Below are 281,556 nucleotides of genomic sequence, written 5' to 3'. Positions count from 1 at the left end.
ATGCCTGAGATGACTGTCCCCTCCTTGCGTATCTTGCTGAGCCTCTCCACTGCCCGCATTCCAGGCAGGGGCCGGAAGGCTGCTTGGCTCAGACTTTCTAGCAAGAAAATTATTAGGCTTAAAAGCCTCGACAGATAGGTTAACTATGTCTGTAAAACACTCCCTGTCATTTCAAATTGCCTTGGTGTTTTTGTAGCCCTTGTCTCAGAGTGATTTGGTGACCCTGTCACACAGTACTGGAGACTCGGATTTTTATGCTAACATTGATTTGTATTCGTACAGGGATGCCTTGCAAATGCACCTTCCTCCAGGAAAGCTTCTGCTTTGTCACCGCAGTGACCAAATTTTTTCAAGTTAAATTTCTCTTGTCTCTTTGCTTGTGATCCTTTATTTTCTATTCCTTGTTCTTCCCCTAAACTGCCCCCATTGGAAGGTCTGAGTCCACTCAACAAAGTCGATCAACTGAATTTAAGTACGTATGTGTTTTTACAGTGTTTAGGTAATATTTTGAATTAGGAAAGTGTTTGCTTGTCCCTACAAGGTCAAATATTGCTTGTGGAGATGCTTTTTTTAATCCAGCAGCATGACTGGCAAAGCACTTGGATTTTATTATCTGAGGCGATAAACTTCCTCCTCCATGAGCGCCCTCTCACTCCTCTTCCCCTTTCTCAGTATTTTCCGTGTGTTTGCACTGTTCTGGTCTAGGTCAGACACAATGACAACTCCATAACACTTAGCTGATTTAACCTGTCCCAGGCACTTTCGTACTATTCATGCTATGTCACAGATTTGTCGTCTCACCCGGACCTCCCTGATGTCCCACAGGCTGTGTGAAAACCATGAAGCTCAGTATGAGGGCTTTGGTCCCACGCACTGGTGGTGCTTCACAGGAAAGCGCTTCCTGCTACATTTAGGTATGCTATTTCCCTTAGGTTTCTCTTCACAGGATCAAAGTTGTCCTTAAGAACACATACAGTATGTATAGCACCATGTATTTACTGGTTCAGTAAGTAAAGTGTGTTTGGTTTGCCTCCTAAGCACTTGAATGTTGCTATTTTGCAGAGGCACAGTGAGGTCCAAGGAAAGCCAGACAGGACTGTGCAGTGAGGCTGCTGGAAAACTGGGAATTCAGCTCCAGTATCGTCAGTCTCAAGATGCCATCTGACCTGTGCTCTGTTGGGAAAGCTTCCTGCCATCCTTAGAAATTTCAAATAAACAAACAAAAAAAAAAAGGCCCATGTAATCCTAAACGGCTTACATCACACAAACCTTTAAAATTTAATGTGTGTCCCCTCTGTAAAAGGGTTTTTTTTTAAATTCCTTCTTTACTTAAGCCTGAGTTTGTTTTGTTTCACACGCTCTGGTTTTGCTACAACTCTGTGCATCGCAGGGAACACAAGAGCCTTAAATCATCGGCCTGTGTTGTCAAGCCCCTGCCAGTCCAGGGCATCTATGGCAATGCCGAGCATGTCGTTACAGCTAACTATCGTCATGGCAAATAGTGCTTTTAACATGCATTAAAGCAAGTACATAAAAAGGGGAAATTATTTTAAGCTTTTCAGAGTGTAAATTTTACTTGTACTGCCTCGAAGGGATTTGAGACTCTAAATTTTTTTTACAAGTTTTGCTCTTTTCTTACAATACTTGATGACGCTGTGCAATATGCTTCCTCTTCTCTCCAAGCGGGATAAAATACTGAATCAAATAAAGCAGCCTGCCCCATCCTCCCTCTCCCGCAAGAGTTCATCTTCTGGACTTTGGGATTTCAGCATCCTTTGCCAAACAAACCCAATGGGTGAGGAAACTACCTCTTGAATGAAGGAGAATTCTGCATTTCTACCCGTTAACAAAGTTGTTGTTTCATGGTCAAATAAAAAGCTTCCCTTCACACCACCCAAGGAGCCTGATTACTGCAAGTGTGATGGGTGCCTGGGCGAGAGCTTGAGCTGGTTTCGGTAAACCTCCCAGTACCACCAGTAACTGCACTGTAACCAGCTACTCCTCCTGCGCATCACACGTGCCTTTTCTGTGCTACAAATGAGAGGACATGTCTGTTTCTTTCTGTGTTTATTGTGTTACAATGAAGCAAAATGGCATGTAGTTATTTGCAGTTATTAGCTGATGATTACACCACATCTAAGGAACACAAGGGAAAGCAATTGAATAGTTCAGGACTCAGTTATCACTGGAGGGAGGCTCAGGCCATGAGACAGGACAGGGTGAGGGCAGCGCCATAGAAATCCCACGCTGAGCTGAGCCCGCCATGCCGCCCATTCGGCAGGGCAGCAACCTCCCTCAGCTGGATCCGTTTTGACTAGCACAGGTGCTAGTGAACTTGGTACTATTGCCCTGTCCTGGGTACATGGCCAGAGCAATTTGCTGGGAGCAGCACTGAAATCCACACTCTGGAGATGTTCATCCCTGCCCAGAGGGACCCAGTGGTGACCACATTCAGCATTGTCACCCTTGCACTGAAAGTTGCTCTGACAAACCTCTCCCCAGCCTGGGGAACTCTGCTGGCTCATGCAGGATGGGACTTCCCTGTGTCTTTCTCAGACTAGTCTTTCCCATATGCCACCCCCACCGTTGCTTTAATGCAGCAGTAAACAACACGCATGCTTCTTAAACAATAACCTCTACAAAGTCCCTGGAGGTGCTTCAGAATGGTCTCCTGCTCATCATTCATGAGGATGGAGAAGTGGTAGCTGAGACAAAGAGCTGCTGGTGCCTCTCTGGGCTGGTGCTGCTGGAAGGAGCAAGTCTTTCTCTCAGGAATAGCAAGCTTAAAGTCATCATCTCAAAATGTAGTCTTCAAGGCCAGTGGCCAGAGGAACCCACCTGGAGCACTGAAGCTGCAAAGCACATCAGGATTTGTTGGTTGGCTTTGATGTATCTGTGGGTTTTATTTAACTGTAGAAACTCAGTTTGCTAAGGGAATTATTGACATCAATATCTACATCATATAAGCCTTTTTCTTGCTTTTTTTTTTTTTTTTTTAATTTTTTCGTTCTTCCAACTGTGGCTGGAGGCCCAAAAGCAGTAAATCAGTGCTGGCGAGATGTTTGAAGAGCCTGGAGGTTGCACATCCTCACCAACCCGCCTCTTTGTAGACGTTGTTCAGGTGAGTGCAGATTTCATTGGTCACCTTCTCAAAGGAAGCTTTGCAGTCTCCACCAAATTTCTCCTCCATCAGTTGCAAGATAATGTCACAGATAATCTAATCAATGAGAAAGGAAGAAACAACAGGTGTAAGCTTTGCTCCACATTAGAAGCATTAGAACAAAATACATATTTCTATTTGGGATTCTTGGAGAGTGGAAAGGGTGTGCAAAAACAATTCAGTAGCATATAGCATGCAGAGCTGGAAATAGGCCATGGAAAATGAGTTGCGTTATAGAATTAACAAAAAACCCCACAGTCACTGTTGGTTTTTTTAATTGTACTGTATCTAGTTAATGTTGACTGCATCCATATACGCAGCCACTTAAAGACTACTGTGCAGGACCAGTTCACTTGGTCCATTCTCTGCAATCCTTCTCCTGTCAGTGGACTGCCCCAAATGTCTAGCAGCCACAAGGAGCCCCATGCTGGACATCTATGGAATACATAGGTTGGGGGGGTGGTAAGTTTCTTCCTAATCTTTCCTGTTCATTAGCTATCTAGCACTCAGTAGTAATGAGGGTTTGTATGTCTTTACAGCCACTAGGTACGCGGTATACTTTGAAGCATCAACTCCTTTTCTGTGCAGCATTTATTATTTTGTGTCCACCTTTACCCTGATAAAGCCTTTTCAGGATCTCTCCAGGCAGAAATCCCTCACTTATTCTCCCACTTATTGAAAACTGGGCCCACTGCTTTGGAAACCACCTTCCTGGTGCCTGGCCGACCTTTGCCAGAGGGTGCCTTCTTTTGCATTTTGTGCTGTGTAAGGCAAACAAAATAGTAATAAATGCACTCTGCTAGTGACCTTACGTGGACTTGGGTAAGCGATTTGATCCTGTATTTATTATCTGTATTTGTTTAGTGACAGCAATTCTGGAGCCACTGTTGCTCAAAAACAGCTGGTTTACTTGTCCTAGAAAAGCTCAGTTCCTGTTACTAAAGAAAAATAGGTATCAAGGACTGAAGCCCAGTGTTAAGTGCTTTTCTGTGTTGTCTTATTAAATGACAAGCGTGGGAATCTTGCTGCACTGAGAAAACCCACTACAACTTGTGGGCAGCTCTGCAGCTTCCACCTGAGCAGACCTGCCTGCACCACATCTGCTGTTCAGCCAACAGATGCCAGATCTCTCATTCCTGCTATCTTCCACCATCAACCATCTCACCTTCCACCGTCTCCGCTCTCTGAAGCATATATATATTTATATACACGAATCCCATTTTCCTCAGTTCTATCCCTCCCAAGGGAAGACATCCTCCCATCACAATTACACCTTGTGTAAAGATGGCTGCTGGCTCACCCTAAAGTTTTTGGGGTCAACCTTCAGCTGGGTGGCATGTTTCTTGCCGAGTGGGTTCACTATCCCAACAAAAGCCTCGGAGTTGTCCAGGTGTTGCACCATGTCGTTGATGGCAGTGAGAACCTTCTTGCCATGGCCCCTGACCTGATCTGACTGTTTCATCTCTTCGGCGGAGTCCATGCCTTTGAAGTGTGTGAAGTAGGACTTGGTGTCTGGATGCTCGGTAAACATCCTGTTGAGAAATGAGAGAAGTCCTAATTTGTGGACCGAAGCATAGATGCAGATACAGCTTCATGTTCCAGGCCTTGTCTTAGGCATTTATTGCCTTTTTTCTGTCTCTCTATTAGAAGAGACACCTATTTCCACTGCATTTCTTGTTCCTTCTTTGCCGTTCCCATCTGTGCACAGCCCATGTGCCGAGGGCAGCCTGTCCCCTTCCTCACCTCTCCCCAGGGCACTTTCCTTTGCTCACTCCACCTTAAAACCTACCTATCCTGAATTTATTCCACAGCTTCTAAACATTGCCTCAGAGATAAAATACACGGAGAAGTGGGAATGCATTCACACAGGGTCAGTGAGACAATGCGAGATTCCCAAGGATGTTCTGGACAGCAGATATCTCCACTGTGCTCCGGGTGGGTGTTTTCATAGAGAAACCCTACGATTGGTTTTGTTAATTAACCCCTTCCTAGAGTCCATCTGAAAGCTTTCTTACTGCCTGTGACGGATTGTTTGAGTACTCAGTACTGCTCATTTTATTTATTCAAAAGTCACACAATTCAATGCCACTCATAAAGGAATTGTCTCTTATAATACATTAATTACAATCATCTTGGTCAAGCTCTTAAAAAAGCAGTTTACTCTATTGGGTAAACCAGTTATCCCCCTTAACTAGCAATAGCAAATTCCAAATTGCATTTCACTGAGTCACAGAACAGATGAGGTTAGAAGGGACCTCTGGAGGTCATCTGGTCAAAACCCCGTGTTCAAGCAGGGTCACCTACAGCCAGTTGCCCAGGACCATGTCCAGGCAGGTTTTGAATATTTCAAAAGATGAAGACTCTGCAGCCTTTCTGAGCAACCTCTGTCAGTGCTTGTCACCCTCACAGTAAAAAAGTGCTTCCTGATATTCAGAAGGAACCTTCTGTCTTTCAGTTTGGGCCCACTGCCTCTGGTCCTGTCACTGAGAATCACTGAGAAACGCCTCTCTCTCTCTGCTTTTCACCCTCCCTTTGGGTTTCTATATACATTGATGAGGTCCCCCTGAGCCTTATCTTCTCTAAGCTGAACAGTCCCAGCATTCTCAGCCTTTCCTCATAGGAGAGATGCTCCAGCCCCTTTGTCACCTTTGTGGCCCTTGTGAGACTCTTTCTAGTATGTCTATGTCTCTCTTGTACTGGAGCTTCTTCAAAGGCAGGGCTCGGTCTGTAGGACACTAAGGCAAAACTTTCTAGAGTAAATTACCCTGAGGAGCCAAGCCACTGGATGCTACTAACATTTTATAGCTGCATTTCTGACCCTAACTCTCCTCAGGTCATGTAGACTGCAGAAGGAAAGAGCTGTTCATAACATATGTGGAGGCTGATCCAAGCACAAGATGTGGTATACAAGAAAGCCAGAGAGAGTGGTAAAGGTATGATAATCAGAAATAGTAGTTGGACTGATCAGCGCATATGTAGGTGATGTAAGTCCCAGCTCAGAGAGGGACATGTGAAATGTGAATAGAAGAAACTTGTGTCTTATGGAAGAAGAGAGGAAAACAGAGTGAAAACTAAGAGAAGAAAGCCCACGGGAAGGATATAATAGAATGAAACAGATGGGCTCTTTACTGGAAAGGAAAATCAGAAGAGAAATATTGAGGAGATGCAAGTAAAAAGAAAGTCATTAAAGGAGGTCAGAGGTAAAGGGGAAGAGGGAAGTAGGCCCATGTTTTTTTCCCATTCTCTTTTATACCATACTTTCTTTTCTTTACCTTAAATACGTCACTCTTCTACTGGGGAGAGGGATGAAGTGAAGAAACTGTTCTCGTCTCTTCCTCCTTTTCCACCCCTCCTTCCCTATTTTCTTGTAATTTTCTTTGTGTGGATCTCTCCTCTTCCCTGTTTCCTCCCTGAGGTGGGATAAGCCACCAGCAAACCTAAAATGCTCCCAGCAAGTGCTGCATGAAAACATATCAAGATGTGCTCCTAGGTAGTAACTCCATCCTTCTTGACGTTCCTCCTTCAACCTTCTGGGGTAACAGTGGGATGGACTCTTTCCTTACCTGACCAGCACAGTTGTCCCATTGTCCTCAGCATCCACGTATATCTTCTCCCAGGCACCACGGGCACTTTGCACCTCTGCTTCAGAGAACGACATGGTGGAGGAGACGGCTGCAAGAAAGTACACAGCAGGAAGGAGAAGGATAGGGAGGTCCTGGTGGGGTGGTTCAGCTCCAGTTCTCTCCTTGGGGCTCTCTAAATACTGCCCTGGGGATTTAAGAGATCTTGAATAGACTCTTTGTGCCCGTTCCCCTCGGTCACATTTCTGCAGGCTTTAGGGCTACCTAATCACTTTTAATCAGGAAAGAAACCAACCACATGAGGAGGGAGGACTAGCACTCTCACTGTGGGGCATCAGGTGCCAGAGCAGAGATCTCCCTGTCAGAGGAGAAAAAAGGGGGTTTTCAGTGGGGAAGAAAAAGATCTGCTCTCCTCCCCTTTCACCCCCCGTGAAGGCCAGTGCTTGGCTTCTCTTTCACGAGGGCAATTCTTGCCCAGGCACTAATTTTCCTGGTTTGTTCCTGAGAGTGCTGCTGTGCTGCAGGCACCGCAGTGCCCCACCGTCCCCTTTTCCCGACGCTTCTTGCTCCTTCAGTCCAAACATCCCATTTCCGGCTCTGGCAAGTCTCTCTAGTCCTGCTTTTGTGTCACGGTCGCTGCTTTCCTCACAGCCCTCTGGTTTGGCAGCGGCTCACCCTGTGCTGCTCCCAGCCTTGGTATCGGATGGGTGGGAGGTGTCACCAGCCCAGAACACCACCGCTGCGGTGACTGTGACAGCAACGTGGACACAGCATCCCTGGCCACAGTGCCCTGGCAAGCCACATCCTTTTAACTCAGGAGGTAAATGGGGGCAGGACACCCAGGCTGGGAGCAGAGGCATTTTGCTAACCTAATCCTCCTGGCTTGCAGCTGGGATCTCTAGCCTATCTGTAAGCCCTACCTGCCTGGGAGGGAGAAAGGGATAAAAGGCAGAAGAGCCCGTGCAGAGCTGCAGATGGCACGTACAGGCCCGTTATTGTCACGGTCACTTGGAACTGGAAGCAAAAAAAAAATCTTGGATTATCCATGCAGCGCCTGGGCTTAACCTCTGTCAGGAATGTTCTGGTTAAGTCCAGGGCATGCACATGAAATAAAGGCTAAGGGGCTTGAGGAACTGCTGCTGCTGCAGGACGCTGAGCGCAGACAAAACCTCGTATTGTTTGGGATGGTTTAGAGAAGGGAAGGAACAGACGCAAGGGAAAAATGTGTGGCTTGGTCAGCAAAACTAGCCCAATAACCCAGGGCAGAAAGAAAGTGGTGGCTGCAACCTCACCGAGACCGATCAGTCTTGGTGGGGTTTTGTCCCATCACTGCCAAAGGATGCTTCAAATTACTTCACTGAAACTACCCCTCTTCCCTCTCCTTTTCCTTTTCACCACAGCAAAGAGTGGTCTAATAGAAAGCTGCACAGCCTTCTGCTTTCTCATCCCAAGCTCCTCAGAAAAATGTCCCAGATTTCAGGAGACCCCCAAGGGGGGCACACATGCTGTGCTGTTGGGATTGTTGCCTCTTTGAAGGCAAACACAAACCAGGAAAATGCCAGTCGGCAGAGCCCAGCTCCCAGTGCAGGGATGCAGAGGAAGGAGCAAGGATGGCATCACATGAGTTGGCGGTTCCCAGGCCTTGGGAGCCAAAACCACCTGGGTGGGGCTCAGTGGGGAAAGCACTAAGTTTTTGGCTGAGAGCAGAATGAGCATCAGGTGCTTGTCATGGGTGGCCTGGGAGGGACTGAGTTCCTGAAGAAAGAGCAGCATCAACTTTAGCCAAAGGGAAAGGGGCTTGGGCAGGTTCAAAGCATTGAAGTAGAGCTGGTTTTCCTTTGGGATGTGAATGTGGACAATTGCTCACTTGCAACTTTTCCTCCTCTCTGTAGGTGTCATGTTCTCCTTGCAGATCCTGGTGCACCCTGACTTGCTGTGGACACTTTCAGTGGGAGAAGCTGGAGCATGGTGGTGAGCTGAGCTCTCTGGCCTGAGCTGTGGCAGCAGTGCACATTGCTCAAGGATTAGTCTTCCCTCTTAGCTTTCTTAGTCTTTTCCTCTTCATCATCCTTGTTCACCCTTCATTTCCCTCCCTTTTGTTTTTTGTTTGCAGCAGTTCACAAGCAAATCTTAGCTTCCCTAGGGGACTTCTCCGCTCTCCCCAGCCTTGCCTGGGATGCTGCAGTACAAAGGTGTTCATTCACCCAATATGTTGTCAGACACCCTGTCATGGGCCAAAAAAACATACCTGTTTTGAGTTGGGAAATTTCAATGAAATTAATTTATTGCCAAATAGCAAACCAACCAACAGACACCTCTCTTCCCCCATCCTGGTCCTCCACCCGTGCTACAGATTACGCCCAGGCCCATTGGTGAGACCATTGGCAGTGCAGAGGCTGGGGGTTGGTGTGTGTGGGTCCCTTTACTCTTGCTGCTACTTGTGTCTTACTCAACTGCTCCAGCATAGGCTCTTCCACTGGTCACTGTCCCTTTGGGTGCTGTACCTGCCCTGGCCTTGTCTCTCTTTTTTCGGCATTCACTGCCCTTTCTTAAATGTGTTTCCACAGAGGCACCATAAACTCATCTGGTTGCAGTGGGTCAATTTTTCCTGGTGTCGAGCCAGCTGTGAGCAGCACAGGGCAGTCCCTGACGTCCTCCTGCACAGACAAAACAATGACGCCCTCACTGTGCTCTCTGATATGCTTTTCTATTCTTTCCTTTCACCATCAGGTGTTACTTCTACTGTTTTGGAAAATTATCTTCTATTTTCCCCCTGCACTATTTGCCCAGTCCTTGTAAGATGAACACAGTAATACCTCATAAATTTTAGACATTTCTAATAGGGTTATATGCATCTGTACTACACCTCAGGGGCCTCTAGAGACTGAAACAAAGAAGCTCCAGAAGCCAATTGTTTTGGCCCTCAAATTGGTATTGCTGTGAAAAACTTGTGGTTTAATCATAAATTCATCATGCTTTTGTGACACTCACCGCCCCACCCCAGGGGAAGCGGATGCATGCTTGGTTTATTTCCTTTTCCTTTCCCATGGTTTGTTTTGTTTACTATCCAGAAGAGAGTGAATGCTCTTAAGTGTAATTTCTGCTGAATGGGGAGAAATATTTTCTAACAGGGATGCTGGGCAGCACTGCAGAGACAGCCTCGACCACGGATGGGATCAGGGTCGGGGGGCAGCGTCAGCCTGAGGGGCAGAGAGTGCTGAGAAATCCTGAGCAGGGAGCACAGCTGCGGTATGAGGGGCTGCGTGCGGCAGCCAAGATTTTCCTGGCTCTGTCCCCAGCCAGGGAAGCAGAGGACGTGCCTCCTGCTGTGGTGCAGGGAAACGGTGGAAGTTCTGCAAAGTGGAGTTTGGTTCACTTTAGCTTCCAAGAAACCATGTGCCTTAGGCAGAAGGAAACCGCCAAGTTCAGCAACAGAAACGAATGGCATCTTCTTTGTGCCCAGCCGTTTAGGATCCACATGGATGACTGCCTGCAGAGCTCGCTGGTGCCCCATCACAGGCACCGCAAAGCTGCCCATGTTTACTTCACCTTGAAAGCTCAAGATCCATTATTTTTCATGTTTAGTATAAATAAACAACCCTATTTATTACAAAGCAGGGGTTAATCACCAGCTCAGCAGACACGCCTGTTGTAGAGGCTGGCTGGAAAGGGTTCGACTGCTATAACACTTATTTTACCAACACCCCCCCATACTGTCAGACTGAGGTTAGATCCCCCCATAGCAGGTATTGCCAGGGTTCTTGGATGCTTGGTTTGAGATGCTGACACTCAGTGCTTCTTTTACAGCGATGACAAACAATTTTATCTGCTCTGTGCTCAGTATCTGAGGTTATCAACATTACTAGCTCATCAAAACAAGCCAAATTAGGAGCTGCAATCACAGCTGTTGCTGTCAATGTCTGACTGTCAAATTCCACATAGTACGTGGGTAGGAAAGACCTGGGGCAGATGCACGCAGCTTTCCCAGCTGCCACCAGACTGCACTTCCCTTTCCTGTTCAGAGAGTGGTAGCAGGCTGGGAAGGACCTGCGTTGCACTTTGCATGGGTGAAAGTACCAGGTCCAAAGGGTTAGAAAAAAGCAGTACTACTCAGCTTCTTGGGACCTACCCACCCCCCAGAATGGCCCTCACATAGATTGAAGACAAGTGCCATCTGACATGATAGAAATGTACACAGGTTTCTGTTGTGAATACTTTTATTGCACACATAAGATTTTAAAGGTGAAAACAAAGGCAATGTACTCAAAACTGTTCAGCTTCTATACATCATAGGGCATAGTATAGGTACAGCTTATTCCTCTGAATGCTACTTTAATGATTGACAGCATTAAGTACATGGCTAGGAGTAATTCTAACACAGTCATTACAGCTAACAAAGATGTCAGTGCTGAGTTTTCATGCCATGTATGCAGCTAACCAGGTATTTGTGTTGGGACAGGCTCGTGTTCAGCAGGGAAGCTCTTACACCCTTAGTGAAGGGGGGAAAATAAAAACCCTACAAAAAAAACCGAACAAGTGATGCAAAGGTAGTCACCACATCCCACCACCAGACTGGTGCCCAGCCAGTCTGCAAGCAATAGCTACTTTGGAGAAACACACACACACACACACACCCCCCAGTTTTATTGCCAAGTGTGAGGTTACAGGGTAGGAACTACCCTCCTTGGTCAGTTGGGGGTCAGCTGTGCTGGCTGTGTGCTCACCCAGGCCCTTGGTCACCCCACCAGCCCCCTTGCTGCAAGGGCAGAGCGAGAAACAGAGACAGACCTGCCACCATGCGAGCACTGCTCATTTGCTAAAACACTGGTGTGCTGTCAACACCGTTTTTGTTGTAAATCACACAGTAGCATAAGGGCAGCTATAAAGAAAGCTAACTCCACCCCAGACAGACCCAGTATACTGCAGGATCACATCCTCTTCTTGGACAAACTTGGGCTCACACAGGCCACGCTGCTGAATCTGTGCACAGGTGCTGCAGGCAGGAGGCAAAGGAATGAGCTTTAATAGACATGGAAAATATCAAGCCCAAGTCAGAGATGCAGGGAGCAACCACAGCTGGGCAGAGGGGCTCATGCAGTGGCATAAGCACTCTTCATAGCTGTAATGTTACAATCTGGCATTCATATCCGCCCAGTTAGTGAGATCAAAGTACCCAATCGTATAATGGAAACAACTCTCCCACAGGTTTTGGATACAAGCCCCCAGCCTACACTGAGTTACTGCGTCACAGAGTATCTTGACTGGGACAAGATCTCTTTAATTACACACAATCTATATAAGTGATGTTCTGAAGAAAGCTCAAATCCATTGACTGTCACCCCTGGCAGAGTTAAACCTGGACTCCAGATAGAGACCTGATATCAGAGGAAGAGACAATGTAGCTGAAAGAAGACATCAGGCTAAAAGAGATAATTATGGGCTGGTATATGTGGAAGTTAGTCACCAGTCCAGAAGCTTTGTATCAAACACAGGCAGTGTCCAGATGCTTATATTGGTGTTACGGTGTTCAGAGATGCAATGGGGCTAAGTTAGAAAGGCAAGAGATAAAGCAGCTGTCAGATAAACCTGCTGTCAGATACAACAGGAAGAGAGGTGTTGGACTGAAAGGATGGTTGGTGAGGAAAGGAAGAAACCAGAGAATCTGACTAGCAAACTATTACAAACATCTGTGCAAGCAGAAGGCTGGATGATGGACTTTATAGTCCATTTGCCTTCTCTATTTTAGTAGTTATTGCCGCCTTCTAAAGGCATGCTCTCCCTTGAGTTACTGTCCCGGCTGCTTGATGTACCGAGCATTTACACAGCTAAAAAATCTATTACAACTACCCGACTTTGTTTGGAAGTAACATCGGTACATGTGGCTTTAAATTCAGTGAGCCCAAATTTAATATCCAGCTTCAGTTGACGCTTCCTCCCCAGCTTTGTGTCTGGCATTGGCACTGTGCAGGAACCAAGCTGTTCCATTCCTTCCTCATCTACATACTGAGCATCCTGCTTTTCTGTACAATAGAAGGAAAAGCATGCATTTGTTTGATCTGGTTCTGTTGGATGGAAATTATAGTGGGCAATTTCATTTATGTTCACTGACTCCTCCATTCCCACCAATTTCTTGAAGAGATCTGTGCAGTAAATATGGCCATCAGCTTTTGCGACCCTTAGTTTACGCAAGTCATGTATAGCAGCATCAAATTTCTGAGTTACTGCTAAGCCATATGTCTGAGCACTGACTCTTGAGACAACAATGTGTGGATTGACTCCAAATAAAACAGCCCCTTTTGCAATGGCCACTTGGGCCTCCATTGGACAAAGGACACGATACTTCTTGCTAAAGGCCTCCCTGATAGCATCTCTCAAGATGATGCTAGATGCAAAGCCTCCCACAAGCAAAATGTACTGGACCCTAGCCATCTGAGGCTTTTCAAGAATTTTCCTCAAAGTACAAATGATATTTTCAGTACTGTAGTCAAAAAAACTCTTCATTTTCTCATATGTAATCATGATCATCCCATTGCACCACACAGCTCCTTCTACTTTTTCGAAGAAGTGGGAGATGTCCTTCTTGCACTCTGCCACTCTGGTCAAGTTGTAGTAGCAATGTAAGTAGACCGCCTCCCTGACAGCAGAGCATTTCTGTAGACTGAAGTTGTACATCATATGTTGTAACTCGGTTGGGTGGCTCTTAACATATTCTTCCCATACACCATCATCGAATATTTCCTTAAGGAAAGCAGCGAAGTTTTCATCCACTCTGTTGCCTCCCCATCCACCTCCAGTTGCCTTGTGTAACTCCTTCAGGTAATGGTTTTCTTGGATCTCATGTACTGTAATGTCTATTGTGCCACCTACACACACACAGACAAACACAGTTAAGTTAGCTGTTTTCTTTAAAGTACACAAGGTCCTTACTTTCCACTGAATACAATCTTACCTTCTGAACTCCTGGTTCACAAGTTTGCTTTTCTGCTGCTTTCTTTTCTCATCCTCACTCCTATGCTATTGCCTCACACTTCTAGATTTCCTAAATTTACACACTTCCGTTTACAAGCCCGGTCTGTCAAGGTTCCTACAGTAATTGCTGGCTGCTGGCTGCTCTGACTTGCTCCCTGCACAAGCCAATCTCCTTTCTGATCACAAAAGCAGACTGGCCTCCTCACATAGATAGTTGACTCCTGTCTTTTGATATACAAGCTCTGAGTGAAGATGAGCAGTGGTGGTGAGACTCTCAGGAACTTGTGGTCCTCTTGATGCCTTTTCAGTATTTGTTCACTATCACCAGACTGATCTTGGCAGGTAATTCATGTCACACCAAAAAAAACTCACACAGAAAAACAGAGAAATTACTAAGAAGTGCTCCATCAAATATTCTTAATGATTTGCTCTACAGGGCTTGCTAGCTAATCCCTTTGGTCAGTTCACTGGGCACTGCACTTGCTCCTATAGAGGAGGCTGTGAGCTCAGGCTATACAACAGCACGTGGGTGCGCATCGGTGGCTGACTCTGGGACACAGTGCAGACCAGTCTGGCATGATGGCAGGAGTTCTTGCTGTGATTGTCTGGCCTGAAGTGCATGACGGCATGAGATGCTCAGTGACTTCCATTTGCCACGGATGAGACCTTTAGCAGTCCTGTTCTCTCCTCCCATTTTTCTGCCTGCCCATGGGATCTCATTAAGTGAGAAATAAAAATAAAAATGCCATGACAAGCACAGCAGTGGAGTCCAAGCTCTGGTACTGCACTGCAGACCTTTGAGGACACTGTGAAAAAGCCATGCTCTGCACACAGCAAAGATGACACCTGTTAAATTGGGAAAATTTTACCTCCACAGTCAACAACAATATACTGGATCCCAGGGGACTCTTCAAACTTCTTCTTGTCACTGCTGTCTGTGATAAACCCTTCCTGTGGAAGCTGTCTGCACCAGACTGATGCAGCTTCTGGCTCCAGGGCAATAATCAACTTCTCAGAAATCATGTCAGAGATGAGGCCTGCCTAAAATCACAAAAGGGAGGTGTCAGTTCAGTGAAAGGTGGCAAGATCACCGCTGCATGAACACCACCTGCTAGGGAGGCTGTTCTCACCCCAGGAGCCCAAGCTGGGGTGGTGGTTCTTGCACCACCGATCTCCGTGGGATTCATTTCTGCATGGCAGTTGAGGGAAAGGGCAGAGCAGTTGTTACTGCCAATTTGAGACATCCTCTCTCCCACTGCCCCCAGCGTGGGAGATTTCCTGACATACTGAAATTTGAAATACAGGTTGTTTAAATGTTGAAGAGTTCCTCTGCCTTGATGGGTAAAGAATCTCCAAAGATAATTTGCAGAAGTGGTTGGTTTGTTGGCTTATCGTTGTTTGGGTGGGTTGGTTTGTTGTTGGCATGGTTTATTCAGCCTGGAGAAGAGGAGACTGAGGGGAGACCTCATCATGGTCTACAGCTTCCTCACAAGGGGAGGAGGAGGGCCAGACTCTGATCTCTTCTCTCTGGTGACCAGTGATGGGACCCGAGGGAATGGCAGGAAGATGTGCCGGGGAGGTTTAGGCTGGATATTAGGAAAAGGTTCGTTCACCCAGAGGGTGGTGGAACACTGCAACAGGCTCCCCAGGGAGGCAGTCACAGCACCAAGCCTGACAATATTCAAGAAGCACTTGGACAACACCCTCAGAGACATGGTGTGAATTTTGGGGTTGTCCTGTGCAGGGACAGGAGTTGGACTTAATGATCCTTGTGGGTCCCTTCCAACTCCAGACATTCTATGATTCTATGATTCTATGAAGTGGGATAACCCCTGCTTTTACCTCTTTTGCCGCCAGACGCATGAACTGCCTGGCAGCAGCACTCCATATGGCTGGGACAGTAACGACCCAGGTGATCTCCTCCTGGCCACAGATGGTTTGGAAAGAGGCCTCTTGGATGGTCTTCAGGGCATGTTCCTTCAGGTAGCGCAGGCTTTCAGAAAAGACCATCAGGGCAGGAAGCATCTTTCCATTGCTGGCTTCCAGTTCCATGGCAGAAGTGACTTTCTACAAAAGAAGAGACATGGGGTCAGACATGGCAGCCTCAGGAAGAGACCTGTCCCCTTCGCATTGAGCACCGCACAACATATGGCACAGAAGGAGGTCCTGTCTCCAAACCTGAGTAAATTCCTAGCAATGGCTTCAGTATTGTGGCAAACTGCAGCCTTATTGACACAGGTGAGCTACTAAACAGCTTACCCAGAACATCTGTGATTCAATAGGTGAAATACCAATGTGGTTGATAAGTCAGCTGTTTCTCCTGGGCCAAACTTTGTTAAGACCCTGCAGGTACTCCTGAACAGCCAGTGGGGAGAACTGTACTTTCTATGTGACACCAGCATACATTTCCCAGGTGTTCATATAGAGACTTTAGACCTTTCTGGCTGCACCTATACTTCTATGTATGGCATTAACAAAATGATATGCTGGACAAACATGTAGACAAAGAACCCTGTGGTCTGACACAATTTCTCTACAATGTGTCCTCTTGGCTTATGCATTCCCCTGAGTGTGTCCTGAGGCAGGTGGCTGCTGTGACACTTTGTAGTCTCTCCTGGGAGATGAAAACTCCCTCCATCAGACCCTGATTGCCTGCTCTGTCTAGAAATAGTGGGAATTGTTGCCTGTATCCAAAGAAGTTTCAGGATCTAGCCTTCACTACGCTGCGCTTCTCTTTGTTTTGCTTCAGCAGCTACCGAAATGGCCCTAAATTACAGGGATTATCAGATGGATAACCAGCTCCATTAACTTGAGATCCTTTACAGCCAATAGAGAAAAACATACAGGTCCAGATGCTGCCCAGCTTAAATAACACACAACCAGTAAAGGTGCGGTGAATCCTCTTCTGCAGGTGCAGCCGCTTAAGAGAAAGGGAATCTATGTTCATTTTTACTTACAATCTCATCTCCTGTCACTGTTCATGGCTCAGTTAGGAGACGTTGATATAAAGAAGCTGTCATCCTCCATGGACACTTTCCATGGAGATTTGGAAATAACTACTTATGTGTCTGGGAACTGGTGTTCCCCTTTCTTGTCTCTGAGTCCTTCTAATGGTTGCCCAGAGACGTTTTGGAATCTCCATCCTTGCAGATATTAAAAATCTAGCTGGACAATAGTCCTGGGCAACCATGTATAGGTGGCTTTGCTTGAGTAGGGAAGTCGTAGCAGATGACCTCCATAGGTCCCTTCCAACCATAACTGTTCTGTGATTCTGTAATAAAATTTCCCTTAAACATTTTCTTCTTGAGTGCAGAGAAATGGGTTTGAACTAAAACCTCTCTCCAGTCCCCTCTGAAAGTCAGTGAGAACCTGCCACTCCACAGGTGACACTGTGGCAGACCACGTTATTCCCAGCTTTCCCAGGGAGAGAAGTCTTCACAGAGGCCTCCCACCTACTGCCTCCCCACCGCATCCAGGTCAGCACTCATTGCTTAGCACTGGAACATGCCAAAGAGCAGACATGAGACTTTTTCTGGGGATGGCCCTATGATCTGGGTTATTCCAGACCCTGGAGCACAGACAAGGAGGCCCTAAGGTAGCCTAATGTTTGGCTGAATAAGCAAACCCAGAAAAAGCTGCGAAAAATTCTGAACTAGCACAGAGCCTTCAGAGAGAAATGACAGCCACTACACGCTTGAAGGACAGCTAGCCACCCTTAAATTGGCTTCAGCACACCATTTCAGGGGAGGGAGAGACAAACTAGAGGGAAGTATATAACATGGTGATCCTGAGGTTGCCCACCTCCTTTGAATTGCAGGAAGCTTCACTTGTTCCTGTCGAGGACCGAGGGCAGCTTTTCATTAAGAACAAGCACTTGGCTTCACCAAGGTGTGCAGTCAGGTTTTACTGTCTTTAGACAATGAACAGAATCATAAAGGAAGGGCCTGTGAAGCTTTTGGCTAATTAAGAAAATAAATAATTTCTTCTTCAGTTCGTCAAAATGCCCTTTGATTTCCCTTCGTTCATCCTTATCAGCCAGATTTACTCAGCCCTCTTCACCAATTCCTCTAACCCCCACCTCTCAAATAAATTAATAGCTCTGACTCCCAATAGCAGTAACTGTTCCACCTACTGTGTTGTACAGCTTCATCTTGAAGTTCTGGAAGAAGTACCAGTTGTCAGCTTCACTGGAGGGCAAGCTCTTGTACTTCATCACAGCATCATAGCCAAACTTCCTGAACTCCTTCTTCCGGTTGAACAAGATGCACGTCGGTGTCTTCGGGGTCTTGAGCCCATGCTCTGTTCCCCAGTAAACCTGGCGGATTTGGTCTGTACCTGAAGCAAGGGAGAAACAGTACCCGCTGTAGGATGTGCCAAAATCTATAGCAACAACAAAGACTGAATCGTTGGCCATGGCCACTGGCAGTGCAGAGGAGTGCAGCTCAGAGAGCTATAGAGGAGTAAACAGATGGGACTGCGGTGAAACTGAAACTGCTCTGGCTGATATTGCATGGTGAAGCCACCCCCCCACATTTTTATTGGCTGGAGAGAGGTATGACTCTAGATACTGTGCAAAGAAATGGTTCATTTTCCTGTAAAAAGATAGGGCTTCTTACTAGTATTTATAGCAGAAAAACCCCTTTGTGAAAGCAGGTAAGTGCCTGACACTTCCAGTAGCTTCCTGCGCTCCTGGCAGCACAGTCCCCTCTGCTGCCACTCATTTCTGCGAACATTTTCTGCTGCTGTAAAGGCATGAATACACCCGAGTTTTCTTCTTACGGCAGAACGGGGCCATTTGAAGGACCATGTAAGGATGTTGACCCTAGAGAGGTGACTGCAGAAGGCAGCAGGTATGTTGCACAGAGGGTGTCTCTGGCTAAACTTACCAAGTTTAACCTTAGTAGGTCTGAATATTTCTACAGAGTTCCTCGGGGTATTACAACGAGGGACTGCAAACATTTCCTGACTGTGAAGTATTTCAGTAAAAGCTCTGTTTTCTACTTCCTATCCTTCCTGTCCACCACAGGGATGATTCATGTCCTCAAGTTCAGCTCAAGTTCAGCTCCAAAGGGTGAGGCAGATATTAAATGGGTGTGAGAGGAAGGAAATTGGAAAGAACGGTATAAATAGTGTAAAAGATCCTGGACTTCAGGGACTCAGTCTCTGTGCTCATCAGTTTTGCAGGGAAAGGCTGACTTAATTGCTGATTTTATACTGGATTTTTGAGCTTAAAGAGAAAAAAAATGTCCTCAGTGAAAGACTAGAAAAGAAATTATTTAACTGAAAAGGAATCCATCCAAGTAAACAAATGCAAAATCCATTTCAGCGGGAGGGGAGAGAGGCCGTGCTGGGAGAAAGGGGCAGGACTGTCCCTTGCAGCAGCCGTGCAGACTTGGATCAGCATAAACTGATGGTGAAGCCTCATAGTTAGGCTTTCTCTGATGTTGCCTTGCTGCAGGAAGGAGCTTGCCATCTGCTCCACCTGTATCCAAGCTGCAGGAACACCTCAACCTGGGATTGTCTTTGAAGTAATAGTTGATGTTTGGGATTCTCATAAGGAAATAGGGCAGAGCAGTTGTAGAAATGAAAATTACCTTTAGAACACATAGCTTTGTTCTCCTCTATTAAAAAAAAAAACTACATCCATACATTGCAAAGTTGATTTCAGCAGAACAGCCACTGCATTTGCTGTTACCCACACTCCCCAGGTCTGGGTTGAGTTTGTTTTTCAGGAGTTGTCCCTGTATCCTGCCCACTTCATCCAGCCCAAATGATGACTCAGATAACCTATGTTTTACAAAACCTGGCCTGTGCAGTCCTCTGAATTGTGCCAGGCATCACCTGGGCGATTTGGCTCACTTGTGCCAAAACTGCATCCAGGAGGGTACTGGGCCATCACGTGCACTGGAGTCTAGCTTTGGTCTTTTCAGTAGGGTGGATGTAGCCATGGAGCCTCTGCTTATGGGGCAGTCTTTTATAGGGTACCTGTTTAGAGTATGTGATTTTTTCCCCCTTCCTTTTAAGAATTCCATTTTCTTTTCTCCTCAGACAAATATCTGACTCCCTGTGGCAACCATCAGCCTATGGAGACAAGATTTCAAGGCTAGAGGCATCATATCAAGATATCGAAAAAAGGCTGGTACAGCTGGAAAAAGAAATAAGGTGAGTCTGGTGACCAGAAATTACACCATTTAACATGGCCCCTGGTGATCAGCTGAAGCTGGTGTATGTTATTACAAATAAGCCAGACACAAGAGGGGCTCTGAGTTAGCACCAAATTTTGTCTGGGTTATATTGGGAACCCAAAGCCCATTTACAGAGGCTGTTTGATCTGCATCATATAACATGCAGATCTTACACTTTCAGAGTATTTTATTTGCACTGTTGGCACTGACCCATAAAATCACAAACCACCTACCTGGCAAAGCACAGCCTTCAGATGTTTTGGTATCCAGATTTTTTTTTCCCTCTATGGGCTGATCAGGAACTGGAGGGAGGAAGCTTAGCTTGTGCATTCCTTAGGACTTTAACAGATACTTGCCTACTGACTGTAATGTGTTTTATTATTTCTTTCTTCCCCTGATGGACTGACGGACAGCAACAACAGAGCTTGGTCTGACACTGTTGATACTCGACTACAGTCTCTGGAGGGTTGCCGCTGGTAATGCAATTCTTTATATTAAGAATATATATAAGAGGGGAAAAATCATAAATGTTTCTGTGGCTGTAACTGAAACATAGTTGAGCCTTGGTTATCACAGCTCTGTCCTGCAGGGCAGACCAAATTGTCTCTCCTGTTTGACTGCATTGTCATGGCCAGGCATGAGCAGGTTTGTCTTGGAGCGCAGATGAGGGCACGTGCCCAGAACACAGAACACGAAATCATGTTATGTTATGAGATGAAGAGCTGCCTTAACAACAGCAGCTCTCAAGATAAAGGCACCTGGCCTAATATGAAAGGGAAGTGGTAAAAGCAGCTCTGAGGACACTTTGAGTAGGTGTGCAGAGGCAGTCCTGGGTTTTCATTGTGAAAACTGCCCTCTTATGAGCTAGGCAGGCACTGAGGGAAGGCATAGTGGCTGGGATACTGGCAAGAAGAAGGGAAGCTGTTAATCGGGAGGAAAGAAAAAGAAATAACAGCCTAAATAATAGCATCTTGGGGATAAAATGCCAACATAAGTAATTCTCAATGTCTAAGGCCAGGAGTGAACAAACTTCAAATAGTATAGCTGGATTTTCATACCCTTCCTGAACAGCTTTGTGGAGAACAGGCTTTCCTGTTGGGATTTCCTTGAAGACAGGCTGTGATATTTTAAAGTTTCTGATGATGGCTGGAGTATCTGTGGGGTGATGAAGGGTTGGCAGGTGTGCAGTCACACGTAGCCTGGTAGTGGCAGAATACTCACACTTCCTGAAACCTTGGAGCTTTCTTCCAGAGTGGCTCCATTTTGAGACTTGGGCTGCTGTAAGGCAAAGGTTCCCAGACACTGGACCTAGAGGCAAATGATGACCAAGCTCAGTCACTTGTGTCTCTGAGTTTGTTTACCTAATTACAGAAAGCTGTCAGGAAAGCCGTCTAGATACAGATTACACCTCCCAAATTCAGGTCCTCATTCTTTGTTTGTTCCCAGTTCTGTCTGCTTAACATAGATTGTTTTCTTCCATCTCTAGGCAGTATGCTGCATCTAATCAATACGAGATGCAGGAGACCAGCAACCCTGATCCTCCTGACCAGGAGGGACACAGGAGCTATGAGGAGTGAGTACCGGGTTTTTCTGAACTTTCTCTTCTCAGTATTGTTCTTTCACCCACAGCCAGTCACCTTCCTCCACTATGCATCTACCACTTCCAAGGTTAGACAAGCTCCAAACACAACATTTCTGTGTGCAGTAATGGAGGTAATGTAACTGACAGAGCAGAAACTTGATGGGATAATTCACAAGATCAGAATATTAACACAAGATGGTACGGCTTACTCTGAAGGGAGGGGAAAGAAACACGGGACAAGAGGTCTCCTTTATATTAGGGCTGCATGTACTTGTTCTGGGATCTGTAATACAGACGACACAATCTCTAAAAGCCTCTGGTGAATGATAAAAAGCAAAAAATCTCCAGCACTTTTAGGGTGTGAGTATGCAATCGACCTACGGTAATGGTGTAGGAAGGGCTTTTTTAAGCTTTAGTAGTGTCACCTAAAGAGCAGGCATTGGAAACGGGAAAATTTCACACACTGGAGGAATAGAAGGCTGCTATTATGCAGACATCTGTGGAGAAAAGAAGCCAGGAGAACAGAACTCTCTGGAGGGTTTGGGATGTTTGGTGATAATGTTTTGATGTTAATGATGGAGGAAACAACTAGAGGAAAGATGAAAGTAAGATTCTAACAAGTGGAGAACACTTGTGTTTTCTTCAAGCCTTCAACCTCTGATCCTCACAACCCCACCTCCCTTTCTTTGGATGTAAATAGTTTTCCCCTTGATTTGAGCATGAATCCTAGGTGGGGTTTTCAGGGAGGTTGTTACATCCCCTGGACTTTTTCCGGGGTGCTCTGCACTTTCCCATCTCACATTTTTGCTGCAATTCAGACTATTCAATAGGGGCGAGTCCACTGTTGTCCCAGTGTCCAAGTACAAATAAAGAGATGTCACAAAATAAATCTGTTTCAGAGCATTTCATGAAGGTATCACCCAAAAAGAGCTTCAGGGGAAAGAGGAATATAAGAAGCTGAAAGAGAAGAACAAAGAGCTAGAGGCAAGGTAAGGTATTTGTCCGAATTTCTGATGCAATGTGTGTTTCTACACTGAAAAGCCACATACTTATTACTTCCTCTAGTCCTTAGGGACTCTTTGTTCCTTAACAGACAGCCTAGACACCTTCTCCCGACATTTTCAACCTGCCAGCATCAATTTGTAACTGATTTCTGGAAAATGGCGTGGGTTGTTCTGGAAAGGGAAGGAGATATTCCCAGGCGAACATGTTAATAAATCAGCCTACAATGACATAGCCCAAATGCTGCTCTTTGACCAGATTCCACTGTGACCGTGCAAAACTGAGCTGCGAAAGCACTAGTTCCCACAAGAAAGCTGCATGCCAGCTATATAATATAGTTGAGAAGTGCATTGTAGAAAACATAGGATTCATGAAATAGATTCATAACATGCTGTAAAATAGTTACACTTATTCATTGTTTCATCTTGTCTTAGCTAAGTTTTTTATTATCCTTCCTGACCTAGAAACAAAGGGCTCTTGTCTAAAGTCATGGGCATGCACAAGCACTCTGAGAACATGAATGACCCTTCACGTTTGTCTGCTGTGCTACATATGTATGAGATGCTCAGGCTACGTGACTGGGAAAGATTGAGGAGTTCCACAGTTTCCTGTTTGACATATAAGAGTGGCAGCAGCATAATTAAGGTTTGTTCATGTCCATTTTCTCAGTCTGACTCTTATCAGATCAATATGGTGTAGCCAGTATAGCAGGCTTTGAGTACTAGTATTTCTGTATCAGACACAGTTGGGGACTGTTTGGGTCTCTGATTTTCCAGTCCAGCAGGGCCTGCGTATTGCTGTTGAGAGCAAACTGATGGCGACCTCCTTCCTCCTGCCTTTCATTCAAATCCCAGTCCCATACCTCACCCATGTTAGGCACAAGTGGGAAAATATAGCCCAGTTTCTTTATGGTTAATGCTTTAAATACTAGATTGGAGACCTCATTCTGATGTCTGACTCACTGATCTGATGCTGGGGGGATCTGAAGGAAAATACCAAAATGGTACACGTTAAAGGATGAGACTGAGATGAGGCCATTACTAGCATTGGTTGTGATGGTGAGGCCCCACAGATGCTGAAGAACGGGCTTCAACATGCAAACAGCTCAATGGAACAGTTTATTTCCCAGGTATTGAAGACATATTTCAATCAGTTAGTGGCCCTACAGTTTACTCTAATGCAGATGTGGTTTCAGCACATGCTTTACACAGTGCACCTCTTGTTTCAATGTGATTGCTGCTGTAATCAGTTGTTGTCTTTGCACTGCAGAAGCTCTTTGATGCCTGTGAGAAAGATATAGAGAAGAGAACAAATAACATAACTGAAGTTCTTGAAATTTCACCTTTGAATGACGCTATGATCAACAGCCAACAGGTACTTCATGTTTCTGTGTAAATGGACAGAAGTTGCCCAGGGAAGTGGTTGAGTCTCCATCCCTGGAGGTATTTAAAAGAAGGGTAGACGTGGTGCTTGAGGATATGGTTTAGTGGTGGACTTGGCAGTGATAGATTAGTGGTTGGACTCAATGATCTTAAGGGTCTTTTCCAACCTTAATGATTCTACGATTCTATGATTCTATGTCCCAGGGAGTGGGATAAAAGGGTCATCTGCGTCTGCCATTCATTTAGAACTTAGCTTCTGCTAGGGACACTGCTCAAAATATATTGGCAATGACAGTGGGGATAACTTATGAGCTGAGAGGGATGGGGGTGTGGAAAACTGAGCTCCAGCAACCTTTCTGTGTCCTGCAATTCAGACATACGCTGCAGGTCTGAACTGTCCAGCTGGCGAGGTGCATATACAAGTGCAGAAAGCATTTTCCAGCCCTGTGTTACTTTCACAGAACCTTCCTTCAAAGCTTGAAATGGGCAGCTTCTCCATTGCCTACCGACATGATATGAGAAACAAAAATTCCCAATGCTCAGGGACCGCACTGCTGGCCATACTACATGCTAACAGTCTGCTTTGTACTGTGCTTGGTTTGTAGGAGATGGTGCAACAGATAAGGAATCTCTTCAGATATTCCTACTCCCAAAACCACTCAGAGTTTTACAGCAAAATTGTCATGGTGAGTAAAGATACAGCCCAGGAATAGGGGCTGTGGTTCAATTTTCCGGTATGTCTGTGCACCTTGGTATTCAAAAAAAAAGGGAGGTCTCCCTTCTGCTTGGGGTTGTTTTCCACTTGTGGTGAGGGTCTTCCAGCCCATTTACTCCCAAATACTCCCACAGGCATGCACAGAGGTATGTGTAACCTTGTAAGGGAGATACAAAGCTGCAGCAGGAACAGTGGGGAATGGCAGGACAGGAAGGGCAGTGCCCTCACCAGCAAGGGCACAGTCCTACCAGTCTCAAGCAAGGTGCAAAGAGCAGGGGCTGGTGGTGGTCATCAGGGTCAGCCACAGACCAGTGATCACTGGGCAAACCCACAGCGACCAGGCAGGTCAAGACCAATCTGGGAAGCCGGTGGGTGGGTCAGCGTCAGCAAGGCTGAACACAGGCATCCCAACATCACAGCTCAGGCAAGCAACCAGCCACCACTGAGCTTGAATCAGCTCCTGGGCCAAGTGCTGGAGGGTCTGTGGGTAGAGATGAGGCTTCTCATAACTCTTTCACACACCACCCTTTCTGCCAGCTTAGCTGTTTTTGCAGCAGTCAAATCCAAGGTTACGTGGCCATGCTATATCAGAGCTGACCCTGAATACAAGCAGCCAAACCCCTGAGGAGGCAGGGGAAAGCTTGCAGAGACTGTTGGTGTGCACAGAGCCCTGAGACTTGCTATCCAAATGGACTACAATCTAGTGCCTTTTTTTCTGGAAAATATATATATGTGTCATATAGATCAGATATATATGTGAAACTTGCAAAGAGCAGCTTCCTCCTTTTGCAGTTTGCTGGGCCTTTCTGAAAGCTCAGCCTTATCAAGCTCTTTGCAGATCTCTCTATGAGAAAACAGGGACAGTTACTGGATGCTGGAACAGTCCAGAAGCCAGGACTTAGTAAACAAAAGAACCTTTAAAGTGACCCCCTGCCTGTCCCACTCGAACAATACCATCAGCTTTGACAAATGAAGTTCTTCAGTGCTTACTTCATGTGGGGCAACTGCACAGAACAAGAGCAGGGAAGCAATGTAACATTACATCAACATAACATTACAAAGCTTTGAAAACTGTTCTCACTTCATTTTCAGCAAGCTGGCGTTGACCCAAAAACTACCTTTCAAAACCAGTTTGTACTGAACTGCTGCAAAATGTACTGTTTGCTGCTTCTTCAGGACCCACCAGTTACAGCTGTGTGGAACTTACAGGAAAGCCCAAGGCAATATTTAGAGCACGTGGACAAGAAAGGCCAGGAGCACTGGAGAAAACCAGCATTTCTGTGGCCCATAATGAAATGTGGGGAACAAGTCATTGTGAAAGGTGTAGTCTGGGATGAAAAGTAGCATGACTTCAGAGTGAAGCCACTCACTTATATAACCACAAGAAAGTGAAACAGCTGCTGCGCAATATGCTGCTTTTCTTTCTCCCATGAAGTGCCCGCTTTTCAAAGCTAGTAAGTTAGATGCTCCTGTCTTGGGACACCTAGAATAAATCATTATTTACAGACATGTATTAAAAATTGAAGATGTTTGCCTCAGCAGCATGCATACATTTTATATAACATTTGTTCCTTGCTGTCTCTAAACAGCATTTGTGTGGAAAGTTCTACCCTACCTTACCTGCCCTTCACAAATGCTTATGACATTGTCAGAAAACAGCTGAGATCTCAGCCACGCTATGGCTGGCACTTGCCTCCTCACCAACAGCCTGTGATAGGAACAACGCTTTGCAGGAACAGCAGTGGTATCACTGCCCTCCCCCTGCATCTAGAGCAGATACACAAACTGCAGGCTCATGCTTTCTACTTATGAATAAGCAGCAAGAACAAAGATGGCCTCTTGGGAAACAGGCATCCTTCTTGGGTAAAAATGTACTTGGCTGAGAAAGAGATCAAGGCACTAAGAGACAAGGCTCACAAAGGCTACAACGGACTCTCAGAAGACAAGTGTGTGCTGGTACGTGTACCCAGCCACAGGCACTGAGACCCACTCTTATATGCCAAAAGGCCACTTGTGTCTGCAAAAATGCCACCTGCCTGTTAGTACTCAGCTGCTTTCCCACGTCCATACAATTTACGGCTCCATAGTCCTTCAGCTACACATGTGCCACAGCTCTTGATCAAATTGATTGACTCTAAAAGTTGTATGTCACAGCGTAAGGGGATGCAGTGAGGCAAATGCATGCTTATGTGCTCACATGACAAAACACTGAGTGAGAATCTTGAGATTTGCCAAATAAAAGACACTGTAAATCCTGCTGTGTGCCTCCAAAGTCCTTTCCTCCAGTTCTGCTTTCTAGTCCAGCAGTTTCCTTGGCTGCACTAACTCCCCAGCAGTTTCTTGAGGGCTCCCAGAGAGAAAGGCAAATTTCTGTGCAGCTCTCTGCAAGAAAATTGCTCTGCTTCTCTCAGGAATCCACTATTCTGAGAGCATTTTGCAGGTCACTGCCAACATGAGCTGGGATCCAGGTATGTGCAAGAAAATTGCCTTTTAGAAAACCAGAGTATTCTGAGAAACGGGCTGTAAAGGCCTTGACTGGAAATATTTATTAAGGAATAGAGCAGGTGAATTAAAATTACATATGTGGCATATTTCCTACAACTTCTGCAAAAAGAAAGAACCACAATACTTAGTTTTTCATACCTTGTAAGGTGTTGCAGACTAAGGTGAGCAGCACATTGACATTTCATCTTCAACAGGCTTTAGAAAGTAAAGGTGAGGGAAGTTGCCTGGTACCAGCAAGTGGGAGCTTCAGCATGACCCTGCGTCAAATGCCATGTGATTATATAGGTGCAATAGTACATATATGGCAAGCTGCCATGGTCTATTTGTTACCTGCTTAGAAATTTTGTTAGCCCAGTTTTTAAGACCCTGTGGCTCTTTGAGTCAGTCTAGTCCTGTTCTGTGGATCAGTTTTATCTCTGAAGCTCATTGCTTCTGCAGCTTCTCATGTGCGCTTTTCCTTTGATTTTCTTTCCTTAACATCTCTTTTGCTGGCTTTAGGCTAAAACACTCAAGTTACAAAAAGCTGATTTAAAAGCCTTCAGAACACTACAAGCACTGCTGCATCTTTGCTAGTAGGCTTCACACACACTCCCTAGCCTCTCTTAAGAGCAGGAGCAGACTTTTTGCTCTGTCTGTACAGCACCTAGCAGAATCCAGAAAACTTGGCCTCTGAGGTACTGCTGATCTTTTCCCTGATACATATGCTCAGCTGATCTCAAAGGGCCAACAATTTCCCTCTCCTTGCAAAAGGTGTCATTTGGCCTAGAGTGAATGGGCTGCCTCTTTCCTGCGCAGCTACACGATTTTTAACCGCTCACAACAGACCAGGTACTTCATCCACTAGCAGCAAAGGTCCACTGATTGCCACAAAGTGTCTCTGTGTACGAAGTTTCCCTCTTGCCAGGCTCTCACATCTCCTGGTGCAAAGGATAACATCTAGCCCATGATTCGACGCAGCCTCTTTTCCCAGTTCTTGATGTTTGAGGGTGAGATTTCACCTGGACTGAACATCCAGTGCACTGGTGTGGTGAGTTAGGCCACACATTTGATGTGGGTTGCATTCCTTAAAACACTCCTACCAGCAAAGCGAGATGCCCGATTTGAGTATCAAATGTCCCAGCTGTTTCTAAGCACTACGGAGCAATCAACAAAACAACATTCTTCTAGAAATGTTGCTGGGGATCATGGCTGTGGCTGCTACTGCGCTGTCCTGAGATAGCCTGAAGCCTCTGAACAAGAACAGGTTGAGTCACACAGATACATCTTGCCTTCCTCCATGTTGTACAGGATGCAATCATGAAATAACCCAGAGTTGTCTTCCCTTCCTTCTTTGGCTCTATATCATCATTAAGAGGCTTGGAGAAATGCTACTGCTACTCCTGAAACGTTGTTCTCCCATAGCTTCTTCCACCCTCTACTTCTTGGGGACAAACAGACTCTTCCACTGCCTGAGAAGTGTATTGTATTTCCCACCACCTTCTCCCCCTCGTCCCCTCCCTTTTCATCAGTCAACACACCCATTCAAGAGCCTCCCCTCACTTGGTCTTATTTGCTATTTAAACCAAGCTAAGACAGTTCTGACCTAAACTTTGTTCAAATCTCAGTGGAGACCCTTTCCCTGGTCATAGATTCTTCATCCAGAAGAAGGGGGGCAAGTCTACCCATATCTCTACACCTTACACCTCACAGATGGATGGCAATTGGTGGAGTCAAAGTTTGCTCATCCCTGCCAGAGACAACATCTACTGCCAATCAAGAGCTCCATACAAATGAATTCACATAGCCAGGAGGGTTAGATCTTCCACCTGGTGTCCGGAAAGGATTCCTCTGTGTTACACTATCATCCTACCAGTGACACAGTATTATCCCTGGAGCTGAGGCACAATGGCTTCTCTTCAACTCTGTAGGATGCCACTAGCTTCTATCTCAGCCCTTCAGACTTTGGTGGGAGATCTGTCTGTCTGCTCCCACCAAAGACCCAGCCCAGGTGTTCTCTTCCTTTCTGCTCTCCCCACTGTCCAGAGAAGGAGAAAGAGCCTGTTCCCAGTGGAATTTAAAAATATCACCCATATCCTGATAGAGGCATTGGCTAAAACATCAGCAGCACGCTCAGTGCTCCACTTCTGTCACCCAACACTACAACTTGTCTAAGAAAACAGTTTTTCTAGTACCCTCACTGAAGTGAGTGAGGTAAAGGTTAGACCATACCACTGACACATAGTCCTAAAGAATAGCAGAAACAATGCAACAGGCTGTGGCCTTCCCCAGCTTCTGAGGTGCTCCTGAGAGCGCTCTCTTCAGGCCACTGCACAGACCTGGTTATTCACTTTACATGCTAGTAAACTGCAAGGCCAGCTGGGACAGGTAAATGGGAATGATTCTGAGTTTGGCTTCTGCTGCCTCTCCTGCACAAGTCTGTCACAATTCTGACTCTGACAATATGATCCTGCTTTTTGCTTCCTGTGCTCTGCAGCAGCAATATCCCATAATTTCAGTGACCATCAGTGCTTCTGGTGAACTCATCTTAGACTGCCTTAGCTAAGTAATTTGGAAGACACACAGGCGTCTGAGGTCTCAATCTTGTGCATAGCTGGCATCTGTTGCTCCATAACCTAAAAAGCCCCAATTTCTGGAGAGTAGGATATCTTCTGTCAGAGGATAAGTATGCCAGCAGTTATAATCCATGGATATCTGCTTAGCTGTTAGCTGTGTCTTGATCTTTTCTCTCTCTGTGATGTACTTTCATTTATTTCACACATGCAGGACGCTTTGGTGACAGAACGGATGGCTTGGTGAGCCAGGAGGTTTGCTTCCTGTCCCTCAGTCCCTTACTTTCTAACAGCTGCAAAGGACCAGGGTTCAAGGGTTCGGATATGTGGAGAGAGAAAGTGCAAACGCATACTTTGGCTCTGAGGAAGTCTCCTGCCCATTGCAAGAAACCAACAGGACCAGCACACAGGAGGCTCAGCTCTTGGAAGAAGGAGCAAGCCAGCCTTGTGATTACCCAGTGGACCCCACTTAGATCATCAGAAGTACCTGGTCAGTGCTGTTAGGAGTGCCCTTAGGGTCTCAGATTTATTTTTTTGGGGGGTGTAAAAAGTCAATTTGATAATAATGAAACCTACAGGTCCTGCAAGACAGACATCCTCCCTTCGTTATCCCAGAGACAATACTTCTATTTGCACTATGTCCCATCAAGAATGTTTTGGGTAGACTTTGATGTTGTTAAAATGCTTGTCTTCTATTTCTTTTATTCCCCTCCAGTCACCTTGCAATCTTACTGGCATTAACTAGGAGGCAAGTGATCTGAGGATCAGTGCTGAGATCTTTCATAGCTGAAGCTGAGATGTTTCAAGCATTTTAGTTTTCTGCAAGGGCTTGTCTTGGGATGCTGAAACCAAATTCTCACAACACGGGATAACGGACTGGGAGACTGTTCATCCATGAGCAAGAGAAATGAATGGATTGACGTTTCTTTTCTTCTCCCATTTGCCTCCCCCACCCAAATGCACACAAACCAAAGGATCAAAATTATAAACTGGGTGAGCAGAGGCAACAGTGGTTTAGAAACTGAAGAGTATTAAAGCTCCTCTTTTCAGACTGGTTTGGATTACATTCTTGACCATATACTCTGAGGATAGCTATTTGGAGCAGGGACCAATTTTCCTAAATGTTTTTAATATCCTAAACAACATATTGCTTAATTCTTATTGTTTTCTTTCACTTCAGCTGTGAATCAAGGCTGCGCTTTCAAGCCTGGAGTATAAGCCCTTGTCGGTCATGGAGTCTAATATTAATAAAAAGTAGACTTTGAGTGTGCAAATATCAATCAAAAGAAGAAAGTTACCTCTGGTTATCAAGAGAACTTGTACTTCTCCAGGGGCAGGCAGCGCATGTGGATAATGTAACTGAGCATGTCTCCATTCAGGGAATTCATGGCAGACTGGTGGGATGCTTCCTGCTTGGTGGGCAGCTGCTGCAGGCACTGACAGTGGGTGCTGGTAACTGGAAACAACTAAGAGGGTGCAAACACCGTCAAGTGAAAAAAGGCCCGCAATTATGGCCAGGGAACTACCGTAAGGTGAGAAGGGTCCCATCTACAACTAGACTGTAGAATAAATATTCACCAAAAAGAACCCCCAACCCACTATGGTTTAAATGATGAACAACCAATAACCAACAGGTTATCAAGAACAAATATGGTCTTTTCCCAGCTTCTAAAAAATGAAATGGGTGGTGGGTATCTGTGTTATGGGAGGTATCTCCATGCAGAAATTCCTCTTCTCAGACACACCAGTACACCCGAGATTCAGGATACAGCCTTTTACGTCTGTCCTAACTGAGGGGCACCTTATCTTCTCTGACAGTTCTTCAATTTGCCAAGCTTGTTTGGGAACCTCATTCCATTTCCTACCATTCCTGTAGCCCACCACAAAGGATTTAAAATCTAGGCTAAAAGGAAAATTGTATTTAGCTCAAGAGCATAGTCTGAACATTACTAAAGAAATCAAAAGGGTTGCTGGTTGCAGAAATGTCAACTGAAACTGAAAGTAAAAGAACAGCACTAGAAAGCAAAACTAGCTTTCCTTTAGGTGTGTCGAGTAACTCACCACATAATTTTGAAAAACATAAGCTTAAGCAGTAAGAAAGCTTGGAATTTAAAAATACTTAGTGAGAGGCTCACAGTAGCAGTGCCAGTGTTTGATGCCAGGACGAACGCATTACCATGACTGGCTGTCCGATACATGGGCAGCGTACAAGGAAGCGAGCGCATGCCTCCCCTGGCCGGGCAGGACAAGTGAACGCCCTGGCAGCCAACAGCCAGGCTCCAAGAATTGGCCTGTCCTGCTGCAACACCCACCTCGAACTCGGACAAAAAAGCAACACCACCACAACAGGCCCTGTTCTTTTCTGGGTTACATCCAACACAAATAACTGAGGTGCTCCAGTGAAGAAATTAGAAGAGAAAATGTCCAGTTCTATGTATTTGCTAATAATTTAAAATTTTACCACAATAAGAATATCCCATCATTTCTGCAATTGTTTAAGTCCAAGCTAAATCCCAAATTGGTCTTTTTTTCTCTTTCTGTTCTTATTTTTAAAAATGAAAATTGTTCTTGTAGGAAATATGCATCTTAATAAATAATTAACAGAGTAACAAAAATCTCAGTTTATAGACATAAACGAGAAATACAGCTCAAACAGAACTCAGGTTAACCAACTTTTCTGGCATAACCTTCAAAAATGTTAATGTCTTTATGTCTTTGATCTGAACAAAAAAGGAATATATAAGTCAGGAGATTACTGTTGTAATTATTAGGATTCTACTTATTGTACAAAACCTGACATAGAAAAGTTACTGCTACAGCAGCTAATTCCCCCTTGAGTTTTATTACAAAATTGTTTAATCGTTTTCATACAAAATGTTTCTGTGTCAAGGTAACGATTATCGTGATGGTATTCATGCAATCAAGGAGGAGTGTACTGCCTACATACTAAATTTGTAATAGTTTTGTTATAATTAATGGAGAAGAATTAAGGTTTCTAATAGCTTAGATGGTTAGAAGCTTTCCTAACTGAAGTTAGCTGGAAAGGTTATTTGGCTTTGATACATGGGGCATGTGGGTTTCTGTCCTTTGAAGAGGAAGGAAACACACCTAACACTGCGGTCGGTCATCATGACAGATGGACTTTATCTGGACTGAGTAAGGATGTGGTCTTGCTCTACAGCAACTTATCAGACATTTTCTCTGGCCATGTCGTTCTGCTTTTAGCTGCTTCATGTGCCTCTGTAAGACTCAATGGGGCAACATTGTAAATTGGACACTGTGCCACGTACTATCCCAAGGTTAATATGATGTCCTTCGCATAATTTCCTAATTAGTATTTTAAGAAGGAAATTGGTGTGAAGCAGGGAAACAGTCTCCGCTGCTCTGACTTCTGTGCCCTGGGTCTCAGCTGACAAGGGAGATGTGCTCAAGAAATCCACCTCGGAAAAAGGAAGGGCGGGCCTGAAAGTTTCCCAGCGCTTTTGGACAAGGACCTCCTTGCAGGGAACCCCTGTGCTCAGAAAGGTCTCTTTGCTGCTGCTTACACCTTCTCTCCCTCTCCCAGCCACGAGAAAGGAAGCAGAGGCTCAGGGATGATCCCTGAGCAAACATTTGACTTCACATTCACAGCTGTGAGGAGGAACTGGGAGACCTATGAAAGCTGAGCTGCAGCTTGTCATGTTTCACAGGAAAAGTAAAACAATCATAAAGAGAGGGAATGGAAGATCCTGAGGTTTAAACCCTTCCTTCCCACAAAAGCACAGCTCATGCCCCCCTAACCAGCCTCCCACCAGGAATTCCGTGTGGGATGGGAAATCCCTGCAGAGGGAAGGGAGCTTCACTGAATGAATGGGTGAGCAGACCTGGACTCTTCACCTGGAGAGAAGATGACTTAGAGGATGACAGGTGGAAGAGGCAGGGTAGGAGCTACACATGCACTCTCCACCTTCAGTTGCAAGAACTAGGCTAATGGAAACATAACAAACAGGAGGACACGGCTCACCATGCAGCAGTATGGACATGTTGTACTCCTTGTCATAGGGCATTGTGGCTGCACAAGTATCACTGAGGTCAGTCAGCACCTGGACAGGTGTCTGGAAGAGCCCTCTATTGGGTGTCCTTGCAGGTGGGAAACAGGGTATGGGGTAGATGGCCCTCTGGTCTGGAACCACTTGGCCTGCTCTTATACTCACAAAAATTTGCTCCAAGAAATGTTGCCTATTAGTTTTGCAACAGCAGGCTTTAAAGTTGTCACACATCATCCACCCCACCACCTCAGTTTGATCAACTATCTCAAAGCTGCAGGAAGACAGTGGAACAGGACCAAAAGGGCATTATTATGTGTACATTATTGTGTACCCTGATTTGATAGCGTTGAAGTCAAGTGCCAGTGGACAACTAAGCAGTGACCTGTCATCACTGCTGGTACGACTGTGGGCTCATGAAGGCTTGAAACGTTCTTGCGAGAAAATCTGTGCCGTGGGATCCTGAGCTCACGTGGCTGTGAGCAGACACCTCCACTGTGCCTGCCTCCTCTGCACTCATCCCCAGCCCTCACAGGCAGTTCCCGCACTGCTCAAGGCCAAAAGCTTCTTCCGAGGACCTTCCCCGCAATCCTGCGTGGAATGTGCGCAGGCCAGCAGCTCCACAGCGACGTGTGCTGGGGTGCCTCAGGGTCACCAGAACTCAGGGTGTTGTGGTGGGGAGATGGTAGGAAGCGAACGATGAGGGTGCGGAGGGGAACCACGCAGCCGATCCTCCCAACAGGTGCCAGGGGAGAGACAGAGCCAAGGGCAGAAGCAAAACCCTGCGTTTCGGCAACGTGCCTTCCAATGACAGGAAGAAACCCTGGGGCTACAGGGCCCTGGAGGGTATGCTGTGCTGCAAAGGGCGTTGTGAGGGAGGCCCAGCAGCACCCGGGCCTGCGGTGAAACCCAGAGCCACCGCCCCACAGGTACGGATGCCACAGCCAGTGAGTCAGGACAGGGCAGGAGGTGCCGCTGGAAAAGCACTGGAAAGCTCACGTCCGCCCGAGCCTGTGCAGGGAGGCTCTGCCCTTCCACCGGGAGGTGTGGTTTTTCTTTGCCTGATTTTAAACAGCACGGCTCCTCACACAAAAAGCATAAAAAAATGAAATAACTTCCTGCAGACAGATGAAACGTCCGGAAGGCTTTGGTGATCTATTTCCCAGCCTCGTGAAGACCCTTAGCGCAGTCTCAGACAGGCCGCGATACACATAAACTGGAGGCAAGAAACGACGGGTTATAACGCAGTAGTTATAAGTTCATCGTCACAAGCTGCCGGCTGTCGACCCAAGCGCTGCAGCACCGCGCCTCCACCCCAGTCTGTCGTTATGACGCACGTCACGGAAGTCCGGGCAGATCACGTCACCCGGGCATCCCGCGAAGTAAGCGGGCCACCCGGGGGCGACCTGTACCCGCGCAAAAATTCCTCTCACATTAGCAGTGAGGACCCGGGCGTCACCCCGGGTCGTTATTTTCCTTACTCATAAGTTTAAGGCATACCGGACTCGTTCCCGCCCCGTCAGAAGAACCGTATGCGTTATCTCCCGAGGTCAGGGCGAGCAGCTCCCTGCGCCACATTGCACCACAAAAGTTAGTTTTTCCTTTCCCTCACAGCTCTACCCTGTTTCTTTCCCCTCCCACGTCGCATTACTGCTACCGCAGCCGAACCGGGACGGGACTGGCAGCGAACCGTATGTAAATGAGCGACAGGGCGCCGCAGGGGGTTGTGGGACAGCCACCGCCCCGCTTCGCGCACTCGGGCGGGGCCGGGCCTGCCTTATTTCTGGAGGCGGGGCGAGGAACGGAAGCGGTATGATCTCATGTCCGGGTCTCGCTCGTTGCGTCTTATCGTTGGGCCCCGCGACAAGATGGCGGACCTGTCTCTGGACGAGCTCATACGGAAGCGCGGTGTGACGGTGAAAGGGAGGTGAGCGCTCGGGAGGGCGGCGCTCCGCGCCTGGCGGCCTCCGGTGGTTTCTCCGTTATCCTCTCTGCTCGTTCAGCCCTGGAGGCTGTGGGCTGCGGCCTGCCTCAGCGCCGCCCGGCCCTATTCGCCTCTCTCGCCTTCCCATTGGCTTATGCGTTGGCCTGCAGGGCCGCGCCTTTGATGCGGATTGGTGATGGTGGCTGTCGCTCAGGGCCGGGGCGGGGGTCTATCCCCCTTGCCTCGCCCCCCTGTGCCTGGCGCTGCCCCCGAGGCCCTCGCCCCCGTCAGGGCAGGTCCCCGTGTTCCCCCCACCGCCGCCTCTCCCCTGCCCTTCCCGGGATTCCTGGCACGGCCCATCCCTTCCCTGGTGCTTCCGTCTTGCACTGTCCCCGCTGCCTCCTGCTTTCTGCCGCCGATGAACCCGGTGGCGCTCCCCAAAGCGAGATCAGCAGCGCCTCCCACTCCCCCCCCCAGGTCCCTCAGTGTTGGGGGTGCCCCATGTCTGCAGCAGGAGCTGCCTCCGGGCTGCGCCTCTTGGTCAGGCGGTGCCCTGGGGGTGCCCGGTGCGCCCCACAAGTGCCCTGGGGGTGCCCGGTGCCCCCCGCAGCTCCCAGAAGGGGTGGGTTGATGAGTGGCACGGTGCATTGTGGGAGAGCCGTGGGAGGTGTCGTTGTGCCACAGGGAGCCCGAACTGTAGCGAAGCTGATGGGGATCCTCACAGGCGAGGCTGAAGAGCCTTCATCCAGATTGCCGCCTGCCCCTTGGAAATTGTGGTCTCTGTAGAATAGTTAATCTGACAGATTGTTTGAAATGCTTGCGTGGATGTGGAGCATGTTACATACTGGCAAGAAGGTTAGGTTCTTTCTTTGTATGGCAGATGTTTCCAGGGTAGACTGGGCCATTTAACCAAGTGTAGCTGTTGGCAGTTCTTACTTGGCTTCTCCTTTGGTAGCTTTTCATCTTCCCTTTTGCCATAGCCTCTTAATGCTTCTGAAGATCTTGTCCGTGGGTTTCTCCTCACCTGTGTTAACTAAGTGTGCTCCTTTGTTGTTGTTGTTTGGGTTTTTTTAAATTTAGTGGTTGCTGGGGAATTTTAGGCTTTAATGCTGAATGTATACGCTTATATGTTTAGAGTTGTATTTTGAAAGCTGTCTGCTAACATACACTAATGAAACATTCAGATGTATATTTAAATCCTAGTCTAGACAAGGCCTTGGCTTTGTGCTTTCATTCATGTTATCCTGCATGTTTGGAACAGTCTTATGGTGCTTAATATGCCAAGCACCTCCTTCCTCCTTTTTCAAATCCCTCTTTAACTCTCATTTCTTCCAGGAATTCTTCTTGCTTTTATTTGCTGAACAATAATCCCCCTGCAGCGCTGTAAGAATTTTTGTGGCTTGTGTTTCTCTGGTTTGTCATCTTTATCTCACTTTATAAGATTTCTGATGTAGCTGACTTGTCTTTGTGAAGGCTGGATAAACTGAATAAACTTAAATCGCGATATCCATGCTGTTCAGTAGTCTAAATGAAATAACAGAAAAATCTTCCCCTTTTAAATGTACTAATCCACAAAATATTCAAGCCAGAACTTGGACTTCTGGAAGGTGAATTACATGTTTGAGATTCCCTTTTATTTCAGGTGCTGTGGCACAAAATGCCTAAACAGTTAATTCTGTTACAGGGTAAGCAATTCTCTGCAGAAGGCAGTTGCATATTAGGATAAACACAAGTCTTCAGAGTCAGTGTAATCTTCAGTACAGAGTTTTCTAACCAATTTAATTAATTTGTCATTAACAGTTTTAACTAATTCTGGCTTAAATGCCGATACATATATTTAATGTTTTACTTTGACCTCTTTTATGCTCATTAAAAAGAACCACTCATCAAACCCTTCTGCAGCACTCTGACTGAATGCTTTCAACATTAGCTAAATTAATGCTTTTTAAAATTGCAAGGCAAGTCTTGTTCTGTGGCTGTTGCTCTATGGGTACTGTTAGTCTTCTGCATTATTCTGGATATATTTTAATAAGTGGTCTTAGTAATACTCCTGTTTCTTCTCGCTAGCGTGCTTTGGCTGTATGAGAGAGCAGCCGTAGGATTCTTAGCTAGGTAACAAAATGGGATCCCAGTTCTAACTCTCCAGTTGTCTGGACACAATAATGAAAGAGGCAAGTGGAGAGGTTCACTCTCTCGTGTCTTTTTTTACAGATCTCTGTACTGAAAATACATTACTGTAAATAACATTAAGATTGTAGGGTTAGATCAGGAAATAATGATATAAAGCTGTTTGAAGAATTCAAATTGCATCGTCGTTTGAATTTGTGATGTTAGCCTTTTGACTATTACAAAAAAAATCTAGATATCTACTTTCAGACTTTGAAATACTGGACCATATGTTTCAGAAAGTAGATGAACACTCTAGCCCTCTGTAGCATATTTTAAAAAGCCAACAGCAAGAATATTTTTTCAGTACCTTTAAAATTTTGTTTACCACTGTAATTTTTTTTGAAAAGAAACCCAATGGAGTTTTCTTTTAGGGAGATTTTGAAAAAGTGAATCAGACATGTACCAAGCTTTCACTACGTAATGGACTGCTTTGTGGTAATGCTTGTGTACAAGTACAAATGCTGTTCGTTCCGTGGACTTTTATCTTTGTGCTCTGTATTGTGATGACGATGTGCTTAAAACGTAAAGGCCATTGAATGCAGCAGTTCTGTTAGTAGATTAAATAAGAGGCAGTGATGTTAAAAAGTGCTTTGATAAGTATTCTTGCTGGCAGTTAGTCAACTTTGAAACTGGTGGCTTTGAACTGAGATTGGTACTGGTGCTTGTACATCCTAAAATCCAAGCCTCCATGCTCCCATGGATCTGAACTTGCTGCCCAGAATTCTTGCAGTCCCATGTCATTCCATATTTCCGTTGTATCAGGACATACTATTGTATTACAAAATATGCTTTAGCAGACCTGCTCAGTCCTAAAGCTAGAAGATCTGTCTCTGTTCCTCTTTGTCTCCAAAGGTTTCCCCAAAATACCTAACCTAAGTTGTTGATGAATTTTGTTTATGTAGTGTATACTTGGCACAGCTGAGGTCAGATCCTTTACTTAAGTTTGTAAATATGAGCTTAAGGATGGATTTTGGAAATCAGTTCCTTAGCTGTTTATGTGGGAAGTAAAATCCAGCATAAAACAGCTTAGGAGCTCTACTGTTGTTTTTGGTCATCTAACCTGAGCGGGTTTCTGTGCAGTAATAATGAGCTGTTGTTTGCAGCAACACAAATACTTTTATTGATACTGTATCACATCTTATAATGTCTGAAACTCTTGTTTCTTTTTTTTTTCCTTTCCTCCCAGGCTTAACACAAGGCCAGTGTTTGGAGGTGTAAGATCTCGCATTGGGATCCAGCAAAATCTTCTAAATAGATCATCATCAGCTGTCAGCTTCCAGCGGACATTTGATGCCCGGCAGAAGATAGGACTCACTGATGCCCGACACAAACTTGGGGTTAAAGATGCCCGTGAAAAACTGGTTCAAAAGGACGCTCGGTTCAAAATCAAAGGGAAGGTGCAGGATGCTCGAGAGATGTTGAATTCCCGTAAACAGCAAAGTGTTGCAGCTGAAAAGGTGACCAAAGTGGTGGATGCCAGAGAGAAGATCAGCTTAAAGAGGAGCGCTCCAGCTGCTATCAGCCCAACTATGGGGACAGTAAATCCAGCCATGAAAATCACCAAAACTATCCAAGTAGGTCAAGCAAGCCACCTCTGAGCCCCTCAATTATTCTACAGCAGTCCAGTAAAAATGATAATACATGAATATGTTCCCATGTTTACAATAGTGATAGAGTTAAGGCCAGCCTGTAGGGCAGGATTCAGAGTCTTTTGGGTGTTCTTGCAGCTGCTTGGGGCTTTTTGCAGAATCCCAGTTTTCATTTAAATTTTAATTTGAATTTTGGGCCAATAAAGACTAAAGCAGCACTCCTGTCAGCATTGAAGTAGTTGTCTTGAATGGTTAAGTAGTCTCTTCCCCACCTAAATACAAAGAAAACGTATGCATTTTTTGTTATTCTTATACCACCCCTCCTTGCAAGTCTGATGTGGTGGATTGTCCTGTCTAGATAACTGGTTTATCCTAGTGGCGGAATAACAGTTTATAATCTGCAGCTGCATTTGTATCTAAGAAGATGTAAATTTCAATGAGCCCCTCTACAATTTCTCTATTTCTACTTGTCTGGTTTTCAGTAAGGTGCTGGCTTCCAGGGAGTTGCCTGATTATACGATAAATTCCTGCAGAGGCTCAAGATTTATTTCAATTGCAGTGTTATCAGTGATTACCCTAACTTGCTGATTTCCTTTGACAGCTTTCTAACTTCACTTTACTATGTGTGCAGTAACTTGATTCTTAGCAAGCTTCTCTGAGAAACAAGTGCTATTGAACTAAGTGTATATTAGGTACAGTGGGTAGAGTCAGAATAGAAGTTTCCAGACTGTCAGGATTGTTGTTTGAGGAGTGGTTTTGTTCCTCACCTCTACAAGGATGTAACTGAAGTTCTTAGCCTACCTCTTTCATTTTCCTCCTCCCAAAGATCAGTGGTGTGCTTACACATACCCAGAAAATCTCCTGTTCTCATCAGTTTGAAAGCCTGGGTGAGTCTGCTTTCTGTTGAGCTGTGGATTTTGCTCAAAAGCATCAAGCATTTTTCTTCTTTAAATTAGCCAAGGAAACTTCCCATTACTCGGCATGTTTCCTGCCAGGCTGACCTAAGAAAGAGAAAGGACTCTTGTGGCAGTAAGAAGGGCTAATCGCAGACCAATAGAGCAGTCTGTTCAGTAGCCTGTTAATTAGTAGGGTACTTAGTACTCATGCTGTCCTTCTAAGCCAAATCACCACCATCAGCCATTAGGAGTTGAACATTTTCCACAAAGTTTCTAGGAGTTTTCAGAGACTTGGTACAGCAGCACTTTGCTCTGACCTGATTTTTTTTTTGTATGACTTGGTTTGACCTACAGTACTTTCTGTTTCTTAGACAACATATTGCAAGAAAAAAATATTGTAGAATATAGTAGTGATTAAGACTGTAGACAAAATCGTGCCAAGTGAACAATTATTTAATAATTTTTAAAAAAGATTTATACCAAAATTCCAAATTTCCTTTGGCCCTCCTCTCTTCCCAAATGTGGGAGCAGGATCAAACTAGAGTATCTTGATCTGAGATGCAGTGCACGCCTCTTATGTCCTATACCATGGTCTTCATTCTCAGAAAGGAAGAAAAAAGGTCTTGAAACCCAAAGAATTTCCATACCTCTGCTGGTGTTTCTGTAGGACAGGTACCCTTGTTTCTGAATTGGTTAGCAAATTGAAACATGAGGGTGCTGTGGTGTAACTTACAGCCTAGAGATAATGCAGATCTGAAGATTTTACTGCCTGTATGGAATACTTTTATAAGACGACCCATTCTTTTCTGTAATGGACAGCTTCCAGCTTTTTCAAGAACCAAAAGGGCATTTTTGAGAGAGTTGCTGCTTGATTTCATTTGTTTTTTAGTACAGCTATATTCCCTGACTACCTCTGTGGTGTTTTCCCTGTTTCATGGCATAACAGGCTGCAGAAGGGTCAGCTATGCTACCCCATGCATCATTTTATTCCACTGCAGCTTATTCCAGCTGTAGTGTGAAGCAATAGTATATACTTCTCTTTTGAAATGGAACACAACTGAATTGTGTTGTGTCCCAGCTTGAATTTGATGGAAATCAGTATCCCTGGTTCCCTGTAGCATGAAAGAAGAGAAGGTCACTTACTGATTTACCCCATTCACAGTTTCATATTGGCAGAAATGTTGACCTAGTTAGTGCTGGCAGCGCTGGAGTTAAGTCCCCCTCCCACTCATTTTGGACTAAAAGTCAAGTAACTTGAATCAGTTTGTCTGAGTGGCCTTAGGTTTTAATTTCTTTGATTAAGAGAAGCTATCTCATATTGAACATATCTCATGAAGCATATTATCTAATAGCATATTGTGGTAATAAGTTTCAAGAGCAGGAGAGTGAGCTTCATTTAAATGGTCTCAGGGTATCAACTAACAGCTCTGATCTTCTGAAATGGGGATCTGGACGACTGTAGTGTTTAATGCTTTGGTTCTTTCTCTCTAACTGTAGCAGAAAGCTCCAGTTCCTGGACACTCTCATCCAGCAGGCATGAGGATCAATGTGGTGAACAACCATACACACAAACAGGTGTGTGCCTGCTCTGTGCCCTTTGTTGCCTCTAGGGGGGAAAGAAGGTGTGTGTAAACAATGGCAGGTGCAAAGAAAACTTTAAGTAGGAAAGAAAAGTGTTTGGAAGTTCTCTAACAGCTTAGCTGCCTGTTCTTGCATGGTTAAGATACTTTCATGGTAATCAAGGTTTTAATTCAGTCTAATTGATCTTGATTCCTTGTGTGTTATACGAACACAAAGTAGGTATTCAGAATTTTTATCTGTATGTGCTAAAGTTTATTTTTTTCCTAGAGACTGTGACCTTTAGCTCTGTCTTTCTGTAAATGTCTCAGTGATAACATATGAGATCAAGTTTCGGTTGTTTTGATTCACCATCCTGCCAGCCTCTTCAGAGAATGCATGTGACCGTACATGGTCAAATGTTCTACAGTGAGGTGGGAGAGGGTATAACATTCCTGTAAAATCCCAGCTGTTGGTCCCTGCTTCAGACTTGATAGTGAATGATGTTAACTGGTATTCTGATGTACTGTCAAATTCGCCATATCCCTTATCAATCAGACTGCGAGGAAAGCCCCAGAATTTGTGCTGTCTCTTCTGGGATCAGTTTAAAAGACCTTTGTCACAGCCCCCATCATTCAGCCACCTTACTACCTTTGGTGCTTTCAGAGAGGAATTACACATTTTAGTAGGGTTTTTTTTGTATGTGTGTACATAAAGTATTATATGAAATATTGGAAAATTGTCATTCACAATATCATGTCCTGTTTTAGTTTTTTTTGCCTCAGTTCGGGTAACTTTAACTATTAGTGCTTTGTTACTTCTACATTGACTTGCAGCCCTCACCTGTCCCAGATGCTGTCACCTAAGGAAGTGTCTTCATTACTCTGACCTCATAACTATAAGCCTCAAATCCATTTCACTTTGTCTCAAGCTCAAGTCCATTGTCCCAATGGCTAGCATTTTTCCCAGTTCTTTTCTGCACAATTCTCCTTTGTTCTACCATGCCTCTTTAGTTTTTTTTCCTCCATAGCATTTCTGTGACTGCAACCACTTTCCTGTTTGTAAACCAGGATCTTGCTGACTATGACAACCCACTTATTTTGCAAGCTATCATTGCTAATCCCTCCATTTTTCTTTACCTGTCTACTGAATTAATGGGAAGCTATTCTGAGTTGTGACTGTTATGTTCTGGGCAGTGACATATGTGTATAGACTTTTTCCTTAATGTTATTTAGAATCTATGAAAAATATTTGTGTAGGAGTTAGCCTCAGTATTTTAAGGCAGGGCTATGAGTGTTAAGTTGAACTGGGAAATTAATTATTCATTGAGTAAACTTCCTAGTGCAGTGTTTTCTAGTGCCAGACAGATATATGCTGTGCTGAGGAAAGCAGGCTATTCAAAAGCAACATTTGATTCAGATATATTTGGTAGTCTTCTGCTTAATTAAAAAAAAAACTAGTCAAAAAAAAAATATGCACAGGCTTCAACTTTAAAGGTAGCAGGCTGCTAAAAAGTGAGAAATTGAGGCTTTACTCCATTAATGTGGTTTCATCAGCCCTGATGAGGTCTAGGGATTAGACCTGTATGTGGTTTCAGTACACCTAGGGAAATAGCTTTATTGTTGCATTTCTGGAAAAGAAGTTTGATAGTTTTTTACACTGGCATTTTGAAATGGACTTGTGTACCTTCAGCTCTCTGTCCCCTGGCTGCAAGGATAAGAGTGAAGTCCAATGTAGTCATTACCTGAAGAAGGTTGAAGGCAGGGGAAAACTACTTGTTTTGGAAATGTCTAGATTAAATCTACCTGCTTGTAAACTATTACCTTGCTTCTCTTCAGGGTCTGTATGACATGGAAGATGATGATGAAAGTGTCTCTCCCCTTACTAGCAAACAGATGAAAATCACCACCACAAACAGTTTCCTGCACAACGCGGTAAGGGATTATCTGAACAGTCCCCACCACGCCATGCTCACATTGGGTGGACACACAGGCTGCAGCTTTACAGGGCTTATGTTCTTTTAAAGTATGTAAACGATGCTTTCTCCTGAAATGTTTGCTCTTCACCCCACCCTTCCCTTTGTGCCAGTGCTTCTAGTGTTATTTTTGGGACGGAGTCCTTTTAGGCTAACTGTGGTTTTATAGGCCTTTTGCAGCCAGAATGTGTGCGTTCTCCCTTGCTGGCAGGTTGCTGCATGTTAGCCCTTGACTTTCTTCTTGTTGGGGAAATGCTTTGAACCTATCTCGTTATTGTTTGAGCAGGCAAGCAAGGGAAGCTTTCTGCTGCTTCTAGAGGCTGGACACCAAAGCAGGAGGTCTCTTGCCATGCAAAATCTTGGTTGGCAGCTTGTTGGGGAGTACTGATGCTCTGGAGAAGATGGAGTTTCAACACAGACAAATGCGAGGTCTTACTCTTGGGATGGGATAACCCTCTGCAACTTAAGCTAAGAACTGACTGGCTAGAAAGCGGCTTTGTAGGAAAGAGCCTGGGGGTCTGGCTGGGTGATACGCTAAGAATGAGGTAGCAGTGCATCCTTGCAGCAGTGAAGGCCAACTGTAGAAATCAGTCTGGCATTTTGAGAATGCACCCAGAGTACTGTGCCTGTTATGGGGCTCTGCAATACAAGATACCAACAGACTGGAACTAGTACAGCAGGGTGGTCAGGGGGCTGAGGAGAGGGTGAGAGAGCAGTGTCTCTTAAGGCTGAGAAGAGAATGCTGTAGTGTGATCTGTCCATGTGCTTTCACTGCCTAACAGGCAGTCATGGAAAAGGCAAAACCCAGGTCCTTTTCAGGAGTGAACAGGGAGAAGATGAACAAATGTGTCGCAGCAAAAGAAGCTCTAACTAGAGGCTGGGGGAGAGTTGTGCGGTTCTCAGGGTATTGGTCAGCCTCTGGCATGGGACTTAGAGGTTGTAAAATCATCATTCTCAGAGATATTCAGAGTTTAACTGGATGAGGCCTGAGCCAACCTGATGTGTCTTTGAAGTTAGCCCTGTTTCAGACATGAGGGCTGAACATATTTTTCCGAAACTGTTCTGTGGTTCTAAGAAGGCAAATTAATGTGGTTTTACCATCACACAGTCAGTTTAGCACAATGATTATCCGTGGGTTTTTTTATGTAGGTATTCAGAATAGAGTTCCTGGCTGTTTGTGATCCTTAAAATCAGCCTCGTTATTTTTTTGCAGGAGTAAATGTGTTATCTTCAGTGTTCACAGCAGCTGCCAAGCACAATTTTTATTCTGGCTTTGAACTCCCCAGGTACTTCTGACCAGGAAGGTTATGCTCCATGTCTTTTTGTGTCCTAGCTTGGTGTTACTGAAGAAGTACTGCTGTTTATATTAGGGCAGTTCAGTCTCACTGTTAATGAGCAATCTTTGTGTATGCTTTGTAAGGTACTTGAAAATCTTTGGATAAAAGGAGCTTTTCAAATTCAAATTACACTGGTAAAGTTCATTTAAGAACAATATGAAACTAAACAGTGTTTGTTAGTGAGGGGAGTCCTCTCTTGGGATAAACATAAGCCCAGAAACCTTAGCTGATTTTTGTCTCAAAGCTGAAAGTCTCCAGCATTGTAGTGGTTTTGACACTGGGAAGGACATGCAGTTCTTAGTGCATGCTAGTAATGCTCTCCTGCTGTTGGTGCTTGAAGAGGAGGGATGACTTTTGTTGCTGCAGCTCTCAGAGATACTCTATTCTTTCTTCCTGTAGACTGGGCTGAGTGGCAATAAATTCTCTCTGTCCAAGACTGTTCCCCTGACTAAAGTGGTCCAGAATGATACATACACAGCTCCACCTGCACCTCCATCTCCTATGCGGACGAAGGCCTTGACAAACATGTCCCGGACCTTAGTGACAAAAGAGGAGCCTCCAAAAGAACCACCACCTGTTGAGGTGAGCACAGGGAAGTGGGAGATGTTCTTTATAGGAGTCTCAGAAACATCTGAAACTTGCGGTTCATCAGTTATGCAAGCAGCTTATTTCTGCCTGCCTTCCACCATTATTTCTGGGACTCCATCAAGCTTATTCTCATAACTGTAACACATGTCCCAAGAATATGAAACCTGTCTAAACATCCTTTTTTTCAGTCTTTGAGAGACCGGGAATTCTCAGTGCATCTTGCTTCTCTCAACTTTATCTAGCATGGGAGCATGTGGTCCTGGAGGAATCCATGTTACAGGGAGGTGGCAGTTGTTGTTTGGACAATCCTTGGAGGGAATAGTGTTTTAATGCTACTAGTTGTTTTCTTCTGTCTGCTCCTGTTAGCAAGATCTTGCAAGGATTCTTCCAAGTACAGCTTCTTGCTGTCCACACAAGCCCACTCAGGCATTTTGTTGACAACCTGCTTGGAATTGCATTGCCAAACTGCCTGGTATTGGGTACAGGGACCACACCAGGTGTTGCCAGGCATGTTGAGTTCAGCTTGCTTTTGAGGGGCTGGAGCCATATTTTGGGTTTTGCTGGCTGTATGTAGTGTAGGTGTAGAGTGCGGCAGCAACACACGCTTAAAAACGTGGGAATGACAAGTGAGTACTGTGTATGTATGCAGATAAAGTTAGTGTTATACTTGGAAATGAAAGAGAAAAGTTACTTCAGAGAGAAATAAGCATGGAAAAGGGGCTTCTTTTCACCGTCAGATGAGCTGGGCTTTTGTGAGCATTGATATTTCATGTATTACTAGCTGTAATACTTCCAGTATTACTAGCTGTAGCTCTCACCTTTCTGTTTGTGTATGGACTTTCCCAGGCATCCCTTTAGTGACTTTTTAAAAATGCTTTCTCTGCTGTGCTGTCTTGCCTGCTGCATTTCTGACCTTTTATGTGATGTATCTGTTTGTGTTGGCAGCTGGCATTCAGTCCTTTGGAAGGCACAAAGATGACCGTAAACAATCTGCATCCTCGAGTCACAGAGGAAGACATTGTTGTGAGTGTTGCTTACTGCTGAACTGTGGATGAGTGACGCTTCCTTCCCTTGATATCTCTTGATAAATCACTTGATCTGTGGTGAATGCAATGAAGAGGGGTATGATGTGGGTTTGCTTTCCTTGCAAAAACTTTGAGAGTTCCTGATTTTTTTTTGTTTTGGTCTTTGTTCACTTTTTTAAAAGTGTGCGCTTAAGAAGTTTGGACAAAATACCATTTCTAGGGTGTACTGAGATACCTGGCATCACTTAGAATTCTGAGTTCATGCCAAATGATTCTTGGTGTTGTCCTTGAACCTATGACCCCATCCAAATTATCTAGGTGCTTCCATTCTCAGCACACTGAGAATGTCTTCACATGTGACAAACAGTATAAAGTACTGGCCTTGAGCTTTTCTGCTTGTGTTGGCAACAGTACGGAGCTTTGTGCAACCTGTATTACTGATGCCAAATATTCATACTGTAGCAAACACACAGTGAGGCAAGTGGCAACGTTCTGCCATGTATTTACTAAGCAGGATGGCTGGTACAATTAGAAAACTAAGCCTTTCTCACTCACTGTCTTTGGCTGAAATGGTACCTTTGATGTGACCATGGTCATGACTAACTCTGCCCTCAGGAGTTATTCTGTGTGTGTGGCGCTCTGAAGCGAGCTCGGCTGGTGCACCCTGGAGTGGCTGAGGTAGTATTTGTGAAGAAGGAAGACGCTATCACAGCATATAAGAAATACAACAACAGGTGCTTAGACGGTAAGTTTGAGGCCAGAATTTTATTTAGGATAGACAAATCAACAAAGGCTTTTTCTACCTCAGTGGAGAGTTTAAAAGTGTCTGAGGTGCTCATATGCTGCCAAGAGAGGAAATGCCAGAAAACCAGTTCTAAGAGCTAGACAATGTAATATGCTTCTATGTAACTAGCTGAATATATACACAGTTTAAAAAAGGGAAATTAGAAAAAAAAGTTTTCCTAGAAAGAGAATCCTCAGAGCTAGAGGCAGGGTCTTGGTGATTCCACTGGTCTAACCTCCAGGTTAAATTTCTTTTGTTTCTAATCCAGTGCCAAGAGCTAGATAGTTCTTAGGAAGGCTTTACCTGCTTACAGAATAGCTGTTTGCAAAGTGCAAGTAAAACTAATATTTGCAAAACTCTCAAGGCATAGTCAGAGACATTTGGAATCAGACCTGTAAAAAGAGTTAGTATCAGCTTCTCCATAAACTTTGAATTATGCAACTGTTAATCTGGATCTACCTGCAATGTTGTTACAGGCTGAAATTAGCTGTTAATTTTTAGCTGGAAATAGATGCTTTTTCTTTCTGTAGATGAATATGTTACGAATGTCAGATGAGGAGCAGACAGCCGAGAATGGGAGATTCTCTTGTGTCTCTGCTAAGGGTTTTGTACCTATGTGTGATTTCTTAATCAGTGTGAGTCTTCATATTGCACTGAGTGTTTCAGTGGCTCTTCTGTTGCTGTGATTTTGCAACAAAAGATGTATCAGTTGTTCTTCTTCATGTTTCCCCAGCATGTGGAATTCTATTGCTTGCACTTATGTGTGATATTTCTGGGGTCTTGCCTTACAACAATTCTGATATAAGGGGTTTTTAATTGTGTGTATTTAAGGTCAACCAATGAAATGCAATCTTCATATGAATGGGAATGTCATCACCTCAGACCAGCCTATATTGCTGTAAGTGTCCTTTGGGTGGGGAAAAACCAAACATGTTTGCAGGTTCTGTTTTGAGGAAAACCTGACAGGAGGGGAGGAAAACTGTTGACAAATTACTGTCCCATTAATATTATTCTTTTCCTTTCTGTGGCACTCTGAGCTGAGTGCAATATAGCTTGACTCCATAGTGTTCCCAGCCCTGAAGCTCAAAACAAGTCTGAGATGGGGAAGTTATCTTGTGAGGAAAGCATATGTAAAACGTCTGTCTCTAATATTGGGAAGGGGGTAACACTGGGAACAATAAATGCAGACAGTGTTAAATTTATTTCATAATGAGAGGTTAAATACTGCTTTTCTTTTTCTTTTTAATCCACCAGCCGATTGAGTGATACCCCTTCAGTGAAGAAGGAAGGGGAGCCACGCCGGTCAAGTGCAAGCGCTGCCTCAAATCCCCCAGCTGAGGTGGACCCTGACACTATCTTGAAGGCACTCTTCAAATCCTCAGGGGTCTCTGCCTCTGTGCAGCCCACAGAATTCAAAATTAAACTCTGAGAAGGGGTAGTGAGCAGTGGACTGGAAAACTCATTTAAGTTGGGGAATGAGAAAAGTGCAGGAGTGCAGATGTTACTTGCATTTGCCTGCCTTTAAATTCTTTGTTTTCTATGATCGCTACCTTACTGTACAGTAGTGTTTCCTCTTGTGTGTGTACTTTCTGTTTTCATAGTTGGAGTTTTCTTCCATGATTTTTTTTCCAAAAGAATAACCTCCCCCTTCTGCCAGTAATGTATTACCAAGCATATACCATGTAACTCCCTCCTTTACTCCAAAGCCCCTAGTGGCCATTAAAAGTGCACATAGATTTTGAGGGAAGGAGTGGTGATCTCCTTCTCTTTTCTTCTGACTGACCTTTAAGTAAAAGATGCATCCCCTTGATTATCAACAGGCCAGAACACCACATTGTTTCTGAAATTGCTGCACTGTGTACAAAGTCAGGTGTGGCTCCATACAGGAAGCACTGTCTTGCATCTTTGACCTGCATGCATTCAGTGGCATAAATTCTTCCTTCTGGCTGTTGGACACTTTTCTGCTCAGCAGCTGTGACATTGAGAAGTGTGGAAAAACTAAGCTTCCCACTGTGTGTACCAGCCAACGGAGGCATCAGGCAGAAGGATATATGCACAAGTTCAGTACCTGTTGTGCTGTGGGAGGGATGCCTCAACTCTAGTAATGCAGAGAGGTGGGGGGAAGAAAAGGGCTCGGGCATTTGGACAATGAATATATTAGCCCTGTAGAGTCAGCCTCAGTTGCTCTCTTTCTGGACTGAAAAATGAGAACCAGTCTCGTCTTCAGAGCTAGAGGAAATACAAGTGTTTGACTCCCCAGTAGACTGTATTGCATCCTCCTGCTGATGCAGGGACACTAGTTTTTGTTTCTTACCTTCTAACTTACCCAGTCTGCTATAAAAAGAAAGGAGCTGGGGCCTTTTTCAGATACTAATAATAGGAAGCAGACTTTCCTTGCACCTGAGAACTCACATCTTTGAGAGATGTCATTTGGGCAATGTTTGGCTGCTGTGCCGGCGTGCCGCTTGCATGCATGCAATTGGAGGATGATTGCTGTACTTCATGGCTTCAGGGAGAGGTTCTCAAGAGAAGAGTTGGCACTCTAAGGAACACATAGGGGAGGAGTGCTAAGCAAGTCCCGTGCAGAGCATCAAGGATGTACCTTGGGCCAGTATCTGTGAGGAGCCACAGGCCACTAGGTGGCACTTCCAATACTTCCTTTGTTAGTACAGCGTTATTGCCATGGATATTTGAAGTCCCAGTATCTCTGTTCGTTTGTATTTGTTCAAATTGTATTCTAAGAGAGGAAAGCCCAGAGCCAGTTCCAGAATCTGGCTGGGGTTTGAACTTGATCCTTCTAACTAGGAGACTAATCTAATCCATTCTTTTCAGCTCTGCTGAACTTTAATGAACTTTGTAACCATTGTAGGTCCAGATTCCACTTCTTGGTCCACTCTGTTTCTTTTGCTTTCTTGTTCTGTATTAACTCTTTGCTATATCTAGCTCGTGCAAACCATTCCTCTATCTCACTGTATCCCTTTTAGCCATGGAAATAACTGAGGACTTGGCAGGACTTGTTTTTCTGGAGTACTTCAATAGGGTGCTTCATGTGAACAGCAGATGTTTGTAGGGGAGGGGACCTAAGACAGCTATTGTTCTCCTTTTTTAGATTGCCCATCAAACACCTGTGTTTTATTAAAAAAACATGGGGGAGGGGGAGGAAATATTAGGGGTTGGAGAAGATAATGTATTATCTGTTTCTGAATAAACGTTTGTTATACAGAGAGTGGATTCTAAGCCTTTTTAGATGCTGTGAAGCAACTAAAGATAGGTGGAGTTGTTCCAGCATTGAATCAATTGGGTTTTTAGAAGAATATAGAAACTTCAAAACTGATAATGTGATGAAGAGCAAGAGGAGTATATGGATGAGAAAATTAGTACTCATAAGCCTTTTCATCTCAGTCATTGAAATTAGTAGCTGATTTTTGCTATGAAGTGGGAGCAGTTTGTGTCCCTACCTAGTTCCAATTCTGTTGTCACAGAAAAGAACAGACTTTTATTGGCAGCCTAGTAATTTAAAAAGTAATTTTATTTAAAAAATATAGCTCTGAAATTAGGGTACCTGTTCTAGGTGAAGTAGGGTACTTTTAATATCAGCTAGATAGAAAGCTATGCAAATGTGAAGACATGTATTCTGAAGTGTATATCTTGTCTCTTGTGAAAGAATGGGAAGATTCAAACATTTTTTTATTAATAGATTCATGTCCATTCTAAAAGCCATATAGCAAGATGCACTTTGAAACTTGCTGTAAAATTGCATTTTGTGTAGGTTACCTGAGAAATTATGTGATAACATTAACATACTTCCTTGGAAGAGCTACTGTTCTGTTCTCTAGCTCTGTCATCTATGGCAGTATTTTTTTTAATTGGTGAAGTCAATGATTATCTAAATATCGCTCCATGATTTGTCATATCACAGTGTTTTGGCATGCATTGTTCTTCCTGTTCTCAGCTCTCTAAAGTTATTTTGGTCTTTTAATATTTCATAGTGTGGTTTCTCCTGTTGGGCAGTGAAAGAAGAGTAACCAGTTATTCCTGGTCCTTTTCAAGCAGTTCACCTTGCAGCTCTCCAGTTTCTGCTGGCTGACCTACAATTGTGATAATCTGTTTTCATTCCACTGAGCTCACCTACAACCTTCTGACCTCAGAGCTGTGCACATTTGCCCTCATGCAGCTTGGTTATATATTTTTGTTCAGTTTATTCTGGGCTGCTAAAGATTATAAACTCACATATGAAACATTGACTGATTTGAAGTAATTCAATATGGCTGGCCAGGACAGGTGGTAGGTAATTTGTAATAGTGTTTCTGACTTCTGAAGTGATGCCAGAGTTTGCAAGTTTGTCTGGTATATTTTCATGGCTTTTGCATGTACCATTTTTTTCTGATAATGTTGATTAACTTGGATATTTGTTTGGTGAGTCAACTCTCCATGTTATTTCTTACTTCTGCTGACATTTTTTCACCTGGTACATCTGTCTTGCTTCAGTATCTTTATTTTGAAGTGGTCCTGTCTTCCATTCAGTCATAAATACAAGCTCCTCTGTAAAGGTCTCTTTTTTTTGTTTGTTTGTTTGTTTTTCATGATTAACAAGAGCCTTTAAAAGCAGCTGTTCTTTTAGTCGTCTTGTGAATGTTTTTCCGTATCTCTTCAGATTTATTTCTTCTTTTATTTGCCTCTCTAGGATTGGGCACACTGTCTGTGTTTTTACACTGTTCAGGTGTTCATTTTCAGAACTGTTACGCGAAATTATGGTGTGTAATCAGCTTTCTTACAGAGCATCCTGTAAGATGCTCTGGATGGGGAAACGTTTTTGTTAACACTCCACGACGGGGCGGCTGAGGGAGCCGCGGCCGCCGCCATTAGCAGCGCGGCGCTGCCGCGGGGAACTACAACTCCCGGCGGCCCCTGCGCCCCGCCGCTTCCCGCCGCGCTAAGATGGCGGCCGCCGAGGAGCGTGTGGTCGGAGCGGCACCGGCGGGCTACACGGGTGAGGAGGGGACGCGGGGGAGCTGGGGTCGGGGCAGCAGCAGGGTCTTTAACCGGTGCGTCGTCCGCAGCTCTGGCGGTGAAGTTCGGAGAGCGGCAGCGCTCGCCCCACTGTCTTTTGGTGAAGGAGCACCAGGTGCGGGAAGGGGCCGGCACCACGCACCCGCCTCGCCGCACACTCTTCGTCCTCAACGTCCCGCCGTACTGCAGCCCGGTGAGTGGGGCTGGGGCGGGCCGCGGGAGGGGTTCGGGGTGTCTCACGGGCGCGGGGCTCGGCCGGGCGGCGGGAGGCCGGGGGCATCGCCTCGGCAGCGCGGGGCGGTGGGCGGAGGAGCCACGCGTGCCTCGGGGTGGATGTGGGCAAGAGGCCGGGGTCGTGCCGGAGAGCCTCCCGGTGCGTTCTGTAGGCCCTGCATGAGAGGGCGGGGAGAGAAGTTACTCCTGCTTTCCTCTACCGTTTATTCGCTTTTATTTTCCGCGTCAAGGACTCTCTGTCTAGGCTGTTCGCCCGCTGCGGCCATGTCCAGTCTGTGGACCTCTGTGAGAAGCCAGGGCCAGGAGAGAAAAAAGAAAAACTTACGTCCAAATTCTTCAACCGCAAACCTGTAACGGTAAAGCTCGGGTTGAGGGGGGGAATACTCATGTTTTAGTGGTCAGAATGGGAAAAGGTCGCAGGCACTGGACGGTACTACTTGGAACGTGAGACTTGGAAACCATTTGGGGTCATTGGGTGACATGATCACCTACCTAAGTGTACGTTATCTTTTTTTGTTATCTCACTGTAACTTGTGGTTTGACTTTTATTTTATTTGTACTGCAGCTCCTTGCTGCATTGCTGGTTTCCCTGGTGTATCTGACTGGCCTAGGTGTCTTTTTCTTTTAGGGATTTCAAGTAGCATACATAGTGTTCAGGAAACCAGCTGCTGTCCAGGCAGCCAAGGCCCTGTCGCGGGAAGGTCCCTTGCTGATATCCACAGAGAGTCACCCTGTGAAAACCGGCATTAGCAGTAAGTCAGCCCTAGCTATCTTCCTGCTAGCTAGTGCCAGGGAAAAACCATACCCCTTCCTCACTGAATCCTACCCTGCATATCCCAGGTTAATTCTCACCATTTTGTACTGAGCCAGGAGACATCCAGTGTTTCATTGTCCTGCTTTTATTTTTAACAAGGTAGGAGTCTTGTTGTCCTGGATGTTGTAGTCTGGACCAGTGACGCTATGGGAGAATGGGATCACTTGGTACAATGAAGGGCAGTTTTTCCCAATGTCTTTTCAGTATCACATAGATTCAGAGAAACTGGCTGTCACTTGCCCTCAAAATGGAATCCAGACTCAATAAGAGGCACCAGGTGTCTGTGAAGATGACACCACTTCAGATGTGACCCCTCGACAGGAACACAGCCCTGAACATTATACCTCTTGGGCTTATGTCTAGCCCACTGCTGCTTGGGAAAGCTGCAAGCTCTTCCCATCACTTACTGACTGTGGCCTTTGCTGCAAGTTGGTTGAGCTGTGGCAGTGGGGAGGCTGAACAGGAATGGGAACAGTGTGTCCTTCCCCACAGCAGTTCTCTCTAGAGCTGCTCAGAGGTATCACACTAGGGCTTGCTTCTAACAGAGGCTACTGCTGACTTCAGCCCTCTCTGTCTCAGAGTGGATTGCCAACTATGCAGCCTCAGTCGTGGATCAGGAGGAGCTGAAGGCTGAGGTGGACACCTACATGCAAGACTATGACAAAAAGATAGCAGAGGTGAGTCCAGGCTGGGGAGGGAACCCAGCTAAGCAGTTTGTTTGGGGAGAAGAAGGGAAGAAAGATCTTTCGGTGACCTGGCCCCAGTGGAAAGGGCAGAGTGAAGCACACTGGGTGGCAGGGTTGTTTTACTCCCAGTTGCTGGTGGGCAGTCAGGCTCTGGTTTGGTCCCCAACACCTGACCCTTCCACCCAGGGCTTACAACAGGTATCCACAAATAAATTGGGTCCTGGCTGGTGTGCAGTGTTGTGACTGACAGTTGAATACCTGTGCCATGGGTCCCACGCCTTCCTTCAAATCTTGTGCAGAAGCAGGAGCTGTAGCTTTGCATGGGTGCAAGGTGGGTTGTGGGAGAGCCATGCACCAGGCTGGCTGGCAGCCCATCTGCACTGAGCTGCCTCACCCTCCTGTCTTTACAGGAAGAAGCCAAAGCAGCCCAGGAGGAGGGCGTTCCAGATGAGGAGGGCTGGGTGAAGGTAACACGGAAAGGCCGGAAGCCCGGCCTGCCCCGGACAGAGGCTGCCAACCTGCGGGTGCTGGCGAGGGAAAAGCAGAAAAGGGCCCGCAAAGAGCTGCTCAACTTCTATGCCTGGCAGCATCGTGAGACAAAGAGAGAGCGTGAGTGTCCGAGTCTCCCCCTACCCTTGCCTGTGTCTCTTGTCTATCACACTGTGGCCCCAAGAGCATCCTTTTTCCTTCATAGGAGCCTGTGTCCAGCTGCAGGTGAACGGTTGGCTGGGTGGTTGGGTGAACGGCCTTGCCAGTGACTGGGGGCCCAGTGCCACCACATATCCTAGCAAGGACTGCTGGAATATTTTGTGGGAGAGTGCACAGGTCATGGCTTTCCAACAGATATTTCTTCAGTCTGCACAAAGGCAGCAACTGAAAGAGAAAACTAGCCTGTTTCCTCCCCAAGAGGGAGCTGCAGCACTGCCGGAGGTGAACAGCCAGAGCCCCAGCTTGGCACTCAGCCTGGGCGCAAAAGAACCTGCTCTGGCAGTGTGTGTCTGCGGGTGTCAGGAGTGAGCCCTTCCTGGTATGTGGAAGTGAAGCTCCCCAGGAGAGGGAGATCTGCTGCTCCCATGTGACCGGTCCTCTTTCTCTTGCCTCTTTCAGATATCGCCCAGTTGAGAAAGAAATTTGAGGAGGACAAGCAGAGAATCGCACTGATGCGAGCCCAGCGCAAGTTTCGGCCATACTAAGCTGTGCTGAGCTATTCCTCGGATGTCTGTGGACTCTATGTGCCAAAGGATTTCAAGGATCTGAGGCAGCTTCAGGTTGTCCTTGCCCTTGGATCTGAAACGGGAGATCCCAGCAGCTACCACTGGAGGGGGGAGTTTCCTTCACTAGCACCAGTATCCTGCTCTCCCAGCCATCATTTGGCCCTGCAGCACCACTTCCCAGGGTGCTCAGGTCAAGGGTCTGAGGCACTTCCTGTGACAGCCTGTATCTCCCTGCCACCTAAGGCCCTCCTGAAGCTTGGTGAGAGCTGGGATTGACCTAGCACAGCCTCTGCAGGGGCAGGGAATGGCTGAAGAACTGTAAATAAACTGCTGCTATGTTCTCAGAACGTGGGAATGCCTCTCTCTCCACTATGGGGGGCAGCTTCTTATGTGCTGGGGTGGCAATTAGTCACGGCTTGTATGCTGGTGCTCCTTTGCACATGTTAGCGTGAAGGGTAAGAAGAGAAGGGAAGTGACTTTGGGAAAAGCCCAACTGGGAAGTTCCCAGACCTGTTGTCACAAGCAAACATCAGTGGTATGGTACAGAGCCCTACCCCTTCCCTTGGCATCTCCCTCCCAGGCAGCTCGTGCTCAGGCAGGTGTTGAGATGCCCAGCCTTCCAGCTGTGCCTGGAGCTCTACAGCTGTGTCTAGCATGGGCATGGGGAACTTCTGTTCAGTACCATCACTAGAACAAGGTGAAATGGGAGCCTGGCTTTGGAGGGGGAAACCAGACTCTCACCAAGGCCCTTTCCACTTAACCTGTCAGCAGGTCAGGATGGCAACAGGCACAATCAGCTAGCTGCAGGGCAGTGCTTTTGTACTGCCCATATAACATTTGTGCATCTTCGGATGTAATGATTGCTTACCCCAGTGCACTCTGATCAGAAAGGGGCTGCAACCCCACCCCCACCCAGGCTTTTATACACTTAGTTTATTACCTATAATGATATGGGTGTGACCATGAGTGTAAGGTGGAAATGCTTGTAAATTCCACTGAGCTGGGTTAAAATGGATTTACTCTCCCCAGGAAAACCCACTGCAAATGCAGCTTCTGTTGCATGGGGAGACTGCCAGGCCTGCTTGCTTCAGCTGGCTTTTCGCATCAGTTTAACTAGGAGGCAGATGGATCTTTAATATGCCGTATCTAAAGCAGAATGCATGTAAAAATCACTGCCTCCTAAGATTGGTGTTTTAGCTGCTTGGGTGAGCATCCCAAAAGAAAGGAGGTTCACTCTTCTGTACAGTCAAAAAGACAATTAACATTGTGAGATGAATCTTTATTTAGAAAGACAGAACTAATCTCTGCCAACTTTTCCATTATTATTAGTTCTCCCAGCTGCTCAGCTAAAGGATTAGTGACTCATTCCCTAGGAGCTCATTGAAATGGCTTTCTGTGCCCAGGTGAGCTCTTATTTAAGCTGATTTTTAAACAAGCAGCAAGTCTCAGTACAACAGGGACACTGAGGCCCTCTGAACTCAGGTACCCATGGAAGTAAGCAGAGAAGCAGAACACTTTCTATTTTTTTTCAGTAGGTCTAACCCTGGGAGGAGACTAGTGACACCATCTTCAGGGAGGAAGCAAGGTGAGCCACCTACCTCTTCATGCTACATCTGGTGCTGCTGCTCCCACAGAGGGTACCTCTGCCTGTATTCCTGCTCCATTTCAGGGTGCAGGTTAGGAGCAAGCAAGGAGAAGGCCTCTCTGGGCCTCTACCTGTTCTCACAGAGCTGGAAGTGGAGCAAGGATTCCTTTTCCCTCTGACAACTGAGATGCTTTGTGCAGCACTCCTCCAGGGAACCCCAGCAGACCTGCTTCCACCCTGCAGTGAGCTAAGCTTAGGAAAGAATATTGTGAAACTGATGTTGGATGTGAGGTAGGAATGGTTCTGTTCTCCTGGACTGCTGCAGCAGTGATCCTTCTTCCTAGAGCCTGGCTCTGGCATTCTGTGCTGTCAGGAAGTCGCTGATGAACCCAGACACCACCTCAGGCTTGTTCAGGTGCACAAAATGACTCCCAGGCACCTCTACTAGCTGGATGTGCTGGAGGGAGAGGACACAAGAAAATACAGACCAGGAAAGTGTTCCCTCAGGCAAGCTGTGCTTGCTGTGTGGCACTTGCCAGTGCCGGGGGAGGCAGGACAGGGATGGCAGTGCTAGGGAATAGCTGGGTCCAGAGGGCAGTACTGGGACTTCAGCAGCAGGGGCAAAGTTGGCTTCCCCCCCATGGGAGAACTGTGCCATTCAGGACAAATCACCTAGTGGGGTGAGCATCTTGCTTCCTAGCTGCTGTTCCCACATTGGTGTTGCAGAGAGTGGAGATGCAAGGATGGAGTTTGCTCTCACCTCTTTGAGGGTAGACTCGAACGCCTCCCGTAGGGCTTTCACAAAGTAATTTCTGCTGTCTAGCTTGTGCAGTACCAAGAGTCCATCTTGTGCTCTGAAAAGCAACAGCAAGGCTCAGTACAGCATGGAGCATGCCTCCATTTGTCTTTGCTGTCCTGGGCAGGAGGAGTGTCCCCAGGACTTGGGTGACAGACCCAACTGCTCTTTCCAGGCTGCTTGCAAACAGCAGGGTTACAGACTTGTGCAGTGCTCCTCTGACTACCATGCACAGCTTGGCTTAAGCAGCTATTTCCTATAAAACTGTTTAACACCTTGGGTAATTGGCTAGTAGTATCAGAGTAGAGACTGGCTAAATAGTATCACCCTAGGCATGGCTCTTTAACTGGTCTGAGTGCATCATTCCCTGCCCCCACCCTGTCTTCTGCTCTTAACTATTTTCCTTCCAGTCAGCTTCTACATTTCCCCTTTCCCCACTCCATGCTCCCTGATTGGAGAGAGAAGTAGCAGGGCAGTCTTCCTGGTAGCATTAGCGGCCTCCTGCAGAGTTAATATCATACTCTGTCCTACTGTGATGCAGGTGATGGGACAAGGTGACACCCTGAAGGGATGTACTCTGTACAGCCTAGAGAACTTATCCTCACCATGATGTTGCATTTCCAGGCAAGCAGGAAGCTCCTTAGGCTCTTATGAAGCCAAAACTGTCCCTCATTTCTCAACTTCTAGCACTTCTCATTTCCTAGAGAGTCTTTTAACAGCACCAAACAGGCCAGGGTAGCTAGAGCCCTGCACATCTTGCCCTCCAAGGAGAAGGGGAAAAATGCAGAGGACTGACAGAACCAGTGACCCACCTGAACAGCTTAACATCTTGTGGGGCTCTGCAAGCCACTGGCTGTCTCCCCATAGCTCCTCCCTGCCCTGGGCACCACAGGGGAGAGCTTGCAGGAGCTGGGTCAGGCCAGGGGCTCCAGGACCAGCTGGAGGAGGTGGAGGCTGCTGTGGTTTCACCTGCTTGCTCAGGGAAGAGGTTTTGGGGACGGGGGCAGGGGGGTTGCTGTGACTGAGGGTGAAGAGTCAGGCCAGGCAGAAAGCAAGAGGGAGTGGGGCTGTGGAGGGCAGTGTGTTTGCCAGGATGGTCCCTTGCTGTAGCACCAAGGGACAGAAAGTTGTGGGATGGCAGTGTGAGGGCATGAGCGTGGGGAAGACAGAGCAGGTCTGGCATTTCTTTGGTCGGTCTTACACCGGGGAGGCCCAGCCTGAAAATGTAGGGCCAGGCTGGGAGGAGGATATGCTGGCTGCTCTCTGCCTGCTCCAGGAGCCTCCCAGCCCAGGGTAGTGGTGGGGAACTAGGAACTACTTCTCACACATGAGGCTGGCCCAAAGGTCTGGGTGGCTGCTGCAGAGGAGGGGGTAGCAGAGGTCTCCTTTCTAACCTTCATCCCTTCCACCCAGGGCTGTAGGGAGGCAGCAAATATTGGTTTGGCTTACGCCTCACTCACACAATGATGAGAACACGGTCCTGAATCTTCAGCAGGAGCTTCACACACTGCTCCACTGTGAAGGACTCTCGATTCTGCTGCAGGTGCAAAGACAGAGAGAGCAGCAAAGGTCAGAGACAGCAGCTGGGGGGCAGAGGGTGTCCCTGACCTCTGCTGCACTAGCAGCTCTGAAGGCAGAAGTGGCTGTGGCCCCAAAGCTGTTGTGCTGGGACATGACAGGCAGCCAGGCTGCGCACAAGAGTAGCTGGCTCTGCAGAGGCTCCTTCTGTCCAGCTGCGTTTCAGGGCTGCCAACAATGCTGCCTGCTGGGATGCAGCACATATGGGAATGATCTCATAGCAGAGAAAAGCTTTAAAAGTCCTTTTACTAAAAAGGAGACAGTACAATACTCTGGCTCTGGTGCAGGTAGAGGAGGCCCTACTTGCTCAGAAATGGCACAAAGCTGTCAGAATAGCAAATGTGAGGCCTTCGCTCCACCCTCTTGCCCCTTCTTATATGGGTGACCTGATAAAGAAGCTGATCGAAAGCATCCATCCATCTGCTGCCTGAAGAGTTATAACGGCAGGAAAATGCAGCCAGGAGGCCCTGGGGCAGAGGAACTGCTAAAAAAATCTGTAACATTTTCCAGTGACCCTGTAAGCTGAGTCAGTTAATGATTGAGTGCAGGCTCTTTTAACAGCAGCATTTAAAAGAGATGTGGGAATTAGGGAAGCAAAAAGTAAACAGTTGGGTGGAGGCAGGGCCTGGGTGCAGTGAGCGGGTCTCCACTATCTCAGAGTTCTGTAAGCTCAGGAGCAGCAGAGGGCATGTCAGAAGAGCAATGCTCACCGTATGGACTCTCATGTCTCTGTTATACACCAGCCCTGGAATGAAAAAAAAACCGAGAAAGTTTTCATGTCTCACAGGAGCACGAGTTGCTCCCCTCCTCACCTTTGGAGTATGCCCAAGACTTTGAGATAAGAGAAATAGGATTAGTTTGGATTTTCCCTTTTTTTGGACTTTTTTTTTCTGTAGCCATTCTAGGACTCGAGCACCAATCCCAGTTGCTGGGAACGGACAGCTCTGCCTCCAGACTTAATTGCTCCCATTCAGGCTGTGTAAACTTCTAGTGAGGGCACCCTGTACCCTGTGGAAGACAATGGCAGTTGGCACCACTCCCTTCCCGCACACAGCATTGGCCCAGCACTGCGATGAGCCCTGTCTCCAAGCAGCCCCTTACCAGCGGGTGTCTCAGTCGCTCCTCGCTGCAGTAGGATTGCCCCACCCTCTGCTGTCAGATGTGTGTTTGCTTCCAAGAGCCTGGGGGAGACATGGCAGAGAGATTGTTCTGCTGGAAAAGGGAGGAAGCAAAGTGAAAATGGCATGACAAGGTGACAGCGAGCTCTCAGGCTGCTTCAGAAAAGAGCAGAAAGAAGCAGCAGCTTCTGGCAGCAGAAGCAAAAGGTCTTGTTGAGATTCCAGAGGACTTGAAAGAGGAAGCGCAGGGACAGTTTCACTTTCTCGTTCATGGAGCTGTAACTCTGTCCAAGGTGAGAGCAGGCAGCAAATGAAGAGGACAGGTGGGAACCCACCTCTGCAATGCTGCTTTGGGGCTCCGTGCTTTGGGAGTTTGTTGCTTTGCCTCTAGGCTCAGTAATCTGTCAATCACCATCCGTTTTGATTTCAGCCATGCATCAGTGTCCTGAAATAAAGAGTCGCAGGCAACAGGAGTAACTCCTCACTTCTGAATTGTTTTACCCCTTAACAGAGGGTAGAAGAGGGCATTTCACCCTTCAGCATCCCTCATAACTGGTACCAGTTATGGACATCATATTAAAAATGCCCATTTCTGGGGAAAAAGGGAACAGCAATACTTAAAAGGTAAGGTGGGAGCAGAAAGCTAAGCACTGCTGTAAAGAACTTAGTAACTTTTTACCCCTGCAATCTTTTCTACCCCTTCATACCTCAATTTTGAGTTCAGGACAACTCTCCAAAAGAACAAAGGAAATATGGTATCTTTTGCCTCTCTGACCCTGGGCTTCTGCCCCACTTCTGTCAACCAAAGCCCCTGGTAGCATCTGGTAGCAATGATGGCAGGCTGCAAATGTAGCTTTATGTCCTGCCAGGAACAGAAAAAGAAATCCACCAATCTTGCACCCAGGTCACCCAACAAGCTGTTGGCAAAAAGGCAACCTTGGCTGGCAGTTGCTTGTACAAACGTTCCAGTTCCCCCTGGACATGGGCATGGCACAGACAAGTGAATTTCAGTGCTAAGGGACTGCAGGATGTGGAGCTCTACCAAGTGTGTCCTAAGGGCCACCTGAAGCAGGGACCACAGTCCATGCAACAAGGAGCAGATCTGTGCCTGCCAAAAGGAAGAGCCCTGAGACTTGCGTGACCTACCAGGAACTGGTCACATCAGTGCTTTCCCTGAACAAATGAGGGAAAGAAAAAAAATCTCTTATTTAGAAAAGGGAGGGGAAGGACATATGAAATCTAACCTCTGGAGCTAGCAGAAAGCCAAGACTTTCCAGCAGGATCAGCTTGTCCACCATCTCAGGATAAAGGAAACAGAACTGAGGAGAGGAAAAACAATACAAGAGGAAGAGAAAAGCTGAGCACTGAGTGATGTCTTTGTCCTCCTATACTGGAGAGGGGGTCAGAGAAGGGCCTCTCCTCCCCTGAGATCCAAGTCACACACAGTGTGTCCCTTCGTTCTCCCATTTATTGTTCTAGCTGTAGAAATCACAAACCCCACGGAGAAAGGATACTTTACTCACCATTCCTGCCACAGCCCCACCTGCAAAGGAAAGAAGCATGCTCAGTCATGCACTAGACACCCCCCCCCTAAGGAAAAGAAACTCCCCTTCCCCATGGCAGAAGCTGCCTTAGAAGCACAAATGTATGTTGTACCAAGGGACAAAGCCCCAGCTACAGAGTAAAGCTCTCCCAGCAGGCAGGATGCAGGCAGGGAGCAAGGCTAGTGGCCAGCTGGACTCCCCCTCCTGCACCATTCCCATCTTCCTTTTAGACAGCAACGGCTGGGGAGGAGTTACTAGTTAAAACAATATGATGTGCAGGTCCTGTGAGCTGTGGCCAGAACACCTCTGGGGAGCAAAACCCAAATTGCAGCAAAACCCAATCACGTCCCAAGCACAGAGGGATAGAGCCTGGAGTCTGGTTTCTCTCAGCAAGCATCATGACCCACCAAGAAATGCCCTGCTGTCCCCAGGCTTTGTGGGGACCAGCCAGGGAGGCCTGCTGCAAATTCTCCGGCCATAAACCACCCCTCTTTGACCATTACTGTTCCCTCCTGGGCGTGGCAGAAAGGCCCACAGCGATTGTTACCACTCTTCGTGCTATAGGGTCTTGAAAGCAGAGGCATTTCAAACAAGGGCACAGATTTTTTAATCACTCAAGCAGGAACCTGATACTTGACACCATATAATAAATATTCCAACCCAGCTCCTAGCAGCATGTCTTGTAAATTAATTATCTACTCTTATTTCCATGAATCTCACAGCTTACAAGGACAAGAGCCACTTACCCATACTGTGACCCATCAGGGTGAACCGTCTCCACTGCAAGGCTAAGTGGCAACAGACAAAAACAGACAGTGCTGCATTAGAAACCAGAGCAGCAGCATCTTGCTGCTTCTCTACCAACACGGGTCTCTTCTCCCCAGAGGGCTTTTGCACTGCTTAATTTGCTTCCTAATCCAGAAATGAGGTGGCTAAGTAGGCCAGTTTTAAAGAAAAAGAGCATCCACCACCTCGTTTCATTGGTAGTTAAGTCACACAGCTCTCAAGCTCTGTCTGTATAGCAAACTACAGCAAATTCCCATTCATTGCCAGACATAAGACTGGCAGTAAGCAAAGAAGCCTGACTGGGCAGCATCTGCTGGAAGAGAGAGGCCTTGACAGAGTATCCCGCTGCAGGGCATTCTGCAAAAGCCATGAGGACACAGAGCCAGGTCCACTGCCTTGAGGAAAGTATGATTATTCCAAGTGAAAGCTCTCTGCACCATTTAGCACATCAGGCTCCTCAGCCCACCTTAGGACACTCCGAGAAGCTTATGGGAAAATATTGCTTCATTAGTGCTGCCCATCTGAAATATACCTCACTGAAAGACGTTTTACCCTCTGGCATGACAAAGAACTTCTAGAGGCTCTTTGTATACCGAATGAGGGATGCAAAACTGCACATGCCACAACCTCCTGCACGATTAGCATACAGATGGGCAGTTAGATCAGGAGTTGTTAGGAGCTCAAGACACCTTGCCTTCCAGATTTCTTTGTATGGTACTAAAGCAAGCCGCAACCTGCCATCGGGGAGGACCAGAAGAGTCTCCAACTTACACCTAAAACTGTTTAGAGGTCACTGGTTGCTTACAAAAAACCAGTCTGGCAAAACTATTTAGTTGCGTCATGACTTTGCCACTAATGCTTTTCAGTGTAGAAACACTTGCCTCGGCTTACTGTTTCTTCCTCTCGCAAAACAGTGAGAAAGAGGGATGCTTATTCAATCTGTGGTCACAAAGCACCAGCTAACATCAGGCTGGGTAGAAGCAGAGGGAACCAATGCCTCTCCTGGGAGTAAATGCTGCCTACTTGTTCTGAAGAGCAGGAGCAATATAGCAGCCCCTGCATGAACATCCCCTCAAGGGTCCCTTCAACCACCCACCTGCTACCACCCGGCGCACATCGCTCACATAATCCAGAAAATGGTAGGGGGAGCCTGCAGGTCGGTGGGATGACAAACCGTGGCCAGAAAAATCCATTGCCACATAATAGCAATCTGAAAAGGAGAAAGTATCAGATGTGCAGCCCTGCAACACAACAAGAACCCTCCTGATGAACCAGACCTACCTCTGGGGAGCAGTGGAATGAGCTTGTCAAAGGTGTTGGCATTGTCCAGCCAGCCATGCAAGCACAGCACAGGGTGTCCCTCCAAAGGTCCCCAGGCCTTGGCTGCCACGTGACCCCAGGGCACAGGGAACTTCAACTCTGAGAACATGCCCAAAATAGAGTGCTCACACGTGATGTCCCTGGAGGGCCACGTGCTCCAAGTAGGTCCCAGGGATTTTGTTAATGGCCCAGAGCTCTGGAAAGTAATACAGATCTTTAGTAACTCACCAGCCTCCTATGTTCTTAATTAGCAGCTTGCTGATTTATAGCTCCCCATTCAACATCCCAAGCTGCCATCCCTGTCTGCCTGTTTGGGGAATCCTCCTCCCAGCACACACTAGCAATGCTCCCAGGAAGAAACAAGCTTTCCCTACACAGGAGAAACCCTCCTCTCTGTGTCTCTGCAGCAGCTGCAACCCAACCAGAAGGCACAGGAGATCTGGCAAGAGGGAACCACACAGAATTCCCCCAACTAGCTGCAGTCAGCCAGGCACCTGTCCTGGACCAAAAAAACAATTTGGGGAATAAAGATGCTCCCTCCAGTACAAGACTGTTAGCGCCTTCTCCTCTTTTACCTTGGTGCTTCCCCTCTTTCACACCACCAGTCGGCACCTTTGAGAGAGCAGCTGGCTGTATGCCACACAGCATGTCACTGCTGCTACCCTCCTGTGCACCTGTCAGCGCCAGGGACCCTGCCCGGGATACAGGTCCACAACCTGCCAGGCACCTCTTCAACCTCAAACCTGTCTCATCACTGCTGATCTGCCTGGCAATCACTGAGCCAGGCTCCTGGGTGAACCCCCCAGTACTACCCAGCCTCTGGGGATCTGGTGGTTTGAATGTCTCCCCTTTACACCCAAGCCCTTCTGACCCCTGGGGCCCCTTATGGGCAGCCTGACTATCCCCATCCTAAGTGTTTCATGCCATATCCCCTTCCCAGTGACTTGTCTCAGGTCTCTGCTCCCTAAAATAGCACCCTGAAACCCCACAGCAATTACATAACTCTACAGCAAGTCCCTCCTGGGCCCATACCTCTGTCAGGTGTGAGGAGGTGGGCTGAGAGGGGAGGCTGCTGTCAGGGCCCTGAGAGCACTTACAGGCCCCAATGACCTGAGGCCTCCCCACATCTTTCCCTCCTGCCCATGAGCCTATTTAAGTTCAGCCCAGGACTAGCCCCCACAATGCTGCAGGATTGCTGGTCTCCAGCAGCAATGCCCTAGCCCCAAGGTCTGTGGCCTGCCTGCTGATCATGGGGCTGTGTCTGACCCCGGCTGCCCTCACTGGACCTGCCCTTTCCTCGGAGACCTGCCTGACAACCTGGGCTCCTGGCAGAGCCTGGCTCCCAGCCCCGGGCGCGCCCTGCCTCCGGGGCAGTGGGGGCCTCCCTAGCCGGGCAGAAAGGGCCGCTACACCCGGGCCTTCGCCTCAGGGCGCCCTGGAGCAGCTGGTCCCGGCGCCGGGGAATGGTTGCCCGGGGACCAGCCCCCTCCCGGCGCCGAGAGCGGCCCCGGAGCGCTGCAGCTGCTGGCGGCAGCCCCGGCCCCGCTACCCGCTCCACCCCGCCCGTCCGCACGCTGCGCCCCGGCCCCTTCCTACCGCTCCGGCCGGCCGGGACGGCAGAGCAAGGCCGCGGCAGGAGGACGCAGCCCGGCGACGGGGCGGGCCGGGCCGGCTGCACCGCCCTGCTCCCCGCCTCCCCTGGGCGCTCCGGGCCTCCGCCTCCTGCCGCTCCGGCCCGGGGCCGCCACGGCCTGAGGGATGGGGTGGGAGTGTCGCCATCTTTGTCTTTCCTCATTACCTCACGGCACCGGGGGTCCAACTGGGAAACGGGGTGGTGGGGGCACAACAACGCGGCCTCCCCTGCCTGGGGAGCGCTTCCCGGTTACCCCACTGCTCCTACTTGCTTTCCTCCTGGCCTCGTTCCTCCCCCAAGCCCAGTCACACCAACCCAGCCTGCCCCCTTCTTCAGATCCCCAAACCTCTTCCCTGTGCAAGCAGATGAAACCATGGCAGCCTCCACCTCCTCCAGCTAGTCCTTGAAGCCCCTGGCCTGACCCAGCTCCTGGAAGCTCTCCCCTGAGTGCCCAGGGCAGGGAGGAGGTGTGAGGAGGTAGCCAGTGTCTTGTGCAGAACCTGTGTTCTGTCAGAGTAACGAGGAGTTAATGACGTCCATGGGGTCTGAAGCTGTGGTCAACCTACGGGGCATGATAAGGACCTGTGAGGAGTCGAAGTCATGGATGTATGGCTGTGTCCGTGACTACCTCCAGAAGACACATCACTGATAATGAAAACCGCCTGTACTGCAGCATCGCAGTGTGAGATGTTTTAACTGTGACCCAGGAGCATTGTAGTGAAATCAAACAGGCTCAGCGCTTGACACCAGCGCTGAACTTCTGTCGCTCTCTGATGGAGAAACTCTTCTGAACTCTAACGCTTGCTGGATTCGTGTTGCTCCAGGGGCGAGAGTCACTCTTGCATACTGTGACCCATTGCAGTGAACTGACTCTACTGCAGGCTAGGCTGCAGCAGATAAACAGCAGACAGCCCTGCCCTAGCCGCTCCACTCTTCTGCAAAAACAGATACTGCTTAGGCAGAGAGGTTTCTACACAGTTTTCCTCATTAGTTGCCCAGAAAGGGGGTGGCTGCAGAGACCAGGCTTTGAGAGAGTCAATACCCGAGTACGGCTGGGAAAACTGCTCGCTGGTGCCCGCATCCCCTCCAGCAGTCACAGTCTGCCAGGCCTGATGCAGACCACAACCATTCCCCTTCAGTCAAGGACTTAGAAGTCAAATGAAGCAAAATCAAACCGCACTGTGAGCAATGGGACAGTTAGAGAGGGCAGAATGAATGTCTGTTCTTAGGGAATCATTTTTATATTGGTAATTCAAAACTCTGCTCATTTCAGCACATCAGTCTCCTAAATTACGCAATACATTTTCAGAACAGCCTGCGAGGCTTACAAGAAACCAGCATAGAATCTTACAGCCCTGTTTCTCCGGCCTAACTCAAACTCATCCTGGCTCTGCACCACAGCAGTTGAAAGGCAATCTTGGGGACCCATCACAGAGAAGAAACGAGAGCTATGCAATTCACAACCTCCCCTCCAGGTGAGCCATTAGAAGGGAAATCAGAACATAAGTTCTTTTAGGTTTGGAAAGTCCAGTGTGTTGTTTTTTCTTAGGCCTCCATGGAGGAGGAGTGGGAAAGAAGACCACAAGCGCTGGGGAGCCATGTGGAGGAAGAGCGGCCACAGTAGCATCTACAGCTTCTTTCCTACTGCTGTCAGAGGTGGGTGCCTGATCACAAAAAGTGAAAAGCAAGAGACAGCTCTTTCTTGGTAGAACAGATTTGTAAAATGCACTCAATAATCAGTTGCTGCTGCTGCTGTTACAGAGGGCAGAGTATTCCTGTGAATTGCTGCGATCTCTTCACGATGAGCCACCAGAAAGCAGTGTAACTGTTAGTGGTGGCTGCTAGGCTTGCAGTTGTTCTGTCTATGGCATGGCTCTTGAGGAAGAGGACTCTGTGTCAGGAGCAGGAGTGATGCAGGTCCCTTGCACAAGCCTCTGTGGTTGGTGGGACAATGGGCCATGGCCAGGAAAATCCATTGCTGCTTAACTGCAACCTGAAAATGAGAGAGCATCAGGCATGCAGACCTGAAGCATGACACAGAGCCCATCCTTGCAAGTGAGACCCACCTCTGGGGAGCAGTGGAATGAACCCATCAAAGGTGGGCATTGTCCAGCCAGCCATGCAAGCAGACCACACGGTGTCACTCCAGGGTTCCCAGGCCTTGGCTGCCATATGTCCCCAGGGCATGGGGAGCTTCACCTCTGAGAACTTGTACCCACAAGCAACATCCTCTGAGCACTACATGCTGAGTGCTGGTCCCAGGGAGCTTATTAACAGCCTAGAGCTCTGGACAGAGCTTGTAGATATGTGGTGGTTACCAGATTTATCTGGCACCCCTGAACCCCTGACCTCTCCTTAATACCAGTTTTCAGGCACAAGCCTTGTTTGGGATAACCATGGGATCTTCCTGTAAATGTTTATCCTGGTAGTACGTGCATCACCATTCACAGGTCTTAGACCCTCTCCCCCACTCCAGCAGCCAGTAGGATCTGGGCTTTCTTTGCTTTGAGTCACACAGATGACCTCTGGGTCTTGGGTGGGAAGGATGTGTTCTCTTGTGAATTCTGGCTCCTGTGACTTGCATCCCAAGTCACTTCAGGTAGGAAGCTCCATCAGCAGGGACCTCATGGGAAAGGAAAAATTCTACACAGAAATCATCAGTGATAGGTGATGTAAGATAGAGCTCCAAGTGGAGAAGGTTGCACTGGGATGCAGCCCTGGACCCTCCCTCAGCAGCATGATTGTCATCCTATAAGCCAAAGCCAGATTGTTGAAATCTTCTCCAGGTCCCTCATGTCTTCTCTAGCAATGCTACTTACCCTTTGAAAGAACAGCCCAGCATCTTACTGCAATCTGCCCCTGCAGCACATGGCAAACCACCCCTTAGGAGGAGGGCCCTATGCAGGATGCACAGCAAAATTTGGATGGCTCACAAAATTAATTTTGCTGCATCTGTTTCTAAGAAGTGCTGCAGGCTACTGCAGTGGAACTGCTGCCTGTGGAGGACCAAATTAGATTCCACCTGGCAAGGTGCTGGGGCATTGGCTGAGGTGCACTGGCCTAGTGGTAAGAAAGGCTGGTTTCACTTAAGAACTTGGTCTTAGAGATTTCGCGTGTACTTAGCAGAGGATAATTTAACCTCTGTGTCCTTGCAAAGGAGGAGGAGACTTGCAAGGGTGAACACTGGGACATGTAAAGCTGTTATACCCTACTGACTTGGAACAGCATTGATCAGTTTGTGCTAGCTGCAGATCTGATGAGGAAACTTTAAGTACAGCAGATTGATTGCTACCAAGGGACAAATTCCCCATAGCTGGTTGCATTCAAGCACAGAAGTACTGACATATTGATCTATTTATGGTGATTTATTAGTAATAGCTCTGTACCCCAAACTCTCCTGTGCAGTTATACATGTAAAAAAAGCATGTTATTGGTAGCGTAACTGATTTATTCCAGAGGATATATAGAGGATATACCTCTATATAAAGCCCCACATTGTAAGCATATGCTGCTATCTATAGTGGACAGAAAAATAAAAGTGATAATGGAGCAAAATATATCCCATAACCAGCCCCAGCATGCTGGCTCCCAGGCTTTGGGTTTGCAAGCAGTAAGCAGGTGTGGGGTGCTGTCGGGGCCTGCAGAGCAGTTCCTGCTCTGGGACAGGGACTAGCTCCTTCCCTGTTGCAACATCCCAGCACAGGGGAAGGATCCCTGCGAGGAGACGAGGGAAATCTGATGAGTGCAGAGTTGTTGGTGTTGGGCATGGGCACTGCTTGGGCAGCCCACAGTGGGGTGAGCGGGAGCAGAGAGGCACTTAATGACCAGAGGGAAGCCCCCACCTCCCCAGTGCATGGATCCCTAATGGGTCTTCTGCCCTTTGTCATGCACACTGCTTGGTGTCCCCCTGCCTGAGGAAAGCTGCCCTCTCACCCCTGCCCTCCACACAAGGTTGCGGAGGTGAGGACCTCATCCCCTAATTTGACTTGTTCTGGAACAAGAACAGGACTTACAAGGAGAGGCCTCAGTGAGGGGCTGAACCACAGATCTGCACCCTGCAGACATTTCCCACTGAACATGTCCCTCCCTTGAGCTCCATCCACAAACGGTGCTTGCCTCAGAGATGGTCTCAGGGAGTCACAAGGGTTTAAATGAGCTGCCCGTGTGGGAAAAGTTGAGGTGGGATGTGAACATCCTGCAGCCCAAGAGGTCTTGCCATCCCAGGCTCTGCTCAACAGCTGCAGACCTACCCAGGTACCTCATGTGGTGTACATTTCTTTTGGTTTTCCCTAATTTCCTCTTGAATTTCACTGATGTGAATGAGTTTCTGATGCCTGAAATAGCTGCTGAGTTTCTTAAGCTCAAAAAATGCTGTGACACTTAAGTTGGTTTCTCTCCCCTTGCTCCATGCACGTGACTGTTGCGCTCCTTGTCCCAGAGCTCTCCAGCCCTGCAGAAGGTGGGAGAGACAAATAGATGCTGGCTCTTTACCCACCACAGTCTGGGGCCAATGTGATAGTTTAAACGGAAATATTTGGCAGTTTAAGTTAATAAGCCAAGCTATGAATGGTTGAAAAAGTAGCGTGCATCTGCTCCAGGGATTAACCTGCAGCAGAATTTGGATAGTGGGGCTGCTGGAGTGTTAAATCATCCCCACGTGAACCACCGCCATTCAGCTGGAAGCAGCCCCAGGCACACACCATGCATCAGCTGCAAGTGGTGCACATTTGTATCACTTTATTTGCAACTAATGAAATAGCTAGAAACATTTATTGCATATAAATTATATATGAGCACCCATCATACAAATAAACTCTTTCCTGTCTCAGCTTTCCATTTTCTCCTTAATCAGAAAGTCTTTTCTACTTGGGACAGATTCAGGAGTCTCTGCTAGTTCCCATCCCCTGGGCCTGTTTTGGTTAACTAGCTAGGCAAGCTTCTCTCCAGGTCTTTTCAAAACCCATACATACTGTTAGAGTAAGCGCCTGCTTTAATGTATTGAATTGAAAAGTGGCAGGGGAAGGAGAGGAGTTTCTCTTCAGATCTTGTCTAGACTTAACCTTCCTTCACTTTGAAAATCTGGCAGATTCCCCATAGGCTGAGGCAAAATAATAGTGAAAACCAGAAGTAATCTGACACTTGTAATTACAGGCCTACCAGCTCCTTATTAACCTCAGACAGAATAAGGAAACGCCACATACAAGGATCATTTAAAAATAAGGGAAGAGTTCTAGTAAATGCCAAGTTTTATGTGTTTATGGAAAAGAATCCATAAAACTGAGTTGGTAACTTTTGGAGGTGTAAATTATAGGTTTGGGTTACGGATTTGGCTGATAAATGTCAAAGCTGTTGACGTAATATGTCTCCAGCAAGGAATGTGATACAGTCTTACACTGTGTTTTGATTTTTTTAAAAAAACTGGAATGATACCAAATTAGCAAATTTTGTAGTAATTGGACTGAAAGTTGACTAGCTAGCAAGTGTCCAAATGTTAAAGTTGGTACAAACACATAACGTGTGTTTTTGAAACAGGCCAATGGTAAGTTACTCAATGCGAGCCACAATTCTTGTCTGGCAGCTCTGTCTGTGGAAGAAGTGACTCCGGCAAGGCTTGACTCACAATGTAGGAGAGGCTGAATGTGAGCTCCCAGCGCAACGCTGCAGTCGGAAAGGCTAACAGCATCCTCGGATGTATAAGCAGGGAATATGGAGCAAGTGTAATGAGATTATATTGCATCTGCTAATTCCATGGATGTGATTACTGATGTGAAAGAATTCCCAGTTTTGACATCTACAACTCAAGGATGAAGTTAACAAGTTCGAGAGGCTTCCTGCAAGAGCTCTAAGGACTAAGGTGTTTGAAGACATCTTATGGAGGAGGAGAGCTTAGGACTGATATGATCAAAGCCTAAATATACTGATGTAGGATAAAATTATTGCTCCTCTGCTAGCTGCTCTGCCCAACAATGGCACAAGAACAAACAGTCTAGAAGTATACATTCTATAATGGAGAAAGTAGTTAAGTACTTGAGCAGTTTACTGAGGGTGGTGGCAGTTTTTGAATCAAGATAAGATGTTTAACAAAGCAACAATGATTAATGTGACAGAGTCTTTTGTCCTATGATCATGAGGAAAGCAGACCAGCCTAGAAATTAGTCTAGTGCAACAGACACCGCTGCCAGATGGTACCAGCCTGCAATGCTTCTGCTACAACTGCTCCCAAAATTAGAGCCCATAGCTATACTGCTCCTTTACTTCTATGTTGTTATTCTTCACTTAGAGGGTCAGCTTCCTCAGCTAAGGAAGCCCCTGATTCTAGGTCCAGCAGTGACTTAGGAACTTTCTGCTATGGAGCCTGTGCCTTGGATCGCTCCCTGCGCTCCTTCATGGTGGTCTCTCGTGGCTGTTTCAGTTTGCCTTGGGGAAAACCCTGAAGCAGGTGGGCACAGGTCAGAACTCAGTGCCTGTCTCCTGTGAGTGGGGTTCAGCGTCACCTCTCATCTCAACATGGGGGAATAAATCTGGGGAAGCACGGGCAGGGGCGCTCCAGGCAAGGTCCACCACTTTTGGACAGCACTCCAGGAATGTGGCCTGAAGATGTGAGATAATGTGGAGAAGCGATAGGCCTCAGGGACGCAATGAAATCCTTAACTGAGCTTCTCCCTCCGCATTTGGTAGGCAGCAACGTTAGGAGGAGTTAGCTGAGGTGGTTACAGATTCATGGGACCACAGAGCCCTAGGGAGCTCACAGCTGGGTCCATAAGTACAGCGGGCTGGTAGCTACTTGCCCCTGTCCCAGACCTTCCTCTGTTACTGCTCTGAGGTGTTTGACATATAGGCCAGATTCAGAGGGGAGGGAGCGGTTTGCTATACAATTATAAAAGGTTGTTTGTTTTCTCTGCAGCTGCTTAAATCTGACCTAAATACCTTCCAGGCTATGCAGCCTGGTGCTTTGAAAATGTTGAAGGTGACTGACTGCTGGGTCTTCCTCCCACAACCAAACCAGGGCATGTACAGAGCCATAACTGCAGGGCAACGAGCGGGAACTGCCTTCCCCTTTTTGCCCTCCTCTGCCTTTGGAGTGTGGTAATAATAAACGTACAAGGTCTTGCTAGACTTGTCTTCTCACAGAAATAACTGCATATTCTAAGAGCCTGAAGCAGAAGATTGGTTACATTTTAATATCAGCTTTTTGGGCCTGTGACTGTGGGGAAAGGAGCTGGTTGTGCCCACCTGCCCTGCTTTGCACAGGGGGAAAGCCCTTCCTTGAAAGAAGCCTGAACAGCCACCAGCAAAGCATCCCTCCGTCCCGCTGGGCTACCTCTGCCCAGCCACTGCTCACTGCAGCTCAGCTCCAGGACGCTGCACCCCGTAGCAGCCACCCTGCAAAGCCCAGCCTCCCAGTGGCAACCGCTGTGCCCGGTCTCAGCAGCGCATCGGCTTGCTTGGCTTCTCAGTTTTGCCTCCTGCCCTTGCTGCCTGCAGGCACATCGGGTTGCACATTGCCCAGTGGTGCTGGGAGAATGGGCCCATGTTCCCCACAGCTCCATGAACCTCAAGCCCAGCCGAGGAATGTGCAGGAACCCCATGTTGGGCTGGCAGCGCAGGCTGAAGAGCATGAGCACGGTGTCTGCCATGGCTGTGGGGGAAAGCCAGAACGGCAGAGGGTGTTGCAGACTGGAATGAAGATGCATCGGCAGCAGCAGTGGGGTGCCGATTGCACCACTGGTTATGGCTCCCTGCCCTCGAGCCTGCCCATGCTGAGTGCTCCTGCCCCGCTGCAACACGCAGCATTGCTCAGTAAGGGAGTGCACCAGCTCTGTGCTGGAGGTTGGCAGCCTGCAAGCAGCGGCGCACAGCTCCCCACAGCCACGCTAGGTCACTCCGCTCTGGGCAGCCCCTGTACCTTCGCTTTCCTGGAAAGCAGTTTCTCCTCCTTACTGAGAAGAGCTCTGCTCTCAGAGGGGAAGGAGGGGCCTGGCCACCGCATCACTCAAAGGGGCCACTACTTGTGCTAATTTTTCTCATAAGACTTGAACTAATACAGCCTCTGCTCGCTCTAAACCACAGAAAGGTGTTTTTGTTTGGGGTTTTTTTTCGGGGGGGGGGAGGGGAGGAAGGGGGCTGGGGGATTTTTCTATGTTGGTTTTGTCCTCCTGGCTTTCTCTTTTTGTGGTGGTGTTGGGTTTTTTTTCTTCTTCTTCTTAATGCTTTGCTGTTAGAATCTCTTAAAAGGAGGCTTTTAGAAAGTTATGAGAGGGACCACCTAGAAAGGTGAAAGGGGAGGAAGGGTCAAAAGGGAAAACCACCTAAGACCGTGTGCAGTCAAAGGTTGTACATTTTGTACTGTTTGCAGGCTGGATTTGCAGCACGGCAGGAGATCGTGGCAATCATTTCCTACCCACTCCCCAAGCATCCTTCCATCCTCCTCTCTGTACAAAGTTGCATGCACTGCCTGTGTCATCTCTCATGCCGAGGTACCCAGGCCTACCCCATGCTTTCTTCTCTCCCTTTCCGTCCCATTTGACCACCTGGCAGGAAGCCCCCAGATTATGACCGGGCCACTCAGATTGCTCCATCGCCAGGGCAGACTAAGGGCAGTGTGTTTCACCTCCCGCTCACACCCCATCCACAAAGCCAGTCTGCACACCATTGGGTGACAGCACATTTGGGTCTGGCTGGGAGCCCAATAAGGCACTGAGCCCCTAAATAATTGGTCACCCATCATCTGGAGATGATGCTCCAGCCCCAGCTGAGCTCCCACTCACAGGTTGGCTGGCTGAAGAACAAAGCAATACTGACACATCTAACATGTTCACCCATCTTCCAACCCCCAAGCACAGCCCCATGCCCTCTACGTTCTTCTCATTTCACTCTTCTGTGCCTCTCTTCCTTTCTTCTCCAAATTTTTAGTGCTTCATTCTTCACCTTCATTCTTTTCCGTTCTAAGCCACATTACTTTCTCTCATCCTCCAGGGCACTACATGCCTTTTGTTTCTTAGAAAACCATCTTTATCCAGCAGTGCAGTGACCTGCTCCAAAATACCTTTCTTCTTCCCATACTTCCCAAATTGACAGGGGCAAATAGGCAGCTCGTGCCTCTCTTTTCACCTGCTGCAGGCCATAAGAAATCCACATGCTGAGAAAGAGCAAACCTGTTAGGGTGTTAGTGGCTCTTGGGCTGTTGCGTATCATCACCTTTGAACTCACTAAAGATTTGGGGATTGCTGAAGAGCAAGCAGAGGACTGCCACAAAGCAGAACTATGATCCAAAGGTAGAATGAACTTGGACCTACTGCCCTCAGCAGCTGGACTTCAGACAAAACTCTCTGGAAATGGCTCAATCCGTCAGCAGCGTTATCAATTAATGCTTTAATGTTTAATGTTTTTTAAAGTTTTAGAATCAGGGGTAGTGAGGGTACACATATCCTTAGGCAGAGGAAAAAATGAGGAGTAGGATAAAACAACTAAATCATAAGAAGAAATCCTGGCCTCTTGTAGGGAGCTATTCCTCTCCATGCTGTCATCAGCGTCCTGGGCATCTCAGAAACCCTGCCTTCAGATCCAGCTTTCTCCAGAGATGCACCAGCAGGCAGTGTTCAAAGTGGGTTGCACATGGCAGGACCATTAGCCTGGCTGCACCCTCACGGGCATTACACAGAGCCTTTTAGGTGGGTATCTGTGTGCTGAAAGCAGTTGAGGAAAGAAAGCATCAATCCAGTGGTGGAAGTGTGGGGACTCTCCAGGTTCTAGGGAATTTGCTTACATTCTTTTTTTCTTAAGAGAACTCAACTAAAGGCAGGTCCTGTTTTTCACCTTAAACACATCCAGGATTGGTGTCAGCTTAGCAGGGATGAAACGCAGCACTAGCGAAGCCAGTGCTTGAGCATGGTTTGCTTGCTGTCTCTTCCTTTGTGTCACAGGACACAAAGCTACTTCAGCACCCTTGTGTTTTCCACCCATAATAAAGCCACCTCAGAGGTACCTCGATCCTGAACATATTTTGGTCGTTGTGAGTCAAGTCTGGGCTTTGGAAAATTGTGGTCAATGGTGCCATTGTGACGCGTCTCACCAGCTTTTATTGCTGAAGAGGACTGCTGCAATACGCTTCAGCAGCTGCTGCAAGGTCACGGATTCAAGTGGATGGGATAGAGAGAAGACCAAGACCCACAAACAATCTCCGAGCAGTGAGGCTGCTTGTTACTTTTCGCAGGACGGAGAGGAAGAATAAAAGGCAGAATTAGACTGGTCCATTTAATGTTAAGGCAAGGTGGCTGGTAAAGTCTATGAAGTCACCCAATAAATGCTATAAATATCCAGAGAGGGAAACGGACTCCCTACTAGGCAACTGTAAAGCAAACCACAAGATATTTTTGAAGCTGCCATCCAAAAATACAAGGAAAAGTGTGACGAGCCTACTTATAAACCAAAAATGGAACAGATGAGCACTTCGTCTCTGCTGTGATTTAGGGTTCCAGCAGCAGGTCCTCCCACTGAAGCCTCCCTGAAAAAGAATTAAGCACTTTGCGCAGACCCTTACGGAAGTTCAGAAATTCTTCTGTGGCCAGCAGCACCTTCATGCTTTGTTGGAAGAAAAAACAAGGACTGATGTCTCAATGCTCAGTGGAACTTCTGGCAAGGCTGCAGATCAGATTCAGTGGTGTGTTTCTGACTGCTTTGTGCTCCCTAGCAATGCAAAGCAGCTGTAAAGCCCTCTTAGTCAGCCGCTCAACCCAGAGTTACAGCTGCTTTGCATCACTAGATGGGTGCAGAGCAGCCAGAGCATGTCTGCGTTCGGTGTTTGCATCCAACTTCTTCAACGGGGCAATTCACCTGGCACACACGCACTGGGGGATGCGTGCAGCAGTCTCGGCGGGATCTGGATCTGGGGAAAGTATATAGGTGAATGAGAGCTCTGATGGTGTAATCAAATCATAGCCAAATTGCAGGCTAGGCCTTTAATAACTGTGGGGTTTGTACTGAATTGTGAAGTTTATCTCTTCTCCTATTACGTCTATTCTTTTTGAGCAATACTATGCTCATGGTATGCACCACGTGGTGCACTATTTATATTTTACATAATAAAATTTTTGCATGTTTTCCCATTTTTTTCTACGATTTCCAGTATTTTCATTCGACCTGCCAGGGCAATAGCGTGCACTTTTACACAGAATCACAGGGATGTGGTGTTGGAAGGGACGTCTGGAGATCATCTCGCTGTGCGTTAAGCTGCACTGCCGGGGTGCCCGGTGCCCTTCTGGGGACTCCCAGAGGAGCTGGGAGAACTCTGATGGTGAAGGTAAAAGCCGGGACAGCCTCCCCGTTTCCCGCTGGTGTAATGGGCCCTCGTTTGCTGGCTCAGCTGCCCCGGCCCGGTGCGTAGCCCCCCGTCCGGTGTTAGCCCTTCTCCAGGCTTGCGAGCTACGATGCCCCAGCCCGTTGCTGCAGGGCAGCAGATGGGAACCGGGAGGAAGGGCAGAGCCCCGGTCCCTCGCTGCCGCCGCCGTCGGGGCCCGCCACCTCCCCCGAGGCGGTGCGAGGCTCCCGCGGGTCCCGGGGGACGGTGGATGCTGCGGTTCCTCTGCCAGCCTGCAGCGGAGGTGCTTTCACAGCCGCTTTTTTGTTTGTTGGTTTGGTTTTTTTTCCCTTTTCTCTCTTTCTCCCCTAATCCGTCCAACTTTAAAAAAAAACCCAACACTTTTTTCTTCTTTACTTTTTTTTTCCCCTTGCAAGAGCCACGCCGTGGAAAGACGGGGTGGTGGAGGAGGGAGAAACCCCTCCCCTTCCCCTCCCCCGTGGCTCCTTCCTCGGAAAAGAAACACTTGGGGGGTTTCCTCCCCTCCTCCCCTCTCCCCTCCCCTCCCCTCCGCACCGCTCCGCTCCCCGGAGCCGAAGCCGCCGCCGCCGCGGCGCCCGCCCCGCGGCCGAGGAGGGCCCGGCGGGCAGCCGCGCCGCCTCCGGTAAGCCGCGCACCGGCCCCTTTGCGAGTCGAGGGGCCGGGGGGGGATGCGGAGCGCGGCGGCGGCGGGCGGCGGGGAGCGGGGCCGCCTCGGTTTCGCTTCGGGGCGGGAGAGCGGCGGCGGCGGGGGCAGGGCCGGGCAGCGCCGCTGTCGCCCCGGCACGGAGCGCTCGCTCGCACCGTCGGCAGCGCCGCCCGCCCGCGGCCCCGGAGGTGCCGAGAGTAAGTTGTGCGGCATTAACTGAGAAAGGCCTTTTTGGGGAGGGGGCGTGGGGGGATGCTGTCTGTCTGCCTCCTCCGGTCCCCCCCGGCTTCTTACAAGGGTGGGAGCTGGGGGGGGTGTAGCCCCCCCACCCCCCAGGTTGGCTCTGGGGGTGTTGGGGCTGTTGCTGGCTGGGGAAGAGGGAGCATGCTGGGACTTGGGGTGCCCTTCCCTCCCCTCAGGGGAGGATTTGGGGTGCTGGCAACTCACTGCCGGCCCTGAAGGGAGCCATGTGCCGGGCTGGGGTGGCGTTGGGGTGCTGGGAGCAGCCTAGGAGGCTCCGTGGGGCTCGGGGCTTGTCCTGCCGTCAAGGTGTTCTCCACAGCATCACGGGGATGCTCGTTTTAAAGTGAAACCTGCAAATTATGTAATGTCCCAGATGGCTCGGTAGGGAAGCAGCCGCACGGGTCCGGGGAGCCGGTAACTTCGTCTTCACGCCACTTCTTTCCCTTCACATAAACCACCGGAGAAACGGTGCGCAGGGTGTTAAGCTTAGTCTTAGCTGGAAAAGCGAGCTGCCTGCCAGAATTGAAGGCGGCATTACAGGGAGACGGGGTAACTGTGAACCAGGAGCGTATGCGCCCGTTGGGGTTGCCCTTGAAAGGCAGAGGAACTCGCCATCCTCCAGACCCGGCACAGTCAGAACGCAGCCTCACACCTGCCTTTTCTCAGAAGATCAGTGCTGCGCGCCCATGAAAAGCCTCATCGGCAAAGGTTATCGCTAAAACCTCCTTCTTTATGCAATCTGAGTCATGGTGCTCGCAGCCATGTAGGATCCGCTACTCACTTTTTCCCACAAACACACATGCTCTTACTGAGAATTTTGGAATAGTTACCACCTAAAACCTCAGCTCATGCTACTCTTAGGATCTTTTTTTCACCCCCCCTTTTTTTTTTTTTTTTTTTTAAATTTAGTTTAAGTGTGTATTCCTTCCTGCTCAGTAGAAGCTTGGAAACAGGATCTGGATGAACCCCAGAGGTAACTGAGAGAAACTCAAGAACTTTAAATTAATATCCCTGGCTTTTTGCTCTACTGTATGGGTGAAGGAGGGGGATGTGGCTTGACTGTTGTTCTGGAAAGTTGAGGGTAAAGAGTATTGTTAGCAAGCTGCTATTTAGGACTATGTGGTCCAGACAGTGCCGTTTGCTAGTTCTAGTCCTTGCAGCTCTCAGAGAAGTTAAATGAAAAACCCAGTCACATGCTGACCATGCTCAACTCTGTAAAATGGGGTGGGATCAGAAATAACTACAGTTTCCTGATGTTTCATTGTGTAATGACTGTGCCCTTAAGACTGTATGCAGGCATATCTTCTTTCTCCAAACAATTGCAACTGCAGTTCAGATGCTGCGGGAACGTCAAATAGCCCATTCAGTCACAGCAGGGCTATGGTCATGTGCTTAAAAATTATGCACATGCACAGAAGTTTGTGGGACTGAGGCTCTATTATCACATAATGTTGGTCTTGGTTGAATCAAGTTACGACGAGATGTGGCCAGTCGCTGCAGATGAAGCCAAGCTTTGTTTCTGTGTTCGTGAGCGATTCTGCTGGGTATGTGATTTAAAACGTAGCTGTTGAAGCACAGATTTTTGTCCCCTCCAGAGTGGAAGACTCTTGGGCACAAACCCACGGGATTACTGGGATGCCAGCCTCCCACACGGGTTCCCATCTTTTCCTGAGCTAGGCTGGGGTCTGGGACTTTGTTATTTCTGTGCTCCTTGTTATCGTTCAGCATGTCGTATGTCCTTAAATAACCTGGCTTGCTTATCACTTACTTAAATGTAGCGAGGTTGAGAGGCAGCACAGGGCTTTTATTTAAGGTTACATTGGAAGGTGCAGGTAAACTGTTCTGGGATCCCAAAAAGCAGGCACAGAGGAACATCAGGGAAAGGCTGAGCTTCTGCAAATCCTCCCAGGTGTGTGTCCCTGCCTCTGCCCTTGCCGTGCCTGCTTGAAGAGGGCCAAATTAAGTTCCAGATGACAGCTTCAAGCGTGCTGCCAGTGCCTCTTACCCTCAATCCAACTGGGATTTCTGTGAAGCTGGTGGTCAGTTTGCGCAAGGATGGAGCTGGAGCTGGGTGGTGTAAATTTTTAGCTGCTGTCACTAATACTGTGGTTGCATTGCTGAGAAACAAAGGAGAAAATGTGCCTTTGGAGTTGTGTTTCTTCCCTTGCTCCTCTGTCTCCATCCCCGCTGGGGTTTTGCTCTTTCCGCTGAATCTTTCCCTGCAGCTCCTCACCACCCCTGTCTACCCCTACCACCCACAGGCTTCTCTTTCCTGGTTTCTCCTACCTTAGTTTGGTCAGCAATCAACAGTGTCAATACTTAAATATGACATGATTTGGGTCGGGTTGATGCTGTGATTAGATTAATAAAAGCTGCGGGGAGATGGTGTGTTCCTGAGCCGCTGCAGACCTCAGCTAGTGGTGCTTGCCAAAAGTTTGCAAGCCGGGAGAGGTGGGCACCTCCATCTTTTTCTGTAAAAGAAAATGTGGATGGTACAAGAGCTGAATATGCAACACAGGGATGATATCTTTTTACAGAGTAAAGGTATTAAGTGTGTGTGTCATTAGGATGCATCATATATTTATTTAAAATAATGCAACTGAACACCTCACTAATTAGATCCTTGATTACATGTAAGTAGAGGCAGAAGGCAGGCATGATATCAGCTTACCCCCTTCTATCCTGTCAAGCTACTTCACTACTGCCTGCTCTTCTGGTTTGTATTTGTGCATATCCTGCAGCCTTCTGCCTCGGTAAGGTATTTATTAGCTCACCATTTTGCTGAATTTGGTCTCAGACCCTTCAAAATAAAAAAGTGCAGTGGTGTTTAATGTAACAGGATTTGGTGGCTTTGTATTAGTAAGTAGTCAAAATGACTTGAGTAAAATTGATTTCCTCCCCTTGACCAAGTGTAAGATTTCAAGTTAAGATTTAGAAGTGAGAGGTGTAGAAAGTCCTACATTTAAAACTTCTGGGAATCTCTGCTTCTGTTGGGTAGGTAGTTAATAGTATAAAAATGTTAATTCACATTTAGTAAAATCACTAAATGCTCGTTTTGTGTTGTCTTTGGAGACTTTAAAGCTGCCCCCTTATTTTCGTCCTCTTCAGTGGAGAAATGAAAAGGCCTGTGTGCACTTCACAGGAAATGAGTGTCTGATACAGGCTTGCAGGCTGCACATTTCCAAGAACTGCTCTCAAGGTATTTTGATAATGCACATTCTCTCTGCCTTCTCCCTTCCTGCTCCCCATGTGCTCTCTGTGCCTCTGCTTGTTAGCAAACACATGCGAAGGATGAGGGAAAGAATTGAACGGTGCCAATATTAAGTTTGCAAATAGGCTCCTTTGGCTTTACATTGGCTCTTTGGGAGCTGTGGCTGGCAAAATTGGTTTAAGCTGTCAGTGTTCAGTTGCCTTTGTCTAAGCAGAGAGTTTTTGTCCTCCCCCTCAACCTCTGCAAATGCTGAAGAAAAACTTTGACTTCAGATTGTGACTTGTGCAACAGGGTTTTTTTTTGTGTGTGTGTGATTCTGCAGTTCAGAAACAGTTTGGATCTACTTTCATACTTCCTCAGTGGCGAAGTTTATTTGGAAACTTAGGCTAAGGCTGTCAGGGAAAAAAATAAGTGTGACTGTTAGCATTTGGAAAATATCAAAGATCTCCATTCCTGTTCCTGCAATCAGAACTGCATAGCTGGGCGTCTGCATAGTTTGCTGAAGGTGCTTTGCTAAAGCTGAGGGGAGTTCGGCATGCCTGGGTCGGCACGCTCGTGGTTATGTGCACAGATGCCCGCAGGAATGGTTTGATGATGGTTTTTGACAGACCCACAATGTTATTCTTAATCCATGTTATTCTTCATGCGTATTTGAGTTCTTCCTTGTTTTCTGGTGAGAGATTTTGGGACATGGAGGGACGAAAGCCAGATCTGGAGAAACATTCCCCAGTGCCCCCCTGCAAGAACTTATGTTCATCCTCCGAGGCCCGGCTAAGTGGTGCAATGGACCAAGAGCCCCACTCAAGGGGATGATGAGACAGAGGGAATGTTTCTAACCTCATTGCCACAGCCATTTCTGTTTCAGAGCTCTTTTTGCAGTAATCACTGAAATGGCCCATTTGCGTAGGATGCACACCAATATTCAAGTCAGCATATCAAAGCAAGAGGTGCACTTCTTTTTAGTCATTTAAAAAATTAGGAAAAAATAGGCTGAGCTGCTTCAACTATTTTGCAGCAGATCCGTAGCTGATTCCTTGTAGTGGCTGTATAAACCCTGTTTACTACTTCAGTTTTGCACAACTAAAGGGCGTTTATGCCTTGGTGCTGGGCTCCCTTCAATCTTACATAAAGTTTGAATGGTTAAGAGGTGGCTTAAAAAGGTGATGCTAAAAAAGCCCAGGTCTTTGCTGCTCGATTCCTCTGCCTAAGGTCTGCTAAATCACAGGATGGTGGGTACTTTACAGAGACAAAGCAGAGACGTCTGAGAAAGAAGAGAAATGAGACTCCTCAGATCAGCTCTCTCACTTTCCCCAGCAGCAGCATTTTAATGTCTATGTGATTGGAGTTTTTCCTTTTATGAGTTTTAAAATTAGTTACTTTTCAATCTCGATCACCTTTGAACTTCCTCTCGTTTAGTTTTATGAAAGAGCTTAAAAAGAACAGCCCGATTGTACTGTATCTTTCTCTTGCATCCCCTTCTAACTGTCTGCTCTAAACGGAGCATGAAGTTTCTCCAGTCTCTCTCTCTCTGTACACTTACATGTGATTTCTTATCACCCATCTTTAGGCCCAACTATCTCTTTTTATTTAAGGTGACTGGAACTGAACATATTATCTCAGGTGGTGACATTACTGTTAGGTTCCCACCCATCATTTTGCAACCTCACGCTCGTATTTGCTGCTTGGTTTTTAATGACTGCTTTTGGATTTGGACCTAGAGCTTTCCTTAACGAACTCTTAGCATGGTTACTTGGCTCATTCATCAGTGGCGTCACTTAATTTATTGGTCTTTGAAATATAGACCCATTTTGTTTTCCTACAAGTCTGCATCCACTTGCATTTGTGAGGACAGAGTCTCACCTGGCCTTCTGGTGCTTGCCAGCCTGCTGAATTTTGAGTGACCTCTGACTCCTCTGGCCCGCAGAGAGTGAAGTGGTTTTGTCACTGTTCACCCTGGGAAGGTGATGGAGGGGCTTGCTGCTTTTCCAGCTGGCTGCCTGGGTTGGAAGCTGCCTGCCGGCGGGTGAGGTTAGACCTCCAGTGTTGGAGGTGTCATGGGCAATGGCGGCCTGAAGACGGGGGAGATGATTTCTAGAAAGGGACCTGGGTCAACGTGTGTGTCTGCATGGGCAGGGGGAAGGGAGCCACTTGCATGAGGTGCTGGGGGAGGCTTTGGACTACTTGTCCCCACCGACCTGTCATGGGGAGGGATGCTCTGCAAAGTGGCCTGGGTCAATCTGGGGGGAAGACACAGCGGCTGGGAGGGTGGCGGAGAGGTGATGGGATGTGCAGGGGCTGAAATGCCTTGGTTTCCTCAGGACATCCCTTTTCTACCTCCCACCGCCTCAGGGCACAACTGTTCCTTGTCTTCTCTCCATCTGTTTTACAGGACCCGGGGTGCTGCTGGGTCTTTACCTTGTGCACTGTCTTGCTTTTTGGCATGCTTCTGGCGTGGAGGCTTTAGGGAATCACAAGGCATGCCCCAGCAGCTGTTGCCGCTTCAGATATCATCTTCCTGATGGAGAGCCTTATCCAGGGATTGCCTCTCCCCCACAGTCAGGTAGCCATGTGCTGCTCCTGCCTTAGCAGTGCTTGTCAGAAAAACGTTCCTTACAACATTTGCAGCCCTCTGGCAGTTGATAGTAGCAGCTGACTTGATGAAGAGAGCACCTCTCTTTGCATCTTAACCAGACATTTCCAAATTCCTTCAAAATCCCTGGGTATAGTCTGCTATGTCCCACTGACTTTCTGCTCTTTAATGTCACTTTTCCCCATTGCTCCTGATAGAGCACCCCATTACCTCCCCTTCCCCGTCCCCCCCCTTCAGGTTAAACAGCATTAAATACTGGGGAATCTCCTCATCATCCTATGCAAGGAAAAAGAGTATCTGCTTGCTTATGTAGCTGTTCTGCAGTGTTCTCGTCCCCACTTGCTGGTATCCCAGTGAATTAAAAACCTCCTCCAGAGGTTTTCTGTTTTTGATAAACTGAAAATGCCATTTGTTTTCTTTTTTTTGTTTTCTTTATCTTGGCTACCTACTGTCCCAGTTCCATGACAGCCATCCTCATGTAAATTTGCTCCCTACCATCAGTAATTTATGTTCCTTTATATTGGCTCTGCCGAGGTTAGCTTTTCATCTTCTGAAGGATTATTGAGGTTGTAGAGAGATTTGGGCCACTACAAACTGTGGTTTTGTAGTGTGTGTGTTTGGTGCCTCTGGTCCATGGCAGAGGCCCTTGCCAACTGTCACACCGACAGCTAATACTTGTGGTATGACCTGTGTTGTCCCCTGAGCCTGCCCTCTTAGCCAGTCAGTGTGTCTCCTCCGTCATCTGCATGCTCTGTCACTTTAAAATTTCCTAAATAACCTCTCATGACTTAATTTTTTTTTCTTTTCACTTTTGACTCTCAGGACTAGTTTCTTTATTTTGTGTGTTGGAAATCCCCCATTATAAAACTCAGTGTTGTGGTGCATTTGTGCTTTGTGACCCTCACCCACTTCTCTGAAGGGATGGTAACTGGTACTGCTCAATGGCCCCTCACATCTTCTGAAGCTGGTCCTTCTGAAGAGCTAAGGGAGGATCTCTCCCCTGTGCCTCTGTGCTCCAGCTCATGTTGGTTAAGCGCCTGGGAGTCTTCTCTAAAATCCTAGTTCTGATCATGATACTGAACCAGTTTTAGCTGCAGACACTGCTCATTTCTTAGAGTTAGCTGCTTCTTTGAATTCCTTTCCTGCTAAATGCGATGGTTTTGATAAGAGGCCACGGCCATCGCGGGGACTGCTGATGGACTTCAGTACTCAGGATTTACTCGTTTCTTCAAACAAAGTGCTGGAACAACAAAAAAAAGTGAGTTTAGCTGAAAGAGGCTGGAATGGAGGAAATGTACCTGTGCTACTGGTCTGGGGCGGGGGTGGGCTGGCAAGGCTGAGGAGCCATGAGCGGTGGATGCAGAGCTTGGCCCTGACTGAGGACAAAGATGCAGCCCTGGGCATCGCTATCCCCTTCCCACTGATCCCCCTCTCAGCAGGGAGATAGGACAGAGTGTTTCCAAGAAGGAGCCATGGGGGACTGGTGTTGTCTTGGCCTCTTTCTTCCTCCTTATCATGCCCTCTCCCCGTCTCCTCACTTCTGCAACCAAACTGGGAGAGCCCCAGCTGCCTTCTCCGAGGGCTGCTTCCCCAGCTGGCGGGCTGTGGGGAGGGAGGAAAGCAAAGGCAAGGCAGCCGCACGGAGGCTGTGTTCCCTGGCCGAGCGTAGGGCTGAAGCTTTGCGTAGCTCTGCTGCACCGACATTCACAGGGATGGCTGCTTGCTATGAAACTACAAGAGTCAGTAGCAAAACGACTGGGCTTCCCTCGCTTACCAAAAATGCTGTTGTGTAGGCCAGGGCTAAGCAACAACTCTCTTTCCTTAAGGCATGGCAGGATAGCCTCAGCTGCAGCTTTGAAGCTAACAGTAACCCCTACTGATTTCCTTTTTCTAACTTTTTTTTTTTTTTTTAAATTCCCTTTTCCCCAGTTTTAGGGGGGGAAAAATAACTCGGTCTCCAGGAGAAGCTGTCTTTGCCAGAAGTCAGTTGGTAGTTTTTGTAGTTTTACTTGCTGTGGAACAAGCTGTAGTTGCTTGTGGCTGCTGCACAGCAGCCTTTGAGTTCAGGGAAGCAATGTGGCTTCTCTGTTATTCTGAAATGGTGGGATTACAGTTTCACACTGGGCTATTTCTATGAGGAACAGGCTGTTTCATTTGGAAGTAGTTGTTATGAATGTGCATAGCACTTTCAAGGTGTGAGGAGGGGACCCTGAAAACAGGGTCTTTCTTCCAGCTTTTTCAGAATTAGCTTTCCGTGTAAACTGCCACCTTCCTTTTTCTTTGAAGGATGCTATGCAGAAACCAAACATGCTTGCAGACTTCCCTGCCTTGAAGAATACTTGGCGCACATGACACTGTCTTGTGCATTTTCTTGGGGTAAAAACCTTTTAGCCTGTATCAGTGTCACGTTCATGCAGAAAACACATTACAGAAAAATATGATAAGAAGAACAAAGCCTAAATATCAGATCCACAGGAAGTTATTTGTGGGTTTTCAAGTATGTTCTCCCACCCCAAAATGTTGGGAAGGGTTTGATAAGACCAGTCTTCCTGCAAGGTGTCTAGCAGCTTGCACGGTGTCCCACATACAAGGATGACAAGATGATCCTCCTGCTCAGCATCTCTGCTGTGTGGAAGCAGGAACTGTCACACTGTGTGTGCTGCCTCAGCTTATTTTATTTTATTAAATATTGCGTCTTTGTTGAATGTTGGTTGTATAGGGAAACATGGTTTTGGTTTGGGGGGCTTATGTGTGGTGTGGGTTTTTTCCTTTTTTCCACGTATTCCCTCACGTGCCAGACATAATGGCAGCCTCACATCAAAAACTATTTTTAGCTGTGGCATAAAAGATAGAGGGAACTGCAACATCTCCTAGGCTTGCTTTGTGCTGGAGAAATTGGCTGTGATTAACATTGGTCCTCTTAGCTGAGCTGCACCACATTCCTTGCCTAACCACAGCTCCCTCTGTGCTCTTTGGCGCACGCCTGTCTGTGCGTCTCCTGCCTTTCCCTTCCCCCTCGGCAAGCCCTTTCTGGATCAGCCCCAGTCACCTTGGCCGTGGGGGGGTGCTCGCAACAAGGGGCATTGGTGTGGCTGCACAGCCACGCACCGTGGTAGTGACTGCGTGGTTTAAACCGGTGCCAGCATGTGGCAGACAGTGGCAGCCACGGGAACCAGGCTGGCCCACCATTAAAACACAGTGCTGCATGCTTGGCTCTTACCAGGGAGGTTTCTCTTCCAGCTGTTTGCTGAAGCTTTCCTTTGAAACATCCTCTCCAGCCACAAATCAGTAGGCAGCACATTTCTGTGGGATGCAGACGTGCAAGCAAGAGATGTCTGCTTAGGCTCTGCTGCCTGGAATGGGGACGCTGCTGCAAGGGCTTGCAGGGTACCTCAGGGAGAGCTTTTCCAAATCATCCCAGCCTCCATCTAACTGCTCTGGGAACTGCAGGATTGGTAACTGGGAGATGTCGAAGCTGAATGGAGTGGGCAGCATAGTAATGGGATGGACCCACAGTTCTGCTAGCTGCAAATCACTGTAGCTTATGGGGTGTGTGTCTGGTCTGGGCTCTGCTGCGGGGATCCAGAGAAGCTATGTTAAGTAATGGAGCATAGGTATAAGTGAAGCCTTACAGGGTCTGCCTCTGAAAGGTGTGCAGAAGGCTGGGTTCTTTTTTTCAGCTTGCCGATGCATCCACTGACAGACACTCGATGGCACAAGTGATGTTCTGCTGCTCCACCAGGTCAGCAAGTTTAGTTTTCCATCCATAAGGTGAGAAAGAAAAGCCTCAAGAGCTGGGGAAGCTGGACAGACAAGCACAGGCCAGAACGGACTGGGTTGCTATTGGGATAACTTAGTAGCGAATGGCTACCTGCACCGTTTCAGATAAGATACTCTAAATGTTGTGCGCTGCACAGAGCACAAGTTTGAGTTTGCTGTTCCGAATCCTAAAGATTATTTCTGTTGCCATCATCTCTTAATGTTTGGGTTTTATGGTTCCCACTTCCAGAAGATGATGGCAACTTTATGGTCTTTGCATTTGTCCTTAGGCCATCTGTGAGCTCCCTGGACCTAATTAACTCATGGCTATGGAAGTAGCAATAGTAATAACAATTATCTTTTGTCTTTGTTGCTATCTGAATTGCTGTATACATGCTTCAACAATAATACAGGTCAAAGAGGTTGAGACGGACAGCCCATCCCCAGATTTGTTGTATTTTAGATCCTCGTTATGGCAAACTAATGGGCTTAGTAATCTGTTTGATGAACGTCTCTTTCTTTTCAAAGGATGGATCTGCTCTTAAGTAAAGCTTTGCAAAAACTGGGAAGTGCTGTGTCGGAGCGCTTGAACTTGGACCACTTCCAGGCCTGACATCCAGAAACTCATCCCTATGGGTGATAAATACAAAGAGGTAAGCTCTTTCAAGTGTCCTGGAGGAAGAGTGTAAGGACAAATCATGGGTGGATACTTGAAGCTGCTGCTGGACACGCTGGATTTTTCAAGCCCCAGGGTGCAGGGCTGGCTTGGCTGACACCAGAGGTTGCGTAGAGTCTCCTAGTTTACTAGAATTGTCTCCTTATATGAAATACGTTGCTTTGCCTGCATAGTGAGTGAGGAGGAAAGCAGAATGCCCTCTGTCAAGAGCACTTATTTTGAAAAGCTCTTGAACTTGAGTAAATCAGAATGTCTGGGGAAACTTATCCAGCCTTTTAATTAGTGGACATCAGCTTTTTAGGGTATATTGTTTTGGCTGCAAGCACTGTTCTGACTGCCTTGCAGTAGGGAGGTGGTAACGTGTTTGGGCGTTGGGGGTTTTTTGAAGGGGGGGTTGGGAAAGCAAATTGTGCTGTGGCAAATCAGAAGCAGAACTAATTATGCATGTGTATTTCATTATACCCTTGGGCTGGCTTATTCCTAATCCTTAGAGTCTGCTCATCCTCCTTGATGTGGGAGGCACACATAGGACCTGTTGATCCATTAAAAGTGAACCTTAAAGGTAATATTGGGAAGCACTTCTAGAGCTAATATTAATATAACCAATGCTGCACTGCAGGCAAGGCAGTCATCTGTTGGAAATGGGTCACCGAGGCTAAACAAATTCATGCTGTCTGAGGCTCTGACCCATATGTAGATTTCAAACCAAGTGAACAAATTGTGAGGGTGCTGTTTTTGGATTTACTTCGAATTCGAAACGATGACACAGTCTCAGTTCTTAGTCAGTCAGACTTCTAGTAGCAGTGGATTTTTCTTATAGGACTTGGGAGAATGACTCAAGGTTGAAAACTGGGACAAACAAGTTTATTTTTTTTCTGTCAAGCAGCATCTGCAGGCTTAAACAAATTATCTATTTGTTTGTTATTTTTAAAACTAGCCTGGAAATGAAAGACAGCTGCCTGCTTCTGTTTTCCTGCTTGAATTTATTCTCCAACCTAGACCCACGAGATTGGCAAAATTTCCATTTGGATTCAAGAGAAGTTGCTGTTTAGGAAGAGTGGCTGGTGGTGGGAGCAAGGCTGCTTCTTACTCCTATCAAGGCTAATGCTGCAGCCCTGGAGGCGACTGGCAGGAATTTAATCTTCTTTTTCTATAGTAGCTAATGTTAGAAGGCTATATAGCTTCCTTGCCCAGCAGAGAGGAGAAGGAAAGGGAGGGACAGAGACGCTGCAACTTCTTGTGGCACCTACAGTGTTGAGTTTTCAGTGGTGATAGATAGCCCTCGTGGCTGCACTTGGTGACTGTGTTTACGTGCATCCTCCTCACTACATCAGCTTCCCCTAAGATTTATTCTAACTTGCTGAACCATCTGAGCAGCTTTCAACTGCTGCCTTTTTTTTTTCAAATTGAAAAGAAAAAAAAACACGACTTGATTAACTCCTTCCTACCCCTCCCACCTTTCTCTAAGTATGGAATTTCCCTCCCACGGTGACATGTAGCTAAAGGGCAGGATCAGCAGCATTCAGAGCAGTACCAGGGATGTTAGAGGCTTGTGGACTGCAAAGCAGAGAACTAGAAACTGGAGAAGCTTCGCAAGCTGCTCTTGGAAAGGGTGTTTATGGCTCCATGTATGGAGACCTACCTGACAACTACATTATTGGTATTACTGTTAAGTACTGAGAGATGTTAGGAGAGAAAAGATGACTGTGGGCAAGGCATTGCTAGGCAGATGCATCCTTTCCAAAACTGCTGTGCCTGTGCAAGGGAAAGATGTTTGGCCCTGCCACTCCATGTCCTCTCTCCAGGTACAGAGTGAGCCCTGCACAGCTGTCCAGCTGGCACAAGCACTGAAAGGAGTGTGAGGCTTTTGAATAGCTGGCGAATGGTGCAAGATAAGGGGAACCTCACAAGGAGCTAAGCCTAATCTAAAGCTCTCCCTCCAGAGCAAGCCCTCCGCAGGTCCCTGCATGTTCCCTGGGGGGCCGCCTGCCCTCTATGGTGCTCCCACGAGTCTGCGGTGGCAGGGACTGACAGAGAGGGAGGAGCAGGCTGCATGTCAGCACTCTGTTCTGCACTGAGCATGGCTGTGCTGTCAGTGAGTGTGACTGGGTTAATGGAGTATGTCAGGGGACTGAGGGCAGGGTTTGGTGGTGAGCTACTGACTTGTCAGGCCTGGGGAAGTGGTATGTCACAGCTCAGCTTCTCACACAGAATGAGCTCTGGCTTGAGGCTGTGGTTTTTATGTTTATGCATATATATATAAATATATACATACACACATGCAGAATATGTATTTTTTTGAAATACTTGAAATGACTTGGATGGCTGATGCCAACACTGGGTTCAGGAATTTGCATTTCTGAAAACAGCCTTGTGATAACGTGAGATGCAGGAGATGAGCAGGGCCATGACAGTAAGGGAGGGCACTTTGAATGCCGGACGTGAGTGGAGGATGGCGACTAGGAGAGGAAAGTGTTGTCTGCTGATTGGGGGAGACTCCTCTGGCAGAAACAAAAGATAAGAGACTGGAAGGGCCTGAGCAGAACCATTCCCGGGACATCAGCAGTGTCTGGTATCGGTGTTAAATGGTTTCATTCGTGGCAGTCCCAGCCCTGAAGTTGATGGTGTAACTTGAAGTTGATGGTGAAGTTTAAGGGGTCTTGATCCAAAGCCTTTGCTTTCTCCTGACTCAGTGAAACAGGTATGTCCTGGGATGAGGGAGTGGTTCATGGGGTTTGGTGGGAAAGACTCATTCCCATCTTCTGTTTCTTGTAAGTCCTGTTGTCTGCCCTTTTGTCAGAGAAAGGGTTGGAGAAGCGTGAGGAAACCTTACCACCTTTTACTGAATGACAAAGTGAATGATACTTTCCTGCTTTGGGAAATTTTTCCCGTCTGAGCTGGGCTGTCACTTCCCCTTGCCAGTCTCAAGGCCATTCTGAAAAGCCCCTAAGTATCCAACAGAGGGAAATCTCGAAATGCCAAGATTTGCTAGGTTCAAACCAGCCTGCCAAAGAGTGTGCTGGGGAGCCCCTAGCTGTGAATCGTGGAAACCCGATGGATGCAGAGCTCCGTAAGGTGCTACCTTGCGCTGGTGGGGACCCAGCAGCATCACTTCCTGCATGTATTTCCTTGGTTGTCCCTACAGCTGTGGGTTAGGGACATAGAGTAACTCCCCAGCATCCTCTTTGGTACTCTTGTAGCTGTCTTCTCTCTGTGAAGTGTCTTCACTTGCCCAGTTAGAAGGTATTGGGTTTGCCTCACTCTCCTTCTGTCCTGCAGGCTGGATGCAAAGGAGGAAGCATGGTAAAGGCAGCATCTTTCCAGGATCCATGGGCTCTTTGAGAGATGATCAGAGGGAGGCCAGATGATCTGCACAACACGCACGCCACTGTTTCTCATCCGCAAAGGCAGCATCGGAGCGTTCTCCCCAGCCCCGCGCCCCCCGGCTTGCCTGATCGTTTCCGGATGTTTCGCAGCTGTGAGTGGGAGGTCCTGGAGCGATCCCTCAATATCCTCCAGGCCAGCGACTTCTACTGGGGCCCTTTGTCTGTGGGAGAGGCTCACGCCAAGCTCCAGCAGGAGCCTGTTGGCACCTACTTGGTGCGGGACAGCTCACAGGGGAACTGCTTGTTTAGCCTGAGCGTGCGGATGCCAACGGGGCCTGTCAGCCTTCGGATCTCTTTCCAGGAGGGTTATTTCCGCCTGAAGAACTGGTTTTCAGACTGCGTGGTCCGGCTGCTGGAGCTGGTGGTGGCAGGGACCCGGAACAACCCCTTGCACTTTGATGAGATGGGGGGAACCCCCCTGGTCTTCTCCGAGCCCCTGTGCCGGAGCCGCCGGGCAGTGCCCACCCTGCGAGAACTGTGCTGCCGGAGCCTACCTGCTGGTGCCACGACGGGGGATGGAGCAGGGCTGGGGGGCTCCTCGGGGATGCGCCCAAGGGAGGAGGTGTTCTCACCCCTGGGTGGAAGGGGAGGGTTGGAGGGGAGCATCGTCCCCAGCCCCTCTCCGTCCTGGGCTGGGAGATGATGCTGTGCGCATGGGAGACAGAGGTGTCTGTTACGTGGCTGTGCTGGTGGGGTGCATGCCATGCCAGTGGGGCTGGACTGGCTGCTGGGAGACGAAGGGGAGGACAGGGGGAGCAGGGGTTGAACCCGCTGGCTGTGACAGCCACATCCTCATATGTGCCCAGTGTGTGTGGCCTTCCCCAGAGATGCCTGGGGTAAAGCCAACCTGAAGAGCAGAGATTTCTGCCCCACCTCAAGTTGTGCTCTTTTCTCCATTTATAACTTATAAGCTTGAGGAGAAGGTGAGTTGCCTGTCCTCCCAGGTCAGCCCTGTGTTTTCCTCTATCCTAAAGTGCCTAAGCTCACTTACACTGCTACAAATCTGCCCTTGTGAAGTGGTATGGCTGAGCACAGTGCCACAGCAGTGTATCTTGGGCATCAGTGGGCACAACTCCTGTGCCGTCTGGATACCCATGTAGCCACAGTGGAGCAACGGCACATTTTGCTCTTTGCAGCGCAGATGTGATGCCTGCCACTTCAGAGGCCAACATTTGCACAAGAGGGAAACCATTGCAGCCATGTATGATACGTGCAGCTTCACTGGCTTTTGCGTTGCTTTATTTGAACAGATTTTTGGGAGTGCAGATGAGTTATGTTATACTAAGAGCATGGTATTCCTGCAGAGGTAACTCTGGTCTGGAAAGCTGGGGCTGCCCTGGGAGAGTGTGAACAGATGGGATCCAGCTCCCTTTCTTATGCTCATCTGATAGTATGCTGCTGCCACCTACAGAGCGTAAAAAGACATTTTGGTTTTGCCTCAAAAAAGGCAAATAATTTTTTATATAAGACTTTTAAAAAATTTAATAAACATGTTTTTATACTTATTTTTAAAAGTCAATGAATACATGGTGATATTTTCATTCCCTTGCAGTGTTGGAAACACTGTTAGTTTAGTGCCCAGACATGGCAATCAAACTGAAACTGAACAAGTTAATTTCTTATGAAGACCAAAAGCAGGTGTGAATGGTCCTAGCTGGGAACAATAAACTTAATTCAACTTATAGTGTAATCAATTCAAGAATTTTCTAAACATAAGATACTTCCTAAAAATGTAGAGGTGAGATTTTCAGAAGTGGTTTTAGCACCTTAAAATTTGTGCTCAGTGTTTGAAAGAAACATGAGTAACTCAAGATCCTAGAATGGGGCACAGCATCAGTGAACTCAAGCTGGTGAGGTGAGTACAAATGAGAGAAACAGAGTCAGCTTAATTAGGGTTATGGTTCATTTCAGGGGTGCAGGCAGGTATGATGTCTTTGAAAAAGAGTGACTGAAGACAGCTGTGTGAAAGGAAAAATTCAGATACTGTAAAATTTGAGACAAACTGTTTTGCGTGCTGCTGGAGATCCACGGCCGGCTGGGCAGCTTGCTGAGCTCATGCTGGCTTTCCCCTTCAGACCTGTGCAGGGGAAAAAAGCTGAACATGGAGAGAGATCACTCTGAATTTGCTCTTTTGGCTTCAGGTATCTTATCTGAGGAACCAAAGTGTGCGGTCAGCACAAAGAGAGTGATACAGGGTGTGATTCATTACAGGAGCCTAACTTAGACCCTCTGAATTATTCTCTGGAGAGCTCTGTCGCTCTGCTGATGGCAAGGTGCCTGGCCTTTTATCTTGGGGCACTGGCCTGTGAACTGAGGTAGTTAAGTAAGTGCTGGAGAAGTGGCCATCATCTCCCTGCCGCCTGCTCCTTCGTGTCAGGGAGGCCAGGGGCAGCTGGGTACTGCTGCAGCTGCTGCAGCTCTCAGCCCAGTGCGAAAGCATGAGCTGGGATTGTTCATTACCACAGGGTATGTGCGCACAGTGGTGGCTGACACGTGGGTATGGTGTTGCTTGCTACCAGAGCTATAATCTCTTGCAGGGACAGGGCAAAAAGCTAAGTGGGTAATTGCATGTGTCATTGTGGCTGTGTCCATTAGAGGTGGTGAACTGGAGCCCTTGGATGCCTGAGTCAGGCTGTGATGCCCTGGGTGAGGGTTGGGTGCCCTGCATTACCCCAGGCAGCATCATGAGGTGGGCTGGGCTTCGACCCATTCTGAGAGAACAACCCTGGGCATCCCCTGCTCAAACACACCCCCTGTCACTCAGGGTTATTGGTATCTCCAGCTCCTGAAGCAGCCCTGTCTGAGCACTGCAACCTGTGCAAGGACTGGGGCAGACAGCAAAGCTGAACCCTCCTGCAGGCTGTCTGGCAGCAAAGGCCAGCAGCATCCTGGGCTGCATTAACAGGAACACCGCCAGTAGACTAGGGGAGTGATTACCTTCCTGTACTCCACTTCTCAGACCACAGAGTATCGTATCCAGTTAGGAGCTCCCTGATACAACAAAAATAATAAATTGGAGTGAGGTCAGGGGGGTGACATGACATCAAGAAGCTCAGGGGGGCTGGAGAACTTGACCTGCAAGGAGAGGCTGAGGGAGCTGGGCTTGTTCAGCCTGGAGAGGAGGTGGCTTCGGAGGAACCTAACAGCAGTATGCCCATACCTATGAGGAGGTCAGCAAAAAGCCAGGCTCACCACAGTAGTGCACGACAGACGAAGGGAAAACAAGTCCAGGCTGGCTACAAGGAGACCCTTTTTCCCATGAGGGAAGTCTGGTTGTGGGGCAGGCTGCCCGTAGAGGTACAATCTCCACACTTGGAAGTTTCAAGACCCACCTGGGTTAAGCCAGGAGTAACCTGGTGTGACATTGGAGCTGGCCCTGGTGTGAGCCCCTGGCTGGACTAGAGACTTCTGGGGTCTTCCCCTGAACAAGTCCTGCAGTCCAGAGGTGGAACTGGCCACAGAGTAGATGGGGGTTGTGGTGCTGTCACTGCAGGTACTGTGCCTACAGAGGGACTGGGATGGTGCTAGCACCAGCCATGTGCTATGACATGTTCATGGATGAAAAACCACTCCTGCTTTCCCCACGCTGTGTGGAGTGTCCCTGGGTCTGGGTCACACATGTGCTCTGGGTGCTGCTGCCTGCTATAGATTTGGCCTGGTCTTGGGCACCATCCCTTTGCTCACCCTCAGTGCTCTTTGGGCAGAGCTCTGGCAGTGCAGAAGTCTCCTGTAGCTCCTACACCTGCCCTGCTAGCCCCTGCAGGCATCTCGGGTGGCTCCAGGCACCTGTGCTTTGGGACTGTGCCCTGGCTTTCAGGTGTAAGCCCCTGACTCAGCAGGGTCAGCTGCATGGCTGCCCTCACTCTGTCAGCTGCGGGAGGAGTAGGACTGGGTCTGCTGCCCCGGCACCCTGCCCGTCCCCTCGCTCCTTTTGTTCCTTGGGGGGTGTTGTTGGCAAGGTGCCTGGCTGCCTTCCCTTCAGAAAGCAAGGAGGGGGGAAGGAGTGGGCTAATTTCTTCCACGTTTATAACTGAGCGCAGGAATGCTTCTGTTTTATGGCTGCGGTTATAGCTTGCTGAGGGAAGAGTTTTTTAACTGGATTGCTTTGACCTGGCTGTGAACCATTCTCATTTGGCCGAAAACGAGCATCTTGGGTTGTATGGCTTGGGGCTGCGGAAGAGCCCTGTTTGTGGCCAGGATTGTGCCTTAGGAAAATCACACCAAGGGAGAATGAAGTAGTTTGGTTTTTAGTAAAGACTGCATTATTTTGTTCATTTATATTTTTTTTTTAATTGCACAGCAAGTCCTCATCTCTGTCTTACAAGTTAAGTCAATTCCATGCAGGGCTGTAGCAAATTGATTTGAGATCTGCGTTTGAAAAGCAGTGAATGACTGCCAAGCATTGTTACATTAGGAAAGTTTAAAGCGCATTATGGGTGAGTATCCTGATTATTCCTGAGGAGAGGTCACTTTGCAGATCAGGATTGGTGCAAGAAAGAAAACCAATCTGGGAAGAACATGAACGTGAAAAGTGCATTGGCTGCGGACGGCTTTAGATAGTCCCTCTTCGTTTTCTGCTTGGATGTTGGAAGAGAAACCTTTTTCATTCAACTCTTGAGAAAAAGTTGTACAAAGCAAACCCGTAGAAGTTTACTTCCACGGGGTGGCTGCAAATGATCTGGTGTTTTCATTAACGAGTGGGAGATGTTCACTTTAATCACCCTGCCTCTGAACCGGTCCCTCTGCCATGTAGGAGCAGCTCCTGGTGGCCCCCATCCAAACGTTTCTTTTGGTGGCTCCTAAAGGGACTTATAAAGAAATTACAAACTTCCTCACAACCTCTTGAGCACCATTCGGGGAATAGAAGAAAATTGTTTGCATTTTTATATGTTATGTTATACATTTCTCCAGCTGACTCATTTCAGTTTGTCGAGGAAACTTATACAGCCTCGCAGATGGTTTTTTTCAACTGTTCTTCCTAACAGCCGAAGTTGAAAAGTTTAGTTCTTGTGCGAGGGGCTTCCTCTGCTGGTCTGCGAAGGGTCTGGATTTCAGTCCAAACACACTGCAGGCATCCAGCAGGAAACTGCTCTTCATCTGCTCCTGACTAGCTGTCTGTTAGCAATGCTCTGGGGCCCCAGGGGTTAATTTCCCAAAATCCTTCTCTGAAACTTGTTAATAAGCTCCATATGTACCCATGTGTGTGCACAGGAGGGGCCCCACAGCCAGCCATTATTGTAATAATACTTGATTACCTCTGACATAAGGGTCTGTATGCCATTAGGGATCGGCCTTGATGGATCAGGATTCACTGAAAAACACAAGTTTGTGCAAAGGCATTTCAAACAATGTATTAACATTTGGGCATCCTCAGTGTTTGGAAACTACCTCCTCCTAAGTAGGCAAGCTTCAAAGAAAAATCTTCTGTGTACACACAGCTGGGTCTCAGTTTTGGACCCTTACCCTGATGTCCCTCCAAAAATGTGTATTTTAGTTTTTAAATGTGCTAAACCCCTTAATTTACAAGGATACCTTGGTTGGGGGAATGTGATGCTTTGTCTAATTGAGTTAATTTTGCATTGATTGCTTAGATGTTTGGCATCTGTAAAGTTATAACTGAATGCACTGGAGCTTTCTGCTTGCCCTGCGCCATTGCCTGGTGCAAAGGCAGGGCTGCTGAGGGCAGCGTTCAAAGAGAGAGCGGGTGTCAAAGGGAGAGGGAGATGCGGCAGAGCTGCTCTGCGACTCGCAGTGCCTCCCTGCAGAGCTGCCCGGGTCTCTGCATGCTCCTGCTGCCTTGTGATCTCAGCTGGGGCTGGCAGAGCTGGGGTTTTGATTCAGGCAAAGCAGAGTATTTCCATACGCTTCCCGTGCAAGGGCTGGCTTGATAGACTGGGGCTTTTCAGCCAGAAAAGAGATGGCTGAGGTCTGCAGCAGAGATCTGTGAAGCCTAAATGCCATGGAGTAGGTGGCTGAGTAAGTGTGTTTTCTTAAAAAAAAAAAAAAAGGAGGCATCAGATTAAATACTCAAGTGCAAGCCTCAAACAAAAGGAGACATTTCTTCACACAACGTATTGCTTAAGCTGTGGAAGTCCCTGCCACAGGTCACTGGCGAGGCTAACCTCTTTGTGGGTACAAAAAGGGATTAACGGTGGTGAATGGAGCGCCTCTGCAGCAGGAAACGCTGAGCCAGGGAATAGGGGAGAGGTGGGATCCAGGTGCAGCTTTGAGCTCTGTGCCTCACTGGGCACACCTCTGCCGTGGCAGGAGTGCAGGAACAAGTCAGCCTAAATTCAGTCTTAGGCTCAAGACCAGGGGGTAGCTGTGCTGAGTTCTGGGTGTGCATGAAGCTCCTGGAACCCATGCTGGGGCCTCTCAAGGCAGAGGGGGTGTCTGCACGTGGCAGACCCGTACACCCACCAGCACAGCATGGAGTTGCATGCCCTAGCAGCAGTTTGATGGCAGCCTCAGCAGGAGCAGCCCTTGGCCACTCCCTCCCAGCTTTAATGAACAGAAAAATGGGGACATCTGTCTGATGCCTGGAGGCAAGCACCAGCACGGGAGAATAATGTCGCCATCGTCCAGAATGAGTGAAAGAGTCTGACTTGTCAGCTGAGGACATCAGGGGAGGCCAGCATCAGCCCGAGGTGACAGCTGGGACAGCTGTGCCCAGCCATGCTGGTTGGGGTAGGACTGGGGGGTCCCAGCCCAACTAACCTCATGTCAGAAAGGAGCTGCACTGCTTTAAATGCCATATAGCGCTGGCAGCCTCCTAGATCTGCGTTTGATTCATCCAACCCAGAGCAAACAACGTGCATACACTTTTAAAGGAAGGATTTTTGGCTCCTGGGCTACCTGCTTTCCCAAGACACCACCCTTGCTGTCAGAGCTCTCGACCTTCGAGCTGGTCCCAGATGCCATTGAAATCAATGACCAGATTGTTGTTCCCCTTAGAAGATTTTGGATTAGGCCCCCACCCTGTTTTGTCAGGCTGATGTGAGCAAATGTGCGTTTTCCACACTAAACATAATCAAAACAAACGCTGCTCCCACTGGCTTGTGCAGCAAATCATGCTGGGGGAATAGCTGGCATTCGGCGTGATTAGCCCAAGCACAGATGCCTTCCAGCTCGTAAACAATAGCCTAAAGGATTGGAGAGGATCACAAACAAAGCACTTACAGGCAAGACAGCATTTCAAAAGGGACTTGAGAGCTTATGTCTATTGGGGGTTTGTCTTTTAAAAATAAACCAGAAGTAAACAAATTGACAAAGAGGGCTCTGAAGAATCTAAGAGAATGAAAGTGAGGAGAGTGGTTAGGGGAAAACTTAAGGCAGGACTAATGGGTCCTTAAAAGGAGTTTAAAAACTCCTCAACAAATGTGTCCCCAGCGTTAGGGATGGGCAGGCACTGGAAACACCACCTGATGAGGCCAGGTGGGACATGGAAGGTATGCAGGAGAAGACCCTGCTCCAATTCACAAGAGAAAAAAAATCCCTTAAAAGCAGTGGAGCAACAAAAGAACTAGGCAACTTGTGTTTGTTAAGTTTTATGGGGATTCAGTCTGAAAGGATCATTCCCTGCACTGTAAGCTAGTGACAAACTGCTGTGAATTTCAGACTGAAAACAGTTCAGTTTATGTAAACCATAGTTTTCTATCATGCTTTTATTCTTTTTCTTTTTTAAATCTCATTTTTTCTAATAACATCTTTAAAAGCAGGCTGAATTATTTCGAATTGTGTCTGTTTTCTCCTGGTCCTGGCAAAGTACCCAGCTTCACACCCAAGAGTTTCTGCAAGGGGCCAGCAAAGTTCTTGACACTGATGGAGCTGCTCACTCTTTTAGATGCCACGGTGAATGGGAGCTGTGGCGGGAGCTTGCCAGCGTCACTGTAACTGAGATGGCATTGCAAGTAATACTGAGCCCAGAAAGACGCCAGCATCCGTCACGCCTTCCCTGGTTCTGTGCATGCCGGGAAATACATGCACACAGCAGCCCCCTCCCCGCCCCCCCCCCCCATTTGAAAGCTTCAACCTGAAAGGTAGCAGCTGACAGCAGAGCATGTACATTAGCACAAGGTGTGTGCCAGGTCCTCGCTGCTAGACTTTTAGGTGCATCTAGGGTTGTTTTGGGATTCACTGAATCTCAAGCCTAAAATAATACAGGCGCAAATCCAGATGTTCTAGGTAGTATCCATCCTCTAGGTTGTAACCCTAGTTCTGCGGTACTGGGTTGGATGGGGAAGGATTGATGGGTCCTTTTATCCTTGGACTTCTCTGAAGAGATCTCCAAGGAATTGGGATGGGAGAACAGGGTGGTGGAGAATGGGAGCTGAAGATCTTTTCCTGCTTTTACAGACTGTGCAGGGAATTGGCCAGATACGAAGGCAGCTCTAGTGTACGTGCTGAAATACCTAAAATAAGCCATGCAAACAAATCAGTCGTATGTTATCCAGATGGGACTGTTCAAATCCAATAATAGCAGTAAAGTGCTCCCGAACTCTGCGGAGAGAGAGATTATAGAAGGATCAGGTATAATTATAGTGCCTTATTATTACCATTCTCATCATTCTTTCTAACAAAGCCCTTCAATAGGATGAAAAAACTTCTTGCAGGCGAATGTAATGTGTTTGCTGGCATTTTTTCATTCTTCCTTCCAAGGCTGTTCAACTCAGTCCCTGTGAATGGTGTTAATAAATACCATAATGATCTTGGACTACATTATTTTTCAGATGATACCTTCTGAAGCATCTCTCTATGGCCTTGACTACAGCAAACCCTTCTTCTGAAACACCTCACTGCTGCTACCACTAGTGAGAGCACCAGCAAAAATACCCCTCTGCTGCTCTGCTCCTTGTTTTGATACATGCTTTTCCAAGCAGGGTTAAGCAAAACCCTTAAAATATTATTGGCTGCAAAGTGGCTTATCTGTATATATACTATAGGCCAGTCAGCCTCACCTCCGTCCCTGGAAAGGTGATGGAGCAGTTCATCCTGGAGGTCATCTCCAGGCATGTAGAGGACAAGAAGATTATCAGAAACAGCGTGGATTCACCAAGGGAAGATCATGCTTGATCAACCTGGTAGCCTTCTATGATGGCGTGACTGGCTGGGTTGACGAAGGGAGAGCAGTGGATGTTGTCTATCTTGACTTCCGCAAGGCATTTGACACTGTCTCCCATAGCATCCTCACAGGCAAGCTAAGGAAGTGTGGGCTGGATGAGTGGACAGTGAAATGGACAGAGAACTGTCTCAGCAACAGAACTCAGAGAGTTGTGATCAATAGAGCAGAATCTGGATGGAGGCCTGTCACTAGTGGTGTTGCCCAGGGGTCTGTGCTGGGTCCAGTCCTATTAAATATTCCTCAATGACCTGGATGAAGGGATAGAGTGTAACCTCAGCAAGTTTGCTGATGATACCAGGCTGGGAGGAGTGGCTGATACGCCAGAAGGCTGTGCTGCCATTCAGCGAAACCTGGATGGGCTGGAGAGCTGGGCCGAGGGGAACCTCAGGAAATTCAACAGGAGCAAGTGTAAGGTCCTACACCTGAGGAGGAACAACCCCATGCACCAGTACAGGTGCTGAACTACTGGAAAGCAGCTCTGTTGAGAAGGACCTGGGAGTGCTGGTAGACAACAAGTTGACCATGAGCCAGCACTGTGCCCTTGTGGCCAAGAAGGCCAACAATATTCTGGGCTGCATTAAAGGGAGTGTGGCCAGCAGATTGAGAGGTTATCCTCCCCCTCTACTCTGCCCTAGTGAGACCACATTTGGAGTACTCTGTCCAGTTCTGGACCCCCCAGTTTAAGAAGGACATGGAACTGCTGGAGCAAGTCCAGCAGACAGCTACGAAGATGATCAGGGGACTGGAGCATCTCTCTTATGAGGAAAGGCTGAGAGACTTGGGTTTGTTCAGCCTGGCGAAGACTGAGGGGAGATTTCATCAATACCTAAAAATATCTAAAGGGTGGGTGTCAGGACGATGGGACTAGGCTCTTTTCAATACTGCCAATGACAGGACAAGGGGCAATGGGCACAAGTTGGAACACAGGCAGTTCCATCTCAATATGAGGAAAATCATCTTTCCTGTGAGGCTGACAGAGCAGTGGAACAGGCTGCCCAGGCAGGTTGTGGAGTCTCCTTCCCTGGAGAAGTTCAAAACACACCTGGATGCCCCCTGATCTAGGTGTCCCTGCTCAAGCAGTGGGGGTTGGATGAGATGATCTCCAGAGGGCCCTTCCAAACCCTACCATTCTATGATTCCTTGAATAGAGGTGGAATTACTTAGCAAATATTCTCTACTTTGGAAAAAGTCATAGAGCTGGTGGTATGTATCTGCAAGCTATTCTCCCCCACCTGAGTCCTGTCTCCTCCGAACACCATCAGGGCTTGTGAGACAAGCCAAGGGTTATCAGAATCAGACCCCGGGCAAAATGGGTGTGGGAAACACGCATCCTTGTGTGCAGGTTGGTCTTGTGGGCTGGCACCACTGAGAGAAGGAAAAAGGCCTCCTGGCATTTTTCAGCAGTATCCTTTTCCGGGTCACTGCAGATCCTGGAAGTGTTGCCATCGGAGGAGCCTTATGGTGCAAGGGAGCTATACTCACCACAGAGGCATGGCACAGCCCCACAGCAGCTCTGCAACCCAGCATGGACTTCCCGGGGAGGGGATTTCTCACAGGAGGGAAGTCCCAGTCGCCTCTTCCACTTTTGTGGCTTCCCTAGCCTCAGAGAAACTTAGTATGGGGAAAAGCTGTCAGTGTGTGGACGGTAAAAACTCTCCCAACACATCTCATTCTTAATCTGCAGCTCTCCCTGCATTGCTGTCTGTGTGGCCCTGATGCAGTGAAACCCTCACGCCTCTCTCAGCCTGGGGAGATGCCTGCACCTGTGTCAAGTCTTGCGGTACAGGATAGCATCTGTCCCAGGCTTCACGTCTCCATGCCCTGCTTGCCTGCAGGTCCTGGGCAAACTAGGAGGAGAGGCAGTGCAGTTCAAACAGATGCAGCAGGCTTTGGGGGACGGGTTAGGTTTGTTTCTCAGGGTGGGAGGAAGGGGCGGTTTGCTGAGATGGGTCTTTCTCTTTTCTCCTTCTCTCCTCCTCTCCCCTGAGCACCTTGGCAGAGCCTTGCTCTCAGCTCAATGAAAGTAGGGCAGAACCTAACCACATTTCAAGCTGTCTGCGTTTTTGGATTCTGGGTAACTGCGATCTCTATCTGTTCCTAGAAAAGATTTAAACAACTTATAAACCACAGCTGGGCAGCGATAATAAAGGAAGCAGTACTGGGGTGGGGAAGGATCTCCCCAGCATGTGCAGAGTGGGAAGAGGGGGGTCTGCAGGAGAAGCCTTGGGCTCAGCTGTGGTAGAGAGTCTTTGCATGGCTACTTGGGCTACAGGGGGTCCCAGGGGGGGTCCCTTAGGGAAACATCAGCAAGTATTAGTAGCTGGATATAAAATGCATCTGTGTGTGTACCTGTACACACATGCATATATACATATATATAAAGATCAAGTGGAGATACATTTAGCCACAGGAGAAGGGGTCTGAACCCCGCTGTGGTATCCACCTAGTCCCACCTCCATGCACTTGTTCTCACTGAGGTTGTGTCTCCGCACAGACAGGACATGCTTCCTCTTGCACTCTGGGGATTTTTTGCATTTCTGATTTCCCATCCCCGTTGGACCCACATCTACCATCACACGGCTTTCCAGGAAGGAGAGACCCCTTTCACTGGGCTGTTTGGAGTGGGTTCAGGCTCAGTTCCCAACCTCCAGGCCCACAGAGAAGTTCAGAAAACCCCTCACAGCTCTCCCCCTGCCCTACAGCAACCTCAGCTGCTCCTGGTGGGCTCATCAGTGCTTTGCAAGGGTTTGAAAAATAAAACCTAATGATGATCCTTGTGCATGAGTCCAAAACTATAGGTCCTTGTCCTGCAGTCCTGTCAGCGAGGGATGTAGACAACAGGTGGGAAACTGGGGGGGTGAGGAGGGTAGACAGAACAAAACATATTTCTATACTGGCAAAAAACCCAGCAGAGAGGTGATTCTTCCAGCAAATGCTTTTGCCAGGTTGCTTTATTTAATTTGGATAGCCAGAATAGGGCCTGGTGGTGAAAAGATGTTTTTCTACCCTAGAAGAGTGTGCTATAACAGCTGTGTCAGACTGTGTATTCTCCACAGTTCATGATAAAAGCAAAGTTGAGGAATTAATAGGGAAAAAAAGCAATATTAATTTGCCAGTGAGATACTTAGCTACTTAATCCCTTCCCAGCCTTCCTCCAAGGAGCTGGCAGAGGCCTTGTGTGCACAAGAAAAGCCATGTGGATCTAAATTGGGGTGTAACTGCATGCACATGTCTGCTGCAAGGGTCTGTACTGGTTCCAGAGGTTGCTGTTGCTGTGATGAGGGTCATGTGCCCCAACACCTTGAGCTGGAAAGCTGCTGCAGGCCGAAGACAGGGTCCCAGCTAAAAAAAAAAATAGGGAAGACATTAAAAGGAAAGGGGGGAAAAAAAACCACAGAAAAAAGCAAGGGGAGGAACAGGGGAGGGAATGAGGTAGCCTGGGTGCACAGGAGTGCAGGGTCTCGTTGAATGAGCTCGGTGGGAAGGAGCTTGGATTTCAAGGCAGCGTGGGGCAGGCCTGGGTACCTGGAGGTGATCAGAAGCTGCTCTCTGCCATGGTGCAGGGAGCTGGGGCTGGCACAGCTGGCTGGCTCAAAGTGGGACTTGTTGAGGCCGGAGCAGCTTTCCTGTGCAGAGGAGGCCAGAAGGGCCATCTGGCGAAGCCATCGCTGGCAGGGACTGGTCCTGCGGATCCCTTGCAACTGCTGCCACCTTGTCTGACATGAACCTTCCTGTTCCTGCCTCACACAGAACCCAGCCCCTGCCAAAGCTGCCTGTCTCCCACCCTTGCCCCTTATGGAGAGGATGCACAGCCTTTCACTCATGAGGATTTCAGGGCATGATGTGCACACCTCAAGGTGTGCAGCTGGTGGGGAAAGGGGTTGGGGGCTCCTGTTTTAAGAAAGAACAGCTGTGAGCTGTCAGCAGTGTGCCTTGCCCCCAGCCAGCATCCCACCACCAGCATTTTTGCTGCTAATGTGAGGAAGTTTGGGCTGGCCCGGCCATGGCACCTCAGGTCTGGTGACACATCCTGCGGCCGTGGCAGAGCTGCACGCCTGTGACTCCTGCTCTTGTACTCCCACGGGGGGCTGGCAAGGCAGGCTGCCAGGGCCAGTGACAGCAGCCGCACGCCCTTGGGGCACAGCAGCTAGCCGGCGGCTGTTTGTAGAGGCACTGATTTGAGCCTGCCACTGTTGAGGCAACCACAGCGAGCTGAACACCACCACCAAGCCTTGACTAGTGCATCATCACCGGTTAGAGGCATAAAATAGGCACCTGGGCTTTGCTGGTCATGGAAAGTATGTAAAAAGCTTTCCCAGGAAAAATTGGTGTACAGATCATCTCTGCTTCCTCGGCTGCTGCAGCAAGAGCCCAGCCAGGGCCCACACGCAGTGCCAGGAGGCCTCTGCAAGCTGAGAAGTATCATTCATAATAAAACTGCACTACTCACCAGCGCTGGCAGGAGTTTCCAGAGCACCCTTGGCGTAGGAGGGATGGCTTGCGAGCAGCTGGGGTAGACGGCACCAGGCACTGGAAACAACACTGCCCATGGCTCCCCATGCTTTGCCCCCCAGCTGGGGGCCGCCATCCAAAAGGGCTCAGTAGACGTGACTCAGCCACCATTGCTTGGCTGCCCATTGCGAGCTGGGGCTGCGAGGGGAGCTGCCAGCAGTGGGGCGAGTGGGGAGTGTGGGGTGACAGGTCCAGGCTGCTGCCGGGACAGTGGCCTCTTGCAGTACAGGGGGATGAGGAGGGCAGCAGGCATGGATGAAACCCACTACAGCAGGGCCACGCATCTGACAGACCCTGCAGTAAGGTTTATTTTCCTGTCTCGTGCTTGCTCCCGCCTAACAGGCAAACCTCTACTGCGGTCTCTGCAGCTTGCTGAGTAAATGTTGTTCTTCGAGTTGTTGATTACGGTTAATTAGCATTAATTCTGCCTTAAATGGATCCTAGTTGTGCTCGTTTTCTCCGGGGTTACAGCTGCGGTGCTGCTGAGCAGAGAGAGGCGCGGAGCGGTGCCGGGTGCGAAACACGGCGTCTCCCCGCGGGTGGCCTGGGACGGTGGCGGGGGAGGGGGATGGGGGTGGGTGAGGGAGAGAGGAGGAGGAGGTGGTGGAGGAGGAGGAGGTGGTGGTGGAGCAGGACGGGCCCCGCACAGCGCAGGCTTTTTGCACACTTCATTTTCAGAGGTTTCAGGTTTTTCCTTTCACCTGTACCGAAAGGAAAAAATACAGTAATCGCTGCTGGTCGCATCGCTGGCCGCGGGGCTCGGCCGTGCCGCAGCCGCCGGGACCGGGGCGGGAGCGGGGCGCGGCCGGGCAGACGGCGCCATCTTGTGGGCGAGGGCGCGGGTTGGCGGGCGACGGGTGCTGCCCCTCGGCCCCTCGCCCTGCCACCGAGCCAGGCCGGGGCTGGCTGGCGGGTGTCCCTCCGCATTAGCCGAGGCGGCTTCCCTTTCCCGGGTGAGCTGCCCCGGGAAAGCTTTTATGCTCTCGCACGAGTGGACAAAGCATGGCCCACTCTGCTGTCAGCAGGGCAGCTCCCGCCTTGCTTCTGCCCGGGGCTTGGCCAGGTGGATGTCCTCCTGGAAGGTGGCAGCCTGAGAAGGCCAAGAAGTGCTTCCAGGCGAAGTCCCACTCGCCCTGGCTTGCCACACAGGCTGTAAGAGGGAGCCTGAGAAGGGGAGCCGTAGGGAATGCCTCGAGGTTGAGGTGCAGCCATGCAGCGTCAGCCCCCAAGAGTGGATCAGGCGTGTGATGATAATTTAGTCCCTGGGATTCTTTCCAGTAGATGAACAGAGAAAGAGCAGAAGCAGGGTGATTTTTGAGGCAGACTCATTTTGCTGGTGAAAGGGAATTATAGACGTGCCCCCTCCCTTCCCCACAGTGGTGTCAACACCTTTCTTTTTTTTCTGGTTTCCCCTCGAGTCACTGATTGTTCTCTTCCCTAGAGCAGTTCAACGGGTAGAAACATAGCGAGGGCATTGGCAGCTTTTACCTCAGCATCATCCAGCCCTGCTGAGAGGCACTCGACACACAACAGTGGTAAAAATGCTGGCAGAGGTACAGCCCTGCTCGCGCTGGCTCTCCTATCGCTCCTGCCGCCAGACAGAGGGAAACTGTACGCCGCAGAGTCTGGGGTTAGAGGAGTCAAAGAGATTGTGAATCCTCAGAGGTGCGCGTGTTGCCGCTGGCTGGCTTTCCAGCGATGGGGGATTGAGCTGGTCTCTGACAAGGCAGCAAATCCAGAGCTGCCGTGCTGGGGAATGCTCTGAAGCGCGCTCTGCCATGAGGCTTGTTGAGTTGCTGCAGCTCTTCTCTGCGCCAAGCGGTGTTTCTCTTTTGGATGGTGGTGGTGTTAAATGCTTCAGCAATAAAGAGGCTTTGTTGTGGTCTCTCCAGCATTGCTTTTGCCTTGGCTAGCAGCAGCCTTTTTGTCTGAATAAATGCTTTCCCTGGAGTTGGCTGTGGGGCCATGTGTGGGCACGTGTGTGTATGCACGCATGCCTTTACTTGTGGGTGTACATAGGACACAGCTGCAAACAGGCAAGTCTGGTAGGTTCAGCACTTGCCCAAACTTGTTGTTGTTCCTGCACGCCAGAACAATGTGCTTTTCCTCATGGTGTGGAATGCTGGCCACTGTTGCGGGCTTTTAACAGCACTTGAGTGAAATTAATGGCTGCTTTCCAGCTACAAGCAGAAACTGTTGCTAGCACCTGGCCCAATTCTGTATTTAGTCTCAGGAAGCGATCAGCATTCGCTGCATCAAAGGAAGGACCAAGCCATACAGATCCTGGCCAGTCTGTGCTATGGCAGGGCTACAGCTGGACTGGCAGTTCCCTCCTCATCACGCTGCAGGGACCAGCTCACACACAGCAGTGCACTGTATAATGCATGAGTGAAGGTCATATGGTGACCTATTCCTTTGAAGCTTTGTAATTTATTTCCTTTGGCACAGGTATCCTAGTTAGTTTCACCTAAGTTTTGGGGGGATCAGTTCAGCTCCCCTACAGGCTTTTAATAGAAACATACAACTCTCCAGATTTTCCTCATCTTCCTCCCATTTATGTCTCCAGGGTTAAAACCCAGTCCAGAATCCCCAGACCAAATTGAATTAGAATTTAACATTCAAAGATTCAGGCTCCCTTTAGGCTCTAAGGAACAGAATGTCATCCCGTCTCGCAGTTAATAGCTGCTGGGTAGTCGTTTCAAAGCCATTTCTTTTCAGCAAGCTCTACCATAGCAAATTCCAGCAGTGAATGTATTTCTGGCCTGGCCATGCCTCTAATCCCACAGCTGAGTCTTACATGTGATCTCTTTTGAAATGCTAGATCTATATATATATTTTTTTTTTAAATTCCAGACTGCGATATTTCTAGGACTTGGCATTTAGAGTGGCAACAGGGTTGTTTATAGGAAGAGAAGGGAAAGGACAGAAGGAGGATGTTGACCTAGCAGCCCTACAAACCTACCGCGCTTAATCCACTTATTGCTCTGAATTCCTGAAGCAGATAAATGCTGATAACAGTTAAAACACATCACTGACAGGAGCAGCATGTTCTGTCCTCTAGAAATACATCAATGCTGGAAATTGCAAAGCTGCGTGCTACCATGGGGATGAGCATGATACAAGAGCTGAGGAAGCCCTCGCTGTTCAGCGGAGTTCTTCCACAGGAGGCTAGTAAGCCCTTGACCCCTTCTCCCTCCCCACCCCAACTGCCTTGAGATGCTGTTCAGGCCCGAGAAATGCTGCCGAGCACTGCTGTAACCCTGCAGCCCCCCAGAGCCACAGCTGCCTGATCTGTGCCTACATATCTGAAATACCAAGTGAGCCCCGAGTGTCTTGTTACCGCTTTTGATTGTCCTCGTTGCTCAGCATTAAGACCTGCGAGGAGCGATTTCCAGCTGAGACCAGCCCCATGCAGCTCATGTCAGTGTGTCTTGGGGAGAGGAGATGGTTTTGGCTAATCTGAGCTAAACCTTCCCTGGAGGAGTGCAGCTGCTGCACCAGTCTTACAGAACCACACAAAGCCACTTGCTCCTCTCCCCATCTGTCAGGGCTCTCAGCAAGGTACCAGAGCCATCCCTGGGCTCTGGTCACAGTGGCCACAGCTGTGTGCTGCCCCCTTTGTCAAGGCCCCTTCCTTCTGAGGACCTGTCCAAGGCTGAAGAGGAGGAAAAATGCTGTAAACCAAAGTTCGCTTTGGAGCAAAGCTTGCTCCTACAAACTCTGGAGGGATAAAACATCCAATAGAGAGTGATTTTGACTATGTGTAGTTTACAGGCTCACCTACCTTCTTTGCTCTTTCCCAGCACAGCTATTCCCCACCAGACTCCACAGCCCAGCGCCCCGTGTGAGCAGGCACCCTTGAAATCGCAGCAAAGTGCTTTCTTGTGGACTGTGCAAACATCTCACAAGAAGGGTGAAAGGAGGAAGCTGCCTAGAGAGAAGTGAAGACCTCTTAGACATCAGGGGTTTTTTGAGTCAGACGCTGCTCAGCTGTTGTGTTGCAGATGTCTTAGCTGAAAAAAAGCTTTCGTTGAAATCAAAGGCTCTTCATGAGTATAGGCAGCAGGATCCTCCCACAAAGAGAGGGTTTTCTTCTTCAAAGGGCTCTCCTTAGATTTCCCTACAATAGATTTCTTAAAGCTTGCCTGCATTGCAAAGCTGATTCAGAGCCAGCATTGTGTGGATCTGAAACATCACAGCTGTTAGCGATGAATTTGCTGTCTGGTTGTTCTCACTTCTGGAATATGAGTGCCTTCCTCCAAAGTGATCTGGTGGAGGAGTTGGCTGTGGAGGGAAGTTTTGTGCAGTCAGGAGGACAGTGGAGCTGTTCCTCTGTACTGACTGCTGGTGCGGGTACTTGTTTTCCATGTTGAAAGCAAAACAGATGATTCCACACTTGACCATTCACATAAAGAGAGAGTTTGATGGTGCTACTCTGCCCTGAACCCACACCCTGTGGCAGTGCTCAGTAGCTTCCCCATGTGAACAAAGCACTCAATTAAGATAAAGTAAGACACCCTTATGCCAAAACTTGGATGGACCATGCAGTGAGGTAATCAGGAATAGCTGCTCCAGAACAACTGTGTAAACAAATCCTTGCAAAATTATGGTAAAAATCTCACTGTGCCATTTTTAAGCTTGTCCATCGCTCCAGAGTCAATTGAACCCTTCACTGAATTTCACCACATTCACCTCAAATGTCCTCGATCTGCATCAGTCACAGCACATTTTTTTCCATATTCCAATATGGGGCTTCAGTCACTGGGGAAGGTGATGAAGTTTGCTTTATATGCATATGATATTTTATGGTCATCAGGAGACAAAGCTCTATGCGTTAAAGAGCTTATGGTCTCATCTTTGGACATCCACTGGTACGTGTAACACCATTGCAATAGTACAGAGAAATGAACCCTGGTGTTGGGAGGAGTCTGACTGAAAAGCAGAAGAGCCTGCGTCTGCCAGGAACAGCTTGCCAAAAGCAGTGTGTGTCCATCCCGCCTGTCCCTTCACAAACAGGAGGGGATCAAGAAGCTGCCCAGCTGTGGGAATACCTGACAAATACCCATCTCTTATGCCTTTTGGATCTTCATATCTGGTTGCTTTCTTACAGCCTTTGACCTCCATCATGGCACCTAATCTAAAAGTCATCTTCCTGTTTCTTTGGTTGCTTCAATGTGGAGGTAAAAAAGCATTTTTTAAATTCCTTTTGTTTACTCTCACATTTGTTCATATTAGAGCATTTTCAGCTGCTATCTTTTGCTAATTTCCAGAGATCTCCTCTAGGAATTTGCACGCTGCTGCTATTTCTGTCTTTTAAGCATTTCAAAGATGAGAGAGAATGCTCAAGAAAGGAGGAACATGGGAGAAGGGTTAGATAACCTAAATAAAATGGTTTGTCTTTTTCCCTGGCATGTTCTTCTCAAGCTAATGGCTCCTGGGATATGGTGAAAAGATGGATCTCTCCTCTGTTTTGCTACAGCAGTGCTTAGCCATGTCTTATATAGAAACTATATTCATGTGTGTTCTGCTGGCTAGAGATGAGAAGGGTGATGAATGATGAATGATTTTAGAAAATAAGGCCCAGAAGAGACCGCTCGGGTTATCATTCCCACAGCGTCTGCAGGATTTTCTGTTACCGTCTTTCCATAATATTGTATCTACTGTTCGCAGGACTGTGCACTCACAATGAATGAGCTTGTCCCTTAGGACTGTACTGTATCTCCGTTGCTTTTATGGCTAAGAACCTTTCGCTAGTGATGTAACATAAGCTCTTCCTTACTCTCAGGCTATTGTCCCTGGCTATGTCATCCATAGAGGATTTTCCTTAACGAGTGTTACTTCCCAACCGTCCTTTCTGGACAGTGGCCGTGCCCTCCCTCCATTATTGCCCCCCACAACGCTTCCTCAGTGCTCGGCATTCAGCAGCGCTAAGTCTGAGTTGCCTTTTCCGATGCTGAGTCCCGCTGTGCAGAGGTGATGCTGCTGTTGCAATGCAGTGTTAGCACACGATGACAGGAAAGCAAGCCTGGCTGTGCTCTGGGACAGCTTTAATGCCTTGTTATGAGCCTGTTCATAGATGCAGAACCCTGGGGAATCCCATCAAAAGCATGAATGGAAAAGCCTGCCCATCCCCTGCTTTCTCTCTCTACCTTTTTTCCCCGTTTCTGTTTTCATGTTTCTGAAGGATTCCTTCATTTTGTAACAAGACTTGTATGTAAGTTTCTGGTTCCCCTTTTTAAAGACAACAATGGTTTGCACGGGTCTCCTCTTAAGTTGCTTTACGTCTGGTGTTATGTCAGCTGCCAAACAAATAGGCTCAGAAACTGCCTGATGTTAAACCCAGATTTGTCTGGGAAGCCAAAGAGGTCCTGTACCCGAGGCTCCTTACTAGCCTATGGCTTACTCTTAGCTTTTTTATTTTTTTATTAAACAAAACAGGGAGTGAACTGTGGTGTGGTTCCCCGTCTGTGCTTGTTAATCCTCTTTTGTAACTCCCAACATCATTGCCTGCTGAACTGCAGTGATAGATCACTTTCAACAGCCCTGTCTGTGTAAGGAGGAAGCGCATGAAGGGCATGATCTCCCATCTCTCTGCCTAAGATACTGTCACATATAGATGCTTAAGATCTGCAGTCTTCTGCAGATAGTTCCCATATCTAGCATCGAGTCTTGTGCTTTGCTGCCCATTTGAGGCAGCAAAAGTTCAGAGTGATTAAGCTGTGCCTTATTTCTCATGGCCCCGGAGCTGGCCCCTGTGCAGAATATGCAATTTCCTCCCTCACTTGTGCTTCAGAAATACACAGTTCCACCGATAACACCTGCTTGTGTACAGCACCTTCACTGGCACAGAGTCATCGCATAGGCACATGCAGATGCCCAAGCAGAGGTTTGTAACTCAGGACTTTCAGGAGATGTCCAAGTAGCATTTGCCTTGGAAAATTGCTTTCTATTCATCCGCTGTAAACATAGTCTCACACTGCTGCAAAATCTGTTCACTTCCTGCGTCATTTCCTGTCTTTCTGCATGCTGGCATTGTACAGAGGAGCTCACGAGGGAAAAGGGGAAGCCTGTGAATACAACAGGCTATCATACATCACACAGCAATTACCTAAGAGATGTGGCAGATCACACAGGGCACGTGCTCTGAATCACTCAGTTTCTGGGAAGGGCCAACAGTGTGTGCTACAGGTACGCTTCCCGACATACGGTTATTTTCACCATATGATCCTGTCTTTGGGGCAGCAGTCCTCTCCTGACTTAAAGTGATATTAGGTAACTGCTAACACTTATTACCCTTACAGGGGAAAATGTCGATGTACAGCAGAAGCCTCCAATCCAGGTTGCACTGCTCAAGGAAGGAATATCCATCCCCTGTACAATCATCTTTCCTTACATGCCGAAATACACCAAATTTTCAATCTTCTATTACTGGATTAATTTACTGGACCAGAAAACATCCATCTATAATAGGTCAGAAGATGTAGCCATCCCTTCTGGAAAAGAGAATAAGACTGCTACCTTATCTTACGACCACATCATCGTGCCACTTGTAAACACCTTTTCTACTGGCACATACTACTGCAAGGTCAAATGGAATGGCTTCGAGAAAATGGGAATGGGAGTGTTTGTCCTTGCTAGAGGTAAGTGAACAACCAGAAAGGAAGGGAAGGCAGTTAAAAATCAGCTGGATCTGGCTAGGAAAATATGATCTTTGCTCTTCTTTTCCTCTACCAAAACACGCTATAAAGTCAGGTGGGAATAATACTTTATGCCCAATACTTCATGCCATCAGAGTTGCATGCGCTTTACACAGGTGACCTGTGCTACTGTTCCCAGTGCACAAATGGGGACACAAAGAGGCAGTAATTTATATCTGCCCTGCCACAGTCTCCTGGGAACAGCAGGCATAAAGTCAGGGTCTAACCAGAGAGCCTGGGGACTGGGTCAGAGGGTGCTTTTAGGTGTCAGTGCCCAGGACACAGTGCGGTTTGGCCTTTAGCAGTATGACAGAGATGGTTGAACACAAGGTCAGTAGTTAGGGTGCTCATCGTAATCATATGTACAAGTTAGTTGCTCACCGTGAGGGGCTCACGAACAGGTTAGGGGCTCACAGTAATCCCTCCTCCTTTTCCATGTGGTACAAGGGGTTGGTTGTTCTGTTAATGTACAGATTAGAAAGCAAGGGAGAGCTTCAGGTCATGATAAGAGGAATGACATAGAAAAGTGATGAGGACATGCATGCTGCTGGCTGGCTGGATTTGCATTACTGAATGCTGGATACGAAAAACTTCTTAGAAAGCGTAAATGTGAAGAGCCATGACAGAAGAGCTTTGCTACACCGGTCAGAGGATGCCTACAGGACCCACCCTGCCAGTTTGTGTGGCCTGATTGCTTTCCACCATCTGTCTTTGTGCCCTTATCACTAAAGACCTTTGTCAGCCTCTACCTACCACCTTTCTTGGCTCTTATAGTTATGTCACCTCTCTTTAATCTACATGAAGTGCAGCTGCTTATATCCTCTCTCTTTTGCATGATTCTTCAGCTGTACCCTGCTCTCTGTTCAGTCAGACCAGGTTTTGAAGGGTGTGTGCATCTGTGCCACCATATTCTGCACTGCTTCTGTATTTTAGCTCTCTCAGGGCTCTTTACAGTGTTAAAAATGCAGCAGGATTGCAACTTCCACTCACACTGTGAATCTTTTGCCTTCTTTCTTACAGGTACAGGGTATGTAGAGCCCTCTCATGGGCAGGAAGTCCTTATTACCTTTACCACTCTTCTTGCTGCATTGAGCATCACTGCAACAGCTCTGCTTCTGTGGAAAAGAAAGGCAAGTTATAACCAAATAAAAAGAAATCCCTGATATGGCCCATTCTAGGAATTTATTTCACTTGCTTCTAGCTTGGCTGGATTGGAAGTCCCCATGCTGAAATTTTCCATGCTGGGTGTCTGCCTCAGGTTTATTTTCTTTTTTTAAGTTCAGTCTTTCTGAGAAAAAAAGATTACAGGAAAGACAAAACAAGTAATTGATTTGCCCATTAAAGAAGTTCTGGTAATCTTTTTGACTCTGGCATGCTCTGCTTATAGCAAGGATCTGACACAGGGCAAGAGGTCACACTAGCAGTGTGCTGGCCCTGAGAATACTCAAGGAGATGTAGCCTTGTGATGGGTCTTTGGCAAATTGCAGTCGTGCATGCTCAGTTGTGGCTCTTGTCAATTCAGAAGCTCGGTTGTCTAAATAAGCCCCTGTGAGGCTGCCTTTCTACACACTGCCTGTCAGACAGGTAGCATCCTGTGCACCCAAGCAAGTCTGTTGCAGCCCTGGTGGCAGGAGGAGGGCAGGACTTTCCCTGTTTCTAATCCTCTTTCAAGATGGAGGCTACTCAACTGCATTCCTGAGCCATGGCTTGGCACCATAGAAGAAAACAATCTGCAGTGTGGAGGGAATGGGGTCCAGGCTGGAAGGAGCCTCAGGAGGGAAACTGGGACTGGAATCTGGAGCGAGGAAGCAATGGAGCTTGTAGGAGGGTGTTAAGACTGGACTGACAGTGCCCCTCAGGTGAGCAGATCAGTGGCACAGCTTGGGACCAGCTGGGTAAGGAAGTGGAAGCTGGGATGAGTAGCTGAGGGCAAAGGGTAAACTAGGAGTGGGGAAGAAAGGATGTAGATAGCAGGAGAAGAAAAGCCAAAGGTAGGGCTGAAAGATCTGGATGAGACAGGGGCCCTGTGGAAAAACTCTGGAGTCATGATACTGGAATCCCTGTTGTTTTGGGAAAACCTACTGCTGCCAATACTGCCACCCTCAGTTGTCCAAAACAGCATCCTCAGCATTCTTCCAGAGATCTCAAGGCTGGCTTAAAAAAAACTGATGTCTTTCAGAATGTAATTTAGGGATGGCTGTCTTCCAACCATGGAGTATCCCCCATATTTACTCTTTCAACCTGCTCTCTGCCACCACGACAGCAGGCTCCCTGCATGCATTGTTATGTGGAAGCTGTGCTGCTGGTACAGTCCTATGACTCCAAGGAGCATCAGGCTTCAGCACACATAGAGATCATGAGGTTGAAAGAGAACGGCAGCAGTTGGCAGACCTGGTAGTTTTGTGAGACTTACCTTGCAGGCAGTCTGATGGAGGGGGAAGGAGTGTAAGTGGCAGAGTGACTAGGCTGGAGACAGGCCCCATCTCTGCTTGCCTAGACAGTGTCTCCATGGGGATGAGGAAGCAAGCATTGTCACGACTTGCCAATTGGCATCTCTAGATTTTGAGGTGGGCTGGCAAGTCTCAGACCTACAGGCTCTCCTTGGGGCCTGAAGAGATTGTGCAGTCATTACATTTGCCCTCCTGCAGCACACAGCCCATATTTCTCACCACAGCTTGCTCAGACCTGCTGGTTTAAAAATGTTTATCTTTAAGAGAAGCTATTTAGCATCCTCCTTAGTTACTAATGGACTGGAAAGCAGTTCATCGTTTTCATGTGATGTGAATATAATCATCCCACTTCTTTCCGAATTAGAACAGAGATACTTAGCAAAGCCTTCTGCCTCTGCTGCCTCCTCTCTTGCTTGCTGAGCAGGGCCAACCCTTATCTGTGCATGAATGGAGTGTGTTCAAGGAGAACTCATCCAATGCAAAAAACATTTCAGAGGAAGATACCTTCTTTCTTCAAAGCCATGCTGGACCTGCACATTAGTGTATCACTGACTATATGTCATCATTAATGTTTGTCTGGTGCTCTTCTCTAGACTGCGTATTAGCAAAAGCTTCCCAGCCAAATCCTGACAAAAATCACTCAATTTTGCCTCTCTGAAATTCCCACACACACTTTGAACAGGGCCCTGCTTTACTCCCTGTCCTACAGCGCTGTTGTGTGCTGTTAAATACTTACACCCTCCATCCAGCTAAGTTTCAGTGGTTGTCGTGGTTTAACCCCAGCCAGCAACTAAGCGCAAGCAGCCACTTGCTTACTCCCCCCTGGTGGGATGGGGGAGAGAATCAAAAGTGTAAAAGTGAGAAAACTCGTGGGTTGAGATAAAGACAGTTTAATAAGTAAAGCAAAAGCCACATGCGCAAGCAAAGCAAAACAAGGAATTCATTCACACCTTCCCATCGGCAGGCAGGTGTTCAGCCATCTCCAGGACTCCATCACACATAACGGTTACTTGGGAAGACAAACACCATCGCTCCGAACATCCCCCCTTCCTTCTTCTTCCCCCAGCTTTATATTGCTGAGCGTAATGTCATATCATGTGGGATATCCCTTTGATCAGTTGAGGTCAGCTGTCCCAGCTGTGTCCCCTCCCAGCTTCTTGTGCACCCCCAGCCTACAGGCTGGTGGGGTGGTGTGAGAAGCAGAAAAGGCCTTGACTCTGTGTAAGCCCTGCTCAGCAATAACAAAAATATCCCTGTATTATCAACGCTGTTTTCAGCACAAATCAAAAACACAACCCCATACTAGCTACTATAAAGAAGATTAACTCTATCCCAGCCAAAACCAGCACAGTGGTGGAAGTGGTTTCTATGTAAACAGAGAGACCAGTTCGCCTTTCCACTGCTCCAGTGCAAGTCATCAGACTCCTCCATTTTACCCTGTAGTGAGGAAAGGGACCAGCCTGCGTTTGCAGAGAGTGCCAGCATTCTTTGCTGTGGAAGCGCTCAGGGCAGGTGCGAGCAGCTGACTTTGACATACCATTGGTGTTCACTTCATCTTTGGGGAGATGGTGTTTTCTCCAAATACGTCATTTGGTGTCTTGTCCTCAGCAGGTGCTGTGCCCTAGAAGGAACCAGCTAAATATCCTGAGACACAAGGTGGAAACGCAGCCCCCTCCAGCCAGCCCACCACCACCACCACCACCACCTCCTGTCTATGATGTGAGTACCAGAATCGCCCTCTATCCCTTCTGTCCCCGTCATGGTACAACCCTTCCTTTCCCTGCCCTGCCACAGTAGAGACAACACCAATATGATGATGTGAAACATAAGCAATACCTGCATACCAGATTGGTACTGGTGATGTCGCTCCTGTGCTCTGCCCTGCTTAGCTTCTCTCAGGACTGTGCATGCTGCGTGTCTCCATCCTGGTTCCACTCGTGGCATCCCTGGTGCCAAAGCCTTGCACCATGCCCTGCTGGGCAGCACCCTTCCCTCTGCCAGCAGTGTGGTGGCACAGAGTAGCAAGTGCAGGGCCAGAGAGGATTCCTGGTGGTAGAGGTAGAAGGGTCTCCAGAAGTCAAGAAGGAAGAGGGGATCTCAGCCCCAGTTTGTACTGTAGAGTGTCTCAAGGAAATGCCCCCCTCCCTACCCAGCTGGAGAATGATGGCTGAGGAGAGAGGCAGAAAGAAGTGCTCCCCAAACAACTCCGGCTGTTTAGAGCTCCTGCTCTAACACACTTGTGTCTGTGTCACAGACCACTGCAGTCCTGAGCAGGCTGACTAGCTCTCAGGGGAGAAAAGAGCAAGAAGAGAGTGAAGGGAGTCTCTTTTTTGGACCAATTCCCATTTCATTGCATAGGATCTCCTTCTTCCATTTCTCAAACTGGGTAACACCGACTGCTCCCACTCCCTGAGCCCAGTAGAGGCAGTGTCATAGGTAATAGGATTGGAATGGCTCTCCTGAAATGCCAGGCGCAGACCTCAGCTACCTCAAGTAACCATGACCCCTAATCCCATTTACAACCCATCCAGCCCCATTTAAAATGGATTCCTCTTTCTTCTTTTACCCCCATGGGAGGGCTGTTCCACTAAAAAGGGAAGGGGTTTTTTTTCCCCATGATCTGTGGGACAAATGAGGAGGAATAAAATGAACTGAGTAGAGAAGGATGTTGCCTGAATATTGGGAAACCTTTCTGACTGTGAGGTCTATAAGGGCTGGAAAAGTCTCTCCAAGGAAAACCTGTAAGCTCTGCTGCGTTAATCATTTAAACTAAACAAAATGAAGCTCTGGAGAATCTACTTCAGAGAGGAGCAAAGCTCTGCCAAGGAGGCAGGAGACTGGATAGGGGGCAGATACAAAGAAGACGATGGGCCTGCTTTCTTCTCATTCTCACTTTGCAGTTGAGGGGGACACTGTTTTGTGGCCCTTTCATTTTTGGGGTAGAGGTTTAAAAGAAAGCACTATATATGGTATGCGATATGTTTATTCTGGACAAAAAAACAATGCTTTGGGTAAAGGAGGTTGCAGGTTAGAAACCTTTTCATTTGTATCAGGTAATGTCTTTTTAATTCGGGCTTATAAAAATCCAAATGGGTAGTTTCCTGCTGAAGTGGATGATTTCTGCAAGGAGACAAAAAAAAAATAAAATCCATTTCTCGCTCAGTCGGCCTCGTCATGCATCCTTAGCTCCATCTTAATTACATGTTTCATCATGTTGTTCTGTTCAGGAGGCCCCACTAAGGCTAATCTAGCAAGCCAGCAGAGCCAGCCTTAGGCACAGGCAGTTCGGGAGCTGGCTGGGCCCCTGTGCTTGCAGGAGCCCTGTGGACCTGGCCCAGCCGACCTTCCCCCGAAGCCCGTTCCCCACATGCCAGCTGTGCGGAGTTCTTAGCCAGCCTGGTGTGCAGGGCAGGTGCCTCAGCCTGCTTTGGCAGAGCTGCAAGCAGCCTCAGACCACCTCCTGCGTGCTGGGGGGTACCAGCCCGCCCACTGGAGGTTACTTTACAGTGGAGCAGCTGGTGCCGGGTGATTCGTTCAGGCATGAAGCAGCAACTCCTGCCACAGACACCGCGCATGGTGAGAGCAGGGCTGCAAGGTGAGGAGGGGGGAGGCCGCGACGTGTAACGGGGAAGTTAATGGGGGAGAGAGGGCGAGAGCCCTGGGGTGGAGACCCTGTGTTGGATGGGCCCTGAGGACAGGTGAAAGGAGTGGAAAGTCGACAAACATTATTTCCTATGAAAGATGACTCTGGTGCCCTGCTGCTAAATTTTGTTGGAACTACGCATGGTGTAAACCCAGCCCTGCAAACTGCATTTGAAATTAGGTGTGTTGTGAAAACCCGCTGGTGTTAAATCGGGTGTTGAACACAGTGCTTAATTCACGAGGAGGGCAGAAATCTATGGTCAGTATTGAGGTAAGCTAAGGCGAGAAAATGGGAAGGACAAGCGAGAAGCAACTTCAAGTGATGAGATAAAGGAGGTCAGAGTTTAGGGGACGGGACAGAAGGCCAGCGTGTGCCAGATGTGCTATCTGTGGGTGAAAGCAAGAGGTCAGAGACTGGAAAAAGGTTGTGTCAGAGACTGGAAAAAGGTTGTGTCAGAGAACCACAGTGTCCTTGCAGGCCTGCAGCTGGGAGCAGGAGCAATAGGAGGCAGCACTGGACGTAAAAGTAAGGGCTTGGAACTGGCTGATGCAGCTCATTAAATGCTCTGTGTTATCCTACATGGCAGCACGGCTCACCCCAGCATGGGGTCCTTGCGCACCTTCTGCAAAGCCACCCTGCTGAACACCCACAGGAGCAAAATGCCTTCCCCACTGGCTCTTCCAGGTGCCACTGTTTACCTTGTGGTCCCTGGGGGTGGATGTACTCAGTGAAAATCAGCAGGTAGCAAAAAGCCCTGGTGATAAGGGGGCAGCCGGGCACCCGCTTTGTTCTCATTACCACTGCCAGGTGTTCCTTGACATCTTTGTTCTCCTGCAGCCCCAGAGCAGCTCTACCTCACTGCACTGCCCAGACCCAAACCTGTATTTTCCTCTGTCTTCCAGCTTAGCTGCCTAGTTAACAAACAGCTTGGAAATAACAATCCAAAGGACTCGCTTGATCCACTTTACACTTCAAACAAGCTTTTCTGAGCAGCAAACAGAACTCCTGCGGCACAGGGGGGTTCCAGAGCACAGGCGCTTTTCCTAGTGTGAGGCAAACAAGGAAGCTGCTTGGAGACGGAAAGGCATCTGCCAGCAGGGAGGGGAGAGGCCTGTGTGCCTCTCCTGTGAAAGTAGCAGGTGGTCAGTGACCAAGTAAAAGTAATTAATTTACAAATGGCAGTTTGAGACACCAGCTTTCCAACTGGCCGGCAAAGGACCAACATTGTCAACAGCCTCCATGGGAAGAGGGCTTGTGGAGGGAGGGAATCTTTTTTGGAGGATAAACACCAAAAGCATCCATCCTTCTCGCCTGTGAGTGGCTTCAGACTACAGCAGTGAAAGAGGTTGCCTGTCCTGGCAAGGGGACATGGAGCCAGGCTGCTGGGAGCGCAGCACGTGGGACGAGGTCCTCACTGCGAGCATTACAAAGAGAATTGAAAATAAGGATGGGGAAATGGGATTTTCTGTGTGCACATGTGCACATGCAAATAGTTGGGAATGTCTGTGTAGGCAAGTGGGCTGTTGGGAGTGGGAAGCAGACAGGTGAAATAATTTGACTGTTCCCAGAGGAGGAGTGAATGGGAGAGCCATGAATTGCTCCATTCACTGCGGCCCCCTCATATCTGAGTGCCTGTTTGTTCCAAGCCCTGCTCCCAAATGCTGCTCCTCTATCCTGCTCAAACAGCCGTCCTGCTGGCCATGATCCCAAAAGATGCTGAGCGTTTGCAACTCCAGATGAAATGATGGGGGTTCAGGTGATTGGCAGCCCCAGAATCAAGCCTCCATGTTTTGCTCGTCCTTCTCACTGTGTTGCAGGGCGCCTCGCTCCCTTTGCAGTCTCTCCACTAATACCATCTGCCCCTCTTGCGGCCGGAGCTCCTCCCATCTTCCTGTTGCCAGAGAAACAGCCACCTTGGCAACCTGCTGTCATCCTTGAAACAAACATGGAAAAGTCCTCCTGATTGTTATGTTTGATCCTTCAGGCAGATCTGGAACATCACTCAAACTGACACGCATCTCCTGTGACACGATTACCTGGGGGACCAGCGGGTGCATACGCATGTAGACTGTGTGTATGTGTTTCTCTGTGTGGGACCATGGATATGTTTGAGGGCGTGGGATTGTATTGATTTTTTAATTATTATTCTTTGCTCACTCTAAGAAGAAAAGAGAGTTCTGGCTTGGAAAAAAACACAGAAAATAAATAGAAATCATGCCCGATGTAGGGTTTCCCATTTTCGACAGTCCCTGTGCTTCAGGATCTCAGGTCACCTTTCTTCTCGTCCTTTTGTGCCCAGAATAAGCATGAGCAAGAGCCTGTGGGTGTCAGGCACCTAAACAGTTTTGGGCAATGCACAGCACTGCCAGTTACCTGTGGTCCCCATGGTGCACAGTATCCTTTCACGTGGCAGAGGGGCATATGGCAGAGGGGTCTTTATTCTGCATTCTGGGATAATTTGGAGTGGAGGGAGGCAGGGGCATTGCCATTGTTCTCCACTGCCTTACACAGGGTAGGTAACATCAAAGTCTGTCTCTGTGAGCCTGAAAAAGGAAGGTGATGCAGCTGCACCATGAAGATTTCAGGGGAAAATGATTTTCTTTTTGCCCAAATTCAGGTCAGGAACTTCAAAATTTTGGAGATGGCAGGGGTTTCTAAAAAACAGCACTCATGAGATGGGCAACAACCCAGAGGGCAATTAGTTGCTTTAAACCTAAGTAGTTTGTTTGACTCCTACTCTCTTCTCTTTTCCCTGTGCAGTGCCTGGATTTGCAGCAAGTTGATGTCTATTCTGTCCTCGAGAACAACACAAACAACCCATCACCCAGAAAGAGTTCTCCAGTGAAGGTAAGGGCTGGGGCCCTGTTCTTGGAGAGTTCCCTTATGCACTGGGCATATGAGGAAGGAAAACCCACAGAGTTGCCATGGCCACAGCAGTCCATAAGTGTGTCTCCAGTCCCACCAAAAGGGGGAAACGGGATGTGGCACCCACTTTTAAGCTAGGCTGCACATGTAGCCTGTCTTCCCTCTTCCGGCAGAACCCTTGCTCCTGCAGCTCTGCCAGTTTTGGCAGTCCCAGTTTCACGCAGATGCTTTGCTGTATGACGTATGCTGAAAGGCATTGAGGGGTTTGGCATTGCTGCTCCCTCTGAATGGGATGGACGTTCACAGAGAGTTTGCCAGATGCTAGTCCCAATATTGCCCTTTCCAGATTATTTAGGCAGCTGAGAAGTCCTCTGGGTTAGAGGAGTCTGTGCACCGGGGCAGACCCTGGACACAGCTTTGCTTTTACTGGCATTAAGCACCTGAGAGCCGTTTCATGGTAGCAGAAGCTAAGGTGGTCTGGACAGAGGCTGTCCCTATCAGCTCTGGGGCTCAGTAAAAGGCAGTGTGGGTACATTTTGGGCTTGGATTTTCTTGCTGAGGTGGAGTTACGAGTTAGAGTAAAGGAACTAAATCTACTTATAGTGAAAGTAGCTGCAACTCGGAATATGCAGGTGCAGATCAGTTGGGGGGGGCCACATGAAGCAGACCAGAGGCCCACACAGTCCTCTACCTTGCCTTTGGCAGGCATCAGCTGTTTCATAGGGACAAAACTTGCATTAGGCACCCCAGGGAACATTTCCTTCCTGTCCTCAGAACTTTGTTGTTCTTTTCTCCTCCAGTCCTCTTATCTGCTTAAAAAATATTTTCATTTTTCTAATGTTTGAAAATGTTCCTGAAAAATGTCTCCTTCTTCCTCCCACTGATGTCCTGTTGGGGAGTGTTCCCCAGGTTGCCAATACAGTGTGGAGCATGGCACCAGCTTCGGTTGGCACGATCCATCTGTTTCATGAAGGACAGTGTTTTCCATTGTCTGAGGCATTTTCACAACTCCCTCCTTTTAAGAAAAGGTGGTCTAAAATCGAGCGGCCTCTTCTGTCAGAGCTACTTGCCGTGTGGTCTGGTTCCAATGCCACTGGCCTCCTGCAGTTACTGCTGTGGGACTACAGTAGTTGGTGGTAGCAAAGGCAGCTGCAGGTATCTGGTTATTGCAGGGAAGCATGGGTTGTTTTATATAGGCTGTCTTATACCCCAGTGCATCATATGCACTGGAAAAGAGAGCATCCCTGGTTTTGTGTTCTTGCTGCATTTTGAATTAATTGGATATGGAGAACAGTAGGTCCCGATCCCTCTTTCCTGTTCTATTTATTCTTCTGTATACCTTTATCAGCTGTCTCCTTCAAAATGATTCAGTCTGGATGATGAGTTGCAGTGTGGGGGATTTTTTTTCCCTACTGTGAAGCTGTCTGGGCTGTGCTGAACTGCTTGTGTGTGGCCCATACCACTCAACCGCTGCTTTCGGGGGCCGCAGGTCTGTAAAACAGAGCAGGAGCAAAGCAATAAAGCAGGAGCAAATGAGCATCTGTGTGTGAGTGGGTCTGGTGCTGGTAGTCTCAGTCAGGGGGGGAAAGGTCAAAGCAGAGATGGGAGAAACAAAGGGGAAGAAAGCAAAGAGAGGGGATGGGATGAGCTCTCACAACAAGAGCAGACACTACCAAGTGTCCTCAGTTCTTGTGCTGGTCAGAAGGAAGGGAAGTGTGAGCGGCAGGGCACCATGATCTCTGCACAGGAGAATTTGACTGCACTTTCCACTTGCTTTGCCAGAACCTTGATCAGCTTCCCTCTCAGTCATCCTGGGTTGTGACCACCTGGGACTCTCTTCCTCCAGCTAGCTGTGCCAGAATATAACAGGGTGTTTTCCCTAAGGGCGAGACTTCTGGGCCTGTGGGTTTGGCCTGTGAGTGGGAGCTGGTATTGCTGAATGGTGGCTGACTCTGCTGTGGAGGGTCCAGGACAGCTTTTGCTGCTGGATGCTGTGCATAGAGGGGGAGCTGTAAAAGGAAGCAACGCAGAGAGCCCCTGAAACAAGAGCATTTGCATGCTGTCATGCTGGACTGTCAGCCAGCTTGGGTAGCAAGGGGTTAATCCCGGATGCTTTGGAGGTGCCTGCACTCAGCACTTTTGTAAAATGTTTTCCTTTGGTGGTGGCAACAGAGAAAATGCTAGTGTAGGTAGGGCTTCATTCACCCAGTGGCATTTCAGCTACTTGCTGTGTAACCTTGCTTACAGCAGGCCTGTGCCACACAGCGCTTAAAATATCAGTCTGTCAGCACCTTGTCTACACAAGGAACAGTTGTGAGGAATAGACTCAACTGTTGAAGAAACAGGATTGAGGAGGTCAGGGAATTCCTCCTTCACAGAATCCAAAGTGATTTATTTTTTTACCAAGTCCAATTTTCCCTCCCCTCCCTGTCTGACAGCTTTTTGGGGGAAGAGTGACAAGTAAAGGAGGCATCTTTATCCCTTGGGCTGGATTAGTCACGTTCGTCTCTGGCGGAGCAACATTTCTCACTGTAGTGGCTTCTGTTTCAGCAGATCACTTATAGCCATTTCTAACAGAACAAATGTCAGTGTCTGCTTATTAAGAATTAATTAATCTTCTTTTGAGTAATTTTCCTCCATTTCTTTTTTCTCCTTTTCATCATTCCACAGACACCTAAGAAGCAAGCAACTCTAGCAGAATCCTCTGATACATTGTATGAGAACATCTAACAGGGAAAATCTGACCCTGTGCGGACCAGACATCTTTCTGTACAGCAGAACTACTCTCTTACATCCCCAGTTCTCTGCAGAGATCCACAGTGACTTCAGGGCACAGCCACGAGGGACTTGTGAACCCGGGCTCCTTTTGAACTGCCCTTCATTAACAACAGAATGCATCTGTTCAAATCCCACCGGGACTCAGACTGCATTGATGCAGCAAAACTATTTTGCAGCAAAGCTGTTTGATACAAAAGAAAAGCTGCTTTTGTCAAGCACTCACATATATCTTAGAAAGGGTGCAGACTGGATCTGTGCAGGTTTCTCTCACCTGGCCTGGCTGAAATACTTAAATCTCGATCCTCTGTAAATGATAGGACAATCCAGAGACCTCCCTGCTCGCTGGCTTGATCTTCCGATCCTGACCCACAGCAGTTCATCTGATCCTGTGCTTATGGCTTTCCTGACATGGCCATCAGGCCTTCATGCACAGTTTAACCGAGATCCAAGCATCCACCTGCCCGTTTTTCCTTTCTCAGGAACTCCACAGTGAAACATGCTTTCTCATAATCTGCTAATCCCATCAAGTAGTCACAGATGCCTGCTGTGACCATACTCAGTCGACTCAAATCAGTGCTTCCGAGTAAGTACTTTCCCTTCAGCAGTATCAGCACTATACAGTGAGGACTGGATGCATGGACAGAGATAAAGATGGAGAAAAGGTAAACAGAAAAAATATCCCTGCCTGGCAACATGTCTCGGTGGTGGTGCCCTTTCCAGAACAACGAAGAGGAACAAGGAGGTGGGAACCCGAGGAAACAACTTTGCTGGGGCTGTGTAAGCCTGGTCTGGGGCCAGGTTCCAGCCCAGAGAAGTTCAAGCTGAGCCCCCCAATTTCCTGTTCTTCTTGGCAATGGGCATTGTTATCACTTGGGATTTTGAGCCCCTGTGGGAGCAAGCACAGTACCTCTGCAACACCAAAACCAATAGGTTTGCCTTTGTTTCAGCTGGCCAATTTTTCCCAATGAGGATATAAGGCTCCTTTACCACTACCCCCATACAATATTGGGCCAGGTAGACCAGTTCTGAAGCTTAGAACGCCTGGAGGGAGGCCCTAGAGGTGAATTTTCTATCCAAGCTCTTCACTCTCCTGTCAGCTGGAACCTGCCTACCATTTGTGCTGATGCATATTCTAGTTCTGGTAGGGAAGAGGTTACATTAAATATCCATATAACACGATCAAACCAGCGGATCAAAAAGCTGAGGCTGTTTTATCTCAGATTAAAAAACAACAACAAAATAACCACCAAATAAAACCAACCCAAAATAAGAATATGCAGCATAACTTGAGAGGAATCATAGAAACCTCTTTAAAGAAGATAAAATTAAAACCGAGCTCCAGGGTCATAGGACCCTCTCTGGTTGAAGATAATGTTGCTATGCATCAGAGATAGGGGCTATGGAAAATGTGGGCCTCCAGCCTTCCTATGCTATGTTTAAAGAGATAATCCGCTTATTGCTTTGCTCTTTTTATTAGAAGAGATTTCAAACATGCAATTTGGACTTTCTTTACCACAGGAAAATGCTTTTTCTCTTCCCAGTGTTGAGGAATTCATTTCAGAGAGAGCAATGAATAGACAGCATGGCTGATTAGTCCCGTTTTCCATTTGTTAAGTGATCACAACAATTATAAATAAATATTTTTGAAATCAACAATTTTAGTGTTTACTAATATGACCGGAAAACCTTTTATTCACAGAAAAATTTACAGAGGATTGTAGAGGTATAACAATTCCTTTCCTTAACAGATTTGAAGAAATGATGAGAAGAATTATAAATATGTTGCAGTGTGGCAATAAAATATTCAGTAGAAACTGGTGGATTAGATGAAAAGTGAAAAGTTTCAAAATAATGCTGCTTAGCTTTTGTGTTTTGCTTTTTAAATTTTATAAATGCTAAAAATACTGGGTGCTACTGGAAATTTCCTGGCAAGGACCCCACTTTGCAGTGAATTGATTTGTCTTGTCTTTCTCTTACATTTTTAAATAGTGTGTTTCTTACATTTATGCCTGAACAATTCTATATATTAAGTAGCTGAAGCTGTTTAAAATGAAACATAAGAGGAAGAATGGTATTTGGAATTTCTAGAACAGTCAGTGCTAAAGTACTGGAAGAATCACACCAGGTTCTGATCAATTAAGTGAAAAAGTTAAAACTTCCAAGAAACACTGGCAAGCCTGGGGATTTGGGCTGTGCAACAAAGCTTGCCAAAGTTGGTGGAGCCGGTGTTGATTTCAATGGGTTTTGGATTGGCCCTGCAAGGGTAAGGCTGCTGCGTGAGAAAAAGAAAGTTTTTGAAGCTATGTAGCCATGAAGTACTCACTTCTCTGTAGCCACAAGCTAATATCACTGGTTTAGCACCGTGCGCCATGTGCAGCAGCATCAGAGTGTGTGAGAGAGAAAGGTATAAAGCAGAAGACTATGAGAGCAGAGATGTTTTTAAATGGTAAGGAGTTTTCCAAGGAGGTATGAGGAAATGCCTTCAGGCACAGGTAGGAGAGACTAGGAAATACAAGTTATATAACATTTGTATAGCTACTTTGTAGCAGAGATTTGTTCAGGGAAAAGGCAGTCATTTGGTCTTTTTGTCTTACCTGGCTCTGTGGCCCATGAGAATAGATGCAGAAAATGAGGATTACTAGCAAGAGGAAAGGAGTTCATTTTTAAGTGTTAAGCAACTGAAAGAAAAAAAAAAAATTAAGGATGGGCTCCCCCAGCTTTGCAAATGTCAAAGGTGATGACTGGCTTGTGTACACTTCACATGTTTTGATTTAAAATTAATGTTGAGAATGGATTCATCTTGAAAACTGCGTCCCCAAGGGCCTCAGCTCCACTTGCTTCCCCCAGCATGGTGCTGTAATGCACAGAGCATGCTCTCAGGTTACAGTGGTATAATCTTTGATTCTCAGGTGTTGAATTATCCCTTTGTATTGACAGGATTTCAGAGAAGTGGAGACCCATTATCAAAGTAAGCAGTGGTGCGAGGTGGAAATGTGCTGCCTGCCTTCTTCTAAAGGAGGTGTTGTGTTAGCACTAGGATCCTTTGCCCTCTCCACCAGGTGTGAGCCTTTGGTCCTGAGAGATGCAGACTCTCACCACGTTTTGTCTTAGCTGGCATTGCTGCAAAGGGTGTTGGTGACACTGAAGTCATCTAGTCCCTTTAAAACAACTCCTTCACAATGCTTTACAGCAAATCCTTATTTGAGAAGGCAAAAACCAGGGTGCACTTGAGTGGTTCATTGGTTTGTTGGTTTGATCCTTTTCTGCATAGGTACTGTTCTGTTGTATGAAACATGCCAACTATATTTTGCCTTTATCTGTAGATAAGAAAGACCTTGCTGTGGTGGATAACAACAATGAAATGTATGTCCAAGGTGTTGACAAAAGTGTTCTCCTTTGCCACTTCTGTTTTCTACTCCTTTTTCCTTCTCAGGGGTGTCACTACTGTAAATTGTCTCTAAATACCCAGCTAGGGCTGGTTCTTTATCAAGGAAGGTGCTTGACTGAACAGCACCCAAGTGAAATGGTTGTAACTGCTCTGGTTTGCACCTCTGTCACACCCAGCAGCACTGTAAGGGTGTGTATGTCTGGGCCAAGGGCAGGGGTTTCTTCTTCCTGCTGGGCTGTCTCTTGGAAAGACCAGGCGTTTCCTCAGCCCTTGGCCACATAATACTGTGACCCTGTGAGACAGGGATTTAGGGAAGGCAGTGAGTGAAGCCACCAGATGGTGCCCTAGGTCCTCTCTGCTCCCTTTCCTGTCCTCTGCCTGCCCACAGCCCCCTGCCAGCTCCCCTGGTAGCCCCCAGACCACAGACTCCCAGGAGTGGGCACCTACAGCCGTGCAGAACATTTCCAGCCATGACTGTCTTCTGCCCCGGGGGCTGGTGCCTCTGGCACCCCTCACAGCTCTGCGCCATGGCCCAGGTGCCACCAGCACCTGTGAAGAGATGGGGACAGGACAGGTTTCCCTCCTTTGCATCCATGAAGTCTGGAGAAACGATTTCATCGGACACTGGTGTCTTGGCACAGGGCTGCCCATGCGAGGGACAGGAGAGTGGCTGCTGATGCCATAATTGGGTCAGACTGGCATCTGAAATGCAAAATTGGCCAGATGTTGGGGGCTGCTTGGAGCTGCCACCACTTTCTTTCACCACTTGGAAACGGCACCTTATCTTGGGTTTGGGAAAATTTACTGTGTCCACGGTAAAAAAATCCTTTGCAGCATATGCCGCTCCTCTCTTTGCTGTGCCAGGAAGCCAGTGAAGGCTCAGATACCACTCTTCCTGTGTTTGGGGTTTCTGTGGTGGTCAAGATTTGCTATACACAATGAAGTATCATTATGATTTTATAAATAAAAAAGGAGAAGGTCAGCGAGCACCAGTGACTACCTGATCTCCAAGGGAAGAGGAGAATGTGAACCTTCAATGTCTTCTCTTGCTTGATTCTAGGGCAAGCCAGTCTCTGCTTACTGTGAGGTATACAATGTTTTTCTTTGTTAATGACAAAATAGAAATGCAGGTTACTATTAGTAACTAGTATGTTACTAGGTACTTCACTATAAATAACAAGGCCTTTAAGCTGCCAAACCGTGTTACAAGCTGTGGATCTGCAAGGTTCACAGCACCAGTGCTGCAACAACACAGCCACCTGGGGACAAAGCGCAATGGTGCTTTGACAATACCAGGCAGGTTCCCATAAGAAGTGACTCAGGAGGGCAAGTTGTCAGCTCCTGAGGCAAGGACTGTTTAGGCAGGAGGGGAGAGCTCCCATTCTGGGAGGGAATCTTTCTCCCCACCAGCCAATGACCCTCTCCTGGAGCTCCTCTTTTCCTTCACCTTTTTGAAATATGTGCGTTGTGTTGTATTGCTCTGGGCCACATGAAGATTTGGATATACAGCTGGTAGGGCCAGGCAGGTCAGCCACCCTGCTTTAAGGAGTCAGAATGTAATTATCCAAATGGGAACAGGGTGAACATGGAAAAGCTAACATATGGGCTTCTTCAAAATGATATGTCTTTTAATAACCAGTCAGGGCCTCTGGTTTCTATCCCATCTCAAAGATTTTTCTGCCTACAATTTTATGCAATGATATCTGAGCACTTCCAGGGGAAATAATTGTGCCCAAAATACGTGAACCACAGTGAGCTTCCCTCCCTTGTGAGGGAATTAGCCCTGTGATGCTGCTAACGGTGCTTTTGGCACTGACATGTGCCATTAAAATCAAATATTTCAGAAGTCCTCGCAAGGCTCAGTATGACATTTCAGCTTTAGACATGGAAAAAATGGAGACTCAGAAGGTTAAATGACCTTTCCAAAATTGCAGAGGGTCAGAGGTGAAGTCAGGAACAGAATTCAGGTTCCTATGTTCTTATTTGTATCGGGTTGTCCAGGTAGGAGCCAGTAGCTGCATAAGTAGGATCTGCTGAGCTCCTTATAGTTTAGGAAAAAAAAATGTTTCTTCCTGAGTCACTCGCTCTGGTTTCTGCAGCCCTTTGCTTTTCATTTTTTATTTCTCGTGCAGGTATTGATCAGGTTCATGTTTGCCTGGCTGAGATCTGTTTGCTGAGGTAGCAGAGCTGCAGGAGAAGTTACCGCTGTCTTCTATGGAGGTATCCACCATTTTGACAATAAGGAAAGCTCATCAGAGCCAAATTACCATGGAAAGCCCAAATATGTATGCTGTAATTCCCCAAATAAATATTTATGGAGGGAATGTGCTGAGTTGCTGCTCATCCACCACATAAAGTCTTCCTGATTGCTGAAGAAGTTCCTGAGCTTGTTGAGAGGGTTTAGACAAGGAAGAGCAAATAGCTGCAGCTGAGTGTCAAAGGTGTTCTCTGCTTGTGTGGAAGGGAGGCAGAGAAGCCCCCCTACCATCCCAACAGTTAGATGCTGGAGAAGAAGGAGGTGTGAGGAGAGGTGATAATGCTGATAATTACGTGAATGGAAATGCTTGCCATTCTTTTTAATGTTTAACGGAAACCACAGTTTTGAGGTGATGTAATTCCTGCTTGGCTGGTTGTTTATTCAAGCAGTGCAGCACTGCGCCAGCACATGGGGAAGAGAAAGTAAAACTTCAGCTTGGCTTTTGCTCTCTTGGGATTTCTGTACACTTTCAGACTCACCCAGGTCAAGGTAGGGTGTGAATCTGAAGTACAGCAGCAATTCTGGCATGGCCTTCTGTACAGACCAACCCTTTGGAATGTGCAAAATGCATATGGGGGTTTTGAAGAAAACAGTTTAATAGAAGGAGCTGTAACTCTTCTTCTTCTCCTCCACAAAAGATTTAAAATAATCTTGCTGTCCATAAAAATCAGGTTAGCTATTTTGGGTTCCTGCAGAGCTAAAATGAATGCAGCATCTCTCATTTCCAGTCATGATAAGTCACTAGATATCAATTCTTAATTGCTTGATTAATCTTGAATTTTCAGAGCTGACAGTGCCTACCCTAGCACTTAGACAAGAGCTTCATATAAAAGAAAGGAGAAAACACTTCCCTTTTTTTTTCTTTAAATATAGCCTGCAAGGTTAGAGCATGAAATTACAGAAAGGTTTGTAACATACGTTGTCCTGAGAAAGATGGGCTGTTAGGCAAGTGTAAATGAAACAATCAGAGGTTCATGATAAACTAGGGGGGTATGATGAATTAATTTTAGTGTATGCTTCAGCAACTCATTACAAGACTATCTCAAACCCAAAGGTTAGTCACTTACATGTGCTGTATGCTTGTGCGTGTTGGGCCATGTTTTTCGTTCAAATAAATAAGCAGAAAGGTTTCCTTCATGAAGATCATGACACTGCTATGAAGAGAAAGGCCACTCAAGGTCAACAGTTATGGGGGATTATACCTTTGTGTGCTTTGTGTATGGTCAGACTGATAATTATCACTGCACATGCCTCCCTAAGGGGTGTAGTTAAAAAGACATATAGACTAAATAAGAAAAGACATTCAAAACCCTTGTAGAAAATTTATTAAATTCTTTGGCCTATTTTTTTCTTTTTTTTTACCCCCAGCAATGTGTATGTGGCACATTGATGATGTGCGTGCTGAGGATGAGCAGCAACATGGTATATCAGCCCTTGCTTGGGAGGAACATATTATACTGTCAGGTCTCCTCTTCTGTATGACAGGCAGGCCAGAATACATGATGGCACAGTGTGATGTAAAGGTGTTACAGGTACAAGTTCAAGTTGGTTTCCTATGTTAGAAAAAGGAATTGATCTCATCCCTCTAACTAAGGAATAATAAAGCCTCTGATTTTTTTCATTCCAATTAACTGCTGTATCTGGATGCCACAGACTTCTTGGGAGAGATAAGTGCTGTCCAGGACATCTGCTCCAAAGTCTGTGTAATCCAAGGGAACGTTATGGTGACAATATTAAAACACAGGAGTGCTGTCACCGCTGTTCTTATTAGATGATGAGCCAGTGAACTCTCAAGAAAATCCCAGTGGTAAGGGAAAAATTCTGGAAACACACACACACACACACCCCCCAACCCCTCTGAATACAGCACTCCTTCCATGGTTACCTGCTGGAACTAGGCATGGTTATGGTGGTCTACAAGTGTCTCCAGCAACAGTATAGAGAAGGGAAAGTTTCCGTCATGTAATGGGCTGAGAACTATTGCTCTGCAAATGTCCCAGTTAGTGGGCAGCTAAACGGTCCCAAAAGCATATTGTCCTCACCTAATCCCTTCCTGCAGTCAGGGTTTCTTAAGCAGTTTCCTGTGCGCTTTGCTCCACGCACTCTTATGTGAATCAGGTGATGGGTGCTCCTCTGGGATGCCGTCTTGCAGTCTTGTAGATTAATGTTTCCTTTGCTTAATTTAATTTACATTTATACCATTTATACTCCCTCAGACAACCTTAAACAGTCTTTCTCTCTCCCTGGTGCTTCTGCACCCCTGAAGTTCTCATACACAATTCCCGTGATGCTCTTCACAGTTGTTATTTGGCCAACCTACACATGCTGTAATCCCTTCCAGCTTTTTTATCATTTTATGTTCCCTTTTTTTTTATTTCCCTCCAAGTTGTTGACATCTATCTAGCACCGAGTTGTCCAGAACTAAACATGTCTTCAAACTGCGGTCTCACCACTATATTAAAAAATGTGACTATTGCCTATATCTCTGAGAAGAGGTCTCTGCCTTTACAACCCCAAATTAAATTAACTGCATGATTTTTGCTGCCATATCACATTGCAAAAACATATTAAATCTGCTGTCTACTGTCTCCCTGAGGTCTTCTGGTATTTCTGCTTTCAGTGCTCGAGCACAGATGATTCCTCTCTTCACCTCAGTTTCTATCTTTCAGTAGCTTGCATGTTGTACCTACTGCCTTTTTAGACACATGGGATCGTTCAGGGTTCCTCTTTGAGGAACAGCAGTGTGATTCCTTGCACATAAGTAAATTATCTCTGGTTTTTAGCACGAAATAGTCTGTCTCTACCATTTCCCCTCCAAGCTGTCCTATGATAATCTCCCTCAGTGCAATTAAAAGGCATGTTACTCTTTTTGGTTTCCAGATTTTCCTATTTATAACCATATAGAGCGCTGGCCTGTATGTTAGTAATCTGCAACAATCTGTTTGAACGTCACATACCGAGGATCACGGGTTGAAACTCTTTTTCTGGAGAAAGGGAAATGCTGTTCTTTCCTTAGGAAGTTTCTGTCCCAAATGTCAAGAATACGCATTAGCTTTTCTTTGGTGGGGAATGACGTATTAAGATGTTGCTTTGTGCAGGAGACATCTTTCTACGGGTGGCTCAATGCTCTGAAATTAACTTCCCTGGGAAATAAGGTCTATCACAGAAATTGTTTTCGTCCTCATTTTCTCTGGTATAAATGCAGAGCAATGTGAATAGAGAAAAGGAAAAAAAACCCACCTCACAAAACCAAAATGCTTTGCTCCATGCATCATTTTCTTCCTGGGGAGAGAACAAGAAAAAAAAAACACAAACCTTCCATGTGACAGATGTTAGTCAGATCAGGTAAAGCAGTCCAAGAAGGTACTTGGATATTACGTTTATGAATGCAGTACAAGAATCGATACAGAACAGAATACATTTTATCATATTCTATTTCACAGATAAGAGAATCTGGATGAATTCGTTAAAGCAGGCAAGACATTAAAAGTAAAGTGTTGTTGTAGCTGTGATGGTCTAAAGATCCTAGGGAAGCAAGGTGTGTGGTGAGAGGTACTATCTTTTATTAGATCTACTGATAGAGCTGGAAAAAGCAAACAAGCTTTTGGGCTCAGGGTCTCTTTATCAGATCTGACAGAAAGCAGCAAAATTCAAGCTATCTACAGGTTAGATGCAATTGCGCTTAGTTTAATCTAATTATATTAACCAGTTTGACCGCTTCAGAAAAAAAAAAGGAGCACCTATGGAGTGGAAAGGGGTGCAAGCAGAAGTGACGGACAGGCTGCTGGTTCTCTGCTGGACCACTAGCAAAAAAGGTTTGTTTGTGCTGGTGACAAAGGGAGAGGTCAGCCGGGAGGCTGTGGCAGGCTAGGAAGGCAACATCTCCATTAAATCCACAAGCTTTAGTATCTAGGGATTATAAATTTTAAATCCGAGCTTTATCTTTTGGGAATATTTTGTAGGTGTTCTTTGGGTAAGGATTGAGGGGTTTGAGTTGTTGCTTTCTGACAAATATTCTCCTAATGATGAGTGCGTCTTTCTGTCCTTTATTGGCTGGATGTACGCGCTCATTCTAAGACAGCAATTATTTAGTTCATTCACATGGTTTCTGCGGGGGTATCTCGTGTTCTGGCTGAAGTGATGAACTGTAGAGATTTGGTATGAGTACATGCAGGAACAAAGAACTTTGGTGGTTTTGCTGTGGGAGGGAGGGCATTGATTATGCTGTCTGTGGAGCAGTACTGGCGTATTTCATGTTTGATGCTCTGGCAGTATCTGGTTCTATTTCAAGTGTTTCATTTCATGTATTTTCATCTGTGGATTTGCTTCCTGTAATGAGCTGGTAAAGGGAGAGCCTGAAGGTTAGGGGAAGAGGCACTGGAAAAAAATCTTTCAGAGACAGTAATTTAAAAGGTTATTTTATGCGTGGATTTTAGTGTGGAATATTATTGCTATTAGGGGCACGCGGTTGCAGGAAAGGAATGCTACAGAAGAGACTCGAAAACAAAAAGCAGAAAAACAAATTTGCAGAAAGCTAATGCAGTGAGACTTTGCCAGTACTTGTTAATTTTGGTTGCACTAGACAAACACCAAATAAACCTTGATCCCTTGAAAAGTGATTTTCTAAAATTGCTGTTGTTGCTGTCCTATCTTTATTGTAGTAAATTTGTTATTTATTTTGCTGTAAGAGTGACCTTGCTGGATAAAGGACATCAACCAGCATTCCCTTCAGAGCAGGTGCAACAGTATCTGCAGGGCTGGCTGAATCTCACAGCTTCTTGGTGCGCTTTGGATGGCTGCTGGTCTTATTGCATCTGCTTTACAGAGGAAGTTTTATGGTCTGTAGGTTCTTGTGTATGTGATAGCTTGCAGGGTGCCATTTTTAAATGTCAATTGTGGTGTCTAGAAAGCTGATGCCAGTGTAGGAGCAATCTTGGGACTGACTAGAGCAGCAGGGAAGCTGCTCATTGAATTTGCGGTTGTATTTGATGATGGGGTCCGAGGTTTTCCGCGCTGTCCGCAATTCTGATAGAAATGTCATGCGTGTTTCCCATGTATGGCCTGGATTGGTGGTGTAATGTTTTTCAGACTTGGCTTGTGAAGAAAAATGGCATATCAGGGTGTTAAAGAGCTGCAGAAAGGTGATCTTTCTCTGCCCCCCACTTAGAGCTTGGCAAACAAAAGGAGATGACTAAATGCTGTCTGAAGAAGAGAGCTGGATGCTGGCTGCATGATGTAGCAGATACAAAAATTTCACATGGTTCAAAAAAAAGAAAAAAAGACTGAACACATTGAAGAAAAATCCTTTGGAAACAAATATGAAGACTGCAGCTGTGGGTTGGGAAGTGCCTGACCACACGATCACTAGGTCATGGGGGTTTCTTCTTGGGCAGCATTGTGGAGCTGACAGTCTGTCTTAGGGTTTGTCTGTTCAGCACTTTCGGAGGCAGGATGCTGGTCTGACTCAGTACTGCTACTTCTCTGATCTCTTCTAGAGAAAACGAGGGGTTTTCCTTTATTTTATTGCGAGCCCCAACTAGAACGCACATAATTACGTTTTCATTTACTTTCCAGACTGCTGCGGCAGGCCCAGGCCTATGCATCAGGGCCCGAAGTGCAGCAACAGCAGCCTCGGGAACAAACCCAGTGTTCGGGGGGCCGTTTCACCCACTGCTCCCCCACGCCGAAAGGGTCCGGAGAAGCCCCTGCCTACCTGCCTCCCCCGCGGCTCCCGCAACACCCCACGGGCCATGGGGCGGCCGTTCCTCTAGGGGAAGTCGGCGCCTGCCCCGAGGCCCACCGCAGAGGCCCACCGCGGCTCCGCTTCCCCCGCTGCGGCGGGGCCTTCCCTCCACGGCGCGAGGCCTGCCGGTCTGGGGCAGAGACCGATCCCACCGAGGCCTCGGGGGGCAGTGGGGGGCGGGCCCGCGGCGCCGCCTCCTCTCAGGAAACGGGGGCGAGAGCGGGAGCCCGGGGCGGTGGGGGGGGGGAAAGGGACACGACACGACAACACACGACGGGGCGCAGGGGCCCAGGGCAGCGCCCTCCCCCTCCAGGCAGCGCTGTGAGATGCCAGAGCCTTCCTCCGCGCCCGGCCCTGCTGAGGGAGCCCGCCCCGCCGACGGCTCCTCCTCCTCCTCCGCCGCCGCCGCCGCCGCTCTGCCAGCAGCCAGTCGGGCCTGAGACCCGCGCCCGGCTGCGGGGCCTGCCCTGAGCGCCGGCGGTAGGGCGGGCAGGGGAGAGGGGAGGGAAGAAAACCACCACCACGGAAAAGCCCCGGAGAGCGAGCCCGCCGCGTCACATGAGCTGACAGGATCCCTACTCGCTCCCCTCCGCGCAACAAAGCACCGGGAGCCCCTCTGCCCGCCGCGGGACGGGGCTGCCATGGGACCCTGAGGGCCGGCCCCCACAGGTAAGCGGCGGCCGTTACGGCGGTTGGTTGCCCTCCCGCCCGCATCACCTTGCGCACGAGGGCGCCCCCCCACACGCACACCTGGCGGGAGGGGCGGGGGTCTCGCCCTGACGAGGACCCCTCTCCCCTCCACCCTGCGATTGCGCTGAGGTGACTTTTTTAATCTCTTGGGTTTTGTCGTATGTCGTCTCCGCCCCCCTTCCCCCGCGTGTGTGCGGCGTTTATTCTGGGGGGTGGGCGGGTGGGTTTATTTGATTTTAAGCGGGCCGTAACCCGAGCTCTCCCCGCGCTCCCCCCCCCCCCCCCCGGGGGCCCCGCTGCCCTCGCCTTCCTCAGCCGCTTTCCCCGCGTGTGAAGGAAGGGCGCCTCCACGCCGCTGCGTGGGGGGCTCCGGCGGCGGGGCGGCCTCCCCGGGGCTGCTGAGTGCGGGGGAGCACGGATGCTTCCCGCGGGCAGCCGCTCGCCCCTTGGCCTGGATTTCTGTCCGGCCGGCTGTCTGCAGCCCTCGTTAATCTCCAGTTCCTTCATATTATTTTGCTTTTATGGCGAACAGGCGGTTAATGCTATGGGGTTTTGTGCATTGCCACCCCCCCCCTTCTTCCCCTCCTTTGGCCCATCTTCCCCCCACACTTATGGACCAACACGTCTTGACTTTTTTGGCTCTTAAGAAGAATATTAAGGTGATCTTTGTTTTCATTAAAGCGCCATCCTGCTTATGAGTTGCCTTTCCCAAGACAGTTTACTACTGGTGGCTGTAGGCAGCCCCTTGCCCACCCGGGACTTGCCCACTGGGGCCGTGACTGGAAGTTGTTGACAGCGACAGGGGCGAGCACATGTGCCACACGCTCCTGGAGTGAGCAGCCTCGCAGCCACCGGAGGTTTACAGCTGGAAACTCCCGGTGGAAGCCCAGGCAGCAGCGTGGTGAGACTTGCCACTGGGTAAAAAATACCCTGGCGAGGCTGGTGTCTGAGGCTTCTTCTTGTTTGGGAATTGCTCTCCCCCGGTTTTGCTGATTGTGGGTGCAGAGAGCATGGTGCTAGGAGGCATGCTGGGGGTGTAGAGGTCAGGAGAAGTCTGTGGGTAGAAGGGGTGCCTGGGGAGGTGGGCTGGGGGTGCTGGAGGGGCTTGCAGGGAGCTGGGGTGGCACAGGGGCAGGCTGGAGGTTGGGGGAGAACATGAGTGATGGGAATGGGGGGCTGAGGACAGCCTGGGCAGGGGGCTCGGCCCCGCAAGTACTTTCCCTTCTTTGTGTGTACAGTGTGGTGCGATGCTGCTGAAGGAAATGGTTTTGTGTTAGGCTTTTTTTTTTGTCTTTTTAATTTTATTTTTGTCCCACGACCCTCTGTGCTGTGGTACAAAAATAATCTGCTCCTGGGCACGGCTAGCATCTTCCTCCATATGCCAAGTGGCCGCCTGGCTTGAATCTTAATGCAGCTGCCTGTTAACCCTGGCTCTGTCCAACTGGGAGCGTCCCTGGGAAGGAGTCTTCCCCTGCGCGGTTATCTTGGCTTTGTGGGGACAGAGAAGAAACCACAGTTCCTCTCAGAGGGAGGTGCTAGGCTGGCCTTTGATTGTGTTAAGTCTCTTTAAGTCAAAATTAAACATAAGTAAAGCTATGAGGTGAGGAGAAACAAGCCACCCGCTGCCCTCTGGGTGCCTGGTGCCTGTGAGGGCTGGAACAGCCCCTGCGAAGCCCTTTGTGTTCGGGTGGTGGGGCAGGACTGTGGTTCAAGCAGCAGGAAACTGCACACCAGGGAAGGCCGTGGGTAGAGGGGAAGCTGAGGGCGGGTAGCACCTTCCAGTGCAGCTAATGTGTCCTGAAATGTTTTGCATCTCCTCTTGCCGCAGGCTTTGGAAAGAAAGGGGGTGTGTGAATGGGGAGGTTGGGCAGATACTGATGTCGGCCCCAACTATTCGGAGACTACGAGGTAGCCTGCTTGTGCCACCCCCACCCCAGCATTTTTAAGGAGTGGCATTGGGGTCCTTGTTGGCGTTCTTCAGGGTAAACCAGATTTGCAAGTTCGTGTATATCTTCGTGCAGACTTGGACCTGGAGTTTATTTTTTTAATGAAAGCCAAGAAATCTTATGTAGTATGGCTTCAGTTAAAGCAGCAAATGCTCCAAAAATATGGGGCAAAACTGTGAAAGCAGGCAATACTGATTTTAATTGCTCATTTTCCCCCAGCACTTTCTTTTTCTAAGATTTCTGTCTTGACTCCCCTCCCTCTGAGGGTTATTTCTTGGTCGTGGTGGGGAATAGAAGAGAACTTGTCAATAGACTGCTCAAATTTGGCTGATTAGTGCTGAAAATATGACTGATTTTTAATGTAACTGGATGTGTCATGAGGGCCTGGACTGGGACCCTGATGGTTTGTTTTATGTGGGCCATTAGCTGCAAAGGAAGACTAACAACTGTGGCTGACAACTTGTGTCTTCACAAAATAGGAGAAAAGGTTGGCTTTTCCCTTAGAGTGGATGGGAGGCTTGAAGTGAATGTTAGTTCATCCGTCCCTTCCCTTCAAAAAAATGTGCAGCACATTTTTGAAACTGAGTCATCAGGTACAATTTATGTCAAGTATTTTTAAGCTATTGTGAATTTGATGCACTTTGGCCACACGCTTACTGGAAATTGTAAGACAGTCTTGCTCAGATTGGCCCTGGCTGGGCTCAAAAAGGTGATGAAGGAGTTTCCTTGCTGTGGCCCTTTTAGATCCAAGCCCAGCACAAGTGCCTTAAGGGCAGGACAACTGCTGCACAATACCTTCTCTGCAGGGGTGGTGTAGGAGCAGCACAAACTATCCAGCCCCATCTTTCTGGGCAGCCTTTGCTGACAGGGGTGAGCTGGTAACAGGTGAGGTCGGAGGGAGGAAGGGTGGAATATTTTGATGCCCTGCGCTCTGGACAAACCAGGAAGGCTCTTGTCCATTAGCCAGGCTTGCGCTGAGGGCCCTTCTGCCTCCCCCTGACAGACCAGCGTTACCTTTGGACTCTCTCTGAGCTGTGCTGCTTGAGAGGTGTAGCACAGGGATACATGGCATGTGTGGGGCAAGTTCCTTCCCCCCTAGGTCACTTTGTCATGGAAGTCATAACAGGGATGCACAGCTTCAGGATGATTATTAGTGTCTGATGACCTGGCCAGGATTGTGTAATGACACTGAGTAAGAGATAAAAGGTTTTATATCCCATAAACTTGGTTCTCGCTTCAGGGTGAACCACAAGGCTTTTGAAAATGTCTGAGTTTGACGGCTCTCTGGTAACTGCAAATAGGTACAAACGTTAATCACTTGAAAGAAGTCCTTAAACATAAGAACAGACACAGATGCAGGCTATAGGCAGGAAACTGAAAGAAGAGCTAATTGCTATTTTTTGGTGTATTTTAAAAATCATGTTTAATCCTGCATATATGGTTCTGTGAGTGACCCAGCAGCTCCAGCAGCTTATTCATTTATTTAAAACAGCTTTGTAGTTCACCTTGAAAACCACATCCTGCCATATGGTTATATTATTTCCCTATACCACGTTTTTTTGCTAATTATCAAGACAGTTTGCTTTAAAATAGGTGTTTTTAATTTCAGAGCCTTGTCTGCTTCTCCTGCTTGATCCTGCCCTGGAGTCAAGAGGCTGTGTCTGTTCATTCTCCATGGCAACAGGCTGTGATTTACTTATTTCAATTTAATTAAAAAGCAGCTATCAAATTCTAGGCATCTTATATATTCCTTATATTAGAAAAATATCAGTGGACCAGGCTCCACAACAGATCTACCAAACTCAAAAATAAAATTCTCAGCCTGAGCCACTGGTTACTTTCCCAGTCCATCCCCTTTGGAAGAGTTTAGGAGAGGGAGGAGTGCTGTGGCCTGTCCTCAGGTAGAGCGGATGGTGGCTGCTGGACTGGGGTCATGGTAGGAGTGGAGTTCTGGACTCCCATAGTGTTGCTGATAACAGCGGGGTGCTGGTTTAAACCTCAGGACTACCCGTTCAAGCCTGTTAGGTTGCCTCTCTCCTGCTGTTGTGCCGCTGTTGGGAGGTTTCAGGGCTTGACGGGTTGGCATGAACACCCCAGACCTTGCCGGGAAAGGGGAGCATGGGTTGTGTGCTCAGTGCAATGACTCCCACTTGCTGGGGCAAGCACTTTCTGCAGCAGCTACATCTGCTGAGCTGTTTTTGGGACTAGCGTGAGGTTGTGATGCAGTTGCAGGCTTGGGTGAAAAGGGCATGAGTATCGGTGGGCACAAACATCTGTACTTGCTGCAGTGAAATGCAGAAAATGGCAGTTCTGCTAGAAATGTTATTGTGTTTATCAATCTCTCCCTACGTGAGAGATTTTACAAGTCCAAATCCTTCGTGTGGGGTTTGGTTTTTTTGGTCCGTCTTGAAGCCTGTCTGTTTTTGGATGCATGCGTGATATGGCTTTTGGTTTTAAGCTAGTCACAGCACAGAAGCCCACAATGCCCTGTTGGTTTAAGCATGGTATTTGTATAGGTATTTGTATGCAGGCTAGAAATGAAGGCCTTAATCCTAAATTAGTTTTCCAAGTGCTGTGGTTGTACAAATACTAGTTTGTGTTAGTCAGGGGTAAGGAAATGTACAGGCAATGACAGGTGGTGGTTGGCTAAAGAGGGGACAGTGTGAGGAAAGGATCTTGGAGGTGGATGGAGGAGCATGGTGAATTTACTAACCTACTGGTGTTAGGTTTGGTAGTAAATGGACAGAGTGGAAGTGGTGTAATACCGAGACCCCAATTCTTAATGGGATTATTTTCCCTTGAAGTAACTGTTCAGATAACTCAGCCTTTGGAGTACCTGCATGCTGGTGGTGTTTTCTTCCTGGGAGAAGCTGGGCCTGCTGAGTTCTGCAGCTAGACTCAGGTGCTGTTTCTGAGCTCTGCTAATGTGTGGAAGAAGAAAAGTTGGTAGTGCATTTTTATTAAGCCTTAAGGAGCAGTTATCATCAGAAGAGTGCCTGTACAAAACTGCACTTTTTTTCCCCCCCTTTAGTGTCGTTATTCCTGGTGCTTTTTCAAAGTCACCGCCAGTGATTTTAACAGCAGACGAGGTTCTTGCTCCTAGCCAAGCCAAAGCCAGTGAGGCTGTGACAGAGACCATTGGAGTCTCTCCTGGCTTGCTTATCTTCCTTGATTAAAATTATGTACAGAGTTTCTAGCTGCAGATTCCTGGTGATCATGCACCAACTGGGAAGACCCGGTCCTCTTTGAGTCCATGAGGTTAGCAATTAAGCATGTGTTTACTAGTAAAGTGAGCATGTTTGGTTTATGGGATGCTGAGTGGTAAATCTGAAGTCTCATGATGTTGTTCCTAATAAAAATAGAATAAAACCAAGCAAAACCTCAGAGCAAGCTTTTGTTTGTTACTGTATTTAAGCAGATACATTCAAGGAATTTATATCCAACTGGTAACATTCTTAATTCTTTATTAGTGGTTTTATTAGAGTACAGGCATGATCTGTATTCTTTAAGCGTTCATTGGTTCCTTTTGCTTATCCAGCTTTGAAGTAGACCTTGCTGATATTAATTTCTGTATAGCCTGTAACCTCATCTATAAAATGAAGGGAATACTTCATACGGGCAGCTGTGAAGTTACATTTATTGTCCGTAAATTGCTTTTAGTAATTGAGCAGAGGAGGTGGAGAGGAATAAAGACAGTGGAGTAATATGGGCTCTTTTTTTTGTTTTTTTTTTTGTTTGTTTTTTTTTAATCAGAAAGAACTGCATTATTTTTGTTCATCAGGTGATGTAGATGCTGATGAGGAAAGAAAAATCCTTTATCAAGAGCACCCTGAAACTAATTCTTAAGTTGGTAATGCAAACAGACATTTCTGAGCATAGTGATGAAGGCAGCCATCTTGTTTGATAATAACAGAGTCCAATTTAGAAATAGGCACAATTATTACTGGAAATCCTGTGGTATCTCTCATATTTCTCTCTGGTTTGACCTGCTCAGTTTTAGTGTCAGTCTTTACCTGCATGGCTGCCTTCATCATCCAGTTCAGAAGTGCTTTTGGTAGGTAGAGCCTAATAATAGGTAAAACTCCCTGTTTTAAGATTGTTAGCAAATATCGCTATTGCAGGCTTTTCAGCTAGGCCTCTCCTTTTGTGCTGACTGGTATACTTGTTGGGTGAAACCACAGTTTCATATGGATAAGGATGGATTTTCTTGTTGTGGCTGAATCAGTCTAATCATTTACTCCTTCTAAGAGGGGTGGTCATGCCTTGCTCGTGGCTCTGTGGCTCTGTTCCTTGCCTTGTGTCCACTCTGGTGCTAAACAGATCTAGCTCGTTCAGCTTTCAGAAAGCTGGCTTGCCCAAAAATATAAGAGTGAATAGTTTTCTCCTGGGACAGAGAGCTGAACCTGCTCACCAGGTTCAGGCTAGCATCAGAAGTGCCGCGCAGGAGGGGTGAGATTTGTTTTGCCAGCAGTGAAAGGTACAGAATGAAAGAAAGGTGGAAGTGGGCCCCCCTTTTTTGGCGGCAGTGAACTATTAGCCTGGTTCAGCTGTAATGTGAAACCTCGCCCTCAGCCTTCGTTTTCAGGTCCCTCCCTTCCCCTCCGATCCTCTCATTCTTTCCCCGGGATATACTTGTGTGTGTCCAGATGCTGACTCCATTCCCAAGCAATATTTTCAAAAGGGGAAAGAAAGGGAAAAGGTTGAGTTTCACTGCCTCTGCAGTAAGAAACATACCGTAGTTCCTGAGAGCCCATTGCTAACAGCCAATTGCTTGAGCCTAGGAATTATTATTATTAGGCTCGTATTATTATTATTGGGCTCAAAAAATAGTAGCCATAACCCTCCCCTATGAGAGGGCAAAAGGAGACTGCCTGAGGAGATAGCTGTAGGCTGAGTTTGTGAAAGAGCTTCCACAAATGTGGTGATGGTGGCCATTTGGACTGAGGCCTCAGAGCTGATGGGACTGGGTGGCCCCTGAGGCCTGGGATAAATGGCAAGGGCAGGAAAATGTCTGGAGAATTTTCTGTACACCCATGGTGAGCCAGGCCAGAAGTTGGGTACCATGGCACCAGGATGAGGTGTCTCCACCTCTGAACTGTGACTTGCAGTTGCTCCAGCTGCTACTGCCTAACTAATTTTCAGGCACCAGCAGAAATTGGGAAGGCCTTGTGGGACACTGCCGCGGTATTGCAGAATGGTACTGTCTTGCTCTAGGGATGCGATGGAGCCTGGGGTGTGTTGAAGCTTAGGCTTCGTGGGAACTGGCCAAGGCGACCTTTGCTTCTGCTGACCAGTCTGAACAGTGTTTCTGCCTTGGCTTTGCCACTGATATATTGGTGTACCTGTATTAGCCCTTGCTGACTGTGGAGAAGGACGGATGTGTCACCTAATGAGATGTGTGCCCCAGTGTCTACTTAGCAGGGGCACGGTGCAGGTCAGAGTGTGCGTTGGGGAGACTAGATGGAGGCGTCTGTTGGCCTACAGTGATTGCTTTATGGCTAAAGGAGCAGATACTGTGTCTGTCTGGCGAATTTTATACATCATGAAGGTGAAGATGATGTCAGTGAAGAGTAGTGTGCCAGAGGCTGCAGGGTGCAGTGAGCCTATGTGTGTGTGGACCAAACGAGCAGCCGTACCTGGCAGGAGGGGCAGGTTGCAATCCGTGTGGTGCGTGAATTAGAAATGTTTGTGCAGCCATTTTCAACTAAGGAAAGTAGGGAAGGATGAGGGAATTTGCTTCAACTTGAGAGTTGTTAGAGGTTTGTTTCATACTGTACTGCAGTTGGTTGGGGTTTTTTTAAGCATTTCAGCCTAAAATCTTCTCGTTGGTATGTGAAGACATTATGGCAAGAGAAGAATTATTGTAGGGTTGTGTTGCTTTGCATGAGAAGATTGCACTGGGTGGCTGTTACAGTGGATTTGTGTTTCAAGGATGGAGTGAATAAAGGAAAGAACCAGTGTATTGATATTAAATAATGGTGCCACTGGATATGCTGAGCACAAAGTGTCTTTGTTTTCAAGGATATGGTTTTTTTTTTTAATCTGACACATTTATAAGCCAGCTGCTGTATTTTTTTTCTAAAGACACATTTTTAAGAGAGGGTCAATATACAAAACGCTGTAAGTAATCTCACTGAGAAGTATGTTTTTCCTCCATCCCCTTGCATATGCGTGCAGCCTCTGGGGAAGATGTTAGTGAAGGAGCTGGATAATCGGGGTCTTCTCTGGAGCTGCCATTGTTCTGATTGATGTAGTGGGTGTTAGCTGGGGGATGTGTACAGATGCAGGGGCTGTCTGGGGTTTCATCTCTGCAGTCTCTCTTTTTTTTTTTTTTTTTTTTTTTTCCCCTCCCCTCCTTCTACTCATTCTGGATAGAGATATGTATCCAGGCACTTTTGTCTTCCACCTACATCTTTTTCTCATCTCCTGTAAATACTTGCTGATTTTTTGTTGTTGTTGTTCTTCTGGCAAATCTTCAGTTGTGCTTGTAATGGGTAACTCTCCTCCTGTGCTGCTTAACCTGGCTCATGATGATGGGTGTTCCTGTAAGCCAGTCTTTTCCTGGATCTCTTAGCTGAATTTTCATGCAATCTGCCCAGTCAGGGGCCTTCTGTGCTGTTGTGTTGGTCGCTCTAGCAAAGATCCAGGTGTTGTAGCTGACTCTAGCAATGCTCCAGCTGCCCTGTGGAGTGCGAAGGAATGCAGTGAAGAAGCAGCTTCCAGGGCCCTGTTTGTCCTCAGACTGGAAATGCCGAGGGCATGTTAGAGTTCCCATGTAGGGGTACAATAATTAAATAGTGCTGGGGGGAGATGGGGGAGGTGAGCATGTGATGGTCACTTCAGATAGATTAACAAAGAGGGGGTATTATGGTGGCAGTAGAAGACATCCTTCTGTGGAAGTTCCTAGCCAGGAAATATTTAAAAAAGCTGTCCCAGAGAGCGAGAGGAAAGCCTGATAGGTCTGTGCTATAATTAATTGCCCAGATACCATTGGAGGAGCAGTTTGGAGAAGGGAACTCATATGTGAGCCGGGTGTGGTATAGAGAGGGAAATGGGAATTTCCTGACTTTTGTTTGCAAAGCTCAAGCGTAGAAGGAACTTTAGACATAATAGGGGGAAAGAAGGATTGAAATTAAGAGGTAGTTCTTTTTTTTTAATTTTTTTTTTTATTTTACTCTGTGCTCCTGGCTAGTGTTAGTCGAACATCAGTTGAAGCAGTACAGAGCATGCTTGGGAACTGGAGACATTAAGCAGAAAGAGAGAGTGAATCTGATTAGCTCTGCTTTTCGTGCATTAAGCAGAAAGATGGGCTGAAATGTGATTGCAAACAGATAATAGCAGCAGGCTCCTGAGGCACCACCGCGACCCAGCATATGGGGTGATGGATCTAACCATGCCATAGAACTGTTTCTTGTAATAGAAGCTGCTTGTTTTTATGTTGCGGTTTCTGTTGTACTTTCTAATTATCCTATTCATTGCTGTCTGCCATTTTGAGCCTGGCCAGGCGGGATGGCTCAGCCCCCTGGAATGTGTGCCCTGCTGAGCACTTCTGCCCTGAATAGTAACCGTAGCTCTGGTAGCCAAACGGTGGGAGGGAAGAGGTGCCAAGGCTTGAGAGTCCTAGCTATTTTCCCCCTTATTTCCAAGAATAATGGAAGTAACAGCTGCTGCTTTTGCCATGCTGTGAAAGATGAGTGCTGGTGTTGATTGTAAAGCTCTTAACTTCCCTCTGAGAGTGCAAGTATTGGGGTTTGCCAGGAGAAGGTTCCTAGTGACCAGAAAAAAAGGGCGTCTATCAGGACTACTTATAAATAATAAATAAAAGCTGGCTTTGCTATACCAGCCGCTTTCTCAGCGCAGTAGCAGAGAACCCAGAGCCACTTGCAGTCTGTGGCCTCTCTTCCACATGGAGCAAATGCAGCAGAGAAAACAAGCTGGCAGAGGCTCAGCCAGTGCAGGCTGGGATTGACACTGCCGATATAGCATCCAACATACCTGTGTGCTGCTGGGGGAGTTTTCTGTGTCGATGTGGTGATTCCTTCCTAGAAACTCACTGCTCTCCTTTCTCTCCACCTGAGGTTTTCATTGATGGAAAGCCTAAATAACCATTTCCAGAACTGGTGTGGACTGGCGGAATGCAAAGGGAGTGGGAAGCGCAGAGCTCTCCTTAAAATGTCTGAACAAAGCAGAGTAGTAAGAAGCTCACACATGTGTGTATGTGTATTTTAAGGCCAGAAGGGGCGGGTCAGACTAGTGTTTCCGTGACCTTTTCTCAACTGTGTCTTGCCTTTCCTGCCTGCTGCCTATCCTTGCCTGTCAGGGGACTTCCACTTCCTTCCCACTGACCTGCAGGGCTGCAGGCAGTCTCCCTGCCCTTGCGGCAGCTCCCAGCTCTGGCTGTGAGCCCAAGCTAATAATCCCGACAGATTTTACTGGCCTGTCCTCTGCTCCGTGCCTTGCTGTAGGGGAGACGATGTGTGAGGTTGTGGTTTGCATGACTTTCGGCATCATGCTGGCCCTGGGATTCCACCCGGCGGCATCTGTGTGAAACCCAAACCTCGTAATAAGCACTGGCTGAGCCTCTGGTAGAGCCTGGCTTTGCGCAGCGAGGCCTCTTGCTTCTCTACCTGCAGGTGACCGGCCAGCACAGATGTCATCCAAACACACCTTCTGATTGTCTCTGGCTGTCCAGATGATTGCCAGCAGTATGGGGTTTGGGTGGAAGTAGGAGGTGTTGATAGCCAGGAAAGGAAAAATTCATCAGGTACCAGAGAGGGTAATGAAGATCTCCTCTCACCACTCTCCCCATGCATCAAAGCACACTTAAAAAAAAATAGAGCATTCATCTTTGACCCCCATTAATGGCTGGCTTGGTCTGTGTAAGAGTTTTATGAGTCTGCTGCTGCTCCCACAGAGTTTAATTATTTAGAGCATGAGGTAGAGGTTTGTGCTTTCACTGCTGATGGTCCAGGGTTCAGGCCCTCCTGACGGGCCGGGGGAATTGGTTACAAAGGCAGTCTGGCTGGGTATGCAACCGCTTGCTCTGAGGAGCCTAAGGGAGGCATGAGCTGCTGCTATGCAGTCCTTGTCAGGACTGGGAGCATATCCTTCTCTCATTGTGTGAGCTCATGTGACCACGTTGTGTTGAATTCAAGGTCTGTGTCCTTATCTTCAGGGTACTTAATGGTCCAGACCTGAGATGCCTTAAATGACTACCTGAAGCTGCCAGGCAGGAATGCTTGTGGCAGATCCTGCTTGTTGCTGAACCTAGGGCCTCCCAGTCAGCGGTTGAGGGTTTATAAGGGCTGGTGTAATATAATTGGTGGTGATACCCAATTTATTGGACCTGGGCTACATGCCCTTCCTGTTCCCTGTGGTGGCATGCCTTTGCCTGCCTTCTTTCTGCTAACAGCCCCCTCCCGTTTTCCGCAGCTTCTGCTCCACACTGTAACAACTACTTTTCCTACAGTAAGATTCCATCTTCAGCATGCTGCTCCCTTCCCTTCGCAGTACATCAGCTTGTTCTTGCCTTCCCTGCTTTTCCTCATCCAGCTCTTCTCTGCTGCTAATCCTCCCAAGACTTGGGAACACAGAACAGATGTAAGGAACAACAAGGTGACTGACTGATGTGCCCAGAGACCTTTGTGCAGCTCGCATTCCCAAACAGGCAGCCAGCCAGCTAGACCAGTATTATTTCCCAGCTGTCCTGCTGATCATTCAGACATGTTTTGACTTATAGTAGGAAGGTGTCTGGTTCCAGGTCAGTTGGCTAGGATGTGGGCTGGACTGACACATCAGCTGGCCCACTGGAAGGGTCATACTGACAGTGCTGGCCTTCTGGCCACCACTGGAACAGGTCAATTCCCTCTGGGGGGTTGTGCCACCTCTTATGTTGGCGGGTCCTGAGGGCTTGTAGGGCTCATCAGTGCTGAAATGAAACAGGAGCAACTGGTTGGTGCAAGACTGTAAATGGAGGCTTGTTTCAGAGCAAAAATGGCTGATATTGGTGAATCTGGGTTTGACTGATAGCAAAATGAACTTATGGGCAGACTGGGAAGCCTTGTTTAATGTGGAAGGTTCACACTATATTTCTCATACCATGCCTGTCGGTAATGAAAATGCCTATCACAGCAGACACCAAGCTAGTGGCTCACCTGGTGTGTTGCTGCTTCTGAAGGCTGAGCTTGGTGTGCATGCTGGGGCTCACTTTTGTACTCTGCCTGCTGCCATTTCTTACCCCCTGAGCTCAGGGACCACTTGAACCATCACCTTCTTGCATCTGCTCTCCTGCCATCTTCTCATACGTGCCTGATCTCCTGTTTTCTGCTGTAGCAAGTCCTGTGTGGGCTCTTGGTTGCATGCCAGTGGGCTCTTTATGCTATCCCTATTTACCCTGGTTTACGCTTTCCCACTCCTTTCCCTATTCCTGTTTAATTTCCTTTGGTATGGGACTAATGTTCTGGGTTGTGTTGGGAAAATGGGTTCAGCTGAGATGGCAGAAAGAGGGTGGAGGGGAGGAAGGAGCTTACACTGGTAGATATGAGTTTCTGCCATCAACTCAGTGTTTAATCTGTTGATTGTTATGGACCTAAATCAGCTGGATCTGCTAGACAAATGCCAGGTACTCTGTGTCCTGCCTCCAAATTCTACTCTGTTTTTCTTTTTTTTTTTTTTTTCCTGAAAATTAATAGGATTCTGCCCATTGATGATTAAAACGTCGCCTGGAGTTTTGGAATGGATCAGATGCGTCAATCAAATGTTACCACATTGCATCCAAAGAGAGGAATGCCATCCACCTGGGGGTAGGGTCTCTTTTTCTTTGCCCCCATAAGTGTGTAGAGTTATTGGAAACCTTTCTGGTTTTTTAAATGCAAGAATTTTTAGTAGAAAGTACTAGTTTTCAAAATTAATAACTTTATTGTGTGAAAATTTGACTGCTTTCTGCTTTTTTTTTCTTATTGGTATGGAGCAATGTTGTGCCTCTTCATATTCAAAATGTTATTAATAATCTTGAGGCTTTGCATGGCTTTGGTAAAGAAAACATTTCAGTAACTACTTCAAATATTTTGGGATGGAAATTTGGTGTTTTAAATGAAAAGTAAATCTATTCTGATTACTAAGAAAGATGAAAATAATTTAACTTTTTTCAGAAATGTCAAAGTTTAGGTCATTTGTCCCAGTTCTAGAAATTAATGTAAAACAGACTAATACCCTTGCATAAACTGTTCCCTTTATGACAGAGGAGAGGAAGCAAATAGATCAGTAGGAAGCCACATCTCTCTGTGTGCTGCTTACAGATATTTGGCTGCTGTGGCAGCAGGTATATAGCATGAGGCCTGGAATGAAATAAAAGGTCAGAGAGAATGTGAATCCAGAGCCTTGCATGGGCTTAAAGCACAGGTTGCAGCCTGAGTGGCAAACTGAAGTGGCTTTTTGGCTCCCTTCCACTTGCTCGTGCACAGCTACCCATTATCCTCTTGCTGGTATGCCACTTGGCTGTTTCAGCAGAGAGGGTGCAGAGACAAAACACTTATCTGGCTCTCAGAAGTGGGATGGACTTTCCAGGTGTTGTGGTTTAACCCCAGCCAGCAACTAAGCCCCACACAGCGACTCACTCACTCACTCCCCCTGTGTGGGATGGGGAGAGAATCAGAAGTGTAAAAGTGAGAAAAATCATGGGTTGACGTTAAAGGCAGTTTAATAAGTAAAGCAAAAGCCACATGCGCAAGCAAAGCAAAACAAGGAATTCATTCACACCTTCCCATCGGCAGGCAGGTGTTCAGCCATCTCCAGGACTCCATCACACATAACGGTTACTTGGGAAGACAAACACCATCGCTCCGAACATCCCCCCTTCCTTCTTCTTCCCCCAGCTTCATATGCTGAGCATGATGTAATATGGTATGGAATATCCTTTGATCAGTTGAGGTCAGCTGTCCCAGCTGTGTCCCCTCCCAGCTTCTTGTGCACCCCCAGCCTACAGGCTGGTGTGGTAGTGTGAGAAGCAGAAAAGGCCTTGACTCTGTGTAAGCCCTGCTCAGCAATAACAAAAATATCCCTGTATTATCAACGCTGTTTTCAGCACAAATCCAAAACCTAGCCTCGTACTAGCTACTATGGAAAAAATTAACTCTGTCCCAGCCAAAAACAGCACACCAGGTCAGGCATAAGAAGATGTGTCAGAAGGTTTGTGTCCAGAAGTAATGCTGTTCCAGTGTTGCTCACTCAAAATCTGAAATGCCTTATGCTTCATGTTCATTTCCTGTTCTTGTTAAAATTGCTTTTGCTTTAGAAATGAAGGGTCTTAAAGCTGAGGGGTTTGACAGAGCGTGCTGCAGAATGATTCTTTTCTCCTCAGTATGTAAGTTTCCTGAACGAATGATTTTGAAGTAAAGTAATATTTCCCTGTAGAGCCTGCCTCTGTTAAGTCTTTAGACTGTCACAGCAACAGCGAGACTACTAGTGCTATATTAATAATTTATGTGTCCCTCATTTTGGACCTCTGTCAGTCATTTCAGCCTCGATAGGCTGGGAGAGATGAGAAAAGCACGTATATGTTTTGCTGCTGTTCTCTTTGCATATCTTCTCGGGGTAGGCAAAGGATTTTGGGCTCCAGAAAATGTCTATCTGGAACCTTTTAGCAGTGCTAAATTTACAGAAATAATACCAGAAAATAGCATAACGGTGTCTCATTTCAGTCAGCTCTTCATAGGGTTGCATTGCTTTCATTGGATGTTTGCAACAAGTGTGGTTCAGATGTTCGTGAGCTTTGCCTGGTTGCAGTAGGTGAGGGAGAGGTGAACGTTTTATGGGTCCCTTCTGTGGGCTGATCCCAGCCAGGGTTTTGCTGTGTGTGTATAATCAACCCCAAATGTTTCTGTGCTGCTGCAGCTGCACATAGCTTTCTTCAAAACTGGGCTTCGTGTCCTCAATTCTCTCCCTTGCCCTCCTCCAAAGGGAGAGGGGTGGTGAGGTAGTTTGTGTGTTTCCCGAGTAGGTCTTGCTTGAAGTGAGGAGCAGAAGATGCTCTGTGCCAAATGAAAATGGGTCTTCAGAAATGAGGCTGATGAGAGGGCGTCACCAGAGAATTCAGCTGGTTTAAACACTAAGTATTAGTGAATTGTGGAGTTAACTGTTGCAGACCTGCGCTTGGTGTTAGCAATCACCTGAACACCTTCCAGCTTGGCTGCCTACTGGGTGGTACTTCAAATCGTGTTGGAAGCACAGCACTGTGTTTTGGGGAGTTTTGAAGGGCTGCTGGTATAGCGTGCATGAACTAGTTGATGTGTTTCAGCAAGTCTGTGTTCTTGCAGACAGGTACTGAACAGTTTGAGTCAGATTGGTCTACTCTGAGTGTTACTTAGCAAGCAGGTAAATAGTTTGCAGGAAGTTGGAGAGCTAGCTCCCATCTGTTACTGTGTCCAAAGGGGTTGATTCACCCCGGGCAATGGGGGACCCAGAAGTTCTGTGCTGCTGGGTCATGGATGGTTGGATGGGACTGTCTAGGAGAGGAGAATGTTCTGTGGAGGGTTTAATCTGTATCTTAAACCTGAAATAGCTTTACTGAGGAAAGGCAGATTTCTAGAATAATTGTTGGGGGAAAGCTAATGTTTCTTTAAAACTGGATTACATTGTTCTGAATTCTGGTTTTGAACATCTTGGCTTGGAAAAAAGTTTGGCTCAAAAATTGCTGTATGTGTGCAGAAGGATCTGCAGGAAGATTAATGGGTAAGAAGAAAATTGGTCTAATTGTTTTGTGTTGCACTCATTAAAACATCTTTGCATATGAGAATGAATTTTTTTTGCCATGGTTTATACCTTTATAGTTCAAACATACTCTCTTCCTGGATTCTCTGTTTTGTTAAGTCTCCCTGAGAGCTTGCATGTACGGGTTTGAAGAAAACAAAGTGTAACTGAGTTAAGATTTCTTGAACTTGAATTTTAGTGCTTAAATTGCATAGTCAAATGGCTTGGCTGCTGGTGAATGGTTATTGTTTCTTTCTGAACTAAGATGCCTTGTTGGACTTCAGATGTCTTGGTGAGAATTTTTTTTCTTTTTTTCTTTTTTTGGACTGATAAGGGACTAGAGCCTTACTCCTGGCTCTGTACTTGTGTGCTTTGTCTAATATACACGTCCATTTGTAACAAAAGACTTTTTGCAAAGCAGCACTCATTTCTTCTGCAAAGCAGAGAGAATTGGGAAGCTGAGTTGGAAGACTCTTTCCTCTTTTTTCTTTTTTCCCCCACCTCTCCCTCCTCTTTACAAGAAGTTACTTTAAATAGGGAGCTGTTCAGCAGGTTGCAACCGGAATTCTATAATAAGATCTCTGTTCACTCTCCCTACTTTTTCACATGCAAAGTTGTGGCTGTAATTATATGACAGCTGCCCTCTTGGCTGACATGCAGCAGATTGAACTGGGGATCTCCAGAGCTAAAAGTGTGAGCTGCTACTCTGTGAGCTAAAGCTCTGTAGCTGGAGGCTGTAATGATCTATATCCTTCATGACTCAGTGTAGAAGGGAGCTGCAAAAAGCACTTGCTGAGTTATGGTGCATACACTGTGTACATGGTTACTTGCCGGGTGTACTGCAAGCTTTCTTTGAATGGTTTGTGATAATTGTACAAACTGTTGTCAACTCATGGGTGCTTTAAAATTACACTCCATTTTGAAGCCTTTCTACCTTAAATAAAATAACTTTGCTGGCTTGTTAGTCAGGCACAGATATTTGTTACTGTATGTGTATGTTGTACTGAGCATGAGGGACCCTGATGTTACTGAAGTCCTTCAACTCTAATGCAATGCCAGTAATTGTTACCAATACTAAATGCAATATGAAAAATTCTACAGCACTGGTGATGTTCAGACAAATTTGCCTTTATGCTTTGCCATTACAGTATGTTTTTCATAGATGGCACCATGGCAGCTTTGTAAAAGCAAAGGAAGGAGAAGCTGGAATTGTTGGAATCTCTCCTGGTTTCCTAAGGACCAGGAAAACCTGAGCAGTGCCAAAGTTTGTCAGGCTGAGGAAAAATGAAGGGAAGCAGAACCATATGGAGCTTCATGAGTAGTGTCAGCCGTGGGTAGCTTCTGCAACCAGTGTTGTGGGAGAGGGGGAAGTGTGTTACAAGTTGCAACACTAATTTTGAACTTTGTGATGTTCTTAACACCTCCTTTCCCCCATCCCCAACCAAAAAAAGGAGGAAAAAACCAAAAAGGGAGATAGGCGTCTGCTAGCTTTAAATGGGGCAAAATATGTGTTCTTGTCAATCTGCACAGTTCAAAAGCAAACTGATCTTTCCCCCATTCAAAAGATATTAAAAGGACACATTTAAAGGAGGCAAATAAAGTCAAAACTGAGACAGTCTTTCAGACCTAAACCACTAAGTTAGTGCCAGCCCAGTGTGTCAGAAACTTACTTGATACCATATGTATATTATTAACAGGGACGTTTTCTGCTGTAAATTAAAATAATTTCTATATATGTTAGGTCAGGTCCAGTTACACAAGTCTGACCATACTATATCATGGTTTAGTTAACGCCCTCCACCTGAGTTGCATCCTCCACTGCCTTTCTTTGTATGAATTCATGCACATAGCTAGTAAAAAGATACCTATAGCACGGCCTAAGAAATTCCTATTTCCTCACCTCCCACCTCACATTCCTGTCCTCTACCACCACTATCCATTGGTAGGACCGTGGTGTAAAATACATCAGTGTCCTGATGTGGGTCAAAAACCCAATCCCTCCAGATATGTGAGAAGACAAGGCTGCAGTGATCTAGTCCGCGGTGCTGCCTTTCAAAGCACATGTTGGCAGAACTGGGGAGGAGATGTTGCAGGAGGGGCAGAGGGAATTTCTTAAGTTGGTGTTACTCCTGAAAGAGGCATCTTATGGGACTGGCCCCATCAGACTGTCTCACCAGTTCTGGGGCTCAATTCTCTACTGCCTGCCCCATCACTCCTTACAGAAACAGTGGGATGAGGCTTCCCCTGCTTCCCGTGGGAGCCTGTTCTACAGCCTAATAGACTTCACTGTCAGGAAACATTTCTTGATTACGCTTTAATCATGGGTGTCAAAGTCCTGGTCCCTGGGATGACCTTAGCCTGCATCAATACAAGTGCCTTCGTTGCACGTGCTGCCTAGAGCCTGCCCCCACTTCTCCTCTGGTATTTATTGCAGCCCTGTTTCAGCTGCAGGCAGCTGTACCTTCGCTCATACTCACTGTCCATAGCGCTGCTGTTGGAAGCAGGAGTACGGAGCCGGGAGCCCACATCAAGTTGTGATCTGAGACAGGCTAGTTGCTTGGAGTAGATTTTCAAGAATCCAGGCTGGCAAGTGAGCAGATACAAGCTGAAGCAGCATTTGTGTGCGTGTCTACCTTGGATAGAGCCAAGTCCGAGGAATCTGTTACAGTGCAGCTATCTCCTGACCTAATTACATTGCTGTCAAATTCTGGAGTGCGGGTAAGTGTATTCCAGTGTATTCCTACAATGGGCTGAAATCAGGTGTCTCAATTTCTTTTATGTGACAGAGTTTGGGCCACCTATGTTGAAGCGGGTAGGGAAAGCAACCCAGCCAAGCTGTTTGTCTGTGAGGCTGTGGAAATACCAACCATGAGGCTCTGCAGTGAAGACTCTCCGTGCAGTGTATCCAGTCTGGCAGGTGTGGGGAAAGAGTCTGCCTAGCTCTGTTCAAGGGATGGCTCTCTCCCATGGCTGATGGCAGTTACTGCCAGGTTGTGGTGTCTGGCTGAGAGCATGAATGGGTTTCCTGGGAAGAGGAGCATGTACCCACTGTGTCGCAGCCCTGGTGTGGAGTAATAGTCTGGGTACACTAGAAGACTTCCCGCTCCCACCCCAGCACGTAGCTGTTGTTTTGCATGTGTGGACTTCTCATAAGCATTTGCTGTCTTCCAAGTCTCTTCTCTTTGTTGCTGCTTGCTGAACCCCCTCGATTCCTTGGATTCCCTTTCCAAGGTAGGATGAGTTGAGCATGTTTCAGTGCTGCAGAGGTGATTATGTCTTTGACTTGTGTCATATCATTATGAAATAAGTGCTATTTTCTGGTCTGTTCCTAGTACGGTCAGACATCTTGTTTACTCTCCTATCTGCTTCTGTGATGTTGGTAGAACTCATTATGTGATGCCTTTTTTCAGAATGGATGTAATTACTCTGGAACCAGACAGTGTATGAACTGTTCAGATAACGACCTGTTAAGTTGTTCACGGCTGGAATGGTTGTGACACCAGAGGTCTGAAGTAGCTTCCTTAATGTTTCTCCTGCCCCCCTGCGCCCAGGGTGGATCCCTCTACATTCCCATCCTACCTCTATGTAATCGAATTTATGTCCTGGCTCCCTTCTGCTCCTCTGCTCTGTCAGGGAGTTATTTCTGTGTTGTCCCTGCACAGTTCCCACTCGTCAGCTTCCGTGGGCTCTCATCCTCTTCCTTGTTCCTCAGAGGTCCTTGTTCACCTTTCACTGGTGCTTTACCATTGTTGGCTCTCCTGCATAGCTCTGTCTTTCCTGACTGTACTGCCTGCTTCACAAGGGAGAGCTTTTTGCTTTCCCCCATTCCAATGGGGGAAATAAAACTTACGTCTCATCTAAAGGTGCATAAAACATGGCCATGCTGTCACCAGATTTTTTACTTTTTTACATCATTTGGCTCAGGTCATCTCTTTCCAGTTAGCCATGCAGGAAGTATCCTTTTTCCCTTATCTTTGTTTTCATGGGGTTTGCATGCAGCGTCTTGCTTTCCTTGGGCTAAGTGCCATGCCCGTTGAATCCAAGGGTGTAGTTTTATGAGTGGTGTTTTCAGCAGCCCCTGCTGCTGCTCCAGTGCTGCTTGTTCAGCTGTGCCAGTGCAGCTGAACATGCTGCTGCACACTGAACTGGATCAGGGAATTGAGCTGGATTAAAGTAGCCAGGGTGGAGAGGAAAGCTGCTTAACCCAGCGATTTGTCCAAAGAAATACTTGAGAAACCACAGTCTAAGGGCACTTTGACTTGATAGCGTTTTGACTAACAACCCCTGGTATAGAAATCCCTTCTTTAAATGTAGAGTTGCAGCCTCCCACCCTTCAAACCCTCCTCCCAAACTAGTAGCACCAGCAGCCACCTGCTTCAGGCATAGAGCAGCTGTTGCAGGTTAAGATGCGCTGTGCAGCTGCTCTGAGAAGCACGGGCCATGATGCCATTCACAGGGGTTGAAGACCCCCTGGAGTAAAAATGGACACGTGTCAAAGAGTGTGCAAAATCCTGCTTGTTGTGCAATATCTCAGACTTAGAAGAAAAAGCTTGTAGGTTATTGTAATTGCTGGTCTGGTTTTACCCTGAGCCTTAATAATGTTCCACTATGTTGCTGTGCCACGAAGTTTCTGGGAAATATAGCATACCTCTGGATGCCGTCTTGAAACTTTGAAAACACTTGTCCCTGCCCTGCTCTGCAGGACACGTTTAACCTGCCTCATCCCTCCCAAGCCTCTTGAGTGGAGCCCTGTCTGGTGGTTCTGCTCCTGCTCCTCCACTCGGCTTTCGCGCACCCTTCTCTGCCTTATTGGTTTGTGTGCTCCCAACTTCATGCTGTCCTGGGTTTAATTTTTGTTTAAGATCTTCGTTCCTTTAATGACAGCGGGAACCGAAGGCTGTTCTCTGTGGGGGCTGTGGTGTGCGGCTGTGCTTGAGGTAATGAGACTTGATGAAAACCTCTTGTTACTGTGGCAAGATTTCTTCTTTCTCTGTGTTTAAGAAGGGGGGGGGCGCTGGGGGGAGAAATAAAAAGTGACAGACCCTGCTGGGTATGTTAATATATTTTTAATGTCTTGCATGTGGCTAGCTGAAGACTTATTTGTCCAGCCTGAGAGAAAAGTGGAGCAGCGTGTTATTCTTCTGCACCTTTGGCTGAGCTTAGCCAGGAGTTGAAATGGGAGAGGGGGAGGTTTGGGTGAAAATTTCACAGAAATCCTAATGATACAAATGAAATCTGCTGGAGATGGAGTGGGGTTGGCAGGGAGAGGAAGAAGATTGGATCCCAGATACCTCCTCCCCTCCCCTTCCCCAAATCTTCCTCTTCTTCTGGAATATTCCACCGTCTGCGATCATCAAGAGAGCTACTGTCTCAGACTGTGGTATTTCTGCCAGTGGTGAGGGGAGAGATTTTTCTGAAATAATGGCTGTATTTCTGATGAGAAACAAAAGGGTTTACGCTACAGTGGGGAGCTGGGGAGGGGAGGGAGCTGGCGGAGTTGCAGGAGAAGGTATGGGGGGGGTGCAGTGCTGAGCATTTTCCCCTTCCAGCCTTAACGTGCTAGTTAAACTGCAGGCAGGATGAGGCTGGTGGTCTGAGCTGGCTCCCCGGGGCAATGGGGTTGTTTTGCTGCTTTCCTGTTCTAAACGCAGGCAGAGTGCTGCCGGGGCTGGGGGGGCAGCTGGGCTGGGGCAGCTGTGGGTCCTGGGGGTCAGAAGCCCAGCGGCCAGGGCTGCGGTGTGGGACGGTGGGTTAGAACAGAGGTGTGCCTGGTGGAGACGCGAAGAACAACACACACAAGGAGAGTGAGAGCTGCTGGCAGAGAATTAATGCTGCATAGCCCTGGTGAGGGGGAGAGAGCAAGGAGTGAGTATCCCTGGCACTGGTGCATGCCAATTAGATAGAACAGCCGGGAGAGGATGGCCCTTGTGACACACTGACAGGTTGGCTGAAAGGGGTTATGGTATGGATGGGTACGGTGGGCTGAGCCCACCCCCAGCCGTCTCCTGATGCAGGAGGGTTGGGGGAGCAGTGACATCTCTCTTCTATCCTTGCATTCTCACTCTTACAAAATCCCAATCAAGAGTGATGTAACCCTGGGGCGGGAAGGACAGAAAATCAGGTAGACACTAAATCAGTTCTTTCCCTGGTGCCAGCAACTTGTCCATCAGGAAACACCTACTGTGCTAGCTCTTTATTTCCCCTGTATTCAGTGACGAGCTCAGCTCTCCGTGTCCACTCACAGGAGGTCTGTCCACCCAGTGTTGAGCCCGTGTGGTCTGGGAGGCTTCCTCCTCCAAGTGAGGAAGCCAGTGCATGAGAGGCATCTTCTTATCAAGGCCATAAAGGCATGCCAGCATCTCTTGAGGCAGGTGCACGGCTGGGGTCACTGTTGGGAAGAAGTTGGGAAGTCGTTTTCTTGAGTCCCTGCTCAGTCCTGCATTAGCATGCATAAGAGTTGCCAACAACCCTCGCCTGGCTTCTTATTTTTGTCAAGTGACTGTGGTGCTGGAAAACATCCTGCTGCAGATGAATGCCCCTTCTTGGTGGCAACATCTCTGGGTGTTCCTGAGGCAGCATCCCAGCAGGTTCAAAGCTGTATTTCTGTCTTTTTTTGGGAAAATTGAAAGTTTGACTGTATATTTAATTTTGGAGCTGAGGAATGGTGCTAGACTGGCAACTCTAGGGACATCGTTGGTAGCCTGCCCCTGCCAACATACCAGATTGCTGACTCCCAGCCAAACTGTCCCCTCTGATTTTAAGTAGCACAAAAACAGTTTGTGGGAGATTTCTCTGAGGATGCTGTTTCTTTGCATTACAGAAGACTGGAAGCACATATGGTTAGCTAACAATATCTAACTGAAAGGACAGCAACTTGTTAGCCCCCACTGACCAGACTGCTTGGCTGATCTGACCATACCCTTATTTCGATTTAAATTAACTTTCAGCTGATTTAGTAAAAATTGTTTTAGTAGTGAAGCAGGCAAATGAGGGACACGTTCTGTATAAATCTGTCCACACAGGGCTTTAATGCCATTTTACCTGTCTGCTTAAAGTGCTTCAGGTTGCCTCTCCTGTGTGTGCCCATGCAGGCAAGCCCTAGTTTTCGGTGAGGATCCACTGCTTTCTTAACCCAGTTTTCCAGCTGGGCTGAAGTTGCTGACGGCATCATGACTTATCCAAGAGCATGAGTGAATGTGAATTGGCACAAAATCAAAACCAGAGACCCACCAGGCTCCCAGTCCTGTAAATTCTGGGTTGTTGAAGCCCTACTTTGCTTGAGTAGCCAACAATAACAGTCAGCTAATACCGTCATATAGTATTATTTTTACTTGGGCCTCTTCCACTGATAGTATTCTTACAAAACAGTTGGAAGGTTTTTGTTTGTCTCCTTAAGCGTGCTTTCTAGTATTGTGTCCAGATTAGTTTTAAAGATGACCCAAAGGGAATGTTTGTTTTACACTGGGCTTGTACCAATTTATCTCCCCTTTTCACCCCACCATGATGGATTTTAAAAATGGTAGTCATCAAACCTGATATATCTAAGCTTATAATGAAGAGTAATGTGTGGTCTGGGTTTTAATTTTTTTGGGGGGGCTTAGAGAACTGCTGCTAAGGTATAATGGATGTTTCTGTGAGTTCCAATACTTTCATTGTAGGTGAGAGAGTTTTGAGTCTAATGGCTGTCTTCAGCTTAAAACATCTGAATAAATACAAGTCTTGGTATAGACAGTAGCAAAAGCAAGTGAAGACCAACAGAATTTGATGTGGGCTGAGTAAAATCACGTTCCCTTTTAACATCACAGCTTTCAGTTTCTCACAGTTTAGGAGGACATAATTTTTGTGGTCTGCTGATTGTTATAGCCTTTTAGCCTAGAAGAAAACTTTCATTGCTAGATGGGGAAGATGGGGGACGTAAAGGAAATGGCCAGAATTTTTGTCTTGATTTTCCTTATGTAGTATGTTCTAAAAAAGAAAACAAAACCTCCAAACTAGAGCAAAAGAAACCCCGAAGTCCCATGCACCCTTCTATTTTTAATTTTAAAGGTTATTTTAAGGTCATCTCTAGCAATCTCATGCCACAAGCCACTTGCTGTACCATCCCCTTTGCTAAGATGTGTTGCCATAGCCCTGCTTTTCTGCAGACTTTACAAGCACAAGGCTGTGCAACATGGTTTTCGTGTTTCCTAGTTGTTTACTAAGGCAGAGCTGAAGACGCTGATTTGGTTTCATAAAAGGAAGCCATTGGAGAGGGTTTCAGAAGGCTCTGGAGTATCTTGCTGATGTTGCATGCAGGTAAAAAGCAGGCATGTTATTTCTGGGAGGGGAAAGGAGTCTCCTGACCGGGGTGTTTCATTCGCTTGTGCAGGAGGAGGAGCACACAAGGCTGGGGGAAGGCAGCTGCCATGGGTGCCCATCGCAGTCCAACAAGGGTGTCCCAATGAAGTGACAGTGATGCTTGTTCGTTAATTTAAGAATCCTTCACACCAAGCTTGCCCCCATGCTTCTTCTCTGACTCCTGTTAGTCCTTCCCCCTCCTTAGGATTCTGCAGTCCCATCGCGGGGAGTAGGGAATTGCAGCCTGTTAACTTCACCCAGCAGCTTGTGGTGGCAGTTGTGGCTGCTGCTAAATCAGCCAGCTGAGCACCTGCTGTCTGCCCGCTAAGGGAGCTGAGCACCCAGCTATTTGTTGTTAAAGTGACATTGTCAAAATAAAAATCCTATTTTAAGCAGCTCTTCCTTGCAGTCCTGAATAATGCACTGGACTATTAAACTAAGTGAACTTTAAGAAATCACATTGGTCTCCCACTTATAGCCAGAGGGGACAGCCTCGAGCATGAGGTATGAATTACCTATGCGCCCTGCAACCACAACTTTGAATCCCAGCAGGCTTGACTTAGGCCTGTGTGCTGAGGTCGATAAATTGACTTCCATGCAGCTTATTATGTGGGGCTCTTTCAGATGTGACCTTATTAAAACCTGGAGTCCTCTCTGGGCGCTAAGAATCCCATGGCTGTTTTCCTGAGTAGAGGGGAGGGTGTTGCTGCAGTGTCCTTGACAAAATCTCTTCCTTCCCCAAATTCTCCACTGGGAGGGGTATGTGCCGGTCATTCACTGAGCCTCAGACATGCCTGCAGCATGTCCCCAAGTGAATGGATTCTTCTGTGAGGGGCATCAAAAGCAGGTATCAGCCTCATGCTAGTGCAAGGGCTAAGGTTGCTAGCAGGGGTGCTCTTCACTGAACCGGTAGTTGCCCTACTATACTTGGTTACATTGTATTGATGGTGAGATTTCTGTTTTTCATTAAAAAAAAAATAAAAATCCCAGCTCTATCTAGCCAGCTGTTGTACCATTTCATAACCTCAGACTGTTTCCTTCCCTCCTCCTGACCTATCAGTTCATTTCTGTGGTGCCCTCAGAGCCGCCGCCTTCTCTGTCTCCTCTTGAACTTCCTACCCTCATTCTTCATATGCTTGGCCACAAGTCGACATTGAAATGCCTGTGTGCTCAGATGGGAGTTTAAACTGCTATGAGGTATTTAATATGTGGAAGACAAAACTGACTTACCACAGACATGCAGGAAAGAGAAGGGAGTGACCCAGCATCCTAGGCTGAGGCTCAAGCTAGCGCCTGCTCTTTTCTCCCCTGCCTCCCAGCCTCCTGAGAAAGTTAGAGGTTTCTGCCAGAGTGGCATGTTTCTGCTCCTGCTTATCTTCCAGCGCTCTTTTTCTCCTGGCCCACTTCTTTTCATCTTTGTTCAGAGCATCTTGGGTGGTGTGCAAGTGAAGAACAGGCTTTGAACCTGACACTGGCTCTTTTGTCAGGAGGGAAAGAGAGCACCGTGGTTAGGGCACTGTCCTGGCTTTGGTTGCCCTGTTTGGATGCTATGCTGTCTGCAAAATGGGGCTGTTGCAGTGCACAGGGCTGAGGATGTGCATGCTTACAGGCTGTGAAGTACTGGAAAGAGGGAGATTGGAATGCTGGGGATTGACAGCTGCAGAGCTGCCGTTGCCCTGTGGTAGCAAAGTGGAATTGGCACCTTGGGCTTCCCTGGGAAACAGGGTGAGAGATAATAAAAGATGAGTTTCTAATCTTCTGTTTTGGGGGAAATGCTGAGCAGCAGCAGAAGTGCTAGAGCTGCTGATGTACAGATTGCTGTGGCTTGGCTTAGTCTTATTTCACATTATAATGATTTTCTATGAGCTTGTGTGTGTGTGTGTGTTAATGAAAGCTTTGGTTCAGTACAAGCTGTTATTACTGGACCACGATTTCTTGGTCTCTTTCACAAGCAAGTGAATTTTCCCAGTGTCCTGCCTCTCTGTATGCACATGCATGCACATGTGTGTGTACTTGGGGATCTTTCAGGATGGAAAGTGCAGTGGAAATGTAAAATACTATAATTATGTGCAGCGTTCATTTCTATTTTTGCTCTGCAGTCAGCTTGGCAAGTGGAACTCTGTGTCTGGGCAGTCTCATATCTGATCTGATCTATTTGTCTGTGCTTTTTTGCATTGTGGTTTACAGCCCTGCAATTGAAACCTTCAAGATTACTTAAAGATGGAATGAGAGTGTGCTTCCATTGAGCTTTGTAAAGGCCATTTCTTCTAGTGCAAAATAATGGGCCTAAATGACTTGACAGTGCTCCTTTTAAATCCACCACTTGGTTCCTGAGGGGGCGGGGGCTAGGAGGTAATGTATAGGTCTTACAGGAATAAAGCCAGTGTTTTTTGCTCCCCTGCGGCTCTGCAGCAGTAGCTCACTGACTGACCCTATTAGCAGAGCTGTGCTGTCATCGCGGGCAAGTCCGGTGTGCGGACGGGGAACTGAACCAAACAAATAGTGTGAAGTTAGGGGATGTGGTGAGGCTACGGCAGCGACTGCCAAATGGGGAAAAAAATGAAATGCTGTTGTGGAGGAAGCTATACTCCCTTATAGCTCAGTGGTAAAACATATCTGAGTCTTTCCTTCTCTCCAGTTTCCTTTGAAGGTGCAGCTGTGGGACTGACAGGTCCGAGGAGTTCCAGTGCAGGCAATGCCACGCAGCGCCATAGAAAGGTGGCAGGTACCAGAGGGGGGCATTTCTCTCTGAGCTGCTTCTGAGCCCATGCACCAGCACTGCTCTTGGAGAAGCTGCAACTACTGCTGGAACCTCTTATGGATGAGAGGTAGAGCCAAGGCCTCGATCAATTGATTGTTAAAGATCCCACCGCACTTTTCATGAGACGAGGGGACAATAACCTCAGTGTCCTGGCCAGATTCCAGTTCATTACTTTCTGCCCTTGTAAAATTTCCCCTTCCCCTCCCCCTGCCGTTTATCCTGGAGAAGTTATCATTCGCTTCCTCTCCTAATGACTCACGGGTAATGCTGCTGGCACACAACTGATGCTTTATTTCATCCTGGTGATGAGGGAGTGATCCCTGTGATTTGGGGTCTCTGGGCTGAAAGAGGTGCTATGGAAACACAAAGATGTTTGTAGTATACACATATATACAAAAGCGCTGTTGATTACTCTTCCCTTCAGCTGCTGTTTCGGAACAGGTAAGCAGGTTTTCCAGCTGCATCTTCTAGTTAAATCCAAATCATAAATGTGCGTGTGTCTTCAGTGTGTGTGTGCGCGCGCGCGCCTGTCTCTTCCCCCCCTTCCGTCTTGGAACAAGAAGAATGTGTCAAGCCCTCTGGCTGCAATCCAGGACTCTCCGTGGAACTATAAATCGACCCGTCAGGGAGGGGGAAAGAGATTAACGTTGGCCGTCTTCATTAGTGAGTCCCCAGAGGAAACTGGGTCTGCCATGAGCCGTGAATGAGACCAGCTGAGAGAGGAGGGGGAGAGTTTGCGGTTTTTATCACTGCCTCCAGAGACCCTGGAGGAGTGGAGGAAAAGAGTGTGATAGGGATGGGAGGATGTAAAATGAAGGAAGCCGGAGCTTTCCAGCACATCGCTCGCTCCCTCATTGGAGGGCAGGTAGCTGGTTGCTGCTCCTCCGCGCCAATCCCTGACCCGTGAGCCCATGTGTGTGACTGGAGTACTTGGCATGCTAATTGGGAGCAGAGAGGAGCGAGCCCAGTGGCAGTGCAATGCCCTGCCATGCTAAACAAGTGCCAGTAATTGCATTCAAGGTACTTTCATTATGTCAGATTTTTCACAGAACCAGAAAAGTGCATTTATCACGAGCGGCATAGTTCTTCCTGGGCATTGCTTGGGGTGTGTGTGTGCTTAATTCCCTGCCCCCCTCTCCCTCCCAGAAAGATGAAAGTAATTCTTGCCTATGTTTCATTCTCACTTGCACACTGGTTTTTACGAATAGCTTCTTTGAGCTTCAAACAACAATCTCTTTCCTCCTCGTTCTGTTTATTGTATATGTTTGCACTGCAGGCTCATGCAAACACATGCATGCACTAACACACACACGCGCTAATTGTTGTTTTTCCAGGCTGAAGGAGGGTATGGAGGCTGCAACTGCAGCTGGTAATGTTTCAGGTTCCCTTGTAAAGTCCCTGAAAGCCTGGATTGTGGTGGTGTTCCTACCAGTAAAATCTGGTTTAAGCTGGTAGTTGTCTTTTCTCCCCCCCTCCTGCTTCTTGCAGTGAGTGACGCAGGCTCGACAGCTCCAGATAGTGATGCTCTTTATTCACGGAGCAAGCATCATACACATTGTGGCAATACCAGCTATGCACGCGGACCATTCCTACCTGGGTACCTAGCCATGACCTGAGGGGACTGAGGAGAGGGAGGCTTCTTGTCTGTGCCCGTGTGGTCCTTGTCACCTCTGCAGCGTGACAACAAGAGAACCAATTAGTGTCAGTTGTGGTGGCAGTTCTTACTGATGGGGACACAGACCTGGCTAAGATGTGAACTGAGACATCGTATGTCTTCCCACTCTGCCTCCCTGTGGGTCTCTGGGATGAGGGAGCCACACTTGGGAGTAAGGGAGCTCCGGGGAAATACAGCTGGTGCCTGCAGCCACTCCAGCTGCTGGAGGTGTGAGGGACCTTTGCACGGGGTTGGAGACACTGCTCTGCCAGGTGCAGATCTCTGCTAAAACTTGTTGTCCTTGTCTCCCTCCCCTCCTCACTGCTGTGTTTTTGTTCTCTTGCTGTTTTCCCCTTAGAAAAGTTACTGCCCTCAATATGTGCACAGCTTCCCTTCTCCGCTCTACCTTGATATCTGCAGTTCTTTGTAAAATACAGTGCAAGGATTTGCCTTTGCCTTTACATGCCCCACTGGTGTGTAGACACCTCTGCTGTGGAATTTGTCAGCTTCTTGAAATTGTTTTCTAACTGGCACTTCCAACACAGCTGTGACTTGTGGTTGTATGCAGTTAATATTTACTAAGTTAAATGATGCTCCTTGGAGTGAGTAAAAGTAATAATCCATTTTTCTGATATTGATAAATTTTTTTTAAAGTTTTGTTTTGTAAAGACCAACCCATAGCTTATAGGTCCCTAGCTTCAGGTGTTTGCAGGAAGAACTGGAAGAACAACTAGTAGTATTTAGAGTAGAAATGGGGGCAGGAAGGAGAACAGAAAGCTGGGGGAAAGGAGCAGCTGTTGATGTGAGAGGAGAGTACTACTGGTTCTGAAAAGTGGCATTTCAGGTGAGTCAGCCCCAGAGTTGGTCTAGAAGCCAGGAATCCTGCTGCTTCCTAGTTCCCTTTTACACCTCTCTCTGTTCCCAGCTGAGTGTGCACTAATGTTTTGCCATACCTTGGAAGGAGAAGAAATATATGATGATGAGTAGTAGAAAGGTAACTGCACTACAGTGTGTCATAACATAACACCAGCTACAGTGTCATTAATGAACAAGATGATGGATGAATTATTTACCCCACAGTCCAGTGGGAAGAGGCCACCTTTGCTGACACCCACCTTGGAGCGGTGTGAGGGCTCTGCAACTGACAGCAGTACTGTCATTTGCAGCAGCAAAATCCCTATTTCCCTCGTGCAGCTGGATGCCCTTTGGAAACCTCCAGTTCAAGCCTGATCCTGCTTAGCTTGTGGTGTGGCCTGAGGTGGTTCAGTCTGTGAGGCAACCTGCTGCCAGCCAGGGTGGAGGTCTCTGCTCCGGAGGGACCTCTGTCCTGGTGGAATAGTGGAGGAGGGACAAGGGGAATGCAGCCTGCTGTGGGGGAGAAGTGCTGTGGTAGATGAAAGCAGCTGCTGAGGGACTACTCCAGTGAAGCTTGAAATCAGATTGTTTGACAAACATCATGTTAGAAGCACCTGGCTGGTTCTGTTTGCCCCACAGCTCCCTACCTCGGAGAGAAAACAAGGATTTTCACTGCTCCAGAATTGCTTTACTCTTCCCTTCCCTCACTGTGCCCCAGAGGGTAGATTGCCTGCCTAAAGTGAGCCACGGGTGTCTGGTGGAGATGAAGGGTGGTAGAGGGCTTTGGGAACACCTCACCCCAATGGCATCTCCCTGTCTGAAAGACAGAGAGCTTATGGAGAGGTGGGTTTGTTTGGTGTGATTTTACTTTATTTTTTTCCAGCTCTGATTTTTGTTCTGCCTCATTTGCATATTGTGTTTTTTCCAAGCCTCTGCATCTCCTTTCTTCCTTCTTTTTTTTTTCTCTTCTCTCTGCTAAAGATTGCTTCCTAACTCTCAAATGTCCCTCCCCCGCCTCACTCTCCCCCCCCCCTCCCCCCCCCCCCCCGCATTTTTCTTTCATCCTTTGTTCTTGATTGCTTGTGCCCGGGAGCAAAGAAAGGAAGAGGAAAGGATACCATCTCTCTGTGAAATACAGGAGAGAGAGAAAGGCAGGCAGGCAGGCAAAGTTGTCAGCCTGGCAGAGTGAGACTGAATCCATCTCGGGAACATGCCGCATGCCTTGAACACACGGGATTTACCTCCTCCATTACGCTTGCCATGCCACGCCATGTGGTCTGCCTCTGGTCCTGCCAGCCCTGGATGGGACTCCCCTGCAGGAATGTTGCTTTTGGCATCTGCTGCCCTAGGGGGAATGAAATGGGGATGAGGGTTTGACCAAAACCAGCTGCTGTGCCAGCCTAGATTGCTAACAGGGTCCCGTGCACAGTCCCCTCCTGGGCCTGGTCCTACTGTGAATCCGCCATGTGTCTCTTGCACAGGAGCGTAGGTATTCATCCAAAATGTGTGTGCATGCTGGCTGATGCATCACATCTCTTTCCTTCTATCTCCTCTCCCCCTGCATCAGCAGCGCTGCCATAATCTCTCAAAATCAACAGGCCATTACAGTTTGATGTAACTCAATGAGTACTCTGAGACAGAAATCCTGCAGTGTACTTAAAAATCCTAATGTAGAAACACAGCACTGTCCTGCATTCTCCCTCCACCTCGTTTCCTGGTTTCTAGTGTAAAATCAGCATTGTTCTGTGTCTGCCCATAGGGTGTTTAGCAGAGTGGATTGCTAGGCTTCAACTAGCCTTTTATTCTCTTTCATTTCCCAGAATCTCAAATACAGATTCTGATCTCTTCCCCCCACCCCAACCTTCTCCCTTTTTTCCATTAGCTTTTTGGAGCAGTGACTCTCAGCTTGTGCCTTGGGAGAGCGGAGGTCGCAGAGACCTTGCAGAGGCCCACTGTTTCATCTGTTTACCTCTCTGGCCTGTCCCTCACCAGTGGAACATGTGCTTTTGTTGACTAGACCCCGTGGGTCGGCAGTTCAGGTGAAGATGGGCCATGCTGGGTTTTGCACAGCAGAAATGTCTTTCTGCTGTTTGCATTGTTTCCCTGGAAGAGCTTTATCTTAGATGTAGCCCTACATTTCAATCCTCCTTCTTAGTCCCCTCCTCAAAGCTTTTGTTGAAAGCCGTGTTTCTGCCTGAGAGGGCTGTGATCTGTAAGCCTTCCTTATTGGGAAGGAGCATTTGCTTTCCTGATATTGGCAGGTTATTCCTGTTTCTCATAGGACTCTTGCATCTGAGATCTAGATTGCAGGTCAATGCAATGGGGTAGCCCAAACTTCTGTTGCCATATCCCACCGAACTGAATTTTTCATTATTATTTTGGTTACATGAGATAAACATGAATGATGGACAGAATTGAACGAGGTGCTTGTATGAATCATGTCTACTGTCAACAGTTCTTCCAAGCCTCTTAACCGTGGCATCATGCTGGGAGGACTGGGGTATCACGGTTTGTGTGTTGCTGCTCTGTCAGTAATGAGATGCTATTAGTTCTCCTTTCTGACCTGGCCTGAGAAGTAGCATAAATGAGTTGCCTGAGGTAGAATTCCAAAACTGGATGCCAGAAGATACCATATAGTTCTTCTCCAGCCTGACAGAGGTCTGAAGGCAGGCATTGAACTGCTTATCAAAACCTGTAAGGTAAGCTACATCCTGAGGTGTAGAGAAAAAAAGTTAGTTTTGCTGCCTGGGATCCCATGTGTGATGCCAGTGACTTGGTCCCCTTCAAGAGCAGTCTTTCGTTTGCGTCTGTGATTGCCTGATGTTGACTAATTGCAGTCAGATGACCATTACAAAAGAGCTGGCAGAGGTGCATGATTTTCATTAGCTGTCAAAAAAGAGATAAGCGATTAGTAGAGTCTCGTACCTTTTCTGTCTCCAGGCCTAATCCAAAACTCTGTAGCAAGAGTGAAAATGGCAGATTAGTGATGAAATCTCTTGTTCAAAGGAACTATTTGGGGTTCTTGCCAGTGGCAAACACATCTGTTTTAGCCAGGTAGTTCACCACCCAAAACTTCCCTGTGATGGGGTGGGGGCTTGGGTATCTCAGTGGGACCAACGAAGCCTTGCTTCATGCCTATAGTAGCATAAGGTGCCAGAGGCACATCACCTTGCTGCTTGGACCACTGACCTGTTTGGTCTGATGTGCTGTCTTTGGATGCTGGAGCTGAGACGAAGCATTGGTTGCAAAGCAAAGAACAACTCCACTGTGGCTAGTTTGGAGCCAGAAACCTGAGACAGAAGCTGCTTCTTTATGTTTCTGTCAGTTGGCTTTAATATACTTAGAAATGTGAGGGTCTGTACTAGTTCATAACGGATTTCCTATCTGATACTGCTGTGGATGTTTTCATTATCCTTAGAAAAGTCTAATTAAGATACTGGCCAGTTTTTTCTGGACTGTCTAAGCAACTTATCACTCTGTGTGCACCTGTCCTGTGGCTGCAGAGGCTGTCATTTGGCAAGGCCTCCTCAGACGGTGCCTGCATCTAAGAAACTTTACTTGTCCTCCATGTCCAAGTATCCCAGGAGCCTAATGCCAGAACTGCAGGCAACTGGTGATGAAAATCAGGGACTCCTCTGTCTATGCTTATCTGTACATCCAGCCAACATGTTTTATAGCTTATCATCCATGGGTCCCAGTCACAGCATTACAGCTGCTTGAGCCGCTTAAGTGTCCCTTTTCCTTTACTTTCCCTTCTCTTCACCTGCTACCTTGTACTCCTGTAGCTGCTTCTCTGGCTTGTTATAAAATCTGTCCTCTGGTACAGAAAGCTCCTGTACAGCTGTGGGACTCTGGAAAAGACTTGCTGACCATCTTTGTTTTGTCAGTTCTCTCTCACATTCCTCATTTAATCCGAAAACACCCTTTTTTCCCTCTCTTGTCCCTCTTAGTATTTATCTTCTTCTGTTGTAGATATGAGCACTTGAGCCAGTTGGGAATATTGATTAAATTTTTTTTTCTCTTTTTGAAAGTGTTAGTTTAAACAGTAATAAGTATCTGTCTAACACACAGCATTTTATACAACTTTCAGAGAGAAAGGAATGTGGTGTTGTCCAGACGCCCAAAATATCCCATAGCCTGCCGGCTTAAAGGCCCTCCTCTGAGCTAGAGCAAGGCTTTGTGCCCGAGGTGGAGGGCAGAGTGTTTTTTTGGTGGTTGTCCTTACTGAAACAGATCCTGCTTCCCAGTCATGCCTAGGGGCAGCATGAGGGGATGGAGGGAGCACCAGTGGCTGCCTAAACCAGCTTTGTCACCAGCAGCAAGGATCCAGCTGTGCCTTTGGGCTTTTCTGTGAGGAAGGGGAGGAGAGGCTTGTTTTGTTTTGTGTTTTGTTTCCTTAAAGCTTTGAAAAGGCGTGTGATCTACTGCAGCGTAATTAAGGCATTCTTACATCTGTTCAACTTTGGAAGTTGTGTGATAAGTTTTTCCTGGAAAATGCCTTCAAAAGGCGCTGGAGGATGAAGAACAAGATTGGGTGGCAAGAGATGATCCAGGTACTTGTTGATATGATGCACTAAGTAATTGGTTGTCAAGCTGCATATTAAGTTGTACTGGCAGCGCTGTGGATGTAGTATCACTTACAACCTGTGCAGCTCAAGGAAAGGAGAGAAGGTATGCCGTAACACTGGAGGGAAGGCGCTGGACGAGGACTCAACACGCCATGGTTCAAACCCAAGCTTGCCTCTGCTGACGACATCATTTAGCTTCTCTGCATCTCCAGAGGAGGATGTGCCGGAGGGCTTCCCTTTGTAAGCTGTGGCTGTGGGTGTCTGACGAGGAGAGCAGGGCTTAGGCTTGAACCCCTTCTGACTGAGCTGGGAGAAGGGAAGCAGATGGACAAACCTGAATGGAAGCAGGCTTGCACTTAATCTGTACCATTCATGACTTGGAGTTGAAATCTGTGGCTCAAGAGATGAGGTGGTATTGGGGTTTGGATTACAGGTTTCAGGATGTTTAAAAGGACATGGCTTTGTGGTGGGTTGAAGTAGATACAGATCAGCATCTTTGCCAAATAAAATGGACCCAGTTGCCTCCCACATTCTTTGTACTGCTGCAAGTGTTCTGTGGTAAACTAACCTAGTAAACCCATCATTTTTCAGACAGATCTAGTCGGGGAAAGGTGCTGAGGGAGGGAAGAGGCAGGAGGGGCCCAGTTGCCCCTCTGAGCAGAAGGAAGGACTTGAGTTGTCTCAATGTGTTAACTGACAAGTTTTTTTCAGCTTATTTAGGTAACATGTCTGCCCCTATGTTTTGCCTTTTTCTGTTATCCCACCTTAATAGTATTTCCCAGCACCATGAGGGTGTGATGAGGGTATCACAGGCTGTGAGGTGATCAGATGCTACATGCCTGTGTGTGTATACATGTGCAAGAGGGAGAGAGACCCAAGATGATAATCTCTGCTGGCAAAACCTCTGTGGGGCAAGAAATGGCATCGGCAAAGGCTGCTGATGGGAGGGAGCAGGCTGCCTTGGCACGGCCAGGTCCACGCAGAGCTTTCCAACGCGCAGCCTGGCCCAGTTGTGTTGTGCTGACCCTGCGTGACTCAGCCAAGCACTCGCCTTGGTGGCATTTCACAGTTTGTCTGTAACACAATAGCGCCAGAGCGCTGCCGCCCATCAATTCTGAAACTAAAGGGGGTGGCGGCAGTGGGCAGAAACCTATTGATTGCGCTGTAAATCAGAAGACTAAGGGAAAAAGCCCAATTCTCAGGAAAATTGCAGGTCCGTTTCTCACCTGCTGCAGGCAGAGGAGTGTTTCTGCCGCTTCCTCTGGGCATGTGCAACATCAGTACTTAAATCTTTTGTGTACAGGGACAATTGGTAGTCTGGGGTCTAAGATCAGTGCTAATTTTTTCCATATTTTGTGCAAGCAAACGATGGGATTTCAGCAGGGCTGCATTAGGTCTGATAAGAATGCTTAAGAAGGTTCAGCCTCACAGAAGACAAAGTTTTGTGCTATAGGGTTGCCTCTCTCCCTTTTGCAAGCAGTGGCCTCTGCCCCTTTGTGCCCCGGGGACCACCTGGCTTTTGGAATGGGAAACCATAGAATTTCCCTGGTGTCAGTCTGCAAAAGGAGACAGAGAGCTCCAGGAAGAGCAGAGGTGTTGCTCTGGAGTGGGATGTGACTGGATTAACATAGGACGGAGATGGAAGCCAATGCCGGGGCTAGAGAACACAGTGGAGTTAGAGATTTGGGGGACATGATGAATTGCTGGGAAGGAGATGGAGAGATGGAGAGAGATCTTGGAGGAGGTCCCAAAATTGCGCTATTTAGCACATTTGGGAGAGTCATCACTCCTCTCATCATGCATATGTTTTGGGAATGGGCCAGAGGAGGTTTCAACAGAATCAGAATCACAATCTCAGCTTAAAAAAAAATCCAAACAAAATCAGAGTAATTATTTTGGGGTCATTTTTATATGCATTGAGAAGTGGTTTGTGTTTTTTTTTTTTTTTTTAAATTTTATTTAAATCTGCTAACTGTTAATACCTCTTGGTTTTTTTACCCTTCCATTCTAAGAGGGAATTTTTGCCAGGCTCTTGATCAAGTATAAACAGGAGTTTCACATAGATTCAGGACAGATGTAGAGAGATGTAGTGGCAACCCGGGAAAAGTGGAATGGCAGGAAATTATGTTGGTCACAACTGAAATGCTCAGCACAGCCAAAGCACTTGAGCTAGTGAACCTTTTTTACAGCACGTGTTGCCCCTGTGCCTGGGATTGTTTTTATTTTTTTTTTTTTTTTTTTTTTTTTTTTTTTTTTTTTACTGGGAGCAGATGGAGAAAACCTCTGGGGATGGGATATTTCTCCTGTGACTGGAGAAGAGCCTGCATGTGCTCCAGAGAGAGGAGAGTTGCAACTCTTGCTCTGCGTACGCCTGGGTTAGCAGGAAAGCTCCGTGGGGATCATGGCTGTACTGGATCTGGATCTGTGTTTGCTTAAGGTGCTGAGGGATACTGAGGTCAGATGAGCTTCCTCTGCTGCAGTGGGGAACCGTTATAATAACTGCTGTTTCTGCTGTTACAGGCCACACAACGATGAGATATTTATTAGGCTAATGAGCAAATTATAATTCAAAGCTTCAGGATGAACAAAAAAAGAAATATATGTTAGCTCCCAACTGGTAATGGTTGTAGGATCAGAGTCACAGAATTCTTGAATTTCAAAGTTTTCCCAGGTGACCAGCGCTTGGATGAGATGCAGCTATATCCAAGTATGCGGTTACATTCTTAAACTTAGAAATGTGTGTGTGCGTTGTGGTTGCAATAATAGAGAATGAAGGAAAAAGCAACCTTACCTCATTTCCTGCCTTTTTCTATGTGAATTCTCATTCATAAAGCACAGAGAAGGGATATTTTTGTACAGTGTTTCGTAGGGGGATCTTTTCTTTTTCCCCCTGCTGAAAGAAAATGCAGAAAACTTTGGACATGCATTCAAATGCAGCTGTGTTTGTTTTGTGGTGTAGAGGTCTAAGTGTGCATTAGGACACAAAGTGACTAGAGTACCTGTTTTGCATCACCTCTGTACACAGAGCAGGGTTTTATGTAAACTATATTGACCTGCTATCCAAAGGCAGTTTTGGATTACAGTTTATCTGGGCTGGATTCAAATGGTGGCCTCAAGGAGAAATGGTCTTTAATCATTCGAGATGAATGCTGCCTGAGTTTTGGAATCTTGCAAATATGTTGGCATTTGTGTAATAAATACAAACTTTAAGAGTGTTTCTTTTCCTTGAGGAACACTTGACTTCATAAGTTTTTATTGTGAGCTGGTTGTTAGGGTTGAGAATTTGCCACTGACTCCCTCTCCCCACCCCAAAACAAACAAATAAATAGAACCATATGCAGTTGACTTCATCCTCCAAACAGCCTCTTAGGCTACTTCCCTATGAAATCAGCAGCTTTTTTTTTTTTTCCTTTCTTTCAAGTTTTGAGACATGCCAGACCACTGTATGCTGAGCGAAGAAGGAAGGTGTTAGCCCTAGCGATGACTCTTAAGTCATCTGTCAGCTTGATCCAAAGTATCAGTCATTTTCCCATAGCTAAAGTCACTGCAACATGTTTTTCTTGCATCGTTGCCTGTGTGAAATGAGCTGCTGTAGCAAAGGGGTTTTAGAGACATTCTTTGTTGTTTGCTCCCCCCCCCCCAATAGAAACATACAATCATCTCTTTAATCATACTTCGCGGTGTACAGCCAACAGATATTCTTTTTCAGTGGCTGTTTCTGGTGTAGACTCGGCATAAATCTGTTTTGATTTGTCAATGGTGAGATCTGGTTCTAGACGATGAAGTGACCTGAGTATTGATCAGCCTCATTTTGTGTTTTATTCCCGGCTGATACTACTGGCTTCCCATGTGGTCTCTGCTCAGTCACCTATAAATTTATCCTTCATTTCTATTAGTTTTGAAATCAGGGTAGCTCCTGGTAAACTCTCAAAGGTTTTGTGGCTGTTTAATTTGGTTGATATTGGTAGAGCATGCACCAGATCCTAATATTAGAGAAGGTAGGAAGCATCCTGTGACCCAGCAGAATTTGGGTGAGAGCGTGAAGGGACAGAAAGGGACCAGTGATGGGGAAAAAAAGGAAGAGGAAGTTCAGACCAAGGGGTACCAGAGGGAAGCTGGCATTGAGCTGCGAGGAATGTAGAGGATTATGCGAAAGGGTGAGAGGAAAGGAAATGCTGCAGATCAAAGAAGGAAAGGAAGTGGAGCACAAAAGGAAGTGGTGGTTTGGAGAAAGGTGGGTTGAGTCAAGGAGCGGAAGAAACAAAAAGGGAGGAAATAAGGGAAGAGGTTCATTCAGGTCAATTAGCTTCATAGATTACATTTATTTGATTTTTACTTTTGAGGCACTACCCTATTTTCTAAACTTTGCCTTAATGATGCTTTCTTTTGTTTTAAGCATCTGACCACTCTGAATTATCATGCTAAATAATTTTGAGTAGTAAGACCTCTAAAATTCACTTCTGAAGTTATATGTTGTCTGATAGCACCCTCCTTTCCCTGGTAAATATCCCCTTGAATTCTTGAAAGTGTTAATGGCATGGCACAGTCCCCTGCCAGTTTGTCCTGGTGGCTTTCAACTTGTTGTCCTGTGTTGTAGATGCGAACTTCCTAACATGTAAAGCATTTCAGAACATCAACAAAAAAGTAACTACAGAAAGATTCTTGTCTGTTAATTCCCCCCCACCCCCCATTTTACTTTTTAGGGAATAATGCGCCTGATTTAAAACCGTGCCTGATAATGCCTCTGGTTTTGTTTGCGCCTCAGCGGTGGTTGTCCTCCTTTTCCCTACTGCCAGCTCAGAATGTGAGGAAGCAACAGTGAGGAGAAGGGGTGCAGCAGGGATGGTTTGCGATTACTTGTTTCGGGAAATGGGAGGGGAGGGGTGATGCTGGTCTGAAGCAGGGCGGCTGGGGGCGTGCTGCTGTTCCAATTGTTCTGCCAGACCATGCGGTTCAACCACAAAGCAGCTGATTTTCAAAATTAATGCTTAAATCTTCCCATTTTGAAAGATACCAGTTTTAAAAGTAACAAAACACAATAAGAAATGTTAAGACAGGTACTCTAAAACTACTTGAAGGCAGATGAATCACTTGAAAATTCTCCCAGTAAAAATATTTGTTTTTTCTCTCACTGGACCAGTATATTGAAGTATAATCTTTGGGTCTTGCACAAGCTTCTGCAGGGACTAATTAGGCAGTGGAAAAACAGATAAATCACCTTACCTCTGACCAGAGCACTAGTTAAAAAAGTTGTGGAAAACATGGGCAACTGCTGCCATCCAGGACTGTAAGAGGGGGGCAGTCTTCCCCGGGGCTCGGGTTGGTGTTGCACTGACTAGCAGCACTCATAACTGCTGCTCCCAAGATTGATAGGGAGGGGAGACTTCTTCCTTAATGCATGGTGGTCATCTGTAGGAGCCAAAGGAGGCTTTTTGGGGGTCCTGCTGCCACCCATCACCAGCAAGCAGCACGGGATGGGGCAGGTGCCTTGTGCTGTCAGCAGTGTCGGGCAGCAGCTGCCTGCAGGACATGGTGGGTCATGGCATCCCAGGCAGGATGGACTGAGGGCCCTGCCAGATGCAACAGCTCCAATGTTGGGCTTTTATCTCCTCCTCTGCTGTTGGCTCGTCTCCTTCAGGTGGTGACAGCCCTGTGAAATCTTCCAGGAACCGCAGCATTTGTCTCCTTTGAAACTTGGGAGGGCAAGGTACAGGGCAGGAGAGGATTGGGTTGGTTTTTCCCCCCCTCGCCTTGTTTTAGGCTTTTATTTACCTAGGTGTATATTTTTTCCCCTGGAGAGCGTGCAGCTTAATATTTCAGGCTGGTTTTTGCCTTCAAGAAATTCCTATGAAATAATCAGAGGATTTGAGGGTCTGTGAGATGCTTCTGTATTTTGAGTCCTAATCACTTAGGTGAAAAAGAATAAGTAAATTATATATTGAACTGCTAACTGGTGCTGAGGCCTGGTGGTTTCCATGGCAACTGGGCTGGAAATAGCAGCCCGTGACGTCACCAGCACGGCACAGGTAGAGTTGGATTCTGCCGCCGTTTCCCCCTGAAGAAGTGAGCACAGAGGCGCAAACACCTTGATATTGCAATTAACATATGCAAATATCCCAGTCACCCCAGGGTACCTGTCCATCACCAAGGCACACAGAGTTCACCTCACACACAGCAGAAATGTCTGGGCCCTCTTGCAGGCATTAAGGGAGGCTGGATCCCCACGTCCCACACCTGCCCTCTGTGTTGCCCGTGTTGGAGTGCGGAGCCACAGGGTGAGGCCTTTCAGCCCATGGCAGCAGCCCCGCATCTGAGTTGACGGGCTCAGGCCTTCTTCTCCGGTGCCCGGTGGTGCCCCAGTTGCCCAAGTTGCTCCTCTAATTCACCTTACAGCTGCAGTATTGCACATGAGAGGGGAGAGATCTGTGTCCAAGCTGAGCTGTTCAGCATTTCTTCTTTCTGGAGATGGATGGAAGACCTGGTAGGTTTGGTTTTGGTCTATTTTTAATTTTTTAAATTTGATTTGATTGATTGGTGTATTTTTTGTTTTGTTTTGTTGTTTTATGGAGGATTTGGTTTTGTTTTCCCTTTCTCTTGTCTTTGAGATGCCAAGAATGTAAACTCTGGTCTTTTCTGGCATTGCTGAAGGACAAGTGGGAGGTGTAAATGAATCTATGAACGTGAACATTTAAAACCTTAATTGAAGGGGTGAATGTGGTGAATCTTTAACAAAGGCCTTCGCTACTCAAAATATTAATTACTTGTTGAAGTAAATAAATTTTAAGCAAAACAAACAACCAGACTGATTCAGTGTGGTTATTTGATTATCCTCATAGAGTCAAGAATGGAGGTTCTGCCTGAAGCCTCTGGCACTGTACTGTACTGTAGGTACAGGTGTGTCACACTCCTGTGTGACAGGAACCATCACACACTGGAGCTTGGGTAGACAGTGGCAAGGTGGAAGTGAAGAGTAAGCCGCCATTCAGCTTTGGAATTGAATATTGTTGAGCCAGTGACAACAAAAAAAAACCACACCACTGATAAAATTACCTAGCTCTATGCGTGATCCAAAACATGGTAGATGTGATACTTCTTTCCACACGTTTTCTGGTGTTTGCAATCAGTTTAGTTTTAACTGTCCCAAGTGATTGCATTTCCAATGGTTTTCCGAGAAGATGAGACCACATGCCTCCCTGTTAAGGTGATCTTCTTTTTCCCCATGCAGCAACAAGCCCATGTTTTTACTTTCTTGGTTTCCACTGGACCTAAGCATAGTCCAAGTAGCGTTGAATGATTCCCCCGTTTTGTTTGTGCCTGTCAGAGGTTTGTAGACAGTTCAGTTCCCAGCTCACTGGCCATTGCTTAGCAAGCTCTTATTTAGTCTTTGTGTTTGTAAAATGATTTCTGGTTCTTGGTAATGTACTTGTTGCCCTTCTGCAACCTTCTGTTTTGTCATGAGCTTTTTGAGCAAGTTGAGCCCAGAATTAAACACTGTCTTTCAGGTATGGTTACAAACAAAAAATTTAGGGCTTCTCATCTCTAGAGACTGCTAATAATACTGCAAGCACATGCAGCAAGTGCAGCTATTTGCTTGCAGCTGCACCCACCTGTACGTAGAAGTAGCCCTGTTACAACAGTCGTCTTCAGGAGACTGCCCACCGATGCATCCTGCGTTTCCGGTGCCTCCATCATTGCAACGACAGTGAGTAGAAAACGCTGATGTTTCAGTTGTGATGGCTGGCGCCCTCAGGAAGGGTCTCATACTGTCTCTTCCCTTTGGTCAAAATAGATGGACTCTGGATATTGTTTTACATTTAGATGTGAATGCTTATCTGTCATATAGGCATAAAAACATTCAGTATTTATAATGAGAAAAATGACACAGGGCAATGGAATGGGAGTTTTATTAGGTGCCGTAGCTCACTGAGTGTTGTTTGCAGATAGCGTGATGCACGGACCACCTATTATGCTTCACAGGCCGGCAGTGACCTGTGGACAACAGTTCGGGTGATGCTGTTCTAGGGCCTTATCTATACTAGGAAAAGGAAGACAAATGATGCATGGTTTATCGTCTCATTGTAAAGCTAAATGACATTGTGGGCTGGTTTTTTTTTTTTATTTTTTAATATCTGGAGTTGATTCTTGAGTGTGCTGCAGCTGTGTTTCTGCTGCCAGAGGTGAAATAACTGTCCTGATTTCATCAGTGTAGATGCAGATAAATGCAGTTGGAACTACAGAAGACTCTTACTTTTATCACGTACCTACTTTTGGAAGCATCTCCAAGTATTAGTGGCTCCTTTTTCCTTCTTCGGACAGACTACTTCAAATCATTCATATTGTTATGGCTTCCAAGGGTTTTTCCTACCCCAAATACTTGTTCTGTAGGCAGTGCCACCAGGAACTGAACAGACAGAATTATGAAAATATGAAGATCTCCAAAACCTTACTGACAAAAGGGAAACATTGCAATGCATTTCACTGCTGCCATCCCTAGTTAGCTGTGCTACCACTAGTGATGAGGCAGAGGAGTTTGAGATCATCTGTGGCTCATTAGAGGCAACATCAGAATTTAGAAGAACTGAACAGCTACCACTCATGGCTCCTGAGCAGTTATGAAAACCTGGTCTTTGTTTAGACACCTTAGTGTTAGCTGAGCTTTTAGAAGATGCTTTCCCTAGTTGGACCTGCAGTGATGAGGTATGGTATGATGTGTGAAGGACTACAGTTAGCACTTCTGCCTTAAGATACCTACTGCTATTAACATCAGGATTCATTCCTGATGAATGATGAACATTTGAGGATTTTCTAACACCTCCTATCTTTTATGCATCTGTCTTTCAGATTTGGGCCAAGATTGGACACAGTTTTGCCATATAGGCATATTGACAGGATGAGAAAGAATGGCACTGCTGAATGTTCCCATCAGAGTCGTTGACAAATGCATCTGTCAGGCAGGATTCGGTGATGAGTATTAGGATAATGAGCCACAGGGAGGTGGACTATGACTTTTGACTCCTTGTCGCCTTTACTTTTCTCCCAATTCATGAGGTCTTCACTAAAAGGAGAAGCTGTTACTACTGCTGGCTGCACAACACATAGTTCTTGGTCTCTGCAGAAGCTCTGTGTAATATATCTGTGCAGTGGTATTGCTTGGGAAGGGTGAAAGTTTAGAAGAATGAGTGTTTACTATCTTTTACGTGCTGAGGCTTGCTCAGGTCTCAGTGGCTGCAATCTCCAGAATTAGATGGTTTGTGTTTGGATTTAGGATATCATCAGTGGGGCCTACTGGGGTGAATCAGGTGTTTATGCACCCTAAAAATACCACTTTGTCTTTCCTTTGCCACAGGGTGAATGGGAGGGGAGTGTGGGGCTCAGGGAGTGAGAGGGACAAAGGGTGGGTGGGGGGCGAACTTCAGGGGATGAGTCTGGCGGCTGGAAGGAGTTGGGCCCCGTTTAAAATGGCTGTCGCTGCATTCAAGGGGCCATTTTAAGTGCCTGTTATCCTACTCTTGCTTAAGGGTGTAATTTGAATGAATGTGGAGCCAACAAAAATGTTAGATTCCAGTACAAATCTGTTCTGATTTGGGGATTCATTTGAGTCCCAACAATGCGTGAAGTACTGCGGGATGAGAGGTGATATATTGTGGAAACGTAAGATATGGATTTTATATTTATTACTGACTTGGCAGGGTGCTTTTCACATCACCATTCTGGTACAATTTTGATTAGATTTTTATGCTGAGCATTGGAGAAACACTGCTCGTGTATACGTACACTGCTCGTGTATACTCTCTCCCTTTTGTGCTTCTCTCCTCTGATAAGGAGAACTCTGCGCTGATGAAAGAGACAGGGTTGACAGTGCTTGCACTGTAATGATATAGTTTAGACAATGCCAGTAAAAACTTCCTCTGCCAGCATGGAGGACGTGTGTTGACACAGAGCAGAGTGCTGCTAGCAGCGGGAGGCCAGGTAAGTTTCTGTGTCTTGCCCAATTCCTGACTTCTACAAGAGTTCCAAAGGGTGGTGGTAGTTTCCCTGATGTTGACACATGTGGGGACTTGTTCAATGGTCCTTAGTCCATGTGTTGCTCTCATTTGTCATAAACTGTTGTCTCGTAATGGATTTTGTTTACTCCCAGCATGTGCTGGCTCTGAACTAGCATTGAAAGCACATAAAATTCATCTGCAGATGGAGTGCTGTCTGTTCTCTCACAGGTACTTGTTTTTATTAAATGGGTAAGCATCAGGAAAACACCCGTCTCTGCGGACTACCTTACAAAGTCAGAGTTCTGGGGCAGTGGTAAATTGCTTGTGTGTATTTATATTTAGTTATTTATACAACCCTTGTCTTTTGTACAGAGCTTTTTACAAGCATCAGTACATGCATTCTGCCTTGCTTTGTGTCAAAACTAGTGGCGTCCCCATTTTATAGCCTCAAAGAATTGCGTTGTGTGGTTCAAGATGGTGCAGAAGGTCGGCATCAAAACTGAGAACTGAACCCAGACTTCTGGGATCCTCAGTTCGGTGTCGAATACCCAGGGAGAAGGCAGGATGATTTTTGTGCTTATTTAAAGATATATTTACATATGTTTGTGTTGAATCTGCTTCTAGAGATGAACAGCTTCAATGTGACACTTTTCATTAGAATCATTGTCTTGAGAAAGGGCTTAAAAGAATAAAAATGTAGTAGTTTTTTGCATCTTCACCACAAACAGCATTGCAGTTGTACTTCAGAAATGCATTTGGCTTGTGGCATTTGGAGGAACCAAAAGGTTTGACTCAGTCTGATATTGGCAGAGCAAAATGTATGAACAGATGATTACCAGCAAGTTGATTTACTACAATGAGATTATAAGTTATCATCTGGGCTATAGTAGTTGACTCTGTGATCCTTCTTCATTGCACTAAGTAGTAAAATGTTTGCTTAAACCACCAGGAGGTTGGTTGGTTTGGTGTTACTGTGACTCAGCTGGCAAATGGTAACTTGTTAGTCATGGTAACTCAATTGCTTACTTCTGTGTTTGCATCTCTTGGACTGATTTTGGTGGGTAGCCGTCGTCAATGGAAGGCAAGTGAAAGGAAAAGCCTGGGAGTTACCTCATTGTAATCACTCTCCTCACTGCTAGCCTGGCTAGAAGCAAATCTGCCTGCAGAGCTGCTGGCTGGCTAGAGAAAAGAAACAGAGAAGGATTTGTCTGGGTCTAAGTTGCTGGCCCACTAAAGTAAATTTGTCACCTTTATCAGAGCTGTGAATCTTTATGTTTAAAATTCTGGCAGGAAATGGACGAGGCTTAAGGTGGTGTTATATGGGTTAGTAGTTCATTCCCTGTCCTCCCGCAGCTGGAAGACTGACTCTTTGCAGCAAAGGTGGAGAGCCTTTCCCTTGTTGAGGGCCAAGTTGGCCTCTGGGGCAGCTATGTATGAGACCATACCTTTGCCTTATCCAGCAGTGGTGTACGAAGTCAGGTGGCTCCAGCCAATGCAAAATGAACCTGTGGGCTATGCTCTGCTCCTGGGCTGCTGAAGATCTTCTACGTGAGGTCTAAAACCTTAATTTAAGCCCACGATGAGGGCTGCCTCTCCAGGAGGAAACCTTGCTTGCAGCATAAAACCACTATGTGCTTAAGCTTGTTTATGCAGGGAACTTAGCATGCAGTAAGCTGGGGTGTGAGTTTATGGCTCCCTAGCTGTTCTGGGCTGTTTTGTGTGGGCATTGTTCATATGCAATTAAGAGCTGAGCTACTCGCTCCAGTGGTGTCAAGTAAGAGTGGCTACGGCGTGAGCTGGTGTGCAGTGTCCAGCAAGCTGTCTGTTCAGAACCTGGCTTATTGCCCCCTTCCCAGGGTGAACAAGCCCTTGGGTAACTTTCAGTTATTACAGGAGGCCCCATGGGATCAGGGCAGCAGCGAGGTGATGGGGTGGGCCAGAGGAGCTGCATGACCGGCAGGGCTGCATGCACCGCACCAGACACAGCTGTGACGTGGCCAGCTTAAGCGTGCCATGCATGAGGCAGGAACATCAGTAATGCAAGTGGGAAGTGCCTGTATGGGGAAGGGGGCAGCATCCTGGAGAGAGGATGGGGGAGCCCCCCGGATCCTGCTGGCTGCAGGTAGTCCTGGTCTCTCCCCTGCCTTTGCCCCGCACTGGCCTCAGCAGAGCCCACCAGTAGGCTGCCGGTGCCCAGCAGAGGGACGGGAGCAAGCGCTTCCCGCGGTGGAGCACGAGCTGGCATCTGAGCAGCCTCACCTCTGCCCCGCCAGCTCTCGCCGGCCCTTCCTGGCTGCCTGCCACCTCTCCCCGGCTGCCAGCCCCTGCCCGCTGGCAGGCACCCCATCCCCTGCCTGGGTTGGGAGCAGGCAGGCGAGAGGTGGGCTGTGAAGAGGACCAGCTCCCTTGGGCCCCTGATCCGCCCCAGCAGGGCAGCCATCCTCCCCCTGGCTTCCCATGTCAAGCGCGTGTTTAAGCTTGTGCTAGTCTCCTGGACACCTTCCCGGTGAGTTTTCCAGAGAATGACTACAGATGAAATGCAATTAGACACAGATGGACGGGGGGTGGGGGAGGGGTGGGAGACGAGCTGAGTTTGAAAATGGGGGGAGGGGAGCGATTAATTGCGACGCTGTGAGGCAGACCGACACGTGCGAGAGAGAGATGTGTGTGAGGATCAGAGGTCCCCGCTGGGAGACGCTCGCTGGGCCAGGGCCGGGAACCTGAGGAGGTCTCTCTGCTCTCAACTGCTGCTGCCGCTGCTGTTGTGGTTGTTGGAGAGCCAGAGGGAAGCAGCAGGCGTGTCTCAGGGATGATTAATCATGTATGGCAGCAGCGAGGAAGGAGGACGCGGTGCACACACGGAGACCAGCACCTCCCCTACCCGTGCGCGCCTTTGGCTCGCTGACGGCAATCTCTTCTGCTCTGAAATCCAGCCCCGGAGGAGGGCAGGCAGAGGGGGACCTTGTTTCGCCTGAGCCAAGAGATGGCTCCATACCCACCCCATCCTCTGAGAGCTTTGAGACTCAAGAAACTCAAATCTCCTGGGTCTGAGGAAGAATGAAAAAAATGTGAAAGCAGGGAGTTGAGCTAGTCCAGGTGGGAGGAGAGGCAGACCTGACTGAAGGTTTAATTAGCAAGGAGCATGGGAAGAATAAAAGTGGGTTTGGCAACAGCAGGCTGCAAGTACTCCCCAGTTGGAGAGGTGGAGATAGGGCGAAGAGCGGTCCAGACTGGTGCAGGTGTCCCTTTGCCTCAGAACTGGTCAGCTTCCTCTCCTTCCACATCCTGTCACTACCTGAAAAAACATGAGATTTAAACATAAATTGGTTTCTGTTTGGGGGAAGGAGTTTGGTTTTAAGTCTCCAGAATTTGACTCCTTATTGCTTTGAAGAAAAGCTTAAGAACTAGAAACCTGCTTTTTTTATGTGTGTGCGCACACGCAGTTTTTTTGAGACGTCAGAGTCCTGCACAAGGAGAGAACCAGAAGATGAGAATATCAGAAACTTCCAAAGTAGGAGACACATGGTTAAACCAGGAGCGCTGGCAGGCCTGCAACTTTTGACCAGGCTTCCCAGTCTAATAATGGCCATTACCTGGGGTGGTCTGCACGCACATCATCTCCTTGCAATTTCCCCTCGCAATTTCTCCTGCAAGTAGCTGAAAGCATCCCCTTTTCTCTGCATCCTGCATCAAAGCTAAGGCAATATTCTTCCCACTGTGACTATAATTTACAGTGGATGATGTCAAAGTGTTCATACTTTTTCCCCTTAACCTCAAAGACTCCTTTTTCATGGTCTGTAACAGTTCTTTTGGGGAGCTTTGGACTGAAGGAAGGTGTTTGATTGTATTTCCCTTCCCCTTATTTCCCTCTGCTCAAGACTTGCTCAGATCCCCTTAACTACAGCGCTGTCTTCTGTCACTGAGGTGGGATCTGTAGGCTAATTTTTGTAGGGTTGCTTGGATGTGCTGCCTTTATGTTTGTCCCTGCAAGATTGCAGGAGAGTGTTATTTAATGCTTATAAACAGCTCCACATTTCCCACATGCCACTTCCTCATGCAATGCAGAGTAGTGGCCAGAATCTGGAATGTACTAATTTCTTTATTTTCCTCCTTTTTTCCTTATTTCTTCTAAGTGTAGCTAAGTAGTATTTCACAAAACTAAGTATTATCACAAAATAAGAGAGGAGTAGGGCATACAAATTGTTCAGAGGCAGGACTGGAGTGGGTCTCTCCCGACAGAGTTTGTGTTGTGAAATGTGTGCTGCAGAGCTGTATAAAGCTAGGGCGCTGCTGAGGAGGTTGGAGGTACCTTTGCAGGATTGTTTTGGGATCCCTGGGTTTAAAAAAAAAAAAAAAAAAAAAGCAATGTAGTTTTCCAAGCAGGCAGAATCAAAACATGTTGGTGGCATCAGAAGCTGACAAAACCAAGAGCTGGAATAAATACTTAATGCTTCTCCCTGTGAGACCTCTGCTCACAGCCAGTAGTCATGGAAAACAGGACAAAACAGATGTGGATGCCCGAGTGAATAGTGCTCCTTTATTCGTCTCCATTGTGAAGCGAGGTGTTTTCCTCTCCTCGCCAATTTGGCGAGCCTCCTTTGTGGTGTTGGTGGCCTGGGATGGTGGTGGGAGGATGGTGCTGGAAGCAGCTGGCACGTTGCACCCACACCAACCCAATGGATCTAATTTTGGGGTTTAGGCAGTGTAACGAGCTCCTCTGCTGAGGCCATGTGGAGGGACATCTCTGCCTTGTCTGAAGGGACCATCTATCCATTTTGAAAGGAGGGGTGGGAGGGCATCTATCTGGGTGCTCGAGGCCAGTACAGCATCGATGTTTCAGCTTTTCCTGAGATGGCTTTCTCTAAGGGCAAGCAGCGAAGGATGGGGCAGCTTGTCCTTTGTCACCTCTCCTGTGTCCACCAAGGGGGTCGGTGGGATCAGGGGCTTGCGCTAAGCCTTACCTTGTGGTGTACGTGATTTGAGAGAAAGGAAAAAGAACAGGGACAAGAGGGACTTAATTTGTTCACTCAGCTGGTGGATGGGCAGTGAGAGGAGTGTGTTGCTAATTAATGTGAACTATTGATCATGCTTGGACAGAGGTGATACTGTGATGGGGAGTAGTGTCCACCTTTGAGCCATTGGAGCATCCAGGGGGTTATATAGTCCTTTTCCAGTCCAGGGATTGTTTTGGCAAGCCCTCCAGCTTTGTGTTGCCGTCCATCACCAGCGCCAGTGGCAGTGGTGGGGTCCCTGGCTCCCTGGGGACTGCGACTTGCCAGAGTGGGGGCAGACAGGACTCTCCCCATCTCACGTGGCACCTTGGAGGTTGCCCGGCCCCCTCCCCGGCCTGGGGATGCTTTCTGACACTGTTAAGGGGAGCTTTTGGTGGAACTGGGGCTGGCTGCCAGGCTGCCTTTAATTCCCCCAGCTGGCAAACAGGAGGCCTGTGTTGGTTGCCGGGGCAATGGCGGGAAGCTGTGTTAGTTTAATGAAGCATTGGGAAGGCTGCTGTTTATTTCAGGGGAGCGGGGGGCTCTCTCGCCTGCTAGGATGGTCCCCTGGGGTGGAGAGGCGGCTGCCACAGGGCTCCTAGGCCACGGATGCCACGCTCTCCCCCTCGACTGCCACCCTCGGCCCTTCCTGGGGTGCGGAGGCCGGTGTCAGGCTATCCCTCAGCACATGTCTGTCTGCTCCCCTTCCACCCAAGCCCAGCGTGTCTAGTGCTGTGCCCTCAAACTTGTCCTCCTTGGAAAGCACCTGCCCATTCCCAGGTGCTGTGTTGGAGGACATGGTCCTCGCCCCACACAGGGTGTCTCCTTCCCTGGTGCTGGGATGCCAGGATGGATGCCCCTTCCCCTTCGTTGCCCGGCTAGGGTATGGTGGTTACCTGATTGGGGTGTTGAACTTACTCTCTTGATGTAAGCAAACGAAGACTTGAAGCATCAATGTCTTCATAGTAAAGGTGACCTACAAAGGAGAGGAGGTGAAGGGTGGGGAAAACCCTTGCATTTATGCCCCTTTTCCAGTGTCCCTTTATGATTTAAAAACGACCAAATGTGGGGCTTGGGCTTTTTTATCCTTCTTTGCTTCTTTTCTTCCCAGCGTGTTATTTTGAGTACAAAAGGATTTCTGGTCTTGTTTAACCTCTGGGGGGGAGGGGGGATTCAATGGACAACTCGAGCACTAATAGGCTTATGACTATTCAGATAAAACTTCATTAACCGATTATTTAAAAAAATAAGCCTTATTCAGACCTGTTAAAAATCAAGGGAATGTAAATGGGTGTGAACAAAACAAATACTACGTGGAGAGCTTGTTTGAAAGTTCAGTAAGCTGCATCCATTTAATACAAGGCTAAGAAAAAGCCTCTCAGGCCACAGACCCATGCATTTTCAGCAAAAAAATGGCAAAACATGACTGTTGTCTTGCAAAGAAAAAAAAAAAGGCCGTTTCAATATGTGAAAAGATAGATGTATTTGGCAAAGATGTACAAACAGAAATGCACCTGATTTCTTCCCCTCTCCCCTCCCCCCGCCTTTTTTTCTGGTTCCCATTCAAAATGCCGTATAAACAAGCGCTGTCCTGGATGGTGCTTCCTCAGCTGGTGTAGCAGAGCCTCCCCTTGCCCTGCAGGAGCAGCTTTCTGCATCAGCTCTTGCAGGACTGAATCCTGCCCAAACCCCCTGTCTCCCCAAACACAGGGGTGACCCACCCCGCACCTGCCAGCATGTCTGTGCCTGCTGCTGGGGTGGCAGCATCCCACAGGGGTTTTTGCAGGTTACCTGTGCCAGCCCTGCCATGTGGATGGAGGACGAAGAGCCCATCCCTTGGCATGAAGCCCACATCAGCCCAAACTCTCCGACCCCCTGTTGCTAGCCTCCCTTTCCGGCCCGTTTCTCTCTGTATGTGCACGTCTTGTGCCCTATGCATGGCTGGTAATTAAAAAACCTTGGAGGGGGATGTTATTGAGTTAACAGTAGTTATTTGTCAGGCTGCTGGAGGGGGGGGAGAGTGATCTATCCCCAGGGAAAGCTGCACTGACGAGGGGTGGGGGGGAGCAGGAGGGAGGAGGAAGTGGGGGCGAGATTGGCAGGTGACTGCCAGCTCCGAGGAGATGACAGCGGCAGCAGCTCCGCCAGTCCCACTTGAACACTGCACTGCAGGTACTGGGTTAATGGGTGGGAAGTGGTGAAGAAGAATATCAGGGTGGGTGGCTGGAGGGGAGGGTGTTGGCGTGGGGGAGCTGATTTCTGCTAAACGCCAAGATAGAGATGACACTCTCTATATACATGTAATCATTAGACTTTTCATTCCCAAGAATATTTTCCTTCATATAATTTTTTTAAATGCAGAGAAAGCTTTCCCCAAACCTGACAGTATTCTACCTACAATCACTTCCCCCTTGCCAGTATAACCATGCTCTACAAAAATGGTCTGAAATGCTGTACTATTTTTGACCATTTCTTTAGGATATTTGTAGTGAAATTTTAATTTTTAAGGTGCTAGGAATAGGCTCCTCAGTCCCACATCATCTCCATGTAGCAAGGCCTTTTTACTGAACGTGAGACTGCGTTACAATCTAAACCTCACAATTTTCTTGTTTGATGATACTGACTATCCAACTAGAAAATTCATGTATCCTCCTTTTGCAGGACTGGCAGGTTAGACCTAGACTGAAGTCCTGATTGACATCTGCAGACAGCGTTCTTGCCCATGTTCTCTCTCTCCCCTGTGCTTGCGCTCTCTCTGCTTCCCCGCCCCCCACCCCCCCTTCCCCTTTTGGAGGGCAAAACATCTGTTTGCGAAGGGCTGAGGATGTGCTGCACAGGGAGATAAAAGCAAAGAGCCCTCATCCCATGTAAGAGTTCATAGATCTGTAACTCAGGGGGCTGGCGACAGGGTTTGGCAAGGGTTGAAATCCTCCTGTCTTTCTCCCTTCTCATATGTTTGAGTTTGAAAAACAAAAACAACTGGGGTTATCTCAGATGTGCAATGGCGAGGATTTAGATGTCAGCTTCGCTATCAGCTTCATTCTTTGTGTACAAAAAGGGAAAGAGGATCACAGATTTGCACCTAAGCTATACAGAGCAATGCCTCTGTTTATCACGGCAAAGGAAGCCCATGCCTCTCCCCTTCCACTACAGCAGAGTTAAGCCCCAAGGGCCTTATGCAGGCAGTGCTTGGGTTGCAGTCCTGTCCTCCCCCTACCTACAGCAGGAGCCAAGTTCAAGGAATCGGCTGAGAGTTCAAGGCACACATGTGACTGTAGACCTGCATGATATATAGCAAACAGAGGAAGCTTCAAAAACATCTCTGTTCTAATGCGTCTCCTTCCCACCACCAACAGCCCCCTGTAAAGTGTTTAGCCATAAAAACGTTGCAATTTCAATTTGACCTGTCTTGGTTGTAGAGAGGGCCACCACCTATGCACCTGTGGTGGTAGAGCTTTTAGTCCAAAGACTAGGTAAGATACTCTGAGCTGGGAAAACAGCTGGTCTATACATCCAAGTTAACCGATGGCTCAGGTGCTGTACTGGTGTGCTTATCAGAAACACCTGGAACAAAAGGCACAAACTTCCTTTTTTTTTAACCAGTGCTCACATAGGCATTCTGATTTATATCACATGGAGATACATATTTTGACTGCTTGACAAAGAAAATCATGCCCACGACAGCTTCTTGTCATGCAAGTATTCCTACTAAATGGAAGCATGACCAGTGCCATCCGTTTTGAGGTATCTTCTGTGTGGTGGTTTCCAGAGTCCTGGTGCGGCTGGTTTCAGGGAACTGTGTTTTAACCTGGCGGCTGCCTGCAGTCTTCGCTGAACAGCAGTAGGAGCTTTGGGCATTTAGCAGCTTTGAAAATCACATCATAGGCATCTTAAATGGTACTTTTCAAGTGTGCATTGGTTTTAAAGCTTAGCAGCTGGCCTTTTGGCCATATATATAGATCACACACATACTGAACTGCTTACTAGGAATGGCACTTATTTGAATTCAAAGAAAAAAATTACATGTTTCTCTTTTGCCTTTGTCCTCCCCTTTTCTGTTTTCTGTGTGGAACGAGGATCCCAGGGATGCATCTTCTTGTCCCTGACGTGCAGCGAGACCTTGAGCTGGACTGTGAACCTACTGGCCTGTCAGCTTTGCTAGGCGTAGAAGGGGCTTGATGTGTAAAGCACTACCTGCTCTTTGGATGCTTGTGCTACAACCTGCCACATTTTCACTGTTACTAGTGCATGGCAGCAAGAGTTTGGATACATGCAGCCTTGCTTGGGGGTAAAGGGGGCTGGGGGAAGACATCAGCAGAAGACACAAATCAAACCCCTAATTTGGAGCTCACAATTAATAGGACTGAAATTTTCGGCAAGTCTTAGGGTAGAGGGAGTGGGTAACACAAAGCCAGCATTGGGAGCTCATTTTAATTTCAACCATCTTGTGCATGTGTAGTTGTCTGTCTTTGTTTAAAGAACTTGGCCTTCAGGTAGATTTTATTTGGATGGCTTGCTTATCCAAAGACCATTAATGACTTTCCTTGAGGAGTTCCAGGCAGTACCTTTGTACCCCGGTTCTCCTCTAGCCCTGTTTTCTCTTTTCCATAATCTCCTGGTGCCCGGCAGCAAGCCTTTAGGGTACATGCGCAAGCGAAAGGAGCTTGAGTTGGGGAATTAATATTCCTGGAACATAACACCAGCAGCATGCACACGCTGAGGAGAATATTAGAGCTATTAGCGGTGGGAGTTTGGAGTGCATGCAATATCTAGATGTAGAATTCAGTGTGATTAATCTGCCTCTAAGCAGCAGCCTCCGGGCTCTGGGAATTCTGTGGCACGTTTGAAATCAGAACTTTTTTTAATTACCTTTCCGCATCAACAAAACAATCGCAGTTGTGTGAAAATAAGCCCATTCAGTCCCTGCCCTGTCTCTTTTTTTTCTTTTCTTTCTCCTTTTTGGATGAGACATGCTGCCAAAGCCCTGACTATTCGTGGTCCCAGCAGCTCTGACAGCACTTTGCACAAGTGCAGAGGGACTTAGCCTGGGAGCCTTGGCTGGCCTCCAAGTCAGGTAATTGCATTGTGGGCCAAGCTGGAGCAAGCCCCTGCTAGTTGGTGTGTGCGTGTTAGATTCCTTCCTCTTCCCCACTTCTTTATTCCGCTTCCCAACAAACTCCTGTGTCTCCCTCTCTCCCCCCTTCACCTCCTCGCCTTGCTGGCATCCTGGTGCCCTAGCAGCCACATTGCCTCTCTGCCATGGGCAGGTTGATGGACATTCCCCCAGAGAGCAGGAGTGGGATAAATGCGGAGGCTTCTCTCATGCAGTCAGCAGGGTGGAAAAAAAAAATTTAAAAAAGTGAGAGGAGACTCAGTCAGTATAAAAATGGTAGCAAAGTTGTGGCCAAAAAAGGAGGCAAGACTTGCTGAAGAATACGAGATCGGATGGGGACCTCCCTGCTTGTAATTTGTACCTTTTCCCTCCCTCTCACAAGCGGAGGCAGAAGGAGAATTTATTCCTTCCGTTACAGCCTGGTTTGTTGCTGTACTGGCACAGAGAAGCCATAAAACGAAAGGAGAAATCTTCCCTGGTGCCGTGGCCGTGCCAAGGCTGGGGCGATGCCCCAAGGTGCAGGGATTCAGAGTTGGTGTTGGAATGGAGGCTTCAGCCATGGACAAGCTTCCACCTGGAAGAGCATCTTCGGGCTGCCTAGGTTTTACACTGGAAGCTCGTAGAGCCACTGGGGTATAAAAGTTTCTGATAAGGACCTTGTACCCCTGCCTGGCTTCCTGGGCTGCTGTTCGTGCTGCTAGCCCTCTGGAGCACCTCGGGCACTCGTGGGGTTGCTCCCACTGTCTGGCCGCAGCAAGCCAGGATCATACCTGCCAGCCGGTTCATGGCAGGTATCTGGATCGTTTCCTCCTTGCTTCTCGCTCACTCCACGTACAGATTTCCCTCCTGCTGCACTGGCAGGTTGCGGGAAGGGCAGGCTGCAATGGCAGTGCTGTTTTCTCCTCCCTTCCAGGTCGTTGAGGCGGTGGGGAATGCTTTGCAGGTCTCGGCGAGGGCAAGGATGGAGGCTGGAAAGAGGAGTGGACACACTGTGAGGAGTACAAGCTGTCTCCCCTTTGGCCCTGCAGTTCAAATAACTTCATAAATATAATGTTGTCCGCAATTAGCACTGTTTAATTTAAAAAAAAATTTTTTTTTTTAATTTCACTTGGCTGTGGCTGTGCCCTTGGCTTATCCCTCTGAATTCCTGGCCTTCAGGCATGATTAGCACAGTGCAAGTGCTTGAGCTGCCTTGCTTCAAAAGGAGAAAAAAAATACTCCATTTTAAACACAAATAACTTTTTTTTTTTTTGCTTATTTACAAACATGTTTGAAGTTTTGTTAAATTTTGAGAAATTGATGTAAAAAAAAAAATCCTCCACCTGAATAAACACCCCCCCCCCCCCCCCCAAAAAAAAAAAAAAAAACCAAACCAAAACTTTCCAGGTCACATTAAGCCAATAGCTACTTACTATCCTCCCCTCTTTTTTTTTTTTTTTTTTGTTAGGGTTTATTTCAGAAATGACAACAGAAGTCTATATCATCAGCTTTTCCTCCCAGAGCAACATCCAAGCATTGCCTTGTGCTGGGAGTACATCAAAGCCTCCTGGCCTTTCTTTCACTTACCCCAGCCTGCCTGCCCCTCCCCAGGGCACCTAAAACCTGAAAATACACAAAGGAACCAAAAACCTCATTCTTTAACCCTGTTGCCTTGCTTAGGCCTCACATAGAACTCTGTTACCTTAATGCTGACCTTTAATACCTCTTTTACTCCTGTTATAGTTTAAAAGTGGTTTTGGATTGTCAGGTGGGGAAAAAATCCCAAGTGCACACTGCTTAGCGTTACCTCAGCCTGGCCCATGGCTCCCAGACCTCTGCCACCGAGCTTTGGTTTTACTGCACGGCCCCACTTGCCTGGCGGCTCTCAGTGCGTGCCTTCCCAGCTCATCCCAGGCGCAACCCACAGCATCCGCCTGTTTCGGCCCATTCCCCTCGATTTCCCCACCCCCACCCCCGAGCCTCTCTCATGGCTGCCGGTGCCCCTAGATTTTCACCCCAGCACCTCGTTCTGCTGCAGCCCTGAATGTTCCAGCGTGGCTGTGGCGAGCAGCTCTGTCTCAAAAGGGCTGCAGGAGCCTGTGCTACGCTGGAGGATGGCGCCTGGGCTGGCGGTTGCTGTGTGTCTTGCCCAGACTGCTTCTGAAAGGTATTTCCATCGTGGTCACAAACTTTATTTGGGGGGAAAAAAGAAACACAACAAGAAAAAAGAGTATGTTTTATTTAAAAAAAAAAAAAAAAAAAAAAAGCCATTTTCTTGGCCAGCCATTTCCTGAGTTCCCTTTGTTACTACTGCAGATATGTGTTTGAATAAGAGCCTTTTCCCCTCCCCTCTCCTATTCCTCCCTGTTCTACCCTGCAGTGAAGTCACAATCCGGCGTTTGTGGGCTCTGTGTGATGTCAGAGACTCAGCCTTGTGACTTCACCAGCGGGCTCAGGCAGAAGGTGCAGACCGGGCTGAGAGAAGAGAAAAAAAGCCCCCTCCTCTTCCCTTCCCCCCCCCCCTCGGTTTATAAAACCAGTAGCTGAGATAAATCGGAAGGGGGTGGGGAGAAGCAGCAGGGAAAGCTGAGAAAGATGCCAGAAAGGTACAGTAAATGGGCTTTATCTCTCTCTTCCTCTCCCTGAAAGTTGAGAGTGGAAAATTGCCCTGCAGAGGCCAGCTCTCGCCGACCACGCGTGCGGCGGTGGCGGCCGTGTGTCTGCGGCGCCCTGCGCGTGTCACCCGCCCAAGTGACGCCGCCGTGCCTGCCCGGGGTGCCCGTGGGTGGGAGCGTGTGAGATGGCAGGCGGGTGGGTGGCCTGCGGGGGGGCGGCTGGGCGGCGTGGTGGCGGGGGGCAGCCGGAGTCCGGCGCGGCCAGGCGCGGGGAGCCGCTCGCCTTGTCCCTTTTCAAAGGCCCCAGCTGTTGGCTGCTCGCTGCAGTCTGTCTCCTGCTCTGAGACCGACATAAATGGGTTATGGGGTTTATGCATGTGCGGGGGGAGGGGGGGCTTCCCCCCCATTCCTTCCCCCGCATCTCTCGTTGACGATGGTTTTGGTTTTTTATTTTGTTTTGGATGCGTTTTTATTTTTTTCTCGCTCTGCAGGTTCAGAGTAGCGCGGGGGTGGATGGGGTGGGGGCCTGCCATTTCGCTGTGATGGGTGGGTACATCAGGAGGGAGAAGGGCAGGGCCACGGGGTCACATTCTCAAGGGCTGTGAGATATGATTTCTTCTTTAATATCTCCACCTTTTGGGGGTTTGGGTTGTTGTTATTTTTTTTAACTGACAACTGCACAATAACAATGTGGGTGCACCAGCGAAGAGCAACCTCAAAAAAAAAAAAAGGGGAAGAAAAAGAAAAAAAAAGGGGGAGGAGGAAAGGGGGGGGTTAGCTTGCCCCTCCCTTCTTCTTAAGCAATTTTTTTTTCCTGTGTCCAATTTACCGTTCACTTGAGATTTTGGACAAAGACGGGGGCAGCGGGTGGGCTGCTTTGAGTTTTGTGATATAATATGACTGGAGCGAGAGAGTAAAGCGCAGACAATTAAGGATCGGCGCGAGGGCTTTGCTCATTCAGTCTGTTGAGGAAGCCGTCATTTTGCGTTAGTGTGTGTGTCTGGAGGAGGAAGGATAGTGGAGAGTGACAGTGGAAGGATGCCTAACGTTGTGGTGTATTTGTACTTGCTAAACGCCTGCTCCAGGAAAGGGGGGCTTCAAAGGAAAGGGATGAGGGAAAGGGGGTCCTTCTGAATTTGCCCCTGTGGTGAAGCCACTTCAGACTGGACTCTCAGTGCTGGAAACGTGATGTTTTGTTACCTCCTCGAAAGGGGAGGGCTCTGAGGAAGGAAAAGTGCATGCAGGTGTCAGGCAGGCTCGTTGCTGCCACCGCTGTGCCTGCGCACCTCACCCCAGCGACTGGTGGCTTTTGCACCGCTCCGGTTTGTGAAGCTCCTGGGTAAAGCACTGCATCCCGACCGGCTGCAGCACCAGGCTCCTCTCTGCTCCCAGGTCACTTGGGTCCCACCGCTGCACTTCACTCCTAACGACACAGAGTGCATCCTGCTTTTGTAGTTATTTATTTCTTTATTTCAGCTACTGGACCCTGGCTGTCCTCTGCCAATGCATTTCAAGGCTGATGAATAGCACCCCCTGCAGTTACAGAGCTGATCTTTTGTAGCACAGATGTATAATTACTCGTACGGCACTTTTACAGTCTGAACAGGCAAGTGGATTCTTGGAAGACACCCATGTACTCCTGCCTGCTTCTCAGACCCCCAACTCCACGGCCCTCGGGGAAGGGACTTGCTGGCCATGGCTTGAGAGCCTCTGTCCTACCATACCATCCATAGTGATCCAAAACAGGATTCGAATCCAGGTCTTTGGTGTAAAAGCCAAAACCACCACAAAATCCCCAAATCCAAAGCACTGCTGCACAGCAGAACTTATCTGCCCGTGCTCCAACATGAAAAGACTTTCAGAGTTATTTGTATCTCCACTCCATCATGGTGGTGATGTTTTGGGATTTTTTTTCCCATTCTTTCTTCATTCAGAGGGGAAGCAAGGATTTGTTAGTTTGTAAGGCACTTTGAAGATAAAAATCGTTGTCTGCACCGAGTGCTGTCTCTTGGCGTGTCTAAGTCGCAACCGGGGCTTGGCTGGGAAGTGAAGCCTGGAATCACCCCGCTGTCCCCTCCAGAGGATTGAGTCAAACACCCCGTGGATGGGTTCTCTTTCAGACCTCTGGCCTCAAGGAGGGCAGAACTGGGGGTGACAGGTGGGACTGAACACTGCACGTGAGCCTGGGAGGTGGGGGGTGATGAGCAAAATGCACCCTGTGAAACTGAGGCTAGAGGACATTGGGGATCTGATTTAGCTAAGATTAGTTACGGAAGAGATTTTAAGCCTCATCATCTTGTCTGGGTACAGCAGGATTGTCCCCTATGGGGTTTTCCTCAGTTCTTTATCTACACCTGCTTTTAAATTACTCCTAAAAGAGCAGAAAACAGCAGAGAAAACCCTTTCCTTTGATTTCTCTTCAGCTGGGGACAGCCATCACCCAGGATTGTAACCACAGGTTTTTGGGGAAGGGGGAGATGTGCATCACTTCAGCCCCATGCTAGGATATGAAAGGATTAAATCTCTTTCCAAAGCAAAGTGGAAGGTCCCCAGGTGTCTTCTCTCAGGCTCAGAGATTGCAGTGGGAGAAGGAGGCAGGATCCAGCTGGGTAAGAGACCTCATCAAGAGGATAAAAGCATTTAGGGTAAAGGACAGTCTGTCTCCCTGAGTAGGGGAAGTAATCAGTGAGGATGTGTAAGGGTCTCTCAAAAAGCCCTAGGCAGGCGATGCTTATATCAGAGGAGAATTTCCAGGCAGTGGTGAAGGGGAATGAGCTGAAAGCGTTAATTGGTTCCACCCCCCCGCCTTTCTGTTAAGACATTCCCTTTCTTGTAACCACCATTGCTTTTTTTTTTTTTAAACTTCAATCTCAGTGAAGAGGACTGTTAAGGAAACCCCCTACTTATCACCTAAGGCTAGCTGCTGACTTACTGTTTCTCGAGATGAGATAATGCTAGCTGATTATAAATAGGGTGACTACCCTTTTTCATCAATACTAGGAGTAAGCCGACACCTTGATCTTCAGCCTGTGGAATGAATCACACTGTAAGAGTTTGAAGTATTGCTGGTTTCAGGGAAGAGTAGTCATCCCTTGTCGCACCCCACGCGCCCTGCTATGGAAAGGCTTGGCCCTGATGGGGGGGATCCCTGAGCTGTGGGCAGGTACCCCAGGAAATGTAAAATTTCACATCTGGTGAAATGGTTTCTCTCCACCAACCAAACCAGTGTCTCTTAGTTAGACCTGGGTTCAGCCAGGGTTATTAGGGGACCACTTTGAGGACTGCAGCCCCCTAAATGCTGCTGCTCCTTGTGAAAGTGTTTGCGTTGGGGTAGCTTGTTTTCTTATTTGTTGGTTTGGGCTGTTTCTAAAACTTGCTGAAACCAGGAGAGACTCATTGAGTTGGTAGGTTGACATAAACTGTGCTTGCTGAGGCTTCTCTTCTTGCATCTGTGCTTGCTGGTGATGTCCTACGAAGAACTGCCTACCTTATTTTTCAGAGCCCTGATGGAACCAACAGTATTTTGTTTAGGTCTAATTACTCTGAGCATGTTTACAGAAAAGTTAAATGGAGGTCTTCAGTCCTAATCACCTCTCAGGACAAATGTGAGTGCTAGCAGGATTCCCAGGTGCAGCAGAAAATCTCTTCAAGAGGGATGATGAAAGCCCTGATATATAAGCAGAGGTTTTGTTAGTTCGAACCTGAACTTCAGTAGGCAACTGGAAGAGTCCCTTGAATCCTGAAATAGAAACAAGTTACTTAAGATTTTACTGCATGCCTTGGACTCTCTAAAGATAGGTCTGTCCAGTCTTTGCAAAATTAAATTCTGATCTTTAACCCAGGATGGTTACTTCTATTAGCTGATAGCTTTTAAGGCATTGTAATCGCTTGGATTAGGTGACTTGAATGAAAATATGGTTCTTTCCCCCACCCCCATATGTGTCAGTAGTGCTCATAAATAGTTGAATATGTTGTGTTTAAAGTCGTAAGTTCTGTATGTTCTTGTGTGCCCTATCCTGACTTGGATTTGAGCGTGACTTTAAAGTAATGCAGAGCACTAAAATAAGACATTAATGTCTTTTGAAATGTAGAGTTGGAGGGTTTGAGCATAGAATGTACTTTTATGAGTCTCAAGATACAACGTAATTAAAGTGGTTGTGTTTGAAGTAGGTTTTTTTTCTCATGTTTTGTTCGTAATAGGAGATATATAAGTAAACCGTGGTGGAACTTCAAGACTATTTTTAATAAACCAATCTCTCTGATGAATTGGGACCAGAGAACATCACTATATGTGACAGAAAAAAGCAGAAGTCTGTTTCTGTGGTGAGAAGTTAATGAGATTTCATGCAACGTGTATCTTCAGTGGACCTTAGATTACTACCACCCAATATAAATACAGCCTTCTTACTAGATGAATGTAGAAGACTTCTTGGTTTTGGTCCAGTCTGATGCCCTCTGTTTTTGCCTCTTGCTGCTGCAAGCCCTTCTCATGTGCTGTTTCATGTGCCTGAGGTCTGGAGTGCGGTAGCAGCAAGGTGACTGGAAGAATTAACGCTGTTCCTTCAGGGACCTTTTTTTTCTTGCTGTTGGAACAGCTGAGATTCAAAACAGCTATTGCATGCATCAGGGAGGAAACCAACAGGGAATGAAGTAAGAATCAAAATCTTAGTTGCCTCTAAAAATTGGGACTATATGTCATGGGGATTTAAGCTTGTTAAGCCTGGAAATTCCTACTTCCCTGTAGGCAGAAAAAAAAAAAAACCAGCAAATGAAACCTCTATGAAAGGCCAGCAGAAGTAAAAGGAAAAAAAAAAAATCCCTTTCTGTAAAACATGTTTAGGCAAGGCAGAGTTGGTTTTATGTAAGACCATTTAGAAAGATGAGTTGTTCTAATATTTGAATTTCTCCTTTTATTTAGATATGTTTAGCAATTCAGATAATGAAGATTTATTGATGGCCTTTTCTGCCTTGTTGGAGACAGTCTTGCTAGAGAATCATATTTGTGTGGCTTTCTATTTTAATTTCCACCTTTATTACTTTGGACATCTGCATGGAAATGCGATCCGCTTTTCCTCAAAAGTCCAGCTTCTGTTTTTCGTTGCTTTTTTACTGGACTCAGATTCTTTTGTCTGCAGTATCACAATCACTTTCACAGCAACTAATTCTGATTCTGCCAGAAGCAGCTTTTTGGCAGGAGGTAAAAAGGATAAGCAGAAGAAACTGAGCAGGTCTTAAGGTACAAAGATCTTATTTTCATGAATCAGCTTCTTGTAACGGGAGAGGACAGAAGTGTTGCAGTATTAAAAGATGAAGCAGAATTGTCTCCTATATAGGTGGCTTAATTTTTCTCCTGCTATGATTCACGCTGCCTATCTTCAGCTTATCATTTTCCTTCCTTTGAGATGCTCCAGAGTCTTTCAATCCAGTTGTTGCTCTGTGGCTGTAGGACTTAGCACTATGGCTCATGGAGACACTTCTTGTGTCTGGAGGAGGGCCACTTCCAAGCGATGCACCCGAAACATGACAGTCAGTATGTTGAGAATCTGTGCTTGTCCGAAATACTTTCCAGCAGGCACAGAGATCCTTTGGCTGTCTTAAGGGGAAAAGTTCAATATCAGTGAATTAATGAGGGGAGAGCCTTCCCTGATTTGCTGCAGTTCCTTGGGAAACGTCTGGTGCTGCTTCTCCCTTGTGTAGGGTCAGATGTAACACTTTTTATCTGAAGTAAGCGTAAAAGAAATAGGAGGAAGGTATGGGAAATCCTTGGGCTAGATAGGAAGAGAGGTAGGAAATGTTAATGAATGCAGCCATGCTGATGTCTTTCTTGGCGAAAGAGAAACAGGCTATCTGCCCTTGCTTTACACTTGCTTAAAGATGTAGCTGTCCCACCGTGAATATAAGTTTCAGTTGCCGGTTGTGTGACCTGTAGGTGCCCGATCTTGCTGTCATCTTTTGTATTATCTATCTTCAAGCTAGTCTCTAATGCCCGTTCCCATAGCATCTAAGTGCCTTTAGATGAAAGCTGTAAAAGTGCAGTGGCGAACCTGTGCATGACATGAAATTGTGTAACGGGGAAAGGATTAGGATAAGGGTGATACTTTGAGGGGACAGGTGCCGTGCCTGTGAGAAGTCTGCGTGCCTGGCTCTACGGAGACTTCAGCCTCCTGGTGCTGCTAGTTCAGTGCTTTTCATTAGCAATGAAACCTTTTGTAAAGAAGAAATCTCTCAGAGGATCCCACCAGCTGCATTCAGAAATCATCTTCCTCTAACAAACACTGGGCACTCGGAGTCTTTCCAGTGTATGTTACCTGCAAATTTCTTTTTGGTCTCCAAGCCGCATCACTTGCTGTCCTCCCTCCTTCCGAACAGCAGGAGCTCAGAGGGTGTGTGGAGATGAGCAGTGGTTGAGGTCACGAGTGGTGTCATCCTTCGGTTCTCCCCTCTAAGCTGCTAATGTATGCTTCCAGCCACCTGAACTGAGTAATTACTGAATTACAGCTAGATCAGAAGTGGTGACCTCAAAGACAGAAAGAGACCCTCCATCTCCATTTGTCAGTCCTCTCGGGGTCAGACGGACCTTTTTTCTCTGGGATTTGTGGGAGGATGAAAAAGGATGTGCAAGGTAAGCCTTACATTAAGGCATACCAGGAAAAAATGTTTGCTTTTGGCATTGCAGAGTTCACGTACTGTAGAAGAGTCAGCACTGCTTGCACATCTGCTGTGACAGCAGCACTGGTAGGAGCAATGACACAAACCCCGAGGGCTACTCAGGGGGCTTTATTTTGCCCAGAATCTCCCATCCATCGCAGAGGAGGGTTCCAGGTCTTGAGGCCGTTTTCCTGCCTGTCTCTGCCTTGTTTGTGCCTCTGTCCTCGGAAGCACTTTGATTAGAGGTGGGGGGAGGGTGCCTGGGAGGAAACGGGTAGGATTTGGAAGGTTTCTATTGTGGTAGTACTGTAGTGGCTCTGTACAATCGGCTGAGCTGATTTTCTTGCCCGAAAAGCAGAGACTTCAATCTTTCTTGTGGCTGTGGTGTAGCGCATCTGCTCAGTCTGCACTTATGCTCTGATGATGGAATGTGTTGCTGGAAATTTACATGCAAGCCTGTTCAGTTTGTTGCATTGATTTAAAAATTGATCCTTTAAGGGTTTGTTTTGGTAAGTAACCATTTTTGGCCTTAAATATCTGGGGTTTTTGTTCTTTTCAGAACTGAAGGGTGATTGGCTTGTAAGTTGTTTTAAGAGCATATAGATACTGCTGATGACTTTACCCTGAACTAGAACTGCCTGCCTGGATGTCAGATTCCCACCTTGATTAGTCCTAACAATGTTTTATTAATAACAAATATTTTTCTGTAACTGATGGTAGTCCAGTTCATTCACTGAATGGCCAAGTCAGAAGGTTGAATTTCTTTCTTCTGGAAAGAAAGAGAAACGTTCAGTGGCAAAGAAAAACTCATGATGTGGTCAAGGTGTACTAATGATGGTGGTTTTTCATCTGGAGTCTGCAGACAGCCAAAAATTAGTTTCTGAGAGAATTAAATTCTCCATTACGCTCAGTGGAGTTGTACGTTAAAGCCTGATGCATTACTTCAGAAGCTGCAAAGGATATGGTGTCTCTACTGATGTGGTGTTTAGCTAATATAGCTTTGGTAACTTAGTTTTCATTCCGCACTTTAATGACCCGCTATATTACCAGTGATGCAACAGCTGACAGTAGTGTGGCATTTGCCTGTATTTATAGCACGAGGGGTTTTTTTAAACTTCCTCTCATCCTTTAAAGTCAGCCATATAGTTTTGAGCTTTTAAATATTTAAAAAAAGCAACTCCTCTTGTACTTCCCTTGTAACACCTATAAGTAAGCATTAGCGGAGATGGGAAATGCTGCTGTGCAGCAGCCTAGAGATCCAGCTATGTAAGTATGCAAATTAACTTATTTTTGGTCCTTTGAGAGGTGTTTGACTTGTAAATGTTAGCTGTCCATATAGTTTTATAGTGCCTTTTTAAGCATTTTACAAAACCTTTTCTATTTATGCTGCAACTTCATTTTGTACATTAGGTAAAAAAATACCTCGATATACCAAGCTTCTGTAGACATGCTATGTTCTCATGTATTTATATATACAAAAGGGTTTTACCTTAAGGCAAGTTTAACTTCAGGTAGAGCGCTCTAAGCACTCCTGCCTTATAAATCTACATAAAAGATTGACCGCAATTGACATTTCACTTCAAATTCAGAAAACAGATAATGGAAAATCAAATTATAAAAAACCTTATCGAGTTCCCCCACCCCATTACGGCTTTTATCACAGTGCTGGATCCCCAGGGGGAATGCTGCTCTAACCAAGCTCTTAGCGTGCCGTGGCAGTCAACAAGATTAAGGCTCTTTGCAACTAGAGCAACCTCACGGTTTGTCACAGGAATGTGCTGTTGGAACCTCTTCTTCAGGCAAGGAAAGCAACGACCTCCGCCTCCCAAAAGTGAAGCACCGTGCCTTAAACGCTACTTGCAAATGGGCAACAAGTGCTGAGGGGAGCAGGGGCATACTGTACTGTGAGAGGAAAAGCGTGCAGCAAGGCAGCGCCTGCGTGCTCCAGCTGCAATTCCTGGGTAGCTGGCGCGGAGAACATCGCGGTAATCTCACCCAAAGGAGGTAAGGTGTGGATCACAGCAGAAGGCTTGCCTCCGAAACAAGCTGGTGCCTGTCGAGTCCAGAGAGGAGTGGAGGAGTGAACGAGTCCTTCCTGGACTCTCCTGCTGCTCGATTGCCCAGCCGCCAGCTGGGGAGGTCCCAACACCTGTGGATTGTTGTTAACTTGAAAGACAAATGGTAGGAGTACTTGTAATTGTTGTCTGCTCTGGTCGTTTTCCCCAGACTATTGCCATCGTTGCAGTCTTATCTGGATGGAATTTCAGCCAGTCTCCGAATTATTTTTGACAGATAACGCACAGTACAAGATGTGGTGGTTTGTATTTATTTTTCATAAAGAGCAAGTCACCTGTTGGGGAGCCATCAATGAAGTTGTCAGCTGACTGTGCTTACAACACAGTCCTTCCAAGCAGTTCATTGCTTTTTGGGATGAGCTGTAAGCAGGGGCCTTCTCTCAAAATAAGGCTTGCTGATGATCTGAGGAACAAAGCCCAGGAAATGGGGCAGTTATTGGAACTGTCATATCTACTCAGTAGAGTTCCTGGCAAAGCAAGTTTTAAATTATGCTCGAGATTTCTCTGCCCAGCACTTAAAGCTTCTCGGGCTGCCAGCCTCCTGCATTTTCACGTGAACGGCTCGGAGTGGCAGATGGAAGAAGCTGTAGTGTCATACAGAGCTTCCTTTGCTGGCATGCAGGCTTAAATGAAGGAGATGATGATTTGATGGGCGTTGCATCCTCACTCTCGAGCTGCCCTCTCCACCGGCCTCCTTGCCCCCTCACTCTCAAAAATTAAAACTAAACACAACTGAATGTTCTGAAAACAAGCTTAGTCGTTCCTCCAGTGCAGACGTACAACTAGGTATACTCAGCTCCCAAATTTAAGGCTTACAGGGGACTCGGGAGGGTGTGGGAGTACTGTTTTTAATTGCCCAAGTGCCGGTTCCGCCGCACTGAGCCCCCCGCACCGCCGGTGCTCCCGCACCGGGCCGACCTCCCCCCCAGCCTCCATGTTGTTTCCCGACCTCCCCGCGGCTCCGCGAAAGCACCGCCGGTTCGGGGCCGGCCCAGCCCCGGCGCGCGGCCTGACGGCCGGCTCGGGCCGTGCTCCTGCGCTGCGGGCCGGCTCGGGGGCTTACTCGGGCCCACCGGGAGCCCTCCCGGCCCGGCCACAGCTGCGGGTCGGGGCGGGGCGGGAGAAGTGCCGAACGGGACAAATCCGGTTCTTCAGATAACTTGGGGGGTGGGGATAATCGCGTCTTTAAAACAAATATATATATATATATATGTACGTACATACACACACGTGTTACCAGTGTTGATTGATGAGAAGATTAAGAGTAAAATGGGGACTGTCGTGGTTCTCCCCGCCCCGAAAGGGCCGAATGGGGCCCGGCCCCCCTCACCGGCGGCACCGGCCGCGCCGCCTTTGCCCCGAGAGGCCGCCGGGCGGGGGAGGGTCTCGGTGCACGCCGGGGGTGCGACACGCGCGCCTGGCGTGCCTCGCCCACGTGCGGCGCCGCCGCCGCCCGATGCCAGCCCACGGGAGGGGAAGGAACCTGCCGCAGCCGTCCCCCATCCCCGCGGAGGGGAGGCGGCACTGACGGGTGTCGGGACGGCGGTGCGCGGTCCCTTTAAGCGGGCGCGTGGCGGGAGGGGAGGTGGCTCCGTCGCGCACCCCCTCCCCCTCCCCACCCCGCGCGCGCGCGCGCGCGCGTACGCAGAGACACAGATGTAGGCGGGCGCGCGCACGCGCCGCTCCCCCTCCCCGCTCCCTCGCCCGGCCGGGACCCGCCGCCTCGCGCCGTTCCCGCTGGCGCGCGCCGCTCCCTAGCACCCGCCACCATTGGCTGGTGGCGGTCAGCTGACGCCGTGTTATTTCCTGTGTGTGCGTGTGTGTGTGTGTGTTCGTGCGCGGCTCCGTGCGCGGCTCCGTGCGCGTGAGGGGAGAATGGAGCGGGACGGCCCCGGGCCCCCGCCGCGCCCCCGGCCCGGCCTCCGTCCCGCCGCGGCCGCCCGCCGCCCGCGCTGCTGAGCCGCCCCCGCCCCGCCCGCACCTCCCGCCGCGGCGGGGGGCGCCGGGGAAGGCGGGGGGAGGGGGGCGGCGCAGGTAAGGGAGCACCCGCGCTTTGGGCGGAGGAGGGGGGCCCGGTGGGGTGTCGGGGAGGCCTAGGAAGGGGAGGGGTCCTGGCAGGGCCCGCCAGCCCGTCCCCCCCACACCCCACCTCACCCGGGGAGGCTGGGCCCCCTCGGCGGTGCGGGAAGTTGTGTGGGAGAGGGCGCGGGGCTCTCATCCGTGAGCTGGGGGTCAGTGTTGGCTGTGAGGAGGGCTTGTGAAAGGGCTCTTGGGAAGTTCTCTTAGCACATTTAACCCTCCCCCCTTGTTTGGTTGTTTGGGTTTTTTTTTTTTTTTTCTTATAAAGAAAAAACTCTTGTGTTTATGTGTGTTTAAAGAGGCCCTCGTGCTGCCTGGTGAGGTGCCCACCTGTTTTCCTGTCTCAGGAGAATGCTTTTTTGCAATAATAACGAAGCCTTCACGGGATGTGGGGATTGGTGCTTCTGTTGAAGGAGTAAATAACTAAAAATGCCAGAGAAGATGGGTGCACCCCGTGCAGAAATCGCAGTAGATGGACAGGCTGTGTCGTGAATGTTTGAGGCGCATAGTGCGTTTTTCTTTCTGGAGGGTTAACTTGGCGTTGCTCATCTGCAGAGATAATCAGAATATAATGTGTTTGGGCTGCTGTGAGGATCGGGCTGTCTTTTGTTAACGCTGCTTACTTTGCTGGAAGTTGTGTTTAGGATTGCAACTGAGAGTTATTTTTCCTTACCTTCAAGGAAGGAATAAGAGAAAGTTATGTAACCGAAGTGTTTTAACCTGTGTATCAGACCTGTCTAGTGATACTAGGGCTTTGTTATTAAGTTGAAAATAGAAGCACGTTTGTATGTGAATCAACAAGTGCTTGTCTCTATGGGTGGGTTTGGCACCACGAGGATCCTTTATTTCTGTGTTTATGCTGTCTTATCCCTAACATCCCCCCCCTCCTTAAAAGGGAGGCAGTTTGATTAACTTGTAGCATTGTTTCCTGTACTGTTCCTTTTTTTTTTCTCCTTTTTTTCTTTTTTTCTCCTTTTTTTTTCTTTTTTTCAATTCTTTGAAAACGAAAGAAAGAAGACCTGTGAGGTGATCGAGGATCAGTTTGGGGGCTTTCTGTGTTTACATTAGCATTTTGAAAGCTATTCGCATCTGTCTCACTTGTTGCCATCTGTTGATTCATCCATGGGTAATTCTTAGGAGCATTTGATTTTTTTAGCATGCTTCCTGATCAATAGGTGTGCACATAGCAGTTGGCTCACCTTTACCCAGTCTTTGTAGAACAGTAAAGTGGCTGGATGATGGAGATGCAGCAGCCTCTGGGTTAGAGTTATAGCATATCAGCTGAACTCAGCTCAGAAAGAGCTGGTTTTTTGCACCTATTTTCTAGACTGCTTTTTGGTTAGATAACTTCGGTTTCTGAGGTTTGTAGATGGGTATTGTGCAGCGTAATTGAGTCCATTTGGTTAAGTGTGGTGAATACTTCTTAATATTGCTATTTGTGAACTCTTATTTGGCTGAAATGTTTGGGGTTTTATTTTGTTTGTTTCCCCTTAAATCTACATCTTTAAATAGGGTTCCATATTAGTTTACTTCAACTTAAGTTGTTTGAAGCTGTATTTTTTTATCTGTTTTCTCTGCATTAGGTTCCATTGCCATATAAAAAGGCAGATGCATTACTGTTCTGCAGAGAGAATTACTGTAAAAAAATATTAGTTTAGTCATCTCTGTCTTAAACTTCGTTAATGTTACGAGGAGAGGAGAATAGTATTTGTTCATTTTTCTAAATTGCTGGTAGATGAAATGCATATCTTTGTGTTTTCTGGTTAAATTAGCCAGTGAACTACTATGGTTACTGGGTAGGAGTATGACAAAACCTTTTATATAAAAAAATATTACTTGCTACTGTACATTTTTATTGCTTATAGTCTTGGGAATGGTCTCAGACAAGCTAGCAGCTTTTGGGCTTTGTATTAATAGACTTAAATGTCTAAGGGAGGTTTTGGGGCCTTTCTGCCAGTTTGGTATTCTTCAGACTACTTAGCTTTAAATCTGTTAGCATCCTTTCTAGTAGAATAGTATGTGTTTTGGCACAATTTGGGCTTTGATCTCTAAATCAGATTTCAGAGGCTTTGGGATTGATGAAACCTGCATTTTTGCTGAAATATATTCTTTAATATACCTTTGCAGCCTGAGGCAGGTTAAGCATGGTTCCCTATATGAAAGCACTAGAAGCAACTTGGTTGTGTCTTTAACAGGGGATCTGGAATTTTTTTTTTTTGTCCTTCTCGTAGTTACTAATGCTTCATAAAGAAGGCTTTGAGGTGAATTCTTATTAAAGGAGTAAGTCTGTTTCTATAATGCATAAATAAGATCTGAAGGTTATTCAAATGAAACAGAACACTTGTTTGTGTATTAGTTATAAAGGAGACCTTTTTATTGTCAGAAGAAGTTTCCTTAACCTTCAGATGAAGAACCTGGGGAGATACTAAACCTCTTCTTTGCTACATTTTAAAGGATACTTGGATTAAATTTTAAAACTTTAAGCAGTATAAGTAAAAACGTTCTTAATATGGTTCTGTTTACGATTGATACGTGCATGAAGTCTGTGGGAAGAAGAGTGAAATGTGTAGGTTTGGGGTTTTTTCCCCCCCTCCCTCTTCCTGTTGTGGAAGAGTGTGCAAAGAAGACCTTTTGGGCTCTTGCTACAATGTTAAAGAGAAAATCATCACATACCCCATTTCTCCCTTCCTTTTTAGGTCATGTTTAAGTAAACCACCCATGAAGCACAGCAAAATGGCAATAATGCTGCTCTTAGAAGGGTCCCTTCATAGGAATTGTACTGCACAATTCCTGTTGCTACACTACTAGCCTGGCAGGTTGCTATCTGGAATGAGGGCATAATATGTAATAAACTTGAATAATTCCATGCTGCTTGCTTGGCTTCCCTATAATTTGAGATAAGGGTGTATTTAAGAGTTTATAGCTGCCTATGCATATATCTTGCCTTTTTACACAGGGTATGCCAGATCTCCATTTGGGTGGGGTAGCTTTTTAATTAGAACATATATTTATTTTTTCATACCCTATTCAATTCTATTTTATACTTATGAAGGGTATTAGGCTAATGTTTTTGGAATCTGAGTTCTTATAACTTTCAAAGATTCAGAAATGTTTTTGGCAGTGCTAGCTTCTCAGGCTTCAATGTGTACCGTAGCTGGCTGTGTGAGAATTTGTTATTTAATCCTGCAGTTGGCCTCTGGGAGAGGAAAGATTATGTACAACAGTTTCTGAAGAGCCCATTAACATACTGATTTGTTGGTAGAGGCTGCCGAGACCAACTCTTCCCATTAAAGTCATTAAACTACAGGCCAATAGCAAAAGGTGTTTTTTCTTGACTGTTTTTGCTGAGTTCTCTCTCTCGTAACTTCTGGTTTAGCTTTTGGACTTCTAAAATAAAAAATAAAGGTAATCTTATGTATTTCTAACTATTCCTAATAGTGTTGATATGCAATAAATCTTTTTAAAATAGAAAACTGGTTAGTACTATTGATAGATGACGCAAACACAATGTAAGCAAAGGATCCTAATGTGCAATTATGTTTCTATCAAAGTCTTAGTAAAAAAAAAAAAAGTTGGTTATGTTAGTCTTCTGACCTGGATCCTCTCCCTTGGAGTTTGACTGGACTTCAGTCTTGACTACTGGAAGAATGGAAGATTCTGTCTTATAGCCGTGTACAGCACTGCTGGTGCATCTGTGTCACACTAGGGTCTAGCTACACCACTCCTTCATTTCTTCAGCTGAGCCTTTCTGCTACTACTTACAACTAAGTTAGATATTAGTTTGTTTTGGGGCACTTAAAAAAACATATAATTTTCTTTGCTATACATATACATGGGTTTCCTTTCATTTAAAAAAAGGAGGGGGGGGAAGCCAAACCCAAAGACTCAAAAGTTGAGGCTGATGTGTAATCAAATGCAGATTTTGTTTAGCCCTGTTGGAGGATAACATCAGTTCAGGGTGTTCTAGTCTGTGATATGCTGCATATTTGCCTTTGAAGACAAAAAAAAAAAAAAGTACAAGTTTACCAACTCTTGATCTTGTTTGTGCTGCATTTGTGAACAATGGCACAAGCAGTCAAACTTCCAGTTTTGACCTGGATACAACAAAGCATTCATGTTGCAGTAAAACTCCTGGGTTTGGTTTTTTTTTCCCCTGCCTCTTGTGTAGTGATTCCTCAAGGGCAGAATTAAGAAGTGGTAGAAGAAAGCACAAGCATCCTCTTGTCGGCTTGACCTGGTGACAGTGAATATGCATGTGCTTTTCCCAGTGCCCTTTGTGTTTCTTCTTTTTACCACAATGTTTATAACTGGTGATAATATTGGAAGAGTGGAAAAAGTGTTACCAGGTTCTTTGTCTGAAAGCTCTGGCTTGAGTCCCTTTGAGATTTGATCTGTTCTTCATTTGAGAAGCCCATTATTTCTTGCCTGTGTTGTGATGCAACAAATACGAAAAAGCTAGGAAAATTACTTCTTTTTTTCCCCTCATCTTTGTAAGCACGCAGCATGTCTGTATTCATACCAATAACTGCATACAGAATCATTGTGTATTCTGTGCTGGAATATGATGATTTATTTTGGAGTATTTTACTAGTATGAACCTCAGTCATCTAATTGCTAGTAAATTGCAAGTCATAAACAGAACCCTCTGATGAGTTCTGATAAGAGCTCAGTACTTAGCTAGAAATTGTATGGGGAGCTACTATGCTAGAAGCTTTAACACAGTTTATTGGGATTATTGTTCGTAACGCTTTTCCTGTAAAAATATGTGCTGCAAACTCTGTCTTGGTAATAGCTTTTGACTGAGCTAGAGACTAGGTATTAGCAGAGCTGACTATAGATGGCTTGTGTCCATATACAACATCGCTAATGACTATGAAAAACATACTTAAAACTTACTAGCTGAAAGAAAAATCTGTGCCGTCACACCTGCCAGAACTTAAAGGAATAAACCATTGTACACCATAATGAAATGCTGTTAATCAGCTTCCAATTCAATATCTGCAGTTTGCTGTTATCTTTGGTCAAATGCCTGGATACACTTGAATTTCCATGAGATTTGATTAGTCCAACAGTGTTTCCTATGAGTAGAAATTCTGGCATAGTGGGAACACTGCGATTTTTAATTTATTTTTTTTTTAATTAACTTAAATGTTTATCTGAAAAATATAGTGAATGCGGCGTGATCATCATGATATTGTCTGCTGGAAATACAATATGGCAGAGAGGAAACAGTCTAGGAGGTTCCTGGAGTCTGTGGAAGATAACTTCCTGACACAGCTGGTGAGTGAGCCAGCTAGGGAACGCACACTGCTGGACCTGTTGTTTATGAATGGAGAAGGACTTGTGGGTGATGTGATGGTTGGAGGCTGTTTTGGGCACAGCAGTCATGAAAGGATAGAATTTACAGTTCTTGGAGAAGTAAGGAGAGAGGTCATCAGAACCGCCACCTTGGACTTCCAGAGGACAGCCTTTGGCCTCTTTAGGAGGCTGGTTGGCAGAGTCCCTTGGGAGGCAGCCCTGAAGGGCAAAGGGGTCTGGGAAGGCTGGACATTCTTCAAGAAGGAAATCTTAAAGGCAGAGGAGCAGGCTGACCCCATGTGCCGAAAGAAGAGCCAGCAGGAAAAAGACCAGCTTGGCTGAACAGAGAGCTTTTGGCTGGAATGGGGCGGGGGGAGGGAAGAGACTATATGACCTTTGGAAGAAGGGTCAGGCAACTCAGGAGGACTACAAGGATGTTGTGAGGTTAAGCATGGAGAAAATTAGAAGGGTCAAAGCCCAACTAGAGCTTAATCTGGCTACTGTCATGAAGACAATGAATTTTTTTTCCTATAAATACTTTAGCAACAAAAGGAGGGCTGAGGAGAATCTCCATTCTTTATTGGATGTGGGGGGAAACATAGTGACAAAGGGTGAGGAAAAGGCCGAGGTACTTAATGCCTTCTTTGCCTCAGTCTTTGATAGTAAGACCAGTTGTTCTCCAGGTACGCAGTCCCCTGAGCTAGAAGGCAGGGGTGGGGAGCAGAATGAATCCCCCATAATCTAAGGGGAAATGGTTAGTGACCTGCTACACTACCTAGACACACATAAGTCTATAGGGCCAGATGGGGTCCACCCAGGGGTGCTGGGGCGGCTGGCAGAAGTGCTCACCGAGCCACTTACCATCATTTATCAGCAGTCCTGGCTAAGCGGGGAGGTCCCAGTTGAATGGAAGTTAGCAAATGTGATGCCCATCTTCAAGAGGGCCGGAAAGCGGATCTGGGGAACTACAGGCCTGTCAGTCTGACCTTGGTGCCAGGGCAGCTTATGGAGTGGATCATCTGAGTGCCATCATGTGGCACATACAGGACAAGCAGGCAATCAAGCCCAGTCAACATTAGTTCATGAGAGGCAGGTCCTGGCTGACTAACCTGATCTCCTTCTATGACAAGGTGACCCACTTAGTGAATGAGGGAAAGTCTGTGGATGTTATCTAGCTAGGCTTTAGTAAAGTGTTTGACACTGTTGCCCCCAGCATTCTCCTGGAGAAACTGGCTGCTCATGGCTTGGATGGGCATACACTCCACTGGGTAAAAAAACTGGCTGGATGTCCAGGCTCAAAGAGTTGTGGTGAATGGAGTTAAATCCAGCTGGTGGCCGGTCACAAGTGGTGCTCCCTGGGGCTGAGGGTTGGGGCTGGTTCTGCTTAATATCTTTACCTCCGGACAAGGGGACTGACTGAGTGTACCCTCAGGAAGTTTGCAGATGACACCAAGTTAGGCAGGAGTGTTGATCTGCTTGAGGGTAGGAAGGCTCTGCAGTGGGATCCGACAGGCTGGATCGATGGGTTGAGGCCAATTTCATGAGGTTCAACAAGGCCAAGTGTTGGTTCGTGCACCTGGATCACAACAACCCCATGCAATGCTACAGGCTCGGGGAAGAGTGGCTGGAAAGCTGCCTGGCAGGTAAGGACCTGGGGGTATTGGTCGGCAGCCAGCTGAAAATGAGCGGGCAGTGTGCCCAGGTGGCCAAGAAGGCCAAGAACATCTGGGCTTGTATCAGGAACAGTGTGGCCAGCAGGACTAGGGAAGTGATTGTGCCCCTGTACTCGGCACTGGTGAGGCCGCACTTAGACCTTGAATATTGTGTTCAGTTTTGGGCCCCTCAGTACAAGAGGGACATTGAGGTCCTGGTGCGTGTCCAGAGAAGAGCAACGAAGCTGGTGAAGGGTCTGGAGAACAAGTCCCCTGAGGAGGAGGGACTGAGGGAGCTGGGGTTGTTTAGCCTGGAGAAAAGAAGCCTGAGGGGAGACCTTATCACTCTCTACAACTACCTGAAAGGAGGCTGTAGTGAGGTGGGTGTTGGTCTCTTCTCTGAAGTAACAAGCAATAGGATGAGAGGAAATGGCCTCAAGTTGCGCAAGGGAAGGTTTACATTGGATATTGGGAAAAAATTCTTCACTGAAAGGGCTGTCAAGCACTGGAACAGGCTGCCCAGAGAGGTGGTTGAGTCACCGTCTCTGGAGGTATTTATATGGTGCTTAGGGACATGGTTTAGTGGGACTTGGCAGTGCTATGTTAACAGTTGGACTTGATATTAAAGGTCTTTTCCAACCTAAATGAATCTGTGATTCTATGATTTTATATTATCATGTTTTTTCCTTTTGTTTCTCATCTTGCATTCAAGGGGAAAAAAAAGTGACGTCAACAGTGTTCTGTCATATGGTGTACATTTTGGTTTGCCACTGTAAGTGTTCGCTCTCTCTCTTCATGCATGTGGAAGTGGGGAGGCTTCCCTTTTCCTGCTTTTCCAGCATATTTGCATGAAATGTTGTGTTCAACAGTTTTTCTGATCTTATTGTTCCTGACCATACCTTGCACATACTGCTACATAAAAGTAGTCTTTTAGATAGGTCTTGAAAAGTATGACAGACACTTAGCAGGCAGTGAACTAAATGAGTTGGGCAAAATTGTTACAGAAGGTAGTAGCAGATTGTCTTTGTATTGTAGGGCATTGCTGAGTGAGTGGCAGATTCTCTTCGGTACTGCTGGAGGGCAGGCGTAGCAGGAGCATAACTGAGAATTGCACTGAAGTGACGCTACTTATTTTGCATTAAAAAAAACCTGAATTGTGCTATCCTTATCCCCCTTCCCTCCAAATCACTGCATTGTAATGGAGAAACATCCTTCCTTTGCCTTTCTTAGCCCCCATTAACTGTGAGAGTGCATAAAGAGAACTTTACTGACACAGAATTGTTTGGTTGCCAGCTGTGGTAGGGGATTGGCTTTGGTGATGATCCAGAGAGGTCCACTGCAGTGTGGTATTCTGCATCTCTGCACTTCTGACTTCAGTCAGCATCATGTTTACTGTGGTTTGGGGAGCTGGGTGGTGATTCTTTCCTTCTCATCTTTTTCCGTTTTGCTCTGGTGTACTTTTCTACATTTGGTATCTTCTCATATTCCAGTTATCAGAGACAAACCTGTTTTATTTCTTAAATTGCTTGGTTGAGTGCGCATTTTTTGAATGATGGTAATATCCTGCAATTAGGAGATAGAAGTTTGGTTTGTCTTTTTGTTAGTTTCCTTGTCTTTTTGCCTTGCAGAAATAGTTTGCTGTACATTTGAGAAGTGGAATTTGTGGAAAACCAAAGTGGGGGGTGTATATGTAATAGTGCTGCTGAAAGTGGGAGGGGAGGAGAACAGGTTAACTATATGTATACTCTACAGCCTAATCAAAAGCCTATCAAAGTTGGTGAAAAAAGATGCCTTGAGTGAATCTGGATCAAGCTCATCAGGGAAAGCACATCGCTTAGCTCAACGAGGAATGGGGACAGGAAACTCCTAAATGTGGACAGGAAGAGGAATTAGGAAGTAAACTTCCTTGCTTATCCACAGAACTGTAGCATTTATAAAGACTTTGCTAGGCTGCGTTTACTTATGTTTCCTGATTAGATCCATGCGTACATTGCCCTTCTGAAATAAGCTAAGGAATAAGAACCTTTTGCCCAGTTGGTTAACAAGACACAAAGAATTAGAGCAGGAACAATTCTCAAAGTAGAAGTGAATTGTTTTTGTTGTCATCTTTCTAGCTGAAACAAGGTAGCAAACTTCTCAGTTTTTCGTTGAATGTTTGGATGTTTCAGAGCAAGGGAGGAAACAGCATCTCCTCTTTATGTTCTTGTAATAGCATTCTAGGAATACATTGGTGTTATGGAATGATTACTATAGAATCCATCATGTCTGGTGTACGTTAATTGTCCCTCTTTATTTAGCCTCCTCTTGAGGAGAGACAGGATGGAGAAAGAAACCGTGGAGTCCTCTGGTTCTCTTTTTTCTCTTCTATCTAGTGTACAGGATGAATGACTGCAGGAGCTCAAGTTAAACAGAATGATGGGGCTGATTCTCAGAGCAGTGGACCATCTAAAACTCCCTCTGTCTTACTTTGGAATCTTAACTCTAGCATTTCCAAAAATTATGCTCAGAGTGCAGCATCTTTGTTATCCTTTACTAATCTGTATTTATAGAGGTGTTCATTCTTCTCCGGTGCTGAATTAATCCCTCGCTCTTTGCTTTCAACTGTTGACTTTCTTCAGGATATATGCTTTAGTATGCAAGATGGAATACATGCAGTGGAAGCTTTGTCCATCAACTTCCCAAGTGTGTATCCATCAGTAACCTCAAACACTGCACAACGTTATCACTGTGGTGATGCTGAAATCTGCTGGGGGAAGAGAAGGCTTTAGACCCCAGTTGTGAGAGAATCTGCAGTTGTAGCTTGTTCACTTCCGTGAACTGCTTATGCTCATTAGAGGTAATTTTGTGTCTGGTGCGGTCTGACTGCTGTTGTCATTCTCTGTGCCTTTGGCCAGAGCAGCATAACTTAGAAGCAGACTTAAGTGTCTGCAATTGAAAGTAGCAGGGTACAGTATCTCGTTTGTGGTTGCGGTGGCCTGAGTTTATACCATATAATTTCAGACATTTAACTGAGGTGTATTAGAAGTTTAATCACCTTATAAAATTGACATGGAAAAAGACCTTCTGGAAGGCTTTCATTGACTCCATAGGGAAACTAGTGAGAGAGAACCAATTTCAGTGGTTTAGGCTAAGGCTTTGTGATACAGGAATTTCAGAAATTATTAATTTAAGGAGTTCTTAGCTGTTTGCTCCAACACTGCAGTATGCTGCCTCCTCTCTGTTATCTGTCTGTTGGTTACACCAGTATAACTACAGTGGTGATACACAATGAGATGGTTCAAGAAACTAGTCCAATCCGAAAAATCCAAAGAAAACCTGCAGTGCTGGGGTGGGAATGAGAGTCTTGGGGGTGGGAAGGCAGGAGGGGGGAGAAACTCCTTAAAATAATGCTGCCGCTGAAGTAATCTTTTTGTTAAGTCACTTTAAATATATGACATTGTTTTGTATTAATCTGAACTGTTTCTCCTGTCTCCCTGAAACGGTGGCCGTAGTCTTAGTCTTTCCCTGTTAGTCTCTTTCAGGAGACAACACTTAAATTTTAGGAATAGATCTGCTTCAACTTTTGGCTCCAGCATGAGGCGGATGCTGTGGAACCTAGAGGGTGAAGGAATGAACAAAGTGATGTTTAGAGGCTATAGGTTGTAGCAGATGAGCAGACATGTCAGGGAAAGAGAAGTTGATGATGTTTTTAGTGTGAAAATTTCTTAAAATGCTTGGATTTTCTTTCTTTTTGAGGGAAGTTCAACCACTTCTTATGTTAGAGAAGAACCTTATTTTTGCTCACATATTGTCAGTAAGCATCATATGGGCTTGATTATTTTTTTTGTCTCAAGTCCTCCATAGGAGGAGTATTTGCAGACTTTCCACACCCAAATTGCTCTTAAATCTGCATCACTTTAAGGGGATGAAGTGCTAAATTGATAGGAAGAATGATAACCTTGGCTAGTGAAACTTGAAAGTGGTATAGTGCATAGCTGAATTTCTTGTATTATCTTAAAGGAACAAAAATTACCTATAAGAAGTTTGGAGGACATAAATTTGAGCACAACTTTTCTGCAAGTGGATGGTAATTCTTTATATTCTTATATTCTTCTATATTCTTATATTTCTACCTCATTTTAATGTTATTGCATATAATGTAACTAGGTGGTATTATCCTCAACAATGGTTTTGTCGTAATTGATGGATTTAATTCTTGTATACAGTGCGTAACCTGTTTTGTAATAATACTTGCACATAACTGATAGAGATTTTGTGTTAATTTACTTCATTTGCCTTGAGGAGTTCCCAGGATTCTTAGTTACAGGCTCATTGCACTAGGCATTGTGAAACAGAATAAAAAGACTTAATTGTATAAACTACATTGAATAGAAAAGACAGACATGTATTACAGGTAATATTAAATATGACCTAAGTATTCATCTTAGCAACTTGTCATAATTTGAAGTGATAATGCATTTAAGACTTTAAAGGCAGGGGCTAGTACTTAGTATGAATAATTTATAAAAGTTAATTAAAAATACTATGTTAGAATTTTTTTTTTTACTGCTGTACTGTTCTGAGTATTTGTGGTACTGATTCATTTCCCCAGTGAAAGTGGGAGCTTGGACAAGTAGAACTTGGCAACCCTGCTCACTCTTCAGCTTTCCTCTTGCAATTAATAATTGACTTCTTTTCACAGTCTTCAGTTTTGTAACTGAAAGGTGAAGGTTTGGTTAAGAGTTGTGATGCGTTTGCTGAACCTTCTTGTTTCACATGTCTGAGGAGGTAAAGAGCAGATCAGGAGCTGTCCTTGGAATGGTTGCTTGGCTTTTGGTGTATTGTGGAAGCAGACGTGATATTTGACTGTATGGAGACATTGGGAGATACAGGCAAAGGTGAATTTGCAATAATAGGCATATAATGAGTTGCCAAACTTTTTGGAGGACTAGTGAGTTGGGTCAGGATGTGCAGTCAGCTGATCTGCAGCTTGGAGAAAATAAATGAGGAGCTGAGGGTTCAGCATTATCTTCATTTTGATGGTGACAAGGGTTGTTTGACTGTTGTGTGAAGATGAAGAGCCTTTTAAATATGAACTTCTGATTTCAAGTGCACTTCAGTAGCCATGCCACTTAAGCAGTTCCTGCTGTGTCCGTTTTGCTGGGACAGATGTTTGTGTGACGATACAGTGAATGGATCTGTCAGTTCAGAAATGGCTTTTCTCTCTTGCAGAATTGTTTCTCAACCATATCAGTTCCCTGATCTGGCTTGCTGCATGAATGGCTGTGTTAGCAGTGTGGAGGAGGCGGGATCTCTTAACCTAGTGCATAGAGGACTGGCCCTATGTGTGAAACCAAAATCATTGTTTTAATCTTTGACATAAAATGTAATCTGACTGATTTGCATAGGTTCTTATTAAAATAGCTGTATTTGTTAAAAATTTAGAAGGATAATTTTAAACAGTCAGTTTGTGGATTTTTTTAAAAACTATTTAAGTGCATCTGTGCTGTCGATTGAGACCCAGAGCCAGTGACGTAATAATAAAATCAGGTATATAAAATCACATAAAATTCTGCTTAACTTTGATCATTAGTTATATTTCTAGAAATACATGTTTTCATAGCACCACAACGTTAATACCGCTTACAACAAAATTTTGTTCTTGTCAAACTTATTCATTTTTCATGTTTAGGGATATGAATTTAACAGTAGACTTTACTTGAAGTGCAGAGCTAAACTGGAGATGGTATTTTAGTTCTGTATAAAAAGTAAGACTCTTTGCAGCCATAAAATATCTGTTGGGTATTTTTAATTTGGTGTTACCCAAATATTTTTTGGAAAAAAAAAAAAATTCAAAAAGTATTTTGAGGGTGGGGGAAGAAATCAGCAGTCAAATAATATCCACATGCAAAATTCTGATTTTCTTCATTGTGGTTGCTTAGGCTTAGTAAAATTTTCTGTGGCCACTTAGGGGAAATATATGAAATAAGAAGTGAATGTAGATCTTATCTAGCACAATAATCCCCAGAGCACTCCCCTCTCTCAACTGACAAAGCTCACTGTGTTCCTTCTGCCATGCTCATCTGTTCTTCACCCATTCTGTGAGAAACATTTCCTTAATTGTTTGGATTTAAGCTTGTACATACTGACTTTCTAAAAAGCTGTACAGACTTTTTGATAAAGAAGGCATAGTGTCTCTGTGAGATGATGAAAACTAGTTACAATCCACTTAGAATGATAGAATATCCTGAGTTGGGAGGCACACGCAAGGATCATTGAGTCCAACTCTTTTCCCTGCACAGGACACTGCCAAAATTCACACCATGTCTCTGAGGGCATTGTCAAAGTGCTTCTTAGATATTGCCAGGCTTGGCACTGTGACTGCCTCCCTGGGGAGCCTGTTGCACTGTTCCATCACCCTCTGGGTGAACAAACCTTTTCCTAATATCCAGCCTACACCTCCCCTGGCACACCCTCGGGTCCTGTCATTGGTCACCAGAGAGAGGAGATCAGCGCCTGCCCCTCCTCCTCCCCTTGTGAGGAAGCTGTAGACCACAATGAGGTCTCCTCTGTCTCCTCCAGGCTGAATAAACCAAGTGACTTTAGCTGCTCCTCTGATGGTTTCCCCTCTAAACCCTTCTCCAACTTTGTGGCCCTCCTCTGAACACTCTGTAGTAGCTTTGTATCCTTAATATACTGTGGCACCCCAAACTGCACACAGTACTCGAGGTGAGGCTGCAGCAGAGCGGGACAATCACCTCCCTCAACCAGCTGCAATGCAGTGCTTGATGCACCCCAGGACATGGTTGGCCCTCTTGGCTGCCAGGGCACACTGTTGGCTCGTGTTCAACTTGCTGTCGACCAGAACCCCCAGATCCCTCTCTGTGGGACAGCTCTCCAGTGTCTCGTTCCCTGGTCTGTATGTACATCCAGGGTTGTGCCCCAGGTGCAAAATCTGGCACTTGCCCTTCTTAAACTTCATATGGTTGGTGATTGCCCAGCTCTTCAGTTTGTCTAGATCTCTCTGCAGGGCCTCTCTACCCTCAAGAGTGTCAACAGCTTCTCCCAATTTTGTCATCAGCAAACATAATTAGTATTCCTTCCAGTCCTGCATCCATGTCATTTATGAAGATGTAAAAGAGTACCAGCCCCAAGATGGATCCCTGTGGAACCCTGCTAGTGACCGGCTGCCAGCCCAGTGTAACCCCATTTACTATAACCCTTTAAGCCCAACCAGTCAGCCAATTGCTCACCCACTGCATTATGTGTTTATCCAGCTCTATGCTGGACGTCTTGTCTGGGAGATGCTGTGAGAGACACTACTAAAAGCTTTACTGAAATTCAAAAAGATTACATTGACTGGCTTCCCTTGGTCAACTAAGTGGGTAACCTTGTCATAGAAAGAAATCAAGTTTGTTAAGCAGGACTTTCCCCTTGTGAACCTGTGCTGGCTGGGACCAATGACTGTGTTGTCTTCCAGGTGTTTTTCAATAACTCCCAGAATAATCTTCTCCATAATTTTGCCAGGCGCAGAAGTGAGACTGACAGGCCTGTAGTTACCAGGGTCATCCCTGTTGCCCTTCTTGAAGATTGAGACAACATATGCCAGCTTCCAGTCAACTGGGACCTCTCCAGATTCCTGAGAGCATTGAAAAATCATTGAGAGAGGTCTTGCTATGACATCAGCCAGCTCTTTAAGTAACCTTGGATGAATCCCATCAGGCCCCATTGACTTATGGGGAACTAGCTGGAGCAGCAAGTCCTGCACAAGTTTGGAGTTGATTGGGAGTTTAGCATTCCCACAGTCATGGTTCTCTAGCTCAGGGCTTTGGGCGTCCCAGAGCCCATCATTGGTGTTGAAGACCGAAGCAAATAAAGCATTTAATGTCTCCGCTTTGTCTACGTCCCTGTTTGTGAGGTGACCGTGCTCATCAAGTGATGGGCCAATGTTATTTCTGGCCTGCCTTTTACCATTAACATATTTTTAAAAACCCTTTTAATTGTCCCTCACTGTACTGGCCATTGTTCATTGTGCCCATCACTACACACACAGTCTGAAGAATCTCACTAGCACACAGCTCCTCAAGCTTTGGAGTGCCGTCCCGTTGCCAATCACTGACTATCCTGGTCTGGTCCCTTTCCCCCTTCCAATCTGGTTTAAAGCTTTGTCAGTCAGCTCTGCTAGCTCCTGAGCAAAAAACTTTTCCTTTTTCTGAGAAAGGTGCATCCCTTTGGATGTCAGTAGACCTGGTGATGAATAAACCATCCCACAATTTTAAAAACCAGAGCTCTGCTGATGATACCAGCCTCAGAGCCATGTGTTGATCAACTGGGTCTGCCTGTTCCATTCAGTGTTCTTCACTGCTACAGAAAGCATCAAAGAAAACACTAACTGAGCACCTGATCCTTCAACCAACTCCTCCAAGGCTCTGAAATCCCTTTTGATTGCCCTTGGACTTCTCTTTGCTACCTCTTATCTGCTGACATGAAGAACCAATAGTGGGTAATGGTCTGAGGACCTTACCAGGCTAGGGAGTTCTCTGCTGACATTTCCTACCCCAGCCCCAGGAAGGCAGCACACTTCCCTGTGGGTTGGGTCCAGTCAGCATGTTGGACCCTCCATCCCCTCAGAAGGGAGTCACTTATGACAACTACCCTTCTTTTTTTCTTAACATGAGCGTTTATGATGCTGGGGGTGGGCTGCCTCCATCTCAGAATGACCTTCGGCCACATCATCAGTTGTCTGCCTGTCCAATTCCAGGGCCTCACACCTATTGTGTACGGGCACCTGGGAAGGTGAGGCAGGCTGAAAGTGGATTCATCTGCTGCCCCAAGCAGTAACCTGCTTCCATACTCCCCTGTCTCCTGGGTCTCCTTCTGCCTGGTGGTGAGGGGGTTGGGGGTCCTTTGTTGCTTGTGCCATGGTTGACTGGTGTGTCTGCCTTTGGGATGGCAGAGTGCTGTTCTACCAGTCGATCTCCTCCTCTGACTCCCTGATACTCCTCAGCCTGGACACCTCATCCCAAAGCTCTGCCACTGGGCTGAGCAGCTCCTTTACTTGGACACATCTCCCACAGGTGAGCTCACTGCTGCTGTCCGATACTGACCTGAAACTCAGGCATGCCTTGCAGCCCGGGACCTGGGCAGCTGCATGTTCCTTTGAAAGCCCTGTTTTGGTGGCTGCATCAATTTTTGCAGCTGGAGGGGCCACTGAAGGTACAGCTCTTTGTGGGATGGATACCATGGCTCCTGGTGTTCACAGCTCCTTGCAAGTGGCTTGCAGCCTCTGGTTGAAGTGGCAGGGCCGTCCCTGCGAGTCCTGCCTGCGCCAAATGCCACACCACGCCCTGGCTGCCGCGCCATGCCCTGCTCACTCATGCTCTCTGGGCGCTCTTTAGATTTCCTGTGGTTGCTCCTGGCAAAGCTCCCTCCGTGTCAGCCCTGCTCATGAGATCTGCTGGCTCCCATTGGACCTCTCTGTACCCCTATGGGTTTCCCTGGCTCCAGGAACCCCCCCTTTCCTCCTCAACACGTGCTCAGCCACGGAACTTAATGTTGTTGCCACCGTGCTCCTCGACCACTGAGTGTTGCGGCTTCGCCGTGTTTAGGTTTCCCGCCAACTTTAACTCATTGGAGGAATCTTTTGTTGACGGTTTTTATTGGGCAGGACAAAATTCATTTTTTATGTCAAAGCCAGTATTAGCACTGATTTGCAAGACATGTTGCTAATATGTGTTATTATTAGACACTTAAGCATGTATAACAACTGCATATGGATGTTTTGAAGACATCATGTTGTGATTATTTTTTTTTAAGAACGTAAAATTCAGTTTTCAGTAACATAGTATTCTGGTTTTAAAGTCTATTTTTATGTACTTTCCAAGATACTTTACCTACTTCACCAGGTTCTGGCACTCTCAATGAAAATTAATTGTATACTGTTTAAACTTGGGGTCGTGTAGTAAGGCTGCTTTGCTAGAATAAATTATGATGGCTTGGTGAGAGCGAGATCTGACTGCAGTTTCCTCTAGAAGTGAGGTGGTGAATAAGACAATATCAGAGTTTCCCATGTCTTAGATCATTCTGTTCATTTCTAGTATGCAAAAGTAACTTTTAATGGAACAGGATCTGAAACAGCTTTATAGAAAGGTGTGAAGAAAATCTGTTTGCAGTTCAGGGTAACCACAACTATTTGAAAGAAGTATTATACTTGGACAAACTGGTGACCTTTTGAAGTGCTGGCTGTCTTGGTTTACTTCCGTGTAACACCTAAGGTTGAAAAGTAAAACCAGTTTCCCCTTTCTTTTAAAAATGTATAAAATGTAGAAGAAATAAGTTAAATCTGTTAATTTGTTAAATGCAGTCTTAGGTTTGATCCTTCAGTTCATATACTTGTGGCATAGCTGATCTGCCTTCTCTTAAAAGTGGCAGGCAGGGTAATGTTCCTCCAGAACTAAAACAAGATCAGTTTATTCCCAGCCATTGCTCAGGTGTGCAAGTAATAACTGTGCACCTGCAGAAATGAGGGTTAGCTACATGGCCTTGACAATGGAAATGATACTCATACATGGAAACCTTTTTTTCTCCTGTATTTCAGGCTTATTTCAGATCCCGGGGATTGTTTACTTACAAACTACGCTTATACTGAAGTTCTTGGTGAGGTTTTTTTGGTTGTGGGTGTGCTCTACTATTTTAAGAAGATACAGTGAGGAAGGACAAAAATGGTAATTTTTGTATTTTATATGGGTTGTGACTAGAAATGGCTACAGAGATATATGTATATCTGTTACTGGCATAGCATTTGGCAAGTATTTTAATCAGAAGCCTGGACACTATAAAAACCCTACTTGTTTGTGTACATTTTTTGACTATGGAAAATTCTATCTTACTGTTTGTCACCTGCTTGTAACTATGTTTTCTTTCCTGATAAGCATGCTAGGAAGTGAGAGGTCTTTGACAGATTACTGAAAATATATTCCATTTGACTGCTGCCTGAGACTTTTCTGCACAGATGGGTCGCAGTAGTCAACCCAAATCTAAAGAAAATTTAACGAAGCAGAAAGACCTCACTTACCTCCTACAGAATTAAGTGATGCTTGTTTTGTTTGCTCCTTTATAGGCTTATTAAGAATTAAGTGTATCCCCACAGTATTTTGGGTTTTAGCTCACTTGTTCTGAGCTGTCTCTGTAGTGCTGCACTACTATGCTGGCATCAGTGTTATGTGGGAAAATCTGGGCAGCTGTCCTGCATTTGTCCGGTCTTTGATAATTGGGACAAAAAAAGTTATAAAGATTTATATGGATTTAAAAAACCTAGCACAGTATGTTGCAGAAGACCATTTCACACAGTGATATTGGTGTGGGAGGACTGATGAACCCTGTTAATCAGCAATGGATGGGGGCAGTCTCACGCATGCGGGAACAGTTGAAAAATGCTTACATGCTGTTGACTACCGTTTAATAATCTTGCTCACAGTAGGATCAGAATGCAGTAGCTCCATATTTTGAGGAAAACTATGTTAACAAAGTTGTTCTATAAGGCTGTTTCAGACAATTAAACATGAAACAAAAATCTGTATTGTAGATGTGCTTAAAAATAAGTTCACATGAAGAAAATGTGGGTTGAAAGACTGCCCGAAATAACTTCAGATATTTCACAAATAAGTCTGAGATATGGATAAGAGGACCAGCTGCTTCTCTCTATCCATGACTTATGTGCAGTGATTTTGTCACTGAGTCTGTTTCTTTATCAGCCAGGCAAGCTTGTAATATGCTTCCTTTGTTCCTACAAGGTTGAAGGCGGCAAATTTTGATTACTGGGCTATTGGGAAAGAAACAAAAGCACTGGAGCACAGTGAAACTGCTTAGACTAGTGAATGTAGTCTGTAATCTCTAGGTGGATGTGCTTGGATGGCTCTACAGCTGAAGGCTATAAATACTTGAGGAGAATCATGAAGCTCTATTGATAGAGCTGGGTGCCCATGTAGTGAGAGTATAGGTGTGACACCGGAGTAGTAAAAGCTGTGCCAGAATCTTACCTTTCCTTTGAATAAATGGGGAAGGCTTTGGATGTTTTTTGGGGGGGTGTGTGTTGGAAAACACTGTAAATGTGTGGAATTTGTGGCTGTTAATGGAGCACTCTTTTGGAGGTGGAATTTAGCCCCTTCTGCTGGGGATGGGATTATGGATATCTACCACGGTTACGGAGTTGTATATGATTTTGTTGTAGTCTCTAGTTGGCAGCTAGTGTATCGTTCTCTTGAGTTTCCTGCATATGGAGGAGTATGTGCCAGCTGAAAATGTTTTCTTTAAAGGCTTTCAATAAAAATTTAATGGAAAAATTTTTTTTCCTGTGGATCTAGGTAGACTTTGAAGGCCTCATCTGTCTGAATGTATTTTATTAACAAGGCTTGCCCATGGAATTATTCTCAGTGGTTTTGCTGAGAACATAGCACTTAGATCTAAGCACTTTATAGTGCTGTTATTATTAAGAAAGATTATTACAATAGTAATTGTAATAGTCCTGTGTTTATAGTACATTAATGACAGGAAATGTGCTATATGTCTTAAGTTATCAGTGATGTAATGGATTGAAGTACGTTCTATCTTTTCCTACTCCTGTTATTAATGAAATACCTTTTTTTTTTTTTTTTTCTGCTGTTCTGCTGGTTGTGTTACTCAAGTTAGGCTCCTTGTGAGACATTCAAAGCAAGTGTTGTTCTGTAGGAGACTTGAAAACAGAAAGCATTTGCTTAGGGCACCAGCAATTTAGGTTCCTCTGATGAAAACTGTATTTATTTTTCAGGGTAGAATCCAAGATTTAAAAAAAAAAAAAAAAAAAAAAAAAAAAGAAAATTAAGGAGAAAAACATTTTCTCTCTGTTTTGAGTTAGCGTATATATTTTCTGGACTAAAACACTATGTGGTTGCATGACATTGTGGAGGACAGGAATTCATGCCTCAGGTTGACCTTTACTGGACCTCTCTTCATAAAAGTACTTTAAAGCATCTTGTGCTGTTTCTTCCATTATGTAATTAAAATTATTCTTTTTTTAATAGTGAGGAGGTCTTGAGAATGTTTCCTGGCATTGTTAACACATGTTAGCAGTTTTCAAACCTTTGTTAGTATTATTGTAAAAGAATGAATATCATCAGTGATGAAAGTTTTCATATGATGTAATGCAAAACAGGCTTCCTGAGACCTTGTTCAGACTATGCAAAGTAAGCTTTATTAAAGTCATATTTAAAAACCAGTCTGAGATTGTGAGAGACAGCCTGTGACGAAGATGGAAATGTTGCTTTTATGAGAAGATGCAAAGCACGTGACTGCCAGGGTGTGCATGCAGTCTCCACACCACATGAATGTTGCTGATTGCAGAGCCCCAGACTGCTTATCTAGGGAAGCTGCTTTCTAGCATCTGCCAGTTACAGTAGTTGTTTGCTTACCTTTAGTTTGATAATGTCCTTCTATTTCTGTGTTTTCTGTCCTGCTTTTATTTTTTTGTCCAATTTTTCACCTTAAAAGCAAGTGGTACAAAAGGGGAGAAAGAAGCTTGCGTTAGGTATCCCAGTTTTGAGGGGCAGGAGTTTCAAACTGATGAAACACCAAAAGGAGGTTCTGTCCATAAGAAACCCAAACTGGACAAATTGGCATGGTGTGGCCTTCATAGAAGTGTTATTCATGTAATATATGTGGTCTTTAAAATGCTAAAAAAGTGGAAGTTCAGCAGAACAGCAGACCTCACTTATAGTATGACACCTAAAAGATTAGAGTATAAGATGAAAACAGCAGTAAAGTTGACTTCCTAGAAGGGGAAAGACAGAATTGGAAGTATCAAGAATTTGAAAGTTCCCTTCTGATTCTAATGTTTCAGTAATATTCTTGTGGGCATCAAGCTGCATGAACCAGGGCTGCAACAAAAAGATGGTTTTGCATTGGCAGAGAGGGATTGTGGAGGCATGCATTGCAGTGGGGTTTTTGTGTGTGTGTGTTCTGTAGCCTGCATGCACCGAGAGTAGAAACCCAAATATAACTAGGATCCCTTTCTGAAAGACCCTAATGGTGGAATTAGAGCCTTCTGTATATAACATGCATATTAGTAACAAAAAAAAAGAGGCAGATGGAAAAAGAGCATGATGCCAGACATCACCTGCATCTCCTCATTTGTATGCCTGTTTTCTTGAGACTCTGGTGATCTTCTGCTTGAACAAAACTTTTAAGTGTAAAACTAGACTTTCATTTTTGAGTGGGTTCAGCTGAATGTGACAACAAAACACATGGCTAAACAAGAAAACATAATGCAGGCAAGTCTTCCAGGAAATCTCCAGTCTGTGGAGTCAGGGTTCTGTTTCCTGGAAAAGTGTGACCATTGTCTTAAGATTTATTTAAAGGAAGGAGGCTCTCTGGGTGGCTTTATGCAGTTTGTTTTCAGGAAGAGAAAACCACAAGGTGTTTCAGAAATGAAATGCTTTTGTCATCTGTTTATTGACTTCATTTATTTTTTTTTAAAAAAAGACAGTGTATATGCATACACTTTTAATTACCATACTTTTCTTAACACATCTAGGTGTGTGTCAGGCTTTTACAGAGGGACTAGCCAGGGTCCCCAAACAATTCTGCAGCTGTAGGCCAGTCCTTGAGAATGAGTCCTGATTCTACACACTGAATAATAGATTGAAGTACACAGGAGAGCCTTCACGAAGTGCATTTACTTAGGAGTTTATTATGTAAATGTAGATGATCATACATGGTATTCCAGAATATCTATTCCGGCTGACAAATATTTTCAGTTAAGTTTCATTCAGGGTAATATAAAAACCCTAAGGGATGAAGTTGTAGAGCCTTCTGCTTGAATAGGGTGGACTTGCTCTGACTTCCCATCTTTTCAAAAGGAAGTAGATGAGGGTAAAAAATACCATGTGTTGTCTTGCTGTGTTGGTTTTCACCTAAAAATGTCACTGGAGTAGTTGGGAACCAAAGCATGGAGCAGATGTCTTTGAAAGATGCTGGTGCCAGTTCTCTCACAGGTTCCCATAGATCCTTTTCATCGGAGTATCTTGGTTTGAGCTTTGGTCAGTTGTATCTTGAGTGTTTTTTAACAGAGATCATCCCCAGAGTGAAATGTGGGCCTTGAATACCATTTCTACAGTAGATCCAAAAGTACTTTGATTGTGTTACAGGCTTCTTATTGTTGCATCTTCTAACATGATAGCAAAATACTTGATTACTCCTAGTATTAGCCACAGAGAATAGCTGGAGGGTGAGTATTGTTCTCCTTTGCTTTGTAAAATATTGGTGGAGGTTTGTTTCTTCAGGGACATATAAACAGACCCAGTTAGTAAATGACTGCAGGGAAATATTACTGCTGAAAATGTGCTCCAGCTGGTAGTAGGCTACCCACTTGTATTTTCTTGGGAGTGAGTGATTCTTCTTACTTGTGGTACCTAGAAGTTTGGAAAGTTGCAAGGAGAGGGGGTACACGTTGATGTACCAGAAAGTAGAAGACACATACTAAATTTTAATTGCTATTAAAACAGTGGAATTGAGCAATTGTATTGATGTGACTGGGAGATGTGGATGCTATACCTTTTTTCCCTCTTTCTTTTTCTCCCCCTTTAGGAGGGCTTTTGAGCTGCTGCTCTGCTGCTGAACAGCATGCAGTCCTTTCGGGAGCAAAGTAGTTACCACGGAAACCAACAGAGCTACCCGCAGGAAGTGCACGGTTCATCCCGACTGGAAGAGTTCAGCCCCCGCCAGCAGGCCCAGATGTTCCAGAGCTTTGGAGGAAGTGCTGGCAGTGGACGTCGTGGAGCAACAGGAGCCTCTACAGCAATGCCTGGTGAGAGCTCTGGCCATCAGAGCTACCAAGGTTTCAGAAAAGAAGCAGGAGAGTTTTACTATATGGCTGCCAACAAAGATCCAGTGGCGTCAGGAGGGCAGCAGCCACCTCAGCGCAGGCCTTCCGGACCAGTACAGAGCTATGGGCCCCCTCAAGGGAGTAGCTTTGGGAGTCAGTATGGGAGTGAGGGACATGTGGGCCAGTTTCAAACACAGCACTCAACCCTTGGGGGTGTGTCCCACTATCAACAGGATTATACCGGTCCTTTTTCTCCAGGGAGTGCCCAGTATCAGCAGCAAGCTTCTAGCCAGCAGCAGCAGGTGCAGCAGCTGAGACAGCAGATCTATCAGTCTCATCAGCCTTTACCCCAGGCTTCCAGCCAGTCTGCTTCTAGCACCTCACACTTGCAGCCAATGCAGCGTCCATCCACCCTGCCTTCCTCTGCTTCTGGGTACCAGTTACGAGTGGGTCAGTTCAGCCAACACTATCAGCCACCTTCATCGTCATCCTCCTCCTCTTTCCCTTCCCCACAGCGTTTTGGCCAGTCAGGACAGAATTATGATGGAAGCTACAGTGTGAATTCTGGGTCACAGTATGAAGGCCATGCTGTGGGTTCCAATGCACAGGCATACGGGACCCAGTCAAACTACAGCTTTCAGACTCAACCGATGAAAAGCTTTGAGCAGTCTAAGCTGCCCCAAAGCGGGCAGCAGGGGCAGCAGCAACAGCACCCACCTCAGCACGTAATGCAGTATTCAAATGCTGCCACCAAGCTCTCTCTTCAAAGTCAAGTGGGACAGTACAGCCAGACTGAAGTTCCTGTAAGGTCACCAATGCAGTTCCACCAAAACTTCAGTCCAATCTCAAATCCGTCTCCTGCTGCATCTGTGGTTCAGTCTCCAAGCTGCAGCTCTACCCCTTCTCCACTCATGCCAGGTGGAGAAAATCTCCAGTGTGGGCAAGGCAACATGTCCATGGGTTCTAGAAACCGAATCCTGCAGATGATGCCTCAGCTTAGTCCTACACCATCTATGATGCCAAGTCCCAATGCTCATGCAGGGAGTTTCAAGGGGTTTGGGCTGGAAGGACTGCAGGAAAAAAGGCTCACAGATCCAGGGCTGAGCAGCCTGAGTGCTCTAAGTTCTCAAGTGGCCAATCTACCCAACACAGTCCAGCACATGTTGCTCTCGGATGCCTTGGCACCTCAGAAAAAAAGTTCCAAAAGGTCATCCTCTTCAAAGAAGGCCGACAGCTGCACCAACTCAGAAGGCTCCTCTCAGGCAGAGGAGCAACTCAAGTCTCCCCTGGCAGAGTCCCTTGATGGTGGCTGTTCCAGTAGTTCAGAGGATCATGGCGAAAGGGTGAGACAGCTGAGCGGCCAGAGCACCAGCTCAGACACCACTTACAAAGGGGGTAACTTAGAGAGATCCAACTCCTCACCAGCACAAGGCTCTCAGAATGAGCCATCAAAACTCAGCAGCAGCCCTGCAGCTAGGGAAGATGTGGCCTCTCCTGATGGGAAAGAAGCTGTGGCAGCTGTGGAAAATGCCCCAAAAGTGAATGAAAAGGCAGTTGGGGTGATTGTCTCCCGGGAAGCCATGACAGGAAGAGTAGAAAAGTCAGGTGGACAAGAAAAACCCGCACAAGATGATGCTTCCACAGCCACTCAGGCACCAGCTAGTGCTAGTGGAGCGAAAGAAGCTGGGCATGCAGGGGCGCAGCCAGAAACTCAAGGAGGAAGTAAAGGGAGCAAAAGTGGAGATAACACTAACCATAATGGAGAGGGGAACAGCCAGCCTGGTCATGCGGTTGCTGGGCCAAATTTTCCTGCAAGAACAGAACCGTCCAAATCTCCTGGCAGTTTAAGATACAGTTACAAGGATAATATAGCAGCTGGTATACAGAGAAATATTGGTGGCTTTCCACAGTATCCTTCTGGGCAAGAAAAAGGGGATTTTCCGGGGCACAGTGAGCGCAAGGGCCGGAATGAGAAGTTTCCTAGCCTCCTACAGGAGGTCTTACAGGGGTACCACCATCATCCAGACAGAAGGTATTCTAGGAATGCACAGGAGCATTCTGGGATGGCTGGGAGTTTGGAGGGAGCCATGAGGCCCAATATCTTAATTAGTCAAGCCAATGAATTGACCAATAGAGGCCTCTTAAATAAAAGCATGGGGTCTCTCCTGGAAGGCCCTCACTGGGGTCCCTGGGATAGGAAGTCTAGCAGTGCAGCTCCTGACATGAAGCAGATAAATCTAGCTGATTACCCTATTGCTAGAAAGTTTGATGTGGAGTCTCAGTCTTCTGCCCATGAAGGGGGAGCTCTCTCAGAGAGGAGGTCAGTGATCTGTGACATATCTCCATTAAGGCAGCTTGTCAGAGATCCTGGCCCTCACCCAATGGGGCACATGGGTCCTGAGGCCAGAAGTGGAAGGAGTGAACGTCTTGCCCCTGGCTTAAGCCAGTCAGTAATACTCCCTGGTGGTTTAGTATCCATGGAAACAAAGATGAAAGCTCACAGTGGGCAAATAAAAGAAGAAGATTTTGAACAGTCAAAGAGCTCAGCTAGTCTCAATAATAAAAAAACAGGAGACCATTGTCATCCTGCTGGCATCAAGCATGAATCTTTCCGAGGTAACGCTAGCCCTGGAGCTGCAGTCTCCGATGTTGCTCCAGACTACATTCCCCAGCAGGACAGCAGATCGACACAGATGAGACGAGCACCTGGCAGAACTGGAAGCACCAGGGGTAAATCACCTTCTCAATTTCAGGATCTTGCTGATAAGCTGAAAATGTCACCAGGCAGAAGCAGAGGCCCAGGGACAGATCTGCATCACATGACCCCACACATGACACTATCTGAAAGAGTTAACAGGGGTTCCTTGCATTCTGCTTACCCTCAGAATTCAGAAGGCCCATCTTTGGCTTCAGCATATCACACAAATGCTAGGCCTCATGCTTTTGGTGACCCTAACCAAGGTTTAAATTCCCAGTATCATTACAAAAGACAGATATACCAGCAGCAGCAAGAAGAATACAAAGATTGGGCAAGCAGCACTGCTCAGGGTGTGATTGCTGCAGCTCAGCACAGGCAGGAAGGAGCAAGAAAGAGCCCAAGACAACAGCAGTTTCTGGAAAGAGTAAGGAGTCCCTTAAAAAATGACAAGGATGGAATGATGTACCTTCAAGGTAGCTCTTACCATGATACTGGAAGCCAGGAAGCTGGGCGCTGCATTATGGGGAGTGACAGTACTCAGAGCAAATGCACCGAACTGAAACATGGCAATCAGAAGTTGCAGCATCACGAATCTGGTTGGGACCTCTCTCGGCAAACTTCTCCTGCCAAAAGCAGCGGCCCTCTCGGAACAGCCAACCAAAAAAGATTTTGCCCTCAAGAAAGTGATGGGCATCGACGAGAGGAATCTACAGATTTGCCTAAGCCTAGTAATGCCATGCTCAGGCTCCCTGGCCAGGAAGATCAGTCTCCTCAAAATCCATTAATTATGAGGAGGAGAGTCCGTTCTTTCATCTCGCCTATCCCTACCAAAAGACAGCCACAGGATATGAAGAACAGTGGCAGTGAAGATAAAGGGCGACTGATGACTTCAGCAAAAGAAGGAGCTGATAAAACATACAACTCCTATGCCCATTCATCTCAAAGCCAAGATGTTGGCAAGTCAGTTGCAAAGGGAGATTCCTTCAAGGACCTGCCAAGTCCTGATAATAGGAATTGCCCTGCTGTTTCCCTCACAAGCCCGGCTAAGACCAAAATATTGCCCCCAAGAAAGGGGCGAGGATTAAAACTGGAAGCTATTGTTCAAAAAATTACATCTCCCAATATTAGGAGAAGTGTTTCTACCAACAGTGCTGAAACTGGTGCAGATACTGTTACTCTTGATGACATCCTGTCCCTTAAAAGTGGGCCTGAAGGAGGAAATGTAGCTGGGCATGGACCAGAGGCTGAGAAAAGAAAAGGAGAGATGTCAGATCAAGTGGGGCCAGCAAGCCAGGATACAGCTGGTGAAATAACTCTTCCAAGATCTTCAGAAGAGTGGCAAAGCAGTGAGGATGATAAAACCAAGAAAGAGGTCCCTGAAACTGCCAGCGTTGGTAAAGAAGGAGCAGGTTCCAGTGCAGCACCACCACCTTTGCAGAAGTCAAGTGGTCAGGGAAGGTCTGATGGAGCTGGAGCTGGAACTCTGACCTTTTCCGACTCAAAAACAATTCCCCCTTCCAGTGTGTTTACTTCTGAACCAAATCTGAAGTCTGAGGAAAAAGATGGAGATGTGACGAACATTTCACCCAAGCCCGATGGTTTCCCTCCAAAGGGATATTTTCCCTCTGGAAAGAAAAAGGGGAGGCCAATTGGGAGCGTGAACAAGCAGAAGAAGCAGCAGCAGCAGCAGCAACAGCAGCAACTGCTACCGCCTCCGCCGCCCCCACCAGTACCTTCGCAGTCTTCAGAAGGAGTAGGTGGTGGTGAGCCAAAACCGAAGAGGCAAAGGAGGGAGAGGCGAAAACCTGCAACACAGCCACGGAAGCGGAAGCCTAGACGAGCTGCTCCGATTGTGGAGCCTCAAGAACCAGAGATCAAGCTTAAATATGCTACCCAGTCTGTAGATAAAACTGACTCCAAGAATAAGTCCTTTTTCCCTTATATTCATGTGGTAAACAAGTGTGAATTAGGCGCTGTGTGCACAATCATTAATGCGGAGGAAGAGGAGCAGAACAAATTGGTGAGGGGTCGGAAGGGACAGAGGTCTTCAACACCCCCTCCTAGCAATGCGGAGAGCAAAGTGCTGCCCACCTCAACTTTCATGCTGCAGGGCCCTGTAGTAACAGAGTCTTCTGTCTTAGGGCATCTGGTTTGCTGCCTGTGTGGCAAATGGGCCAGCTATCGTAACATGGGTGACCTCTTTGGTCCTTTCTACCCCCAGGATTACGCAGCCACCTTGCCCAAGAACCCGCCTCCAAAGAGGGCCACAGAAATGCAGAGTAAGGTCAAGGTACGGCACAAAAGTGCTTCTAATGGTTCCAAGACAGATACGGAAGAGGAGGAGGAACAGCAGCAACAGAAGGAACAAAGAAGCCTAACTGCTCATCCCCGCTTTAAGAGGCGGCACCGCTCTGAGGACTGTAGCGGAGCCTCTCGGTCACTTTCAAGGGGAGCTTCTTGTAAAAAAGCAACCACTGACGGTGGCAGTGGTGGTGAAAAGACTCCTTTGGACTCAAAACCCTCTATGCCCACTTCAGAAGGTGGCACTGAGCTGGAGTTACAAATTCCTGAACTACCTCTTGACAGCAATGAATTTTGGGTCCATGAGGGTTGTATTCTCTGGGCCAATGGGATCTACCTGGTCTGTGGCAGGCTGTATGGGCTGCAGGAAGCTGTGGAGATTGCAAGAGAGATGGTGAGTACCTAACCTCGCTACGCGAAATTATTTGTTTTTGTTTGCGATATATATACTATTTGGAATACCATTTTTCCTTGTTCTTCTCTCATGTCTTAAGCAATCATCTTTCATCTTAAATAAATCTCTAGTGATCTCCTTTTGATGATGTCATTTAGATCTCTGCCACATCTGATCAGACATATCTTTCAGGCATCAAAAAGCTGGATGCTCCTTACCTACTAAAAGTTCTGGATGTCCAAAGGTTTTCTCATGACTACAATGATCTTTTTTTCCTCCTCCTTATTCTATCCTGTTAGATAATAAATATTCTTTAGGGCTCTTCTTGGAGTCATACAGTGAAAGGACAAGTGGCAGCAGACACAAATTGCGACAAAGAAAATTCCAATTCAATATTAGGCAAAAAATTTCCTTGTGAGGGTGGTCAAACATTGGATTGAGGGAGCGGGAATGACAGAGCAGCCGTGGAATATCTGTTCTGGGAGATGCACAAATGTGACTTGGCAAGGTCCTAAGCAACATGGTTCACCTCCTGAAGTGGGATCCGGCTTCAAAATTGGCTCTGCTTTCAGCTGGGGTCCCTTCCAACCTAAGTTATTCTGTGACTGTAATATGTATTATACAACTGTAGGAGAATAAGGTAGATAGAGTAGAATCACACAGAGGTCTGTACGCTTTAAGTGAGGTGTGGATGGATTTAGTATTGATTAATTCAGTAGAAGTTATGCCACACATCATACTGATAACTGACTTTCTCCAAAGTGTGAGTGTACAGTGAGTGAGAAGAAATATGTAAAATCAAAGCAGGGACAAAGGGAGAACTTAAATCACAACCAGCTGGTTGTGAATGGAGGCACTGGCTATTCTTGATTTTTCTGAGACATAAGCTCACACTTTAAAACCACAGTTATGTGGCTCTTTGCCATCATCAGTATGCTGATCCCTTTATTTATGCTCACCTTTTGCATTATGCTTTCTGTCCTGGGTCAGGCCATGGAAGAAGCACTAGACTTTTTCCTGTTGTGTTCAGATTCTTCCTTTTCTAAAGTGTTGGGATCCAGTTTTTATCATCTTTTTGCTCTGTATTGTTACATAGAGCATGTACATTTCCTCCCCATGAGCTTTTCTCTTCAGGTTTGATTCCTGGCTTGTTCTGCGTTTTCACTCACTGCTCTTTGACAGTAATTACATGCTTCTTTGCCCTAACTTGATTTGGCCTGCATTCTTGTTTCTAGCCTCTCATTAAACAAAGTCAGTTAATTTCATTTGGTTTTCATCAAGCCGTGCCAGCATGCTTGTTCTGATGCAACTGCTGAATTTCTTATCTCTGATAATTGCATGGTTTCTTTCGGGATCCCCATCACTGGATTCCACTCGCAATGTGGCCATGCTTTCATGTCTTGTAGTTCACCAGTATTCTGAACTTGGAGCACTCCAGCCTGATTTTCCCTTTTTCCTGTTTTCAGAGTTTGATCCTTGTTCTCCCAGTAGCAAATGCCTTCTCTGCAAGCTCTTGAACCACTTGAGTTGTCCTCCAACAATCCTTTTTGTGTTTCTGTACCTGCAAAGAGGGGTGTGCCTGGCAGAAACATGCTACGCTGATAGGCCCTAATCAAACTTAACAAATAGTAGCCAGTTACCCACAACACTTTTTTGGGTTTTGCATGTTGTTTGATATCGAGTTCTTTCCCTGCATTGGATCTTGATGTCTTGCTGACTGAATACACTTTGGCCTACCCTTTATCACTTTCTTCCAACCGTTATGATCATCTCCTTGTCGCAAATAGATTATTTTTTTTTCTTCTCTTCTTAACCCTTTCATCTGCCCTTATGGCACCATACAAGAACATCTCCTTATCTTCCTTGAACCTTGTGTCCTTTCTCTCTACCTCTTTCTTTTAATCACTTGCTCAACTCCTAGCTTTTCTTTTTCTTCATAGTACCTGTACACACAAGTGGTTTTTTCTTTTTTTTTTTTTTTAAGAAGTGTACAAAATGCCTGTGGCCTCCCTTGCCTTCACAACTACCTCTTAATTTCCTTTCCCTTTTTTCATCTCAGAATTCTTTGAGTGCATTGTGTGGGGCTCTTGTCCTCCACTGTGGCTTCGATTGTGCTCTACTACAATTGTAATGAGTGTTTTACGGTGATCTCTCCTAGCTAAGGTTCAGATCCAGTTCTTCATTTTCCTTTCCCTATCAGCTCCATTTGTCACTATCAGCTGTGCTGCTCTTGAAGTGTTTTTTCTCCATTGTTTCCCATCTGTGTCCTTTTTTGATTACCTCCTTTCCACTATTTTTTGCAGAGGCTGTTGTTCATTACTACCAGCTTTTTGTGTAGGGTTCACTGAAGTTCTGCTTGTGGTTTCCTTCCCTTTATCCTGGAATACCATGCCTTTGGGTAGTTTTTGGTTACCCGGTCACTTTTTCCAGAGTCTCATAGAGCTTACTTTTTGCTCCAGGTTCATGTTCTTCTGCCACAAACTTAAAAATTGTTCTTGAATTTATGGTGAGTTCTCAGATGCTCACTTCAAAACATAGCCTTTAATCTAAATCATCTTTAACATCCATCGACTGCCATATTTTTCTGATTTTCTTGTCACTCAGACTCTCAGTTTCCTAATTTGATTTTAAAATTATTTGTTCCTAATCATTCCTGTTTAAGGCTGTAAGAAATACTGCTTACTTTCTGTGTATGAGAAGTAATATGCAGTGTTTCAGTGTTCTCCACTGTTCTGTCTGGGTACATTCTTAATCTAGTTGTAAGACTCTGAACTTTCGGAGGCAGGGACGATTTTCTTGTGAGTGCTTTGTTTTGTTATGTGTTACACAAACACAGTAACAGGTGTCCTCGCTGAATGGTGGGCTCTTCTGCTTTATGTCCATAAGAGAAATCCATCTTTCTCTTTCACTTCTGTCACAAATAATGGAATAGGTTTTCTCCTAGCATTTTTTTCCTTAACCTTTTTATCCTATTGTAGCAAATTGTAGTGCTGTATTCTTTGGAAGTGGTATGTCCTCCCCCTTTCAGTTAGAGGAGGATTATGTGCAACACAGAGATGGCGGTCAGGGTATTCGAAGGTGTACCTGCCAGAAGCCATCCCCAGGCAGTGGAAAGGTTCTGTTGAACTAGACTCCTTTGCCCCGCTGCCTGAGGATAGCCTTCTGGCTCAGACAGCTGATTTCCTGTGCTTGTTGTGTATGCTTTTTTTTTAACATCTTCCTTGCTTTGCAAGTGCATTTTCTTTTTGTTCCCTCCAACATGCAGCTTATCAGTGTTAGTGTCCTGGAAAAGCAGATGTGCAAACCATGTAGCTGCTTGCTAGCGGGAGAGAGTAGACAGGCATGTGCACAAGCATACAGGAATCTAGGACTTAAATTTGGTCCTGGATAAGGAAAGACATTAGTTTATGGCATATGAAGGGACATGAGCCTGGAAGTGAATAATTCACGTATGTAGCACATTCTGTGCAAATGAAATACTGCCATGATTCAAAATCTATGTAAATTGTTTGTAATACCCACAAAGGGCAAATGCGCATCAAATTTAAACTGAGTCCATACCATTAAGTGAGTTGAAATATTTTCTTTAGAGATCTGGTTCTATTATTGTTGCTTATGCAGCATCCTAGTATAGAAATAAGAAACATAAACTCCTAGTCAAAGACCATAAACCATAGAACCATGATGTAGAGGTAGTGGCATAAGTAACCTGCCCTGCATTTCTTCTCAGATGCACTCACCTGTTTTTTTCTCACATGGCAGCTTATTATAGATTCCCTCCCCACCCCCCACTCAGTTTTTTTGTTTGCCTTCCAGAATCAGGAAGGAGTTTGAAGAATTTTTCTTACTATGTTAAGTTTTCTGTTTGTTATATGAATAAATGCCTGTGCCTTACTGCAGTTTTTTGAGAACTTTTTTGAGAACACAGTCAATCTCAAGAAAGGCTTAGAATGTACATGAGGTTGCTCAAAGGTTGACTTGTACCAGGTGTTCTAGAAGAATTTGAGGTGAGAAGGTATTATCTTAAGAAGGTTTATCAAACTGTGAAGTGACTCTCGTGAGCTTTGAGCTTTCCTTAAAGTCAGGTTTCACCCTAGACTGAAAATGGCGTGAATGTATATCTTCCAAGCAGCAATCCAGCTGGTTTCCAAAGTGCTAAAATCTGCCTTTCTTGAAGGCTAATGGTGTTCCTCTTGCTCTGGACACTCTAGAGGGCTTCTTGGTTCTGAGAATGCGAATAGCTGATCAGATGAATTAGGCTGCTTCAGATACAGAATGGCTTAATCCTTCTCCTTATTTTGAGGTTCAAAGTAGATACCCCAGCAGATGGACCTACCTGCCAAGTAGGCTGTCTTTCTCTCTTAAACTGCCTGTTAAACAATAGTAAGGGTGCTAACTGGCCTTCTTGCGGTTGGACGTTTTTGGTTCTAAGGCTAATGAAATCTTGAATTGGCATAAGATGTTCTGCCTTATGATAGTAGGAATCTTACAGCAGGTATTCCTGCAGCAGGTTTGGAAAAATATATCCATGGTATTCCTCTGGAAATCATTTGGTCTCTCTTCTTACAGTCATGTCAACCATTTATTGTATTTATAGATTTGGAGAACTAACAGTTGTATGCCATCTGCTATAAATACCTTTAAGGAGGCAGTTTTCTACCTTGTTTATCATCTCATAGTTTTCCTATTTGTGAGAAACTCATTTTCATGCAAGATGAAATCTTGGTTACCTTTGAAACTGGCAAAATTATGAAGTCACTTCGGTAGTTGTCAGCAGATTTAATGTTCAAAAGAGTTGATGGTCTTTATTGTCAGTATTAGATTTAAGAAGCTGTAAGTGAAGAACAATGCAGAAAACATTGTGTTAGGTTGTGTTGTAGAATCTGAGAAGATAGTTTTTACTATTGTTTTTAAAAAGCTGTTCACTGGGAGGTGGTATACTATTTCTTGGAAATTTTTTTTGATAAAACACTTTTTTCCCAAGGCAGAGGCTCTGGCCTAGCCACAGGTATTGCTTCTGGTTTTTTTGTTTGTTTGTTTTGTTTGGGTTCTCCCCCTGCCCTGCCCTGTCATAATTGACCTTGCTAAAAGTAAACCTAGCTCTTGTTTCTGCTGACAGTGCCCTGTGAAAGGAAAACTTGTTTATCCCCCTTTTAAAGATCTCTTCTAAAAGGTCTGAAGAATTTAATGCTTTTCTCCTCAATCTCTGCTTCATTCCCAGCTTGAGAAATCTTTTAATCCTTATACATGGAAGGAAGTCCTTGGAACCTGTTTCCTTTGTTGCCTCTTATTGAGAGGATCATCCTGGGCTTCAGTCAGGAGAACTTCAGAGTAACAAGCAGTGAAGGGTAAAATCTGCCCATCATCTGCAGTATAATGGAAGGAAACTTTGGGCTTTCTTTCACCAATCTGGAATTTTGTCCAGCTCTCCATGGATTATCTTTCAAAGCCTGCTGCTTACCTGAAGAGGAGAAATCTGCCTGCCTGTTAACAAGCCTGTTCAGAAAGTCAGGCTGACTTTCTTCAAAGTTCTTAAAATCCACATATGGGCTCACAGAAGTTCAGAACCTAAATGCATATCCATCTCTTTGCAAATTGATACTTAAATATCTGAGTGTTTCATTACTGTTGGGCAGTGGCAGCCTTCTGGCTCATGTTGGTGTGCCTTTGTTAGTTTGTAGGGCTTGAGGTAGGTTTACATATTCTCTCCAGATTTCACAGAGAACAGCTTCTGGTTTCACACAGAAAGTTGTCCTTAACCACTTAAGACTGCTAGTTGATCTCCCAGAGTATCTCATCTGTGGAAATCTGTACCATAGAGGCAATAAGGATTGCCTATCTATATTATTTTGTTTACTCTGTTGCTTTCATAGAATCATTTTCTTTTGTTTACCTCTACCATTCCAGACCCTAGCTGTAAACTGGGTAAAGAAAGGTGTCTAGAGGGAACACCAGGAATTAAGCTATTTATATTCTCAGATTTGGGAAATCAAAGCCTAACAAAAATGCTCCTGCATATTGCAAGTAATTGCTTTTAAAAGGTTCCTATCTGTGCGGCTCATCAAATGCCTAAGCTAGGGAATCAGTATGAACGGAGAAAATTGTGGAAGGTTAGCTACGTCTGGCAAAATGCAGCAAAACAGTTTCTAGCCCCAGAAACCTGAGTAGTGCAGCACTCTGAGTCTGATGGTGTTAGCTTACTCTGAATGTCTCAATTGGCACAGGTGTGCTTTGTTATCCCTAAACCAGGCTAGGAGTGAGTTGCTGTCAAGAGGGGTGTTTCTACTTACCCCCTTTGGAAGATGCTTGCTCCCACTGCTTCCCTTGTGCTAGATCTACCAACTGTGCATTTGCACAGTGGGTTGATTTTTAGCTAGCTAATCCATCAGAAGACTAGCTGAGAGTGGGGGATCTTTGTGCCAGACCAGCCATCTGAATCCGCTTTCTCTCTGAACCATGTTTACTGTGTCTGACAAGGAGGGCCCTTTTCCGCTGGTAATTATAACCATTAGATAATGTTAGCTGTAACACAAAATTCTGCCCAGGTGACCACCACCACTTGAAAAGTGTTCTAGGCCCACAGTGCTACTAAGTACTGGGAGGTGAATGCTGACTTTTTATTCATTATCCTTCTTTTCAGAGAAGAAAAATGTGCAGAACCTGACTGTCTGTCTCCCCCCGCAACACCCCCCACCCCCCCTTCTCTCCACCCATCTCCCTCCAAAAAATCCCCTCAAGTGAAGTTCTGTATCTGGTCATGGTTCAGCTGAAATAATAATCTGCTGCTTCAGAGACCACATGCCTGACAAACACAGGAAGGAAAATCTGTGTTTCTTACACCCAGACCTTGTAATAGTAGGGAGAAATTTCCAGACTACGAAGAAGTGACACTGGAGCTTGTTAATTTTTCACTGTGGGGAAAGCAAAACCAGTAATGGATTTAAAAACTGCCTGTTAGCCGTGGTTGAAAAAAGGGTGTATTGAGAACATTGTATGCTTATTTTTATCTCTGGCAACAGCTTTTAGTATGCTTTAACCCGTCAAGTGTGGAGTGCCACAGAATCTTGAAGCACCTACAATTACCCTTAAAAGTGATGGAGTTCTTGGTTTTCCTTGACGGACAGTGTCCAAACACCTAGTTGCCTGAGCTGGAAATGTGCTCTCTCTTTCTTGAAGACAGTCCTTAGTACAATTAGTTTAACATTCATTTTCATTCCTCAGGAAGTGGCAGCATCTTTAATATTCTTCTGCAGTGTTACAAAAATAAGGAAGCATGAAATTCCGGATGGAGAAGAAATTCTGAAAGACAGGCTGAATAATGAGCTTCAGATTTGGTTTTCTCAGAAAGGCATTGCCATCTGCTGCGCTACTGAAACTCTCTGTGCTGTCATGACTCCTGGTCTGTAGGAGTGTGCCGCCACAAAGATGAGAACCCGGTAGGAGCCCCTGTTGTACCTCAGCTTGTTGCCTTCCTCTGGTAGGGACCTAGAAGTGTGAATGACTAGTGCTACTGCACTTTGTAACTCACGGCAGCTCTGTATATTGGTATCACAATCCTCAAATGCCGAAGAGGTGAGCAGACAGAAACCACATCTACATTTCTGAGGCATGTATTTCAGTATCTTGAGTGATTGGAAGCCATTAATTGCATTTGTGAAATGAAGCTGGCTTTCCTTGGCTTTAGTGTGAGTAGAAACCAGGTAGAATTTTTGCAGCATATTGGTGGTCATGGATTGCAGATGACAGGAAGTACAGTTTAGTTGAGGTCTCAAACATAAAGATGATGTAGCGGAAAAGAGGAAAGACTTCTCCAGTGTCAACCTTTTGTATGGGGGCAGAGGGAAAATGAAGGGTAGGCAGGGAATTAATTTCTGGGCAGACTGCTTTGCCATCAGTTTATCCAAAGTATGGGCATTATGTCTGTGCTTGCATGTGGTTTTATGTTTTACTGTTTGTCTAGCATGTGGAGTGAGGAAAACAGAAAATAGATTTACTGACAGTAGAGTGTTGGGAAAGAATAGGATGTTTAACCACTTACATTAGTTGTAGCCAGAAGCACTGGAAACTTGTATGTAAAAAGGAGCTTGCTCATTCCACAGTTGTGGCCTTTCTATAAAGCATCAGGGTTCCTCAAAATTTTCGTACAACTTTCATTTAAAAATACATTTAAGTAACTTTAGTTTCTGAGAAGCTCTTCCAAATGTGAATGGGGCCTTCTCTGTGCAGGAGATTTCTAAACAAAGCTTTAGAGCTTTTTGTCTGGCTATCCACAAGCTCACACAATCCTTTTTGTAAGATTTAAGTTGTCTGTTACTGTAGAGATGCCAAACCCTTGCAAAATTCTGAATAGCGAGTGAATACAATCCATTTATGTGGTGGTTCAGCTTGAATCCTTTTAAGCTGTGCTGGCAAAAACATTGTTAAGATTCCCAAAAATTGGGGAGGAGGGTTGTTGTGCTGTTTGTGTTTTGTTAACTTAAACTGAACTATCTTTTTTTAACTTAGTCTAATTCAAGTCGGTAGTCCCTTGAGCTGAATCCCTGCAACTTCATTAGAAGAGCGGTACTAACAAATAAGTGTTGAAGGACATTCATAAACTTCAGAAGTTTATTCTGCTCCATGCCTCTGTGTTTAAGGTGGCCTGTACTTGGTTACAACTAGGCAAAAATGCAAAATTTCAAAATTGGAAAATATTTTTTTTTAATTATTACTTAATCTTTCTTGTTCAGTTTGAAAGAGGTTAATTTCTAGAGGTAAGGATTCATGACTTTCTGGTATATGATATTGTATGGATTATTGGAATTACACTCTATCTTTCTTTTTAAAGACTTTTTTTAAATTAAAAAAAATTGGTTTCTCCATTTTAATCTTTAAAATAAAAATTATCCTGAATCCTTTGATCACTGAATAAGCAAAAATAATGCTTCAACTATACTAACATTCAACCATTCATAATAAAGGAAAGCTCTTCAAGTGATGCAATGCCAACCAAGTTCATTTAAAAAAAAAAAACAAAAAAGTCAAACTACGTAAGTGTAATGATTTGTGCAGTAGCCAGGCTGGGGTGTAGGAATGGTGCAGGCAAAACTGAGACACTTACCCATGGTGGTGTGAGATTTTTTTAAAATACAATGTAGAAAGCAGTTTTTCAACTTTTTTCACAAGTAAGTTTTCTTCTGTCTGCCCATTATAAACCTAGTTATATAACCCCAATATCTTTTTTTTAATTAGAGAAATATGCTCTGAAAGAGGTTAGATTAATTTCCCTAGATTTAGAAAGATGAGTAAAAATAAAACTGAAGTATGATGAGTATTCACACAGTAATTTTAGAAACTACAGCAAAATTAAAACTCGGGGTTTTGACTTGAAGAATGTTACTCTGCAGATACCAGAATTGGAGGAAAGAGGTTCTGTCTGTGCTGCACGCTTTTCCTGAGGTTATGGAAGAAGCCAGGGAAGGGAGTTTGGGTTCTCTGAATCTCAAAACCATCCTTTTCAGCTAATACAAACTCTGCTCCTCTTGCACGGTTGTGCTCTGGTAGTTTTTCTTTCCTGGCAGAGGAAATATTTTTCAAACAATTTCATACACTTAGCTGGACTCTGTGAAGTGTAAGATAGTCTTCAGGGATAGAGCACTTTGGAAAAAAGTTATTAATGAACCTTCATTGTTACGGATTGGATCTCAGCCAGCTACTTAGTGATTAAAGTTTAATTGCATGATGATTAGTTTTCATTAGTAAGCAATTAGCATTTAACAGCAGTCTTGTATTGCTGAAGCTATGGGTGAGCATAAGTGGCTTGAGCCATGTTGAGAAGCTATATACCTGGAGATGTGGGCACAAAGTTGTTGGGGGAGGAAGGGGATGGGAATTCTGATGTTAGTTGCCCTCAACAGCTCACTCCTGCTGCAGCGTTGGGCCGGGAGGAGATGTAGGAGTGGGAAATGGAGCAAATGGCCAGAACAGCACAGCCTGGACATAGGGCACAGAGGCTGGATGTGGATTAGCCCTCATGTAGGGAGTTATCAAAAATAATTGTCCTCCTCAAAGGGCCCTCTGAAGTTCCAAGCTGCGCTCTCGATAATGATGTCTTTTATAGTCTTATCCTACTCCTTGCCACAACTAAAACTCTTTTTTTCAGAATCCCGCCTGAACTTGATGAAACTCCCATTTTTACTGTGATAGCAGTCCTCAATTGCCTTGTGCCACAGTGGGGTAAATTAGGGGAAAGACGAGTGCAAAGCAAGGGCTGGGGGGAAGTGGGATAAGATGAGGGTAGAGGGAGGTAGGAATACAGCAAAAGGTCAAAGCTCCTTTGATGTTAAAGGTACAAAAGAACAAAGAGTGTCCTTCGTAAACCACTTCTGCTCCACTGAGGAGTCTGTTGTGAAGATGAAATACGGTGGTAATATCTAAGGCTAAGTTAGGGTTGTTACAAGCCATTCTTCTCCTCCACGCCTCCTGTTCTGCCAGCACTACTGCTCTGTGACCAAACCAAGTCAGGTAGCTGATCTGGCCAGCAAATTCAAGCACCCTCTGCCCTGTCATTTTTTTATCAAGCTAATTTTTTGGCAGGACCAGCTTTCTTGACCTCTTAGTGTCAGTACTGATACAGGGAAATGCCCCGGCTAGTGATAGGAGGGGGCAGCAGGTTGTGCAAGTACAAACTGATGTCTTAAAATGGTCTGGAAATGAGTGGACTGGTCAAGAATATGATTAAAATAGAAGGTTTTTGCAGAATGATACTACTTATTACACAAACTAGTAAATTCAATAAAAGATTTGTCCAAGGTGGTTCTCAAACGTATATAGCTTTGCAGCATTTATTACTGATGTTAAGTGCAACCATCTAGTGGTCTAGACATAGGAAAAGATAGGGGCTTTTATTATTACTCCATGATCTAGAAGCACTAGGGACTGGATGCTCCCTCCCCTCCTCTGGCCTAATTTGCCAGCCAGCGTAACCTAAAGCAGGCATTTCGTTTCAGTTAAAAAGGACTAAAATAACTGCAGTTTCTTTTGAGAAATTCTAGCAGTGCTCAGGGTCTGACTTTAATCATGCAGATCTACTTAAGTTGTCTTCAGACTTGCCGAACTGTTGGTAAGAGTAGACGCAGCAGCACAGGACTTACTGTAAACCACCAACCCTACTCAAGACACAAAGACTGCGTGGCAAAGCCTGCCCAGCACTCCGTGAGCTGCACCGGTGCTGTTTGTCAGTACCTGAGCTACCAGTGGTAAAAATAGATTGTGTATGTCTTCCCAAGGTCTGATTGCACAACTGATCAGAGCATAAATACACTTGAGTCTTATCTCAACCAGCTAATTGCTATCTGTGTCCTAAGCTTTCTTCTGTTTGGGAAAATATTAAAGGTTGCTGTTAAAAATTGTGCAGTCCTCACTAATTTTTTTTTTTTTCCTGTTCCTAGTTCCTTGCATGTTTTATTTTGGTTTATACTTAGGTCCCTTAGTTCTAACTCAGCTGTATGTCTTTTTCTCCTTATCATTTCACAAAAAATGGTTTTGTTGGTACTTTGCACAATGCTGCTGTTAAATGCAGCTTTTCTTGCACCCCCAACTCCTTTATTCTTACTGAGAACTCACGCTTGCTAAGTTTCAGAACGTTGTTGATGATTAAAGGGAACTGTCCAGCTTCATGAAAGACTTACTAATGGAGGGGAAAAAGGAGGGTGTCCTGGCATGAATCTCTGAAACCGGGACTTTCTCTAAAGGACACTGCTGCTCAATGTGAAACTTAAAAGGGGGGGAAGGTGGGGAGGGGATGGGAGGGAAAGGCAACGTCATGTAGCTGAGTTCAGGTTTGAGAGCTGTGAAATTCTCAGACTTTGTGCCTGTGCTGTCAAAAATTCCCTAGGTGGCCTTTGACAAGTCAGTTAATTATTCTGTAAAGTAGGCTTTAAAACCACTTATTTTGTGACCGTTAAGACAAATTTGTAGGGTGCTTTGAAAGTTGAAAGTACAGTATGTGTTTAAATTGTCAGATGTTCTTAATTGGAAGATTAGGAAGCTGATACAAGGTTGCATAAAGTTTGTTCATGTAGCTTTTAGTCAGGTCCACAGAATATAATGTTTTGTTGTGTGTTCATCTGATGTTAGCTTTCTTTTTTCTTGTAGAAAGTTAAAATGCTGAAGATCCTAACTTGAACGTAGTGGTACTATATGTAAAATCATTATTATATTTAACTGTTAAGTGTTTTCTAGGGGAATAGCTCTTCAAGTTAAATTTAATCACTAAAATTTCAAGGTTGGCACAATGCGTAACCAATGCTTTCCAGAAAACTAACACAATTTTTAGGTGTTAATTTTAGGAAATTGTTTAGGTTAGATTAGAAAAATTCCAATACCCACATTATAGGTACATAAAACTATTTTATGAGGTTTTAATGCAGTCTTAATTCCTATACTTAAATGTAATTATTCCTCCTTTGAAGGGTCACACTATTATTAAGGAGAATAAGGATTCTTTAGTGATGCCACATGGTGGTATTCCTCTAAGCAGAAATCTGTGGAGGCAGTTCCTGGGTAACAGGAGTTAAGAATAGTTACCAATAATTTCCGTTTTCTGGACAAACGGCTTCAAGGGTAATGCCAAAAGAAGAATTTTCTGTTCAGAGTCTCTGAAGCTGTCTAATAAAGAAGACTTTACTGCTGACTTATACTTCTGTTTGTGGGCTACAGCCTTCAGAAGATAGAGAAATAAGAAGTGAGAAAAGGGTGTGCCTGAGTAAAATAAATGAAAAACAAAACAAAAATGCGTGTATGCTTAAATTTCTGCCTCGGGTGAAAAAAGATTGAAATTTCTCTTTGATCTTGCACAGTGACTTATTTCAAGTAGTCCATGGTTCATACTAGTCCTTTTTATCTTAGTATAGATTGATCTAGAGCTATAAAAACTGAAGATGTGGCTTGCAAATAGTTTAAAAATATTGCCTTTACCACAATTCAGCAGTGTTCTGAGCCCTGGAAGATACTCATTAGGTTTTGGGGTTTTTCCCCTTCAGCTCTACACAGCTCCTTAATCCTTAGGCAGAGGAAGTTCTTCCCTCAGGAGCACAACATTAAGGAAACTACTGACACTAGCTTAGCTGCTTTGTAATATCCAGCTGGAATGCCATCCGGCCTTGGACTTCTGCTGCTATTTATATTTGCTGCTGCTTCTAAACTGCTGCTAGCTCATACCAAGTTATCCTGTGTTGTGTGTCTCTGGCAAGACTACTGACCCTAGATATTTTTGAATAAATTCAGTTTAGAATTCATGAAAAGTAGCTGTTATTGTAATGGGCAGTTTAAGCAGCACATATTTCATTACGGTTTGTAGGTTTTTTCCTGATGATTATTAAATATTGAAGTAACATTTTCGTCTTTAAACCCATTCAGATTTTTAGCCAGCAAACATTTTACATTGAGCACCTTCCTCTATCTGAGGTCATTTCATCAATGTGTGTTACTAATTTGTTTGGTTTTCCTCAGCTGTGATTGATGATTTATTGCTGTAGTTCATTAACTTCTATCTTCTTTTTTTAAACACTGATGTGTTACTTGGCAGTTTATCACTAAAGAGGCACGTACTGACTCACAGGCATTTCTCCTTCTGCAAGCATTGCGCCTTTACCTCTTGTCTTGGATTCATTCAACCTGCTGTTGCTCATCTTTGGCTGCTTTTCCTGGGTGGTAGCAGCAGCCGCCAGTGACCTCAGGAATACTTTTATGCCCTTAGCTACTCCTTATTATAGCTTTGACACCAACTACTGCTTCAGCAGCCTTCTGGAGGAGCTGTCATCTTGTTGTTCTCTCTTTAACAGTATTGAGTAGTACTTTTATTTGCTACCCTTGTTCTAGAGAGACAAGTTGTTCATCTTCCAGTAAGATGAGTATTGTACCTTTTTCACCTACCTTTACTTGCAGTGGAATATATTTTGACTGTGCAATAGGAGTGGCTCTTTAGACCTTACTTTAAGAATTAGTATTCTTATTAATGAAAAAACATCCATTTAGAATACTGTTACAAAAAAAAAATTTCTGAACTATCATTTTCGCATACCTGCTGCTTTCACACTCATCTGCCAGCTTCCTCTTTTCTTATGCTTCAAACAAGTTACTCATCATTAGTTTATCTGCTTTCATCCTGCTTCTTCGTTCAGTTCCAAGAGCTCATGATCCACTTCCAATCAGTGCATCCTGGATAATTTTATAATTTCCTAAATGAAGAGCCTAACTTTCAAAACCCTGTCCGTTTACCTTTGTTTTCCTTCACGCATTTCTTCAAAGCCCTTCTTGTCTGGGATTACTGCTGAGCAATTGGATATGCTTAGCCTGCTGCTGTGATGGACTCTGCCCAACGCTGCTGGCTCAGTCTCACCATTCCTATTTCATCCCTTTGCATCCACCAACGCTTTGTTCTGTATTACTGAAGTGCCTTGCGCAGTGGGGCTCCATTTATGATGAGGGCTTGCACAGATTATTACAAATAATGACAAATGGTTTATTTCTGTCCAGTGTTACAAGTCTTTGAGTTGCTGGCAGAGGTGGTTTCGTGCAGCACCGTTTTTGCTGCCAGGTTGCATAGATATTAAATATCCTGTCAAATTCTTTTACATGTACAGTTTGCCTTGCTGAAAAGCATTTCCTTATTTTTAAGCCTTTAAAAAGGCATTGTTTCTGTTGAATCCACTGCTGCTAATAACATAGCGATTGTGTCCTTAATGAACTAGTCCTTTTTCTTTGAGCCATTTAGTAAGTATTATCATCTCCTTTTTCTTTGACTAGAGAAAAACTCGTTCCCTCATGCAGTTTGCCTCTTGAAAACAAATTCCTTAAGTTGTTTATTACATTTTCTTGTTTGTCAGTTTTTTCCCTTTTTTATGTCACTCCAGTCATTGATATTCAAAGATATTGCTTTACAGTGGAGAGCTTTTGCTAATTATTTGATTTATCCAAAAACTCTTTCCTTATGGTGTTGATGTTGCTTTGTTTTAAGGCAGCTGCATGCTGCTGTTTTATGCTGCACTTGGTAGACCTTGTGCTAAATAGAAATTCACCATATATTTGGGTATTTCCTGTAATCAGTACCCAAGATGGTTAGGAAAGGAATCTAGTACTGGCAGAAAATCTGACTGGAGTAAATGCTCTCTCTTGCTGACTGTGCTGTTCCCACAACTCTGTATGTCCTTATCACATAATCACTGCTTGAAAATTTGAATTTCTTTTTCCTCTTTTAAGTCTGCTCTTCTATCTTTCAGACCTTTTTGTAACTAAATTGCACTTATTGTTGGACGTTTAATTCCCCAAATGAATAGCCAAGATAGCATAAACTGTATAATTTTTTTCTGCTAGACTTGCATACTTTAGCAAATTCAAATCCCTATACTAGTAAGTGGTTGTCTGAAATGTTTCTTGCATTCAGGGTAGCTCTTTGTCATTAAAGGAAACAAGATTTATGCATTTCTTGTCTTCCTGGACTTGGTAGTCTATTATTTTAATATTCCTTTTAAAACATGAAATGGCTACAGAGTTGTGTACTTAGCCCGCTTAATTTGAAATTAAATGTGCTTTTTTATTACCATTTAAAGTTACTACTTTCTGTCAATTTTGCTAAATCTGTTTTAGTTAACTATCAGTTTACTCTTGAAGTATCTAGCCTCTATTCTGGTTCAGTTATGTTTGGGCCTTACTTCATTTGAGTTTTTTCGCTTTCCATTGTTTGAGAGGCAGGGAGGGTTCATCCTCCTCCATGACTTTCTCAGCTTTTCACCAGTCTTGTCTCCTAGAATATGTTTATGCACATTGAGCCTTTGATCACCAAGTGAATGAAACACTTAGGCGTGTATGTAGTAGTGAACATGAATTTATTGCTTAGATCAAATTTCAACCCTTTTATATAGTGTTACAGTTGAGCTCAGCCTTCCTGTTAAGAGTCTTAAAAACTTGTAACTTAACAGTATAATTTCTGGGTGCCTACGTTCTTTTTAATAATCATTAATTGTTATTGTTGTTGTTTATGGTGAAATTCCACAATCAAATCTCTTGCTCTACAAAAGAACTGCCATTCCAGGCAGGTGCAAAAGTGTGGGGGTTTTTTGCGGTGCCCTGTCTACAGCAAGGCCAGGAGCAGTTATCTCTGGAGATGTGTAGTAAACATCTGTAAACATCTCTGTAGGCACATACAGAGAGTGCTACTTGCACATTTTCTCCCTCCTTTCAGCAATCACAGCTTTAGTCTCTTTCACATTGCCGTGTTTAACTGGTAGTGGCATACGAATCCTTGATGAATTTGTCTAATCTGTTTTTGAACTTGCTTATTTTCTGGCCAGTGCAGCACTCTTTGGCAATGGCTTTTATAGTTTAATCATTCCTTGTGTGGGGAAAAAAGCCAGTTTCTTTCAAATTTAAACCAGTTATTTGCTCTTCCTTCTTGGAAATGGCTAAGAATCATTCCCTTATGCACACCATATTTGATTTTTTTAGATCTCGGTCTCCCTTCAGTTACCTCTTTTCCAAAATACTTAGTCTTTTCTCATATGGAAGCTCTTTATGTTCCTAGTTATCTCTGTGCTCTGTTTAATTTTTTCTGATCTGATGTATTCCTTCATTAATAAGGTGACCAGAACCACACAGAATGTTAAGATATGAGGATACTACAAGAGTAACAGATAGACATAATGAAGATTAGGGTTTTGTTATCAATTTCTTCTCCTAGTAACTTCTTACGTTCTGAATGTCTTTTTTTGCAGTTGCAGAGACTCCGTGATGTTTCTGTCCAGGACAACTACTAATACCTTCCCATGAGTAGTAAAAGCTAATTTAGAGTCTGTGATCATGTATATGCATAAGGGAAGATATTTTCCCTGTGTGTATCACTTTGCACTTAACAACATTAATTTTAATCTTCGTTTTATCATATAGTTACCTAGGATTTTGAGGTGGTTTTGCAGCTCTTTACTATCAGTTTGAGATCTGACTACCTTGGATGATTTTACAAACTTCCAAGTTTTCACACCTTATTGTTCACCCCCCTTTCCAAGAGTCTCTGTAAGTATAGTCGAATAGCTTAAGTGTTTGCATGGGACCTTAGAAATTTTTGCTGGCAAACCATTCCATGTCAAAAATAACCATTTATTTCTGGTTTTGTTACTTTTTTTCCCTTTGAGGGAATAGAATGCTTTGTTCTTTATTTCAAGTGCTTCTGTTGTTCTTTAATCAGTTTTGTATGTATTGAATAGGATTTCCCTTTTTAAAGACATTCTTCAGTTTCTGTATTTCTCCTGGTTTTTTTTCCATACCATCCATTTTGAGCTGCAGCTTCCCTTTGTTATTCAGCAGCCTGTGCAGCACTGCAGTTCAGACTTTTTACTGTGTTTCCTAGTGCAGCTTTATTAGTATAGTATCTACCAGATCTTTGATTTGTCTTGTTTGCTGAAATCTTGGGCTCTAAATTTGTCCTTAGCTTTTTGACTTGAAGGTAGCTGCCGATTTTACTTCCTGGACTGTTTTCCTTTGTTATTTGATTTGCTTGCTACAGGAGTGTATCATCATTGGCAAGAGATACCTTTTAATAATGCGAGTTTAAAGGATTTTTATCTTTTTAATTGTGGGGTTCATTTTTCTGATATCCTGTGCCTGTTTTTTGGAGAACTTAAACTGTTTGACAGGAAATGGAAACTAATAATTCTGTATCCTTCAGTACTGGTTGTTATCTCTAGCCCCAGTCACATAAGCAAATTTTTTTCATTAACATGTATCTGCACATCAGAGTGAAAGTGCTGTTTTCCTCTCCTACTTCCTAAAAATGTCTGCTTACCCTCTCTTTTTTTTCACCTCAATCCCTTTTTGCAGGAGTCTTCCAAAATCACTTATTCCTTTCTTCTATAGCAAATGGCACAAATATTTTTTAGTTTTCCTCTTAGCTTGTTGGAGCAAGTTGTCTCTCTGCATCCCGCTTTCCAGGAAAGAGAATGCGGCTGCCTGCTGCTTGTGTTGCCCTTTCGCCTGGATATTAAATCTGAGCTTCTGCGTAGCCTGCCAACTGTTTAATCAGAAATAGTCAGGAGGCCCTCCTTCCTAATATTGCAGCTGACTCTGAAATCCTTGTTATCTTACATCTGCATTTGTGCAGTGCAATTATACAGAAGCAATTATTTTTGTAAAAGCTTATAATTTAAACAGATGAAGGAGAGAGTATGAAAAATGCGTATAGCATGTAAAGTGAAGACTTGTACCTGTATAATTAATGCCACGTATATTTCATTTTTTGCTTGCTTTTCTTTTTTTGGTAACCTTCAGTTGTTGCGTACCATTTTATTCTATTTATACATTCTTGACACTGATATGCAAGAAGGGGAAAAACAAGGAGATACCTAGAAAGCAAAGAAAAGGAAAAGGGAGGAAAACAGCAAAGGAAAAACTGGTGCTTGGACGAGAGGTAGGTAGAATGAGGCCTGAGTGTGGGGCGCAGGTGAGCAAACTGAAAGAAGCAACCGATCAGCAAGAAAAGACTCTTTGGATTATAGATAGTAGAAAATATGATACAATTGCATCTGCTGTGGATGGCTTTGCTTAAACTGCTTTGGTAATTGTTCCACAAGAAAGATAGTGGGGGAATAGTCTGAAAATACCTTAGCGTTAGGCAGAAGCAATTAATTTCTGCTTCTAAGCAACCGCCTCTGCTGCTGCCCAGAATATGTTGGAAGGGCTAGTCTGGCAGTTCCTGTCCTCCCACCGGCAAAACCCTGTCCACTGTGGGATTGCAACACTCCTAGACAAAGACATTATCTCTGTCGTTGCCGAACCAAAGGGAAAAGTTAATGTGTGTGTTTTACTTGGGCAGCTTGGGGCGCTTCTTTTCACAAGCCTAAGAGCTTGTGCTTGGCTGGGAGGGGGAAGGTAGGTAGCTCAGGACATGCTTATGTTATAAAACCTATGTGGAGTTGGGTACAAATCTGAGGGAGGCAAGAAAAGGTATCCAAAAACCACACTCCTATTTATTACATTTAGAGCAGTGTGCTGTCAGAAGAGTTTACTCTTGTAGCAACGAAGGAATACAAATTGAAGGGGGGAAAAAAAACCCTCAAAGCAAAAGAAATACAGCTAGCTAGTGGACGTTTTAGTATTTTGAATGAATCAGAACAGCTCTGCTGCCGCTGTGGTGGTAGCTGTTCCTCTACGGTCCATACTTCCAGGTTGGGTGTTACTTCATTTCGGTAGACAGAGAATGATGAGCTGTACCGAGGAAGAAATGAGCTGCTAATAGCGTGGAGAGGTAGAGACAATGTATCTGGCTTTAATACTATTGATAATTTAGTTCAAGGGATGGAGTGTCTTTTCTAAATGGCACTTTTCAGTCTCTCCAGCCTATTCTAAGTGAGATGTATGTGCCTTGTGGCCAGAGATGAATTGTGGAGATAGGACCTCTGAATCAATCTTCACTGTGTGGTCTTTTTTTTCCTTCTTCTCCCCCCCTTCCCCCCTCCCCTTTTTTTTTTTTTTTCCTTTTTTAATTTAAGCCAGGATTTGATTAGATGCCTGGCAATGATTACTATACATTGGCACCTCCCATTGGGAGCACGCTCCAAGTACCAGCCTTCAGCTTTTTCAAGCAGGGGAGGTTAAGCAGGCTGCTTACTGAGCAAAAGGAATTTCTCTTCCCATGAGAGCTTGAGTGCTGTTTCCCTGGCTAAGAATGCTATAATTCCTTTACAAGTGACAAGCAGGCTGCTACCATCTGCTGGTAAGTGGCTGCAGGATGGCGGAGTTTGGGTGAAAATTTGCTCATGGACCAAAGAGACCGATTAGTGGTCATTAAGCCCAATGCACACATTTCTTGTATGAAGTTCTGTGATTTTATTTGGGTTTTAGAATGTTTTGTGGTGGTAGTGTAAATCTTCCATTTTCTTTTTGTTTTGAAACATAAATATATAACGATAACAGTTCTGACCAAAGCCACAAAAAGCACTAGCAGGAGCTACACATCTTTTTAACTTTTAAGGCACAGCAGTGATGTCTTGAAAAGAAGACTGAGACCATCTAGAAATTTTTTAATGACTTTGTTCTGTGTTTCTAGAAACACCTGGATATATTTGGAAACCACGTGGCAGTATGTGATGATAGCCTCCTTCAAAGATTGATAGACTCATAGGTTGGTTTTGAACCATACAGCTTTGTAGGGTGTCTGCTTTGTTCAGTCACTCTGTGGTGTGTCAAGAAGGAAGAACTCAAAAGAAAAAAGTAGTTATTGTGTATGTGGTTCCCCCAGCTTCCCCTGAAAGAAGCAGATGGTCGGGGGTCCCAGGAGGTAGAAGAAATGGGGCCATTAGACTGTCAGTGGCTTGTGAAAAGCAGAAGCATCTGCCAGAATGGAGACTTGTTCAGCAGCAGGGGAGCCAGCAGCAGCAGATGATCTCTGCCTTGAGCAGTCAATGGTATTGTAGGCCACTGGGGAATTGCTGTTGTGGGCGTAGCTGCAGGTAACCTTGGTAATAATCTAGTTGGTCTGGCAGACTTTTTTTAAAAAAAAAAAAAAAAAAGGAAATGAAGGCTTGATGCTCATGCTCTGGCATCTTAACTACCCACTTTTCCTAATCAGTCCTAACTCCAACTGATTTGAAAGTATTCCATACCCATTCTCAGCTGAGCGCTACAGGCACACTTAAAATTCGTAAAAGTGCCTGTCGTGTTTCTGCTGCAAGTTTCAGAATAGCAAGATGAGCCACACTAGATGCAACAAAGAATAAGTTCAAAGACTAAATTAACATTTGGTAAAGTACCAAAAATTTTGCTAGGGGTCGTCTTGTTTTCAGTTGTATCGCACAGCACACTCTTTTTAAGACATGCCTTTTTAGTGTTAAGAAATATTTTACAGAGCTGCAGTTTAATCTCTGCTGCTGCAGTTCTTATGCTCTTACTGACCGCTCTGTACAGGACACAGTGTTCCAGGGAAGGATGACCTCTTCTGTTGCAACAGTGTGATGGTACTTCAAAGATGAGATAAAGTGGGGAGGACAGAATGCCTCTGAGGAACAAAACTAGAAATTCATATCTGTGTTCAAAAAGAATAGTCAATTTGGGTTCTGTCCTGTTAGAATAATTAATCTCAGTCAGCCACATCTAAAAGCAAGAATAAAGCGTACAGGTAAAGAGCTCTGGTTCAGAACCCCTCAAGCTGCACTTTGTGAATACTTGGCATAGGTGAATCTGGGACTGTTGCCAGTACATAATATTCTTCTAGAGTTGACTTCATAGCCAGGAGAAGACATTTTCTATGTATGAAACTTGGTTTTACTCCCAAGAGAGAGTGAATTACATCGCAGTTTGGCTAGAGGTCTGTACGTTTTGGTGTGCATTTAAATATTGGGTTAGATTAATTTTTTTTAACCTTTGGAAACTAGTGTTCATGTTCCAATAGGCAAAAATAAACTGCTTGGATGTCTCTCTCTAGGCCTTGGGGATGTTTTCCATACATCATAAATACTGCAATAGTTTGTCATGATACACATTCACTGCTTAGAAGATGGGACACGGTTTAATAAGGAGTGCTGACGATCAGGCTCAGGACGCTTTAGCATAACTGAAAAGAGGAGGCAGTATTGAAGACTGCAGTTGTAGATGTCATGAGAACTGATGTCTCACAAGCTTTTCTGTTAGTTGGCGTATGCTTTGATTTGGAGAGGGCCACCTGGTTTATGGCTGGAGCTAGTTTTGCTTTCACCCTCATTCAGTCATTTAAATACAAACTAATCTCTGCATAGCCTCGAATAGTAGGAAGAGCAATGACTGTTACATATTCTTAGTGTTTTTTGAAATACTGTGACCAAAACCGTGTTTACTGTACAGAGGAAGGAACTTCGCTGTGGCTGCTATCTTTGGTCACATCTATTCTGCAGACCTCAACTGCTACATGTATGTTATTCAGGGATGTGAAGAAGTGTGGTCTGGCTGATGTGGCTGTCTTGGCATGTGAGCCTCCCTGTACAGTAAAAAACCTGTGCTTTTGACCAGTGCCAGGTGCACTGCTGGTTTGAGCACATCTGTTCTGTGTGCTATACAGGTGTAGCTTGCTGGTAGTGTTAATAGAGCATGTGTAGTGACACCAGCTTTTCCAATGGAAAAAGAGTTTTCAGATCATGTGATCGTCTCTCTGCGTGCAGTCAGTGACCAAAGACAACTTCTTGCAGCCTAAACTCAAGGTGAATTTTACCAGTCATACAAGGCCTTATTGTGGTGTTGGCTGTGTTTATCAGCGAAAGCAAAAATCCTGTGGTTCTTAAGTATAACTCAAGAGTTATTGTAGGTGATCTTTTCTTTTTCTGTCAGTAGTCTATTTGTGTTTTAATTTTTAAATAGTAGTAGCCTCTTAGCCTTTGGTGGTTTCTGCCATATGTGCCTTGTTTTCTTTTTAGAAGGGAAAAATGTCAACCTGCCAGGAATCAGCTTTTATCAGAATGTTAGATTAGTTAATGAAAATCACTTACTGTATATTTTCAAGAAATGAAGTTGCTGTCTGAATGAGATGCACGATAAGCCTACTTCCTTGGGTCATTCCTTAAGTCATTCAGGATGAAGTAATGGGCGAGTGGCTTTCATTCTGCTGCATTCACATCTGTCTGATAATATGGTTAAATACATCATTGACTAGTTGAGATAATAGGATTTAAGAAATGAAAATTGAATGTGGTCATCAGATGAATCTTACTACTTTGAAAATAAATGTATGAGCATCTTTCTAGCACTGCAGGCATTTCTTTTGGGGATATGCCATTTTTGTGACGGTGAGGTATTTTCCTTTGATGCATCTTCTGCTCACAGTAAGCCTTTTTTGGTCACCTGTGAAAAAATGTTGAACTCGGCCTTGATCATCTTTGACCACAAGTGATAATGAAAATGATGTAACCAAATTACTTTTACGCTAATGGTATCCTCTAAATCATTCTTTGTCATGCTAATAATTCTCATTTTAAAGCTGCTGCAGATCAAAAAAAGGCTCTTTTTCTCCAGTTTTAACACTGATGTCACTGTCAGGTAGTGAAACATAGGCCAGTGAAACAGATTTGAGAAGTGTTTTGAGCTCTTTCTGAATGGTTGGTTTGAACACTCGGTATCACTTGCCTGGTTAGCACAGCTGAAAAGTTTGTTTTTTAAAAGAGTGTATGTTGTTGGCCTATTCAAAAGGCCTTTGTACAGTGTGGAAAGATACAGTCTAACATTGTGATTGTTGAGAAATTTGTGCTGGAATGCAGTTGATGAAATTCCCAGGAAGATACAGGTATTTGGACAGATGGTCGCAGTCTTCATTGCCATTTCTTGGTTTCCCTTTCAGAAATGTTCCCATTGCCAGGAACCGGGAGCCACCTTAGGCTGCTACAACAAAGGCTGCTCCTTCCGATACCATTACCCATGTGCCATCGATGCAGGTAAGAACAAATGATGTGCTAACTATATTTCATATTTAGTCATAACATGAGGCTAAATAATTCTAAGGTACTTTACAAATGTATTCCCTCTCAGTTTCTCACCTACTATAAAGATACAGTAATATAAATGGTGAGAAATTACATCAGATAAACAGTGTACAATAACGCGTTGAGACAGGATGGAACTTGCAATGAAAAAGAATCTACCTGAAAATGCAGGAAAAGCCTGGTTTGGGGGAGTGAAGCTACAGTGACTGACACTGGGCTGCAATATGAGAACTGACCACTCTTTTCTTGCAAAAAATAGAAACCCTTTGTTAAAAGGGTTGCAAGTAACCAGAAAGGCATTCCCTCTTTCAGGGCTGCACTCCTGATAGTCAAGGTAATGATTTCAAGTGCAAAGTGTTTGTAGGATCATCAGTACCACTTGCAGCACACTCTTCCCTCATTAGAAGCATTTCAGCCAGTCTCCTGAGTAGCTCCAATTTTCATCTTTGGACAAGCTAATGGTTTGGATGGTATTATCTCCAGCTATGAGCCTGTGGTTGTGAGTTGCCGTTTTGTGTACAATGCTGAAAGTTTTTCATGGAGATAAACTTTAATTTTGGGTAAAAAAATCCTAGCTCAGAATTAATAATGTCATATTACTCCAGTCCTCTGTAACTCACTTCTCCTGTCATACAAAACTTAGTCTGATAACAAGCAGATAAGGATTCAAGAGTACAACTCTTGACTAGCAAATAATTGCAAGCTTCCTGTTTGTTAGCCCAATTCCACAGCAGCCGCTTGTTTCACTGCTTATTTTATGCTGTTTTTCAAATATTACAGTATTTGGAGTAGGTACGCTCATTTCTGAATGGCTGCATTGCATCTCTCACTGTGTAATCCCACCACATTTTATTCTAAAAGAAATGGTTTTAGTAAAATTAATATTGCAGTGGAATACTACTAGTACCACAGTATAGATGGAGAATCCCTGATTTTACATGAAATAAGGTGTTAAAGAAATTTTATTCAGTTTGCAAAAATCACACACTCAAAAAATTGCCAGAAATAAGTGTGTCCATGTAAGTTTAATTTTGGTCTCTTATGAATGTATCTTATAAAATAGTAACTGCCTTATTAGACTGACATCTTTTTCCATAAGGCCCTACCACAGCCTGTAGGATGAAAGGGTACTCATTCATTAGTATACGTTGTCCTTGCTGATTCTGTATTTTATTTACTGCATATGATTCCATCTCAGTTTGCAAAGTGGAGCTGTAGAATCTTCTGTGATGTTCACCTCTGTCCTGTCTGAGTTTTATGAACATTAGCAAACTTTTTATTTTCAGTACATCTGAGAGAGAGAATCATCAGGTTTGCGTTCATATTGTGTTTAATAATTTGTTTCTGGTTTGTGACCTGCCCTTTTCAATACCATGAAAAAACAAAACAAATGATAATGAATGTCACCAATAGTTTGGGGTGCTTAATTTGAATTCTTGTGTTACTAGGTATAGCATTTAGTATTTTGTGTTCTAAACACAGGTATCAAAATCAATTTATTGTCCTTTTTCTTCATATCTACCTTCCTTATTAACTCTACTCCACTTCAGCAAATGCGATAGGATCCTCCAGATGACAAATTTATTGAACAGTCATGACTGATTCCCAAGAGCAGTTCTGTGTTACGCATGGAAGAGGCAGTGTCCTGTACAAAAACTAGTATATAATCATACTATTTAGTCCATATTAAATGTAATATGTCTACTATATAATTGGCTTTTCCTTGCATTTGTCTTGACTTTGCAACCTTTGAGGTTTTTTTTAGAGTAGCTTTTTGTGTTCAAGTTGCAAGGCTATGCTTACTTCATTTTTAAATTTTCTTATGAGACATCATGTTGTCATGTGACCACCTGTCAGTAATAAATTGCAAGGCACTCAGTGGGCTAGAGCTGCATGGAGATGGGATACTTTTGTGAGCTTCGCAAACATATTTAAATAGTAGAAGAGGAGTGGTATAACTGGTGAATCTCTGGTTTCACTCCAGGAGGAGTAGGATTTAGTGAGAACAAAGACTTCTCTTTGTTTCTTTATACATTTTCCTTTCTGTTTCTTCCTTTTCAGTCTGTATGTGTCTGATACATTCTTCACTCTGGCTCTTCATACCAGCTGCAGGCTTTTTATCTAGTTAGTCTCAGGCTCCTCTTCTCAAATTTCTTATCCCAGTCTCTTCGTAAGACCCAATTCTCCCTACTCCTTTCCAACTTCTTTGCCCTGTTTTCTAGCTGTCATTCTGGCTTCCTCCTCTCTGCTCATACTCCTAGCTCTATTTTTCATCTCTGGGCTTCTTACTCCTATTTGGTTCTCCTAACTTAGCTCCTTGTCACACTTAACCCTGCTCTGTTTGTTCTTGTATATTGCCCTTGATCACCTTCACCTTTCTGTGCCTTACTCCACTAGTTCTTAGTCTCCAGTCTTCTGACTGATCCAGTCTTCGCTGCCGCCTGCTGGCACTCATCCTTAATTCCCTGCTCCTAGCTTCTGCTAGCACTAGTCTCTTCATCCTGCTAGCCTCCACTCTTTCTCCAGTTCCAGATTCCCTTTCTCAGTAACGTTTTTATTTCTGCTGCCTTCTGGACCTGTGCTTCCCATTTTGCAGTTTTGAAATGGTCACCTTCTTCCTGCAGGTTGCCTGAGCCTCACAAGTGTTCCCTGACAGCTTCAGTGCTTTTGGTTCTGGTGCCTAAATCTCAGGCCAGAGGTTCGTTTGCAAGAAAGACCTGCTTACACCCGAACAAAACCACGTTTGTTAGAATTTTCAAATGATCTAGCTACTAAAATCTAAGACACCTCTTCTGAGGATGTGCAGATTAAAATCCGTTTCCTTCTTTGGAAAGAGTTACATTTGCTGATTTAGTGGTAAGCTGGCAAGGGCATGCCTTTGCTAAAATTCAGGTCCTACTGCAAATCAGGATATGTTGGAGTTTTTCAGAGAAAATTTGCTGGGATGTTTAATACGGGCAGAATAACTTTTTCCAGGAAAGAGTTTTAAGGAAATAGTTAGACTGCTTTAGCTGAAGTTTTCAACCAAAACAAATAAAAGAGCTCAGCTTGGAGTACATTCTCAGCATTTAAAATTTCAGCCTGATGGTATGACAGTAAAAGACCTTGTTTGCAGTTGCTTTTATCTGTGGGTGTAATCAAGCTGTCTTAATCTACAGCCACTCTTCCAACAAATCTGTATAAAAGAAATAAGCAAGGTATATGGAATAGGGCTTGATTTTCATTTATGCCCAAGCAGAAAATGTAGGCTTCCTTGAGAAGCAAATAAGCATTCTTTTCTCTTTCCTCAGCCTGCTGTCTGCCTATAAACCCTTTTATTGGTTATGCAGTACTGCTGTCTTTCCTGCAGTGAATCAGATACAGCTATTTCTCAAGGTCCTTGAGCTCTGTGGTGGTTTCATTTGAAGTTGACTGTCCTGCTTTGAAGGATAGTCCACCTTGCTTTATTGAGGATCTGGTACAGATCCTGAATCCTCAGAAGTTTGTGCTGACGTTTACAAGGACTCTCAGGCTTTTGGAATATGTATGACTGGTTTTGTATCTTTTTAAAACAAAACACCAAACCAACAAAAAAAAAACCTTAGAAGACACTTGCTGGAATGTTTTTCAGGGTTTATTGACTCACAAACACTTAGTGTTTGACTGAGTTACTGTAACATCCCTGGAAGTGACCATGCCGTAGCTGGGATGAAGTATACACGTTGTGCTCCTAGGCAGCGGCACTGTGAGCCTGGTTTTACCTTTGCATTGGTGCGGATTAGAAATTTGTACCCTGTCAGTTACTGTGCCTCATTTGAAAGGCAGCACATTTTTGGTAAAGGTCTGGAGGGTGAAAGAGCTGAAAAGGGCTTCAGTTACTTAGAGTGCTGAAGGCTGGCCCTGTGGTGCGACCTGGGCTCTGGCTTCTGCGCCAAAGTTTGGCTTCTAGTCCCACCCCGGTGTGGAGCCAGGTTTTGCACCGCTGTTGCTAGCTGGCTGCTATGCAAGGCACGTGGCTTCATAAGCTGGCAGTTCGTACATATGGATGCTTTATAGAGCCTAATTCAGCCTGTCTTTAGATCTCCTTTCATAGAAAGTAATCTTTGGCAATATAGGGTGCAAGAGAGTTTAACTTCCTCTTAGTAATTTGCATAAAAATCAGGATCAGTAGTGCCACTTAAGTAATTTTTATATGGAAATGACTAGTTAACATTGTGTTTGGCTTGTGCCTGTCCAAATTTATGAGGATCCCTCTGATGTCTCAAGATAACTTAGTCCTAGGGATGTCTCCATGGAAACAGGTTCTTTGTTTTCTGAAATTTTGTATCTTCTCCCTCTGCTTGTTCCTCCCCACCTGGAGTCAGATCCTGGTTGTTGCAGCACACTTGTCCCCACAACATGTATCATAGGCAATTTCACATACAAAAGATTGTATAATAAAATGAATTTTCAGAGAACAGAAATCCTGTGTCTTCACAAGTATCATTAAAGATGAGTAACAAGCAGAACACAGAGGGTGAGACAAAGTGTGAAGCTTACAGAATAGTAATTGCTTCTATTAAACATGTTTTAGGTTTTCCATGACTACTTTATGGAGAAAAATCTGTATAAACAGGGACAAGTCTCAGTTCTTTTTCCCTTTCTGCCATGATGAACTGATCATAGCTATGTGTCTGGTGACTTCATGATGAATTGTAATCTGTGATATAAAATACTTGGAACTGCTAACTGAAATCCAGGCCAGCTTTGTAATGATGAACAAGTTTTGCCTTATTGGTATTCAGCTGATTTCTGCAGTGAGATGATGAAATTTTTCATAGTTGTCCCTTAAGAGAAACAAAAAAAATGCTATTAATTGGATCTGCTATTAGTATTTGCAATAAAAATACGAACCTTAATAAGAAATTGAGCTCTATGTGCAGATCAGGCGTGAGGTACGAGGTTTCTGACAGTTCCTTGTGATCCTTGTATGACCTTCCTTTCTGATGTATTAGCTAGAGAAGTGCATCCATTACCGATGTTGGGTTTCCAAGAAAGCAAGCTCCATCCTGTTCTCACATACTGTGTATGTTTTTGATGATTGCTCTGTATGTATATTTTTGATGATTACTGTATTATGCAGTGATAATTCATGCTGTAGTCTAAACATACAATTCATGCCCTTATAATGAGACAATGTTTTATTTCCTGTTATTTGCTAATACTGCATTTGAAATTGTTATCTGTACCAGGATTAAGGGGTTTACTCCCCTTTGCTAAAATCTCTCAAGTAACTTAGCCTATTGCATGCTGTTTCCCTTTGATTGAGGCCAGAGGCATTCATGTTGAAACATAAGCGTTTCATAGCAGAGGGATGCTCTGCCAAAGCTTGGGTGTCTAGAAAGCTTTTCCCTCAAGCTTTAGTTGCAGTCTCCTGCTGTCTGCTAAACTCTTCCAGCAGATTGAAACAGCAGGTAGCACTGGTTATGCTACATACTTAAGAGTATTTTAAATTAACACATTTTATTTACCATTGTGCTTCTTTACTTGCTAGCTATTTGGTTAGGTCAGAGCAGACAGGAGGTCATGAGCACCTTGCTGAACTCTGACGGTCTTGGTCACACTGAGGTGGTGATGGTGCTTGGACCTACTGAGGTGGTGATGGTGCTTGGCCAGCCAGCCTTTAGTGCGTGAGGCAATTGGAAAGAACGATGTCAGAAGTTTGGGCAGTTGGAGAGGTGACCCCGCAGTTCAGGGTGCCCAGGGTAGACAGCTGAATTCTCTCGGAGAGTGCTGCTTTTTCACTTGGCTGTGAGGGTGAAATGCGGGGTATCTGGAAGGCATGGGGAGCTGACCGATGGTGCTCCTGATGTGGGCATAGTGCTGAAGCTCCAGAAGCTGCTGGCTCAGCACCCCTTCGAAGCATCGTGTGAGAGGGGAAGCAACACTTATGATGGCAGTGCCACTATGGAAATGCTCTTCAAACGACAGTATTATGTAATTTGTTCCTAAATAAGCAATCCTACATAGGTGCCCCGCTTTCTGTAATAGGTTTAAATCATTAATTAAACTATTTCTTAGATCATAGAAGCTTCACATATACAAATCATGGAAGCAGATCCAAGAGCACCATGAGTGACCTGACGACCAGACATAGTGTCAAAATGTAAACTGATCAGCTGAATTTGGGATTGCAAATAAACTGTCATATGCAGCCATACCTAGAGACACACACCCCTTCTCCCCCTGATGTTGGCAGGGCCCTGGGGTAAGGATGAAAGGGAGCAATTTTCCTATGAAGTATAAAGCAGGGATTGTCTGTTCAGATTGGATGAAGGCATCCATCATCCTTGTGCTGTAGCAAGTGAAGGCTGGAATAACTGAAGGGGGTTGGGATATAGGATTTGTAGGCTTGCTGTTGCGATTCTTAGTCTCTACAGAGGATCAGGAAGACTGGGGATGCTTGGGCTTGGCTTGGTAATCCAGGCAACATTGTTACTTGGGGTGTTTAGTAATTTTATTTGCTAAAACTTTGGGGGTGGAAGGGATGAACTGGCTAATAAGACAGTATTCCTGTAAGAGATCTTTGAATGAAAAATATATACCTGTGAGGCAAGATTAATGTGTGTGATGTATTATTCAAGTTGATGTATATTAAAAAAGTAATAAATTGCTGTCTTCTCCTCTAGATTGTTTACTAAACGAAGAGAATTTCTCAGTGAGGTGCCCCAAGCACAAGGTAAGAATCCTTTCCTGGATTAGACCTGTTTTTGCTGCCCTCTTCTGGTATCTAAATTTGGATTAGTAATTTTATACCTGGATAACATCTATAGTCAGAGATGCTTTTAGATGAATTCTTCTGTGATGTGTGCTTGTGGTATATTCTGGGGGCAAACATTGACTTGAGAAGAATACAGAGAGTTTAAGAAGATAAAATAAGTTTTTGCCCTATCTGTTCAGTTGTTCTTTAGATCCTTGATGACTCTTTAGAAAGCCCAGCTTCATTTCCTGTCTTCTGCGATAGAATCAGTACCTTGCTAGCTGTTTCGCTTTGAGTGCTACATTGAAACTGGCAGTGGTTTTTCTCCTTGGATTTACTGAGGATGCAAGGAGGAAGAAAAACGGCTCATTCAAAAAAAGTTTCAACCGCTTTTTGGAAACATCTAGACCACCTCATGAACCAATGTAGTGATGAGCCCAAATCACCTTGCTCTGGTTTTGTGGTAGTAACTAGATTGAGTCCTATGTCTCAGCCTTCAATATATCTGTTTAGTTGTTCTGTGTATCTTTGATTCTCCGGAAGACCCATCACCGTTTTCAGTTTTTGGTGATGGATTCAGCATGCTGCTTCTGCCTAGGGTTTGGGCATCCTTAACTGAATGACCCTGGAGCTTGCAAACACAGTGATGCTAAGAGCTGGACTGCTGTTGCTCTCTCTGAGTGGAAAGAGGAGACAAGACAGACAGTACATGCTCTCTGGTACATATAAGCAATGTGATACAGTGCTGGGAACGCCCCTCCCAGCTCATAGGGAAGGATACATCTCTGGGAGGCTGTGGATCCCAGTCCACCAGTTTTAAATGCTCAGAAGTATCCAGATAATGGTATTCTTGTGGCCAGTTGGATACAATAGGAATTGCGCTAGAGCGTGGATGGCATATGGTGGAAAGTAAATTATAATAGGGAAGAATTGCATTGCTTTTTAGCAGGGATTAGTCTCCATTTAGTCCTTGTCTGCAGATCTCTTCTCTGCCTGGAATTAGACTGACATCTGGTGGTCTTTTGTCTAAACAGATTATCTTTAATCTGTCTTTCGTAAACATACAAGAATTAGTCTCATGTTTCTTTCTGGATGTTCTGCCACAATATGATGTATTCATACACATGTATTTAAAATGCGCTGGAAGATTCTGGGGGCATTCAGGCTGTTATCCAGAACTGGCCTATTTTTCACCATATAAAAGAAAATAAATTATTCTGCACAGTTGTGGAATAATGTTGAGAATGTACAGCAAGCTTAAATTGGTGCGTTAATACTACATGAACCTGAAGATCTTGCCAAATAAAAATGGGAAGGATGAGCTCCCCTTCTGTGGAATGCAACTGCCTAAGTGCCACCCCCTCCGCCCAGCTTCGGATACTTGACTAAAGAGAATAAGAAGGTTACGTCTTTGAAGGCTGTTTTATTTTTGGTGCCCATTGCCTGAAGTGTTACAGGGGAACAAAGTGTTAAAGCTTTGCATAGCTCTCTTGGGTCACTGGTGCTGTATATGAGTATTTGCAGTGATGGTACTGAATTGTGAAAGGACACAACCATTTTACACAATCCAGCCTCCCAGAGAAGATACTGAGCAGCCACATTGGTTTCTAAAGTAATCTTGGGGGGCAGGAGGGGGAAAACTGCCAATTAAGTTGATAAAGGTACTTCATGAGGCAGTACAATTTTGAATTTTATTCAGAACTATCCCACTGCAGATTATTATCTGTGTTGCGTCGAAAATGGAAATTCAATACCAGCAGCCTTTCTTTGACACTGAAGTTTGTTGGCTTTTGCCTAGTAAAGACATGAATCATTTGTTTGAGGTCAAGCAGAGTTTTCTTTGCTTGGCTGTGACTCTGCCCTTGCCCTGTGGTTCACTGATCATTACTGGTTTGTTCCAAATCCTTCTGCAGGGCAGAATACAGGATCACCCTGCTCCTTCCATTGTAGTGGCTGGAAAGGGGAGGTCCAGGCAGCTGCGAGGCAGGAACAGAAAGGTTGAAAGACATTGCTCTAGAATGACTGGAGAACAAGTTGCATCAATTTTTTGCATATGAACGTGAGCTACTGAGAGGAAGAAGGACTTTAGATTAGACCATCTAAAACTATGCTTTTAGGTAACACCAGTTTAACAGTAGCTAATTAGTAGCTGGCTAACACCTCATTTTCCTCTGTTCTGTAGTTAACAGGTGAAAGAACTAACTTTATAAATCTTCTAACACTGACTGAGTCCCCCAGCAGAGTGCCTCTTATCCTTTTTCAGTCCATGCCTCACATTGGTAAATACACCTCATCATAATAAGTGGCTCCCGGAGAGCAAAGGTGCTTCTTGCCTCATTAACTGCACTTGACACTTCAGGCATAAGCAAGCGAAGTCCAGAGGGACTGGTCCTGTCTTTCCCTGTGCTCCCCAGTGAGCTTTCCCATTTCCTTCTGTCAGCATTGATGCTTCAACCATCCATGTCCTGAATGTGCTACTTTTGCAAAATAGCAGCTTTTATCACAGGGAAAACGCTGTCTGAAAACTAATCATCTTTTGAAGCATTAGCTTCCTCTCACAAATCCAACTAGCTGTGTGTCTGCATCACAGCAAGTGCTCTTGCAACAGAACTGATGATGATGCTGAGGCACTGAGAAGGATGTAAAGGGGATGGGATGCCTCACCTTTTAGTGAGTCTTAGATTGTCTTAAGCCATCTGTGGGGCAATTTTAAGTGATGTTTCTCAGCTTGTTCTACCTTTTTTTTGTGTTAAATTCTGTGTTTCTGAAAATTAACCAGGCTTTCATATCCCAAACTCTTTACTTTTGCGGAATTGCCTTTTTTTTTTTTTTTTGTCACAGCGAAGACTCTGTCTGAAAAATCTATGTCTGGTTCCAATACTGACTTCTCTTTCTCTCTCACTTTCTGTGTGTTCATTTTCCCTACCCCTGTCTTCCTTTTCTCCCTCATTTTCTTTTTCCTCTTCCTTTTGGCTTGCTGGTTCGTCAGCCCCTCCTTCCTTGCTCTCTTCCCTCCTTGCAGAACAAGATGGTGAAAGGCAGCCTCAGCACAGAGCAGTCGGAGCGGGGGTGAGGGGGGAAGTGTACTCCTGGGAATGGAAATAAAAGCAAGCACAGGTGAGTTGGGGAGAGTTTCCAGTTTCCTGCCTTCTTTTGTGGCTCCTTACCTCCAGTGCCTTCCCCATTTCTATGAGGAGTCAAGGTGCTCTGGTGCGTATTCAGAAAATTTGTAATAACTGTTGGTTTGGTCCGTCCCCGTCCCCCCCATTCTGTTCAGGCTAGGGACTTCACTTTTTTGTATTTATGCAGCAGTTCCTTCTGTTTAACGGTGAGAGGCAAAGCTTGTTAGCTGTTACAACTGCCTGATTACTCTCCCAGCTAAACCAGTGGCAGAAATCTCCTTTCATATTGCCACAGTCATGTCCATAAGGATCTGAAAGGTTTTTTTTCCCAGAAGTCTCAGGGTAATTAGTAGTAAGCTTCCATATAAATAAATTCATCAGTGTCTCTTAAATTTTGTATGTAAGGAATAATTAATAATACTTATGAGTTCCAGATTATTGTAATCTTGATTCCCTTTTTTCTGGAAATGTAAATGCAGGGATAAGTAAATCAATCTTATCAGGAGCCTGTTACATTCCTTTCAGACTGGCACTTTCCTCCACTTTGCAGACAGACATGGGTGATAGAAGGTGAAACTATATCCACAAGCGGCCACAATTTCACAAGTTCGTAATGTTTACTCTGGTCCCTTACCTCCCCTCGCTCTGGATTCCCAGGTGGGCTGTACTTTTGTGAGTCAGTGTAAGTCAGCAGTGTGGTGGAAAGCAGTTGTGCTCTCGTGCCCCAACTCCCCCAGTGCTCTTCCTTCCTGCCACCTCTGCCTAGTCCCAGCATTCATACAGCCATGTGTGAACTTAGTGGGGAATTCAGTTTCTCTGAAACTGTATTTTGTCATGTTAGCATCTGAGTTGGGTCATTTTCCTAATCTGGTTCACTGTGTGGCTGGGCAAATATCCTGGCACAAGGAGGGGGTAGCACAGAGGTAGGAGTTAGCACCCAGGGAGTGGGATGAGGTTGGGATTTCTTATTTCATTTCCACCAAGTGCATTGCCATTCAATGGCAACAGGGAGATCTAAATAAGTGTTTGGTTTCAAATTAATACTTACTGACACGCTTTCCCATAAACTGCAGCCCAGGAAGGTCTCTTGCCTTCATTTCACTGCTCAGTTGCATTTCTTACTCAAGCTAGCTGCTTTTTCTTGCAGTCATGAGGTGAAGTTGCTCTTTCATGTCTGTTCTCTGAGCTGATTATAACAAGCCCTTTCCCTTACCACTGTTCCCTTGCTTACCAGACACCACCCTTACTTTGAAATCTTACCCATTTCTTGAATTAAGTAATTGTGAAATGCTTTTAATGGTGTTTTCAGTGAAGGGTGAGATTAGTCAGAGAATTCTGGGGTTTAGTGCTGTATCAGAAGACAGGCAATGTTTCATATAAACACTTTGTAGATTGACTGTTGACTTGGTTTAGCTGTGCTGTATTTTTTTCCTTCATTTTTAACAGCATTCTTTCTTGGCTTTGGAGTCTTGTTAAAACAGTTACCATGCAAACAGTATTTAGAGTTCATTATTTGAGTAACATTTTTCTTCCATGGTAAAGGTCATTGGGATTCTTTTAAGCTTTTCTTTTTAAAGTGTAAAAGGCAATATAATTCATGTTAAAACAGGTTGATAGTCTCACAGGGTGTCTGTTACAGACAGGGCATCTGTTACAACTGTTAACACTAGAGAACTCTTCTCAGTGAATTTTTTTTTGGGGGGTGGGGGGGTGTATTTCTTTAAGGTGCTGGTGAACATTACTATGTCCCAGAGACCTTTACACAGCTTTTTTTCCTGCATTCTTGCCCAGTGTTAACTCTTTTTTTTATATATCATAGGAATGTCTTGGCTTAAGACCTTAGAGGATGTGGAATCTCTGCACCATGTTTACTGTGTGCTCTAGAACATGTCTCTTAAGGCATCATTTCTTTCCAAAATCCACTTTTTGCCTCAGGTAGTTCTTATCTGAAGGTCCTGTTTAGCCTGCCCCTTTTATTGCTGAGAATGTCATAAAGATTAAGCTCTCCAACCTGACCCTGAATCCCAAAATAAAAACCATACAAATTTAAAAGATCCAATTAAAAAAAAAAATTGCTGCGTTACTGTGGTAATTAAAGAAGTTTAGAGGAATTCTGTAGCAGTGCTGGTGGTACAGGAGCTGCCCTTCTGTTGGCCTTAACGTAAGATAGAATGGGCACTCAGCTGTTAGATTATTGTGCTGGTTTGGTCCTGGTTCACTCCTAGGCCCAGCAAGTTAAGAAAAATCCTGTGTGTTGGATAAGATCCAGGCAAGTCAGTGTATTCTGTCTGTGTTGCTTCTCTCTCCCTGAGCCAGTTGCCTCTAGAACATTTGGATCAAATCCAGATCTGAAGAGTGACTGTGAGTCTGGTGCTCTGGATCTTGTCCAGGAACGGGGAAGGGCGCTCTCTGTGCAGTGAGCCTGCTTCTTCCCTGAGGCAGTGCCTAATGCTCTGGACCGATTCCAGGCATGGGCAAGCTGCGGTTGTACAGGAGCCAGAGACAGCAACATGGCCTTGACACTCCTTCAGTGAGGGCTCACAGTTGCACAGTAATGAATACCACAAAGGTCAGCTGCCTGAACTCTCTAGGAACCTCCCTCCTTTCCTCTTTAGCTGTAGCTCCGTGGCTTACCCGTCTGTTTTTCATACGTACTCGCCTGACTCTTTCTTCGCTCTTAGCCTGGCGCCCCTGTATGAGGAGCTATTTGCAGCCAAGAGGTAGGCTTGCTGGGATGTAATCTAATTGGTGTGCTGATAATCAGAACAGCATTGACTTCTGTATCACATTTTGTTAGGGTTCCCGGGGTTTAATTGCCAGCTATGAATGAACATGGGTGTTACTTCGTTCCCAGGCACACCTCTAATGCCGTTAACTGCTTTCCATATGCGTTGTTTATGTTGTGAGCTTTTTTTCCTTTTCCCAAGCTCACTAGCTGGTGGGGAGGGATTTACCTAAGTTATATCAAAGGGTTAACCTTACTAAATAAACAAATTGCTTCTGGGCTCGCTTGTGCTATGGGAGAAGGGAAGAAAGGAATATATTATTTCAAGCTTTGCTTTATTGGCTGTGCAGATTGAGAATGAGAACTGTGGCTTAGAGAAATTAAATTTTAACTTTGTCTGCAGTTTCTCTTTTGAACTGAGCCTCCACCAACTTAGCAAACTCCTGAAGGTAATCTTCTTGCCTCAGAGAATTTCTGGACAGGAAGAATGAGTGTGCCAAGCACTTGGACATTTCCACTTCTGTCTTGAAAGGACATCACAAGCTTAATCCTTCCATGAACTGTCACTGCCACCATAATCTGGCAATCAGAACAGAAAAGCAGCAGAAATACTACCTGACCTCCAATTACTTTAATTGCAACTTTGTTTAGCTTGTGAAATCCAGCCATTTCCCAGATTTGGTTCCTGCAGCTGGACTCCTGGAATTTTGGTACTGGTTTCACGATCTGCTACATATTCCTCGAAAGCTGCTGTCGGATGGTAGCGTGGTGACCTGTATGAAAATGCTTGGGTCCAGTCCCTGAGGGGCAGCATAGCATCCCAGAAGCTGTCATTGCATTTGAACATGCTTGGCCCCTCTGTTTCCAGTTATTGTAGTCAAGATGAGGGAGCAAACATGAGGGAAACGAGCTCCTTCCTGCGGCTGGAGGTAGCTGTTCTGTAAGAGTGCCGTGTTGTTGCCATGGCACAGATCGTCCTGTCATCCTGGACCTGCTTCATAGCTGGGCTTATTTCATTTTCTGCTGGTTGTTAAACTACTACTTTTTATTACATGGATTTGCTTTTATGAACTACTCACCGTTGTGCTTCCACCCATTTTTAGTCCACAAAACTAAAGAGCTCTTGGTGTTACTGCTGTGGTAGGCTGCTGAGTGGGTTTTCCCGAAGCCCGGGGGGGACGTGTTGGCAGACAGAGGGAAGGAACCATTCTAATATTACTGTTTTGCTTTGTTTTTCAGGTTAGGCTGTTGAGATAAAAAGCGGTGGACATTCGTGACTGAATGGAATCTCTCCCACTGTGCAGCCATGCCCCCTCTCGACGTGCCTGCCAATGCCAGCACTTCCTTCATAAATTCTTACATCACACTCAAGACTGATGACATCACAGAATCTGACCAAGGAGTCCGAACCAGCTGTTTCCATGGACACAATCTCCATAGTGACAGTGGGAAGGGGAGGGGGAAAAAGGAAACAGGTGGGGGGAATTAAAGAGGGAGGGATAAATATATATATATATAAAGATCTATTTTTTAGTCTTGAAAGACTTTGTTTTAAATGAAAGGTGCGCTATATCCCTTTTGATGCTTTTGATTAAAATTAACAAAACCCCGTATAAATTAAAGAAGAAAACTGTAGCTAAAGTAAATATTAAATCCAAATTCAAAGCAAGGCTCATGGAGCCTAACATTTTGTGGGAAGGAATAGCGGAACTGGGCATACTCCGAACAGGACTTGCCTCCCTTCCTCTTGCTTTCTTTCTCACAACATCCAAGGAAGTTCCATTTTAAAAGGCAAATAAAGTCATGATAAATCGTTTGTAGGGTGCGGGAGGAGGGCTTGGGTGGTTGCAGGTGATGGGGTGTCCGTACTTGTGTATGTGGGGTAGGGAGGTTATCATTTTTGAGAAACACTATATATTAATAGTGGAAGCTTGAAAAAGACATGGAGTCTCTTAGGTCATGAGACTTATGAAGTAAGGGGTAGCTGCTGCTTGCTAGATCCCGTACACCTTGTTTGTGTGGGAACATCCGTACCATGTGGGGTTGCCCTTTGTGGCAACAACATGCACCCCCAAGTCATTCCAAGAAGCTGCCTTCAGTTTCGAAGGCAGGTGAGAGAAAGATACAGTTTACCTGCCGGATTGGGGAACTGGAAAGGAGAGTCTGAATGTTGGTGGAGTCAATGTATCTTCAAACTGATCAGAAGAATCCACTTGGCCCTTCTTTTATTTTATGTTTTGCTTTTCCTTAGGAAGGAAGAGGGAATGTCAGTGTATCAGCCTACACTCTATGGCTATCTGGGGTGGGGTTTTTTGTAAATTATGTAATTTTAAAACATTTGGGTTTAAGGAACAACAAAAAGGATTTTTTTCTTGTTAAGGCCTTAAGAAAGGGGTTAGTGCATCTTTCAGGGGTCACTCTGCCATGGGAATAAAATAGCTGTTTCACAAACAGTTTTATATAAAAAAAGCTTAAAAAAACCAAAAAAACTAATAAACTTCATTTTAACCTTGTCTCCTTTTGTTTTGTGCGAACTTGATTTGTTTAAAAGGACAGAGAGACAGTACTATCTGCTGCTTTTTGGTTTCTTTGCCTTCATCAGTTCTGCCTTCAGTGATGACCTTCTGAACTGGCCCAGCAAGAGGAAGACCACAAAAGCTTTTGAAAATTAAAGCTTAGAATTTGTTTGATGTTCAGAGATAATGAGCCAATGACTGGATAAATTTTCTGTTCGTGTTGGTGGTTTCACCAGGTCACTGACTTCTTTCACTCATGGGATGGTAGCATATCCCAGCGATATCAAACAGCGTGGTGTTTACTGGGAAGTCACTAGAGATAGGGATCTGACCAGCATGACTTGGGTAAAAAAATGGGGTTGATATTGCGGGGAGGGAAGAACTATTTTAAAAAGTTATGTACTGGATGCTTGCTCAACTCCTTGCATTTTGGAGTATTCAGCACATAAAAAAATAAAATCTATGATAGCTCATATTAAGATATCTATTTTAACTCTATTTTTAAAAGATCAATTTAAAGATTTGGGAGATAATTTGGCAGTTATTTATTTCTAGAAGTTGCTACTCTCACTGATAAGTATTTGGGAAGAAAGGGCAGTCTTCTGCTTACTCCTTTCCCAGTAGCAGCTACTGAAGTTAGTATGTCCTTCTTCATTAAGAAATAGACCTGTTGTGATAAATGTCACTAATGTGTCCTGAATTGGTGCTGAAAATATTTAACTGCTGGTGTAGTCAGAAAAAAAAATCATTTTTAGCATAGTTAATGTGATTGAGTAAATGACTTCTTTTCAACTGAATAAAAATTGTTTTTTTTCCTAGTGTCTGTTCTATTCTACCTGTTCTGAGAAAAAAAAAAAAAAAGAAAAAAGTTCCTGTTAACTGCATTGATTTATGTTGGTGAAGAATCAGCGTTATAGTTCTATGACAGCAGAGGAACGTGTGGTGAAACTGCTGAATTTGATACTTTTGGCTCTTCAGGGTGGTGTTGCACAGCGGAGGGAGAAGGTTTTTGGGTAGCTGGGAGGGCGTCTCCGAGGTTTTCCTTGTTGGTTTCCATGTTTCCTCATGGCAATGATTGTGGACATTGAGTATCTCCTCGTGCACTGTGGTGGGAAAGTAGTGGGAGTTCTGTAGAGCAAATAAATAAATGGTACCACACTTGACTCCATGAGAAATATTTCTCAGTGGGGAGTGCTTAAAGCCCTTCAAAATAGCTGCTGCTTAGCTCCTCGTCAGTGCTGTTGCCAGAGGTAAGGGGTGTGCTCTCTAGCAGGGAGAGGTCTTGCGAGTTGGTCATCTTTGTTGGTCAAGTCTTTGTAGAAGCCAGAGCTACCATGATTCTCCAAACCAGGCCACAAGGAATCTGAAACAACATGTGATGGCTTCTTGGGAGAACCTGGAAATGATCTGGAGCAGTTGTAAAATCCAGTTGGAAATAAAGATTTCTTTTGGCTCAGAAGATACAAAGTGCTTGAGTGGATTCTGAAAGCTGCTGTACAAAATGTTTACCAGCTCCATCTTGCAAAAGCAATTTAAAGTTCAATATCACGGATACTCCAAACTTGAAAGAAAAAAGGTGTGGAAATCTTGGCTGATTTAGAATTTGTGGAGCAGAAACGACCTGCAGCAGAGCATTGAAACATGGAGATTATGTCCAGGAGAAAATGAGCGGCCTGCCAGCCACTTGGGAATTGCCTGTTTGGGTGAGGAATGAACTAATGAGAGTTTGGGTAAGGCAGCTCATGCTCAAAGTGTTTCTCCACACTGTTTGACTCCCATCAGGATCTCTGAAAGGAGAGTGTCTTACAGCTGCTTCCTGGGAAATACACGCGATGGTGTAGCAGCGTTTCCAAAGTATGTGGTTGCCATTTAAAAAGGGAGATCCAACAGCTAACCTGAGTGAGTCAACGCTGTTGATCAGGGTCAAAGAAAAAGATGACATTTTTCCATAAGGGGTATGCAGTGGATTCAACATGCAAAGGATGTCTACTGATAGGAGCTGATCAGTGTTCAGCTGGAGATGAGGCTGAAGGACCTGCTCCCACAGGAACTGATGGGGGCCCTGGGGTACGTACAGTGAGCGTATCCCGATACCAGGAGCTGCTGATTGATATGTTTATTCATCGTGGATTTTTATTGCATGTTAAATCTGCACTTGGAAATCCAAGGCATAGACTACTGTTGGAGTACCTAGCAAGATGGTGCAGCACAGGAGAAAGCAGTCTCAGCTGCCACTGCAGAAGGTGGTGGCCATCCTCACTAATCTATGTATCACATAGGTATGGGTGGGGGTTTTACCTGGGTTTGTGATGTTCTTGAACCTTTTGAATTTGTCTTAGAACAAGAGAAATTGATAACATGTAATAGTATTGACATTAAAAAAATGTAAAGGGTTCAGGGCAGAGCGTCTGCCAAAGAATGTGGTACATCTAGTTGGTGGAGTCCAGCTAATGCCAAGCTAAAGAAGAATATTTTTGGTGGGACATGCATTTAAAAAAAAAAAAAAAGTAGTGTCAAGATATGGGCAATTAAATGAGAACTCTGGTATTTTGACTCTTTGGTGTGCAGCATGAACTGTAATGTACGTAACCTATGTGAGGAAAGAGAATGTCTTTAATTAATTAGCCAGGTACAGTTACAGGGAGAACATTTTGGGGCTGAGTTGGATATAAGCTTTCTAAATTATCATGGCTAACAGCAGCGTTACTACGTCAGGAACTGCCTGTGCCGCCTTGAGTGCGGTGGTTGTCCTGGACGTGGTAGAAATACTTGTTAGAGGGACGCACAATTGTGTTGTCTGACCTAGTCCCTGGCTTATCAGAATGACTGGAAGAAGCAGTCCTCTATCTAAAAATGTAGAAAATGGAGTTTAAATATCAGACCTTGGGAAGTGGAACAAGGTTATCTGGGTGGCTGAGGATGAATAAATAGTCATTGGTCTGGGTTTTGTTCTAGTGATTAAAAGTTGTGTGAAAAAGGAACAGAAAGAGTACGGGTAATCCAGATTCTGTTACAGATCTAGACAATACAGAGATGTGGCAGATATTTTTGTGGCTCTACTGACTGTCCTATGAGAAGTTGCAAGTATAGTTACGTTCTTAATTTTGGGTCAGAAATCTCTCCCTTGTGAAACAGAATGAGATTCTTGTTTGGCTGTGGAGTATTTCTAACAACCATGTCTGGTTTTGTGGGGTTTTTTGTTTGTGGGTGGGGTTTTTTTTTTTTAAGATAGAGCTACTGCAACATATTGTGAGTCAGAGAATTTAGTCAATAAAGGTAGAGGGCAAAAGTAATTGTTAGAAAACTGTGGGAGACCAGTAGCTCTCCAGTACTTTCTCTATGGCGTTGCTGCATGCTGAAGAGAGTTTGGCTAATGTACATCACCGAAAAATCACCTCCGTGTGGTTACCCTGCGCTATCAGCTCCCAAACTGACCGGTGCCCTAGAAATTATTATGCATAGCTGTAAAGGAAAGAATGATGTTTTCCTTACAGCGTAAAGGTCAGCGAAATAGTTGCTGTCATTATCTCTATACGAGATACAGGACTATGTAATTTTTTGCTCTGCCTGTACTTTTGGTCAGTTCCAAGAAGTTTGCTCTGTCATCCAGCTGAAAAGCGAACAGGGTGCTGCTTACAGTTCTTTTGTAGGATTTAATTTCTTAAGTGGGACCTATATCCCAGTTAGTACCTCTACAGAAGGGAGCCTGAATTAGAGGGAAAGCATTGCTTGTTTGCTGGCTGCTTTCACAGGGCTATAGTGGGAGCCAAGATTGCTTCCCTTTCCTCCTTGTCCTCTAGAGGTTTCTTGTAATTTATTGCTTAACTCAGTTTTAATGCTATGGTTTCAGGATTTTGACCTTACCTGTCTAGCTTTAGAAATGCTGATGTTTCTATGCAGCCCTAGAGGGAGTTGTCTCCCATCCAAATAATTTGAACAAGAAAAATATTCTTGGCTCATAGCAAACCTCCTGTGAAGGAAATGTTCTACTCTAGCTGGGGATCTGGATTCAGACTGTCTGTGTGCTCTCCTGCACGATAAAACCCGCAGGCACATACTGCTGAATGTGAACATATCCGGGTCATCTGCAAATACTACCTGCGTTACATTAGTGGCTTTGGGGTTGTAGCTAGGCCTGCTAACAACCAAACCTGGAGGTCGCAGTGGGTTTGGAGGTCAGGGCTCCCTGGCTTTGAGGTGTATCATGACAATGGTTTTCTGAGTTCTACTGAAATTATTTATTTTCAGTGCCGCATCTTTTAGTGCGGAGCAGCAAAAAAATGGTAGAGAAATTTTCAGGGAAGGAGCTGGGAGGTGCTCTGCATTTACAGTAAAGATAAATATAGCTTCGTAAAGATAAGTCTGCATTGTGTAGCGAGAGTCCCCTGAGCTGGAGGCAATTGATCAAAGAAGTGTCCCCACATCTAATGGTTTTATTAAAAAGGGAAAAGTCCGTACATTTTATAGCATTTGTTTTGGGAAAACTTAATTGGACTTCCACCTGAGTTCCTGCACGTGAGCTGTGTTTCCCTCTCAGAAGAGAGGTAGAATCATTAGAATCTTGTAAACTGTGGATTATTTTGAGGACGTTATTTTGGGGGCTGTTGGAATTACCATGAACAGATATTCGACCTGGATTGTGGGGCATAACAGTATCTACTTCATGTGCAGTTTTTCATCAGCTGGTGTCAACACACCTTACAAGTAAGACAAATCTCACGGTTCCCATTTGTAGCTGGAAGAACTACAAAAAAGCCGACCCGTTATTGTTCAGCATTGTGTGATAAAATTGGGAATTAGCAGGTGGAAATGGATCTCAAAGAGGCAAGAAAGGACTGTGTGTATAAGCAGGACAAAGACTGCAATTTAATGTAGTGGTTCTGGTTTTTTTAATATCTTTGCTGCTTTGGAAACCCAGGTGAGGAGGTTACTATATAAAATGGATGTTGCAGTTTGTTCGGCTGGTGTCCTGCTGTGGCTAAAACTTCTGAGGAGGAATTGCTACCTGTACAGGTGATAGACGGCGAAACTATAAGTGACCGTTTGGAAATTAAACCAAAGACCTGCTCTCTGCTAGAAAATAAGCAAAGCTTGTGAAACACCACTGATGAAGACATTTCCAGCAACCAAGAACAGAGGCCGTACAGAACGGACCAATTTTGCAGACTCTAAGCAGATTTCCAGGGTTGTGTTCGGTTCTGCTCCAAGTATGATGCGTTCTTGGCTTCAAAGGACAGGAAAATACGCTAGGAGAAGAAACGGTTTCCAGAGCTGTGAGATGGAAGTGGGCATTTGCAGCCTTAAGGAGGACATTGATGGCTGCAGTCATCATGGCCTGCTTCAGCCACACAACTTCTTTTTTATTAAAAACAGCAACAGCAGCGTGTTTCCGCAGGAACACAAAAGAGTTGGAAAAGATGCTGTCACAGCAGAAATGTAAGCATTCCTTATGACAAATGTGAAAGACGGACTTAGCAAACGTGGAGTTTGTGGTTTGTTGCTTCAGAAGAAGAGGGGAACAAGGTGCATCTTTTGGACTGCATGGAATTGTTGCAGTCTGGAAGATGAACAATTTAGAAGAGGAAAAAGAAGCAGAAATCACTAAGGCTAATCCCAATCCCTAATAATCGCAGCAGTGACTGTAGACTGCCAGTAACTGGGATGAATTCTGCTTTGGAGTGTGGCCCAGTGGCCTCAAATGCTGCCCATCACCCACATTTGAGGGATTCACCCCTGAGCTGAGGGTCAGCACTGCAGATTTATGGTCCAGAGTTCCTCTTGAAAATAAGGAATGGTGAGAAAACCTTTTAGAAGTGGCCCAATCATGTGAAAGAGCCATGGAGAAAATAACAGGTCAGTAGAAACGGTCACGGAAGGTTTGTTCTTCGGGCTCTTTTTAGGGAATGCTAGGTCATGAGAGGAGGAGACCTGAGACCAATGGAAAGGCACTTGAAGGCCTGGAGTCCTCACTGGTGGGGGTGGCTGTTTCTGCTGGCGTCTTCTGCGTGAAGTTGCATGTGTTTGAGTTCTGGAAGAACAGTCTAGGTAGGTACCATACCTCATTCTGTGCCGTTCATTACACTACACAGCAACAGGCCCTGAAATCAACTCTTTACTGTAGAACAACCTTTTTGCATCCAAATGGTTATTCCAAATAGAGGATAGTCTCTGTTGTGCTTAAAAAGGGAATGTTGGCCAGGTCACCTGGGTTGGTTGGTCCCTCTTCAAAGCACGCATACTTCATCTTGGGTTTCTACCTCCAGTCAATAGCGACCCACAGAAACTGTGGAACACAAAGGCTAATGTCCATTTTCTAAGGTTTCCTTTGAGCTAATTAAAAGAGCTGCTTGAGACAGGGAGACGCCAGAAGTCTGTGCAACCTTTATTTGCCATTTATGCGGAGAGAGAGATTTGCCCCTTATCTTCAGCATTTATGGGAGTTACTTGGACTTTGAGAGTAGCCGATCAAAAACCTAAATGACCCTCCCCAGTCCACAGCCAAGCATTCAGTGAAGGGTCTGGTGGAACTTTCCCTTCTTGTCCTTTACAATGCAAGAGAAAGGACCAGTCTGGGTCTTGTCTGAACAGCCTTTTCATTCGGCTATTTGCAACAGCCCTCTGACCTACCTCTTTCTTTGGTGGGTGCATTAAGGATATACCAATTTGCAGTTTTTAAGAATACATGTACTTATTTTTTTGATTCGTAAGCATATGCATATGTCTGGAAACATATCAGTACAAGGGTTCAAGAGCTGAGAAAAAATGTTTATGTTCATGGACCAGCTTGCATGATGTTGGGTGAGAGTGGTAAAAGCCACAGCTAAGGTCTGTCATGAGTTCAGGAGAACTTCAGCAACTTAAACATCACGATTCAAAGTCTCCCACATGGCACTGAGCCTCTGCACAAGCGAACGGGCAGCGTTCATGAATGAATAAAATCCTTCCTTGTAGTGAGCAGGCTTTGTACCTTCAGGGCACAACTTCCTAAGTGGCCATCCTTGAAATAAGCTTCTAACAGCCACACAACATGGCAACTCATGTTAGAGGACAGAGAAACCTCTAGCTGTTGTATTTCCCCTTTGTTTTCACTTCTGCCTCAACCAACAGTGTCTGAGCTTGATTTCTACTGCAGCCTCTGCAGCTCGGGCTGTTGTAATTGCCCGAGCAGACAAGTATCCCTAGTCATTCCTAAAAGCCTTGTGTCACTACAGTTCAAAAAGCACCTGAGAGTTCATAACAGGTGTGAACAGGCTGAGACATTCTCATGCTCTTTTCCATTGATTACAGGTGTCTTTGTAAGACTTTATGCTTTTCTCCATCTTTTACATTATTTTCAGGTATCCTGTGTGTTGCACGTCTGTGTTGCTTGCAGGTAATTCATGCTGGTAATCATAATTCATCCTAGAGTCATTCAAGGGTTGTGTTTTGGAGTTGTAGCCCAAAGGATTTGGGATGCAGGAGCTTGCATTTCCCAGCCCTCCCTCTCACCCTGAGGTGTGACCAAGGGCATCTGTAGCTGGTCTCTTCCTCAGACGGCACAGAAAGCCCCAGCACCTCCAGGCTCCCTGGTAGCTGGGCGCTATTTCAGTGCTGTTACACTTCAGCAACTTCTCCAGTTGGGTTTTTGGCCTATTGCATGTCCTCATCCAGGCAGGTCAGAAGTCCTGAAATCCTGCCTTTTTCTCTCTCTCCCTTTTTAATAGAATCAGTAAATTTATTCCAGACTTCTTCAGCTTTGCTTTTATTTCTTTTTTCTGCCCCAAAACTGACGAAATCTTCTCTATTGTTCACAAAGGTATACCTGCTCTAGGTCAAGAGTTCAATAAGAATTCAGGTTGTGTCTGACCAGGAATCCTGGTTCAGCAACTATGACTATCACAAAAAGGACACATGTGAACATTTTACCTGTCGTCCACATTCACATTTTAAAGCTGTGTAGAAATGCTGTCATAGAACAGACCGGAAGGGACCTCTCGAGTCTCTGGTCCAACCTCGTGGCTTGGGGAAGACCAGCCTCAGAACTATCCCAGGTTGCTCAAGGCTTTGGACAGCCAAATTTTGAAAACCTTCAGGGTGGAGACTCCATACCTTCTCTGGGCCCCCATTCCTGTGCTGAGCCGTTCTCCTGGAGCAGAAATCCCTCTTTGTATCTAGTCACAATTCCCGATGCTGAAACTTGCGACTTGCCTCTTGCCCTGTCGCCGTGCAGTTCAGAGAGGAATCTGTCTCCATCCTGCTTATAAATGCAGCAGTTCACAGCGGTTAGACAAGTTAGGGCAGTCAGGCTGTGTGGATCCCCGAAAATGTTTAGCAGTGGTTTTAATCCTGAAATCCAGCACAGCTGTGGGGCTTCACTGTGGCTGTTCAGAGCAGCTCAGGGAGTTGCAGCAGCAGCGGGTGGTTATTCTCGATGCCGTTCCTGCAGGGAATGGAGCTGCGATCTCTCTCTTGCAGCCGGGAGGAAAGGGGAGTGCGGACCACTGCCTGCATGAGCCTTTGGAAAAGAGTTCTCAGAGCCTCTGTCTTCAAAGCCTTACTTCTTCTAATTTAAAATTCTTTCTAATTGAAATTCCCTGCTTGTTCCCCACTTGCTTTTTTCCTGCTTTCTAGCAAACCTGTTGGGGTTGATAGTCTGGAGACTAGAGATCTTCAGCCTGGCTTCAGTCAAGCCTAGCCTGCTTGAGGGAAGTGGGACCAAAACCCCAGGCCATGCACACTGTGGAGCATGTCAGGCAGCAGCGGCTTTCCATCGCTGCTCGCACAGGCACTCCTCAGGCTGCTGAACCATCTCAACCTTGCAGAGAAACCGCAGGTCCCAGCCTACCTCACCTAACCCTATGCGGTGCAAAATTCACCCTGGCCTGTCGGGTGTGAAGGAGTTTACCTTTCCTTCTTATAGCCGCGACCTCTCTCCGCACCCTCCTCTGCCTGCTGCTCACCTGCTGACTCTTGAATCGCTGCTGCCTCCCAGCCCTCGGTCTTTCTGTCCCTGCCGACCACCGGGTGCCCAGCCCAGGGCTGAGGGCTGTCGGGTGCTGCCACCTTAAGGCTTTCTGAATTCATACGCGAGCAAAACCCATGCACAAATTAATCTTGGGGAACAGAGGGTGAAGAGCTGGGGATGGACCAAAGGCTGTTCATAGCAGCTTGAGGATAGTAGAAAGTGGTTACCCTGCTCTCACAGAGCCCTGCAGCTGCTCTGCTGGCTCTCATGGGAAAATATAGAGGGCTTTCAGCCGAGGTTTTTGCATGCACCTCTTGATTTTACAGGCTGATGAGAAACCACCCTATGTAATCTGCAGGGCAGAGTTGGAGCAGATGAGGCAGAATATTAAAGTTTCTATCTCAGAGGAGATTTTTACAGCACCCGTTTCTGGCCGGGGTGGGCGCAGAGGCGGGTGGCAGCAAAGCTGCCTTCCTGTTGCTCCCAGCCCAGTCTGGTCCCCAAAGCTCAAGGCTTGAGGCTTGTTTTCATCAGCTCTCAGCAATAAATAAGAGGTGCAAATGAGCTTGCATATTGCATTTGCACTCTGAATGCTTTCTGGTGGCAAATGTTGTCGTTCATTGACTTCTTGTGTGATCTGCAGCCTTTCCATCCCCCTCGTGCTCCTGGCTGAAAAAATCCTACGCCATGTGACCCTGAGGGTCTGAAGCTGCTTCCCTGGAGCAACCAGCCAGAGGAAGACAGGGTGGTCAGTGGCAGCTCTCACCCTCGTGCCAGAGACTGCAGAAGACAGCTTGACCGGGGTTGGCAGCTTTTTCCCCTACTGCTGTTCTCTCCGGGCACCACGAGCAGCAAGGTGTGCTCGTGCAGACCCACGTGGACTCTCTTTCCACAGGTGCACTCGAGTGGTGGGATCCACGTGCCATGAAGCTGTCATCACAGGAGGTGCCCTTATATCAAATTTATAAGACTTGCCCGGGAAAACAGGTAACATTAGATATAGTTGTTGAATTTTTAATCCTGAGCACAAAGGCTTTCCCAGATATTAGGGCTTGGTTCAAAACACCGTGAAGACAAATCAAAAAGCTTTGAACTTTGGAATAAGCGATAAAGAGTATAAAGTAATTAAGGATTTGTCTTAGGCTTTTCCATCTTTCTGGATATGAATCAGCATGTCTTATCCTGAAGTAACATAAATCAGAAGGGAGCTGCAGAAAGGCATTCATTCACATACATAGTGACTGCATTTAGTAAATAGGAGGACTAAGGTTTATCATCTCCATATGCAGCATGGCTTTCAAAATTTGCAAGTTTTTGGTTTTTTAAGTAATCCAACGTTTTTTAAAGTGCCATTACCACAAAAACATCAGTTTTTCCTGGCTAGCCCAGCAAGAGCCTGCACATTGCTGGTGCTCAGCAACGCCTCGCTCTGAGCTGCGAGTGCGCGGCCGTGCAGCCGTCCCCATGGGACCTGGGAACCAGCAGGTTTAGGAAGCTGCTGTTTCTCTGCAGGTGAGGAGGTGTCATTTATGTTGAGGAGCTCGGTGTTTTGCCATCAGGAGGAGGGGAGCACGGTCCGTCCCCTGGAGGCCCCAATGCCTCCTATGTCATTTCTCTCCCACTCACGACCCACAGCATGGCAGCCTCATGTCTTTAGGCATCGATTCAGTCTTTTGGCCAGCTTAGAAAACACAGAGCAAATCCTTTCCTTTTCAGTTT

At 46.0% G+C, this 281,556-nt stretch overlaps 9 protein-coding genes, 2 long non-coding RNA genes and 1 other non-coding gene across 24 annotated transcripts; 6 read left to right on the top strand and 6 right to left on the bottom strand.

Moving 5' to 3' along the window:
- Positions 1-2,643: 2,643 nt before the first annotated feature.
- LOC142057158 (cytoglobin-1-like) lies at positions 2,644-6,869 on the bottom strand. The gene is made up of 3 exons (XM_075093112.1): positions 6,724-6,869; positions 4,461-4,692; positions 2,644-3,217 (listed from the first exon to the last, which is right to left on the bottom strand). The coding sequence occupies exons 1-3, from the start codon at positions 6,816-6,818 to the stop codon at positions 3,089-3,091; spliced, it is 456 nt and encodes a 151-aa protein (XP_074949213.1). The 5' UTR covers positions 6,819-6,869; the 3' UTR covers positions 2,644-3,088.
- A 4,071-nt stretch (positions 6,870-10,940) lies between these two features.
- On the bottom strand, positions 10,941-27,328 carry LOC142050215 (heat shock 70 kDa protein 12B-like). 2 transcript variants are annotated; one of them, XM_075078656.1, is made up of 6 exons: positions 27,220-27,328; positions 21,117-21,203; positions 17,843-18,045; positions 15,553-15,777; positions 14,580-14,751; positions 10,941-13,604 (listed from the first exon to the last, which is right to left on the bottom strand). In XM_075078656.1, exons 3-6 carry the CDS (start codon positions 17,921-17,923, stop codon positions 12,559-12,561), a joined length of 1,524 nt encoding a protein of 507 aa, XP_074934757.1. In that variant the 5' UTR covers positions 17,924-18,045; positions 21,117-21,203; positions 27,220-27,328; the 3' UTR covers positions 10,941-12,558. The 2 variants fall into 2 exon arrangements, with proteins under 2 accessions (XP_074934757.1, XP_074934748.1); XM_075078647.1 differs by lacking the exons at positions 21,117-21,203; positions 27,220-27,328 and having other exon boundaries at positions 17,843-18,184.
- On the top strand, positions 18,254-26,834 carry LOC142050256 (uncharacterized). Its single transcript, XM_075078732.1, has 10 exons — positions 18,254-18,363; positions 18,461-18,560; positions 19,759-19,872; positions 20,309-20,371; positions 21,382-21,468; positions 22,377-22,466; positions 22,944-23,124; positions 23,749-23,853; positions 24,467-24,547; positions 25,669-26,834. The coding sequence occupies exons 2-10, from the start codon at positions 18,463-18,465 to the stop codon at positions 25,918-25,920; spliced, it is 1,071 nt and encodes a 356-aa protein (XP_074934833.1). The 5' UTR covers positions 18,254-18,363; positions 18,461-18,462; the 3' UTR covers positions 25,921-26,834.
- Positions 27,329-35,004: 7,676 nt separating the features above from the next.
- On the bottom strand, positions 35,005-35,153 carry LOC142052211 (U12 minor spliceosomal RNA). The gene has a single exon (XR_012658780.1). It is a non-coding gene; the product is annotated as a U12 minor spliceosomal RNA (small nuclear RNA).
- A 291-nt stretch (positions 35,154-35,444) lies between these two features.
- On the top strand, positions 35,445-50,725 carry POLDIP3 (DNA polymerase delta interacting protein 3). 3 transcript variants are annotated; one of them, XM_075078676.1, is made up of 9 exons: positions 35,445-35,582; positions 38,935-39,322; positions 41,734-41,808; positions 43,629-43,724; positions 45,502-45,684; positions 46,636-46,713; positions 47,331-47,460; positions 48,331-48,397; positions 48,754-50,725. In XM_075078676.1, exons 1-9 carry the CDS (start codon positions 35,476-35,478, stop codon positions 48,926-48,928), a joined length of 1,299 nt encoding a protein of 432 aa, XP_074934777.1. In that variant the 5' UTR covers positions 35,445-35,475; the 3' UTR covers positions 48,929-50,725. The 3 variants fall into 3 exon arrangements, with proteins under 3 accessions (XP_074934777.1, XP_074934769.1, XP_074934787.1); XM_075078668.1 differs by having other exon boundaries at positions 41,731-41,808; XM_075078686.1 differs by lacking the exon at positions 41,734-41,808.
- A 147-nt stretch (positions 50,726-50,872) lies between these two features.
- Positions 50,873-55,804, top strand: RRP7A (ribosomal RNA processing 7 homolog A). Its single transcript, XM_075078742.1, has 7 exons — positions 50,873-52,489; positions 52,560-52,702; positions 52,974-53,099; positions 53,372-53,495; positions 54,137-54,234; positions 54,654-54,852; positions 55,351-55,804. Exons 1-7 carry the CDS (start codon positions 52,438-52,440, stop codon positions 55,434-55,436), a joined length of 828 nt encoding a protein of 275 aa, XP_074934843.1. The 5' UTR covers positions 50,873-52,437; the 3' UTR covers positions 55,437-55,804.
- Positions 55,805-56,721: 917 nt separating this feature from the next.
- On the bottom strand, positions 56,722-65,905 carry SERHL2 (serine hydrolase like 2). Of its 4 annotated transcripts, none has more exons than XM_075078708.1 (12): positions 65,781-65,905; positions 64,146-64,380; positions 63,961-64,074; positions 62,825-62,866; positions 62,058-62,077; positions 61,779-61,853; positions 60,870-60,979; positions 60,518-60,597; positions 60,127-60,161; positions 59,299-59,372; positions 57,803-57,896; positions 56,722-57,499 (listed from the first exon to the last, which is right to left on the bottom strand). In XM_075078708.1, exons 2-12 carry the CDS (start codon positions 64,291-64,293, stop codon positions 57,383-57,385), a joined length of 909 nt encoding a protein of 302 aa, XP_074934809.1. In that variant the 5' UTR covers positions 64,294-64,380; positions 65,781-65,905; the 3' UTR covers positions 56,722-57,382. The 4 variants fall into 4 exon arrangements, with proteins under 4 accessions (XP_074934809.1, XP_074934801.1, XP_074934826.1 ...); XM_075078700.1 differs by having other exon boundaries at positions 59,299-59,375; positions 65,781-65,896; XM_075078725.1 differs by lacking the exon at positions 65,781-65,905 and adding an exon at positions 65,217-65,641 and having other exon boundaries at positions 59,299-59,375.
- Positions 65,906-88,133: 22,228 nt separating this feature from the next.
- Positions 88,134-93,171, top strand: LOC142050205 (suppressor of cytokine signaling 1-like). 2 transcript variants are annotated; one of them, XM_075078629.1, is made up of 2 exons: positions 88,134-88,257; positions 91,560-93,171. In XM_075078629.1, exon 2 carries the CDS (start codon positions 91,626-91,628, stop codon positions 92,307-92,309), a length of 684 nt encoding a protein of 227 aa, XP_074934730.1. In that variant the 5' UTR covers positions 88,134-88,257; positions 91,560-91,625; the 3' UTR covers positions 92,310-93,171. The 2 variants fall into 2 exon arrangements, with proteins under 2 accessions (XP_074934730.1, XP_074934734.1); XM_075078633.1 differs by lacking the exon at positions 88,134-88,257 and adding an exon at positions 90,942-90,981.
- Positions 93,172-103,722: 10,551 nt separating this feature from the next.
- On the bottom strand, positions 103,723-105,834 carry LOC142056670 (uncharacterized). The gene is made up of 2 exons (XR_012660437.1): positions 105,238-105,834; positions 103,723-104,129 (listed from the first exon to the last, which is right to left on the bottom strand). It is a non-coding gene; the product is annotated as an uncharacterized LOC142056670 (long non-coding RNA).
- Positions 105,835-110,088: 4,254 nt separating this feature from the next.
- On the top strand, positions 110,089-126,665 carry NFAM1 (NFAT activating protein with ITAM motif 1). Its single transcript, XM_075078618.1, is given in 6 exon segments — positions 110,089-110,479; positions 112,601-112,939; positions 114,017-114,126; positions 117,058-117,165; positions 121,850-121,936; positions 124,625-126,665. Coding segments are annotated over 6 exon segments (1,095 nt in total). The 3' UTR covers positions 124,685-126,665.
- Positions 126,666-133,639: 6,974 nt separating this feature from the next.
- On the top strand, positions 133,640-271,712 carry TCF20 (transcription factor 20). Of its 6 annotated transcripts, XM_075078569.1 has the most exons (7): positions 133,640-136,789; positions 149,448-149,558; positions 226,711-232,341; positions 255,671-255,764; positions 262,460-262,509; positions 265,520-265,647; positions 269,617-271,712. In XM_075078569.1, the coding sequence occupies exons 3-6, from the start codon at positions 226,747-226,749 to the stop codon at positions 265,601-265,603; spliced, it is 5,823 nt and encodes a 1,940-aa protein (XP_074934670.1). In that variant the 5' UTR covers positions 133,640-136,789; positions 149,448-149,558; positions 226,711-226,746; the 3' UTR covers positions 265,604-265,647; positions 269,617-271,712. The 6 variants fall into 6 exon arrangements, with proteins under 6 accessions (XP_074934670.1, XP_074934698.1, XP_074934706.1 ...); XM_075078597.1 differs by lacking the exon at positions 149,448-149,558; XM_075078605.1 differs by lacking the exon at positions 265,520-265,647.
- On the bottom strand, positions 201,461-203,667 carry LOC142050168 (uncharacterized). The gene is made up of 2 exons (XR_012657936.1): positions 203,305-203,667; positions 201,461-202,487 (listed from the first exon to the last, which is right to left on the bottom strand). It is a non-coding gene; the product is annotated as an uncharacterized LOC142050168 (long non-coding RNA).
- Positions 271,713-281,556: the final 9,844 nt, after the last annotated feature.

This window comes from Phalacrocorax aristotelis, chromosome 1 (genome assembly GCF_949628215.1).
Source record: "Phalacrocorax aristotelis chromosome 1, bGulAri2.1, whole genome shotgun sequence".
Lineage (NCBI taxonomy): Eukaryota > Metazoa > Chordata > Aves > Suliformes > Phalacrocoracidae > Phalacrocorax > Phalacrocorax aristotelis.
This window is presented reverse-complemented; position numbering and strand designations above follow the sequence as displayed.

Bases quoted from the DNA above. Each gene is read 5' to 3' on its own strand.
- LOC142057158 (XM_075093112.1), bottom strand. From the start codon at position 6,818: ATGTCGTTCTCTGAAGCAGAGGTGCAAAGTGCCCGTGGTGCCTGGGAG. The intron at 4,693-6,723 runs GTAAGGAAAGAG...ATTTCTCAACAG, and splicing joins GGGACAACTGTGCTGGTCAG to GATGTTTACCGAGCATCCAG. The intron at 3,218-4,460 runs GTGAGCCAGCAG...CTCATTGATTAG, and splicing joins TTGACCCCAAAAACTTTAGG to ATTATCTGTGACATTATCTT.
- LOC142050215 (XM_075078647.1), bottom strand. From the start codon at position 18,124: ATGGCCAACGATTCAGTCTTTGTTGTTGCTATAGATTTTGGCACATCC. The intron at 14,752-15,552 runs GTAAAAGCAGGG...TTGTGATTTTAG, and splicing joins TGCGTCTGGCGGCAAAAGAG to GCAGGCCTCATCTCTGACAT. The intron at 13,605-14,579 runs GTAAAATTTTCC...GTGTGTGTGTAG, and splicing joins TATTGTTGTTGACTGTGGAG to GTGGCACAATAGACATTACA.
- LOC142050256 (XM_075078732.1), top strand. From the start codon at position 18,463: ATGAATACACCCGAGTTTTCTTCTTACGGCAGAACGGGGCCATTTGAA. The intron at 22,467-22,943 runs GTAAGGTATTTG...TTCCTGACCTAG, and splicing joins AACAAAGAGCTAGAGGCAAG to AAACAAAGGGCTCTTGTCTA. The intron at 23,125-23,748 runs GTTTGTTCATGT...TTTGCACTGCAG, and splicing joins GTGGCAGCAGCATAATTAAG to AAGCTCTTTGATGCCTGTGA.
- POLDIP3 (XM_075078668.1), top strand. From the start codon at position 35,476: ATGTCCGGGTCTCGCTCGTTGCGTCTTATCGTTGGGCCCCGCGACAAG. The intron at 43,725-45,501 runs GTAAGGGATTAT...TTCTTCCTGTAG, and splicing joins ACAGTTTCCTGCACAACGCG to ACTGGGCTGAGTGGCAATAA. The intron at 46,714-47,330 runs GTGAGTGTTGCT...CTCTGCCCTCAG, and splicing joins TCACAGAGGAAGACATTGTT to GAGTTATTCTGTGTGTGTGG.
- RRP7A (XM_075078742.1), top strand. From the start codon at position 52,438: ATGGCGGCCGCCGAGGAGCGTGTGGTCGGAGCGGCACCGGCGGGCTAC. The intron at 52,490-52,559 runs GTGAGGAGGGGA...CGTCGTCCGCAG, and splicing joins GGCACCGGCGGGCTACACGG to CTCTGGCGGTGAAGTTCGGA. The intron at 53,496-54,136 runs GTAAGTCAGCCC...TCTCTGTCTCAG, and splicing joins TGTGAAAACCGGCATTAGCA to AGTGGATTGCCAACTATGCA.
- SERHL2 (XM_075078700.1), bottom strand. From the start codon at position 64,293: ATGTTCTCAGAGTTGAAGTTCCCTGTGCCCTGGGGTCACGTGGCAGCC. The intron at 62,078-62,824 runs GTAAGTGGCTCT...TTTCCTTTGCAG, and splicing joins CCTGATGGGTCACAGTATGG to GTGGGGCTGTGGCAGGAATG. The intron at 57,897-59,298 runs GTGAGTGAGGCG...GTTGCTTTTCAG, and splicing joins GACCGTGTTCTCATCATTGT to AGCACAAGATGGACTCTTGG.
- LOC142050205 (XM_075078629.1), top strand. From the start codon at position 91,626: ATGATCAGAGGGAGGCCAGATGATCTGCACAACACGCACGCCACTGTT.
- TCF20 (XM_075078597.1), top strand. From the start codon at position 226,747: ATGCAGTCCTTTCGGGAGCAAAGTAGTTACCACGGAAACCAACAGAGC. The intron at 255,765-262,459 runs GTAAGAACAAAT...CTTCTCCTCTAG, and splicing joins CCCATGTGCCATCGATGCAG to ATTGTTTACTAAACGAAGAG. The intron at 262,510-265,519 runs GTAAGAATCCTT...CTGGTTCGTCAG, and splicing joins TGAGGTGCCCCAAGCACAAG to CCCCTCCTTCCTTGCTCTCT.